Genomic DNA, 250,670 nt, shown 5'->3' with positions numbered 1-250,670 from the left:
TGGACAGGGATAATGACTCCCCTTGACCTCTGGCTCTGCCCTGTTCATACAGCCTAGGCTGACATTCGCTTCATTGCTGCCAGGATTCTCTGGTGGCCCATACCCACCAGGGAGCTCAGATCTGGGGCCACCAGCACAAGAAGGACATGGACCTGTTGGAGCAAGTCCAGAGGTAGTGACAAAGATGATCAGAAGTTGGAGCACCTCTGCTGTGAAGACAGGCTGAGAGAGCTGGGCCTGCCAGCATAGAGAAGACTGCAGGGAGACCTTAGAGCAGCTTCCAGTACCTAAAGGAGACCTACAGCAAATCTGGAGAGGGACTTTTTCCAAGGGCACGTAGTGACAGGACAGGGGAGGATGGATTTAAACTGACAGAGGGCAGATTTAGATCAGATATTAGCAAGAAATTCTTTACTGTGAGGGTGGTAAGGCACTGGCACAAGTTGCACAGAGAAGCTGTTTTAGTTGTCGCTCAGTAGCACTTACTCTGATCAAGGACTTTTCAGTCTCATGCTCTGCCTGTGACGAGGGGCACAAGAAGCCAGGGGGGAGCAGAGACAGGACACCTGACCCAAACTAGCCAAAGGGGTATTGCATACCACAGCACGTCATGCCCAGTATAGAAACTGGAGGGAGTTATTCAGAAGGCCCAAATCACTGCTTGGGTCAGGCTGGGTATCGGTCGGCAGATGGTGAGCAATTGTACTGTGCATCACATGGGTTTGTTGGGTTTTATTCCCCTCCTTATTTAATTAATAACCAAAATAAGTAATAAATCATAGTATTTTTTTTTGCTGTATTTCAATTATGAAATTATTCTTATCTCAACCTGTATTTTTTCCCGATTCTTCCCTCCCATCCCACTAGGAGGTGGGGAGTAAGCACGCAGCTGCATAATACTTAGTTCCAGGCTGGGCATAAACTGACATTTCTGTAACTCAATACATGTTTTCTCTTGCCTGCTTCAAGTATCACACATGGTATGTCAGTGGAGATCTGTGGCTATTTGAAGTGAGGGAGTTTAGGAGACTAAAGACAAAAGCAAGGAGGAAACCAGACTTACTAATTCTACTTTCAAGGAACCCGTTTTTCACGGTCTGTATGCACAGAGACTTGAAGTTCGTGTTATTCAAAACCATGCAGCATTCATTTGTGCTATCATTGTTTTGCATGTGAAAATCCAGCCTTACACGGAAGCTTGATTTAATTCTCCTGCAGCCTTGGAACCCCAACACCCTGAAATACTTCCTAGTAGAACAAACACTTCTGGGAAAAAATGATACAACAGCCTTAGGAGATGGCTCATTGGAGGTTTCCCCCATTCACTTGTATTCCATCACTTCAAATCCATTGCTTTGGTACTTTACATCCATTACATTTTCTAGAGAATAATATTATGACACCTCTTTCCCTGTCACCCAGCATTACCACCTGGTGAGGGCCACTGCCAGCATCTCACCCTGAGAACCCTGAGCTTGGCCTGCTTCCCACAACGGCAGCTGAGCCCACCAGCAAGGGAGTGTGCCTGCACATCCCAACAGGGTCTGCTCTGTCCTTCTTTACTGTGAGGGTGCTGAGACACTGGCACAGGTTGCCCAAAGAAGTGGTAAATGCTTCATCATGAACAATGCAGTGCTCAAGGCCAGGCTGGACAGGGCTTTGGGCAACCTGGTCTAGTGGAAGGTGTCCCTGCCCATGGGATGGGGATTGGAACTGGATGAGCTTTCAGGTCCCTTCCAAACCATTCTATGATTCCACAATTGTATGTCTTTTTCCTCTTCAAATTCCAGAGCAGCAGTTCAGCTGCCAGCTGTACTGTGTCCTACACCACAGATAATGTGTTGTTTAAGAGAACACACACAGATCAGCTGCTCCTCACTCTGGCCCACACAGTGCCCACAGGCCAGGGAAGGCAGAGCTCCTCCGACGTGAATGCCTGGGCCGAGTGCAGCCTTCCCACAGACCTGTGCTCAGGGGCTCACTCCCTGCTCTCACACCAATGGCTTTCCCTGCATCCCTGAGTGCAGTCTGAGGACCTGAAGCCTGCCAGGCTTGAGGAAGAGTGGCTGGAAAGCTGCCCAGAGGAGAAGGACCTGTGATTGACAGCCCCGGCACATGAGCCAGCTTGTGCCCAGGTGAAAGTCAACAGCATCCTGGCCTGTATCAGAAATAGCGTGGCAAACAGGGCCAGGGCAGTGATCATCCCCCTGTACTCAGCACTGGTGAGGCTGCACCTTGAATCCTGTGTTAAGTTCTGGGTCCCTCATGACAAGAGAGATATTGAGGTGCTGGAGTGGGTTCAGAGAGGGGCAATGGAGCTGGTGGAGCTGGTTGGAGCACAAGTTGGATGATGGAGGGCTGAGGGCACTGGTGTTGTTTAGTCTGGGGAAGAGAAGGCTCAGGGGGGACCTTATCACTCTCTATGGCTACCTGAAAGGAGGAAGGAGCGAGGAAGTGGCTGGTCTCTTCTCCCAAGTAACAAGTGATAGGAGAGGACGAAATGGCCTCAAGCTGCACCAGGGGAGGTTTAGATTGGGTATTAGTAAAAATTTCTTCCCAAAGGGTGCTCAGGTGTTGGTACAGGCTCCGAGGGCAGTGGTCCCTGGAAGTGTTCACAAACCGTGTAGATGAGGCCCTCAGTGACATGAGTGAGTGCTGGCCTTGGCACTCCTTGGGTAACGGCCGGACTCGATGATACTGAAAGGTCTTTACCAACCTGACGGATTCTGTGACTCGATGGTTCTATCCCCCAGCCCGTGGGAAGGCCGCCGGCCGAGGCGCTCGTTCCGCCGTACGAAGCGCCGCTGCCCCCCTCACACAGTCCGCAGCGGGGCACAGCCCCCGCCGCTGGCACGGCCGAGCTCACAGGGGCTCTGCGGGGAAGGCCCTCTCCCCCCGACCGCCACAGCCCCCTCAGGGCAGGCGCAAGAGGAGAAGGAGAGGGGAGGGGAGGGGAGGCAGCACCGGCTGAGCCGCTAGGGGCTAGCCCAGCCCTTCCCGCGCCTCCCTCCGGCACACCCGGCCTCGGCGGGCCCGCGGGGCGGGGAGCAGGCGGCAGCCGCCCGAGGGGAGCGGGGCCGCGCACGTCCGGAGGAGGCCCCGGCCGCCCGCTCGGTGCGCGGAGCCCGGCGGGGCGATGGGGAGCCGTGGGCTGCTGCCGCTGCTGCCGCTGCTGCTGGGCGCCGCGATGGCGCTCCTGCGGCCGGCGGAGGCGCCGGACCCCGTTAGCGCCGAGCGGAGTCTGGCGTGGGGCCCAGGGTTGGCGGCGGGGCTCACCCTGCCCGTGCGGTACTTCTACATCCAGGCGGTCAGCGCGGCCGGACGCAACTTCTCCCGCTCCCCGCCAGGTACCGTGAGTGGGCTGCGGGCTGGCGGGTTGGACACCCCGGTCCGGGTGCTCCCGGCGCCCTCGGAGGAGCCGGCGGGAGCAGCACACCCCTTCCCTTTTTCCCCCTTCTCTCTTCCTCTTCCCCCCTGCTCCCGAGCGGTGGCCGCCCCACTTTCTTCCAGCCCCTCTCAGCATCCGCCCGGTCCCGCATTGCTCGGTACACGCTGGTCCGGTGCCGGACGGATGAGCGGAGTACATGGTCAAATCTCTCCTTTCTCTTGGTGCAGCTCAGTGCCTTCTTCTGTAGAACTCCGCGTCTTGCCTATAGCCTCGAAAGTGTGTGATTTACAGCAGCAAGCTTGAATAAACCAGCGCTCTTGGTAAAGAAATCCCAGAACCCTGCGCAGTTCTGATGTAATTATCTTCTGTAGTGGTGAACACACACCAGTTGCTTACAGTGTCTAAGCACGGCACTCTGGGTTCCGTTATCCTGCTGCTGCTTCATTAGCAAGGAGCAATTATCCTCTTGTTTACTCAGCACAAGCACAAATCGTCCCGGCACTTCTCCCGACAGTGGGAATTGGGGTTTGTTCTCGCAGTCTGGCAGCATGCTGCTAATCTGCTGTTCTCTGCTGCAAGTAAATCCCACACACTGTATTAGTTGTTGTAATTTAAAATAAAACCCACTTTTGCATTGAGGATTTCATCATGAGATAGACATGCAGTGGCAATCCTGTGTTGCTAACATATGTAATAAGCTCATTATTTTGCTCTGTGTTTAATACTGATATAGACGGCACTGCGAGGATACCTACTGGGTTGCATGGACTCTTCCTGTCTTACAGCTAGCAGGATGCTGCTGCTTGTGCAGTTAAACGGTAGGCATCTGTCACAGAGCTTACATCTTCAGTCAGACAGAACCCCACTTATTTCAGGTCTGGACTTTCTCCAGCTGCTGGGCTGGATTGCAGCACCAAGTCAGTACTACTGACGTACTAAAGAATGCGACTGCACACTGCCAGTGAAGTGTGGGCTGATTTCAGCCACGTGGGGAGAGCCTTGGGTTCAAACAAGAGGCTGCTAAAGGTAAAAAGGTGTGAAGCTCGGTTGGATTCTTGTGCTAGTTTAAATCTTCCAAGATGAACTTGATAGGAGGTGGGTACTGAGAACCTACCTTTGATGTCAGTATGTTTGTTAGTATTTATATTAGTAAGTTCAGTGTCTTTGGGAATGGTTCTGGCTCTTGATGCTATCTGGCAAGGAGTAGTCTCCATTCACACCATGACATTCTGTAGGCTCCACTCTGAAGCGGTGCCTGCATGCTGCCAAAATGGAAGAGCTGCTGACTTGGCCCATGCTAATTGCTGAGCCATGCCAGGAATTATTTAGGAGCCAAGGATCCTTTAACAATGTAATGGTACAGTTGATCATATTCCATCACATGTACACTGTTAAATGTACTCATACAGACATGGGCTGTAAATTTCAGTTTTCAAATGATTTTAAATGTTCAAAATTCTATTTGTAAACTGTCAGTAGGAACTGCAGTTAGTAATATTTGTTAGGGCACTGCTTTCCAATATAAACTAAATACATCTCAAAATATCCCTGCTGGGATAGTTAAATAAATCTGCCCTCTTTGCCTTAGTCTTTAATGGTAAGACCAGCCTTCAGGAATCCCAGGCCCCTGAAACCAGAGGGAAAGTCTAGCACAAAGATTTAACCTTCATGGAGAAGGAACTGGCTGAGGAACACTTAAATATCTGGGCATGTCCAAGTTGTGTGGTGCCTGATGGCACGCACCCAGGAGTGCTCAGGGACCTGGCTGACATCATTGCGAGGCCACTTGTGATCATCTCTGTAAGATCAGAGCAAACAGGAGAGGTTCCTGAAGACAGGAAGAAATCACATGAAATTCAGTCTGAACACAAGAAAAATTTTTTTTCACTGTGAAGGTGGTCAGCCCTGGAGCAGATTACCTAGATTATGGAGTATCCATTTCATAGAATCATAGAATCATAGAATAGTTAGGATTGGAAAGGACCTCAAGATCATCTAGTTCCAACCCCCCTGCCATGGGCAGGGACACCTCACACTAAACCATATCGTGGAGGTATGCAAAATTTAACAGGACACAGCCCTGGACAGTCTGGCCTGAGCAGGAGGTTTGGACTAGATGATCTTGAGGTCACTTCAAGGTGCAACAATTCTGTGATTCTCGTTATTCTTTGTTTCTCCATTATGTTTCTATTACCGAGTTGCATGGTACAACACAATCTTGCACAGATTGAAGAAGAGCTGGAGAATATATTTAGAAAGAACTTGACTACCCTCTGAATAGTTTTGGGTATCTGACTCATGAAACTGGCTTTAGAATTCACACTAATTCAAGGAAGAGAAAGCAAATGTGGAACTAAAATTAATTGATCCCCAGAAATTACTTTGATGCCTATAATTCTTATGTTATCAGACTGAAGTTTTAAAACATCTTCTCTGTAGTATATAATCACATTTTGGAAAAAGAACCGTTTTAGGATGCAGATGAGCCAATCTGAGTCAGTTCTACTGACATAGATCCACGCTGTAGAGATCCCAAGCTGTGACAGTCTTGAATTAACTGTAACATCTCAGTCATTTAGTGCTGTTGGGACACAGTGGAATTTTAATAACATCTTGATTTTATCTGGATTTTTTCAGTTTCATTTTTTTCTGTATACGGCTTTATTGTAACATGCATTCATTTGTTTGGTTTGCAAGGCTTAGACTATAATATTTGGTGAATAACTTGTCCCTTCTTTTTTTGAAGAATAAAGTTCATGCTGACCATTTGTGGCAAAAATAAGGGAGCCTATCATTTATATTTATGCATATTCGTGTTGTCTGCAAGGTGTTTCATGCCCCATTAAAATGTCACACTGCATTAATGATCAAATGTTGGTGATCTTAAAGCACAGGTCAGACAGATGTCCAGGGAACATCTTTATCTACTGTCATTCTCTTATCCCTGCTTTTCAGTAGCTGGGAATTTAAATTTGCAAGACAGTCAGCTGCATCCCAAAGGTGAACAGTTTGTATCTGACTCCCGCATGCTGCAACTGCCTTTCCACAAGCTGGCAAGTATTCTTTTCTCCTGTTATTTTAACTTGGTTTCCTAACTTTCTTACTCCAGAGAGCACTAACTTGAAAACTTAGTATTAAACCTAATCTGCTTCAAAATACTATTAGCATTTCCTTCTCTCTTGTAATCATTATTTAACTTTTTATCTCCATCTACAGGTTTTCCATTTTTAGGTATATGATGATCAAGAAAATTTGGTAGGACGATCTTTCATTACTGGAAATTTATTTTACCAACTTGGTATAATCAAAAAATTTCTAGTGCAAAATTAAACAAAATTCCATGGACTTAATCCAATAGAGTTTGCCCTCACCTTTATTTTGTGTATGTGATTGCATCAGCTTAAAGTGCTTTTGTCTGGTTTTGTTTTGCTCTTTTCAGGAAGAACAGAGTTTAAAGTGGTAATTAAATCACTTTCTCCAAAAGAAGTCACCAGAATTTACACTCCTCGGCCTTTGGATAGAAACGATGGCACATTTCTTATGCGGTATCGGATGTATGGGAGTGTCAAAAAAGGGTTAAAAATTGAGATACTTTATGGTGATCAGCATGTAGCACAATCTCCTTATATTTTAGAAGGTAAGCGTATATCTTTTTATTTAATATATAGTGGTAGTCACAGAAATGCTATGGATTAACTTACTACTAGAGGAAGAGGTGGAAAATTAGAGGTTTATTTGACCTTGTTCATTGGTCTCTTCAGAAACGTTCTTATACAGAGATGTAAGCAGTGTGTACACTGCCAACTTGCAGGACTTAGATGCATAAGTATGTAGGTTATGGCCCCTGACATTAAGGTGAACTGTCTGGACATCTCTCTTGCATAAGGGAATGGATCTCTTCAGATTTGATAGGGAATAAGAGAGCAATGCTTGTATTTTTACATTTTTCAAGTAAGTATTCACTTAAACGTTGTGTTATTTTTATCTAAGGTAGAAAATACTACCTGCAAAAGCAAGGAGCTTGTGTTGTCCCCAACATTTTGTATTTCAAAGGTCTGTGATTTCTAAAGAGCATGATCCTTCATAACAACAAAGACAGTATTTCTTTAACCAGACAATATTTAACTTCCTTTTCATTATCCCAATTTAATTCAATGCAATGAACAAAAAATATTTAAAAGGAGGGAAACCAGAACAAATTATTCTCTCATTCCAGACCTGCTTCTTTAACTGCCTTCTCTTGCTCTCAAATGAACAGCTGTTTAGCAAAGAAAAAAATAATATAAAGCTACTTCTCTGGAGAGTCTTGTTTCAGTTCACCACCACTCTAAGGAGAATCTGGGCATGGTTTTGTTTTTCCTTTTTAATAACATTTCCTAAGTATAAAATTAGAAATCTCTTCAAACTGAAATGAAACTGTCCTGAGTCCTCAAGGTAGTAGGATATTTTCTTTTTGCTGATGCACCTTTGCCAGCAGCCATGAAACTATGACACAGGACAGAACCTGTTTTGATTAGAAGTCTATGAAATAAGGGCTTTTCCTCATGCTCTATGGAGCTCTTGCTCACACCTCTGCTTAAAAGGGACAGAAAGAATACCTGATTATACATAAAAGAAAACACGTTATGCCACAAGTAAAGACTGTTGTATCACAGTTCTGAATGAGGCTAAAATTGAAACTCTTTAATACCTGAGCTTTGGTAGTTATGGACAGTTAGAACAATTCTGTAGAACAATATCCTACGTGCTTGGCAGGTAGCACAGTAATAGAGCTTCATTTTGCAGGTTAATTTTACCCTGAGAACAAAACATTTAGCATTTTGATTTCTGAAAATAGAAGAATGTTGGGGTTTTTTTCAGTTACACTGAAAACCCCATAAATGTTACAGGGAGGATGATTTCCCAGGAAAACTTTAGGAAATTTGGAATAAAAAATGTCAAGCCACTATAGTGTCTACATTCATATGACTGTGTGTCTGGGGAATTATGATTGATACAGAATCACAAATACAGACTCTCAGTGCTTTGTTATCTGCAGGACCAGTTTATCATGAATATTGTGACTGTCCTGAAGAGGACCCTGAGATCTGGCAGAATGTTATGTCCTGTCCATCCCAAGAACCTCAGATTACAAAGGACTTCACTTCTTTCCCCACCATTGACCTTCAGCGAATGCTTAAGGAAATCCCAACAAAGTTCAGTCAAACAAGAGGTGCTATTGTTCATTACACTGTTCTCAATAATCGCATCTACCGTCGCTCCTTAGGGAAGTATACAGACTTCAAAATGTTCTCCGATGAAATGCTCCTGTCACTGGCAAGAAAGGTATCAGGTTTGATCATGCAGGACTATTGAGTCATGTTCTAATATGGCAATACTGCATTTATTGTTGTATATTCAGATTTATAATCCCTGAAGTAAGATTTGACTTCGGTTTCTTTCATCAAGATGACAGTGTATCTCAGGGATATAACATTAGGGAATTGACAGTAATGAAATTGCTAGGAAAGCTGGGGGGCCTAAGGCCCAACTCTGCAAGGCTTTTGCTGATCTCTGTGATTGCTCCTTTCATACTTGCAGGGAGAAACTTGGAATTCATCCCTTAAACTCAGCTAAATCTATTAACTAACGAAAAGGTTTATTGATTCTGCATGACATAAGAGACCTGAGGAATGTATATGACAAACAACTTCTTTGTTCTTATCCTTTCTTGGGTATACATTTAGGTTCACCTTCCTGATGTGGAGTTCTATCTTAATGTTGGAGATTGGCCAGTTGAGTATCGGAAAGCTAATGACACACCTGGTCCTATACCTGTCATTTCATGGTGTGGCTCATTGGATTCAAGAGATATAGTCCTTCCAACGTATGATGTAACCCACTCGACCCTTGAAACCCTACGTGGAGTCACAAACGATCTCCTTTCTATTCAAGGAAATACAGGTAAATGAGAGATCACGAAGTTAAAGAAAGGATTTGTAAACTATCAAAGCAGCAAGTTGCATTGAAATAATGTGTTAATGTCTTTAGTTCACAAGTGCCTTAGGAGGTCTCTTAATACAAGCAGGTCAGTCTTTACAGAGTGTAAACACTTTCAACACTACTACTAAGCCGGTGTTTAATATGGATTTAGAGCCACAATTGAAGTCCAGTGTACAATAATGGTGAATTTTAACTTAAAGGTATCCAGAAGATAGCTACTGTGACCTGTCAGAAGAAAAATAAATACAATTAAAAGGCCTTTCTCCTCAGTGAAGGACTTGAATATGTTTCTTCTAATCAAATAATAATCCTTTTCCTGACAGTGATGTGGCCCAGTGTCCTGTTTACATAAAAATGAATATGAATCCCAAAAGAAGTAAACTAGTACTATGCTGCAGCCTCTTTCAAATAAGAAAATACTCTCTGTATATCAAATAAACCCACCTCAGATTGGGATCTTCTAAATTGTTTTTCTTTGAAGGGTCAGTTTTACTGACAGGTGTCTTCCTCCCACTCAGGAAATTAATGAATACTTAGGGATCAGATAAATGGCATGAAAAATACTTCAGGAGTAAAACTTTGAGTGAGGAGATACTTCTTTTTTTTCATTAGTTCACAGTTTCTCTTTCATTAGCTTTTAAAGTCATTTAGTTCAATTACCTGTTTGAAGCACTGTTTACTGATTTAATACAGCTGCTTTTCCAATGAGAAGATGGTAAGAGCGTACTCCACTTTAGTAGGCCCTTTAAGGAAATTTCCAGCAGAAGATGAGGAAGGACATATTTCATGTTTTTAAAAGCAGGCAGTAAGCAGAGATGACGTCTTCCAGGCTCTTGCTGAGTATTTTGAGGACACCATATAGCCGTATTTTCCTTTTTAAGTCATCATTAAGAGATTCCTCAAAGACCTAACTAAATTGCTAAGTGACAGAAGTAAATTTTACTAAAGAAATTTTGGTTATTGTGGCAGGCTTTGTGGCTGGACAATTGCTTTAATTATTAGTATTGTACTTACATAATTTGATTATAAGTTGGGGCTATTCAGCCTGGAGAAGAGAAGGCTACATGGAGACCTCATAGCAGCCTTCCAGTATCTGAAGGGGGCCTACAGGGATGCTGGAGAGGGACTCTTCATTAGGGACTGTAGTGATAGGACAAGGGGTAACGGGTTGAAACTTAAACAGGGAAAGTTTAGGTTGGATATAAGGAAGAAATTCTTTACTGTTAGGTTGGTGAGGCACTGGAATGGGTTGCCCAGGGAGGTTGTGAATGCTCCATCCCTGGCATTGTTCAAGGCCAGGTTGGATGAAGCCTTGGGTGATATGGTTTAGTGTGAGGTGTCTCTGCCCATGGCAGGGGGGTTGGAAGTAGATGATCTTAAGGTCCTTTCCAACCCTAACTATTCTGTGATTCTATGTAGCTTGCAAGATATTTCAAATTATTTAAATATAAAATTGTTGAGTGGAAAAGCAATTCTCTGATTTTTTTCTAAATGGCTGTTTCTCATCCCAAAATTCAAGCCAGAACTGGGACTGTAAACCCATGATTAATAAGGGATTATGGATTCACTACAAGAAATCATGCCTGTTTTACCATGTCTCTGAGCATAATGCCACCTTCATAGCATGTTGCTTGTTTGTACTAAACATACCATGAACATCTCATTACGGTTTGCTTTTAACTTACCACTCAATGCTTATAGGCCCATCCTGGGAAAACAAAACAGAGCAAGCTTTATTCAGAGGTCGAGACAGCCGAGAAGAACGTCTCAATCTTGTCAAGTTATCCAAGGAAAATCCAGAACTACTAGATGCTGGAATAACAGGATATTTCTTCTTCAGAGAAAAAGAAAAAGAGCTGGGAAAGATTCCGTTGATGGGCTTCTTTGACTTCTTTAAGGTAGCAAACAAATTACAGTCTTGGATGAAGTTTGCTTCAGGTCCCCATCAGCTGAGAAAGACAAGGCTTACTTCTGTGAATTCCATTCAGTAAACAAAACAATTATGCTACACTGGGAGCACTGGTTCATCTGGGGTAAATAGACCACCTGTAATCACAGTCATGGTGTGACGCAGTTCTAAAGAAAGCCACTATACTTTTTTTCCTAGAGTTCCTTAAAGAGCGTTCTTGGGAGAGTTATTCAACAGATTGAGAAATCTGATTTCTCACCATCAGGGTTTCCTTTCTTTGGGGTATATAGGAAAGCAATGCACAATTTGTGTCCATTGCAAGTATGTTATGGATGTCAGAGCCCTTGTAGTAGCAAGTTAGAAAAATAGATGGGTATTTTTGTTGCACTGTAACACACAAATTCCAATGCAGCTGTGATAAAAAAAGTAAAAGGGACAGAGTCCTGTAAAAAGCTATTATAATATATGGCAGCTGAAGTTCTGTTCAAGAGATTAATATATCAGAAATGCTGTAACAGCCAAGGGTATTTACTGCCAGAGCAGTACATTCATGGTTATTTTTACTGTAATGTTCCAGATTATTTTATATATGTTTCAGATTATTCTACGTAAATGCATAATTTTAAATCAGAATTTAATCTATTTGAATTTAAGTACAGATTAGTTTTATTTCATTCCCAGCTTTAATAGAATACCCATGAGGCAGCTCATGTGACACAAACATTCTTGACTGTCAGTCTTGGGTTGAAAACAAATCTTTTTTTTTAAGTATGTTATCCAGAACACCATGAAACTACACCTGCTTATCATTAAAACAGGTTTGAAGATGAGAATTAATAAACCAAATTAAGCCTTGCCTGTGAAAATAAGCTTTTATACAGCCAGTGTTCCTATTCTGATTCACATCGTTTCACCTTTTTTTCTTCTATCTTCATATTGTAGTACAAATACCAAGTGAATGTAGATGGGACTGTAGCAGCTTACAGGTTTCCATACCTCTTGCTAGGTGACAGCCTAGTATTGAAGCAAGATTCCCAGTACTATGAACACTTTTATATTGGATTGAAACCTTGGAAACATTATGTTCCTATCAAGAGAAACTTAGAGGACTTGCTGGAGAAAATAAAATGGGCTAAGGTAAGTTCCATTACTAATTTAAGTTCAAAGTGGTAAACAAATATGTAAACTATTTATCTAAATATTCTCTTTTCCATATGCGTGAACTCGATTTTGAGATCCTGGGATAAAGGAAGTACATTTTGCTGTTAATATAAGATGGGAAGACCTTATTCAAGTAACCCCTGCCATTGAGGGAAATACTTAAGAATTCATTTTAGGTATATGCAGAAATGTTTAGTGAGTCAGAGTCTTGGTATACTGACTAATGCAGCTAATCTTCAAAGAAACACACAGAATCCTAGATACCACTTAAATGATTCTATTATCGTTTTTAGGTCTTGACTAGAACAGGAGTCACTGCATGTTTGATTTGAATGTACAAAAACTTGCCACTCTGTAACATGCTCAGAATGAGACCATTGTGTAACCAAACAAGCCAATATCATTGTGAGATTGAAAACACCATTTGTACTTTTAAGTTTAGCAATTGAGTTAAAAAACATAGGAAAAGTTTAAGTTCTGAGAGTAGTTGTTCTTCATAAAGAATCAGATGAGAATACTAAAAGCTTTGAAATAGAGACCTAAAAAACTTGGGAGTAATTACATGAATACAAGTGGAGTTATTTTTTTAAAGGAAGACATCAAATTGGATTGTGTATGAGAGGACAAGCACTGTGGCTTTGTCTTCTGTAAAAGTAAGTATGTCTGGGAGATGTTGGACCTGATTTTGAAGAGGCTTGTAGCTTGGACAAAACAGTACAGCAGTAACCAACTGAGTTTTCCAAATGGTACAATTACCTATGAAAGCTATTACTGATAGCCCCAAGGGAGCTGTTGTGACCATAAAAGGCATCTGTTATTTTTTTTAAATCTGCAATTTAAAGTGTGCCTTTACAGTCTACCAGTAATTGCACATAAAGTTGCAGATTTGAATAGCTCCTTTAATAAAACTTTTAATGCCACCCAGGCTCTGAGTAACTCGCTGATTGCTCTATTATTCATTCATTTAATCTCATTTTTTTGCAGGAAAATGATGAAGAAGTGAGAGGAATTGCTAAAGAAGGACAATTAATGGCAAGAGAATTACTTCAGCCTCACAGGCTTTACTGCTACTATTACAAAGTGCTCGAGGTTGGTACAGTAGATCCTTTTTATTATTTTCCCCAACTGGTACTGGTGCTACAAACTTCGTATTCAATCAACAGCAGTCATGGTTCATATTATTCATGGACCGGTGTGAAGAACTTTCATAAAACTTACTTCATTAACTGACATAATAATTGGTTTACAGAATCAGATGCTATGTTCTTTTGCCCCATCCCCACAGTCCAGACCTCATTTCAGTGTCACTTGGTATGTGGTTTCTGATAGGCATAGGGGATAATCTGTACACAGCTTTCTTCCTTTTTCACTTTGTACTTAACTAATTATTTACTGTGCTGTATTACAAAACAGTGAATATATGAAAAAGAAATTCCAGAAATACAGCTAGTAGGGTGGTAAGGGGTGCTTCCCAGGGAGATGCAAATCTCTGGTGAAAGAAATTTCTGTTCTCTGAAAGTACTAATTTATTTTTCCTGTTTTCCTGTGCTGGGTTAGATCTCAGCCTCAGCAGCCACAGGTTGGCACAAAGTTTGGAACTGTTCAGTATACAAAAATGATAGCATTATCTGCGTAAAGTAGTTACAGGCACAAAAAATGGCAATATTGAAATTACCACTAATAATAGGACAGGAGAAGACATTAAAGGAGGGTTTTGGAGGTAATGTAGCCTATTAGTAGGTGTGTTATAAAGACACCTTGTACACAGGTTGTAAACAATGACATAAGGAGCCTGGATAAAGGCAAGCTTGTGAGTGGAAGGGAGGAGGAAAATTCTGTTTCATGAATTATATGTTGGAGCTTATAGCATCCTTAAATGTTGTTTACATATTTCAGAAATATGCCAAACGCCAAGCCAGCAAACCTGAAATACGGGATGGAATGGAACTTGTACCTCAGCCTGATGACAGAGACTCAGTATGCAGCTGCCACAGGAAAATGCCTTTAAGGGAAGATCTGTAACTGTACCGGATGAAGAAAATCACCCACTTACAATGCAAGAATTCAAATAGGAATTAAGCTGTGAAATCTAAGACAATTATGCACTAGCAGACATTCTTACTTATGTATTCTTCTTGTCTTAACATACTCTTTTTCACACTGACTCTGCTCTACAAGGTTGGTTCCCACAGTTTTGTAACCTTGACCACCACCAGGCGCATACTGAACCTGGAATGAGGGGGTGCATCTAGGGGGTTTGTTTGATGTACTGCAGCATCAGGAAGAAGAGCACAGTGCTGCTTGTGTTCCAGCTGGGACCTAGTTACCAAAGTTTTATGAAGAACCAGTCATCCACAAAAGATCTTACATGAGTCAGTGCAGGTTATTCTAAAGGCACATTTGCAACATACTAAAACAGTGTTATGATTTCTTCATAAAGTTTACCTGTGTTAGATTGTTTCTTGTATACAAAACAGTTTTCTAACTAGACAAAGAAAGTATTTGAGATTTACAGATATCAAATCTGTTGTTGCTTTGAGATTATTTTGTGGTCTACGACAGATAACAGAACAAAGAACATGATAGACTATTTATCAATTTCAGAGGGAAAGGAAGAGGAGGGGGAGAGATCAGAATAATATTTTATAAGCACCATGGCTGTGAATTACCAAAGTTAAATGCTGCATTAAAGCAGACTGTGTAGCTATAATAATCAAAGGGCTTTGAGTGCCAAGACACCACTGTGAAGACCTGTTCTTGCCAGTAACCATGTCTGTGAATATAGGCACATATCCACAAAAGGACTTCAGAACTTTAGGTGAGACCAGTTGAAATAGTGGTGCCTTGGTTTAACAATACAGTCTACAGTATTCTAGGCTACTTGATATTCCCACACTGAAATTTGTTAGCAGAATCGTAGACTGTAGGTTTAACTTCTGTGTAGAGCTAAGCATCTTTTCACTTGGATTCATGAGCTATTCTCTCCTGTGCCTGAGTCCCTGGAGGGATATTAGCCACTTTCTGAATTTAGATCATACCTAACCTTATACTGAGATCAGACAGCAGATCAGACTTCATTGTTTTGGTTCAAACATATGACAGAAAAAACCTATGCTGCATTTTCTATGTAAGGGTCTAGGGGTTAGACACCATACTAAGCAATTGGGATGCCAGTTATCTTTATTGGTTTGATTCAAAGTCATTTTTCCAGAGGGCCTTAGCTTCAGTCTGGAGAAGAGGTCTTCAGGTCTTCCACTGAAGTTGTGCATCCATGAAGCTAGGGATGCAAAATTCACAGGAACAGAAGGACCTGGTCATACCATTGCAATAAAGTGTGCGTTTGGGTGTGGGGAAGAGGAAAAATGCTAGTCCTGGGTGCAGCTCACAGTACCTCTGCTGATTTTTACCCAAGGTTCTCCATTTCAGAATGCATAAACAGTCCTGTAAGGAGACACCAATGCCAGTACCAAGACCAGTGCCCACAAGCACCCATTTCTGTCCTCTGCATTTTTGGCTTGGCTAATGTAGCCTGCCTGAGCAGCCTCATACTCGGGCACACTCAGATAATGGCTTAGGAATAGAATTAAGTTTGTGGAGAAGTGTCTTAAGTCTGTGGACTTGTCTAATTGGTACACAAAGTCTAGTGCTCTGCACTTCATGCAGGCTTCAGTCTTGGTTCTACACTGCAAGTTACTCTTACAAAATACATGAAACAAAATTTCTGCACTACAACAGGAAGAAAGACTAGATTTTTCAGTATGCTAAGTACAGAAAGAACTTCAGGTTTCTAAAGAGGTTCATGCAACTCTCCATCATTCATTTATTACATTATGCCAGTTAAGAAAAAATCTGGAACATGTTGCCCTACCCATCATTCTCTTTGTTCTGGTTCTAACACTATATGTAGTGGTTGTCTTTTTATTTCGCATGACAATCCATCCTAGAATTTCAGGCTATAAATACATGTTCAGCTCATCTGCCATAATATTTTCTACACTGAAACTCAGGAACAGGATTCCATTGCTGAAGATGATACTGAAAACTGAGCATGTGTTCCTCTTCCCTTCTCTGTATACTGTAATTTTTACTGTATGATATACTCTTATTTTGTGATATTGTCTATTTTACCATGTGCCTTTTATATTCACCAGTATTTGTGGAAGTGGTGTGCTCAGCAAAGGCAATTAAGCAGACCAGATGGTTGATGGCATGAGGTTTTTTCCCCACCTCTCACACATGTATTTCAAACTAAAAGTCCAAAAATTATCTGTTTACATTTTTTAAATGGGAGAGAACAAGTGAAGTCATGATGCATACTTTAGAGTTCTTTGGAAATATCTGTGTAGGAAAGACTGTCTTGAAACAGAAGTCTTTCAAACTGGAAGAAGAATCAGTTAAAATTTAAGCGGTCATGAATTCAAATAAATGTGAAGATTTTATCCCTCCTTTCTTTCCTCCTAAGAAGAAAGAAACAACATCTATTCTAAATTCTCCTCTGCCAAAAAAAAAACTCCTTTGTTTTTTTAGTAAGCATCTCACTGAAAGTCTTACAGATGCTTTTATAGCTTAGAGGCAAGAAATATCCTGAAAAATATTAATATATGCTTCTTCCTTCCAAAATTAAAAAACAGTAGAGACACAGTAGAATTTTCATTAAAAGTGCTTAGTCACTTGAGAAAATCTGTTTCAATTTATAACTACAGATCTTCCAAAGATAAAAGGTAAGGCAAAGAAGCCTCTCCTCTTTCCACTGGTGGTACTATATGCAATTTAAATTATAATGACAAGCAATTGCAACAATTGCCCCTCCAGGCCAGAAAAATGTCAGATCTATTTTAGTTCGATGACAGGATGATACACTTTAGGCTGGTGTGTTACAGGGATTGCTAAATATTCAGTAAAACCTGTCTGTACAAGTAAAGTGTAATACATGCATTGCGTGATATTTTTAAGCAACATACATACACTAGAGTTTCTATTATTCTATAGTAGTTCTTAAACAGCAACTGAGTAAATTTCTTGTACACCTAGCAGTTCGTGGTAATTTTAAAAATAGTTACCATACCACAGTACAGTAATTTCAGATTTTAATGCAAACCATATTTAAGTCAAAGTAAAACCTGTCCTTTTTTTACCAATGGCAGTCATTTTAGCACACTCTAGAACTTATCACTGATGATGGAGACACATTTATTTGTTTGAAATAGTATGTCCTAAAGTCCAGGGCCAATATTTTCAAACACACGAATTTACATAGAAATGGTCTGAATTCAAAAAACATTGGTCATGCAGAGCCTTTACTGCAGGTTCCTTACTTTCAGATCTCTTTAACCTAAACAGTAGTTTCATACACTGAAGACTCCAGAAAATTAGTCCTTTTGTGTTATGTCATATACATATCCTAATACATTTAGGCACCCACATTTGTAAATACTCACCCAACCTCAGTTTCATCTTGAAATGAGAACTAGTAAATCATGGTCTGTTGAACATAAAGGAGATATATATTCAGTACATTTTTAGACTGTATTTTTTGAGATATACCTCAAGATAACTTATACACTAGTTTCATGAAAGTATTGTGCCAGGTCTGCCTTGTAGATTTATAATTAAAAAACCCCTGTAATCAAAGCTTGCCTGATGGAATGTTAGATTCAAGCATCCATCCTTGGAAGCATACGCCCGGCATTTATTACATTAGAAAGTAAATTATTTAGTTAGGGAGGAGAGCTGACAGGGAAAACATACATCACCTGTTTGAGCATGTTTGAGAAGCTTGCAAAGAAATGATAATAAAGAAAAGAAGCATTGCATAAACCTAGGATATTATCAGCTCCTTTACTGCTTCAGCTTTTCAAAAGCATTCTCTGCAAATGCAGTGATGAACTGCAAGATTTTATATGAACATGTCATTGTTTAAGTTCACAGGATTCAACCACTAGACTCTTCTTGTCTGAATACTTTTATAGCATTTTACTGAGGCTATATGAATATTAATGCTTGGCTTTTGTTTGAGTTGTTAATAATGTAAGAAAATCTGTACTATAGAGCGTTATGGCACTGATTTTGTATTTTGCTGTAAGAATAAGGGAAAAATTATTATTTTGTATGTCTGTTTGAAGACATTTGAGACATCTGTAGCATATACATTGAGTCTTATCATGGAGTTGATAAGCAAGAGGTGTATTAGCGAGAGTGTGGTCAGCACATCAAGGGAGATGTTTCTTCCTTTCTGTTTTGCAGTTGTGAGTCTGCAACTAGAGAACTGTATTCAGTTTTGGACTCTCCCATACAAAAAGTATAGTGACATAGGGAACAGATCCAGCCAAGGGCCATCAAGGTGATAAAAGGGTTGGGGCAAGTAAAGTAATAGGAGGAGCTGAGTGAGCTGGATTAGGTCAGCCTTAAAAAGAGAAGCCAAAGGAAAAATTACCGTGCTGAACTGTAAAGGGAGGGTGTAGGAAAGATGAAGCCGGACTTCTCAGAGGTACACAGCAGAAGGCCTGCAAATAATAGAAACAAGTTGCAACATGGGAAATTCCAAAAATCCCAAGGAGATGAAGCTTGGCCTACATGACTTCCAGATGTTCATTATCCTATGAACTAAATTTCAGTCATAGCCCAAACCTTTATCTAGTCACATAGTAGGAGGATCCAGCTCCTGAGTGTCTCCAAGAGATAATGTAGTCTTTCTGTGCCGACACTTCTGACACTGCAGTTTATGTCTCCCTTAATAATATTGAATTTGCAGATATTTTAATGTTGGCTTACAAGGCTGTGAATTATATACTAATATATGTACTACAACTGAACCCAGGACATACATATTACCACAATATACCATAGTCATGCAGTACACAGAGGATTCAACAGAAATAGGATACATTGATTTGGCACTACATGCTTGGACTGATTGATAGTGCAAGACCTGATCTCTGAAGATGCTGAATATACACTTAATATGTATGAGACAATTACGAAAGGTTCTAAGTACAGTTATGAACCATCAAAGTAATTTTAAGCAGTCAATGGGAATATTAATATACTTTATAAGTTACACACACACTTAAATGCCAGCATACTCTGTAGGTCACTGATAAGTGAGCATGAGATATTCCCACCCTACTCCCACCACTGAAAGAAATTAGTCAGGATCCATCTGTACCACAGATATGTAGCATAGAGATAGTCAAGACAAATCAGCAGAATACCAGAAAGGCATACATGAAATTGGACAGAGATCTGCATGGTTACCTTCCTGTTGAAAATCCATAAAAATCCATTATTCTGTCTAAAAGCTGAGCAACTGAAGCTATATTTGTGAGACTAACTTCAACTACAGCTTCCACTAGCTTCCACTACAGTAACTCAAACGGGTTGTTCAGCATTAGCACATGTTGTTGTTTACCTTTGGGTCAACAGTAGCCACACTTCCAGCTACTCTTTCTCTCCCAAAATCTCCAGCCAAGCTGCTACACCACTCTGACTGTAGAGATATGCCAGCTCACAACTGATAGCCAGGAAAATACAAAATGTTTGCTACTGAGTTAGCATCCTGTACATCCGACACCTGGTTTCATCATGCATATTACTCTCACCACATTTTTTCACTGTTGCGAGAGAAAGAGGTTTGAATATTGTATTAATTCTGCTGACAGAGTGAAAATAGTTTAGAGTGAAAATTGGCTTTACTTCCAAATGATTATGGTTTTGCTCTTATGTTCAAAACCACCAGCTGTTACCTCAAGAAGAAGGTAATTTTGTCAGTACACTTAATTTTATATAATGAATTTTAAAAGAATTACAAAAAATAATATCCAAAACCAAATTAAAACCTGGTGGTAAAACCACTCTGGTGGTAAAAGTTGTTCGTCTTTTAAAGAAAGATGGCTGTTACAGGTACTTTGGTCTTTTCTCTCTACTGAAGACAAAGCATGAAATGAACTTCATAAACAAAGTAAGTTTAAAGGGATACTTCAGAAATAGTCTATACTGCATTACTGTACATTAATAGTGAACTCCAAGACATTGTAAGTCACAACAGTGAAATTGATTCAGGTTTATACAATAAGATTTTATCTGCTAAAATAAAAGATAAAGAAGAGTCAAGAAACATCATATTTCTGACATAACCACACAAGCAAAATCCTATACACAGATTAAACTCATTCTGGCAGTTGTCGTTAAGATCATGAACTTATGCTGTTTGGTGAGTTCTTTAAAACACATCAGGAATGTATGTTGCGGATAGAAGATGCATCTCTGCCAATAAAGTCTGCTTTCTTCTGCCCTATGAACAAAGCTACTTGGATGTGGACTAACTCCTGTTGACCAACTCCAGCATGCCTTTTCACAATACACCCACTTCACCTTTTTTATAGACTTCAGCATGTCCTCCGTTCCTTGAAAGGTTCACTTGTGTCGGCACAAGTTGTTGGTAAACAACAGCCACACTGATCCAAAACTTCCTGTAACTGAACCTGAAGGGTAGGTGTAAATTTGAAATACCTCATTTCCACTTACTTATCTTTTCACTCTTAAAAAAACCCCAAACAACAGGCAGGTGGTTGAGATCACACCGATTATTTATTAATCATCTGTGATATTAATAAAATATTAATATGAAGCATATTAATGATATGCTTCAGAACATATAATTAATGCTTGGCAATATTTAAATGCAAGTAATACATATATAAGATGCACAATAATTCCAAGCATTTCTTACGGAAGAATTTCTAAACTCTCATGACTGCAGAAAAATAAATTTTCCTGTAATAAAATGTATCAAATAAAAAGTATTCCCAAGGTCCAGAAAAACTTCAACTTTTTCCTGACTATTAATAATACTCTATGTATAGTTAATCATTCGCTGGAATTAAGACCATGGTTACTACTATTTACTCTTCTGCAGGATAACAACTTTCATCCATCACACTTCCATTTCAGTCACAGAAACATTCAATAGCAATTGGGTCTTCTATTTCAAAATGAATAGCAACACAGGAAAATTGTGTAAAACTTTACCTGACCAACAGACAATATGTGCACTGGAAGATGCCAACTTGAATGACGTCTCCTTTAGTGATAGTTACTATCATACACCTGTTTATGAACCAAATGAAATGAAATCTTGGGGAAGTCCTTCAGGAGAACACTGCTCTAAGTATCATTAGCAGATTCAGGCATGAATCTGTTTGCTAACCAGATCTGTTCAATCTAGTGATCAAACTACCCTCATAAGCAGTAGGTGTTTTCTCCATTCTAGTCACAGACAGTATTACTCCCAAGCCAATTCTGCTCCTAAGTCATCACCTATCATATTCTCAAGCAACTATGGTCCACTATCAAATGTGTTTACTACATTAATTTAATATTACGTTACACCCTGTTTTGATGACATGCACTAATGTGTAATAGTCGTCAAACTGGATCTGTTAAGTAGGTTACTAGATGCAGTTGTCATCAGTTCCTTGATGGATTGTCTTGTTAAGGAAGCCATTATAAAATCACTTCTAATGAGGAATACAAATGATAGTCACATAGAAAGGCCAAATTATGGTCCCATTACAGTAAATGACATAGGATTTTTGCTGAGTGCATTCATATTTGTAATAAAAAGTAAGATCTAGAAGGTTACCTTTTCCAATGAAAAAATTATGTGGTGGAAATGCACCTACCGTTCTTTGGCAAAATAAAAACTAGCTTTAATATCTTTGGGTTTGAGACACAGGCTATCTTCTAAGCAGTTTCCTATTTCTAGGGACTTAATACCTTGACAAGTTCCTAAATCAGTTCCTTTGAGTCACTCCATCATGTGTCAAGACTAGCCCAAAAAAACCTAAAGAAAGTAGAAAAATTATATGCAAAATTGGCAAAGTTACAGAGAAGAAACTTTAATTGCTTTCCAGTTAGGGTTACTGTTACACCATCAGGTACAATTTTAGCAATCTATCACCAGATGTGAAAAGCCTAATGAATGTGGCTGCTAAAACTATGTAATTTTTAGGGCAACAGAAGCAACATCAACTCTCACTGAACTCAGAAGACTGGCCCTTGAAGATTACATCATGTCAGACTGTAGTCTGCTACATGTTTCTGAGACTAAAATGATCTGCTCCTAAGGAATTCTCAGTTCCATAGAAAAATGAGAAAATATGGTATGATACTGGTCACTTCAATAACCAAATTTAGTAAGTTAATAAATTCAGACATGTCTGGGGGCTTCTCACTTAAAATGCTTTGGCTTTTACTTTTATCTGGCAAAAATCCTCTTTCTTTTATTGAAAAATTATCTATTAATGAAGAATCAATTGTTCATTGGCTGCTGACACAGACTTTCCTTTGGAAGAGAAAACATGTAAGGCAAACAAATCCTAAGAGGCAAAATTAGCTCTCAGGCTTCACAGGAACACTTGTTCCTGGCATGGAACTGGCAGGTACTCCCTTGGTTAGCTCCTAGAGATCTGAGAACCATGACACCTCTTCTTGCATTTCCCTGTTGCCAAGCAGAATTCACTTACAGAAGTGAAACTAGTCCCTATATTTTCAGTTAGGTTGGCACCTATTATATTACAGGATCCTCTTCATCCTTCCAGTGAACAATGCCATGTATATATCTTTATAGTTACCTGTTCGTATAATAATGTACATACATTTGTATTCTTCATGTGTTGTCAAACTAATACTTGTCTGGATTTAGCTTTGCATTTTAATTTAATATGAAATTACATGTAATTACTTTCTTTAATAGATTTTAATTTGGAGCACTGATGAGGACGAAGGCCTCTGGCAAAATCTGTCTCTTAAAACTGGCCTGAGCACCTTTCAAAAGCTATCTGTGAGTTACATAGTTGGGCCTACTTTCAAACAGAATTTAGATTACTTACAGCTTTTTGATCACTGTTTCAAAGTCTTTGCCTTTGAAACCAAGTTGCAGTGTCAACTGATGTTACTGATGTAAATCAAGGGTGGGTTTCTGCACGTGCTTTATGTCTTCTTCGCTCAAGGATTCTGAATCTTGTTCAGAATATCGGCAAAAGCTTTCGTGAAACAGTATCTCCTGGCTTATTCAGTACTGGCCTTCTTTCTTCTATCTATCTGATTTTATCTATGTAGCTGATCTAACAGCATTAATTATACTTTAAAGATATATTTTAAAAGTTATTTTTTGGTCTTGATAAAATAAATAATACAGGATAATATGCTACATGATAAGAAGGATTAATAAATCAAAATAAAATAAAGCCTTTTCTTTCTCTGATTGAAACTGCCATTACCTGGGACTGCATCTACAGTGTGAATATGAAAGTCATCTATCACTTTACTGACAAAGTCAGTGCAGTACACTTATCTACAATATCTAACTGATCATGTGACAATTTAGTCTATTAAGAAATAAAGGGACTGATTAGGTTATCAAGCAGTCTCATTTAAGAAACAGAGTTTCCACTTATCAAAGTGATCGGCATTGCATGAAAATACAAACGGATGTACACATTCTTTTCAAAAGGAATCAATTGAGAAATTCTACTGAATATCTTCAGCTGTCATTGAAATCAGTGACAAAACTTACCTTGTTGGCAGGGAGTGCTATTTCCTTCTTCTAGTTCTGTAAGAAGTGCCTTCATTGGCAAATGCTCTGACCAAACCACCCAAGTCTTGGAAGGCAGACACAGAGATTGTGAGAATGAAGACCTCAGGCCCACTGAGGAGAGGATCTGGTTCTTAAGAACTTGAATGTGCGTAAGTCCACGGGACCTGATGAAATCCATCTGCGGGTCCTGAAGGAGCTGGCAAATGAAGTTACAAAGCCACTGGCCATCATATTTGAAAAATCATGGCAGACAGGTGAAATTCCTGACGACTGGAAAAAGGGAAATATAACCCCCATCTTCAAGAAAGGGAAAATGGATGACCCAAGGAATTAAACCAGTCAGTCTCACCTCTGTGCCTGGAAAAATATTGGAGGAGATTCTTCTGGAAGGCACATGGAAAACAACAAGGTGCTTGGTGACAGCCAACATGGCTTCACTAAGGGGAAATATTGCCTGAAAAATCTGGTAGTCTTCTATGATGGGACTACAGAACTGATGGACAGAGGTAGAGCAGTTGGTGCCATCTACCTGGACTTGTGCAAAGAGTTAGACACTGTCCCACATGACATCCTTGTCTCTAAATTGGAGTGTCATCAATTTGATAGGTGTCCACTCAGTGGATAAAGAACTGGCTGGATGGTCGCACTCAAAGAGTTGTGGTCAACGGTTCAATGTCCGGCTGGAGATCGGTAATGAGTGGTGTCCCTCAGGGAACGGTGTTGGGACCGGTCTTGTTTAATATCTTTGTCGCTGACATGGACAGTGGGATTGAATGTGCCCTCAGCAAGTTTGCCGATGACACCAAGCTGTGTGGTTCCATTGATACGCTGAAGGGAAGGAATGCCATCCAGAGGGACCTTGACACACTTGTGAGGTGGGCTGATGCCAACCTCATGAAGTTTAACCATGCCAAGTGCAAGGTCCTATACCTGGGTCAGAGCAATCCCAGGCACAGCTACAGGTTGGGCAAAAAGGAAATTCATGGTAGTCCTGCAGAGAAGGACTTGGGGGTGTTGGTCGATGAGAAAATGAACATGAGCCAGCAGTGTGCACTCACAGCCCAGAAAGCCAACTGTATCCTGGGGTGCATCAAGAGGAGTGTAACCAGCAGGTCGAAGGAGGTGATCCTGCCCCTCTACTCTGCTCTTGTGCGACCTCACTTGGAGTATTGTGTGCAGTTCTGGTGTCCTCAACATAGAAAGGACATGGAACTGTTGGAACAAGTCCAGAGGAGGCCACAAGGATGATCAGGGGATGGGAGCACCTCCCATATGAAGACAGGCTGAGAAAGTTGGGGCTGTTCAGCCTGGAGAAGGCTGCATGGAGACCTCATAGCGGCCTTCCAGTATCTGAAGGGGGCCTACAGGGATGGTGGTGAGGGACTCTTCATTAGGGACTGTAGTGATAGAACAAGGGCTAATGGGTTAAAATTTCAACAGGGGAAATTTAGATTGAATATAAGGAAGAAGTTCTTTACTGTAAGGTTGGTGAGGCACTGGAATGGGTTGTCCAAAGAAGTGGTGAATGCTCCATCGCTGGCAATGTTCAAGACCAGGCTGGATGAAGCCTTGGGTGATATGGTTTAGTGTGAGGTGTCCCTGCCCATGGCAAGGGGGTTGGAACTAGATGATCTTGAGGTCCTTTCCAGCCATAACTATTCTATGATTCTGTGATTCGATGATCTTTAGGTCCTTTCTAACCCTAACTATTCTATGACTTTATGATTGTGACAGGGAGGGCATTCACCAGTGTTTCTCTTCCTGAATGTTCAGTATTCAGTGATAAACTCTTGAGCTATTTAGTAATAGAAGTATTATACTAAACCAATATCAAATTAAAACCAAACAACAAAACCACCACTTTTTATTGCTCCTCCTGTTGACAGAATTCAACAGAATAATCAAAAGCCCTAAAACACACATGCTTAAGTTTGGTCATCAAAGTTTGCTACATACTTGAAATCTAAGAAGAGAGAGGGAATTGTGTGGCTTGCCCCCTGTGGCACCCAGCAGTGCTCAAAAGCACACTGATTTCTTTGTTGTCAGTCTTTTCACGTGCTGAAAACGCAAAGCAGTCACATTTCACTGGCTTCGTTTTCTGAAACAAATGTCTTTAAGCCCTCGTAGCTGTTTCCGATAAAGACATGTCTTCATTTCCCTGCTCTGGAGGAGCCTGCTGTGGCCCTGATCTCAGCTGCGTGCAGCCTGGGAGGGCCGAGGTCTCTCCCGGACCTCTGGCACACCGTGCCCAGGAGCTCGTTGCTGCAGGACGCTGAGCAGGCACACACTTCTCCCACCAGGTCCCTGTAGGTCACCCTATCCTCCTCCTGCTCCTCAAGGAAAAAGGAAGATTCCTCCTCGCATTCCCTGCATCCTGCTCCGTGAAACGTCAGTCTTACCGGTGCTTCCTTGGCACAAGCCCCGCCTTAACTTTGGAGCATACTAACAAAGCTCTTACCTCCTCTGCTGGAAACCGCTGTTCCTACGGGCTGCCCTTCAGGGACGGGAGAGCGGAGCTAGCCACACGGACACGGAGACGGAGTGTTTAGTGCGGCTTTGAACACTTACTGAAACCACTCCTTTTCCAGAGGGGCTCCTCTGGCCAGCAGAGGCCCGCCGCGGTTCCCGAGAGCGTGGGCCAGGGGCGAAAGGCCCTCAGGAATCACTCCCCGCAGGAGGGGAGAGGGTCTGGGCCGGCCCGGCCCGGCTGCCCTGCAGGCCCTCCGCCTGAGGGGAGCCCTCCGCCTGAGGGGAGCCCTCATCTCTCTCCTGCTGCCACCGTGGCCTGCCCTGCCCGTCTGCTCCATGTGAGGGAGCGCGGCAGCCCGACCGCCGGCCGCGCTGAGGTGGGCCCAGGCTTCCGCCAGCCCCCGAGGCTCAGCGGGCGGGAAGCACGTTTGTCATGGGGGGACACGGGCATCAGCTTGTGAAAATCGTAGAACCATGTTCTGGTTCTGCAGTGTTGCTGAACGTCCCTGCTCTTCTGCCAGTACACACAGATTAACTCACGGATCAGTGGGGACTATGTCTTTTTTGGGGACTATGTCTTTTTTGGATGTAGTCCATAAAGAGTGGTGAAGGACCCATTACAGGAACTTCAGGTACAAAGGGACAGCTCTCATCAGTAGGACAGTGCTGTATTGCTGGTGGAAAGTGTTCTTCAAGTGACACAAGTAGTTACTGAAGGCTAGAGAAGAAGTAACAGAAGGATCTGGATATGATGACCTGATTTTATTAAAAACAAAAAATAAAGAAAAAAGATTGATAGGATTAAAACATTTTTAGGAGTAGCTCTGTAAATCTAAGATGAAGAAGAGTTTTACTCATTTTTTTTTCAGGACTAATAAATTGATCAAGATGCTCAGTTGCAACATCCTTCCTAAGTAATGAATGTGAGACTGTGTACAGGTATGCATTTCTCTCTCAAAGCTCTTTCACTATTTGCTTATTCTAATATTAAAATAAAGTATTTCTTCTAACAGTGTTCAATTTCTCTTACACAAATACAACTTATCAGACGAGTTTAAAAACTGTAATAACTTAATTCTGTGAGGTTGGACATGGGAAAATCTGTTTGCACCTTCTTTCCATAACTGTAAAATACAAAGGCTGTGGCTCTTTTGGGCGTATTTGCACATCTCTACAGGACATGCATATGTACAACAAAAAATATGTAACTTCCAGAGGAACAGATCCTCCTTTTCTGGTGAAGAGCATTTACCCTCAGGAGATAAAGGCTGAAGCTCCACAGTACACTGCAAAGCCAGTTCCTTACATTCTACTTACTAGTAGCTTGTTGCATTCTACTAGTGGCTTGTATCATTGTTTTCTGTTTATGGTATAGTGTTGTAAAACATGGCTCATTACAGTAATATAAATCAAACAGCACTTTTGATTTCCCCCAGTTGTTTCTGGGTCCCACAGTTACAGATACTGTGAGGTTGAAAACAACTGAAACTATGATCTAAGGGAAAACAAAGCTGAACATCAAAGTAAAGACAAGTGAAATAAAGTGAAGAAAGAAAGGAAGAAACTAAGGACACAAAAGGAAGCTGTCTTTTAGAGTTAATTAAATGGACTGGAACTCATTTCTCACAAGCCACTTGAAAGCAGTTTGATAATTATAAAAATATTTATAGGCCAAGTTGACTTCCTTTGCTTATTCCTGGGAGACTGTAGATTGTATATTCTTTAACTAGCTTTGTCTTCTTGCTAGAAACCTCATTATGTTTTGCATGTTTTCTAGTTTCTTTGCTAAAAGATCTAAACTTGATCAAGAGCGTGTTTCTGCAAGTGCTACCACGTAATTGAAACAGAGTATTCACAGTAACATACTGTTTCGGATTTTATTTCTCAGTGGGATCACAGAATCCCAAGGGTCGGAAGGGACCTCAAAAGATCATCTAGTCCAACCCCCCTGCAAGAGCAGGGTAACCTAGAGTACATCACACAGGAACTTGTCCAGGCGAGCCTTGAATATCTCCAGCGTAGGAGACTCCACAACCCCCCTGGGCAACCTGTTCCAGTGCTCTGTCACTCTTACAGTAAAGAAGTTCTTCCTGATGTTAAGGTGGAACCTCCTATGCTCCAGTTTCCACCCATTGCCCCTTGTCCTACCACTGGATATCACTGAAAAAAACTTAGCTCCATCATCCTGACACCCACCCTTTACATATTTGTAAACACTGATGAGGTCACCCCTCAGTCTCCTCCAAGCTAAAGAGACCCAGCTCCCTCAGCCTCTCCTCATAAGGGAGGTGTTCCACTCCCTTCATCATCTTTGTGGCTCTGTGCTGAACTCTTTCAAGCAATTCCCTGTCCTTCTTGAACTGAGGGGTCCAGAACTGGACGCAATATTCCAGATGCAGCCTCACCAAGGCAGAGTAGAGGGGGAGGAGAACCTCTCTTACCCTACTAACCACACCCTTGCTAATGCACCCTAGGTTGCCATTTGCCTTCTTGGCCACAAGGGCACATTGCTGGCTCATGGTCATCCTCCTGTCCACCAGGACCCCCAGGTCCCTTTCCCCTTCACTCCTTTCCAGCAGGTCAACCCCCAACCTGTACTGGTACATGGGGTTGTTCTTCCCCAGATGCAAGACTCTACACTTGCTCTTGTTGAATTTCATCAAGTTTCTCCCCACCCAACTCTTCAGCCTGTCCAGGTCTCGCTGAATGGCAACACAGCCTTCTGGTGTGTCAGCCACTCCTCCCAGTTTAGTGTCATCAGCGAACTTGCTGAGGGTACACTCAGTTCCCTCATCCAGGTCGTTGATGAAAATATTAAACAGCACTGATCCCAGCACTGACCCCTGAGGGACTCCAGTAGTCACAGACCTCCAGCTAGATTCTGCCCCATTGACCACAACTCTCTGCCTTCTTCCTTTCAACCAGTTCTTGATCCACCTCACTACCTGATCATCAAGCCCACACTTCCTTAGCTTATCTATGAGAATGCTGTGGGAGACAGTATCAAATGCCTTACTGAAATCAAGAAAAACCACTTCTACCGCTCTACCATCATCCCTCCACGTAGTTACTTCCTCATAGAAGGCTATAAGGTTAGTCAAACATGACTTCCCCTTCATAAAACCATATTGACTGTTCTTAATAACCCCCTCATCCTTGATATGTCTAGAGGTGGCATCAAGAATAAGTTGTTCCATCACCTTTCCAGGGACAGAGGTAAGGCTGACCCGTCCATAATTACCCAGGTCCTCCTTCTTGCCCTTCTTATCGACTGGCAGAATTATAGATGGCTATTTTTCTGCTTGCAGGCAGAGTTGCTAGGTGTTGCAGCAGATGCTTTCATCACACTCAGACTATGTGCCATAAGTATTTTATGGTATTTCATGTTCACTGTGGTATTCAATCTGGATGCACAAAATCACCACTATATGAAAGTATTAAGCAGATTTGCACACATTAAATGTATTCAACTAAGCAAGTCAAGGTGGATTAAACTAGATTCTTAAATCCATAATCGCTGCAGTTGTAAGTGCTTGTCAGGCTAATTCACTCAGAGATTTGTGGGCTATCTGCTCCTACTAAGAGCACAGCATTTTTTCATCTCAGTCAGGTTTTTTTTTATCTCAGTTGAACCTGTTTTTTATGATACTTTTAGCAGTCAGATTTATTTTACCTGTCTTTGGTCACTTAGCAAAGATACATCAGTGAGGAACACAGTTGATCAAGGTTCCTGTGTAGTCAACAAGAAGAAATAGTTATCTTTTTATGGTAATTAATACATCAGCTTTTATAAAGTTGCTCTGGGGAAGTACCTTTGTAGCTCTGGTAGCTGCAGAGTGAACCTGTGATGCAGAGGTTCCTGACTTCAGTTCTACAGTGGAATTTGAAAATGGTATGAAATGCTTAAATATTCTTTTACTTGTAATGTCAGGGTACATGAATCTGCTTTGATTTAGGCATACAATACTTGCCTCTTGATTTCTAATATTTAAATTACTTGAGATATTGTAGCCCTATTTCATGCTTCATGTTTTTAAGGTATTTAATGAAGAACTAAGAATTATGGCTACAACACCTGAAATTGCTGGAAGGAAGCTAATTTATTGCTAAAATTATTGCCTCCACCTGTCTGGCATTTTACTAAATTTCTGCTTTTCTTCCATAATTATTTGGCTTCTGTTTTAAATCTTCACATCCTTATTTAAGTTTGCCTTATGAATAAAACATCATTAGCATACATTAGCCTCAATTATACATAAGGCTAATATAGGAGTAGGCATTACTTGGACTTCTGCTCAAGCTGCAGTATATAGGCCAGGGCAAAAGTTAATTTATTTTTACAGGGTGATTCCCTTCAGTAAGAGTTAGCATGGAGTAAGGAAGAAGTATGCAGGCAGGAACTACAGAACCACTTCATAACTTTCTAGAGAAATAAATTAATGTATCATCTGTGCAATGAGTTAGAACTCCAGGTGAGGGTACTCTTGAAAGGCAGATATTTTGTGCTGGACTCGTCATTGCTGGTCATGGTTCAGCATTTATTTCTGAAGTTCAGTAATTATCGCTCCAGACACAGGTGATTTTCATCTTTGATGAAATAAGCCAATACTAGGCACTCTTACCAGGTATGCTGACACTACCTAAGAAAATTGTCTTTCCATAGTGAAGTATCATATGCAGTTATTGCCATGAGCCCTTCTTTATAGCAATGTGCAGCAAGGCAATCAGTCAAATCAATCCCAAAGCTTTAGCAATCCATTAAAGTGTGGTTTGAAATACACAACTCTGGCAGTCACCAAGATTTCTCTATACTTCATTTATCCTTTTGAATTACTCTAAGGATTAACTAGTGTTACCATCTTTTATTGTTGGCATGCATAACAAAAGTTAATCAAGGTTGCAATATGACTATATGTGCACTGAACGCATTTTAGGATCATGTTTGTTCTGTTCTAGACTGCACTTTTTGAAGTGAAAAAGACAATCTTATGAAGGCAAATGCAGTTCTTTGCAGCACTTGCCTTCTGTCTGTATTTAGCACTTCCAGTATTAGGAAATGGTGTCTTTTTGCACATAACAAGAAACATCACAAAGACCAGACATCAATACATGGGAGTGATCTCATGAATCTGTCAAGAAAAACAGCTGATTCATATTATTCTGACTGTAAAAACAAAATTGAGCCTTCTACAAGGAGGCCATAATTTTCTTCTTAAGAGGATGATAAAGCATTTTTAAGTAAATTCTAATTAGTTCATAGAAAGACTTGGAAGACCAGTGTCAAAAATAATGAGTTATTCATAAATTGGATATGTTAAGTGCATTGTGACAGCCAGCATTTAAAGTAAATGACCTATTTTATATATGGAACATGTTGTAACAGCCTCCTCCTCCAGCTAAGCAATCCAATAAACTCCTCAGTGTATAGTCAGTTGGATCACGTGCGTACTGAGACATTCATATTTCTAATAAAGAGTAATTGGACAATGAAATAGGATAGAAACGTAAAAGATTTTTTTATACCATCAGATTAATTTATTAAAATGATTTTACATATGGTTTCTTAAAGCATTATTTAAATTTAGAAGCTTCAAGTATGCCTATAATTAAATGATGAAATGTTCTTTCACAGTAGCAAAATATAAAAAGATCCCTTAGCTACATCTGTTACATAGATCCACGGGTCCTGAAGGAGCTGGCGAATGAAATTGCAAAGCCACTGGCCATCATATTTGAAAAATCACAGCAGTCAGGTGAAGTTCCTGATGACTGGAAAAAGGGAAATATAACCCCCATTTTCAAGAAGGGGAAAATGGATGACCCAGGGAATTACAGACCAGTCAGTCTCACCTCTGTGCCTGGCAAAACCTGGGAGCAGATTCTCTTGGAAGGTATTCTAGGGCACATGAAAAACAACAAGGTGCTTGGTGACAGCCAGCATGGCTTCACTAGGGGGAAATCCTGCTGACCAATTTGGTGGCCTTCTATGATGGGGCTACAAAAGTGATGGACAGGTGTGGAGCAGTTGACGTCATCTACCTGGACTTGTGCAAAGCGTTCGACACTGTCGCACGTGTCATCCTTGTCTCTAAATTGGAGTGTCATCAATTTGATAGGTGGACAACTCGGTGGATAAGGAACTGGCTGGATGGTTGCACTCAAAGAGTTGTGGTCAATGGTTCAATGTCCGGCTGGATATCAGTAACGAGTGGTGTCCCTCAGGGATTGGTGTTGGGACCGGTCTTGTTTAGTATCTTTGTCGCTGACACGGACAATGGAATTGAATGTGCCCTCAGCAAGTTTGCCGATGACACCAAGCTGTGTGGTTCCATTGATACGCTGGAGGGAAGGAATGCTATCCAGAGGGACCTTGACACACTTGTGAGGTGGGCTGATGCCAAGCTTATGAAGTTTAACCATGCCAAGTGCAAGCTCCTACACCTGGGTTGGAGCAATCCCAGGCACAGCTACAGGTTGGGCAAAAAGGAAATTCAGTGCAGCCCTGCGGAGAAGGACTTGGGGGTGTTGGTCAATGAGAAAATGAACATGAGCCAGCAGTGTGTGCTTAAAGCCCAGAAAGCCAACTGTATCCTGGGGTGCATCAAGAGTGTAACCAGCAGGTCAAAGGAGGTGATCCTGCCCCTCTACTCTGCTCTCATCAGACCAAACCTGGAGTATTGTATGCAGTTCTGGTGTCCTCAACAAAAAAAGGACATGGTACTGTTAGAACAAGTCCAGAGGAGGGCCATGAGGATGATCAGGGGACTGGAGCACCTCCCATATGGAGACAGGCTGAGAAAGTTGGGGCTGTTCAGCCTGGAGAAGGCAAGGCTGCGTGAAGACCTCATAGCAGCCTTCCAGTATCTGAAGGGGGCCTACAGGGATGCTGGTGAGGGACTCTTCATTAAGGACTGTAGTGATAGGACAAGGGGTAACAGGTTGAAACTTCAGCAGCAGAGGCTTAGACTGGATATAAGGAAGAAATTCTTTACTGTGAGGGTGGTGAGGTACTGGAATGGGTTGCCCAGGGAGGTAGCGAATGCTCCGTTCCTGGCAGTGTTCAAGACCAGGTTGGATGAAGCCTTGGGTGATATGGTTTAGTGTGAGGTGTCCCTGCCCATGGCAGGAGGTTGGAACTAGATGATCTTGAGGTCCTTTCCAACCCTAACTACTCTATGATTCTATGATTCTAGGTAGTGGAGAGACAGGCTGAAAGCTGCATCCAGTAAGGGCTTCTGAACTCCCTCCCCCCTCCCCCAAAAGGTACTTTGAAACTATTAGAACCAAGACTCAAAGTTGAGACAGAAGGCGGTTGAGGACAGTGTGAACAGTGCAAACATGGAGCCCACAAGCCTGTTTCTGTGTTTTACGTAAGGTAAACCTGGTAATTTGGAACTGAATGACAGAACACTTCTGCTTTAAGCAATCGTTATATATCCTGAGGAGAACCACACTTTCAAAGGTCTGTTTATCTTTCCCTATATAATGTCTGCATTAAAACAATACCTCATGTATCGTCATCATTTTAGGTGACCTTGCATGTAAATGATAGGATAAGCAGATAAGACATAATTATAAACAGCTGTGTGTCACATGGAGGTTTGCACCCACAGTGGTTTTCACAGACCTAAATAAATTGATTTAAAACTGGTTTTAATTACACTGGTAGGACTGCTGTGTGCTGATAGGGCATCAGTTAGGCCTCAGTTTCTGTGTTTTGACATAGCCAGGGGGCTTTTAGTGTGCATCATCTACTTACGTATTGCACAATGTATAAGTGTGTTCACATACATTACTGACTGATCAAGGTAGTGAGGCAAGTCAAGAAACTAAAACAGAATTATATAAAGAGACAGATTCTCATTTGCACTTACATAATTGAAAATGCTTGATGAAATCCAGGACTTACAGCACTGTCTGGAAGAAAACTGGCCGACAAACTGATTTTGTGAAAAATAGTATTTTAACAATTGAGCAGTATTAAGTAGAAATTACTAAGTAAAACCCAGCATTAATATCAGATTATGTCTCATAATTACAGAAGTTTTTTCTCTTTTCTAACTACTATAAAATAAAGTTTTCAAGTTTCTTGTTACAGAGCATATGCTGTTCCACTGTGCTTCTGAAATATCCTTAATGCTAGTTATTGCTAATTCACCCCGCTGTTCCCAGAGCACTGATGGACAAGCACAGGAAAATCTTGCCATAGAGACAACATATTTGACTTGCAGGAATTTTTTAGGATCTTGATCTGTCCATCCAAAGCCCTCGTTTTAACACCTCTCCCCCCATTTTCTTTCACAAAAGCAGAGAAAATTGAGCTTATGGACTGGAAATGTTGTGTTCTGGAAACACAAACGGCATAGCAGGAATGAAGCAATTTCCCAAAATGTAGTTCTGTTTTTGCAGCACAGCTAGAACTGGTTTTATAGAGTCGGACAGCTATCATGCATATAAAGTTCTTCAGCCTGTAATGCCCTGATCAGCATTATGGAATAGATTTTTCTGGAGGAAAGGATTAATTTCTTAGTATTTGGAAAATTCCTTTATGCTGTGTGAGATGTCAGCACCTGGAGTGCCAAAAAGGCAGTTCCTTACGCTTGAGCAAAGTCCATACAGTTGTAATTTTGTTGCATCATTTAACAAGGACATGTACAGTAATTTTTCCACATACATTTATATATGCATATATATATATTACTGAAGTATCTACTTAAAATACTTCCATCTAAAAAAATAAAAACAAAACGAACAAACAAAAAACCAAAAAAACTACGCTAGAGTAGCTTGCTCTAAGCCCCATCCAACCTGGCCTTAAACACTGCTGGGGATGGGGGAGCCACAGCTTCTCTGGGCAAGTTGTGCCAGTGTCTCACCACCCTCACAGGGAAGAATTTCTTCCTAATGTCTAATCTAATCTTCCCTCTGTCAGTTTAAAGCCATTCTCCTTTGTCCTGTCACTACACATCCTTGTAAAAACTCCCTCTCTAGATTTCCTGTAGGCCCCCTTTAGGCACTGGCAGCTGCTCTAAGGTGTCCCCTGAGCCTTCTCCAGGCTGAACAACCCCAGCATTCTCAGCCTGTCTTTATAGGAGGTGCTCCAGCCTCTGATCCTTCTTCTATACATAGCTTCATTTTCTTATCATCCTCCCTTTGCTTCAAGCACACATGGTATAAAGCACCTGAGGCAAACAAATAAGCTCAGATCTTGCATATTGTCTGTTGTACAGCAAAATGGATGTGTAGAATGAGGAGCTGTTGTGGATGTAGCAGCAGGAATTCTGCAGGGCAGAGAAGGGTATAGTCACTTTGCATCATGTTTTTGTGGATACATACACAGTAGTGAGGAAAGAATGAGGGAGCAGGGGGAGAAGCTGTGTGCACCTTTAAAGATATCACTGACATTATTCATTATAGTGCTCTGAAAGCTGACATGTACTTACAGTGTTGTGTGCACGACAGATGATGAGAGCATTTGTTATGTGAACAACATGGCAAGTCTTCTCATATAATCAGGATACAGGTAAGATTTTGAATTGTGTTGAGAAGAGAACCTAAACCCTCATTTTGCACACTTTCCAGCTTCATCACTGAGGTTTTACTCTTCAACCTACCTGCTGAAATTATCAGTTTTATTTAGTGCTAATATCAAAGTGTCATCATTAAGTGCTAGTATTAGGTTATCTCTCCCCAAGAGCTGTTTCAGACTATCTACAGGTTCCACAAGACAACGCAGCTGCCACAAGACAATACAGCTGCCTTACACGATTCAGTGCAGCCCTGCGGAGAAGGACTTGGGGGTGTTGGTTGAGGAGAAAACAAACATGAGCCAGCTTCATTGTGTGCTCACAGCCCAGAAAGCCAACCGTATTCTGGGCTGCACCAAAAGAAGTGTGACCAGCAGGTCAAAGGAGGTGATCCTGCCCCTCTACTCTGCTCTTGTGCGACCTCACTTGGAGTATTGTGTGCAGTTCTGGTGTCCTCAACATAAATAGGACATGGAACTGTTAGAACAAGTCCAGAGGAGGCCACAAGGATGATCAGGTGACTGGAGCACCTCCCATATGAAGACAGGCTGAGAAAGTTGTGTCTGTTCAGCCTGGAGAAGGCTGCATGGAGAACTCATAGCATCCTTCCAGTATCTGAAGGGGGCCTACAGGGATGCTGGTGAGGGACTCTTTAATAGGGACTGTAGTGATAGGACAAGGGGTAACGGGTTGAAACTTAAACAGCAGAGGTTTAGATTGGATATAAGGAAGAAATTCTTTGCTGTGAGGGTGGTGAGGTACTGGAATGGGTTGCCCAGGGAAGTTGTGAATGCTCCATCCCTGATGATGTTCAAGGCCAAGCTGGACAGAGGCTTGGGTTGACATGGTTTAGTGTGAGGTGTCCCTGCCCATGGCATGGGGGTTGGAACTGGATGATCTTAAGGTCCTTTCCAATCCTAACTATTCTATGATTCTGTGATTCTATGAATTCACAGGCGTGAAAGTAGTAGTCAGAACCTAAAGTCATCACTTCCCAGTCATTCAACCAAATTCCCCCAGGCAGATTTTGATATTGCCCAATTACAAAAGCAACCCTTTGTCATTGAAGAATTACCACTTGTACAAGCATGGAGTAACAACATCCATGAGGAGTACAATTAGTGACGATGTATAAGAGTGCATTATCTCCTGAAAAATATGAAACCTAGCTTTTTAGCACATTCAAAAAAATGTAGTAGTGTTGAATGCTTTGTATAAACTCAGGAGTTTCACAGTAGCATAGAATAGTGACCTAGTTAATTCTGAGTTACTGAGAAAATGATTTTGGGTGGTTTTATCTGTAAGAACAAAAGGAGTTTTCAGATCTGCACTCATGAAGGCTGACATCCTTTTTTAATTTAAATTTTAAGTATCTCACCAGGTGGCCTGTTTAATCTGATTCCTATTCATGGGACAGTTTCTTGCTGATGGAAAAGTTCAATTAAGGTGCATAATTCAAACTGGTTTACCTGCCAACATTTCACTTTTCATACTCCCGAGGACATTTCTACAACAGATGGTTCAACAGAAAAAAGCCAAATAAATATGTTCCCATTTAAAAACTCTTCTCCTATGACACTGGATCACAGTCTCATTTTTCTTAGAAATTCTCTTTTCTAAATGTAAATGTTTACTGTTACTAAGATGCATTCCAAGGATAAAGAAAAAAACAACAACTTGTCTCACTTATTTACATTTTACTATTACAGTAAATACATTCAAGGCTTAAGAATACTGATCTACCTTACCATCAGTAGCAGCATTGACAGCATTTCTATCCAGGTTTTATTTTTCTATTCTTATACAAGGAAAGTGTGTATCTATAGAGAACACATTTTGGCAAACCATTTACTTTCTAATTTTGACTTTTAAAAATTAAGGCATTACTGGAACAAAAAGAAAAGCAGTCACTGATGGTTACTATTTGGCTACATGAGGCTTTGCACTGATGACAATTATCTCAAGAATGTTAGATTACTCAAAACAGATCTTACAGTAACAGGATTGTGTCACATGGGTTTTGACAGTGTTTTGGAGACACTAAAATTTGCTAATAGTTTAAACTGTTTTCATATGTTTGTCAGCTAACTGGCTTTCACTGCTACAGGAGCTTACAAATTTTAATCAGCTTGAACAATGAAAACATACAAACACTCAAAATTTAGGCACTAAATACAACATTAACAGCATTGCAGAGGAATAACTTTTTCCTCTGAAGTTAGACTTTCCTGAGACAATCATACTAATATGGAAGGAAAAAACCTAAACTGCAGCCCAGCATGACAAAATACTCAAATGGAGCAGCAGTAACTCATGATGGACGGAAAGGTACTGCCATGTGCTTTTATGCACTATTCATGCATATGTCACACCTAGGAGTTCTAGTATTAATTACTGCAAAAATGCCTAAAGAATTTCCTCTACAAGAAGCATGAGAAATATTTCCAGAAATGCTACCAGATTTTTTATGTCTGTGCTTCTTGTTTACTCCTTACCTACCTGCCATTCTGTAATTGCTTGGTAGGACTTTTCTCCCTTTCCTAAGTGTCATTCAAAAGAGTATGTGCTTTGTTGGTTAAGTTTCATCTTCAGAAAGCAAATCACTGTACCCCAGGACGATAGTTCTTCCCCACAGAAAAGCCGGGACGCACTTTTCGTGCCAAGGATCAACAGAAATTTATGTCAGCTTCATTAAAACATAATCACATGAAAACAAAAGACTCATCTTGCCATGTTGACATTAACTAACAAAACAAAGCATAAAAAATGTGGGAATACTGTACAAATAAAAATCACTGAAATGTTAATTAGAACAGAAATTCTTCACTATACTGCTGTAAAAAAGCATAAGGTGTAAACTAAGGTAATGTCAGAGTATGCCAAATTTTATTCATATATAAAGACGATTCTGGAAGATTTATTAAACATACCAGCATGGCTGTTACTTGAGTGGATTCTCCTAATACCCGTATTCATTGACTATCCAATTACAGTAGGTATTTTGATTTAAGGAGTAATATATTCTGTGCAATCAGAATAGGATTTTTGTGCTCAAAATACAACTTCAGTGTTTCTGATGGGAGTTTACTGCAGATAAAGAATGACTGTTAGAGGCTTTGGAGGCATATCTGGTATGCTGAGCTTCATTGTACAGTCAGTCTATTTTATCAAGGAAGCCTGAGCTACAAAAGCTAAATATTTTTCATTGTTTCATACTACTAAAGCAGTATTATAAAAATAAAATACCAACATAATTTCATTTACAACAAGAAAAAAAAGCAGCTGTACTATACTTGGCTCGAAGTTTCAATCTATATAAAGAACATCCATTTAACTAAGCTAAAAAACAAAAAACCCAACCCCAAGAACCCTCAGCTCCTTAAACATTCAGTTCTCAGGTTTTCTTTTATATTCACTGTAGCATTATCTTTCAAGTATAACCCCCCTTTTGAAATGTACTTTAGGCAGTTATTGCATGACTCCTGGTTTTTAGATCATCCATTCTGCATGGTCACATAACCATACAGAATTATTACACCCAAGGCTCCAGCTATTTCACAAGAACACAAAAGTGATGAATCTCAGGCTTTAAGATTATAACAAACACAGTATGCCCAAGCAAAGTCCTTGCGGGTCACAAGGATCATCAAACCCCTGCCTGGTGCCTTGTACTGTATGGTGAACATAAGTGGACAAAAAGTATTTTCTTGGTAACAGGTCACTGAAGAAAACAAACAACCCCAGAACATCCGCCAAACACAGAAGCATAAGCTTCATGGTTGCTCCTGCTCTAAGTTTTAACTGTGAAATAGCGACTCAAAATGTTATGACACTTGCTGCATAGAAATAGATTTCTTCTAAAAATGTGCTGGATCCTTCCAAGTCACACCCAAGCTTTCCAACCAAAAAAGAGTTGGCTCAGATTTTTGGGATCCATGGCCTGCTGTATGAGGAGGTTCACCTGTCCTCCCACACTGAGCACTGTTCCATCTTCAACACCTTTCAGCTTCTCCTGAAGTCTCAGCAGAACACGCTCGGCCACTTTATTAAAACTCTGGTCATCTCTGCTGGCAGAATGAAAAACCAGAAAAACAAGTGCACTTGGTATGGACCCTGATCAACACGAGCAACATTCAATAGGAAACCATAAAGCAAGGTGACGGGGCAAGGGGCAGGCAGTAAGAAGAAATCTTGCACCTGGCTTTTCTTTTACATTCTTGTGGATCAGCATTGAGTGTGGAGTTCATGTCAGCCTCATCCTCTGGTCGCTGCTGCAGATACAGAGCTTTCAAGGGGTTGATGGTCCAGTGGAAAAGAGGATCATAGAGCAGCACCTACATGGTAAATAAACATGTATTTAACTTACATAGTTCATTATAGCTAGTTCAGTGCCCCAGCAGGAAAAGAAACACTCATAATGCTCACACTAATCACAATATTAGGAGGTGTTTTGGGGTTTGGGTTTTTGTCTTAATCCCATAGAGTTGAGCTAAATTGCTTGGAAGACAATCCAACAATTAAACTGCATCTGACCATATGCAGGTATTGGTGTTGTTCACCCCTGACTCAGTTTTGCTACTCAGTCCCATCTCAGCAATGAAAAGGTCATTTTTTAATACACTAAAGATCACAATTTGTTTTTAATGCATAGTATAAGCTGCTTTTAAAAACTACTTTAATTCTCTTTGTGACTTATGCAAAGTAGATTTAATTCAGTCAGCACTGCTCATGCTAAGAATGTTGCACCATGGCTAGAAGCATTTAGATACTGAGCAGGGAAACTGTATATACCTGAAACAAAAGATTCCCATAAAAATGCAAACTGGTCATAATTTTATTGAAGATTATATGAACTCACAAATCTGGCCAACACTTCTGCATTCAAATTCAATAAAACCTCCCTACATAAATATTTGGTATGGTAATGCATACAAAGACAAAGAGATGAAACTAAAGATATTCTGGCAGGTTACTATCAGAAAGAATGACAAAATGCTCACCTCCACAATAGTCAGCAAAGCTTCTTGGTTATTTCTCATTACAGCCATTGTTTTCTCACAGCATCTAGAAAACATTTTACTGTATTTTTAGGTTCTTTCTGGCAAAATAGAACAGTATTTTTATCATTTAAATTATGGATATTTGTACCCTTCTTAAAGGATTTCTAATGTATGAGTAACCTCTCTGGTACTTCCATTTTTTAAAAGAAAAAAAAAAAGGAGAAATTTAGAAATGTAAGACCAGAAGGAGACTGGGTAGTTCATTGATTATATTCCCTATGGGAAAGTGATTCCCTGTTTCACTCTCTTGATACCTTTCTACCTGCAGAATTAACCACCAAGTTAACAGTGATCCTTGGCTGGAGGAAAGCGTGTGTGAGAAACTTGTGGGGTTGCTTTACACAAAATGAGCAGATCCAGTGGGCAGACATTAAGCTATTTCTGAAATCTCTCCAATGAGTTTAGTTACCAAAGTGGCAAATAAACTTTTACATGCATTCCCAAGCAAACTAAACTTGTGGAAGGAATATGAAACTCTGCTTTATGGGACAGGTATTCCAGTGAAAGATGGATTAGGCCTCCTGTCTGCTTCAGGATAAGAACACACTCAAAAAAAGGTAACTGTGTTCACACCCAATCCTGTGATGACTTGTTTATGCACTTGCACCTACACTGTTAGTTACCAGCACATCTGGCTGAGGCTGAAACAGTATCCACACCAGGGCCTTTTAGACTGTATTTAATTCTGCTGGAACCAAACAATTCGTTGTTTTCTACATCATGGGACAAAGGTTTCAAAAATAACATGAAATTGTGAATTTGACAGCATCATGTTTAGAATAGAAGTGGTAGTGACTGTCCTCCACAGGACAAAGGAACCACTTATTAATGGTAATTACTACCTTACAAAGACAATACTTACACTACATACTTTTTCAAAGACATGAAACTTGGGGTTTGCAAGCACTATGTTCATGAACATCAGGGATGTCTTGAATGAGAGAAATGTTCTGCTTTTTAGGGCTCTCTTGGGTCATTTCCAGGAGATAGGGTGGAAGTCGACAAAAACTCACCCCTTTTGGGATGTTTCTGGTTTGCAGCTCAAACCTGTTGTGGGATTTATATTTTGCACTTGCAAAATGATATCAAATATATGATCCAAAAGAGAAAAAGGACTGCGAAATACAGAAAACTGAACAGACACAGGAGACAGAACAAAATGGTTCAAAGACATTGTTCTCAATATATAGTATAGTTCTGAAAGAAAAAAAGTCTGGCAGTCTAAATCAAGTGATGAAATTTAGCTATGGAACCTTTGAAAGCACTGAGCCATCCCTGAATTCCACTAGAGGGTGACAATACCCCATTAGTTAGTGAAGAATATTAAGAGCTAGGTAACAATAATGAACTTGCAATTGATTCTATAAATAAGAGCATATGAGTTAAAGTAAATTAAATAACTAAAATAACTAAAAATAACTAAAGCATTTAGTTTGGATATCATCAGCAGAATGATATCCAAGGCACCAAAACTATTTAACATGTAACAATCCTAATGCCAGAGGTACTCTGCTGCCTCCTCCCCACTGTGTGATATAGGAGCATTTACCTTCTGAAGACTCCTTCCACGCCAGTAATACCCATTCCATCCACAATGTCCCTGGTTAATCTAAATGGAACAGTCTCTGGTGTAGGAAGGATTTTACCTTGCTCAAAAGCAACCCCTAAATGAAAGGATAATAAATGTTTTTAAAAATGTTAAAATAAAGAAAAAATACAGTACTCTTGCCCGTCCCACTTACCCAAATCTATATGGACTAGTTCTGCTGTTTGTTCATCTATCAAGATATTCTGAATATGTCTGTCTCCAAGTCCAAGGATGTAGCCAACTAAAACAAAAAGGTAGGTGCTGAAACCATAGTTACATGCCATAAAAACAGAGGTAAGATTTAACAGAGAGGGTTATTAGAATCATGGTAACACATACAAAAAAATAAAAAGTGGGAATATTTCTTCACCCATGTATACATATTATTCCAGTAAAGAGCAAATGTCATTCCACAAATCCAGAAAGAAAAGGTTAACTGAATGCAATTGCAAGAAAGTTATTCTCATACAGGTGTGTATCATTTTGGCTACTCCACAGACTTCTTGCCCATTTGTCTCCATGGATAGATTAAGAAAACAATTTCACAGCTTTCAAAAAATCCCAACAAATCAAAGACAAAAAACAAATGCACAATAAATTAGGGTTTGTTATTTTTGCTGTACTGCAATTTATGTCTGCTACTGGTTTCCTATTAGCTGATGGGCACAGACAGCAGTAACATTTCCTACAAAAACCTTTCATCTCAATTCTGCTAAACTGTTGATTTACTTCAAAGTAAAAGATTAAGCTTTTCAACTCAGTTAAAACATTTGAGGCTACAGGTGAAATAAATGATAAATCAAAACATCAGAGTTAGGTAGAAACTTTAAAAAACCCTACTAGAACCTAAAAATACAAACCACTAAAATACAAAACCAAGAAACACAGAATTTCATTCCATATTTCTGCTGCAGAAAGGGAGTGTGGAGAGAAATTAATCAGAAAACTTAATTACCAAAATAATGCTGGTGTTCTTGCTAGATTTTTTTTGCCTCTTGCTCCTCCTTTGCTTATGTGTGACAAAAGCAGAACAGCCATTACCTCAGAAATGGTATAAACCCTTTGTTACATAATCTAAAAAGCCAGTGCTACTAATCTAGTATCATACCTATAGAAGATGTAGCCACACTGCGGGTATATGCCAGTCGTTTTTCAAACCACACAGCCGGATCCAGAAATTTTTCCATGCAGAAATAACGAAACACAGGTTGGAAATTCTCACAGAGTTCCAAGAAGATGATGTATTTCTCCTCAGAGCTTTTCTTTTGTGCAGCCTTTAAACATGTAAGAAATATTTTCCGCATGACTGACTGCTCTAGAAGGTAACTACCTCTTCCTTTGAAAGGAAAACATTCATTTTTTCTACTCCCTTCCCCTCCATCAAATGCTGTTCTCAGTCCTTTCTCTGACCTATGGATTACTGTCTTTTTTACAGCAATCACTAATGCACCTATCACATTTACTAAACAACTCTGTTTTCATACATAACTCAGAGGCTACATGGAAGAAACACACTCCTTTTTCTTTGGTTGCAGTTGTATGTACTTTATGTGCATGTACAGGTAAATGCATCTTGTTGGGAGTTACTTCCCCTTGCAACTCTGCTGGTACCTTTGCCTATCTGATAGCTTCATGTCACTGTGAGAAGGTCACTCTCACATGCACAAGCTGCACAATGCCAAAATTAAATATACTTTTATCCCATTAATACCATACAGACATAAAAGGAAGTAATTTCTTGCACCATCACGGCTTTATAAAGTAACAAGCAAACCTGTCCGCAATTTTCTTAATGTCTGGTGAGGCGGTTTGTTGAGCTAAACTAAACTAAAAGTCTGAAGATCTATTAATTAAGTCTATCTATGCCACTGGTCACATTATTGTACACTAAAAGAATTGTATATAATTCTCCATAAATTTCAGCCCCCAGTAAAGAATGAGCTAGCTATTTTATTACTTTTGTAGTTGTTACGACTCACCATCATCATTTTCTGACAGTGAGAGCTGGAGTAATCTTTTGGCCTGTATCTCTTGTGAGCTCCCTCTTTGACACCCACAAGGAACTCCCCGATGGGTGTTGTTCTCGAGCACCACTCAAGAACACCACTTCTTTGAGACAGGGGAACCACCTGCAAAAACAAAACCACTGCTGCATAAGGGAGGGTCATACACTCCACTGTGAATATACATACTGCAGAGCATGGATGTGTATTTGTGAGGCTTTTTAAAAAGGCAAAAGCCGAAACCATACAGCTGACCACAATACATGTTTTAAATACACATGTATACACATATAAAATACACTCAAGGTTTTTCTGCCAAATACTTGCATTTTTTTCCTAGCACAGAGAACCTTTCACTGCCTACTTGACTACAATGTTTCTACTCAATATGCATGTTTGTATCAGTATTTTAGATGACCTCACAGTGCCCAGAGCTTGCCATGTGTGACTGGAATCACACAAGCATTGTGCGAACAAACACATGGTACCTGCGTGAACATACTAGGCTCATCTCTGCTTCCCACCCTTCGTAACCTACAGCCCTTCATAACAGGCTGTAATAGTTACCTCAATTACTGTAGCAAACACAACTGGCCAGAACAAGCAATCTCCTGCCCTCAGAGAAACAGCTACTGCCCATTTCCTTCAGTTTTCTTATGAAGGTCTCTATCTTATTATGCAACACCCATTCTCTTTTTCCCTGCCCCCATTAATTTTTTCACACAGAGAAATGAAGACCTGAGTCCACATTGAAAATTATGCAAAAAATGTGACTCTAACTCCATCTGTGAATTCTTAAAACTATGTCAGCAAGTCAGAATAGCTTCTTCAGAGATTCTGGAGAGCACACTTCCCATTTGTCAAAGACAAGAACTTCTACTTAAAGAGTACTTATTCAGAGGTCACCTTCACAGCTATTATTATAATCCCAAGCACAGAAAAAGGAAGGAAGAGAGGAAAGTTCCTGTTCAAGCACATTTTCTGCATTCACCATAAGAATTTATTGCTGTATTCCCAGTTCCAATAAAAACAGTTCTGCAATTCAAATTCTGCATGAACAGACCCTAGATGGCTCTTCTTGATTTTCTGGATTCAACTGTAAGGCATACCACAAGACTAAGATTAATGATTAACTAATCAAGGAATATTGCAAGACTAAAATTACTGAGCATTCATAAACAAACTTGTATGCTCAAGTAGCAATTTACAATTCAAGGACAGTGCCTGCTTTAATTTCTTTTCAATTATAAATTAACTTAAAGACAGCTTTGAAGAACATTGAAATATATATTAGGCATCAGAATTTTTTTCTAAGGATTTGGGAAAAAATTAATTGCAATAATTATTTTAATGATTAAATTGTATTGTTTATTCCATACTTTAAGGAGCAGTGACTATGTTAATAACATAAATAAATACACTTTATGTCAAAAAGAGGAGACTGAAAAATATGTTTTTATTGGTAGTGTTTATTCCTCTGCCGCAGTAGCTGATCAGGGTTACCTTGTATCTTCGGATGGTTAATTTTCTCTTGCGTGTTTCAGTGTTTTGCTGGAGCAATGTGTTGCACATCTGGAAAACCTGTTGCATAACAGCATCTTGTCTCAGGTCATCATGCCCCTTTAGAGTAAGCAGAAAAAGCAGTTAAAGAAGACTTCCAGCATTCAACTGCTTGTTCTGTAACTTTGGAAGAATTATTAAAAAAAAATCCACAAAACCCAATTTACTTTTCCACTGTAATCACCTGTAATAAAATGTAATTAACAATAGCACTTTTTTTCTCTTTTTCTAATAGTGCTCAGCTCCTTAAGTGGAACCATCATTACCTTAAATCATTGTCTTTTTCTTCTGTGTTTTTTTGGACAAATGCTATTTGACTAAGGTTTCAGTCACCCCACATGCTGTAGGGTACCTTTCTGAAAACCAGGTGTTTCATTCACCACATTCAGCAATCCAGCACACAGCTGAAGAGGCAGCCGTTGCTACTGCAGCTCTGATTACTGGATGCAGATGTAGCGATGCAATGCTTCTCTTGACAAGTTTCAAAACTACCCCATACTAAACAGAAAAGCAGAATTCTCCAAGCAGCTGCTGAATCCTTACATTCAAAGACAGATGGAATAAAATCTATTCCATTTCAAAAGAAAAGGTCTCACTAGCTGAGACATGACCACACAAGTTGCAGGTCTGGGAGCCTCTGGTAAGCTACTGTATATTACATACATTGTTGAAAAAAATAGTTACCAAAATATTTATTATTATTATATGATTATTTATATTAAATTATTGTTATATTACTTATTACTACTTTGTAATTTCCTTTACTAAAGCATTCCTGAACTGAGAAAACTGAACTGTGAAAAGCCTCCTCGTGGTACACAATTCATACAGATGACAGAACCTACCTTCACCAGCTGCCTCCTTTCTTTACCATCTGATCCTACACAATCTATTATTTTAGGCAGATTCAGACCTCCTGCTAAGTGAAATTCTGGCTTAAAAGACTTTATTGTCACCAAATTTTCATATTGTCCTGTGGGATCCACCTGAAATTATAAATTAGTTTAAAATTAATACAGAATCACGGAATGGTTTGGGTTGGACAGGGACACCTCACACTAGACCATGGCACCCAAGGCTCTGTCCAACCTGGCCTTGAACACTGCCAGAGATGGAGCATTCACAACTTCCCTGGGTAACCCATTCCAGTACCTCACCACCCTTACAGTAAAGAATTTCTTCCTTATATCCAATCTAAACTTCCCCTGTTGAAATTTTAACCCATTACCTCTTGTCCTATCACTACAGTCCCTAATGAACAGTCCCTCCCCAGCATCCCTGTAGGCCCCCTTCAGATACTGGAAGGCTGCTATGAGGTCTCCACGCAGCCTTCTCTTCTCCAGGCTGAACAGCCCCAACTTTCTCAGCCTATCTTCATATGGCAGGTTACCTCCACTTCTCTCAGAGAAAGCTGCAGTAAGTTGTTTGCAAACCTCATTAGGTAGTAAATATTAATATGAGCACTGCATCATCTATAAGGATAATACCCACAAAGATTACAAAAATATGCTGAACAAAGGAGTGAACTTGATTCCTCTTTGTTCTCCTTTTAGAGAGGACAGTGCTGCAGACTGCCACAGCACAAGCTCTAACAGAATCTCAGCATGCCCCAGTTGGCATTTTCCCAAGAAAATGTTCATGTATGGTTGGAGGGCATTAGGTTTACATTAGGCTGCAAATGGACCCAATCTACAATCCTAAAACTGTTACAATCTACAGGATCGGTATCCGATCTGTAGCCTGAGGGACTTCAGGGAAGTTTGGCTGCATAATGTTTAAATTTTAGGTGTCTGGCCCAAAAAGCATCTCTACACTCCTGAAAATGGTACGTATCCTCAGTAGAGTATGGGGCATTTGAGTGCCTATGCACCCATCCCACCAAACACTTAAAATGGATTATTTACCATTACCGAATGGTAAAAGCATAAGCTAGCCATTTAGGAACAGAAGAAGCATATCTATTAATTCTCACCCCTTTCTTAACACTAAATGCTTCCTGAGACTCTGAGCTAGCACATACAAATCAGGATATTCGCATTCCCAAATCATCTCTGTGATTCAGGTAGCTCATCACCCCTTCTGATAATGAAAAATTAGTCAGTGATAATAGTGGCAAAGCCATTTTCATACAGTAAGCCACAGTAAGACACTATCCACCAAATATGATACTTAAAGTCAAGGTATGCTAAAGTCTAAGGAAATCACCTCACTCTCATCTCCCACCTGACAGGAAAGTAGCCCTGGTTGGCTCCCCTCTAACGAACACGTGAATTTATGAAGCGATAGATGTCCTGGCTACTGCTATAAAAAACTGAATTCTACAATTTAGTATTATAATGTATATTTATTTCAAGTTCAGTCACCTTAATTTCCATGGTAGGAACCACAACATCATCCAAGTCCTTCAGTTTAACAATTGGCTGGTTAGCAGGAATACTTATTGCTTCTGTAATTAAAAGGAATTCATGTTTTCAAATTCAGAACTCCAAGCATACATCAAAGTTCACAAATCCCATGGATTTTGAGATCCAGAACCTCACTGCATACTTCTGCTGAGCTGACGAAGATGACCACAGACAATGAGAGTTTTCTGGAGTTTCATACTTGGCATATGAACCTCACAGTGCAAGTAATTACTATGACTTTTAATCCAGACTAAGTTTATCAAAAATAGGACACAGTGCTAGTACCTCCTTTAACTAAATATCAATATTTAGAAATAAGACTTTTTAATTCAAGAAAATATAACTTCTCTATTAAAAAACCAAAAAACGTTTTCCAAAGACTTACTTCTTTCAGATTTCCATGGCGTAGCATCTACATTTGCTAATATGATGTAAGCATCACAAAGTGCTTCAATATGTCTAACCATACGAGCTCTTGTTTTTCTTACAATATTGATTATATTGCCAGCAGCCTCCATTCTGTCCTAGAAAACCCCAATGGAATATAAACATCAGATCTTGCAAACTACACCTTGTAATATTAAAGATGCATCAAAACATGCAGTCAAACAAGTACAATTGAGACATATCCCATGAAAACAGAGGATGTTGCAATAATGGGCAGTCCTTTGTGTTATGAACAGAAATAAAGTGAAGAAATGTTCTGTGTTGTCTAATCTGAGATAAAGAGCAAAGCAAAATACTAATTGGAATGGAGACAGTGCACATTTGCCCAGACAATGTGCAAAAAATCTGCAAAAATTCTTCAGGAAGAGGGATAGGCAGTTTTGGATGTTCTTCCACCATCTTTCTGTTTCCACTGTTTCCTTCCAACTGAAGAAAAAGCCTGTATGCAAAAGGCAAAAATCTGACTGTGTGTCCCTTCTGTGCCTAACTCTGAGACACTTGGTGGAGATCAGTGTAATCCTACTCCTAAGAGTGGGACTACAAAAAACAACAAATCTGAGAACAACATGAAAAAAGGCCACATGAAAACATGGTGAAAAATTGTATCATGACAGGGAAAAAAGTAATGACAACCATGCCAGATTTATAGAGATGGGGTAAAGAAGGGGCATTAATCTAGATATGATTCCAAAGACAGGTTCCAACAAAAATTAGGCAGTAACAACTTCAACTTGAAGCCATAGTTTGGTATAACCCATCATCATGGCTTTTAACATAAAAACGTTGCATAAGGGAATGAAAGATACACTGCACAAGATTAAATACTTAGAATAGATGTTATCACTCAAAGCAGGAAAAATACTCAATTCAGTATTATTTTGTGTATTTTTAACAATAAACCCGCTTAATTCTCCGTTGCATCTAAAATGCCTTTTACAGAATCACACATCAAGGACATTTATCACAAAACTCTTTGCTGTTTGTTGCAGGAAATGTTTTGCTCAATCCCATAATTACTCCTTTCAATAATAATTACCAATGTATGCACAAAAGCAGGGTTTCTTATTATTAAAGCACTTTTTTCCTCCTCCTACTCTTTCTTAAAAAACAAGGACTGAATCTGATTGATAGAATAGAAATTTTTGTAGTCACCACATCCAGCTGGGAGATATCTTTCGGTGCATTTTTCATTAACTTGTTTCTTCCTATTGCATTTTGTTTTGTGAGGAGTTCATCTTTGTTAGCATTTGCCAAAGCTAGTATTATAAACAAAGTATGATGGGGATGATCCAGTGAAATTCTAGCTATTAGCTGTCAAGAAAAACAATAAGATCTCATTATTGAAAGCTGCACAGAAGAAAAAAAAAATCACATTAAAAATCATCAATTCTTTTGAACTTCTAAGTTTCCTAATAAATAAATAAAAAATAAAACTTAGACTGCATTTCCACAGCTAAAATACATTCAAAACATACTCCTATATCTGCATAAGGCTATTCTTAAACAAGGAAATTAATTAAATAGGAAGGAAAAAAGTCCCCAGTCCTCTTCCCCTCTATACTGATTTTTCAGCACTCATTGTTTATACACATTTATCACCTACATAACTCCTTTAGCTGTAATTGCACAAAGGAAGATACATATCATTTAGAAGTATGTGAAGCCAATTATCTTTAGATACAACAAGCGTAAATTACGTTATTCAGAACTTCATGAAATCCTAGACCACCCATCAACTTGGTTCCCATCCGGGCAGCCAGCTGGTACATCAGAGGCAAGAATTTGTATGAAGGGATCTTCTTTGCATTTTTCTGTAGTAGAAAAAGTTCAGTTAGAAAGCTGTATGAAACACAAAAAAACCTGTAATCACAAAATACCAGGTAAGGGCTAGCTTTTTTGGTCTTGCTTTTTTTTAAAACTGGGAACAATCATTGCTGTATGATCAAATAGCAATCCAGCAAGTATCACATCATCTTGGTCCATGTCTCCTAAGTGCTGCAAGTCCTTCATAAGAAAACTATTTTCTATTCTATCAGAGCAGAGCTTAGATATGCTGATTCAGAATTTATTTCCAGATTCTTTGTGGCAAGAGACAATCCTAATTAACACATACAATCTAGTTTAAGGCATGGGACAATTGTTCGTTAAAAATGAGTACAGAAACACTTTCTATTTTTTAAAGTTAATTATAATAGAAAGCAATTATACAGACCTCTGCTATAAACAATCATTCAGGTAAGAACTATCAGATTTCCTGCATGATTCTAGAAATGATGGAACCAGCCTGAGAACTGGTTCTAGACCAGGAACTTTACTGGTCCCTGTCTACTGTGTTATACAGACACTCTAAAAGTATATCCTTTCACCTAATATTATGTATAATATAAGTTAGAACAAAGTACTAAATGATGCTGGAAAACAATAGTCTTCCAAGGTTTGTAAAGAACAAGGTGACAACAGTGAACAGATCATGAGATTGTCATACTGACTTAATCATACAGACTTGTTAGATTAAAATGCTAAATTAAATTGAGTTAATTTAAAATACACTGTGAATTATAGCTCTTTGATGAAAAACTAACTTATAAGCAATGACTGAAAAAAATTATTTTTGACGGAAAAGTAAAGGAGATATACAGGAAAGCATACTGCACAGCACCGTATTTCATCTTCTAGAAACAAGGAGGACAAGAAGAAACATGGATAATACCATGTCAAAGCATAAGGAAAAGCAACATCAGGCATATACCTTCATCAGTTCATTGACTCTATCAACTCCAGAATTTTCAAGCCATAGAGAACAGAGTCGAAAGATCCACATATCATGTTCTTCTCCACTTAGTAAACAGCTGATATAGTTCTCCACTGCTTTACACAAGAAACGTTTACGATCCTCCTTTAGGGCATGCATGGCACATTCATCCAGTTGAAGTTCTCGCTGAACTTTCACTGTATATCTGTGTAAACAGAAATTATTTTTAAGCAACAGATTAACTCTTAATGAACTTACAGCAGGTCTGTCACAAGCTCTCTCACTAATTTCACATTTTTTAACTTGCTTTGTATGTACAAGCACAATAAATTAAACAACTGAGAAACCAAATAATGGGAGCTACTCCTTTAGCGTATGTCCACACAGACCCACACTTTAAGTAAATTTTCAGTGGCTTTGTTTTTCTTTTTAATGATTTAGTCTCAGTATTGGGTCATAAATGTGAATATCCAATACTGATCACTTCTGTAAGGACTTTAGTTTCCAACAGCTGAAGTTCAATTTTTTCTGCTCATTTGCAACTGCATTTACTAAATCTTCAAGAATTCTGTATTAAGATGAATTCTACTCTTTCACCAAACATGAAATGGAGAAAAATTTCAAAATTATTTATTTTCACTCTGTAGCATTCTCTCCATCAAATAAACTGAACAGATCCAGAGAATAAATGTGAATTCTGGGCCATGACCATCTGTGCTGTTTAATTGTTGTAATTCTCCTTGGCTTAGTTTTCGCCCACATGACCTACCTAGCTCCTAGACCATGTTCCAGCACGTTTCAGAAACTATTTGCAAGAAGCACTACAGATTTGGCCACTATTTTGTGCAGAAGGAAAAAATCAGCTGTAGAGATGTGACTCGTGCTGTACCACTTGTTCAGAGAATTAGTAAAGATGGAGCCTTTGATAGCTCCATAGTCACCACCTCTCCATTTGAATGCTCACCTATTTGTCTCAGCTTTACACTCCTTAAGGAGAATGACCTCCTCCTGGGCCTTCTTCAGTAATGTCTGCTTATTTTCAAACTCTGAGGATTTCATGTAATTCTCAATTCGCTGGTACTGATTATCTGAGAAACGAGCCAAAGACAGGAAAGCCTTCATCTTCCCTTTCTTCAGCTCATCACTGCTGTCTCCACTGTGGTTTGAAGCAACTTCCACAGCCTAAAAGGGAGGTTACAGTAAAGATGTGAGTGATAATCAAATTAATAGTGCTGCACAATACTTGATTAAACTCATTATCAGAGAAAACCAAAATGGTTGAGGTTGGAAGGGACCTCTGGCAGTCATTGTGTCCAACCCCTTCACTCAAGCAGGGTCAGCTGCTCAATCAGGTTATTTATTGTTGCCTATGATGGCATATGTATGCATATAAAATAAACCTACCAGGCTGAATATTTTTCTCTTACTTGAATTTAATCTTTGAGGAGTGTTCCAGTGAGAACAGTCAAAAAGGTTATGTTGTACAAAACAGCTGTAATAAGCATACAGAAGTCTCCCACAACTATCTTTTAGAGTAACTAAACATGAAGTTTTACAATAGTTTTATAATAATTTTACAACTTATATCACATAAGATGGTAAAAAAGGCAGTCCCAAAAATGCCAAAACCAAAAGGAAATTGCATGTGAAAGTCTTTGATTCAAATCTTCAGAGTGAAGAAAGCATGTACAAAGTGACAGAGAATAGCAACTATGGAGAATTTCACAAGTTAGCATGAAATAAAGAAATTCAGAATGGACAAATATTAATAAAAATATTTCTATTACTAGGAGTTAAAAAACTACAGTATTTAGAAATACCAGAACAAGACTTTCCAGCACTTGGCAAAAGAATATTACAAATACAATACCCATACTGAAAATACAGTAAGTGAATGATCTGTCCTGAAAGGGAAAATATGGGGATGGATTGGAATAGGAAAGGAAAAGGGGACTAGTAGTTGTAATCACTGCTCTTCTAAACTAATATTACACAGAAGTTTTACTGGGAATTTTATAAAGCCACATTCTGAATATTTTATAAGATTCAGTGTTACACAATACTACGTGAATACTTTTATAAAGTCGTTTTCAATCCAGAAAAATAAAGGCTGCATTGAAAAATGTATTGCCATTTAACACCGTATTTTAGCACAGCATTATCTCCAAGACTGTACATTTCAAAGACTGGATGCACCTTTTCTAAGTATTTCTGCATGATGACTGTAGGGTTTTCCAAGCACGTTTCTGCTAACCAGGTTCCACATAGCCTCAGACACTCTGTATAGATCAATTTCAGATGAGGATCATTCTCAACCTTTAGGAAAGCAAGTTTGGGGGGGGGGAAAGAAACAAAGAGGGAGACATCAAATAAAAATACCTTTTACATATAAGGTAAGTAATTTACAAAGCTTTAAAACCCTTAATATAATTCAATCACTTGGATCTCTGAATGTAATGTATCTACAGAGTCATTTACCATCCACATCTACAGCAGTCAATAACCTTAAATCACATTCACATCCTATGTGAGTAAAAAAGAGAACATATTTTTAAATACCTGAGTTTGAACAATGAAAACCAGAATAAATCAATGATAAAATGTAATAAAAATTAAATAAATTCACAGCATGTTTCCGGGATTGTATTTGCTAATGTCCCCATTTAATATGAAATACCATAGCACATTCTGTAGGAAACATTCAGGAATTGCAGTAACTGTGTATGATCATTAATTTTTTCAGGCAGACCTCTACATGGGAACTTGATTAAAACTGCTCCAGAAAGATGATGGAGCAGGTTTCCAAAGAGTATTTTATCAAAAGGTCTACATAACTTCACAGGTTAAATAATAGAACTACTAAAAGAGGTATAAAAGCTTTTGCTTAAAACTACCTTAATATGAGTGGCAGGTGGCAGATATGACACCAATATTTCAACAAGTTCCAGGAAAGCACATGTCAGTAAGACTTTAATCAGAAGTGGACAAATTAGCAAACAACTACTGACTATTAATTTCCAGCAAGAGAGATTCCATCACTTCTTTGGACAAACTGGTCACAGTATTTAGAGGTAAGGAATTTTCTTCCTATATCTTAATCTACTGGCTACACTCTTGGTGATGTTCACCTTCACAGCCACAAAGACACACTGAATCATTTTAGCTAGCTGTTCACTAGGACCTTTCTTGCAGTTACACTCCAGAAAATCAAAACCCTCCCTGTAATTCTGTCTCAGGTGAAGAACTTCCTACTCATCTAAAGCAATTCCTATTGGCACAATTTTCCAAACTATTGAGGTCTCTATGACTGGTGGCTCTTCCTTTGAGAATCTTTCCAGTCATCTGTGCTGTTCAAAAGATACTAATCTTGAGGAGGCCATGAACAGTGAACACAAACACTGATGATGATACCAAGTTATGCAGAAAACAAGGAGAGATGAAGAACTGTAGACAAAAAATAAAGGACAATAAATGGAATAAAGAATCCTGATGAAATTACAAGCACAAAAAAAAGCAAGGCATGAAAGGGGGTAAGAGACTTCCCATAACTTTACAGATTATATAGCACATACCTGAAACCAATTTGCATCTAATTTTTTTATCATACTTTTAAGAATATTCAGTGCAAGACTCTCTTCCTTTTTAGCCCAGAAAACCTGAGCTTCTTCTAGTTGCCATTCAGAAACTCCGTATCCTGTTGGATTGTGTTGTTTGATCTGAAACATAGCCCTTTCTGGAAGCTGAAATTGAAAAAACACTATAATCAATTCTTTAAGAGAAATACATGTATCTCACAGCATGTTTTGTTTTTAAGCTCCATCTTCGTTTGCTCTACTTGTGCAGCATATTCTGCCTAGCCAATGCTAAGAATTTATCTGCAGCAAAGAGATGAAGTTATTTTCCTATACTTGAGGAAATCCTGATTTGTAACAAAAATGGACTATGGAATTAAACTTGACAAACCCCAAAATAATGTATCACGTTCTTTCTGCAGCTTTACTCTGGAACACTATAGCAGGATGATGCAAGTGGAAGCTGGATATATAAAGCTGCACCAAAAATAAAGTACTAGAGCTATAAGAATTCTTCTAAAGTACTACGGCTATAAGAATGCTACACATTCTTCACTAATGTTTTCTTTCTGATATTATATTCCTCATAGAGTAGCTTACAGTTATGAACAAAATTCAGACAACATAGCCATAAATACAATTAATGAATTAAGTTCTACATAGTTTAAGTCTCCAACTGATTATTGAATACACTTAGAATACAGTTCATCTTTGGTACTGTTGAAAAATGAAGTTCTTTTGAAAACTAGCAAACTAAACATCCATCACTGGTCTTTTCTGCAATTTGTACCTGTGTATTTTTAGCAGTTCTTGCCAATCTAGACAGCTCCACTAGATGTTTGGTCAGGATGTCTTTAATACATTCTCTTTTGGTGTTTTCGTTTTCCTTTTCAAGCAAGATGTCCAAAACTACAGTGCGCAGAGCCATGACAGGTTCCTGGAAACAGAAGTCGCTGTCCTTGAGAAGCTGGGACTGCCTCTGCCATTTCAAATAAGTATCATTCAGTTGTTGAGTAGTAACAGACCTGTAATTGTCACAAAAAGAATACACAAGACTTGTTATTAATTCTTGCTAAATATTAGTGAAATGCAAAATAAGTAACATAAGTAAATTACTGAGGTAGTTCACAATCTACAGTTCAAAACCAAGAAACAATCCATCAAACCCTACAAGATTAATATGCAGAATAAACTGGCAGGCTTCCAGTTTTAAAAACCATGAAGATTAAGATATCAACATTAGTAAGGTGAACTCCACCGTAAACATTCTTGAAAATGCATCAAAACCTGTTGTGGTTAAAGGTCTATCAGCAATGGGAATCACCTTCAAACACAGGACTACTTGAAATATTAGAGAGCAAGATTCTTATTTTATTATATAGGTCATATATAGATCAAAATAAGCATATATTCTAGACCATGACATTGTAGCTGTGTAGGCTGTCATTATATGTATTATTTTCTTAGACAATTCATTAACTGCAAATAGCAATGGTTCATAATGTCCCGGACATGTTAAAGGAGTGTAGGGTAACTATTAGTTAGTAAACTGATTAAGGCTCTGTAGCATCTCCCATTTGAGGAAGGGCTGAGGGAGCTGGGCCTGCTCAGGTGGAGAAGGCTCCAGAGAGATCTGATCAATATTTATAAGTATCTGAGAGGATGGTGCCATGAGGATGAGGCCAGACTCTTCTCAGTGGTGCCAGGTGACAGGAGAGGAGGCAATGGGTACAAAATAAAACACAGGAAATTACACCTGAAAATGTTTCTGTGAGGGTGGTTGAGCACTGGAATACGTTGCCCAGTGAGATTGTGGAGTGTCCTCCCTTAGAGATATTCAACAGTCATATGGACACAATCCTGAGCAATGTGCTCTAGGTGACCCTGCTTGATCAGAGAGGTTGGACTTGACCTCCATCGGTCCTTTCCAACCTCAACCAGTCTGTGATTCTGTGAAACAAATACCACTGCAACAGAAAAAAGCCCAATGTTAATAGCACTAGAGATACAAATACTCTCCTATGATTAAAGAGTAATGTTAAGAATTCTGACAGAATATTGATAGTTGTGGTGTTCCATGAAGAAAGTCATTCAAACTGAAACAACTTTCAATAGATCTACAAGAATCACTAAGGAAATGGAAAACATTTTTAGAAAGGAAACTAGAAGAGAATAACTCAGTTACTTTAGTAAAACAAAGGCTAGAAGATATGATAGCTACCTTGGAGTATGCTCAAAACAAAGGAAATAAAACAATCATTTCATATACAGTATTGGCATAATATCCTATCATAGAATCATAGAATAGTTAAGGGTTTGAAATGACCTTAAGATCATCAGGTTCCAACCCCCCTGACATGGGCAGGGACACCTCACACTAAACCATATCACCCAAGGCTTCATCCAACCTGCCTTGAACACTGCCAGGGATGGAGCATTCCCAACTTTCTTGGGCAAACCATTCCGGTGCCTCACCACCCTCACAGTAAAGAACTTCTTCCTTATATCCAATATAAACTTCCTCTGTTGAAGTTTGAACCCATTACCCCTTGCCCTATCACTACAGTCCCTAATGAATAGTCCCTCATCAGCATCCTTATAGGACCCCTTCAGATACTGGAAGGCTGCTATGAGGTCTCCGTGCAGCCTTCTCTTCTCCAGGCTGAACAGCCCCCACTTTCTCGGCCTGTCTTCATATGGGAGGTGCTCCAGTCCCCTGATCATCCTCGTGGCCCTACTCTGGACTTGCTCCAACAGTTCCATGTCCTTTTTGTGAGGACACCAGAACTGCACACAATACTCCAAGTGAGGTCTCACGAGAGCAGAGTAGAGGGGTAGGATCACCTCCTTCAACTTGCTGGTCACTATAATTAAAACTAAACCACAAATAAATCTAGTCTGGAAATAAAGAAAATCTAGATTTGTCTTCACATAGTAAAACTAAAATCTACATAATTTTAAAGATAAAGTTTGAGATGTTAATGAGTAAATTTTGTTGAGGCGATTTTATTTTTGTGCTAGACTTGATTACCAAAAATGTGAAAACTCAAAAAGGAGTAAGAAAGAAGCTTAAAAAATACCTGGAAAACAGCAGACCTGTATTTTCCAACTCTCCGATTAGCTGTAGTCTGCAAAGAGTCGGATATAATGAATAAACAGACTCAAGACTGCCTTTGCACAGCTCTTTTACTTCATTCACTCTATGGATTTAACAGAGAAATACTAAATTAGGTTGTTTTAATATTCACAAGTAATTCCAAATATCCATAACATAATTTCCTTATACATTAATAGAATTTAACCAGCAAAACTATTCCGTTCAGAATTATTCATATTACCATAAGAGTTCAAAACTTTAGCTTTTTAAATAAATGAAAACATTGTAAGCATGTATCAACTCCAAAACACAAGTGACAGCTCAGCTAAAGAGTAGTCAGCATTCAAATCCACTTAAGAGGACCATAAAGTAAATGATGTACGCTACAGGACATGCATTTTCAATTAGCACACAAATTGTATAGGCACAGAAGACAAACTGAAGCTAAAAAAAACAACAAAAAAGCTTAGAAATGAAGCTGCACTACAAAAATATTCATTAATTCTATGCACCAAGTCTTTATTTAAGCCCATAAAATCCCACAATAGTTTTTTAAACATAACTTGTGACTACAAACACTCCATCTCTCTCTAACAGCACAATATTTGCATGCAGTTACCTGGCGTCTTTAAGACCATCATAGAAAGCAGAGAATTCCTTATCTCGTAAAGACTGAAGAGCACCATACAGTGATTCATGGTACCCTGGTCTGCTTGCTTCATTGCTTAGAAAAAAACAAAAGTAATATAAAATAAAAGAAAAATTATAGTTCTTTTGCAAAGAAGTCCATTTTACCTTTATGACAAATATTTTTAGTGGTACATTTTCTGCAGTTGGATGGATTGTTGTCTTGCATGATAATCAATAATAATGCAACCCTTTAAATTTTAAATAAATTTAGTATTTTGGGTTGGAGTAATCCCAGGCACAGCTACAGGTTGGGCAAAAAGGAAATTCATGGTAGTCCTGTGGAGAAGGACTTGGGGGTGTTGGTTGAGGAGAAAATGAACATGAGCTGACAGTATGTGCTCCCAGCCCAGAAAGCCAACCATATTCTGGGCTGCATCAAAAGAAGTGTGACCAGCAGGTTGAAGGAGTTGATCCTACCCCTCTACTCTGTTCTCGTGAGACCTCACTTGGAGTATTGTGTGCAGTTCTGGTGTCTTCAACATAAAAAGGACATGGAACTGTTGGAACAAGTCCAGAGGAGGGCCACAAGGATGATCAGGGGACTGGAGCACCTCCCATATGAAGACAGGCCGAGAAAGTGGGGGCTGTTCAGCTTGGAGAAGAGAAGGCTGCGTGGAGACCTCAGAGCAGCCTTCCAGTATCTGAAGGGGGCCTACAGGGATGCTGGTGAGGGACTCTTCATTAGGGACTGTAGTGATAGGACAAGGGCTAATGGGTTAAAATTTCAACAGGGGAAATTTAGATTGGATATAAGGAAGAAGTTCTTTACTGTGAGGGTGGTGAGGCACTGGAATGGGTTGCCCAGGGAAATTGTGAATGCTCCATCCCTGGCAGTGTTCAAGGCCAGGCTGGATGAAGCCTTGGGTGTGAGGTGTCCCTGCCCATGTCAGGGGGGTTGGAACTGGATGATCTTAAGGTCCTTTCCAACCCTAACTATTCTATGATTCTATGATTTTACAAATTCAAGCTGTGTTTTTAAAACAAAAAACAAGAATTGATAGAATGTTTGGAATACAAGATGTTCAAGGTTGTATCAAAAATATGGCACAAAACCAACTGCACTGTAAAAAAACAATCATAACATTTCTCACAATGTTATGCTAAAAAAAATAGGTTTGTATGTAAGTAACTTCAGTTCAGGATGTACAATTTTTACATTTAACTGCAGAAATACTTCTAAAAGAAATAAATAAAGAAAATCAGAAGGCTGAAAAAAACCCACTGAACCCAGAGTTCAATTCACTTTTCTCTTTGTCCTTTTCACTTTTCCTTCTGCTTCTCTTGATCATCTTCCATGCCATCGCATTCTCTCTCATCTAACATATTATTTTTGTGATCCTGTATTAAAACTGAATATTCTATTTGCATAAGACGTTTATAACCGAAGAGGTTTACACAAGCCCTAATCCAGAGACAAAGCAAGCCCACCTATATGAATTTTATTCTGCCTGTGGCATGACACATGCCATTTGACAGTATCTGTCTGTGAAGTCCTTCAAGTGCTTCTAAACAATGATCTAAAGACAGTGCAAGAGGAAAGAATGAACACACCAGGAGCATGTTTCCCAGACCCATCTCTTTGTACAAGCCTTTGGAGAAAAATCCTCCATTCTCCTGACTAGTAACAGTTAACAGAAAAGGAGTTTCTGAAGACCCCATTCCATAACTTCTGCTTTTGGGAAAATGTAGCATATCTACTCTGTATTCCTCCTAAAATGTGTGATGATGTAGCTGTATTAGGAAGACTCAGAGTTCATACTAGATCCTAGCCAGTCATGTAAAATAACTAATGCCAGGGATCCAACATTACACAAGAGAGGAGATTGCTCCTTACAAGGGAGGAGCCATGAATCAACACTGGTGTTTGCTTATCGAGGTCTTGATAACCTCTTGTGGCTTACCAAGTAATATTTTCCCCATTTGCTTATAAATTAAGCATTTAAAACTATTTCTCCCTCATAGGTACTTAAGACACACCTATCTGAGTCAAAATGGAAAAATTTCGGTTTAAAGTTATGGACAATCAAAAAGAAGAATCAACTGTGTACAATTTCCCAAGAAAAAGAAGAGTGATGTGCTTAAAGGACAGGCAGGTCTAAGTGAAAAAAGATTACTTTTCCATTAAATGATTAAGATAAATTAGGTGACCTACTTCATAGAAATTATATTCTACATTATCCTTTTGTTTGGAACTAAAACCACTGCCTTTCACTTAAAGAACTAGCAAAAAAGTAAGTCAGTTTACTTGACAGAAGAGATATCGTCCCACTGCGTAGTCCTCCATGCTGCCTGATAGCGTATTTCCTGTAGTTCTGCACTCCACTCCGTGTTTTCATGTTCCAGTCCTTTTAAATACATGGAAAGAGTGTGGCGAAGGCCAAAATTCTGCAAAACCTGGAATTAACAAAATTACTGAAAGTTGGTTTTCCTCCTTTAATAAATGGAACTGGTTTTTTAGAAGGCTTTGTTTTAGCTTTGGAAACAAAAGAAGCCTTTGGGGGCAAAGAAGGATGGTAAGTATTTCTAAACTCAGCACTATATAAGGTGAAAACTTTTACACAAAAATGACTACTAATCACGCTATGATAACTGCAACCCCAGAAAAAGAGTTTTGTTACTACTGTGGCTGGCATTTTTTTGAAATGAACTTCCATGCTGTGTTTCAAACAAACTATCTGCTCCCATTTCTCCATTTCATCATTCCTGGGCAGTAAGTCTAAACTGGTTTTACTTCTAATTAACTGTTTTTTCTGGTGGGGGCATTTGAAAAAGTTTCCCAGCATGCTAAAACTAATAGTTGTTTGCAGACCATAATGACTATAATTGTGACCACTTATCCACATGTGTGCAGCCATTATGAAGGAGGAACACAATGGAAGTTTTACAATTATACTAAATTATTTGGGGTAGAAAAAGAAAAGTACCTTAGGAAAATGAAATTATGAGAAACACAGATACACCTGTGCGATGCTATTACAGAAGTGGTGTAAATATTTTTAGGATAAAAAGTCAACATATTTTTAAGGGCTTGAAACAAGACAACATCAATTCTATTTATTCATTTTATCAGACATAGCACAGTTTCAGTACAATAGTTGCCACGATGGAGAGGTTTAAAGAATGAGATAGCAAAAATAACCGATTACATTACTTCTTATATGCTGTCATTTTACGAGCTGGCCAAATTCTGTATAAAATTAAATATATTTATTTTGAAATATTTCACAAAATTCATTACCTAAAATAGGGATTACAGGTGAGTGACAAGAGGACTAGAAGCCTTCAGGTTTTTAGGACAAATATTAAATTGCCTTATATTATACGGTTTGGATGCCTACAACAGTGGGCTCTTTTTGTCCTAAAACAATTTTGCATTTACTACAAATGACTCTCAGTATGATGGATATAAATTCTTACATTCATTTCCTATCATAAAATAAAATTACCTCTATTATTCCTGCCTGGTGAGTAGATGGTGAGAGGCTTGCCTCAAGGTCACGTGTTACAAGGGCTTTCTCCCATACTGCTTCATGCTCATAGGTTCTTATCCTGTTGTAAGTTAACAAGAAGTTTTCAATTAAGTTCCTTACTAGTAAATGAAAGCAATGACTTTACAGCACATATGAACCTTAATAAATCATACCGTGCTAATGGCTGTAATATTCTGCCTCCACCACAACCATACAGACTGTCAGGTTCTCCAATGCTTCTATATATGTCCATGAGAAGGTCCTAAAATATGTGCCATAAACCAAAGAATTACCTCTTTGCAATCAGTTCAAGTGAGTTTTATATATAGCACATATATTTAGAAATACTAGTCCTTCCATTAACATGTTGTTATCATTACTTAATTTTCCTTTATCATTGCTTATTTTCCTTTATCTGAGCCTGGTACCACCACAGGAAGACAAGTTTTGTCATCTAGCAAAACTCCTCAGGACCATCTAACTTTTGTGCAATGTTACCAAAAACTAGCACTTGACCTTAAGCGGGCAGGTTGAAAAGTAAAAGGCAGTAACACTGAATGAGCATCAGACATACCAGCTAACCCATGCATTTTAAACATATGCAAGCACAGTTCTGGAATAATGAACTAAGCAGTAACTTAGACAAGACTATCAGATTTTATCTATCAAATAAACTGGATAATACTACTTTGGCTTTGATCATTACAACTTGCTACACCACTTGCTGACTTTTTAATGGAAGTATCTCTCTAACAAAACAAACTGAAAAATAGTTGGCTGGTGACCACCACAAGGTTAGTTTTTTTGGGAACAGTCTGCTTTGCTGCCATTTAAAATGCACCAATTAATTAGTTTCAGAAGAACAAATACTCTATTTAACTGGAAAGGCAATTGAGTCCACTTTTAATTAGAACTTTCAAATATTGTTTTTGAAGTTCAACTAGATCTGACTTCAGCTCAGATGAAACCTGCTAATTGTATTTCTATGAGAAGACTGCTTTCAGATTATGAAGCACACATATTACCTGTAAACTTAGGCCAGTTTCTTCTTTGCTTTTTTCACTCAAAATAGTAATAGTTGTTTTTTGACTTTCTTCTTCAAATGCCAAACTCTTAGCTGCTTTAAAGGAAGACCTAAAAGAAATGTTTCAACCAGTAAAGTTAAATGAAATTTCATGCTAAGAACTAAGATTCTGAAACAACACTTAAGCCCAACACACTGGGCCCAAATACAAAATGCAAGATCAGGCCTGTTGTATCCTCAGGTTATTCAAAATGGCTCTCCACCAGAATAACAAAGTATTCAGCTGAACTATCAACATCAAGGGATTTCAAAATCAAGGTGGTTTTGAGAAGAAAAAAATCCTGCCCCACTTTATAATATCTAATCTTGCTAAATCACACTGCTTTTGTGAATGCCTGAAGCAAGAATGATCTCTTTTGGGAAAGAATAAAAGCAACTATGTAATATGTATGCTTATCACCATACTTTTGTAATACATTCACTGCCTTAGAGCTATTTGTTGCCAAAGTGAAGCTAGCAAGCTAGCCCCATATATTAATCTTGCTACAATGGAAGACAAACATAATTGTCTGTTACAGAAGAAATCTCCTTCTACAAGCATCATTCAGGTCTACCCACACAATTCTGGTCATTACTCTGTGGATTCACTTCTGGCCATAATTTAACCACTAGCACACTATTAATTATGTGAAACAGAATCTGAAAAGTGTTCAATATAAAAAGTGGGAATCAATACATTTAGTATTCAGAATCATTACCTTTAGTGAAGTTTTTCCAGAACACACACTACTAAGAAAACATTCTGGTTAGAAGTCAAAATGACACTATTTTGAGTGTATCAAAGCTAGCAAATTAGCAAGGTTGGGATCACACTGGCAGAAACATTTTCGATGTCAATACACACATACAGTTTTTTTTTTAAAGTTTCCTTGACTTCTCAATGTAATAAAATACTACTGGGACACAGAAAACATGAACCATTACACCCAAAATGTCAAAAAGGAGAATTTCTCAAGCATTGTACCTTTCCTGCTGTTTGTCTCTATTTATCTTGTCCGCATAGATTTCTGTGTAGAGCAAGGCTGTGAAGTGAGCAGCACAAGACTGTGCTGCTATAGCAACCTCAAGATAATTCAGATCTAGCCAGAAGCTGTCATCAAAAACTGTACCTGAAACAGATCTGATTAAATAAAAACTTCAAGATTGCTGTAACAGACCTTCTCTCTGACGTTAAACAAAATAAATCCAATCTAAAGGCTAATTTTATCTTAGTCCCCTCAAAACCCATACCACAAAAAGTTTCTCAGACAAAAAGTTTTTAGAGGAATCTTTCAGCGTGTAGTGCTAGCCATATCAATTCTGTAAGAAATGCAAGGTCACTACTATATCCTCAGTTCTTTGAAATGACATGGTCTCTATCGCAACCTTGTCCTTAATCTACAGTGTCAACTGATCTGAGAGAGTCATAATTAAATTAAAGCAACATTTTGGAAAGCTATAATTTACCTGTTTTGTCTTCTTAAGTAATCAACAACAGCAAGCATGGCTCGTCGAGATACTTTATCCAAACTTTTAAAATTATGGGTTTCTGGATCTGGGATACAGATTTCAAAAGAAAGAACATAATGAACTTTCATCAGAACATAACCATTTAAAAGATAAGAAGGTGTATTTCGTACTCTAGAAAAACACTAAAAAAGCTTGCTTGGACAACATTTCCAAAAATAAATTAATAGTTTGTCACCAAATGTAGCTCCTCTCCTTATATGTTGTTAGTGACATTACAGTAGTTTATGCTGCAATTTTCTTTATCAAATTATCTTTGCATTAATAATGTATACTATTGCTCCTTATAGAATTCAGAGATCATCCAACATCATTGCACAGCTCTTCCCTTAGGCCTGAGACATAGAAACTTATTCCAAAGCCACAGAAATACTTTTTAGTAGCTTTACTGTAGACTTTATAACATGCACGCTTGTACAAAAAACACTATTTCCCACATATAGAAACATACTTTTAAAGAATTTCGATTTCCATGCCTTGCTCCTAGTTTTCAAAAACACCAAACAAACAGATGGCTACAAGCTGTGTTCTGGTCATCAGGTTAATAGTTTTTTTTTTTCCTTTTTCTGGACAATTTTAATTAATAAATTACAAGAAGCAAGAAACAGGCAAAGTATAAGCAAAGGTTTGATTAGTACTATGCTATAGTAAGATGTAGAACTACAAATCTATGAAAAAGTAAGTATCTGGGTGTTTTGTGTGTTCTAATAGACAGAAATGAACAATGCTTGCTTTCCACTGCTACCAAAACCTTATAGAAGGAACATCACCTCCTTCTTTGTACATCATCTCCCACGTGCTTAACATACATAGACATATAGTGGAGCCATGTGACTCCCAGTTCCTAAAGCACCATGACATTTTGCTCTCAAGAATCAGATAGGAATTTAACTGCCAATTGGTCATTTTGAGCAGCAGTCCATGACTCAGTCTCACAGCACACATCTGATCACATCTAAATTCAGCAAGTAAAAAACATTATGCAGTGGTGAATAAGGAAAGAAGCTTTACAGAAGAAACTACTTGGGTGCTGCCAATGAACAGGTATCTCCACCAAAAAAGATTAAACAATTGTACAGAAGCTTCCAAAATCCTGTCTGCCTGCAAGTGCACATCATGTCTGATGTCAAATAATAATCTTTTCACAACCAGAATCCTTCTTTCAGATGCAACAAAAATATTATATTACCTGAATCTGAATTTGAAGGTGTAGTAGATCTACTAGATGAGGCAAATCTGCAACAGGCTGTAAAAAACTTCTGAATATGAATGGACAAAAGATTTCTCCAAGATTCATCCGAGTCATGAAGAAGGATATCATGAATCAAGTACGGAAGCAAAGTTTGACACAAGTCTGTTTTTACCTAGGAAACAATCATGCACAGTAGCTGCTAAGAAAAACAACCAAAAGCCTTTCTTTCCCAGGTTATAATCAAACTGACAACTACTCAAACAGCTATTGCTTAAGAACATGTAATATGAAAAATATAAACCACTCAATGGAGCTGTGCTGGCATTCAGTTAAAACAGTCATGTAAAGTTCATCTATGTTTACAATTGTCTCAAATCTTGTATTTCAGGAGTGTATTTTACAGGTATCTGCAATATCTGACTCTAAAACACCTCAATTAATGTTAAGACAAAGTAGTAACTCAGTAGCAGAAAGTACTATTTGCTATCAAGATGAGTAATAATGTATTTTTATGCATCACATATTGCTTACATGTACATACACATATATGTATAATTTAGCTCACCTCACATAGTGGCTTCATTAGCTGCAGAACTTCATTCTGCACACCCCTACTGTCCAGTATTGAACTAGTCAGGCGCTTGATCCAGGTCTCATGACTTTCTCCGAGAGGAATCCATAAGTTTGCATCATCCAAAGATTCTAAAGGAGCCTCTGTATCATTAGCAGGTACTACAAGAAACTAGAAGGAAAATACATAGACTGCAAATTTAAACAAATTCTACACATTTGAGAAAAGATACTGCCATCTGCACAGATTCAAACATATTAAATATTAACTGTGTTTTAACTGATTGACAGTATTTTTTCATGTAAATTTAATGTAATTTTTCATGTAAATATAATTTTGTTCATGTAGAGCTTTCCAAGGAAATATGAACATCAATATGAACATCAAAAGGAAATATTAACATCAATAAGGCCACATTAGACATCACATTTAGGTTATAAATCAAGTTTGAAAACTTAATTATTCACTATTTATGGTTCTTTCTGACCTATCTTCCACTGACTTTTTGTATTAAATAATACTGGAATCCTCAGAAAGAATGTATTACATTACCAAGTAGATAATCAAAAATTGTCTGTCTCATGATGAAAGTACACAGCTTTCTAATGCCAAAATGGTAATTTCCTATGTAAAGAAGCCACATATGCTGAAACAGAAAGGAGCAACTGATGGACAAAAGCAATCCCATTCGCAATTTGACTGCAATCTGAATCATACATTCAGCAAAGCCTATCCCAAAAACATTTTCAAATTTACTTTTTTAAAAATATGTATTTTCAAGTTTTCTCTGCCCCATATCCATCTAAATAAGGTATATCAGAAGAAGTACCTTTTTCCTAGATATTCTGAAAGGCTGTAGATAGATTAACATGGGATCAGCTTTATTTTTATAAACTTCCCAAAATTCACTGCCAGACTTGGTGGCTAATATGTTTTTCAAACAGGAAACAGCAGCAGCTCTAACATCAATACTGAAAGAGTACAAAATGTTGTCATTAATTTCATTCAGATATTTTACTTTTAAAATCACCTTTATATGTACACAAAATAAGTAATTCTGCAATCTAAAATGTCCATCAAATCAGAAAATTGTGGGCTAGGGTATGCCATTGCATATTTTATTATAAAGTAAAGTCTTGGTATTTACTCCACAGCACTGCTACCCTTTGGCTCGAGCCCAACTGTAATATTTCTAAGAAACATCTGAGCCTGACTGGATAACAAATATAAGCCTTGAAGACACACATCACTGGACGTTAATTCTGAGGTGATTTGAGCAATGCACAACTTAGAAACTCCCAATAAGCTCTGAATGAAATAAATTAAGCAAGTGTACTCACCAGTTATCTGTTAAAGCAATATTTATTTGAGTTAACATTATGAAGACCCACTGGAGTTTTCTATCTTCAAGTAATTCCACTGCTTTAGAATCCTGTGCATTTTCAGCACGCTGAAGAGCTATGGTGGAAAAATCCATTGGACCAATTTCTCCCAAACAGCTTCCAACAGCCTCTGCAAATGCAGGTAATTTTATAATCTTATGCATGCTAAAACAAGGTCCCACACTAAAAGTTCCAATTAATGCAAACTAATTTTGGAACTAAGATTATTATGGGGTAAAACCTGCAAAGATTTATAATCACTTGAGGAACTTGATGATTAAAATTACATGCATATAAATTTTGCAGCTTAAGACCCAGTTAATATAGTTATGCTCTCTAACTCAATCTTCTAGGAGTGCCTATGGCTCTGGGTTTTGCAGTTTAAATCACATACAGATTTTATATTTGCCTGTGTCAGAAACAGGTAACTGCAAAAGGCCACGAAGAGACACTCATTTTCATTCCCTAAGGGTATGATAAATATAAAGAGTAGCCTCTAAACTCAGTGAGAATTAACCTATATTTCACACAAAATGATAGTGTGTTCCTCACTTGTTTTCTAGAAAAAAAAGTGTACAAAACCATGACTACATACAATAAAAAACTAAACCAAAATTTACCTTAAAAACAGCTTAAAAAAACTGTTAATGTTAGGTGTTAATGTTTGTCAGAAACAAATCTATTTCCCTGCTCTTTCCCCCATAATTGGCAAGTGTCTTGAAAATGTTTCCATTTTCTACAACATTGTATTAGCCACCAAAGCAAATAAAGAACAGACTGAAGATACACAGGCTGTATTTTTAACTAAATTTAACAAATCATCTAAGAAACAAGAAACACAATACAGAAAAAGTTGAAACATACAGCTTGCAAAGATGCTGAAGTATGTATCATCCTGAAATCACTGTGAGCTTCGGGTGCTCACCATTTGTATTTATCAGTTATTAGTGTTTTACACAAGTATCTATTAAGGAAATGTTCTCATTACTTGCATTTCTGTCTAGTTTAGACATCTAACTTCAGTAAACATCATGGAGGTACTCCCTGCCTGGGGAAGATGGGATTTGGGAATTAGCTCCCATGCTTTCAATCAAACATTAATCAGGTACTCAGTAAAAAGTGAACAATTTTAGTAATGCATAAGAGGCTTTAAGATGGAGAATTTTCAGTTCCTCCAAGACGTGCCTTTCAAATTTTCAGATAAGTTCTCTTAAAATTTTGCTTACTATTTCTCAACTTAATGAAGCAATCCATGCAGCAGCAGGTGACTCTTTACTGAGTATAGAAGAGACCAAGGTCTAAACTGATGAGAAATTAAATTATTAGTCAAGAAATTAAGACATATGCTAAAAAACAGTGGAAGTAACATTGAAAGTGGTCACACCTTCAACCTGGGGTTTGCAATGGAAGCCTTAGGATGCCTGTGAGACGAATGAACTTACCTAGCACTGCTTTTTCACCTGTACGGTTAACTGCCATCTTGGCTAGCTGCAGTAAGTTCACCACCAACTTCACTACTACACAATCCTCTGGCTTTTCTATCATTCAGAAAGAAAAATAAACCCAAAAATCTTACTGTGTATTTGTAACGTGAACATATTAGAAGAACACACTGCTTTAGAATCTTTTATCTATGAATGTCAACATGCCTTATTAATGGTGAAGTTGGTATTAAACAGTACATTGAAAAATCAAGCATTTTTTCTTACTGATCATGTCTTGAAAGAATTTTTATGCATTTGACTATGCCAAAGAATACCCAAAACTAGAATAACACAAATGTTATTATTTTCAGTATTTTGATGTAGAAAGGACCATTAAATACATGAAATATCAGTATCAGCATAAAAATACTATTTGAAATAGTAAAATCACACAATGTGACTCCACTGACAGAACTTAAGCCAGTATCAATGTTTCTGTTCTAAACACAAAACCAAGGAACATCCCAAAATAAAGGTTTCTGCCAGAAACCTCACAAAATTTGACTAGCTGTATAAACTCCCAAGACAGATACTTTCCTACATATTTGCTGCCTGACTGGGGTCTCTTTTTTTAAAATAAGCATTTGATTCTGCTGTTTCCAGGAACAGTCTAGTAAAAATATGACGATCTGCCAATGGAAAAAAGAATAAAAACAGAACTTCTTTAAAAAAACTCCTGCTGCCCTGTTGATTGGAATGGAAACATGGAATCAGGTTTTATGTTTGTTGACATTTTTATAAAAATGAATACATGAGTCCAAACAGCAGTAATTTCTTTCTTAAACATCAGCTTTCAGAATACCATTTTATAGCCTTTATCAGTAACTGGGTTTTTTAAATTCTTTTTAACAGCTAAAATACTTCTACTAATGTTACAAAAGTGCTTCATAGACTTTAAGGCAAAATCAAGGCATCAGGCTCATCACACATGTCCACCCGCCTCCAAAGGAGTAAATATTTCTTCCCAGGTTTCGCCCATCATAATTTAATATACGATAAAATACAAAAACAGATGTCACTACCCTGGAAATTTTTCAGGAGATCCTTCATCTGATCTTTATGTTGTTCCAATTGTTTGCGTAAATCATACAGTCCTTCAAGTCGTGTTAAGGGCAATGAATCACAAACACCAACTGAGAGAAAGTGATTTATTTCCTGCAAAGCAACATTTTGTATCAAGCACATACAGCATACAAATAAAAGCTTCAAGTAAAGGAGTGGCTCTCGGCAGTCCACAATGTGGATATCATAGAAACATAGAATAGTTAGGGCTGGAAAGGACCTTAAGATCATCTAGTTCCAACCCCCCTGCCATGGGTATGAATAGATGCAAAATAAATGGAGACCTACAGACACCTTGATGTCTGAAACTAGCAAGAAAAAGAATCCACATGTCTAACTTAAATCTTTTTCAAGATTTACTCTTTCTCTAGCCATACCCATAGCTAGAGAATTTCCTTTTGAAAGTCTGCATTACAAAAACCACTCTGCCATGAGATATATTTAAAAATGTAATTACCTCTAAAAGAGAATATGGTCCTTTACTGTATTTTATTTTCTGTTGAGTTGCTCGCAAATCTTTAAAAGCGGGATATTCAGGAAAAGGATCTAAGCATTTGATTGCTTGGTAGAGATTTTCATTATCCTTGTTATCTATCACCAGATACTTCAACAAGCCTAGGACCTGAACATAAAAAGTAAATGAAAACCAAAAAATACAAACATTTTTGAGCCTTGTTTGTGTGGCAAGGTTTTGGTAGCTGGGGGCTACAGAGATGGCTTCTGTGAGCTGCTGCTAGAAGCTTCCCCCATGTCCAATAGAGCCAATGCCAGCTGGTTCCAAAACATACCCACCACTGACCAAGGCCAAGCACATTAGTGATGGTAGTAGTGCCTCTGGGGTAACATAGGTAAGAAGGGCAAAAAGTTACTGTGCAATACCAATTGCAGCCAGAAGGAGAAGTGGGAGTATACAAGAAACAACTCTGCAGACACCAAGATCAGTGAAGGAGGTGCTCCAGGCACTGGAGCAGAGATATATTCTCCTGCAGCCCATGGTGCAGCCCATGGAAAAGCAGGCTGTGTCCCTACAGCCCATGGAGGTCCATGGTCGAGCAGTGGACCCCACACTGCAGCAGGTGAACATGAGTATAGATACAGCTTTAACAACAGTGAACATGAACTGAAAAGCTAATAGCTAAGGAATAAGCAGCAACTCAAAACTACCTGTTCCTGAATCTCAGGTTGTTCCAGGGCAAGAGGTATTAGGGTTCCTACAATAACATGAAGGTGGCTGTCCAGGGCATCATTGCAACATGTAACTGCTGTGTGGCAAACGTGATGAAGAAGATCACAACAGAGTGAAAAGCTGCGCACGGATATGTCTCTGATAGTTACAGGTCTGTCACAAGAAACAAAAAGTGAAATTAAAGAAACACAAACTGTCATTGTCTCAAGTATTAAACTATTATACAACAAGAAAATATGGGGAGAAAGGAGGAATATAAATAAACTTTACAGGAGGAAATGATTCTAAAAATATATCAAATACATCAGCTCTAGGGATTTAGCTCTCATGTCTTGCCTGGAGTGGCCTGACATTGGACATGATCCTACTGTAGCTTCCTAACACTCAAAGAGGAGAATGGCTATTTCCCTCATCTTGCTGGCTACACTCTTACCAACACAGTTCAGTACACAGTCAACATATGGTGATGAAAGGCATGCTGTAGATTCATCCAGCTTGTCCTCCAAGACTCCTGGGTCCTCTTCTACAAAGCTACTTTCTAGCCAGTCAGCTCTCAAGCCTGGACTCGTACATGGGAGTATTCCATCCCAGGTAACAGACTTCAGTGTTCATTGCAATAAATCTCATAATAATGGGATTTACCATAAATCTCTTTTCAATATTCCAGGGTATGAAATGCTTCCAACAAGCAAAGGAATCAACTTGCATGTAAACCAAATGACATTTAGATAAATAACTGCCTTGGAAATCCAAAGCTAAACCTCAAGGAAGAGAGTATCTCTAGTCCTTATGAAAGGTAAGAATCTCCATCTAAATCTTAAGCTTGAGGACGTACCAATTTCCTCAATCCAAACACACCCATGTACCAATTTTTGCTCATTTTGTTAGCTACTTTTTGGTGAGAATGTAAACGTAAATACTCTTTATTAACTCAATAAGCACATTTTGACATTTACTTTGCACTTAAGTCCATGATCTGAGTATTTCTCCTGTATCTTTTAAAGTTCCAAAGATGCTTTCTGTCATCAAAAACAGTCAGGAAGAACAATATATAATTAATGTATTTACCTGCTATTAATGTGGTGAATCAGGGTGTAAATTACATCTCGGAGGACAAAAGCCCATGCTCCTCCTAAACCATCTTTTATCTCTTTAAGTAGAAGACTAACAAACAAGTGATAAATTATAAGAGCTCTGTGCTTCTTGTAAATGTTGGTTGTATCTGACGCATGCTTACAAAGGGCTAGAAGGATTTTCTGGAATGAATCCTAAAAATAAATATGTGTAAAAAAAATAATCATAATGCCAATACAAATGTACTTTATATATATATCAAAATCTTCAGCAATAGCTATACATAGATTTTTTATAAGACATGGACAAAAAGGCTTTATTATTTTTACTGCTTTAAACAAACAAAAGACCTTGATTGAACTCATTCTCCAAGCAGGACTATAAGCCACATACCTCCTAATTTTCTTTTTCCTGTGTCATTCCTCCCTTCCCACTCCCTCTCTCCCCTGCCCCAAGAAAAGTTTCGCAGAAAACAGTTATGTCAGTTTTCACTAACAGGAAAAACATCAAATTAAAGACATTAAAAACCTGAACAATGCTTCAATATATATTCTTTCAAACTTAATGTTCAGTTTTAGAAATTGCATTATTTCATAGAATATATCAATACAGATTGTAACTGTAAAAAGTAACTATCTTCAAGTAGTAGACAGGTTGTGTTAAATTTTAAAGAATTTATTCCATGGGCTAGCAATATGAACTTTTACATTCAAAAGATTTAGACAAATGTGATCAAGAAAAGGGCTTTTTCTTATTCTGAGACTGCTCATGGATAGGCAAAATAAGTTGTGTATGCAGTAAAAGTGTACTTTGAACAAATCTTTTGCATCTAAACTGTGTCTGCTACACACAGATTTCCCCACCCTTTAAAGTAATTTTCTCTATTTCTACATTGTTATTTTTTATATTTATATAACACATGTAATAGTTCAAGCATGTGATTTGTGCAAGGTTACTGTGTCTCTGAGCTTAGGACTTCTTCCATTTCAGAAAGTAAACAAAGGAACAGAAAGGTTTCTAAGGCTGTATTTTTTTCCTCCTATACACATGACAAAAATATCTAGTTAAACCAAAATGTAACATTTCTTTTATGAGTACATTCTACAGAAAAACAAAATCATCATTATATACTTACAGGGCTTTTAGAAAGAACTGCTACAAGATTTTTCAATTTGCTTTTATGACAGTTATTAATATAGTCCAAGGTTGCCTTAATCACATAAGATGGAAAATGAGGAGGATTAGGAACAGGATCCAGTTCCCTAAACGAATAAAAGAGACTACTTTATTTTCCTTCCCAAAATCAAACCCATGTAAGTAAGTCTCACTGAATAAACACATTAACTCCTAAGAAATCTTTTCAGCTTTCAGTAACTAAGTAACCAAAAGCCTCCAGCAGAGAGAACTACATCTTATTTTTAGCTGTTTCCTTCTACGCCAGCTTTATAAATTGAGTTTTCTTAATATTATTTTACTATTTTTTGAAAGATCATGTTTCTAAAAACCCACACATTCATCTCATCTAAGCTACCTAGTAGGAAATTATAATTGCAAGTCATGGAAAAAGGCTTCTGCACTTTGCAATTATGGGAACAATTTGCTTGAGAAAAGAGTAATCATGAATCCTCCCATTAAAAATAAGGTAGTTGACTTTGATGGGACCTGAAAAAGAAATGCATCATGATAGTAACAAACAGCAAAATCTAAGTTTCATTACTCTCATTCTTACATTCACTTCCTGGAAAGAAAAACTTCAATTACACGCAGACACCACAGTCTGTTAATAAATTAACTGAAACCAATTTTTTTTATAAAGTTCTGAAATCCTCAACCCTTTAACTTTTGGCAGAATTTCATAGAAAAGCTTTGAGTTTTTTCAGCTTTATGTTTCTACAATAATAGTATCTTCTTCAATAACTTCAGAAAGTGTGATTTTTTCCACCTCGTTTCTATCTAAACACAAAAATCTGTAAAATTATTTCCAGATGCAACTACACAAATAGTGGCATTTTCATAACAACAGAGCCTGAAAAGCTCAGATAAATGAAGATATTTATGGCATTAGAATATTTCTATCATTCATTTGGCATTGCTTAAGCAATCTGCTTACCAACGGCAAGAGCTGATACTACAAGAACTACAGAGAAATATTTCACTTCACTTCTCAATGATTTCTAAACATTTAAAGGCCTTTAAAAGAATCATATAAATTTAGACATTAAAAGCTGACCAATTTTACATCCAAATTTGAAACTAATTTAAATTGGCATTGCCATAAGTCCAGCTCATCAACATACAACTGCATTCCCTGGCTCACCTATTCATTCTTAATAAAATCACAGAATGGTTTGGGTTGGAAGGGACCTTAAAGATCATTTAGTTTCAACTCCCCTGCCATAGCCAGGGACACCTTCCACTAAACCACGTTGTTCAAAACCCTCTCCAACCTGGCCTTGAACACTTCTAATAATGTGGCAGCTATAAATTCTCCAGGCAGCCTGTTCCAGTGCCTCACCATCCCCACAGTAAAGAATTTCTTCCCCATATCTAATCCAGCTGTAGTATTATAGAGGTTCTCCTTACTGATACTGGGGAATAATGATGTGAGAAAGCATGCCTATGATACATCATTACTAATGATAATAAAACACACAAATTCTCAACTTCAAGGCCACCTCTTCTTATACATGAAGGGCACATTTTAATGCACTATATTACACAAACACACTCAGTGTTTAGAAAATATACAAACACATACCTTATATATTTACTTAGTTGAGCTCCTCCTTCGGGAGCATCAGGTGGTTCATGTAAGGTCATCAACAGTTCAACCACAATCTCTGGTAAGTTATTATGAAACAAATTGTCAATTTGCTAGAAGAAGAAAAATAGTGGTTTAATAAGGAAAAAATATACTTCAGCTAAAATAATTTAACATGCCTTTTCTGAGAAAACCAATTTTTTCCTGTATGGATTCTCTATTTGTTCAATCACCCATGACATACAATTCAATAAAAAATTAAGCCTGGTTAAGTCTTATCTACGGCAGTTACAAGTAGAACAATTTACTTTCCTACAGTATCTAGAAGAAAAACAATTTTATTACCTGATAGTTCTGAATATAGTCTGCCTCTAGAGAGGATGACTCCTCATAGAGCATTAATAATATATTTCATGAGGAAAACATGACTTCCTTAAACAGATATACGACCAGTAAACTCAGGGTTGTAAATGAATGGTAAAAAAGTTGTTATTACATTCTGAACAAAACTATACTTCAAGTCAACTGTCTGCCTGAGGGTTTCTATTGAAGAGCTACTTGAAAACCCTGGGATAAAAATGTGGCTAGCTTGGTTGTATTAAAATAATAATTTTGAAGTTGAGCTATTTGTACTTTTACAGAATATAAAGAAGTTTCTTTCAAATCTGTTAAATGCCAGAGCACTCCATTTACACATTTAAAACAGATACCTGTTTTCCTAAGCAGTTTTCATCCTTAAGCATGTCATAGACTTTAGAAGCCGCATCTCTTTGCTCTGCTGCTTCACTGTTTCCATGGCTTTGATAGGCAAAATACGGGAGGATATTCACAAGTATCTTCGGAAAACAGTCTCCTAGAACTTGCCTCCAGTCTTTTTCAATCTTGTTGGCAAGTGATTTCACTTCTTCAAATTGACTTCTGATCACCAGGTGTGGAACCAAAACTTTGTAACAAGACCTACACATAGTAAATACATTTCCTGAGTGTCCCTGTAGTAAGTTTTCAGAAGTCTCAAGTATCATACAGCAAATACCATTCCTCTATTGCATAACTGTGTGATTATTGTCTAGCTACCACTATATAAAAAAAATTAAATCTTGTCAGCACAAATATAATACAAGATACTTGGAATTCATTTTAGAAGCTCTCAGTATGTTAACTTGTAACAAAAACCTCGTGTATTAATACATTTAGAAATTTTAAACCCTCTGTCATAATTGTAAATAAATCTAAACAAAATGCTTTCATGTAACAAATTTACCTGTAGAATTCCTCAAGGCTAGTGTGGTTCAGAAGAACATAAGGAAAAGCAGACAGGCTATATCCACTGTCATTTATTTTCAGCCACTCCATCACCAAATAGTCTAGATGTGAAGTCATGAAGTCTTCTATACTTTTATAGCCAAAAATATCAGATACTTTTTCCAAAACCTGTGAATGAAATAGGATTGCAGAAACAGCATGCAGAGTACACAGTACTATGGCAAACTGGCAGTACTACACCTACATGCCCTCCCCAGCCTTTTAATAACTATTTTTATAACTTAGCTCCTCTTTAGCTTAAGCAATTTATCATTTATATTGCTGTATCTCAAAACAGTTCATTTAAGAAACTACAACTACCCAGTATGACATGGTACACAAAGAGCAGACAGTACACATTTTGAGGGTAGAGACTGTGTGTAAAAACAACAGGCAAAAAGCAGAAATCAAGCATAAAAAGGAAAAGTGCATTAAAAGATGACTGACATGAAATACTGATGTATAAACAGCAATTACTTCAGCACACCCTTGTGAACTTAAAAATTAAAGTCCACGAAATACATACTATCTTCCAATACACTGCATTTATTTTACAAGTTTTCACACTGGAAAAATCATTTTACTTCCACTGGACAGAAAGATTATTTTTTTAAAATGAGATCTGCAATCTTCAAAGTATAATAATCTGTATTTCATATACATATTTTGACACAGAAGATTTACTGTTAAAAATGCTTTTATGACCTCACTATTTCTATGGAAATCATTAAATATAATGACAAATACATTCAGATATGTAAGTCCTACACTAGTCACACTTCTACAAAACTTAACAACTTTCAGTACTGACAAAAGCATATTTTACCATCCCAATTTTAACCTAACCTTAATTTAGAACCTAAGTATAAAAAGGAATTTTATACTTGCCTTTTTCACAAGGTGAGGTTCTAATCCATTCTCTTTCATAGACTGGCAAATAGCAAACAAAGCTTGCTTTTCACAGACCGGACTGCAGCACAGAACCATGGTTATAAGCATCAGCAAAGCAGCTTTTCCATTACACTGTTTGTCCAAAAGATCTTCAGGACTTGCATCACCACTGACCTTCAATAAGAAATAATGCAGTCATACAAATATTCTGTTAAAACAATCTTATAATCAATAAATAGAATCATAGAATAGTTAGGGTTGGAAAGGACCTTAAGATCATCTACTTCCAACCCCCCTGACATGGGCAGGGACACCTCACACTAAACCATGTCCCCCAAGGCACTGTCCAACCTGCCCTTGAACACCGCCAGCGATAGAGCATTCACAACCTCCCTGGGCAACCCATTGCAGTACCTTGCCAACCTAACAGTAAAGGACTTCTTCCTTACATCCAATCTAAACTTCCCCTGTTGAAGTTTTAACCCGTTACCCCTTGTCCTATCACTACAGTCCCTATTGAAGAGTCCCTCACCAGCATCCCTGTAGGCCCCCTTCAGATACTGGAAGGCTGCTATGAGGTCTCCATGCAGCCTTCTCTTCTCCAGGCTGAACAGCCTCAACTTTCTCAGCCTATACAGGGCGGCTCCAGATCCCCGATCATCCTCGTGGCCCTCCTCTGGACTTGTTCTAACAGTTCCATGTCCTTTTTATGTTGAGGACACCAGAACTGCACACAATACTCCAAGTGAGGTTGTACAAGAGCAGAGTAGAGGGGCAGGATCACCTCCTTTGACCTGCTGGTCACACTCCTTTTGATGCACCCCAGGATACAGTCGGCTTTCTGGGCTGGGAGCCCACACTGTCAGCTCACGTTCATTTTCTCCTCAACCAACACCCCCAAGCCCTTCCCCGCAGGGCTGCTCTGAATCTCTTCTCTGCCCAGCCTGTAGCTGTGCCTGGCATTGCTCTGACCCAGGTGTAGGACCTTGCACCTGGCATGGTTAAACTTCATAAGGTCGGCATCAGCCCACCTTACAAGCATGTCAAGGTCCCTCTGGATGGCATTCCTTCCCTCCAGTGTATCAATGGAACCACACAGCTTGGTGTCATTGGCAAACTTGCTGCGGGCACACTCAATCCTACTGTTCATGTCACCGACAAAGATGTTGAACAAGACTTGTCCCAACGCCATCAAATAATTTAAAATTCGGGGCACTGGCATAAATACTGCTGAAAATGTTGCACTTGGAAGAGAAATGATGGAGAAACTCATAAGACAGGCCTCTTTTCTGCTCCTGATGCATATAGGAAAGAATTGCCTTGTAATTCAAATGGAGACCTTCCCTTGTTAAAGCAAAGTGTTGACAAAGTGATAAACATTGAAAAGTAACAAGAAACTGCAATGAAAGGGCAGAAGCTAATAAACAGCAAGCTAAGGTGACATAACAGGGAGCCAAGGCAACGGAGAGACAAGACGGCAAAGAACTGGAGGCAACAGTACAGAGATATGAAATGAGATGATGGAGAGATGAGGCCTCAGTAGCAAGCCCAAACTATAAGACAGCAGACAAAGGGAACAGAGACAAAACACAGCAGAGAGACATATGATAGCGTGACAGAAAAAAAAAGCAGAAAATGTAGGTGATGTAGATGACTTAGCATGGTAACAAGGAAGGATGAAAAGTTTAGACACTAATAGAAAAATTAACACAGTAGCATACCCCATGGCACTTCTGGTCACTGCACTGAAAACCATTCTTTCATTTGAAGTTTCTTCTGACTAGTTTAGATTTTTAAGCAAGTTTTGGTTTTGTGAAAACCACTGCTCTTAATACCACTGGAAACATGATCTTACTGGAGCTTATAAATCTGGTTTTATATTATGTGAACACAGTTTTAATTTACATTGCCTCTTATTCACTATATGTTGTCTAGAATATTGAGGCTCCATTTTAATTTGATTATCAACTGCTACAGCACAAAAGCCTGCAATAGGAAATAGTATGATACAAAAGAGCAGCCTGGAACATACAGTAAAAAAGTTCAGAAACTTCTAATAAGTGCAGAATAGTGACTAACTGGATATGTAAGGAATTTCCCCACTACCACCTTTTTTCAGCAGCACCTCAGGATATCGTAAGTCCAGAAGAAATTATGCTCTTGGAAAACAAAACATGATCATTTTAAAATTATCATCTTATTCACAAAACAGAAACTAGGTAAAACTAATGACTAGATGTTGGTACCAGATTTTTCATTCCTTCCTGAACTCTGAGATACGCATTCTCAAAAGCTTTTTGCTGGAGCTTCAAGGGAAGAGGTTTTGACATTCCAGAAGAATCTCTCTGCTTCACATCTTGAAACAAACTTTAAGAAAAGAATAATAATTATTAGCATAACATTTAGTCCACAGAATCACTGCATATTGTCCATGTCAAAAAAGAAGTTCCCAGTTTTCTGAATATCACCATCTTCTTCTTAACTTTCTTGTACAGCGGTCTTTCCTTCCTCTCCCTCAAACATTATCAGTAACACTATCTGTTAGGCCAAAATGGTAGACAATAGCCTGAAAATGTAGTTCTATAAATAGCTATAAAAGTCTCCCAATCTCTGCAACTGCAGTAAGCCAAACTTCAGATGTCCATCGTAATGCAGCATTTCATATCATTAATTACTTTGGGAATATGTAAAAAGTGTCTGGAAGAATTATTATTTTTTTTGTAGATAGAGGCACAACCCACTTTGCTCTTTGTAAAAAAAATGGCAACATCACAGTGGATTGGACAAAATGTTACTCTAGCTATTTATTTCTACATGACTATTAGCAGATACCTAAGAAAGATCACCATATGCTTGCCTTGTATGCATAATTCCTTGAGTATAACATTTGTCCACAGGTGCCCCAACCAGACTGTATTAAGTATCCTTCAGTGATTTTCTCTTTTCATGAATCTGCTGCTTTTTGAATCCCTCAAAACATTCAGACAGTTGAAGGTGGTAGGATAACACTCAGGATAACTGAATGTTGTATGAAGAAGTAAACCATATTTTCTTTGCATCTTGAACCTGTTACCTTCAACTGATATCCCCATGTCTTGAAACTGGAAAAGACTCACAATCTTCACTTTGTTCCACTCCTCATTTTGTAGTTCTACTATATCTCCTGCATTTCAACTCTTTTTGTGTTAAAGAGCTCTAGTTTATGAAACCAATAGCTGTGCATAAAGTTTTTCATACTTTTTAACTTCCCTCCTTTACTCCTATTCCAGTTCAATTATATTCCTTTTTTATGCATGAACAACTATATACAGTATTCAAAACCTAGCATCCTTTGAAAAGCTTTTCATGCTACACAATGCATAGTCTATTTGTAGAGGATTAACTATTTCTTATTCAAGTTTTGCATAATAAACCTAGTGCAAAATTTGTTATCATACATAGCTTTATATATATATACTGTTTATCTCTTTCTACACATATGATTAAAACCCCAGAAGTACTGAAAAGAGCAGCTGTACAGCAGCAGAAGTAACACTCAGTTAAGTGAAATTAAGCATTATTATCAGAAAAAAAGAGCTACATTATTACCTGGTAATTGACTTTGCAGCAAGAATGCGAACTTGATGGTGGCTATCTGCGAGAAAATGTGGAAAAGCATCGCTCACAGAGAGATCTTCATTTACCACATTAAGGATTGCCCACTTGCAATAAGGATCAGCCTGAAGAACATTAACATTGTGGTTTAAAATAAGATCTACAATGGAATATACACTGATGTATACAAAAGATCTCCAGATACTGTTTTCAGGTACACCTTGAGTATATACTTGACATGCTAATGAATGCCAGAAAATCTGGGATTACCTCAAGCAGGGCTTTCATGCACTTCAAAAGGGCCACTCTTACTGGTGCTGTGCATTTCCCTCCTTGAGATAAATGCCTAAAATAAGTAAGATTTGAATAAATGAAAATATTTAAATAAACTAAAAACAGTTCTGAGAAGAAGTCTGACAAGTTTCTGCTGCTCACAGTTCAGTCTTTTGTGCTCAATAGGCAGTCTTCGTCAACATACAACAGTGCACAATTTACTGTTCTAATATTATCTTATGAACAATATGATTCCTTGCTAAAAATACAACATGACACAGAAAATCTAGAAAGTTAAATGCTGGATAAAAATATCACAGGATACCAACAACAAGACAAACAATATTACTACAGTCTTCACACGGATAGCAAAAGTTAAAATTTTTAGGCCTAACAGACTTCTGCATTAAACAGACAAAACATACCAAAAGCCTCCAACAACTGTCAAAAATTGTCCTCGGGCATGTCTTGTCTTTTCAGCATCTGTGTTGGACTTGGCCAACTGTAGTGCTAGAGGAAGCAAATTATTCAGAATTACTTCACAAACTTCTTGATCTCGGCGGTACAAAGAACACAGGGAACTGTGACAGAAAGAAAGAAAAAGCATCTTGAAACACTAAACAGCTCCCAAATCCTCTAGCTGTTGAACTAAAACAGCTCTAACACATGCTGAATAGTTTCTCCCTTACGAAAGAGATTGAAGAAGCATATGAATATCGTCTTCAGGCAAGAGGTGTTCTTCAGTAGAGAGCTCCTTCAAAAGGACCAAGTACTGGGGAATAAAAAAAAAAGAACCAAAATGGAAAATAAGTAGACAGAATTGTAACACATTTTCTGTTACTCTTACATGAAATCATGCAGTAAGGACACCTATTGTATAACAGCTCTTGCGTGTTAGACTCTGATGTCGATCTTTTCATGCAAAGACTGTCACACAGTAATATGGCTCATTAAATTTTTTTGTTTGGTAGTCAAAAATATTTCCTTTGTAAACTAAAACATAAAGCCCATTGTACCACTATTTCTAACTATTTAGTAATGATAAAGACAGGATGTTTACACTTCTCAACTCTTTATTTTCTGGCTTACAACACACTTTAAAACTCTAAAAGTAGCTGGTTTAATGTCTTCTCGGGGGACATATAACAAGACAAAGACAAGAATACATAATTGACAAGAATACGCAAGTTTAAAACCAGTACAAATACAGACATGGGTCTCCTGTAGGAAAAAGCTCACACTCACCACTTGCAGGTGCAATGGCTTAGCACTGTCAAAGACACTGCCATCAGTAAGCATTAACAGCTTCCTCCGTATATCAGAGACTCCAAAACTCACTGTCTGAATTTGGACTGTAGTTACACAAATACATAAGAATCTCAGGATTTCAAGAAGAAGTAAATCCTGCTTTGTCAACTGCTCTTCAGCTAATGGGCTCAAAGCACCTGAAAATAAGATTTTCATGTAAGAAATGCTTTCCCAAGGACCATAAAAAAAACAAACAACAACCTGGTAACATTTCAGGTCTTTACAAAACTAATTTATATTTCCAGAACAGACAGAATACTAGCAACCTTTATCTGTTAAGAAGTTACAGTATACTGTTACAGCTTCTTGAGTGTGTTTCCTACTTTTTCAAATGCCTTCTCTAAAACAGGGGCTTTTAAATTTTTTATATATGGCTGATTTCTCCATCAAGATTACAGTGAACTCAGCAGACTATCTACAACTGTGCTTTTTTGTGCTTTTAACTGTAACTCAGGATATACTTTAAACTACAGATTCAAAGCTTTCCCAAAATTGAAACTATTATAATGAATGCTATGCTAATGCCCTCATTGAAATGTCAATTATAACCTAAACAAAGTAGTTACTAATGCCATTTTTGTCACATGTAAAGCTCTTGTAACTTTCTGCAACTGCAATCTTAATGTATTAGAATTATTTATTAGATGGTTCAAGAAAATACTTCTAGAGATACTTAATTCAACATGATGCGGAAAACAGATCAGCTGCTAGTTGTGGCATTAATAAACACCCTGATTTCCTTCTCATTCAATAATAATTGGAAGACATAGTCTCTATTACAAACTAAAATACGCACCATTTTCAGAATTTAAAACAAAAAGATCAGAACTTGTAGCTCCTAACAGGATTCATGCTCCTGTCCCTCTGCAGGTCCAGAGATACAAGAAAGCCGACCCTGTCAATAACTACTTATCAGGAGTAGGAGAAAAGTTAAATAGGAATACTTTTGAGAAAATTAAGCTCAGTCTAATGACAGACAGAGGTGTCATACAGACACACTTTTCAGTCTCCACTTTGCCAACAATTCTGCCTGACACTCAACAAGTTAGCCAGCTTCTCTGCTTGCATTCTACTATTTATAAAAAAAAATAAACTTCTCCTTTCTAAATGAGCTAGAACACCTCATTAACATCTTTAAAACACTAATGACATACAAAAGAATTATTGTTTAGAAAGTACTTGGCTCAATCAATACCTGTTTCAACTATTAATACAAAACTGTGTTGCTTTATCTCGCTGTCTTTCAGCAAATAAAGAGCAATCTGTAAAAACAAGCTTTTGCAAATAGTTTTGGACACAAAGAAAACTTACCTGCTACATTTTGCATCTCACTAGATTCACTTGTATCACTGATGCCAGTCATGGCAGGCTCGTCAAACAGATCATCAGATACCTGGTTATCTCCTTCCATTATACTCTCCTCAGGATCATTACCCACTAGATCCACTTCTCCCAGTATGCTTGGTTTTCCAGTAAATGTCATCTGACAAGAACACCACATACTTTTAAAGCTGGCTAAAGTTGGCATAAGACAAGGAAATACACTACTGTTTCCCAGTGCCCTACAATGGCTGATGGCAATATGGGCTACACTGAACTGATGAATTTCAGCCTTTGGAATAAACCAGTCTTCCACATATGTGAATTCTTTGATTTGAACTATTCTCTTAAGGATAGAAGCTTCCTAAGACAGGTACTAGTCTCTGTGTCTTAGATGGTGCCAAGACATTGTCAGTATTTGAAAAACAATTCTTCCCATGAGACTTTCAAACTTCTCACTGCATAATTACAGAGAAATTAAAAGAAGCCATGTGACATTTTCGAGGGCAAATTAAGTACTACTTTCCCTACCAGATGACAAGTTAACAGAAGGTAAGACTCTCAGCTTCACCTCATCTGAAAAAAAAAGGATTTTGCCTACTCAAATCTGATTACAGAACATGCCAAAACGAGACATTTTAACAGTTATGCAAAATACAGTGATGTGCAACCCTATTACTTTTTTTCAGTGAGAAAGGAGTCACAGTTAGATTCAATACCCACAAAATAAACACCTTCAAAGTGTTCTAAGGCACATAAGTTCATCAAAATGCAAACCAAACAGAAGCTTTTAGAAGTTTAGAAGTGCATTAAAGTGTCATATGTTATAGAAATTCTTCCTGTGGTATAAAATTTTTACTTCAATACAGTATTAAATAAAAATCCAAAAATAACATACACTGGTTTTCAATGTCAGCTGGCATGCTAACCTTCATCAAATGTTATCCATCTGCTCTCATTTTTCCCCTATGCCTGTGTTTAAATGCTAAATAGAAAAGTTCCCAGTTACAAATTCTCTATAAAACTCAATGTATTTTGGTTTATTTTTTTCAGTAATATGTATTTCATTTGGTTTGCCTCCACACTAGTATAATGTAAAAGCAATCCTCTTGTAGAAGAGCACTGAATTTAGAAGCAGACATCAGAAACAATGGAAAATACTTACCAGATTTTTGCAAGTATCTACAAGGTCATTCATAAATTTTGATGCTAACAAACGCAGGAATATATCAGAGCGCTTTTTATTAGCACCATTCTGTAAGAAACCAAGATAGGTTAATTGATTTTTTTTCAGGTACCATATATATGATATTCACTTCACAATCCCGTTAACTAAGAAAGAAATATAAATTCCTTGAAAAGCTTTACCTTCACACAATTGCATAAGCATTTTGTACACTGCATTATCAAAGTCCTCAGTGTGTTGATCTGGGCATCTTCATTTAGTTTGTTTTTAGATAGAGAAATGCTTTCTCCAGCATAATGAATGAGAGCCTAAAAATATAACAGTTAAAATACCAGTTACATTCCTTTATACATTGGTACATACACAGTGAACACAGACACAAAAGGATATGATTCTCACTCATAGATTCTCATTCATATAGCTTTGAAATTTATAGTGTGCATCAATGAGTTTTGACTTTTTTTTCATTCTTTGCTTTTTGTTTCACACTTTCTGCTCCAGAAGTGACAAAAAATGGCACAGGCCTGTCTGTAACATTGATACTTTCATTACAAAAGGAAAATATAGCATCTCTCCATGATGTGCGAGTTTGAGGTTTCCACATTTAGGCAAGAAATAACTTCTGACAGCAGTAGTAGTAGTATCAGCAATAATAATAATAGCTTTCTTTGTACCAGTTTAAACCACTAAAAGATCTTAACAAATTCCTGCATGAAAGACCTAAGGACATGTCTACACATCCATTGTTTGTTTATTTATATTTAAAAAGGGGTGACTCAGAAACATACCAGTATTTAGAATACTTTCCCTGCAAAACTGAAGCATTGGTGTACTGACAATATGAATAGAATTTTTTTAATTATTTCTATTTAATGGTTTATTTCATTTTTAAAGGCTCCTGAATGCATTGCCACTTACCTTAGCCTTCTGGAACAACTCTGATTTACCCGCATCCTCTTCTTTAAATATACCAGTGTAGCAATAGCAGCCTAGGACACCAGTCAACAGACTGGCACATCGGACAAGGTGTTCTGCTGTAACCACCTTAGACTAAAACACACAGTATAAATACCAGTGGTTTATCATTAAACTTTTTCATCAGACACAGAATTGTTTGAAGGCCCTACCATCCCAGTGGTCTCTGCTGCATGCAAGTCTTGTACTGGGAGGCCTAAAACTGGATGCAGTATTTCAGATGCTGCCTAAAGTCACTGTTAATATAACACATACTTGCAGCTTTCTTTTACAACTAGTCCTTTACACACGCTGTGTCTTTTTACAAAACATAAATAATTGAGACCTCTGTGTCTCAGACTACCTTAGCTGAAAGCTGGCAAGGGCTTAAAGCATTACAGGGGCACAGAAACTGAAACCAACATCACAAAAAGCAGGGTAAGTGGTTTATGTGGCAACTTTGCATGCATTTCCACTTTTATACAGCTTCGGTATATTCCCATAATTTTGAAAACGACATTATTTCCAAAATATCCATAGAGAAATGCAGACTTCTCTTTCATATTATTGGATATAGTTTTTAAAATGCTTGTTGTTCATTTTTAGTGGCAAAAGGAATTAAAATCTATGTACTTGAAAACACATTGTTTTGGAGCACATTGTTTTGGAGCACAAAGATGTAACAGTCATTTCCAACTTACCTTAGAAGCGTGGAAGCTTAAAAGCTTTTCTGACATTGCTAAAAGACATTGCTCTAGAGTTTCCCTAAGATTCTGGTTGACGGCAAGTCTTGAACCAGTCACGTTTTTATCTGCAACATTTACTGCAAACCTAGTGAAAATATCCATTTCATCAAATGTTGTCTCCAGATACAGCTCTTCAACATCAGAAAAATTGCTTTCTTCTTTCCGTTGCAAGTGCTGCACACTTGAAGAGAAGACATAATTCTTACTTCAGCAGTCAGTATACAACTTACAAGACTTTAAAACTATCATTTAAATACAAGAAACAAAAAAAGCAAAATAAAATATTGTATCTTTTTGTGTTTCTGAACTCTGGTTGATTTCTAATTTCTGAGGTTAGTTTGATTTGGCAATGGATACAACTTTACCTCTGTCTGAAGAAACTGCAAGCAAAAGTGAAGCCTGCACACACATCATATGTTCTACTGTAGTTCATACAGTAGCATCTGTTTTGTGTTAAGATGGCTGACCTCAATCTACTTTACACAGCTGGCACAGAAATTCAAAAACCACCCTGAAAATAGTATTTTTAGCTTCTAGTAGGAAAGTCTTATATTTCACCAGAACAAGTTATACACATTTTAGTTTATTAAGAGGAAACTGGATATAGTCCAAGGGCCTGAACATATGTATCATTGAAATAATGCAACAGCATTTGTAAGAGTGGCTCTGACAGAATCAAGTAACGTGGGGCTGGGGCCACAAATACTGGTGGAGTGGCATGAGGATGTATAGACAGTAAGCATCTAGCCAAGTTTCTACTCAGCATTAATCTTCAAGAAAACTCTTTAGATATACGTTTCCTTTAGAATGGAAGGTAATGTTATAAAGCATGAACAGATATTTCTATGAAGCTACAAATTATTAAAAAATATGAGTTGATATACCTAAGGTATTTATGGATAAAGAGACAAATATTTAGCTAAATCGCTGAAGATAAATAATACACATAGCCCATATAAGGTATTTTGTTCAGTACCTGAAGCTTTGACTGTCAGCAAAAGACTATTTTAACATATGCTTAAAGCATCTTAACAAATCACAAAAGCACTGTTATTTTCATGGGGCCTCAAAGGTGTTATATAGAAAGGTGCAAAAGAGCTTGAGGACTTAGGCATTTCATTATCTCTGCTTGCTAAACTGACAATATAAGAACCTTAAGTGTCTATAATGATTGATTAAAACCATACCATTTAGCATCATTTTGGAAAAAAATCATGGCAGCTCTACAGTTCTTCATCGTAAGGCTCACGAGAATCTTTTGTAATATAAGATGAGGAAAATCACTGTAGAAAAAGAAAATCATTTTATAGTTTCTTGCCATCAGACAAGTTCTTGGTATTCCTGAAGTGCAACCAACAATTCACCAGATTAACTGCATATCTTCGAAGCAGCTCAAGTTTTCACTTAAGATTTTAAACGTAGTTCAAATATCTGCTGTGCTATGGACAGAGAAGTAAATTATGGTCCCAGAATGACATTCTACAATAAGCTTAAGAACTCTATAAGCTCTACCAAAGCACTAATATTATGCAATTCTGTAAATCCACTTTTTTCCTGTGTAATCTCCTGTGTCACAGAATTAACTTACATATAAAAACAGACCACAAAGACTTTACCTGCAGAGCACAGGAGGCAACTCTGCACATTCTTCCATTTCTTCTTCCAAATAGCTGGACAGTAGCCATTTCATTATTGCTTGCCTTAACACAGAACCCAGATTTCTTTCAGAATTATTCTGCTCCATTCCTACATCCAAATTTTCTGGCACCGAATAGGCAGTCATCAATAATGATAAGCAACATACAGCAGAACTGTAACAAAAAGAGAACACAGGGCATCTGTGAGAAACAATGGGGTATTTGTTGATCATCACTCTAAAGCAAAGTCATTACTTCTGCATGCTCAGGGAGCACCAAGTATATAAGCAAGTTATTAAGCACACATACTGGAAAGCTCCTTTTTTAAAATCCATGTTTTCAAAAGCCACATTTTGGCTATTACAAACATTTCCTGTCTATTTTAGGCTGTTTCCGGATACTCATTTCAGAATCAAAATTAAAAGAAAACATATTTTTTAACTTCAAAATCAACTCTTCTTTCAGTCTCATTTGATATTTTTAGTCATTTTACATTTGAAGATGCTTGCCTCTGCCTGCTTTCAGACTTATGTCTGAAATTTATGTATTTATGATTATCTGTATTTATGCCTACTTCAAACACTTGCAACACAAATGCATACAGTTCTTGAACAGAAATACAGCCACAACAATAACATTTTGAATAATACAGTGATTTTGGTTGCACAATAACAGCAATGTGAATCAGACACAAAAATACTATCCTTGCTTCCCATTTTACCTTGAAGGCTTACATGCAGGTCCTGAAAATATTTTCCAGAGTTCTCTATCTGTTACAACATGATTTCCTTGAATCATAGCTCCAAGTAGCCCAAAGCTCTCCACTTCAATTTGCTGGAAACTAACACTACGAATGGTAAGAGACCATATCTTTGCCCAGATTCTCTGGAGCTCCAACTTGTGGCTGCTTTTCAAATCAGTCTTCTGGTTTTGACACAAAGCCATCTCTCTAAGACACTTCAGCACATATGGGGTCCTTTCTCCTCGGCGCTGCTGAGGCAGTAACTGGTGAAGTACACTGAGTAAGGGAGGTAGCTCACTGTTAGGAAGACTCATGGGATACTTTGATATTAATTGAGCTGTAATCTGTAACCTTGAAAACACAAAGTGAAGCAATTAATATCAAACATATGTAAATTTGTGTCTTCAAAAGTAAATTAACAAAGTGTTCTCCAATTGTCGTTTTACATTTATACTTTCCAGTATTGAGCCAATTTGTTTACTAACAAAGGTTAAAGATTCCATATTAGTACTGTTTTCACTTTTAAAGCCTGCTCACCTTGCCTCACTATCACTAACAATTTCTTACAAGCTGACTTCACTGATTTCTGACCACAAGGAAAGAAAAAAAAAAGATTTCTTTTCCTTCTCTGGACTGGCCTGTTATACATTCTGACCCACGGAGTGGCCTTAAGGGTGAAATTACACAAACAACATTATAGCAACATCTCTTCAGATAAAAGAAGTAAAATTCATTAAACAAACAAAATGTTAAGCTGGGCATGGTATGTTGGAAGGATGCTGCTCATAGCAATGGTTGCAACTCTACTCAAATTACAATACTTGTGGTATTTCTTGGAGATGGCCACCTCCACGCAAAAGGCATGCTAAATACTCAAAACAGGCACTTTGCCTGTATGTGTGTTTGTTGCTCTCAGTATTGAGGCAAACACAGAAACCTGCCACCCCAGCTCAGGACTCAGATCACAAGCAGCCGCACTGTTGTGGAGCCTTGTACAGCAGTTTTCCAAGAAAAGTCAGAAAGACAGAAAGGAGCACTAACGGAAAAAAACATCTGGTGTAATCTATTGCAGCTAAAAAGTCAACATTCTTGGGCTTACGAGTACAACTGGTTAGTTCTGGAAAAGTCTAGCTGTGGTCTTTTAGCTTGATTCCCTGTCATGCTCTCTGATCCTCCTGCAGCAGTATGTAGCTATACCTCAAGAGCAGAAGACCCTCATCAAATAAAATAACCCTCTGTCAAGGTCCAAGCTAAGATGCTAGGCCTTGCCCTTCAAGTTTTCAGGCCAGATATTATGACAAACTGTGTGAACCAGACCAAAATGCTCAAACTGTTAATATCTAGCAATATATAGCACAAGAGATGAGAAAAAAAAATCAGAAGCAGTAATATCTTGTACACTACCACACAGTTTACCAAACCTCATGTGTTATTTCTTAGGAAAGCAATGATACAAAATTTTTGGAGCAAGAGTGCCACAAACACTATTCATTTCTTTCCAAATGCTGTGGTAACCTAACCCGAGTGCTGAGATATATGTCTGCATGCACATCTGAAAGCACATTCAGAACATATGTAAATGTAGAAAGATGTCTGTAGTGATATTTGTTTCATGTAATGATGGTATTACCAAGGTATGACATCAAAATCCTTCTGGGATCTTTGCAGGTTGTCTCGAATTATATCCCATCCTAGTTCAATCCTCCTGCGCTTGCTTGGTAATGTTTCATTATTGGCCTCTCTTTGTGAAACAGCGTATGATTGGGTAACTTCCAGAACTTTGGTATCCTCTGTAAAAACCTTTTAGAAAGAGAAATTAAGAAGTATGCAAATAAAAAAATGTAGTACTTGAGGGAAAACTGAAATGACAAGCTAAACTGGTCCATCTTTTACTGTGCATAAAGAGGCAACCAGAATTATTCGTTACTACAACAGAACCTTTGTTTATAGTCTAATAAACAACACTAGTGAAACCTAGTATAATTCAGGAGTCCACACACTTCTAAACTGCACAAAAATTTATAACTAAACACAACAGAACACAGACAAAAGGTACTAATACATCAGTAGATGATTCTGAGGAAATGCTAAAGCCTACTACTTTAAAAAAGTAAAACATACAACACAGCAAATAGTCAACTTTATATTCAAATAAAAACGTTACCTGATGACAAATATCAGCCATTAATTCAATCAAATTTTCCTTTACAGCAATATTGCGTGAGGCTGAAGAATACTTTCCTCTACTGCTGATGAGATTTATTTCATTCACCAGCAGATCATACAGGTTATATAAGATACGGTGCCATTTTTCTGAGTCATATGCACCTGTACATGCAAAATCAATGAAAAGATAACCTGTACCACATTGTATTGATACAATATGCAAACCTACCTATATGATGCGAAATACACACCTACCTAAACAATGCAAAGTACAGCCAAAATCAGAGTAAAGCACAAAATGCTTAACAAATGTAGACATGCAAAACAAGCCTTATAATGGAGAATGAATAAAATAAAAAAGTGAAAAAGGTTAAAGAGAATTTAATCAGTGTACACAAGTAATTAGGGTAGGAATAAAATTTGTAATAAACAGTTCTTTTTCTAAGTGTCAAGATTACTATGATATGCAAGGGAAAAATTTGGACTGATTATAAATTCTTTGCCATTTGTAGACAAAGTAAAAAAAAAAACACCACCTTTAAAAAGATGCTGTCACTGAAACAGGCCACAACAGACAAGCACAGTTACTGAGTGATCTGTGAAAAATCTTATACAGTAAGTCAGACCACAGTAGTAATTTTTAGGCTTAAACAGACCTTGTAAGATATGAACACGTGACAATCTAAATATTATTTCCCTTCCCAAATACTGTGTGCTTTGATTCATTAAAATCACCTTTGGATTTAAAAAATTTAAACCCCACCCTTATAGGACTTAATACAATTAATATTCTCTTACTGCATACACTTTTAAAACCCATTTTCACTTTCACTCAATATTAATCTATAGCATAAAACTACTGACAAGTAATCATCACTCCCATTAATGTTTCCAAGACTCAGTATCAAAATTCAGAAAGTTGGCACAATTCGAACAATCACATACAGTGATAGAAAAAACTCAAAGAAAAAAAAAATTACTTTTTGCTGTACCTTTTCCCTGAGTTTTTGCACCCTTTGGATGATGAATATGAACTTGGAAACGAAACAACTCAATTAATGTCTCCTTCAGGGAATCCTTTGGTCTATACTGAGTCCATATATAAATGACTGTAGGTAAAATTTCTTCCCCTAATTTACAAATCCGTATGCGACAGTTGATAGCAAACTTATTGCAGAAGATATTCATTGCTCCAACAATATGATCCAGGCCTGCAGTACTCTTCTCCTGCCTGCAACATAAACTTAACACTCAAACTTCCAGAAAATAATCTTGTTTCTTTTCACAGGAATTGTTTAAACATAAATACTAGCAAGTAACTATATTTAGATTATTTGCCCACCAAATCCAGAAGTTAACATTTTCTGTAATTTATTAAATTGGTGTTCAAAGACAGAACAAAATACGCCTGAAGTATCACCTGCTATTATGCAAGTATTATCCCAAATACTTAAAATGAGTTATTCTTTAAAGTATTAGCATACGAAAGAAGCAGTTGCAACATACCTTGCACACTGCATTGCTTTTGAAAAGAAGATAAGCATATCAGAACTCAACCCATCAGTTTGGAAGCAGTACCCTCTTGCAAGTGTGTGAATTATCCTAGCCACCAAGACTCTATTAATCTTCCCAGAAGGTTTGAGGTATAATTGGCCATACAGGACCAGCAACTCTGCAAACATATTAAGGAAAAAAATTATATATGATGTGTAAATATGTTGTAAATATAAAAACATATATATACATATATACTACAGAGAATTACATAAAAAATGCTTGAAGCAAAATATTTCATTAAATATATAGAAATTATCATTCTGAATTGAGCTGCATTTCATTATTCACAGAAGTTAACAGGGCAGGGGGAATGTGCATGTGGGAAATGAAGCATGTAGTCAACACTGAAGGTAAAACTATATTCATTCTGAACTGGGATACAGTCTGCTTTATGCTACACTGAGCAAAGTACCTATCGCCTCACGATCAACTTGCACAACTACTTCCATGCTCAACTTCTACTCTACATCAAGTAGAGCAAGCACAGTGGGCTCCATTTACTGCAGAACACACAATAAAATACTTGGAAACAATTTACAGCCACACATACACTAACAAAGACTTTGGTGTAAAAGGAGGTAAACAGATCAGAACAGTTGAAACTGAGGCTCCCCATATTTCCATTACATGGAAATTCACCCAGCTTCCAGTTTATTTTAGCAAGATTGAGTTCAGCTTCTCCTGGCCTCACAAGACTCCTTTGATGATGCAGCCAATATGACAGCTTGTCATAATTTTTACAAATACGACTACCAACATTCAGAAGCTCAGAATTTCCAGCAGATAAGAGCGCTTCATTAAATTAGTACTTGCTTATCTAACTTTGGCCAAGAACTGGAATCCATGTTCTTGCTCTCAACTCCTGCACCAGATCACTGATTTTGTAAGTAGAAAACAGACTTCTCCATTGTACTCCAAGAATTATAAACTAGGTGGAATTGCTAAAAAGATTATGATAACCTTTACAAAACTCATACATCTCTCCTTTAATAAAAGCAGCTTGTTTCATTTAATGGATTTAAGTCTGACTTCCTCTAGATTTATGGCCTTTAGTCCAGCCTCAGTTCAGTAAATGAATTCAACTGTGCCCCTTAAGATCTAATGTCAGCATTTCTTCTATCACACTTGCAGCTTCCATCCATACACAGATTCAGCTAACTTCTCTGTTCCTAAGTGCCACACAGTAACTCCTCATGCAATCTGCATGTATCCTTCCTGTGACACTCAGTCTTAGTTTCCCTTCTATGACTTCTTCAATATGTCTTTAACATCCCTGGTTTCTTGTCTCATTCCCTACCCACCTACCATCAGTTCTACCCAAGTACCTAATTCTTCAACTGCCCTTCCTCTTTAGTTCTTTGAACTCCAGCTTCCAGCATCCCTATCTGACCAATTCCTGCCTTTACATCCTGTGCCAACCTGCAAGCTTACAGCCCTTTGTCTTCTACCCCACTCACTGGCTCCTAGTCAGGGGCAGCTTTCCTATGCAGTTGAGGCTTCAAATTCCATATCCATGGTCAAATGGTACCAAATTCTTTAACTTCTGAGATCTCACCCTCAGGCTCTCTAACTACCAAACCACATCTCTCAATCTGAATGGTTCCATTTTATTTGCTCTGCTTTGCAAGCCTTCAGCAGGGCTTTTCTGCCCCCCCCCCCCCCCCTTCATTCCCAGTATCACGAGGCCCCTCTTCTGAGGTCCTTGCAGGTTTATTTCCATTCTGTAATTAAGCAGCTTCTCAAACTACAAAGCAGAGTATTTTCTCATAAAATGCTTTCCGGGAATTTAAACTGACTTTACAGCACTACGCCATGCAAATACAGTATTTCTACACTTTCTCCAAAATTGTACATTCAACATGCAGCAAACACGACTGCAAAACTCCTAATTACCTTTTTTTTTTCCAAATTACTGTTCTAGTCCATCAACAAATAAAAACAGATGAGCTGGGAGCTTAGCACACATGAAATGATTCAAAATACTCAAAAATTATTTTCATGATAAATAAGGTAAATATCTTGGAGTCAAATTCAATCCTCTGAAAAGTGAAAATTCCTATCTGTATTTCCACTCAGTTCAGGTTACATGCACTGTCATCACTCAACTTTTAAATCTGCTTTTATCTATTGAAATCTTAAGGTTTCTAGTTTTTTTTTTTTAATGTGAAATATGTGCATATAAGAACACTGACTCAACAGGCTTTTTAGGACCTTCATAAGCCAACAAAACTCTGATAATAAAATCAATAGTAACACTTCATCAAAACTATACCAGACACTACCTAATAACTTGTGAAGAGGAGCACACCAGGACAGTTTTATTGAGGTTATTTGCAGCGCACACAGTCCATGGATTTTTTACACATATTAAGCTCAGTGGAGACCATCTGTTCATATATTTACTCATATAGAACCTGATTCTACATGAGTACATATGCTTCAGCAAGCAACAGTCAAACAGTATGCAGAAAGAAAAAAAATCAATTCCTAATCTTTGCTGCTTTAGTAAGCTTACAAGGCTGACACTTTTTTAGTCCACTTTTTGAGTAGCACCTCATAAAACAGGGCATAAAAAAACCCAAAACGCACTTAATGATGCTTCTATAATAAGAAAAGACATTTGTTGTAGGCTTAAAAATGTTACCTGACCACTGTTTCTGGGATATCTCACACCAATATTTCCTTACTGAGAGAATATCTTTTAGGAGTATACTACTACAATCAGATCCACATGCAGCACAACTTGTTGGATCTCTTATAATTTCCAGCACATAAATCAGAAGTTCCTGACATTTCAGCCTGGGTCCTCCTATATGAAGAAAGAATGTGAGACTGTAATTAACCCAAGGTGTACCAAATACATCTGAGTACCAAATAAAGTGTAAAATTAGTGTATCAAATAAATTATTTGCAAATGTTTATTTAAAAATAATAATTAAAAAAAACCCTCAACAATTCAGAAACAGTTCTCTTAGGAATGATCTTAAATAGTTTCTACAAAATAAATTACTTGTGAGAGGACACATCAGTTATATACACATTGAATAATTAGAAAAAGGCACTGTGAACATCAACAAGGACAGAGAAAGCACAAAGGACTGATTCACATCAAGATATTTAAATTGTGAACACCTGAAAGTGAGCAAGATGAACCCTACCCTGGTAACTTACATCAGAGTAAAAACTCAAAGTTGAAAACAAAGCACCAAAACAAAACAGTAATTCCAAATGAACAGATGTTACTGACTTTTATTAGCACATCTGATTAAATATTTGACCAAGCTTCCAACTTCTTGCATTTTTTTCTGTCTAGTAGTTTGGGTTGAAGCAGATGCATTTGGTTTTGTCTGCTGCAGGTTTTTCATTTCTTTCTGGAAATACTTCTGCAAAACACTTCAAAAGTAAAAGAGATTAAGTATCTACACATTTATGACTAAAGCAAAATAGGTTATTACAGTTTTAGCCTAGAGTGTCAGTGCTTGTTCTTCTCACAATTCTAAATATCAAAGACTAAAACCAACTGAAATATTTCTGTCATTCTAAAACTGTAATATAATCTATTAAAGAAGCTGTAAATTCTAAAATAATCCAGAAGCACCTTAGATAGAAACCAAATTTTCCTTTAAACTTTGCATAATGCTAAACATACAATTTATAATTAGGGAAAAAAAAAAACCCAATGACAAGTCTTTCTATTTAAGCTGCAACACTGTATAACAAAACAGTAAGAAGTATTCTTCACTGTTTTCACTGGGGAAAAACTTCCAAGTCCTATTTCACTATTGTTAAAAATTAATATGATTACATTTTAGATCTAAAAATAGATTAAACTTTTCACTGGCTTTCTCACTAGCAAATACTGTCAATTTTTTTGCCTCCTATTTATATTCAGTTTAGAGTCTGTATTTCAGTATTCCTCCTATGCATTTCTAATGTATTCCTGGCCATCTCAAAAGAAATATATAAAATTTATCAAATACCTCTTGTGATATTAGTGGTACAGCTATGAAACAAGAACTACTCCAATACTGAGCAATTAAAAACATAATGGAAAGCTGACCAGACACCAGCCTATGAAAGCTAACACTTCAGAGGCGCTTTTAACATGAAATTTAACACTGGTCCCACCTGCTCTAAGAACAGACTGCACAAACGGTCAGTCCAATCTCGCAGTACACCTAAAGCAGATTATATAAAAAAGGGCCTCTACAAACCTCGGCCCAGCTTCTTTAATTCACAAGCCACGCTCCTTCTACTGTATCCTGAAGAACTCAGGAACACAAAACATTCTAATGAGCTATATATAATCTACATATGAACTATACATTGAAAATTAGTTGCAGAGGATAATTTTCAATAAAAGAAAGCAACTATTATTTTTTGCAAGAAAAAACAACCACCTAATTAATGTTCAGTTTCCCAGTAGAAGTTTTCTGCATGTGTTGTATTTTGGCCATTTTAAATTTACTTTCTTCAGAGACTAACATAAGTCACTTCTCGTTTACAAGCTGACAAGAAGACTAAATCAGCCTGTAGAAAGATCAGCATTAAAAGAGGCCCAATAAACAAAAGAATGATGTTTCAAGTAAGAGAACTGCAACCATTCACCACAAAGGAAAAAAAACAAAGGAAACTACCTAAATACAGCATCCCAGTTGAGATGCTTTCCTTGTTTAGAATCAGAATTCTGGTCCAGCTGGAGAACTGTTTCAGAATCATGGAGAAGTCGCTTGAAATTTTCAATTTCCTTCTGAAAATGTATTTCAAGAAAAAGAATTATTAATGATTCCCTTCATTGCTAATTGAGGCACACACAGCAAAATAAAACTTGCTACCCTTCGCTCCACCGCTTTCTCATTTTCAAGACGACGACAACAAACAAGCAGATTGTGTAATGCAAGACTCATGGTTCAGTTTAACAGAAGGGTCATCTGTATCTGCAAAGAGAAGAGAACAATAAAACAGTAATTATTCTATTTTATACAGAGACAAGTCAACCAGTCAAAAAAATGGCAATGTGATATATTTAAAATTATAGAATGCTTTCAGTTGGAAGGGACATTGAAGATCATCATTTCATGGGCAGGTACACCTTCCACTAGACCAGGTTGCTCCAAGCCCTGTCCAACCTGGCCTCAAAGACTGCCAAGGATGAGGCAGTCACAGCTTCTCTGGGCAACCTGTGCCAATGCCTCAGCACCCTCACAGGGAAGAATTTCTTCCTTATATCTAATCTAAAACTACCCACATTCATCTTAAAGCCATTCCCCCTTGTCCTGTCATTACATACCCATGTAAAAAGCCCCCCTCAGTGTTTCTTGTAGGCCCTTTAGGTACTAGCAGATTGTTATAAGGTCTCCCCTCCAGTATCAAAGACAACCACAGTGCTATTTCACTGAAAATCTCATTCATGTCTGGGTTAGTCTTATTGATCACAAGACTGAAGCAAAATCTCATGCCAAGAATATAATCTATTCCCAAATGCAATGGTCAAAGAATAACAGCAAAGACCGCCTTCACATGACTGACTTTCTCCCTTTTTCTGAGTGGTAAGAGTAGAGTTGGTCGGTCAATATGGAGTGAAATTTTAAGAAGATTCAAATGACACAGAGCTGAACACATTCAGGCAAACAGCACTAACTTTCAATAGCCAGCTGTTATCAGTACCTGTCTTAACCTCATGCTGCCAGAAGACTGTAGCACTCTGAAAATTTCCTCTCACACCCCACATTTTTATAGGCATGCACAACCACACTGACAAATCCCTCTGGACTCAACATGTCAAAGAATGCTAAAGTATCAATCATAAGAGAAAACAACCTTCTGTAGCCACTTAAAATTTTGCCTCATCTTCTTCAACAGAGATTGGAATTAGCTAGATCCTGCATTTCTGGTTTACAGTTATGCTGATGCAGAACACAACAGTGACACTGTACACAATTTTCATGCTTCTCTTTTACAACTTGGAAACAGACCCAAGAGAAACTCTGTCAGAAAAAGACAAACTCCAAGCACATGCTGCTGAAGCTTCAATAAGCGACTGAGAATGGGCATTCATGACACACAGCATGGCATCTTGAGCACTTGAGTGTGAATATAAAATCAGACATTAAGACAAACAAAACCTTAAGTATCTACTGCCTTTGATTTATTGCCTTTGGCTTCAGTCAAGATCTGGCTGGGTTTAAGTATGATCAAGAGACACTGACTAACAGGTATGTATGAAAATAAAATGTAAGCAGGAAGGCTGGCTATACAGTACAGCTGAACTCATTTAAATTATGAAATGAAATTAAATTTGATGCTTTTGCTGAAAGACATACTGAAAGGAGGAAGTAACATTTTAACAGTGTCTAAAAAGCTGATGGGCTGAAAAATGCTGGACCAAGAACTGTGACAAGATGGGGTTTATGTTGCAGGGTCTGAGTATCAAACAGGAAGATGTTAGTCCTCTAGCTCGTACTTAAGAGCATTTCAACAAGCATAACAACCGTGAAAAATTCCTAATACTGAATCCATCTACTGTTTCTCCTACCAGTTACATAGTTTTTCCAACTACCCATTATGACCACCTTCATCTCGTGGTGAAGACTACGTCGGCCAAGGTGGGCCCATATCAGTAGTTCATAAATCACTGCTCCCCAGGCATCCTCTCCTGAGAAGCTCCCGCGCCAGAGCACGGGCCGTTACACTAACGGCCGCCGTCAGGCCGCTCCCGCAAGGAGACCTCCCGCTCCGGTACCCCCGCAGCAGGCGTGAGACCCCCGCGGGCCTAGCCGAGGGGACCACCCTCCAGAGAGCGGCACGACAGCCGCTGGGCTGAGCCCGGGCCCGTCACCTCAGCTGCCCAAGGGCGGCGGAGCTGGGCTCACCACCCGGGAGGGCTCGAACCCGGGCAAGAGAAGGGGAGGCCGAGCAGCCCTCAGGCGGGAGCCGCGTCGTCGCCGCCGCAACCCGGTGCGGGTCGGAAGAAGGGGACAGGAGCAGGCCCACCTCTGAGCGGCGTGGCTGGTGGTGGGAAACGGTCGGGTGGAACGGGCGCCCGCAGCCACGGGGCGCATCCCCCTCTGCTCCCAGCAGCGTGCGGCTGAGCGGTGCGGGGCAGAGCAGCGGGCACGCACAGCAGCGGCTGCGGGCGGACCTGGAAGTGAATCAGAGGCAGCGGCGAATTCCGGCGGAAGGAGCTGGGCTGGCGCTAGCTGGCAGTTTCCGCGCCTTCGCCTCGGTGGCGGGGCGGCTGAGCTGTGCCTTCAAGGAGTTGTTTCCCACTGCCTCCGGCCTCCCCCCGTTCCTTCTGCCGCTTCGGGCCATGCTGCTGCCGTCCGACGTGGCCCGGCTGGTGCTGGGTGAGTAAATGAGCCAGCGAGGGCGGCTGGAGCCGCCTCTCGCCCCTGAGGTGTGTGGCGGGTCTCCTGGGGTGGGGGCAGGCGGCGGCCGTGCCTTGGGATCTTCACTGGGGACTGTCAGCAGCCGGTAGCGCCCTCGGCGCGGTAGGAGTACGGGGTGGCTGCGCCCTTGACCCTCGACCGCGCCGTGATCGGCTCCTCTAGGCCGGGGTTGTAGCTCCTGTGTCCGAGGCGTAGCCCATGGCAGCGGTCTCTGGGCTGCCCCCCTCTGTCCTCCTGCCCGGTCTCCAGCGGGAAGCAAACGCAGCTCGGTCTTGAAGGGCTTTGGGGCCTCTGGAGCCGCCGCGGCCGCAGGGGAGCCCGCCCGGCGGTAACTGCTCCTCGGCTGTCACTCCAAGAGAATGTGGTGGTCTCTGGCGTCCACGTACAGACAGGTGTCTGGTAAAGGAGCTGTTACAAGTGTACGCTTCCAAGTGGAGTACAAGGGTGATTCACAACACCTTTTATGAAGACAAGCTGAGAGAGCTGGGCCTTTCAGCCTGGAGAAGAAAAGGCTCCGGGGAAACCATAGAGCAGCTTCCAGTGCTTAAAAGGTGCCTACAAGAAACTGGAAAGAGATTTTTTACAAGGGCATGTAGTGACAGGACAAGGGGGAATAGATTTAAACTGGAAGAGAGGAGATTCAGATTAGATATTAGGAGGAAATTCTTTACTGCGAGGGTGGTGAGGCCCTGGCATAGGTTGCCCAGAGAAGCAGTGTTCAAGGCCAGTTTGGATGGGCTTGGAGCAACCTGGTCCACTGAAAGGTGCCTGCACCCATAGCAGGGAGGTTGAAACTGGATGATCTTCAAGGTCCCTTCCAACCCAAACCATTCTGTGATTCTATCAGCACCTTTTGTCACAGGTTGCCAGGATTTCCAGGCAGCTTGCATTGAGTTTCTGTTTTCAGTTGTCCGCATGTTTTTGAATGCAAAGCCATTATGACTTTTCTTCAGTGTTCTGCTGGCACATTTTAGTTTTAAATATTATCAACTACTGTCTTGCAGTAGCAAGGCTAGCAAGAGGTGTGATGGTTTTATTATTAAGTAACAGAGGATTGTTAGAAACCCCATGCGTTTTAAAAGAACATTTAAAATAATAAAAGGGAGGTATCTTGCAGTACTTTTCTATTAAAAATATGGCTAAGTTATAGGTGTCTGGGTAGAAAACCTTGCTCACATGCTTACCAGGGACTTTATACAACTGAGCAATATTAAGTGTCCTAAGGATGATCCATCCTATCTTGTTTCTGTTGTGGCATGGTGCATCTATCATGTCTATCAAGCTTCTTAGCATTTAAGGTTGTAGAATAGGGTATTCACTATAGCTCTGTCTGTGTTCTGATAAGGATTCCTCTTCTATGAGACATCTTTGAATTTGGATGGATAAACAGGATTCCAAGTGCAACAATTCTTCCTTTTTGTTTTAATTTTTTTTCCCCTCTCTGTATAGTCTTTCTGGTCCTGTGAAGATTGATGAATATTGGTTTAACAAACAAAACTAAAATACGATGGGCTCACCCACAGAAAAATACATAAGAAAATATATCTTTTTCTAATTAATACAAAAGTTAATATGTACTACAAGTTAGATGTGTGCCATTACGTTTCTTAAGATAGTTCAGAAGGTACTATGCCTTTTGTGCCCTTAATTTGTTTTGGGTGACATTAAACATTGTATACTGTTATGCCATTATACGATGTGTGCACAGGAATTCAGTTGCACAGAACTTATTTTAGGCATTTTTAAACTTGGGAATGCCTTATTTTGCAAGAAATTGGTGTATGTGCCAAATTTCCCTGTATGCAAGCATTTAGTTATGCCTTGCAATACTGTAGTAGTAGGTTCAAGAAAGAAAAATTGCAATGCTACATAAGTGTATACTTGAGCTTGACTGTAAGAAAGTTGTACCAATTGTCCTGGTTTCAGCTGTAACCGTTATTTTTCTCTTTCTTAGTAGCTGGTGCAGTACAGTGTTTGGCTTCAGTCTGAGAACAATGCTGATAACACACCAATGTTTTAGTTATTGCCCAGTAGAGCTTACTCCGATCAAGGACTTTTCATTCTCTCATGCTCTGCCAGTGAGGAGGGGCATGAGAAGCCAGGAGGGAGCAGAGACAGGACACCTGACCCAAACTAGCCAAAGGGGTATTGCATACCACAGAACATCAGGCCCAGTATAGAAACTGGAGGGAGTCACCCGGAAGGCCCAGATCACTGCTTGAGTCAGGCTGGGTATCAGTCAACGGGTGGTGAGCAACTGTACTGTGCATCACTTGTTGTAAACCAGCTTTATTGTTGGGTTTTTTTCTCTTCCCTTTTTAGTTTTATATTCTTTTCCCTTGTAATTTCCCTCATCATTATTATTATTAGTAGTAGTTTTGTATTATACTTTAGTGTTCTTATCTCAGCCTGTGGGGTTTACATTCTTTTTAGTTTCCTCCATTCCACCTGGAGGGGGAATGGAAGAAGGGGGGGAGTGAGCAAGGAGCTGTGTGGTTATGAGTTACCACCTGGGTTTAAACCAGGGCAGTCCTTTGTGGCACCCAGCAAAATGCTGAGATAATGACAGATCTGACAGAGTGTGTCAAAACCATGACACCAACACAGATGAAAGCTTCACCTAGCCTAACACCTCATCTCCCATCCTGCCCAGCAATGGATGGTGGATAAGCATAAAACTGACATAATTGTGTTTTCCCAAAACACCCTTTCAGCTTCCAGCAATTTGTGGCTTGAGAGTTTTATAGCAAAATATATTTGAAAAATTAAATAGGACAGCAGTTCCTTTTCCACAGGTACCACAAATGCTTTGTGTCAGATAGGCCAGCTCATACACTATGATTAAACTCGCAGTAGTTATTCACAAACTGCATTTAACTTTCAAGTTTGCGTATTTGTTGAAGATCTGAACAAGTGCTTATGTGTCTGAAATATGATCTGCTTTTTCCAGCTATGCTTGTATCTGCTGAAGGGTATTTCTCTTCATACAGACTTAACGCTGCATTTTCCTATAGGTATTCCTGAACTGACATGGATCATTTTGGAGCTCCATTAAAATAGATACACTGGTGTATATGTACCCTGCATTGTATAATTAGTAACATATTTTTCCTCTCTTTAAAACGTTGCATGTTCAGTTCTGCTACAAGCAGAAAAGAGACATTTTCTTTTGTGGGTCTTTGTTCTAGAATCCTTCATTCGGATTGGTCTATTTCTGTCTTTTACTGTTTAGAGTATTTGAAGATAAAGCAGGTCTTAAAAAGTTTAATTAAAGCAGAATATATTTGCTGAGGAATGAAATTTTGGAAAAGTATACGTTTTCAGAGTATGTTCTGTTAAGGTGAGTTATGAGTCTTGGGGTGTGTGCAGAGCACAAGTTGCAGCTGGTACATCTATTTGAAATGAAAATTACAGTTAAGTGAGGAGAAACATTTTGCTGTTATTAATTTTTGAACAATGCCTTTTTTTTTAATAAATCTTGCACTCTGTTGTAACAACTACACAGGTTTTACTTGTTTTGAAACAGAAGGATGTGTGGAGAGCTATTGTTGCATAGCAGTGTACTTTATTAACAGAATGTTAGAGAATTCCATTTAATTATCACACTGAGTTGTTCAGCCTGTGCAAGGGTTGGTTTGTCTGCCTTCTGAGCCAAGAACTTTCATTTTCTTGTCTGTACAGTATTGTTTGTGCTAAAGATCAAGCAGAAATTTTTCATATTGCCTCACTTCTAGTCTTGAAGATATTATAAATCCTGTATGGTATCACTAATATATTTGTGCTCTTTCTGATTTTAACTATTACAGACATATTTCAAAAGATGTATTTTTTTGAAAATAACCTCCCTATCCTTGTCCAACATTCAAATCTTATTTTTACACTGTATGCAGCTGGTTATGTTAACTTTAATACCTATTGAGCAGTAGGAAATAAAATAGCAAAAATTTCCATCTGATTTCTTGCAGGGTATTTACAACAAGAAAAACTTCTGGCTACCTGCCGTGAATTTATTTTGGAAAGTTCAGATTTGAAAGAATATGCAGAGCACTGTACAGAGGATGGGTTTATTCCAGCCTGCTTGTTGGTGAGTTTGTATTTGCAAAGCAGAAAGTTAAATTGTCCTGCATCCATGGGAAAGAAAATTGTGATATCTCAGTGTAACACATGTTTCTCAAATGCTGCTTTAATTTTTTAGTTAGGTCATGCCCTCTGGGTTTTGGCGTTTTTTTTCATCCTGTGGTATTAGCAGTTACTTGGTTTCTAGTTTTTAATCTTACTAAGAAGCATTTAAGTGTACAGTATGTAAATTAGTTTCAGTATGTTATGTTTGGTCTGCTTTATAGCTTTGAAGTTGATTTATGGAAGGGTGTCGCAAGGGTTTTATTGATTTCAGGGCTGCTCTTGTAATTTATTAGAGATCGCTTTCCTATCCTAGACATCCGTTTCAAGTACATATTAAATATTGAGGTAAGATACCTCAGCTTTATCTTAGGGTACCAAATTTTGTTGACAAAAATTGTTTCAGTTCAGCTTCCTCTCTGATCAGTATCATCTGCTTTGTCCCAGGTGATATGTGGAAATTTGGGTTTGCATAAATACAGAGTGTATCTGTGTATGTACATAAGTACATATTGCTACAGGGTAATTAGATACTTTGCATTTTTAATATATACAGAGTGGGATTTTTCATATAGTGTGCATATTTACAGGGCTTAGATATTGTTAAGTATCAACTTTCTAATGCTTATGAGTGCATCTTCTTGTTTTCAGTTTCAATCCTCTAATATATCAGTTAAATATATGATCTGGGAATTTGTCCACAGTGTTCAGAATTTGTGGAAATCTTTGAGATCCAAGGTTTTGATGCATTTATTCAGAACAGGTCACTGAACTTACTTCATTTACAACTTTTTAGTGTACTTTGGGAGTTGGAAATGGCGAATTGAGCTGTGGCCAGCAAAAATTAGAAAAACCAAATGTAAACAGATTACCTGGATTCTTAAGAAAAAATTCTCACTAGCAGAACAAGTAAATATGATAGGAAAGTTAATTCTGTGTGACTTTTAAGAATTTTACATTAGACAGAAGTTTTCTTCATGTTTGCATCTTAACACATGTTGTGTTCCAGTATTATACAAGCTCGTTATTCTGTTACAGGTGTTCATCATCTTACTTTGGGGGTTTGTTCTGTAACAGCAAAGCTGAGTGGAGGTCATGCAGCTCTGACTGTTGTATCAGTGTTGTGCAATGAGATGCAGCACTTCAGATTCTGTGTTTATAATGGCATTTTGTTCTGTAGGTTGCCTTCTGCCTAGCTTGAGACCAGCATAAATTACAGTTCCTGTGCTGAGTGTCAGCAGGGTTTAGTATTCTAATAAGCTGCTTAAATATAATGTGGTACAGCAGATGAAGTATAAGTTACAAGTAAAGGTTCTAAGACCAGTATTTTTTTTCCAGTCCCTGTGTGGAAAAAACTTGACAACTATTCTTAATGAATATGTAGCCATGAAAACAAAAGGTAAGCCTTGAAAATGAGATTTTGGTTTATTTTTCTTATTGATCTGTTGTGAACTCCTTCATGAAGAGGCAACATCTTCACCTATATATGGACATATATTTTCACTTCAGCACACACCAAATATTTTCATTTCATATTTGAGCAGAACTTCTAAGGTAGTAAAGTACAAAGATGTAATAAAGTGTGCAAGTGGTATGGGTTTATGCTTGTAAAATTGTACTGTTTATAAATAGGAGGGGAAGATGCTGATCTCTCTCTGGTGACCAGCAATAGGACATGTGGAAACACAATGAAGCTGCAGAGGAAGTTCAGACTGACCATTAGGAAAAGATTCTTCACTGAGGGAATGGTTGGTCACTGGAACAGGCTCCCCAGGGAAGAGATCATGGAACCAAGCCTGTCAGAATTCAGGGAGCATCTGGACAGTGCTCTTAGTCGTATGGTTTAGGTTTATTTAGTAATCCTGCACAGAGCCAGGGGTTGGACTCAATAATCTTTATGGATCCAACTTGAGATATTCTGTGATATAACTGAGAAGAGTCCTATGGTATGAAATGTTTCTTGTCTTGTTTTTAAATTAACTAAAATAATTTCAGAATAATTTACCATTTTGTATGAATATTGAGGTGGAGTCAGTGTTTCCTAGTTTTAAAAGCAGTTACTGAGATTCTAAAAGTTTCCAAGTCTAACAATTCTTTGATACGTGTTGTATTATCAGATTGTAGTGGGCGTAGTTCTAAGACTTGCAATTTAAGACTTATCATGTTTGGAACATTTCTGATTGTTTTTTTTCACACGAGGTTTAATAGAAATGGTAGTTAAGACACAAATATACTTTCTTCAAAATTCTTTGTACTTGACACCTTGAAAGACATTATAAATTGATCTGCTTAACGTCTTTCAATTGTTACTTTAATGTTCTCCACTTCAAATATACCAAGTGATGATTTGATTTTTTTTTTTTACCTGTTTGGATGACATCTTAAAATAAAGCATTATTTTCAAAGGTCTGCCTGCCTGCCAGGTTACAGTTTTCAAAAGCACTCAAGTGATTTGGAAATATGAATACCCTTTCCAGAAGTTAATTAGGTTACATTAGCTTGTGTTTGCCCATGACACTGTGTGCAGATTCCATTGAGAATTATAATCATGAGTGTCTTCTCCAGTTTCATTTAGGCTTTCAAACCCAGGAACTGTATCCATAATAATGATTTTGCTTGTGATTTTACTTTTTCTCAGTATGTGTCTGATTTAAGCATTTGTAATTTTGTTTTTTCTTTTTGATTTTGTGGCTGATTTTAGAAACAACAAGTGAAGTTCCAGCAATGATGTCATCTCTGTGGAAAAAATTAGACTATACACTTTCTCAGATCAGGTAATATAGTTTTGAAATAAAGACAGTAAAAATTCACTCTGAGTTCCTGTGTTGATCAGTTCCCTTTATCATTGTATGAGAATTGTTTTGCTCCCTATTCCCTCTGGTGAAAAAGATAGGTATGTGAGATCTGATGGCTGACATTTCAAGGCAGGACCAGCAGATAAGGAGGGCATTAGTTTGAGAACATGCCTTCCTGTAATAAAACAATACACTATGACTCATTTAGAATCTGATACCATTGTGGTTACTTGATCAAAATACAACAGTAAGCTTCATCTGAAGTATCTGTGAACATTGTCTGAAAGAACAAAAATAGCAATCAGTAGATTGAAGGTTTCTGAAGTAATGTGAGGTTGGGACCAGACTGATGTAATCATGATAGATACCGTCTCCATGTGTAGCTGAGTGTTTCCATTATGCTCCTTTTATTAATGTCACCTATTTTATTTTTTAGGAGCATGCAGAATTCCACAGGATTTTCTGCTAATCAGAGGAGTAAGTAACTGTTCCAGTTCCATGGGATCAGTAGGCTTTCTGTTCAGATTATGTTTTGCAAAAAAGGGGGAAACGCAGCCTTACTCTTAAAATGTCAGATCTCTTCTGCAGTGGGTTTTTTTCAGCATGTCTAATGTCGTCAGTGCAGTCTGGGTTACTGTAGTGATCAAGGAAGGAAAACAAAGGCTGAGCTTTTTGCAAAGCACATCAGTTCTCTATATAACATTTTCTTTGCTGAAAATCTTTTAGAAGTTTACAGGGTTAACAGTTTTAAAAGCTACTGTTTCAGTCCTGAAGCTGTTGACTGAATTTGTGGTTCTTAGAGGAACTGAAAACGTAGTCAGTCTAATTATGATGCAGTTGCATTTCTGTAGGAGGCAAATATAAAAACATGTTGACAATCTTGAAACAGTTTTTATGCATACAAACATATAGCTAATAAAATATTAAAAGATACTTGTTTTATCTAAAATTGTTTCTGATAAAAATGGAACTTATATTGGTTTAGCTGTTTCATTTAGTGTCAATTAATGAGTGATGTATTCTGTAATAAAGTGTTTTTTTTGCTATGATTTATTCCCATAAATATTTAAGCAGTGATACAAGCATTACTATATCTAAAGTTGGCTGTACTTGTTGAATTAATTTGAATTATTTTTAATAACTTCTTGAATTATTTACAGGCTCAAACCTGTAACACAGAAGACAAAAAAGGGTGTTGCTTGCTTTTTGAGTTTCATGAATTAGTTGAACATTAAAAAGTTTTTGTGGGGTATCCTAATCAGGTATTGGAAAATCAGTGATCTTTTCAAATTCTTGTATCATGTATTTCCATCTTGTCTTATTATCTCCAGCACGTACAAGAAGTGGAATTGTGGAAATGAAAAGACAGAGAATGCTTCAGCAGTCAGCTCCTACGAACTCAGGATTATTATCAGTAGCCTGTCAGTCAGGTCCGCAGAATTCTTCTTCTGTTGTATCTCCTCAAGTTATTCACAGGCCAGCAATAAATCAAAACATATCACAGACAAGACTGAATACATTGTTTGTACACCAGTCACAAACGCAGGAAAACAAGAGCAGCAGTAAGTTACACATATTTTTAACCTTTTTTTTTTTTCTGTGAAAAATCTATGAATATAGATGGAAGTTGTCTGAAATCGGGGCTTATCATCTTCCACCAGAATAGTTCCAGAAAATTCATGCTTTATTCCCCTAGCTCTTCAAACTGGTTCAGATGATTAAAAAAAAGAGTGCCTAAAAGAGAAATGGCTCTTGTATACTTGCTTGCTAATGTGAGTGCAGAGATCAGAAGTGCATTAATCTGTCATTATCCTGTGGTCTCACCCTTAACCCAAACACTTGTTTTAGTAGATAGGGATGATCCACATCAAGTGCATGTTTTTTTTCAGGATATATTTAAAAAGAATAATTTTCATGGTAATACCAAATTATTTTTTATGAATTCCCAAGAAAATTGGTTGGAGCATAGTAAGTAATGTGTTGATATCTGTAGTGCTTTAACAGTGTCACTAGAAAAAGTACTGGCATCAGGGTTGTGTTTTTTTTCCCTTTATGAAGCAGGAGATTTCATCCACATTCAGGTACCAGCATCACAAGAACGAAAGCTTCATTCAAACTTGCTCTCTCCAGGAAGACGGAAAAGGTAAACATGGGTTTTTTTGTTATTTGGAGTGTCTCATGTTTAAGATCCACTGCGAGTGGCCAGTGTGTGATGTTTCACTAAGGAAAGGAAAGTCAAAGAACTTAACATTAGACAGCATCGTGGTTAAAGCCCAGGCAGTAGAGCCACCCAGCTACTCACTCACTCCCTGCTCTTCTTCCCCCCTGCTCCCAGAGGGATGGGGAGTAGAGTTGAAAGAATGGAACTCCCACAGGTTGAGATAAGAACAGTCCAGTAACTGAAGTACAACACAAAACTACTACTGCTACCACCAACAATAACCATGGTAAGGGAAATAACAAGGGGAGAGAATATAAAACTAAACCGAGAAAGTTAAAAAAACAATAAACACAAGTGATGCACAATACAGTTGCTCACCACCTGTCGACCGATACCTAGCCTGACCTCAGCAAAGCTCTGGGCCTTCTGAGTAAACACCTACCCCCCTGCCTGTTCATATACTGGGCATGATGTGCTGTGGTATGGAATACCTCTTTGGCCAGTTTGGGTCAGGTGTCCTCTCTCTGCTTCCTCCTGGCTTCTTGTGCCCCTTGTCACTGGCAGAGCATGAGAGACTGAAAAGTCCTTGGTCAGGGTGAGTGCTACTGAACAAACAGCTAAAACACCAGTGTGTTATCAGCATTGTTCTCAGACTACAGCTGAAACAGCACTGTGCCAGCTACTAAGAGAAAAATAACTGTTAGCAGCTGAACCCAGAACAGACAGAAAGGAGGCTATTTGTGCTTTTTTATTGCCCACAGCTGGTCTTTACATTATTCCATTAGTAGATGTAGGGAAATAATCTTGGATCTTGAGACTTAGTGTTCCTTCCAAAATATTAGTTATAAAAATTCTTGATATAAATGTGCATTTTTTGTATTTTTAACTTAGAAAAACTGTTGGCTTCAGTAAATATTGTCAGCAGAATGTTTTATATTCACACTAAAAGTGGTGTAAAAAACCTGGTTTTATGCTAGCTTTCCATTTTTTTATCTTTGCATTCTAATATCCTTTTAATGAATTGACTGTTCTTGTGTTGCATGTTTTCTTTTTCCCTGACTAAATCCCAGTAGATGGTTTTGCATATCATTTTTCCTGATCTGTGCTCTTATATACTCTTTCCAAGTCTTTTTCTATTCCTAAATGGTTTTTTTGTAAGTGATTTTAGTGCCCCTGCTGATTGATAGTTTCAGAAGAGTCTATACGCTGATCTCATATAAAAACATTACATTTCTTATTCATCATCTAAATTCTTATGCAACATAACATTTGTTTGCTTCTTTGGCAATAGCTGCTTCTTCAGAGGTCTTTATTTTCAATGGTGATGTACAGATCTTTTTCTTGAGTGGCAGTTAATTAGAACCTATACCACCAGTTAGTCATGTTTACTAGGAGGGGAAAAAAATCCCAACTGAATAGTGGGCTTAGAATTCCATTTGCTATTGTGCTGTTTATCCACAGTCTGCATATTTGTTTGTAACCTCTCTGAAGTGGGACACAATGTATGCATGTGCATAGTGAATCGGGTATTGGCTTTTATTGTATTTCCAATATGTAGTTAATTTTCTGTTGATTAAAATTTGTCATTTGCTAAGAAGGAAAGAAACGCTTAATTTATTGACCATTAGGTCTATTGTTTGCTATGTTCTCACAAAATACATCATAAATTTCCTGGAATGTTTCAGTGAATCTCAGAAGAGGAAAAGTATTACAACATCTGGACCTCTTTCAGCAGCTAGAAGTTCTCAAGACACTGATGAAGTAATAACAGAAAGTGAGCCCCTTGAAGAATTCATAGATGGTAACTTCCCAGTGAGTATATACTTATAGAAGGTACTTATATTTAAGAAAAAAAAATCAGACTAAAGGGAACTAGTCTTCTACATGTTGTTTATCTTGGGTTTTATAGAAATTGCCTTTAGAAGATAAAGTTATTCTTTTGCATTTGAACTATATTCTGTGTAATAAGCTAGTGAGAATGGCATGGCTATGTAGAGGGTTTTTTTTCCTTGGTATATTGGCTTTGTTAAGATACCTGTAAACTGTTGCAATATGATAATTTTGTAGAGAATGGAAAACAAAGCAGAATAAGCCTTGCTGTAGAAGTAGAGGAATGTTTTTTGGTATTGTTTCTATAGCAATGTCATGCAGTCACAGACTGGCTGTCTCTCTGTTACCAAGAGTGTTTTCTTTGTTGAATTGATTTTTTTTATTTTTTTTATTACCACTAAGTTGGAAATTCATGCCCCTTCTCTAGTGATGATAAAAATAGAAACCTGACCACTTTAAAACTGTATTTTCCAGCAACTGGTTATTGAAAATGCCAGAGAAAAAATCTTGAGCAACAAATCTCTTCAGGAGAAGCTTGCTGAGAACATTAACAAAATCCTGGGCAGGTAATAAAATGAACCTCTAAACTTCATATGTATTCTGATTTGATTTATTTTTGAGTTCTGAACTAAAGAATAATGTGTTCCAGTGATGGCAACATTGCTCAGGCCCCTAAACAGACAGACAGCGGTCCCTCAGAACAGGAGACTTCAATTGATGAAATCCTTGGACTCCAGGTAGGTGTAAATCACCATGCTCAGTTTTTTTTTAAGACCAGGCACATGAGAATGATCAGTTATGGGAACTGTACTGAATCTCTGTATACTGTCTAATATCTGAGATTGCTCTCCTATTCTTTCTTTTTATTCATTTGCTTGTTTTACAGTACATCTAAGTTTTATCTAATGTCTAGCTTCTGCCCAGAAGCAGTTCCACAACTTCCCTTGCATAGGCATTAACTCACCTTGTTTGGTAGTGGGCAGGTTCCAAGAGCTGAACTACCAGGATTGTTTTGAGCCAGTTTAGCACTCTGAATTCATTTCCAGTGCCTGTACAAGGCAGCACAAGCATGCAGCAGGGTTAAAAGCCAAGGGAGTGAGACTGCTTCTGGCAGTGGTTAGCTGTTAACATTACTCTCAGACTGAAACTTAAACATGCTTCCCAAAATTGCCAGCTGCCTCCTTGTCACACTGGATCATTGGTACTGGTAGTTGGGGACCAGGTTCTGACTGGGGAACTGATCAATAGCCTTATAAATAAAACAAGGTAATTTAAAATATCTTGGCAGTCTCCAAACATGTTTAGTCTAATCTGATACTCTGATTTGCTGCAAGATAAACATGGAGTGTCTAGTATAGCAAGAGAAACTGTCTTTGGAGCCTAAATAAGGATGCTTTTCCTTCAAATTTAGTATTTTCTTGCTTTTGGAGAAAGTGTACTTTCTGCAAACTAAACTGGTGTTTTTCCTTTGTGCTCATGCGACACTCAACCTGGCAATCACAGAGTCATGAAGGGCTCTTAATCAAGGTATAATCTTCATAGCCCTCATGAAAAAGGCAGGAGAGTAGAGGCAGTTGCCTGTTTATGAAAGTAGAGGTATCTGTCTTTTAAAAGCTATTCTTCTGCCGTATTGTCATTTTTAGATCGATTGTTATGAAAATACATAGCTGAAAGCTGTATACCATTTTTTCTGAGCAGAAAAAAAGTTCAAAGCAGTTTCTTGGTTTAGTTGGAGTAGCTGAGACAAAACAATCAAGTCTGTCACATGGGATATTCACCCTTAGAACCACCATAATCAAAGACTGTACAGAATCTCTGGGAAGTCAGAAGAAACTTTGTATTTGAATGCTAGAATATGTACTGAGTGCTCTGCTCATTTTCTTCCCAGGCTGCTACCAAACAAGTCAACCTGAAAAAGGAACCATAGAGCACCATCCTATGTAGTTGTGCCTTCCAATTCTATTCCACAGAAAAGTAGTTGGAAGTTATATTCTACAACTTGTAATGGGTAAAGGAAATGAAACTTGGCTTTGCTTAGTATTGTCATCTAGACACATGCATAATCAAAAAATGCAGGTTAGTTCAGGGAATTTTTTCCCCAGTGGTTGGCTAGTGCAGGCTCATGGCATTCATACTATCTGCATAAGCTGCCCGTGTGACCTGAGATTTAGACCTTAATAAATAGTGCTGGTCATTATGAAGAGAGTACTCCAGTGTGCATGTGCAGAGTGTAATGTCTGATGAAGATGTTTGAGGGACTTTAATTCATAAACTAAGTCACCAATATTTTGTTTTAACAGATGTTAAATTTGTGGCAGAAATATTTCCAGCGTTGGTTTTTATGTTTCAGTGCTGAGCAGAAGGAATAGAACTAAAAGCAATTGGGAAAGAAAACAGTTCTTGTCTGTTTTCCTTTTAAGTTACAGAAGTGTCTAACAGTTCGTTATGTCTTGTCTTTTCTCAGGGTGAAATCCATATGTCAGAAGAAGCTATACAAGACATTCTAGAACAGACAGAATCTGATCCAGCTTTTCAGGCACTCTTCGACTTGTTTGATTATGGTAGGACATATTATACTCAATTGTACCATTAATATAATGCATCATAAATGATGAGTTTCCCCAGGTATTGCTTGAAGAAGCAAAGGTAATTAAGCAAGCCTCTTTTGCAACAGGAATGGACTGTAGGGCATCTGTATCCCTCAGTTCAGAATCAGATTTTTATATTTATACATGACTGTAAAGTACAGCATTTTCTTGTGGCTGAAATTCTGGGTTTGTGCTGGTTCAGTGATTGGTTTATTGATGTTGCCTTAGACTCTTCTGGTCTACAGGATGATAGTTCATACTTTGTCTTCTATGCTGTTGTAAATTTTTTCTGTCTGTCTGACCAGGAATATCTTTGCATAAAAAGGAGTTTTTAGTGCTATTTCTGGATTTGCAATATATAGAGACAAGTAGTTCTTTGAGCTTAGGACTGTGTTTCTTGAATATGAAATCTCCATGCTTCATTTAAAATGTAATAATTGCATTTGTGTGTAAAGGTCATATTTAATCATTCTTATTGCTTTCTTTTTAAAATAGGAAAGAGCAAAGTAAATAAGAATTTACCTGCTGGTATTTCTGGTCAGAGTGGAGTAGAAAATGGAATCCTGGTGGATGAGGATAACCTGGAAACACTTGAAAGTTCTTTAGGAACAGAAGACTCTAGTATATGTAGGTTGTTGTGTTTTAGTTTGGCTTTTTTTTGGTTATTTTTTTGCTTCAAGATCTTTTCTAGTGTCTTTTCATTATGAAAATATTTTCAGAGAACTTGTACATTTCCAAAGCTTTTTGTTTTCAATGGTAATATGCAGTCTGACTTGTACATTGCATGAACATATGGATACACTTGTTCTGTTAGAAAGTTTGTCAAATTAAACAGTAATCCATCAGTGTACTTAAAAGTTGTACTTGATAAGCTCCTAAACGAAATCAAAATACCTGCAAATCTGTTTTCTCATTCAAAACAGGGATGCTTTGCAGTAGTCATTGTGGAACACATAAAGTTAATATTTTACATCCAAACATATTAATCTTTCTTTCTATTCTGTAATGTATTGGCTAATTAATACACAAAAAGATACTTGCTCTGGACAAAAGGTGCATTTAGTCTGTCTACCCCATTCTTAGCAACAGCCCATCAGTAGCAACTATTCAGGAAAAGCCTGTGAGAAATAGAACCAAAAGGTCTTTATCCTGAGATGGCTTTTTGTGCTTCTGGAAGTCTGATTTATTGACTTAAGCCTTTTGCTTGTTATTTGCACGATTACTACTTATGTACAAACTGATTTGCCAGATTGCCTAATGTACATAGCTATTCATTTCATATACTTTCTGCTTAGTTTGAAAGTAAGGATGAGTAGCATTATTCCCACTTACCAGTTCAATAAAAAACTGTTTCACATGAAACTAAGTTGCTTTTAAAACACTGTAAAAGGATCATCTGTTTGATAATTATGGAACTAATTTATTCTTTGTTTTACAGGTGATAATTCTAGAGAATCACTATCCTGTAAAGGTTTTCAGTTAGGGGAAGCATCATGTGCCTTGAAGACCAGCATTAACGATGATGATACAGCTAAGAAAAATACAACTAGTGACCAGCTGCATGGGAATTGTAGACCAAGAAAGCAGACTGAAGTGCTTAAAACCATTACCCCTGAACATATTGGAGAGCTTGAAATCGCTTTTGACTCTGTGTCTGGTTTGACTGAACCTGACAAGAGACAGAGTTCTGATAGCAAATGTAATGAATGCTGTGGAGATTCTTATGATAAAAAAGAGTTGCCTGCGTTAGTATCTGAAAGTGAAAGAGCTATGGAAATTGGAAAAGGACCATTAAGTCATAGTGCTCAAAGTACTCCTAATTTAGAATATGTTCATTCTGGTAGTCCACAAATTTCTTTGATTTCATTGGCAGAGGGAAGTACAGCCAGTGAAAACAGAACACATTCTGGAAGTAAATGTCACTTATCACCAGATACATCCCTATCTGAAAAACCACTTACTGAAAGCCCTTCTAATGGGAGCCCTGGCCATAGTGTAGTGCTGAGAAAAAACAATTCCTCAATTTCTAGCCCATCAGCAGATGTAGGAAAGGAACAGGACACAACAAATGGTACAGCTGCCTTACCTAGTGTTTTACAGGAGAACTCTGTCCATCAGGAACAGAGCACGCAGTCAGACTGTGCTGCAAGAGCTGCAGTGAAGGTTTCGGATCTTGACAAAGCAGAGTTGCAGCTTGAAGTTGTTGATACCTCTAACAAAACGTGCTCAAATGATCAGCATACACTTGATAAGCCTTGTAAGAAATATTTAAGCTTCCCTTCAGGACTGTCAAGCTTGGAGGGAACACAAGGGGAAGTGCAGGAACCTTCATCTTCTACAAAAGTAGATGCTGATAATGTATATTTCTCTTCTGGTGATGACGCACGTACAGAAATTTCTGTAGTACCCACTGAAAATACTCTTACTACATCTGAAATATGCCACTCTCCTCTCCCAGAAACTGCATCCTCAACAGATGAGTCAGGTACCGAGGCCAAAAGTATAAGCGGTGTATCTTCTAGTAGTCAACCGATGGATGTTGATCCTTCTAATATAATGTCCCTCAAGATCATCATCAGCGATGATCCATTCATTTCATCTGACACAGAATTAAATAATGCTGTTTCCAGCATCACAGGAGAAAATTTGCCAACTATAATATTGTCTTCTCCAGCCAAATCCCCAACCAAAACTGCAGGCCTGTCCAAATGTCTGACTTCAGAAGACACTGAAAAAAATGTGGATTCAGATTTGACAGAGCAGAATCTTCTTGTGCTTAGATCTAAGGATCCTGTGGTCACCTCAGTCAACACTCAGAATGAAGACTGCACTGTTTTTTCAGTTGCAGGTACAACTAACCTTTCCAAGGAAGGGGGATTTATACAGCTGATGCCAGCAACAAGCACAGCTTTTGGGAATTCAAACAACCTTTATATAGCCACCTGTGTGACTGATCCAGCTGCCTTGGGCACAGCGGTAACACCATCAAATGTAGTTGTATTGCCTGGCAATTCTATGCCACTTGCTGCCCAAGCTCCAGCAGTACAACAGTTACGGACTCCTCCTAGATCCACCAGTACATTTGCAGCAAACCAGGCTGTCTCCCCAAACTTCGCACAAGGTAACATCATTGTTAGGAAATGAGAATGTGGCATTTATATAGTGATTTTATTCCTTTTTTGCATGAAAAGTAAACTTTTTTTAAACACTATCCAGGAGTTATGTAGCTTGTGAATATAGTAGTTGCTACTAAAAATGAAATAAAAACCGTAGAGTCATTGACCAGTCTGCTTTGAAACAAGTAGACTTTTATTTCAGAAGCTTACATGATACAATTTTAGCAATGATAAATTTAGGAAGCATAGTTTGGCTTATACAAGAAAAGGGGGTTTTTTGTTTGTTTTGTTTGTTTTGTTTTAATAAGTTTCCTGTTACAAATAGAATGCTGTGTTACAGGTATCCATATTTAGCTTTGATAATTGGTTAGATACAGATGATCCTTCCAAAATTACTCACTTGTTTTGCTTTGTTCCATTTTACAAGAACCTCTTCTGCATTCAGACAGTATGTTCTGAAAGTATAATGTTATTTCTTTCCATAATGTAAAATCTCTCCTAGTACAAACAATTATATTACTACAGCAATAAAAAAAACATTGCTTTTTAAGATGTGAAACCAAACTATAAGCCAGCTGTGATTACACATTTAGATTTCTTTCCAAAACTAAAAACTTGTTATGCTTATCTTTGAATTTCTGTGTGTAGTGATTTAGTTGTGCTCAGAGGCTGCTGCGACAGTATGTGCAAGAGCTTGGAGCACTGAAAGGCATTTCCTGTCATGGGGATTTCTTCAAGCAGCTATTACCATCTATTTTTTTACAGAGAGAGAAACACAAGTTTGCCTTTTCTTCTGCATGTGATAGTTTTCCTGGTAGTGCTCATTTAACTGAAGAACAATGTGGAATAAATTTTCTGTTCACTTTTGGAATTTTTCTTTCACTTTTCAATGAATGTGCTATAATAGTTTCTCTGTTTTACAATTCCTGTATTTCTGGCAGCCAGATGCTAACGACCTCTTAGAATACTGAAAATAACTATTTTTAACAGCAATTTAAATAGTCAAATAGGGAACTTTGGCTTCAGTATTCCAAATTAGTCTTATTATGGGGTTTTTTTGTTTTGTTTTGGTTGGTTTTTTTTAGTAATTAATCTCAAACCCACTAAATAACTAAACTTTGTGTACTATGTTTAACACCTCCTACCAGCCAGGAATATCCATGATGGATTATGGATACATAGGGACAAAGCTATCCCAGCTTGTTGTGTGCTTGTAAGCAGAGGGTGTTATGGGTACACTGGAAGAAAGAAACATAATTCTGGTAATAACTTTTGAGCATTGTAATTGTAGAGAGCAAGATGCAAATAGTTGTTTGTTTTTATTAAGCAGCAAAATAAGCTTTTAGTATTACTGTTTGTTATAAACCAATTCAAAGTTCAAGCCTTAATATGGGTTTGTCATATTTAAGCTTCATTTTGAAACATTTCTTAAAAAGGGAAACAGACTTTAATGAAAGAATTCAATATAATGTTTTCTAGTTTTTCTAGTAGTAATGTATAGTAAGGACAGTGAAGGTTTACTAAAAAGCCAGAGCTTTTCTTGCCACAGGTTTGAGCATGCATTGTTTTAAGAAAACCTGTTTTGAAGCTTTCCTTTTCAGTAAAGTGTTCTTTGTTTCTGTACAGTTGTAACACTTTGATGTCTTTTAGGTTCTGCCATTATAATTGCATCTCCGGTGCAGCCTGTTTTGCAAGGAATGGTGGGAATGATACCTCTCTCTGTAGTAGGACAAAATGGAAATACGTTCTCAGCACCTGCCCGCCAGGTAGCACATCATACAACTTTTCAGAATTAAAGCTGAGCTGATCAGGAATCTTGTGATAAATTATAATGGAATATTTTGATTCTTAAAGGTTCTACATATGCCTGTGGCTAATACAGTGTGCAACAGAAGTGTCCCAAAACTACCCATCCCTCCCAAATCCCAGAAGATTCCTGGAGCAAGAAACAAGACTAATACAGGTACCTGACTTGCCTTCTTGAGAAGGGTGCAAGAAAAGGGGGGGACTCTAAAGACATGTTAGTTCTGAGGAATAAAGTTTTATGCATACCACTGCTGCTCTGCCAGATAACTGCTGGGATGGCTTTGCAAGAGGCCTGTATCTACAGTTAATGACTGTATCTGCTCAGTTGACAACTCCCAGCATATAAAATAATTCCAGTTTGGGATCAAGCTTATTTTGCAATGTAATGTTTCAAGGCTCTAATGCAGTTTCGAAACTTTTATTTTCTTTATATATCTGATTATTTTTAGTCTTGTTGGTTGTAAATACTGTTTACTGCTGCCATTGAAACCAAACCACATAGTAACAAAGAAGTTACTGGAAGAGTCAGAAATTCTAAACACTTATTAAGGAAAATATTTAATAGAAGGGATGCATATACACTCTGCTGCCTGTTTTCTCTTTGCCATTTCAGGTGCTTGTGTATATTTTATGCTTGTGTATATTCATTTCATTGACATCTTGCTTCTTTAAATAGGAAATTGAAACAAGACTGGAGTTCCATGCATTTCTCAGTGTTGGGAAGGGGGTGAAGAAAAATAATTGAAAATGGAAAATAAATTGAGTTGTGAGGACAGTTTATGCTTTAGCCTATCTACCTTTTTGAAACAGAGAAGGCTTACACATAAAATGGAATGAAGCTGCAAATGAAGAAAAAAGCTGGGGTTGTATAGTTAGTTCTGCATTCTGCTTTGCTGGTGGATAACTGAGAGTTCCTGCAGTTATTTCCCACTTGGAAATCTCTGCCATGTGTTTGTGTCCTGAGTTTTGTGTTGCCAGGCCTACCTGTTAGGTGTAGGCAGCAAGCTTCTTGTCTGTCTTTAGTTGGTGACCTTTGCTAATCTGTTAATCTGTAAACTTGAAAATCACAAAAAAAAGGCATAGTTCTGTCCTGGGTTTTTCTTTATTGGTTCTCTGTCCCATGAAATGTCATTGTACTCCCTGTGAGATTATTTCCTTGGAATATTGTGGTTTATTAACACTTCATCTGTTGTTCCAGGAAAACTGGTACCAAGCGTAGCTGAGCCTTTGAACCACGCAAGTTCTCGAACACAAAGGTCAGTAGAGCCAGCTATTCAAACCTGCTTTCTTCTTCCTGCCATGAACTGCTTTGAACAGTGCCTGGTGGAGAGGAGAGCAACTTTTATTAACAGTGGCACAAGTGCCCCCTTTATTTCTCCTGTCTATCTGCTAGGAGCACTGATACAGGTGTGTGCTAGTACAGGTGCAGCATGTGCTAGAATTCTGGTGGTACTGTTCCTAGGCTAATTCTCTATGGCTTTGTGTTTACTTCTCCTATCTCAACTGTCAAATAAAAACTTTGAGGGTTGTGCAAGCAAGGAGCAATTGCCTGTTAGGTTTACGGAGAGATTTTAATGACTAAAGCCTTTTTTTTTTTTTCCCACCTTTTCAGATGAATATTGCCAGCGGTTTTGTAGTACAGCCTCGTTGCCTTTACTGATCTCTGGCCCAAAGCCCATAGAGCTTGTTAGATTGGGTTCTGCAGCTGTGTGTTCTAGCTGCACAGATTAGAGCATTGCTTGGTCCTTTAAAGTGAAAAGCCAAAGGAAAGATGGTGAGGAGAACAGCATGTTAGCTTTATAAGTGATGAGTATCACTGAAATGCTAATTGGGACAGGTACTAGTTTTCTGTTGGGCAAGTGAGAAAAGGCAAGGTTTCAGTAATAGCTCTCCCTGTTGTTAATGGACTTAAGAAAGAAGAGAATGCTGGAATGAGCAAAAGTGCAGGAGTAGATAAGAAGTTCAGTTTAAATAATAGAGGTGAAACATCCTTTTGTTGTTTAAAAATAAAACATACTTTTAAAAAAATCTACCTATTCAGAGCTCAGTTAAAATGTTGGGAAAGTGAAAAAAACAGGAACAATAAAGTCAGCTTATAAAAAAAATGTATCTCAATGCATCTCAATGTATGTGCCTGGAAAAACTAGTGATTTTTAAAAAGCCACAGAAGCAAGATTTTGGATAATATCACTTTGATAATTCAGCTTTCTGTTAATTGTAGTAAATATCCAGATATATGTTTTGCAGAGCAAAAAGAACAAAATGTTCCCTGTAAAGAGATGTCATTTCTCATTTCTACTCTCTACACTTTCTGCCTCATCTCAAATTTAATGGAAATAGAACAAACTGTCCCCACCTGTACTTCCTTTACTGCCCCAAAGGTACCAGAGTTACCATCCCAAAGTTAATTTGCTGTTTCCTCTTGCAAACCATAAAGGCTGATCTGCACAGGCTTATCTTGCCGGCAGAGATGAATATGAAGAGGCTTTTCTTGGAAACACGTGTAAGCAGGAAGAGGGCACAGATATAATAGTGGTATGAGCTGACAGAGCAGTAACGTCCTTCTCTTGACATCACTACAGTGCAGTGGTGGCTTTTTCACCCTCACATGGCTGGTTGTGAGGTGCAGACCCAGCCTGAGGGAGTTTGTGTGCTCTTACGCAGATGCCCACTGAAAACTTTGTGTCTTGCTCTGTGTCCTGTCACCTACAGCAATGCAGAGGGGAGAGTACAAGGCGTGTGTATGGATGGTATTGTCCAGAGTATTCTGGCAGCCTCTTATCAGCTTCAGTTCCAAGGGCTTCAAGAACCACAGCCAGTACTCTGGGATGGACTGTCCTGTCATAAATACACTCTATTTCGGTCTTAACTCAAGCATCCACAAATACCCCAGGGTAAAATGTTCCCAGGATTAATTACATTCACTGTCAAAGCTTCCTTGTTTTGGTTTGACCATGGTACTACTTTTACTTGATGCTCCTAGTTCATCCACTGGAAGTTACAGTAGTTTCCTTTTAGTAGGTTTTTCTCAGAGTTCTGTTGCATTTCCTCTCAGTCATCTCTCTTTCCAGGTTGAAGAGCCCCAGTCTACCTACTTGTTCTTTCTACAGGCTCTGTTTTGTATCTTTCTTGTCATCCTTTTTGGCCTTCTCTGAACTTTATGTGGTTGTCATCCCTTACTCCTGGTGTTTCTGTGTTGATAAAATACATTTAGAGAATAGTGAGAGGTTTAAGAGGTGTTTTGAGGGGCAGGTGAGCACTTCCAGCCGATGAAATGGACTTGACTAGTAATAACAAGTATGTTGCTGAAGTGTTTTCATCACATTTTCAGGACTGGAAACTCAGACAAGCTTATCACTGCAGAGCTAGGAAGGAAGGTGGAGGAGAACTTACCTGTTGCACCAGTAGAAAGCACAAGCTCAAGTTCAAGACAAAGTGAAAGCCACAGAAGAGTGCTTTGCTTTGATAACGTTCTACCCACTCCAGGAGGAAACACCCAAATTCAGACAACTAAGAGTTTATCCCAGAAAGAAAGAAATGAAAATACTGTATTTGCTGTTGACTCTGCATCATCCTCTGCTAAGGCACAGGTAGCAAAGAGAGAGAAAGATAAAACATTGCCTAGAATTCTCTGTAAGCCAGAAGTTGGTAGCAACAGAAGCGCATCTGCAAAGGAGCTGCAGCCTGAGCGGAAGGCAGCAGCTGCAGGGCTTCCATTAGATCCCTTCCACAAGACTACAGCAAATAAAGAAAATGAATTACAAAGGGATACTGATGAAAAACAGAAGAGCCAGGACACTGCCAAACTCTCAAACGGCCAACAGAGTGTTAGCTTGTGGAATGAGAAGACAGTTGCCTCAGTGCCGGAGCTGAACAAAAAGCAAGGGTCACTGTCAAGTGGAAATGGCAAATCCTCAGTGTCTGTTTCTTTGTCTTCGAAGGAGCCAAAGAGAGAACCAGCTAAAGTTTCCAGCCAAGGCCTTTGCCTGTCAAGCCCATTCACTAAGCAGTGTGTGGAAATGCTGCAAGACATTCAGTGGCACAGCCCCACTAGTAAAACAGTTGAGAACGGAGAATTGCCTGTCCCCCGTACGCCATCTGGAGTTGGGGACAGACACACAGATGATACTACAGACAGTGTGCGGACACCGATGTGTCGGCGCTTCAATGAGGACAGCACCACCCCTAGAATCATGGTGCCTCCTGCTACACCAGACCTGCCCGCCTGCAGCCCAGCCAGCGAAACAGGCAGTGAGAACAGTGTCAGCATGGCTGCTCACACGCTCATGATCCTGTCCCGGGCAGCCATTGCCAGGACTAGCACTGCAACCCCCCTGAAGGATAACACCCAGCAGTTCCGATCCGTAAGGAGCACAGTAAAGAAAAGGAAACTGGAGGACTTGAATGAGGGTGAGAGAAATTCTCGTTCTGCAGCTAGGAAGGACCTTCAAAGCTCTCCAACACCATCAAAGAAGAAGAAAATAAAGGCAAGTGTTGGCTTGTTAATTCTAAACGTACATTAGTTATCTGTTATAGATACTTGTAAAGAAATGGTTCAGAGGTGGTAGTCCAAATCCCACTCTAGTTATATTTGTCAGATTTACTAACTTTGCCTCTTCAGCCTACTGACAGTTTTCTTAAGATTAGTGTAGCCCAAATACAAGAGGGATGTGGACTTGTTTGCGTGAGTCCAGAGGAAGCCATGGAGGTTATGGGAGGGCTGGGGCATCTTTCCTATTGAGACAGTCTGAGAGAGTTGGGCTTGTTCAATCTGTAAAAGAGAGGGCTCCAGAGAAGGTTGTTAGAGCAGCTTCGAGTGCCTAAAGGGCCTACAAGAAATCTGAAGAAGGTCTTTTTAGAAGGGCATATAGTGACAGGACAAGGGGGAATGGCTTTAAACTGAAAGAGGGGATTAGGTTAATTATTGAGAAGAAGTTTACTACTGTGAGGATGGCGAGACACTGAAACAAGTTGTCCAGAAAGCTGTGTCTGCCCCATCCCGGCAGTGTTCAAGGCCAGTGTTCAAGCCCCTCTTGAGCAACATGGTCTAGTGAAAGGTGTGGCTGGGGTGTGGAAGTAGGTAATCTTTAAGATTCTTCCAGTAAAAACCATTCTGTGATTCTATGACAGTCTTCAGATACCCAGAAGTAAACTCCTACTGACACTGCACATACCTATGGAATCTGTTAAATGAGTTTCTGAATTCTTAACTTCAAAGTATGTTTCAGCTGGAGTGTAGGAAATAGGACAAACTCAAACTAGGCCTTGCTAGAATTCAAGCCATTCTTGCATCCCCGTTTACCATCAGGACTAGGAATCCACATTTTATGTATTCCCAGTCCCTGCAGGCAATAGTACCATGCAATTGACTTGAGGATTTAATGACAAATGGCAGTTGAGGAAAGGTGGTATATGCAAAGAATCCAAAAGAAAACATGGTATAGCTTTGTAACTCACTGGGCTTAGAGCACACTCCTGAAATACTGAGAAACACTGACTTACTCCTATGTACATGACAAGCCAGAGGCTGTGCCCTCCTGAAGCCTGGGTTGGCTCCTACTGGACCAGAGCATGCAGCTACTCCTGTCCCCTAACCTGACAGCATACAGCCATTCCCATGTCTGTTCCTATGTGAGCTTGGTGCATTTATGTCTACAGTACAGATGAAAGGCTGAGGAAGAAAGGGATGCTTCTTCAGTAGCCCCAGGCTCTCAGTATTTAACCCTAACTGTTCTCTTCCTCTCCTACAGAAAAAGAAGTTACCGAATTCTTTCCCAGCGGGCATGGATGTGGACAAGTTCTTGTTGTCTTTGCATTATGATGAGTGAAAAAATAAAGAAGCTGAGCTGTGACTGGTCAAAGCCAGGTGGTGTTTGCCAAGGTTTTTCATGAGAAGTTAATTCTAAAGGGTGAGTTGCACTTTCAGTGCACTGGAGTTTCACTTTATAGCAAAATCATGCTGTTCCTGAAGCAGGTTGCTAAGTGTAAATATCATCAAGGTGGTCTGTGTTTATTTCTGAAAAAGCACTTGCGTAATTATAGAGCCATTTAATTTGCAAAATTGTAAATTTGTATAAATGTACTGTAAGAAAAGTTGTATGTTTTTCTGTTACACCACGTTGTCTGTGTTCTGCTGCATTCTCTACTTCCCCATCCAAACCACTTAAGACAGTTTGGGAAAGGCGGTGTTTGTAGTTCACTATTCTGAGACAGGGGCCACTTCCCATTGTCTCATTGAATCCAAAGGGATTTAATCTTTGGGTGAAACTGGTTTGTACTAACCCTCTCTCCCTCCTGACTGTCAAACCCATGCTATAAGGCTTTGAATGAATTAACAAAAATGCTGGTAACTAAACATAAGGCCAGTAAAACCTTCAAACATATTTCTCATCTAATGAAGCTCTTCCCAGCCAGTTATCCAGGTAAAGCTTTCATCTGGATGAGCCTGTTTGCAGTGGTGGCAGAGTGCAGAAGCTGTTTCCAGACAGTGTGCTGTTGGGTTAACTCCCTTATGCCTACCCCAGTGTATGAACATTGAACCTGTTGCAACAGCCAGACAAGCATTTTGGGGTGTTCTGTTGCAAAAGTCAATTCTTCTAACTGTCATTTGTACTGGTGAGTTAGTGTTTGTTAACCCCCCTTGTACTTTCAGCCAGACATGGAAGAATTGGCAGCTAATCTTTCTGTTCAATGTAGAATTTTTCTACAAACTCTTTTCCAAACAGGCCCAGGAGAAGCCCAGCCTACATTTGAGTAATAATTAGCATGGGTGAAAATTACCACACTAGCCTTGCTCCAGTACTGCAGGATTTTCTTTACTGGTATTTCCTTCTTTGTTCTCAAATTGTTGAGGTCTTAAAAAGTTGCAAGTTTTCTCGTAAGAGATCTGTACAGCAACAGGGCAATGGTTCAGATAGTATACAAGGATTCCTAAGGAACCAATATTATGCAGTAGATGTTTATATTAAACCCATCCAATAACTGAATACTGCATAGCATTTACAGCTTGAATAAATATTTTTGGTTTAATAACAATGTTGTGTGTTGCTTACTCCTTTGTACATCCACGAAGCAGCTCTAAGGAGGCTCTATAGACGAGTCATGTTGATCTGTCGTTTTTAAACCATTCAGTATTAACCACTGTGGTCTAACAGCAGCTGTCAGAGGGGCTCAGCAGGTAAGCAAAGAAAACTGTCTTAAGCATAAAAAATGCGTAATAGTTTTCTGCCAGTTGGTAGGTGATGTTTGTAAATAGATCTGCTAGTTCTTTGAGACCTGGCATAGCTCATGCATGGGACAGCTGCTATCCACCATAGTAATTTTCAATTCAGGTAAACTAGTGATACTAAAGTGCATTATCACTTCACTTTCGCTTTCAACTGGAAAAAACATCTTCAGTTCCAAGCAGCTGTCACAGAGCAAAGAATTTTCAGCAGAGCACGTGTCAGAGCGTGAACGGAGGTGTTTTCTTATCATGAAGCATTTAAACCCCACAGTTCATTTGCTCCCTCCATGCATACATTCCTTCCTGGAAAAAACAGATCCCACTAAATCCCAGTCAATGTATTTATTCCCATATTTCATGGAGGAAAATATAAGTGGGGGAAGATGATTTCCTTTTGAAATCCATTTGAAAATTAAGAAAGCAGCTGTCCTGAATCCCAGCTAAGAAACTTTGAAGTGTTTGATGTTTGTCTCTTGAAGAAAAGGTGAGGAGAAATAGGCTTTATACTGGGGCAATAGTCAAGTTTTGCCTTCTGGTAAAAAGCCAGCTGAGGAAACTGCATGAATTGTTAATGACCTCTTTAACACAGTTCATTCCAGAACAGTATTTTCCTCTGTCTCCCCACACCTGCAATACAAACACCTCTGGAGTCAGGAGTGCAGCAGGTGCTGGGGAGCACCTAGGGAAGCAGTAGTAAGGGCAACTGTACTCTTCCAGTCCCAGTCTGCCTCTATTTGAAAAGAACTGAGAGAACTGACATCACAGGGGTTTATATGAACAAATATGGAGCAGTAGCATCTTCAGCCCTTATTAGTACTTGCATGCATAATTTACAACACTGTGTTCCCTACTTTGCTTTGCTCCTGCCCCCAGGGCAGCGAGTGTTACAGCAGGGCTCTTTGACCTGGCTTCAAGGTACATAGCAGTAGAAACCCAACCCTTAAGTAAAGTTACTTTTTCCATGAGAATCACTCAGTAGTTAAGAAAATCAAGCAACAAAACTGCAAAAAGCAGTACCAGCACAAACTGCGCTACCAAGAGCATTCCTTTTCAGTGGCACTTGAGAAACCATACAACAGTGACAGGGAGCCACAGTTAACAAACATTCTTTATTGTCAGGTCTCAAGACATTATCATAATTGGACATTTTTTGGACTGTATAAAAACTTACTACTTTAACTCAGTGTAAAAGCTCCATTGAATGTATGAATGATAGCTTAAGAAAGTTTAGAGTAGCAGTTATGGAATTCATTCACTTATTTATGAATAAGGTGTAACAGATACCACTCATGCTTTGATCCGAGAGCATTTACAGCTTTGTTTTTGACACTGGTTGTGCCTACAGCTTCTGTATCAGAATTGCAGAAGCACCTCCTCCGCCATTGCAAATTCCTGCAAGGCCGTATTGTCCTTGTTTCAATGCATGGGCCATGTGAACAACGATTCTGGCTCCAGACATTCTAAATAAAAGAAAAAAATACATATAGCTTAATTTAAAGGAAATTCTTAATTTGACCCGTGCAGGACAGTTGGCAGAACATAGGAGTGATGGACTGGAGGGGAAAAATACACAAAACCCCTTTCACCTCCATTCAGATGCAATAGAGGTTATTTTCTCAAGCTGTACCAGAAAGATTGTTACATATACACAAAGAAAAACTCTGTGTTTATCTAAAGTTTCTTCTGGAAAAGGAAACCACCATATGCTATGAAGTAGCTCTACAGGTAGCAAGGCTCTTTCAAAGAAGGTAATGAATATACCACAAAAAACAATCAGTAGTAATAATTAACATCAGTTTCTTACTTTCTTGATACACTGCAGCATCCTACTTTGATACCCCTAATGTGCAAAATTGGATATTTGTGTCATTAGACTGACAAAATTAGCTTTTAAGACAAAAAAAACCCAAAACCATAATCCTCTCTCAGAAGCTGATTATTGCAGAGGAGGTGTCATTATGTCTTGTGGGATAGGCTGTGACCAGAGCATTTTATAAACCATGAAGTACTCCTGCTTGTTCCTGATGTACAACACAGTTACTTCATACCTATATTTAGTTAGAGGTTTCCTTACAGGCCTTGACAGTGGAACATGATCACTCCTAGGGAGGACTAATGGGATAAAGTCAAGTCATAAGTAAGTTACAGCTGCTGAGGAAACGGGTGATGTGACTCCTCTAACCAGAGGACGCAACCTCAAAGGACCCACCAACATCCCCCAGACCACCCCATCTGCTGCCCCAGGTGCTTGGAGTACTGCCAAAGATGCTTTGGCAAGACCTGGAATTTCACTGTGCTCAGGTAGGAAAAACACAAGTCCTGTACCCATATCCTTCACTATTTTCATAAGTTTACCTGTAAATTCGATTAACTACTTGATGGTTTATTCTGTCATGTTAACGGTGATTTAGTTTTAGTACTTCATAAATCCACACAGCTGTAGTAACAGGCAAGCTCCTTGTAAAAGTAGGTGACAACTAACTGTGAAGAGAAAAATGGGCTTCTGCTCTTTTCAAGGTACTCAGAAACTCAGTGCCTGAGTTAAGTCACTATGTACTTGACAGCCAATTTCTGTTTCCCTTCCTGCTTCCATTACACTTGAGAATGAAGGTGTGTCAGCAGTATGGCTAGAAAACAGTGCCTCTGTGTGGAAAAACAGCCAGTGCTCCTCTGCTTACCCTATAGGATGTCCAAGAGAGACAGCACCTCCATTCATGTTTACTTTTTGTGGATCAATACCCAGCATTTTAATATTGGCCAGCACCACAACACTGAATGCTTCGTTGATTTCCCACATTGCAATGTCTTCCTTTTTCAGGCCTGCCTCACTCAGAATCTAGAAATAACAGAAATAATTACTCTGATTAAAAGATTGGGAAGGTAATTACAGAAGTAACTAGGTCAGTTTTGAAGTGGGTGACTCACAGTCTGATTCAAGTTCATATTTTGCAACCTCTTTGCCAGATGGTAAAAAGCAAAACTGGGAGACTGAAGCACAAACTTGAGCTTTCACAAAAGAAGTGGGGAGTACCTTACATTAATATGTTTTCATCACACACACACCAAGACCACTGGTAGAAAAAGTGCATCTAAACTGGTGCAGTGTTGCCTCAGATTACACACTTGTCTTCAGTTCCTTTTTGAACCTGGCTGTACTTGTGTAACTGTTCATTTTGTCTTTTTAGCCATAGTAGCTGCAAAGCTTCAAAAGTATAAAATAAGCCCAAAGTTGGTGAAAGCACTATAAAACAATCACAGAACCATAGAATCAAGAATCAACCAATGAGAGAATCACAAAATCCAGAGTACCTAGAAAAGACCTTTAAGATGGAGTCGAACATTCACCCCAGCACTGCTAAGTCCACCACTAAACCATGTCACTGAGGGCCTCATCTACACCGTTTGTGAACAATTCCAGGGACAGTGATTCCAGCACTGTGCTGGGCAGCTTTTTCCAACGCCTGAGCACCCTTTGGGGAAGAATTTTTTTCTAATATCCAGTTTTAAACCTCCCCTGGTGCAGCTTGAGGCCATTTCCTCTTGTCCTAGCATTTGTTACTAGGGGGGAAGTTACTACTTGTTACTAGGGGGGAAGTAACTACTTGTAACTAGGGGGGAGAAGAGACCAACCCCCACCTCCCTACAATGTATTTCCAGGTAGCTGTAGAGAGTGATAAAATGAGCCTCTGAAAAAGGTGTTCTGTGTATTTATGTTGTAATAATTTCAGTCCTAATTAGAGAAAGATCCACTGAGAGATGAGCCAAGGATCAGTGCTAGGGAAGTCCGCTGGGTTTCAGAAACCCCTCAGTTTTATTCCTACCTTGGGAACTGCATAAGCAGGCGCAATGGGGAAGTCAATAGGATCAACAGCAGCATCTGCAAAAGCTAGAAAAATGGAAAAAGCTGTTTCAAAACCTTTGGGTTTTACCACACATGATTTTTACTCGTGCAAGCAGCAAACCCAGCTAGATAGAAAAATTCTGAATAGAATGGTCCCAAAAATAGATACAACTGAAGTTTAGTGCCTTAAGTGAGCCACATAATAACATTTTCAGATTTCTAATGTTATTCCATATAGAAAAATCTGTTTATGGTCAACAGCTGCTGGTGCAACAATTGAGATTGCCATGGCTCTACTGAGAAGATGTGGCCATCATGCCCGAGGGCTCACCTGTTCTGTCTCAGGGACATCAGATAACAACTTGAGCAGGACTCCCAGTCAGGCAGTAAACTATGGGGGTTGTTTCCAGGACTGTACTCAAAGACAGGAAACGAACACTCTTACCTACTACCCCGAACACTCTTACCTACTACCCGTGCCAGTGGTTTGACATTCAGTCTCTTGGCTGCCTCTGTAGTCATGAGCACCAAAGCAGCTGCTCCATCATTCAGAGTACTGGCATTGGCAGCTGTAACTGTTCCTGGAACAGGTAAAGCAATGTTTAAACTGAGGAGAGAGTGAAATACAACTTACATATATTTTGTTAGCAACTTTTGTAACCTTAGGCCCTTAAATACAAGGTCTTGACAATATGGTGATACCTGTTGTACTGAGTTGACTAGAAATGAGTGTTGTTTTGTTTGTGTTTTTTTGGAATTGATTACACAAGTAGATTACATCTATTTATATCTTTATGTGGGTGGTGGTTTGGATCATCCCTTCTATGTCAGCTGCATTACTGCCATTAATACTGAATTAACACAACTCAAAAATGGTTGTGAACAAGTGGCAAGTTTGATTTGGCTAGAAAGACTGATTGCGCACAGGTCCAGGGAAGTACCAGGCAACTGGTACTGGTCCAGAGAAGGGCAGTGAAGATGCTCTGAGAGCTGGAGCACTTCTCCTATAGAGACAGGCTGAGAGACTTGGGCCTGTTCAGCCTGGAGAAAACACTCCTGAGAGAATTTGTAACAGTCTTCCAATATCTAAAAGGGGCCTACAAGAAATCTGCAGAGGGACTTTCAGAAGGGCCTGTCGTGACAGGACAAGGGGGAATGGCTTTAATCTGAACAAGGGTAGTTTTAGATTAGATATTAGGAAGAAATTCTTTACTATGAGGGTGGTGAGGCCCTGGCACAGGTTACCCAGAGAAGCTCTGGCTGCCCTATCCCTATCAGCATTCAAGGCCAGGTTGGACACAGATGCTTGGAGCTACCATTTGAAAGAAAATTCTGGTCTAGTGGAAGTTGTCCCTGCCCATGGCAGGGGCTTGGAACTGGATGAGCTTTAAGGTACCTTCTAACACAAACCATTCTATGAACTCTGTACAGGCACTCCAGCTGGCACTGAAACAAAGACCTACACCTGGTAGAGAGGAAGGCAATAGCTACATAGAAACCAATCTGTTCCAGTCATGTTACAGTGAATGTCCAAAACAGAGGTTGTCACTGGTTTAAAGTTCTCAGACCACCTTTTAATCCGAAATAGGTGACGCTGTGGTGAAGCATCAGCTGGTTATCTCAGACATCTGAAGGCTAATGGACTACTTACTGGTGGGCAATCAAGCTCTGTGGACTGGGCTCTTGTGGACTGTAAAAAAGAATCCTTGCACTCAGTAAGGAATTAAGCAGTTAATTTAACCATATTTACCATTTTCTTTTTGGAAAACAGCTTTCAGCTTTGGAACTTTACTGAAATCGACACGTTTGTATTCTTCATCTTCATTTACTTCTATGTCTGGTTTTCCTGAAATTCAGATGTATTTTAGTATTTTACAGAACAATCCATTCTTAAGACATTCCAACACAGTACTTTGATTAAATGCTGCCTTACTTAAACAACCTATTTCAGTTAAAAAAATGTAAACACATATAAAAATGCATATCAAAAACTGAAAAAAAAAAGTTAGTCCTTAATCCTATTTATTCACAGCAAAGCCATTTATAATTCTTGATGGCTGACTGAAAGGGACAAGGAACACATCTTCATGATAATCACAATGGAAATTAAACCACAAATGTCCTCAAGCCACATTAGCTATGTTCAATAGCCAGTATTCCACCTATATAAAAGAGGAAGAAGATATGGCATGTAACACTAAAGAACATTAAAGAAACCAAAACCAGATGACACTGCCTGCAGCTCACCAGTATGCCTGCATAACACAGAACTCTTAGCTAATCCAAAATCAGTGTTCCTGGGATTTGCATGTCTAAATACCACAATTTGCACTGAACACAAAGTTACAGCCTTTGATGAGAAACACAATTCATCTATCACACCTTCTTATGGTACCTTTTTTTGAAACAGTGACAGGAACAATTTCATTTTTCAGTATTCCCGAATCCCAGGCGGTTTTGCTTTTGGTGTAAGAACCTATGGCGTAAGAGTCCTGTTCCTCTCGTGAAATGGTGAGCTTCTTCGCAGTGTTCTCAGCACAGTTGCCCTTGGAGAAAACCAGGCACATTAGGTTTGGTGTTTCTGGAGATGGGAAGTAGAAATGTAACTGAAAAAACTCAACCAGCAGATTTCCAGAACTGATGTCTAGTGTCCACTTCTAATTTGTAGTCATAATCAAACAGTAACTTTGGGGTTTGGAATACAATCTTCAGATTTAGCAAATGCTTTCTGGATCCAGATTATTAAATTTGCTTCCATGAAGGAACCATCCCAATTTTTTTAAGTTCAAAAACTGCATGCAAAGTAAATTGTAAAGTGCATGGGGCTGACATCTTCGGAGACTGAAGATCTTTGTTCAGCCACAGAACAGTCTGTTCACATCATCTTACTGGTGTTTTTGTTCCATTATTAGCTTGCCTATTTCAAAGGTTGAGAACAGCTCAGCACAGAGGGCTTGCTCAGCCTTCAAGGTCTCATACTCTAAAAACTGTACACATAAAAGTATGTATATACCTTTTGGCAACTAACTGGAATGAAGCAAGTAGAATGAAACAATCTATGTTATGTGCAGGTCAAGCACAATGATAACTTACAATCATTATTCATCACCAGTACTGCCTAAATACCTGGTGACAAAAACCGAAAGGCACTCATTCAGTCAACCCGAAGGATTTGTTCTTTAACAGGTTTTAAAGGTTCCACCTTTAATTTCTGTAGAAAACTCAATAAATTGAGACAAAACCCTTTAGTATCACATTCCTCAAACAAGCAGGTTCACTTCTATGCAGTTATTCAAGAACTTTAAGCCTCCGTGGCACCAGCAGCTTAGTCTACTGCCACAGCACAGACCAGAGTCAGTTCTTAACGCCACTGGGTGGGCCTTCCTGGATATTATCACACCGACTGTTAACATGTTCTGAGCAACCTGCAGCTGCTATAAGGACAAAAGGTTCTGAAGTATTGCCCCAGTCTGTTAAAACTCTGTGTAATAAAACCACCTCCTAGAGTCTCTCCCCACATACAGGAGCTAGCAAAGCCACTACTTACATTCCTATAGAAATCCTCATCATCAAAACCTATTCTAGCTGAAATGCAGAAATGGATTTCAACCAACAGCCCAGAGAGACTACCCTATAATGCAAAACAAATACAATCCCACATAGAAGCAGTGAGGCCTGTATCAAATTTGGTGGCCTTCTATGATAAGGCTACAGAAAAGACGGATGGGTTAGAGCAGTTGATGTCATCTACCTGGACTTGTGCAAAGTGTTCAACACTGTCCCATACGACATCCTTGTCTCTAAATTGGAGAGACATCAGTTTGATAGGTGGACCACTCGGTGGATAAAGAACTGGCTGGATGGTCACACTCAAAGAGTTGTGGTCAATGGCTCAATATCCAGCTGGAGACCAGTAACAAGTGGAGTCACTCAGAGATCGGTGTTGGGACCGGTCCTGTTTAACATCTTTGTCGCTGACATGGACAGTGGGATTGAGTGCACCCTCAGCAAGTTTGCTGATGACACCAAGGTGTGTGGTTCCGTTGATACACTGAAGGGAAGGAATGCCATCCAGAGGGACCTTGACAGGCTTGTGAGATAGGCTGATGCCAACCTCATGAAGTTTAACCATGCCAAGTGCAAGGTCCTACACCTGGGTCGGAGCAATCCCAGGCACAGCTACAGGTTGGGCAGAGAAGAAATTCAGAGCAGCCCTGCAGAGAAGGACTTGGGGGTGTTGGTCAATGAGAAACTTAACATGAGCTGGCTTCAGTGTGCACTCGCAGCCCAGAAAGCCAATCGTATTCTGCGCTGCATCAAGAGAAGCATGACCAGCAGGTCGAAGGAGGTAATCTTTGGCCTCTACTCTGCTCTAGTGAGACCTCACCTAGTATTGTGTGCAGTTCTGGTGTCCTCAACATAAAAAGGACATGGAACTGCTGGAACAAGTCCAGAGGAGGGCCACGAGGATGATCAGGGGACTGGAGCACCTCCCATATGAAGACAGGCTGAGAAAGTTGGGGCTGTTCAGCCTGGAGAAGAGAAGGCTACGTGGAGATCTCATAGCAGCTTTCCAGTATCTGAAAGGGGCATACAACGACTGGAGAGGGACTCTTCATTAGGGACTGTAGTGATAGGACAAGGGGTAAGGGGTTAAAACTTCAACAGGGGAAGTTTAGATTGGCTATAAGGAAGTTCTTTACTATAAGGTTGGTGAGGCACTGGAATGCGTTGCCCAGGAATGTTGTGAATGTTCCATCCCTGGTGGTGTTCAAGGGCAGGTTGGACAGTGCCTTAGGTGGCATGGTTTAATGTGAGGTGTCCCTGCCCATAGCAGGGGGTTGGAACTAGATGATCTTAAGGTCCTTTCCATCCCTAACTTATTCTATGATTCTATGAAACGTATGGATCACAGCAGAATATTCTCCAAGACATGTTTTCTTATACACCAGCAAAAACACTAACAAAGTAGTCAGCAATGTCCCACTGTTGTAAATTACCATAGGCAAAGGTCAGAAATAAACTGAAAGTAGTCATTCTCTTTTCAAACTGTTCTTCACTCGTGCTTGTTCTTTACTACCTTCATATCAGTTGTTATCCAGCCTAAGCTTGCAGTTGCTTCCATGTGATGAATAATCTTATCAACCAACTCATACCTTCCAGCAGAAGATATATGTACATTGTGGGAGGGGAAAAAATATGAGAGCCTCCTGCACTGTATCAAATACATACCCTCAAAGACACCAAGTAACTTGACCGCTGTCCCCCAAAGACAGAGCAACAGCAATATATCAGTAGCAGATTATTTTTGTTTTAATCCCTGCTGTAGGCTATTCAGACTTCAATCAGGGACAAGTGAATATTAACACACAGTGTCTACTGTCTATCCTTCCCTTACAATTCTTACAGGAAGCCTGGAAATGGAAGACTTTCCTCCTCTGATAAAGTTATTCCTCATTTCTAGGTTAGCTAAATAAAGCAGTTTCATAATGATCATAAGCAAGCTCTTTAAAGCTGCACCAGGTCTACAGTTGATACTTCAGTAGTATACAGGAATATTTACCATATGGATATGGTTATAAGCATCTGTCAGCCCATCTTTTACTATCAGGTCTTCTAGCTTTACTCCTCCATAAGGCGTTGATCCTCTGCTCATTGTATAGGGAACATTAGACATGCTCTCCATTCCACCAGCAACCATCACATCCTGCTCAAAGGAAACAAGTTTAAATTAACAATAATGCAGTGTGTTCTCTGTGAATTCTTGTAGGGACAAATATTAGCAAAAAAATTAAAAATGGATTATTTATATTTATGAGGAAACTTAGAGAAAGAGGAAAAGAATCTTCATGCATTTAAAAAGCAAACAGCAGGAAGAACAGCTGAAGACCATTAACCCACCCTGGCAGAACAACTGGATTTTTGTCTTGTGGAGCACCTCCCCTATGAAGATAGGCTGAGAAGATTGGGGCTGTTCAGCCTGGAGAAGAGGAGCTGTGTGGAGACCTCATAGCAGACTTCCAGTATCTGAAGGGTGCCTATAAAGGGTGCTGGTGAGGGACTCTTCATTAGGGACTGTAGTGATAGGACAAGGGGTAATGGGTTGAAACTTAAACAGCAGAGGTTTAGATTGGATATAAGGAAGTTCTTTACTGTGAGGGTGGTGAGGCACTGGAACAGGTTGCCCAGGGAAGTTGTGAATGCTCCATCCCTGGCAGCATTCAAGGCCAGGATGGACAGAGCTTTGGATGACATGGCTTAATGTCAGGTGTCCCTGCCCATGGCAGGGGGGTTGGAACTAGATGATCTTAAGGTCCTTTCCAACCCTAACCATTCTGTGATTCTATGATTCTTTGTAAAAAGGGAAGCCTCCGTCATCTCTGTAGCCACCCTTTACATACTGGAAAATGGTGATAACATCTCCTCTGAGCTTTCTTTTCTCCAAGCTAAACAAACTCATTTCTCAGCCTTTCCCCATACAGCTTCCCAGTCCTTTGATCATCTCTGTAGCCTTTCTCTGGGCCCTCTCCAGCCTGACCACATCTTTCTGTATAGCAGGGACCGAGGTTCATTCAAAAGAAATTATAAACTAGATCCAGGAACAGTGACATAAAGTAATAAAGAAAAAATGCTAGAGAAAAACTTGTAAGGCAGTTGAGATACGGAAGCAGCAACAAGCCAAAGGAATGAGAGTCACTGGCATTTCAATTCCATAAACTGAAAGACTTGGAGACAGAAATTACAGTCGTTTATATGATGATGCGCACTGACTCAAGCCAATGGGAACCATCACTGCCTTTTTTACCAGAGATACCTTACAGTCCACAGCCAGGAAAGACAAACAAATACAAAATCACCCCCATAATTTATAGCTGTAAGAAACTAATCCCCAGCCAACCCTCTGCTTTTGCTGAGGCTGCAGCACAGCATGTATGATCAGCTCAGCAAAAAACTCCAGTTCTCTTCAGAGCTCATGGATGGCATCTGTCAAACCAACCAAATGCACAGCCACTGTCACAAAGGTATTGGATGTAACTGACTAAATACAAATGTAGCTGTTTACATAGACATGCTGGCCTGGTTCAAAGTCCAGTGACAAGACTTCTACCAACTGCAGCAGACACTGGACAAGGGCCATTCTCCACAGAGTGAGGCCAGAGCACTAAGCAGCTGCTTACCTCAGCTATACTGTTATTTTCACAGAAGGGACAAGAAAACTGAAATACTATACTTTTGTTCTAAACAACAAAGACCAAAAGTAAGTACAGTTCTCACTGATAAACCACTTAGTTTATAAACCAAAAATACATACTGAACTGACAATACTTTCACTTCAGGGAAGAGGAGATGTTGCCAAGATGCTTTGAGTATGGAATTAAATGTCTTTCTTCACATTCACACTTCTCCCACACTTTGCTGCATAGCATTTAGTGGCTTGCTGAACAAGGTGTATTCTCCCATCCTCCCATTAAGTGAGATTATTTTCCCCATCATACTGAGTATCTTAGAACACAGTTGACAGAGCCAGGCAATTCTCTTCCACCAAGCTCTTCAATGAAAATGCTCAATCAGCAACAACGGATTTCACATCTTCAATAAACAATAAAAAAGCCTAAAACATCTTTAATGTAATTGGAAATAACATTGCTTTAACATGTATATTGAAATTACTGAAGTGTTAGAAGTGTCTGAATGTCAAGATTAAACATGCTTCAGCAAAAATCAAATCCATAAAGATATCTTCAATTTTGCAAACTACAAAGCTTGAAAATTATGTTTTATTCTTTCTCTCTTTTAAACAAAAACACACTTAAGTGTCTATAAAATTCAGGCTTTGCATAAGCAAAACAAACCCTGTCTAATTAGCTTTGTTATCCCAAGACAAAAGACAGTTCCAAATCAAAGATCACTCTCATTAGTAAGACAGGATCTACAACATCAGATGTGTGGGTTTCTTCTATAACCCAGCACTGGAATTCACCTACCTGACTCCCACACATCAGGCTTTGTGCTGCCATCATGATTGATTTCATTCCTGAAGCACAGACTTTATTGACAGTTGTAGTAGGAGTGCAGATTGGCAGACCTGAGTAAAGAAGTTGTACAAACAAACAACTGTATTATTTAAAGGGTAGACTAATACCTTATTGGTGTTCAAGCAATATTTCATGTGGGACCAATTTTATCTAAGGTCAGGGTGTCCAGCTTGCACTATTTAGCCTGCCAGGGCAATTCACCTACTCTCACCCTTAGTTGCTATCCTTCCTGAAGAATCCTGTTTCTCCCCTTCCAACACAGACTCCTGATGAAGGGGCAAGAAAGTGAAAAATCAGAGAGACAGAAGATCAACGAAGCCATTCCAGAACTATTCCTTCTCTTGAAACCCCAACCCCCACCTCTAAGAAGTATTAAAGACTGAAAAGTATAAACAGGCTGTTTTGGCAAAAGTCTGGGCACAACTCTGCTTTAACTCACAGCTCAGTAATGGACACTGTCTACAGAAAACCTCTAAACCCAGTATCAAGAGAATGAATACCTGCACCCAAGACTGCTTGTCTTGCTGGAGCTTGTCCTTGTCCAGCCTGCAAGACATTACCCATATACGCTTCTTTCACTTCCTCTGCAGGGATACCTATAAAACAAAATTGTTTCCTGTCAGGACTCTGCAGAGAAGATGTAACTCCCTACTACCAACCTTCACACTGAAGTTTTCTACAAAAGACTGATGAAACATGCCATGTCCAGCCATGTTAGTACAACCATGTTAGTACAACCAGCCATGTTAGTACATATACTAACAATACACAGGCCACCTTTTAGGTGCATCCCAAAACACTACCCTCATATTCATGAACCATGATGAACTGGTGACCCTGCAGGAAAGAATTCCTTTGTTACCCTACAGAACAAGCTACAATTAGCTAACTAAAGCAAACACTTCCAAGTCTCACTAGTCACCTGAGAAGCTCAATTTCTGTGGATGGTTAAATGCAGAAAACTTTCTACCTGCCACAATTATGTGTAAAGAAATAGTTTTGTTTGTTTGTTTAACGGGGCAAGCCAAGGGCACAGGTAGCTGCCACAAGGCCTGTTCTCCCACTGCATTTCTTGCAACAACCCTGGTGTCCAAGTTCCTGTAATATGCTGTTTCAGGAAGAGCCAAATGTATAGAAAATTAGCCTCCCTTTCCCCCAAAAAGGCTTTTTTGCCAATTTGAATCCATCAATGTACTCACAAGGCTGTCAGATAAGTGCCCATGGAAAAAATGGGCAGGGAAAAGAAGGGCCACTGGTTTCAGCCACAAGTAGCCTCTGCATCAGTTTAGTTGTGTCATAAAAACCACACAAGAAAAACAATCAGCATCTTTATTCAGATTTGGATTAGCACAGATATCCCTAAGCAATATTCTGCTCTGAGAAGCAGCACTTAATTTGGACTGAAACAAAGCCCAACAATTTACTTAAATATCATTTGTGGATAAAGACTTAAGAGTGCCACAGCATTAAAAAAAAAACAGGACCTTCTGTTTACTAAGCAATTTAAGACACACTGATACTGTTTGGAGCCACTTGAGCTCTTCTTTGCCACAAAAAAAACCCAAACATTTACATATACCTGCTCTGTCAATTGCTCCCTTAATTGCAATGGAACCAAGTTTAGTGGCTGGCAGTGATGAAAGAGATCCTTGGAAAGATCCAATTGGTGTCCTTACAGCACTTGCTATCACCACCTCCTAAGAGGAGAAGAATGGAGTAGAAGTCACAGTATTTCTCACATATGCACACACTTACCAGTGTTTTTTAACTATATCAGCTTTTACTCTTTCATTGATGTCATAACTCCCATTTTTATCCTGCAAGTATTTCAGAGAGCTAAAATAAATCTTTACTAATGCATGCAGCAAGGGAAATAAATATAATGAGACTGATGTGCAGCTACAGGACTCCAACACTGGGATCATGGAACTGTGGTGGTATGGCTCCCATGGCTGAAGTGCTGTCATGCAAGGGTTTAGGCTCTTTAGGAAAGACAGGCTGAGAAGACTGGGGTGGGGTTTTGTCCTTGGTTTGACAGAGCAGCTGGAGTATGTTCAGCTTCAGATCATGGCTGCAAGAGTCTCAAAGGCTCTAGAGCAAAGTGGCGGGAGGACAAAGAAGCTGGTTCATGTTCAAGGGTTACACCTCCAAGCTCAAGAGCATCAAGTCCAAAAAGCAGTAAGTCAGGTGAAAATGCCAGGAGGGCTGCATGGATGACAAGAACTCATACACAAAAAGGAAGCACACAGAAGGTGGAAACAGGGACAGGAAACCTGGCACTGTCCAAGCATGCAGAGACAAAGTTATGAAAGTAAAAGCTGAACTGGAATCTGGCAAGGGATGTCAAAGGCAATGAGAAGTGCTTCCATAAGAATCAAGGAAGCAAAAGGATGTCTATGGAAAAGTTGTGCCTACTGCTGAGTAGGGCAGGAGACATGGTGACATGGAGAAGGCTGAGGTACTGAATGCCTTTTTCCTCTGGCAAGTCCAGCCTTCAGAAATCCCAGGCCCCACAGACCAGGGAGAAGGCTGAAGCAAGGAACATATACTCTTGGAGGAAGAGGATTGCATCAGGGAATACTTAAGAAGAATACTTAAGCAAACTGGGCATAGATAAATCCACAGGCCCTGCTCAGCAGTACCCACAGGTGCTGAGGGAGCTGGCTGATGTCTTTGTAAGATCACTCTCAATAATCTTGGAATGGTGACTGCAACTGTGAGAGGTGCCTGAGGACTGGAGAGAAGCAATCATTACTGCTACCTTCAAGAAGGGCACAAAGGAGGACCCAGGGAACTACAGGCTAGCCAGCCTCACCTTGATCCCCAGGAGGGTGATGAGACAAATAATGCTGGAAACCATTTCCAGGAACATGAACAACAAGAACGTAGCTGTCAGCATGGATTCATGAAGGGGAAGCCATGCTCAAACAACCCAATAACCTTTAATAGTGAAATGACTGGCTTGGTAGATGGGGGAGGAGTAGTGGACATTGCCTAGACTATAGAAACACTTTTAATACTGTTTCCTGGAAGATCCTCATACAGAGGATAATGAAGCATGGGCTGGATATGCAAACAGTAAGGTGGACTGAAAGGTTGCTAAACATCTGGGCCCAGCAGGTGGTGATCAATGGCACAAAGTCTGGTTGTAGGCCAGTAACTACTGGTGTTCCCCATGAGTCAATCCTGGTTTCAGTCCTGTTCAACATCTTCATCAATGATCTGAATGATGGGCAATGTTTGCTGGTGATACCAAACTGGGAGAAGTGGCTGATACACTAGGGGGTTGTGCTGCCATTCACAGAGACCTCAACAGGCTGGAGAAATGGGTTGACAGGAACCTCATGAAGTTTATCAAGGAGCAAAGTCCTGCACTGGTGTAGAGCAACCCTGGGCACCAACATATGTTGGGAATTGTCCAGCTGGAAAGTGCAGTTTTAAAGAAAAGGACCTTGGGGTCCTGGTGGACAGATGAGCCATGAGCCCTTGCTACCAGCATGCATACAAGGACATGAGGCAGCAAAAGGCTCATGCAGCAAAGCAGGCAAATGGCATCCTGGGCTGGCAGAGCATTGCCAGCAGGCCAGGGAGGTGATCCTTCCCCTCTACTCAGCCTTGGTGAAGCTACACCTGAGTAGTGTGTCCAGTGCTCAGCTCCCGGGTATGAGAGAGACTTGGGAATACTACAAAGAGAGAGTCCAAGTGCCACTAAGATGATTAAGGGCCTCAAGGATTCATCACACAAAGAAAGGTTGAGAGAGCTGGGACTGTTCAGCCTGGAGAAAAGAAAGCTTAGGGGCACCTCATCCACATGTATTGATATCTGAAGGGAGGGTGCAAAGGGAACAGGAGCCAGGCTCTTTCCAGTGGTGCCCAGTGACAGGATCAGAGGCAATGGGCACGAACTGACACATAGGAGCTTCCCCATGAACATTTCACTGTGACTGAATACAGGTTGCCCAGGGAGGTTGTGGAGTCTCCATCCTTGGAGATATCCAAAAGCGCAGATCCCAGCATAACACATAATCAGTAGTTTAAGACACAGTGCGGCATTCAGCTCTATACCTTGTAGTCCCACAAAACAGATTTATTCTTATTTTGCTTCTTAGCTTTTTTGCTACATCAACATATCTATCTGTTAACCTTGTGAGAGCAGCATGAGGACTAGCACCAAGATGATGCACATTTCTGACCTCTGGCTGCTCCAGACAGCTATTTAGAAGCAGCAATGAAGACCTCCAGCTGTGCTGGTTTCTGTGGAAGTTAGACACAAAGCTTTAAAGCATCTCATCACAAGCTGTTTATTTAGAGAGACAGGCCAAGAAAGAAAACTCTACAAAAAACATCAAACAAGCAAATAAAGAGACAAAGTATACCTGTTGTGAACTAAGAAGGGCTGTCTGCTTCTGTAACCCCTTCTTCATCATGATTGACTTCAGTGATAGTAACATACTTGTCCTCACCTTTTACATTGTACCAGCAAGTTCCAGGACAATATTCAAATAACCCAAAGGGGTCAGCTGGCATCAGCTGCGTTTTCCAGGAACAGGCAAATAGTTGCACTACACAGAAGTTAGCTGACACACTTCAGCCAACGTTGTCCCACACTATCTATTAGCAAGCCATAATAAAAAAAGAAATCTGACTTTTATTCCAGATTTTGCATTAAAGTGTGACTTGGGCACAAGTCGCATTGTTTTCAATAGGGATTTTTTTTGTGATAACTTTTAAAAAAAATCTTCATTGATTAAGACACAAATTTAAACCAGTGATTTATAACAGTCAAATGTACATTGGATGTTTTGTACTTACATTTAAAGTACGCTGTGATACATAGCCACGGCTTGTGTACCTCAAAGCCTGTAAAGAATAAAGTCCTCAGAATTTCACATCAAGAAAGGCAATGCCACAATGTTTCGGTAATGCACCATTTTCACAGAAGTCATTATTTTAAAAAATAATATCTAAGAAAAACTGGAAAAATACTGAACTAAAAATCATAACATGCCTTTCAAAAGAAGTGTTATCTTACCATAACATCTGTGACAAAAAACTCTCTGAAAAATAAACAGGCACTCCTTTAAAAACAAAACCCAATTCATTTTGGCCAAGTCTGTTACATGCACATACAAGGTATGTCTAAACCAGGGAGTGAGTGGTGCTGTCTTGGAAAAGTTTACTAGTTCCTCTGTCTGCTTCTTCCTAACATTAACTTCACTGCTTTTCAAACAGTAGCAGTTTGCATCTACAGCTTCATTTCACTGGTCTTTCATGAGCAAAAATGAGGATAATGAACTCAGAATGCTGCAATAAAAGATGATAATGTAACCAAGAAAAAAGACACATCAACTGAGCAGGCTAATTCACCAGCTACTAGATTTATCTAAATATGCAGTGAAAAGATACAAATGTCTATCTGTAGGCATTGTTACAGATGTTAACAGAATGATCTTTCAATTACTGCTCTAAACCACTTTGTTAGCCACTTCCTTAGACAACATTTCAGTACACAGGAAACTTCTGGTCATTACTGAATTACAGTTAGATAAATACTAATAGAAATAACCACTTCAGGACACCACAAAAACACCACCAGTTTTATAAATCAAATAATGCCTTCTGCCATTGTGTCCACAATGTGGGAATTTAGTTTGCTTCTCTCATCATTTGACAACCCTCAACCAACAAAAGATTTTTTTCCCCCTACTGTTTTTCTATTAGTTGTTTGGTTTTGGTTTGGGTTGGTTTTGTTTTGGATTTATATTTTTCCCCTTCCCCAGCTCAGGTTGTAATAACCAGCAGGAAGTTTTAAATTAAACCTCTACCTGAAAATGAAGTCTGTCCCTGCAGGGCTTTAATAACAGCACTTTCAAGGGTAATGCAAAGTAACATGTCCTTACAGGGCAACAGCTGAAGTTCACCTTTGCTGTAAACTGGACAAACCACACAACAGTCTTCTAAGCATAACTGGCATCTGCTGGTGGTGCTCATGCTCCGTCAATTACAGGCTTTTAAAACAAAAACCAGCCCCAGGCACTTCTACAAGCAGTAGAACACAGCCTGCAGCTGTGCATGTGGAGATCTGTGTGCAATCCAGCACAACGTAGGTGCTTCCCCTGCCCTTTTCTCCCTAGCACAGTGACAGGACGCCCGGCGCTCCAGGGAAGCCATGCACCCCCAGGGAAGCCAGCAGCGCCCCAGTGCAGGCCTGCACGGAGCACTGTAGGCACCCAGGACCGCACCTCAGCCGCCACTCTGACGGCCCTGCCTCAGGCACAGCAAGGCAGCATGTCTGCCCACCCGATTCCTCTCCTGGCCTTGGCTACAGAAAGCCTCTGACATCCCCACCGCTGCGCCGGATAACAGGCGGATACAGCTGCGAAGGAACGGGCTGCAGAGCCGGGGGAGGGCCCTGCCCAGGGGCTGCGCCCCGGGCGCGACTTTCGGTCACGAGGCAGTGGAAAAACACACTGTCAGAATCGCGGCTAAAGGTCCCGCCAGCTTAGCGCGGTACCGGCGCGGGGCTGCAGCGGGGGGAGCCGTCCTTCACCGACCCGCCGGCTCTGGGGGGGCACGGCCCGCCCAGGCCCGCAGGCCGCGGCATAGCACCGCTGCCCGAGCCGAAGCCCCGGGGCAGGAGCCGGTCCCAGCTCCGCTCCCACCCGGGCCAGGGCCTCGCTCCCGCCCTCTCTCCGCCGCGCCGCAGGGGTGAGGAGGCGGAGGCGCAGCCCTCCACTCCGCAGAGGCAGTGTGACCTTGGCGGAGCTTGGCAGGGCCAGGGCTGAGTAGGGAGGAAGAGGAGAAAGGAAGGGCCAGGGCGCGCACCGCCGCCTCACCCGCAGCAGCTCCGCGGCAGGGTGCCGCCACCCCCGGATCGCCGCCACCACCACCATGCTGCCACCGGCCGCCCCCGTCACCTTCACCGCCCCCCCCACCTCGGCCTATAGACGGCGACGCTCCTCCCCCCTCCCAGCTCCCATTGGCTCTGACGCCGAGGGCGGTGCCAATCGCGTCCCTGCCATTGGCTGGGCTGGAAGGTGGGCCTCAGTGTCAGCCGGGCGAGGGGGTGAGGGTGAGCGGCTTCGTACGGGGCGTCCGTGCGGTGTGAGGGGGATGTCGGTGTGTGCCCAGCCGGTGTTCGGCAGCTCCTGCCGTCACTGCGGGACCTCCGCCCTCCCTGGTGACAGGAAGGTTTCTTTCTGCGGTGACGGGCGCATTTCTTTCGGCGCCGGTGCTGCGGGTTAGGGACCGGGCAGAACTGGGCCGCCGCAGCCAGCCCTGAGGAAGAGGCTGGGGGGGATGCGGAAACTCAACCCCCTGTGCGGGGCAGTCAACAGCGGTTTTCGTTCTGAGTAACTTAGTACCGGAATGAAGGGGGCGTGGAAGATCCTTGCTGGGCGAGAGCCAGCAGCCAGGATTGTCTCCTTTCCACATGGAAAGGAAAACAACGGTGAGGCCGCGCTCCCCCTGCCCTTGGCCAATCCATGCCTCAGCATTAAACTGAAATGAACCACAGAAATTAATCTCCTCGTGGAACCCGTGTCAGAAACACACCTATGCAGTTATACATCTATGCAGTTACAAGGTCTGTGGGATACAGGTGCTGGAGTGCACCAGGGCCTTGCATGCCTTTGTGCTGTACCTGCGTGCTGTCTTCAGAAGAGCCAACAACTTAATTCCCATTAACTCCCTCCTGTCTGGCCCTGGCATAAATATCTACCTGTTACCCCGGAATTCAAACCTGGCTGCAAGCTGTCTAGGCAGCTGCCTTTACAGAGAGGTTGATACCTGCTTGATGGCAACTTGATCTCAGGATGCCCATAGTGGTTCCACAGTCCTACACTTTGTTTCCCCCTCCTCATGCTCTCTGCCTCTGGATTTCTAGATGAAGGCCAGCATTAAATGTCTATAGCTGCCTGCCTGCCTGACAGTGCCCCTCTCCCCTCTGTCTATCCAACATGCATAGAGCTGGGCCAGGAAAAGCCTGATCCTTCCTAGTCTTGAGCTTTACATCTCAAAAGAACAGGTTCAAAAGATAAGATGACATCCTCTATGTCTGTGCTGCTGCATACTGTGTAGGACAAGCAGTTCTGTATTTGTTTCTAATCAGTCTTGCTTACCTTCTCAGCCACTTTTGATTCCTGGAGGAATCTGTTACAGTAACCCACAGCTGACAGCTGCATTCCCCGGAGCTGATGTCTACAAGCTGAGTAAAGCAGCATTTACTTACCCCTTCACTTCAGACCACAGATGAAATGCCAAGCATTTGGACATAGCATGGAATCATAGAATCCACTAAGTTGGAAAAGACCTAAGATCATCAGGTCCAACCATTACATCTGAAAAGCAGGAGTATCTCAACAGTTTGTTACCATCCACTTGCTATCTTGACTGTGTTTTTTTAATTAATTTCTTTTCACATTTTAAAACAACATTCATCAAGACTGCTTCAGCTCATTTTCTGTTCTCATTCATTTCCCTTTGAGAGAGGACTTCACTTTGTCTGCTTTCAAAATTAAAATACTTCTTGCTTTCCATGTGAGTGTACAGTTTCTCTGGACACATGGCAGGAGCCTGATGGGGACTGGCACAGATGGAGGAAGTGTTTGCACCCTGCTTCCTTGGCTGTCGGTAGCTGATGTTCTGACAGTTTGACCAGTCTAGTCCAGCCCTTTGGTTTAGAGCCAAAGTTATCAAGTACAAGCCAGAGATAACACAGGAACTCACAAATATTGACTCAGGAAGATCTGAAGATATTACCTTGAAAATATATATGTATCATGTAGGAAAGGCATCCAGCTTGGTTAGAGGAGGATATTTTTCAGAGAAGTAACACCAAAAACATACAGAACAATAAAAGAGGAAGCTCTTCTTTAACTTTGACTTTACTCCTGCTGTATAAGGCTCTTCCTGCAGCATAGGGCCCTTCCTGCAGCATAAGGTCTTTTTTCAGGGTTACAACCTGCTCATGCCCCATGACTAACATTACTATTGTCTCATCCAAAAAGGCATGAGGACACTCCAAGATGTTAACAGGCCCTTTACTGGACCTCACACAAGAAAGAAAAAGAGGTCAGTAATGTGGGAACTGCAAGCAGTCCTGTTCCTGCTCTGTGGACAATTAAAGAAGATGAAGAACTGCTGATAGTGTCCCTGCGTCTTGAGTAAACCAAGGAGTGTTTGGGTGCATGGGTGCAAGGTCAGGCTGGAAAACAGCCTGGGGAGTGATTGCTTGTAGAATGGAATTTATAGTGACTGGAAACAGTCACTGTGGCTGATGTGGTTTCTGTTTGGCTTCGTAGCTCAGTCCCGTATCTGTATGCTATATATTGCCATGCTGTAGTGAATAAAGTGGAACTGATGTACAAGCATAGGTCATGTGTGTGTGTGTGTTTAGCTTCTTTCTTTACAGTGATTCGGAGAAAACTCCAGGAACAAACTTGCCAACAAAGTTTTCAAGCTGACCAGCAGGTATTCTTTATTGTGGCGCCGGGAGACACAGGGGATAACTCCTCCTAACGTGTGTCTCCCTATTGCTACACAAGCCATCCTTATATAGTCCCTGGGCATACATACATATTCATGAGGCTACGTATGGATTACATCACTTTCCAGAAAGCTCCCCGCATGCGTACAGAACTGTGGTGGTGGTCTCTGAGGGTCGTTTACTTCTTCCAACAATCTTCATCACTTCTGGCAGCCTTTGAAGCACGCACAGTAGATGCTTATACCAGTTTAATTGGTTCACTAGCACCAGAGACATAATAATCCCCCTATCCTCCTACTTATCAGTTAGTTTACCCGTAGCCTATCCTGGACACCTGCTCTTCCCAGATACTCCTTATCCCTGTGTCCTGTTTTTCTAGACTGTTTTTCTTAAGACCACATCAACTATAACGATTTATCTTGTGCCAGTATGTTCCCTATCTGTACTCTATTTTTTTCTATGTATTATGCACCTCAGTAACTTTCCACTGCTACTGTTACAAAGCCATTGAACTTAACATTGCTTAAAACTAATTCTAAAGGTTTATAAATTCCATTTTGTGATTTTGTGTTCCCCTTGTTTCAATTCCCCCCTTTTTCTGTCCTTTTGCAAATTCTTTTGCAACATTTTATATATTACTATTACCATCAAAAGTCCTTTGAAATAATTTCCCATTTCTACTTGGTGCTTAATTTCATTCCTTTTCCAATCTTCATAATTTATCATAGATACTTTACAACACCAGAGGAAACATTGTATCATACCACAAGTAATCAATATTAAAATAATTAACATCAATATTCTTGCAACCAGTTGCCTCAACCAGGAGAGATTTGGTAACCATTAAGTTAACTTTTTTCCATATTTCTTCGAAACCACAGGCGGTGTCATCCATGGCCGTCCCATGAAATATCTTAGTTTGTTTCCAAATTTCCTCCAGATATGTTTCAATTCTGCCACTTTGGTCTATGTAGGAACAACAACTTTCATTGATTATGGAACAAACTCCTCCTTGTGATGCCGATAACATATCTGGAGCCATTCGGTTTTATACCACTTTAGATAGGCTCATTATGTTTTGTTGTTCTGCCTGCATTATATCAATATCTTTACTTTCCATTTCCTCTATGGTTGCTGAGATATTTACAATTGCGTTCTCTAATTCACTTACTCCCAAAGATGGAATTAGCCCTCTCACAAAACTATGAAATGCAGTGTGCTGTTCAGTAATAGGGTTAAACCTTCACTTAATCCATTTAACAAAACTTCTAATCCAGGTTCTGGAAGGATACCTGTCGATAATAGTAAAATTGGGTATTATAGAACCTAAGGTGCCTGCCCCTTTCCAGTTGAGTGGTAAAGTCCTATAAGCATTTTCTCCACATAACCAATACCATCCTTTTCCTTTAGGAACGGGTCACCACTGAACTACAATACCATCTATAATTTGAATGGTGACCTACATCTGTGGCATTTAAGTAAGTATATTTTCCTACCCTGGTTCCTGGTGTAATACATCTTTGTGCACAGGTGTAATATTTATTGCCTGGATTAGGATTAACTATTCCAAATTTTAACCTTTCGTTTGAATACAAATTGCTAGTGTTCACCCACAGATTTGTCCATGAAACAGTGTTAGGAATTGGAACTCCAATTAATGGGAGTTTCAGGCTTTCTCCTGATTTAGGCAACTGTGCTCACACCCAACAGTCACTACGATTAAAAACTTCAGTAACATTTTGCATTAATTTCAGGTATAAATTCTGGTCTCAAGCTTGTGCACCAGTTATCATATGAGTCCAAATTATGACCGACGCAATTTCATACGTAAGGGTCCTGAAGGTTCGATCTGCCACGTCTTCTCTGGTTCTGGTGCTTTCTTTATTCTTGAATAAAGTATCCAAGCAGGTTGTTCCTTTATCTTCACTGCTGTAAAGGTGGTCAGCAATATCTGGTACAGTCCACTCCAGTTCTCCTGTAGAGGATCTCCTGAAAAATTCTTAACATAAACCCAGTCTCCAGATCTGAAAGGGTGAATCAGATAATCCAAACCTCTTGCTCTTGTCCCTGCTACTCTCTTATTTATCTCCTCCAATTCTTTTCCCAAATTGACCAAAACCTGTCGGAGATAGCCTTCCCCCACTTCCTGAAGACTTCCTCCTTTAAACTGGGACTGTTATGGTCTTCCACATAGAATTTCAAATGGGCTAACCTCTTCTTTCGACCGAGGTTAGTTCGAATTCTTAATAGAGCCAGTGGTAAACCTTGGTACCAATATAATTTCATTTCCTGACATATTTTACTAATTTGTTGTTCGATCAGATGGTTTATCTTTTCTACGTGCCCACTGGCCTGAGGCCTGTATAGAACATGTACTTGCCAATCAATTTCCAATTTTTGCTAATTTCTTGTAACAAGTTTGCACTAAACTGCAAACCTCGGTTGGAAGAAATTGCCGCTGGTACTCCAAAGCAAGGTATTATCTCATTAAATAATGTTTTCATCAGTTGTCTTGCATTATTTATCCTACAAAGGAATGCTTCTGGCCAGCCAGAAAAAGTATCTGTTAACTCCAACAAATATTGATAACCCCCTTTTCTTGATAATTCAGAAAAATCTATTTGCCGCTGCTGTCCCAGGAAACTTCCTCTTACAATTGTCCCAATTTGATTTCTATTTTCAGTTTTATGCTTATTCTTAAGACATAGCTGACATTGTTTTGTCACTGATTGAACTGTGGTGTATAGATTTCTTCCTACAATTTGTTTGTCTAAATATTTATATAAAGAGTTGCTACCCCAATGAGTTTTATTATGTTCTCCCTGAACTAACTTCCAGAGTTGGTTATAGGAGATTACAATTCACCCATCAGGTATCTGAACCCAATCTTCTTTATTTTCCTGTCCTTTTAGATCCTCAATCAAATTTTATCCTCTTTTGAATACCTACGTTTAGATTTTTCAGTTGTTAGTTTGCCATCAGGGATTAAGGACATGATTTGTGATTGTTCAACTGCTCGTTTGGCTTCAAAATTGGCCAAATTATTTCCGATTTCCTGATCAGAGTCACCTTGTTGATGTCCTTTACAGTACATAATAGCTACTTCTTCAGGTAGCTGAACAGCCTCCAGTAATTGTAGAATTTCTGTAGCATGTTTGTTCAAAAGTCCTCATTCTTTCCAGATAGCACCATGTACATAATCAGTCCAAATATTTATCCTTTTATCTTTAGCCAATTCCAGGGCTCTCGCTAACGCTATTATTTCTGCCTTCTGGGCAGAGGTATTCAAGGGTAAAGGTTTAGCCCCTGTTACCTGTGAAGTGGTGTTAATGGCATATCCTGCCTCTCATTTACCATTTTTCATGAAGCTACTACCATCAGTAAACCAAGAATCAGCATCTTCCAGAGGTTTTTCTTTCAAGTCTGGTCGGCTCAAATATACAGTCTCTATGGTGTCCAAGCAGTCTTGTGTTAGTGGTTCTGTTGATCGTTCCTGCAAAAGGATGCTGGATTGACAACATTAGTGACCACACTTTCTATATCATCTTGTTCCACAAGGGTGGCCTGGTATTTAAAAAACATGAAGCAGATAACCAGTGGGCTACTTTCTGTTCCAGGACTGCTGATACAACATGGGACATTAGCACAGTAATTTTTGTCCCAAGGTGAATTTGCGAGCTTCTTCAATATTCATGACAACTGCTGACACAGCCCTTAGGCATCTGGGCCATCCTTTGCTCGCTTCATCCAGCTGTTTTGAAAAACACATCACTGCCCTTCTGTAGGGTCCTAGTTTTCGAGCAAGGACCTCCAGAGCTAGTCCCTGTTCTTCATAGGAATAGAGCCAAAAGGGTTTAGTTACATCCAGAAGTCACAGAGCTGCAGCTCTCATTAGCTCTGTTTTTAAATTTCTAAAATCCCCCTCTGCTGAATTAGTCCATTCTAAAGAGGGAGGGTTTCCCTTCAACAGCTCATATAGTGTTCTTACCAGAACACCGTAATCATGGATCCAAAGTCTGCACCATCCAGTCATTCCCAGTAATGTCCGGAGCTCCTTGCCAGTTGATAGTCGTGGAGTCTGACAGATGGCTTCTTTTCTAGAAGCTCCAAGTTCTCTCTGTCCTCCTGTTATTTCATATCCTAGGTAGGAAACTAGGGTTTGGATTAGTTGGGCCTTTTGTCTGGATACCCAATAACCATTCAGTCCCAGAAAAGTTAATTCCACTGTCCACTGGATACATTCTTTCTTTATTTCTGTAGCAATTAATAGGTCATCCACATATTGTAACAGAGTCCCCATCTGAGCAGGTGGCTTCCATGATCCTAGTTCTTGTGCTGATTTCCAGAAATTGCTGGACTGTTTGAAACCCTTTAGGTAATACTGTCCAAGTTAATTGAGTTTCCCTTCCTGTGTCAGTATTTTCCCATTCAAAAGCAAATAAATTTTGGCTTTCTTTGGCCAATGGTAAGCAAAAGAAAGCATCCTTTAAATCCAAGATGGCAAAACATTTCTGATTATTATTCAATTTAGTCAATAATTCATACAAATTAGCTACTACTGGGCAAATATCCTCTGCAGTTTTGTTGACTGCTCTGAGATCTTGAATCAATCTGCAACTTTTATCATCCTATTTCTTTACTGTCCAGAATATTATATTCCAATTCACATTCAATTAATATATATATTTTAAAATTTATCAATGACTTTTTTTTTCCTTTGATCTTCTATTTGAAGGGATATTGTTTTATTGTAATTGGGCAGGCCCCCCTTTTTATTTCCACTTTAGCAGGCAAAGCATTTTTTACCTTACCTGGAACTTCTGATGCCCATACTCCCAGATATACCTGATTAAGGATTTCTTCTATTTCAGGGAGGTCCTCCTGTTTGCTTTTCTGCTGAATTAGAGACAAACTCCAAACTGCAATTAACTGTTTGTTTTTAAGTCTAAATTCCATTCTGCCTTCTTTAAATGTTGCTTCTCACCCTAAGAAAGATTTTAGAGAATTTGGCATGCATAAAAATTTATGCATTCCTATTTGTTTTCCCAATTTGTACTTTAAGGGTTTCAGAAAGAATGCCTCGGGTTGTTTGTGGGTTGGCTTTTTTTCTGTTTTTCTTGGTGCCCAGTAGCTCCCACATCTGTAACAAATTCCTTTCTCTCAGATTTAACACCGAATAAGTTGCTCCTCTATCCACTAAAATTCCACTTTATTTCCTCGAGTTCCTACTTTTAATTTAACCAGTGGATCTGCTAGGGTAGATTCCCCAGGTCCCTGTCAGTCTGGTTCCAATTCAGTCGCTGGAGCCACACCATGGCACTACCCCCCCCAAGGGCAGTCTCACTTCCAGCGTCCGAACTCTTCCCCCCAGTTTCAAAGCAACCACCGCAGCCGTGGCTATATCACCACCCAGCTTTTTCTTTTCTACCCGTTCCCGATTCCTATACACTCTCCATGCTTCCTCCTGTCCACATTTATTCAACAACCCCTCAGTCCCATCCGTGCACATGTCTGTTCCCACTTGTTTGCCTGTCCCAGCACCCATCCCACACTCAAACACAGGAGCTGCTCGAGCTCCCCTCCTTTCCCCCTTGGTTTTCCTTTGTTTTTCCTCACAGATGCTCACCCTGCTCTGCAGGGGCTGCAGATGCCTCTGCAACAGCACTGCTGTTTTAACCCTTTCTGAACTCGGAATGTGCATCTGCCACTTGGTGCCAGTGACAGTGATCTCTCGCTCCTTATGAATATCAGAGAGGAGAGATGCAGAGGGTGCTCCTCGGAGGTACCTGTGATAGATAATTTTACAGCCTATCTTCCTGATTACTGTTTTTTAACTTTAAACATCTTTCCCCAGTATCACAGGCTGAACAACATCTCTCCATCTTAACATTCAGGTTTTTCTCTGTCCTTTTCCAAAGCCAAAATTAAGGGAACTGGCGGAGCCATATTAATTTTGCATTGCCTCTGTCACTCTACGTGGTCTCTTAAAGTGAAGAACATATCGGCATACATTACTTCATGCCATTTTCCTTGCAGCCTCAAAACAACATTAATTGTAACAATGTATTATAGTTCAGGTTCCATTTTTAGGCCATTTTTCCTGATCTTCCAAAGTATACAAAGGCCACCATCGGTTACAAAATTTTTCAAAACAGCTGGACAACATTTTCTTATTTACCGAGCCCCCAGGAGACCCTCCCAGTTCTTTCCAGTGTGCCAAAATGCACCCTAAAGGACTCTTTTGCATGATCTCTTCACTCTGCTGATTTTCCATTATCAGTCTCTCACTCACACACACACGGGATCCCACAGACACACTCCACACAGTTACAACACTTGAAACAGACAGAGACTAAAATTCTATCAAACAAACCACAGTTAATAACACAGTTATAATATCCTGTCACCAATACCAAAATCACAAGACCAAAATCTTTAATGTCACAAGCCACAACAAGATCCAAAACAATTTCCACGAGACACCCCCTGCATCTTGCAGGACCCAAACCACAAGAAGCCCCCTGCTTCTTGTGGGTGTATACCAAACGGACGCTAGCAGCCGGGTATATGCCTTTACCTACGAGATTTCTTACCTCGATTTACGGAAGGCTTCCAAACCTTGCGTACGCATACCAAACCAACCCAATTACCAATGCAGTCTTTGTGCAAGATGCCCCCTGCACCTTACAGACTATAGAAAAGAAAAGAATACATTTTATGAAGATGGTCCTTGTTTGCTCCCGCAGTGATCCGAATGAGTCGAGGGGTCCCTCCGGGAAAAATTCCCAAGGGCCCTAGGGAGCCCTGTCCTCAGCGGGTCCTGCAGCCGAGCAGAGAGGGTCCCATCTGGGTCGCCAGATTGATTCGGAGAAAACTCCAGGAACAAACTTGCCAACAAAGTTTTCAAGCTGACAAGCAGGTATTCTTTATTGCGGCGCCGGGAGACACAGGGGATAACTCCTCCTAACATGTGTCTCTCTATTACTACACAAGCCATCCTTATATAGTCCCTGGGCACACATACATATTCATGAGGCTACGTATGGATTACATCATTTTCCAGAAAGCTCCCCGCATGCATACAGAACTGTGGTGGTGGTCTCTGAGGGTCGTTTACTTCTTCCAACAATCTTCATCACTTCTGGCAGCCTTTGAAGCACGTGCAGTAGATGCTTATACCAGTTTAATTGGTTCACTAGCACCAGAGACATAATAATCCCCCTATCCTCCTACTTATCAGTTAGTTTACCCGTAGCCTGTCCTGGACTCCTGCTCTTCCCAGATACTCCTTATCCCTGTGTCCTGTTTTTCTAAACTGTTTTTCTTAAGACCACATCAACTATAACGATTTATCTTGTGCCAGTATGTTCTCTATATATACTCTATTTTTTTCTATGTATTATGCACCTCAGTAATTTTCCACTGCTACTGTTACAAAGCCATTGAACTTAACATTGCTTAAAACTAATTCTAAAGGTTTATAAATTCCATTTTGTGATTTTGTGTTCCCCTTGTTTCAACAGACACCACAAATGGTGCTCCATGTGAGACACTAAACTGCTCAATACTGCAGCATCCGCGTGATCTGAAGGGGAATTTCTGGTACCGTCATTCACCTGTTACAGGTTAGTAATACTCATTGAATGCGGAATCATGGGATTGCATTTGAAAAACAGGACAAGTACAATCAGCCAAATAGAAATTATATTTGAAGGTCTTATTACAACAAATTTTAAAATCCTCTGGATATCGTTTGGCTGAGAGGCAAGCAATGAATCTTTTGTTATGGGTCAGAACAAATTGCAACCAGTTTCCAGCAACAGGGTCATTTCATACTCAGATATGGGAGAGAGTGGGAGAACATTTGCAGACTTGAAATTGCCTTGGTATGGAGGTTCCTACTGATTTAATAGTGACATGGTGTTTTATCTATTCTGCATTATATAATTTAAAACCTGCTGAGGATATAATTCAGAAACATCATTAAACACATGACCAAAATACTGACAATTTGAAGAGCAAAGACAGAAGGATGAAAATATCTTTTCTGAGAAGGCTGATAATCCTTTTGGTCCTAGACCCATAGATTCAGACAAGGAGCCAAAATTATACTCACTTCTGACTCTGTTAAAGGCATTCACATTGCATATTCCTCATGCTCCTCAATCTACCACACCTCCCTTGACCTTGATAAAGAACCATTTGGCCAGCTGTTAGTTAACCAGGAGGCTCCTACAGATGGGCAGGGACAACAACAACTGGTACATTAAAGTATTCTATACACAGTGCCGAAGGAGTTGAAAAAATCAGTGATGGAAAATGGATTTCAAAGTCCTTATACATTAAGTCTGGTAGAAATGGTAGCTAGTACTGGATCTATGGTGCCGTGGGATTGGCAAACTTCAATGCAAATGATTTTGACACCCACTCAGTGTTCAGTGTGGAGACTGGAATATAGTGACTTGGTGGCTTTACAGGTATTAGATAATGTTCAAGGAGGAATACCAATAGATGCTGACATGTTAACAGGCTCCAGGCAATGGTTGCACCCTCATAATCAAACTAATCTAAACACTCTGGTATTCCAGCAAGTTGCCTGTTCAAGCCTGCAGGCAAGCACCTCTATCAGGAAAAAAAACTACTTCTTTTGCAAGTGCTCTCAAACCATCTCAGGAACCCCACGTGTCTTTTATAGACCAATTAAACAATGCTATATAAAGGACGATTGATAATCCTGAGGCTGCTCGTGTGCTTTTATTTCAGCTAGCATATGAAAATGAAACTGGAGATTGCAAAGCTGCTTTAGCCCTGGTCAGGGAAAAGTTTACAGATGTGGCTGATATATTAAAACATGTCAGGATATCAATATGGAGACTCATAAGGCTTCTGTATTGGCTGCTGCATTAACTAAACTTAATATGAGTCAGTAAAAATATTTTAACTGTGGACAGGAAGAACAGATTAGTAAAATGTGTTCTAAAAAGAAAAAAAGGCAGAAAGAAACAATGCCATCTGAACTCTGTCCCATATGCAGGAAAAGATATCACTGGAGCAATCAATGTAAATCTAAATTTGATAAGGATGGAAACCCTTTGTCGGGAAACTCCAGGGGAGCGTGGCGAAACCCAGTGCCCCTCAAAACACCAGGGTTTTTGCAGCAAACACTCCATCTCTGATCTTGCAGTTGCCATAACAGGCGATGCCTGGCTGGATTAAAGGTATAGTCACCAATGTCTGGGGACCTTTACCAAAGGGATTTATGGGTCTTTTGTTAGGACACTTGACGATTTCTCTGCTCATTGTTAATATGCAACGAAGATCATTAGGAGTTATATGTCAAATTGACAGTAACTCTGTTTACTTTTGGGAATGGTTTTTTTTTTACCACATATGAAGATAAAGACTGTGACAAAACCATTAGATATGATTGTTGGCTTAATTGCCAAAGGCTTTACGAGGCTTCAACATTTGCCAGGCGATGACCCTGCAGAATTGTATTTACCATTAATTGTAACAGACTTTCAGTTCCTTTTTGCTCAGTCTGTGTCTTTCCAAATAGCATTAGCAGACTTTATGGGAAAATTTTTTATGGTACTCTGAAACATAAATTGCTAAAAGCTTTTTCAGATTTTGATCTACAGGAGCGATTTGTAGGTCAAACACAACCCATTCAGGATGCCAAAACTATTTTTGTTGATGGCTCTGGCAAAGCTGCTGTTGTTTGGTTTGAAAATGATTCCTGGCAGTCCTCTGTTACACATGTGGATGGCTCTACATGTCTTGTTGAAATTGCTGCAGTCTTACTTGGGCTACAGTTGTTCCCTGTAAAATCCTTAAATATCGCTTGTGACTCCGAATCTGTTGTTTGGTTGTAATCACACCTTCCTTTTAGTGTGTTAAAAGAAAACAATAGCCATGCACTTTCTGACATTTTGCTGAAGCTAAAACATTGTTTGGAAACTAGGAATTATTCTGGTTTTATTGGATATATTAGATTGCATTCCAACCTTCCCGGCCCTTTGACTGCAGGGAATGACATAGCAGACTCCTTGACCATTAACATTGTGCAGTTTGCTTTCTGTGGCTGCTTCACATTCATTTTTTCATCCTAATGCCTCTGCTTTAAAGAAACACTTTAGCCTGTCTCCTTCCCCAGCAAAGCAAATTGCCAGGTCTTGCCTTGACTGTCAGTCAATGGCTTAATCCTCATTTGCCATGGGTGTAAATCCTCAAGGCTTAAAGGCAAATGAGGTTTGGCAAGCAGATGTTACACACATTGCTTCCTTTGGTGCCTTTATGTTCATGTGCCTGTTGGCACATTTTCGCATATGATTTCAGCCTCTGCCCATAAAGGAGAGAAGGCTTGTGATGTCATCCGATATTTAATATGTGCATTTACTACCTTAGTAGTTCCTTCCCAGCTGAAAACAGACAACAGCCCTGCATATACCTCATTAGCTTTATCACAGTGTTTACAGCAGTGGGGTGTCACACATGTCACTGGTATTCCCCACTCCCCTACAGGCTAGGGGATTGTGGAATGAACTCACGCTGTTCTGAAATCCATGCTACAGAAACGAGAAAGGGGGGAATATGGTCCCTCAAGAACAAGTAGACAATGCCATCGATACACTGAATTTTTTAAATTGCACTCAATCTTCCATGAATACTCCTGTCACTGCAGTACAACGCTATTTTGGCTCTGATAGCCCACCTTCTGAACATGCTAAGGTATGGTATCATGGTCCTTTGAGCCCGCAGACAAAGGAAGGGCCTGTGGAACTGATAACCTGGGGGAGGAGGTATGTTTGTGTCCTCCTACCTACAGGTCTGTGGTGGCTACCTGCAAAGTTTGTCAAGCCATATCATGAGCTGGACAGACAAGTTGAAGAACCTGATGCCTCAGATGCAGGAGCTGACCTTGAAGACCCCAAGCAGAATGAGACGGAGGAAGAGAAAAAGGAATGATTTGCAAAACATCACTTGGGGGCAACTGAAAAGTCTACATTAAACTGCAAATACTATGATGAGTGCTGTAGGTGTGGAGCCCTCTCCAATCAATACTTTTCTGGCTTACTTAGCAATCATTGCAGCTAATTCTGTTGTAAATATGTGCAAATCAATAAAGACTATAACCAGACTGTGTTTAACAACTCAAATACAGGTGCTTGCAACATAGCTATTATTAGAGACTGTGATTTTGTGTATAAATCACCTGTATTTGCTATCCAGTTGCTAATAAGAAACTACACCTTGTATCATAGTATAACCTCAACCCCTATTGGTATGGATTTGTCACTTGTAAAAAAGGTGTTAGAGCATGCAAATTTACAGCAGCTGCTAGAAAATGCTAAAGCAGAAGCTAGAAAGATCCTAATAACTGTACATCACAACAGTAGTGTTATAAAGCAAGTAATGGAACAAATTAAGAGGGTGGGAGAAAACCACTGGTGGGAAATTTTCTTTGGCTGGTACCCACTGCCACCAGCATCTTCAACATGCTGCTGCACCCAGTAGTAGTTATACTGCTAATGCAAATCTGTGTGTGCATTGCCATGGTGGCGACTTGTTTCTTAATGAGGCAGGTGAAACTGTGCATTGACAATGAGGTGCAAGGACTGAGGCTGGCCAAATGCCTCCTACTATAGCAAAGGGCGAGACTGGGTTGGCTTCTGTGTTTGCCACCAGGAACCTTTAGCTCTGCTGTTGGCTGCAACCCAGCAGGTGTTAAGCAGTGGGGACACATGCCATGCCAGACCTGAATGTGAGGGATGGCCTCCGCTGTTATAAGAGGGCCATCCAGGAGGGAAGGGCAGGCCAAGAAGCCTGTGGTTGGCACGAATCACAGAATGGTAGAGGTTGGAAGTGACCTCTTGAGTTGATCTAGTCCAAATCCCCTGCTCAAGCAGGATCACCTAAAGCAGACTGCCCAGGACTGTATCTAGCTGGGTTTTAACTGCTTCCACAGATGGAGACTCCACAACCTCTCTAGGCAAGCTGCACCAGTGTTTCATCACCCTCACAGTGAAAAAGCAAAAGTCAGCTTAAGTAACTATTGAAGTAATAATAACTAACTTGTATTTGAACCTTGCGTCCTCAAATGCTAATGTCAAGAAGCTGGTTTTGTGTGATTTAAGACTCCTTAAGCAGAGAAGGGGATAAGGAAAGTCAATGACTGTGTCTTTGGAAGTAAAGAGAAGGGAACATCATGCCTGAGCTTGGAAAACCACTTACTGAAGATGGCAGGGGTGTCACCATTCTCAAAGACTTGGAAAGATGATGAAAGATGAGCAGAAAGAAACACCCTGTAATCACCTTGGAGTTGAGTCCATATGGACCTTTGCAGCATCTATCTCCAGGTTCCCAAGACTTGCAGTGTGTCTGGCCAATGGATTGATGAGATCTTGTCTTTGGAGCCTGGATATCACTGCTTTGCTTTTCCTCCAGTCCCCTGGAGACTTGTTGCCAACTTGCAAAGAACTGAAGCCAAAGTGCTTGTCACCTTAATTGTGCAAAACAAAATAGGGGAGATGTGGGAAGGGGGGAAGCGGTCCTGTTCCTGCTGTGTGGATAGAAGTATTGCTGATAGTGCCCTTGGGTCTTGAGCAAGCCAAGGAGTGTTTGTGTGCATGGGTGCAAGGTCAGGCTGGAAAACCGCCTGGGGAGTGATTGCTTATAGAATGGAATTTATAGTGACTGGAAACAGTCACTGTGGCTGATGTGGTTTCTGTTTGGCTTCATAGCTCAGACTCCTATCTGTATGCTATATATTACCATACTGTAGTGAGTAAAGTGGAACTGGTGTGTAAGCATGAGGTGTGTGTCTGTGTGTTTAGCTTCTTGCTTTGCAGACGCTGCAAATAAAGAGGATAATACCTCCCTTCAGACACTGTGACCCCTGAGATGTGCAGCATCTCCAGCTGGGGCACAGCCCATGGTGCAGGTCCTACATGAAGGGGTTTCCCAGTGTTCTGGTCTTTAGAGCTCGTGTAGGATCTTCTGAAAAGAAAATAGTTCTGGTCATCTCTCCTACTGCTAAAGGATGCTCACCTGAGAACAGGCAGCTTCACTTTCAGATAAAGACAACGTGCAGGTGATGCAATTGCCAGTGCCAGGAGGGAGCTCTTACAGGTTCCTTAGTTACAGTTAGCTGGCCACGTATTTTCTGTGGTGGGGGGATAGGTGTAGCACAAGAAAGGCCAGAAGGCCAAACTGCATCCAGGCCACATCATAGCACAGCTGTGCTGTAGGGTAGCCTACACCTTCCGAGATTAACTGGTATGGTGGCCACTGACTCCTTGGAGTACGATGGTCTGCTGGTTAGGATATTGCTGAAATACGACTGTCACACAGAGCATCCTGTCCCTGGCTAAAGGCTGAGCAAGGACAGGGGCAATTTACCAGTTTTCAGCAAGGTAATGATTGACTCCATGGGGATTTAGAAGATACAACACAGCACTATAATAGAACGATCTAATTATTCTGCAACTTTGAGTCTCCAAGATAGCAGATATTCTTGAAATAACATCAGTTTAAAGGAAGCTGATCAAGAGCTCCAGTGCAGAGAGAAGTGAAGAAAAAGGAAATGTTCCCTCCCCAGAGTCAGTAAACACATTTCAGGGTACAGATCTTCTAATCCCATATAAAAAAGTCCCCAAAAGATAAAGAATGCCTTTCATAGGCCAGGCAAAAATCCATTGCCACCAGCATTCCCTGTGCATGCAGGAGCGTGCTGGAACACATGGCAGTGCTGCCCATCTCCCTGCAATTTGGGCTGCACTTTCCCCCACATCTGCTTCTTTACACGGCTCCCCCCATGACCCCATCCTGGCGGCAGGGTGTCCAGGCCAGCCTCCTCCTCACCCTGACCAAACAGCAGGAGAAATTGGGAAGGAACCCTTTTTTCTGTGGGATTTGTGTCCCTCCCCATGACACAGCAGCCAGGGGCTGCTCGCTCACCTTCAGGAGAGGGTCATCACTGACAAGGGTGCTCTGCTGAGTGTTTCCCAGCGATTTACAGCTTCAGTCCTGGTTCGATGATCTCCATACATCTTCCTCCTCCCCTCCCGCATCTGTTACTACCTCTTGTCCCCCATCTTTCCTCTGTAGTCCTTTTCCTCTGGGAGGGCTTCAAGATGTTTCAGGATAATTTGTATTTAGAATTCCAGATCTTAGATTGGAATCTAAGGAGATGAGCACCCCCTACAGCCACCACTTGAAGCTGAGCACGAGTCAGGGCAGTTTCCCTGGACTTCCCCAGCATCCACCTTCGCTGTTTAGTGAGGAATTTGTCTAGCCCCTTTTGACCTCACTGATCCCCAGTGTCCCCTGGAAACAGGGCCTCTGGCAGCATTTTAGACCAGTCTTGTGCTGGTTTTACCAAGCAGCCCTACTGATGTCACAGGGTTCTGTGAACACATTTCTGCCTTATTCTCTACCTTTCTGCTTTGTGAAGCTCATTCATGTCCATGTTTGGATTCTCTCCCAGCTGAAGCCCTGGCCATTTCCTTCATGCCACTTGGTACAGAAGCTAGTGAATAGCTGCTGGCAACCAGCCAGCCTGCTGCCACCAGGGCTGGCTGCAGCACTGGGGGATACACCTCAGCCAGGAGCTCATTTCACACCTCCTCTGCTCCTTCAGAAGCGATGGTTGAAGCCGGGGCCTGCCTGTTCAGTGCAATAAATCCTGCACTTTTACATGGGCTCAGCCGATTCCAACTGCCTGCTACAGGAGATGTGGTAAGTTCCTGACTGCCTTCAAGCAGCAGAAATCAATGACTGCAATAGAGAGTAAATCCTAAGCTGTGTGTATATATTGGACTGTGGTCTTAAAAACGAAAACCACAGTGCACTGCCTTCTCTAATGCGTTCAGCAGCTCTGCGCAACAAGAACTGCTATAACGGCACTCATTTCAAAGTTGCTAATTTTCAGTGTTTGGTCTTTCAGTCTATTAAAACCAAGCGCACTGTACTGCTCTTCCTTAGCTCAGGAGATGAGATTCGCTTTGATGTGTCCCAGATCAGCAGCTCAAAGCAGCAGCCTACACATCCCCAACCATTCTCCCTTACATGTGCATTTTAGATCACATGTGGGACTTGGAGCACAATATCCAACTGAAGATACACAGCAGATCTCCATCACTACAATAAATGAGGGTGAAATGAAGGCACCATATCCACACCTACAGAGAGAAGTCAAGAGAGATGTTGTGAGTGGAGCACAAGTCCTGTGAGGAGAAGCTGAGGGAACTGAGGTTGTTCAGGTTGAAAAAAAGAAGGCTCAGAGGGGACATTATCGTCCTCTACAGCTTCCTGAAAGGAGGGTGCAGCAAGGTGGTGCTGGTCTCTTCTCCCAGATTACAAGCCATAGGGCAAAGGCAAATGGCCTCAAGTTGTGCAATGGCCTCAAGTTGTGCCAGGGAAATTAGGGAATATTTCTTCACAGAAACGGTTCTGCCCAGGGAAGTGGTTGAGTCACCATCCTTGGAGGTGTTTAAAAGACCTGTAGATGTGGCATTTAGGGACATGGTGGACTTCACAGTGCGGGGTTAGTAGTTGGACCTGACGATATTAAAGGTCTTTTCCAACCTAAACGACTTGATGGTTCTATGTTGACATGTAAAGCAAAGAGAGAAAGCAAACAAGCCACGCTCTGGGTTTGGCAGAAGAATGAAGCAGGTTTAGGGTTTGGGGTGGGGTTTTTTTTTCATACTTAGGTCAATGATTCTACCTAAATAGTGATAAATTTACACTGGTAGGAGCTGATTCCGCTAAGGAACTCCTGTGGCAAACGGTGTACTTCTAGAGAACAACTCCACCTGGAAAACCATTGCTCAGAAAGACTGCACTGCCCTAACATGAAAATAATGTCAGCTGCCCATCAACGTCCTGCCTGCAGGAATGGAAGAGTCACTCAAAAATAGCTCTGTATCCTGTACAAGTAGTTCTAACCTTTGCATATACCAGAAAGCACAAACCACTGTGGGCAGCTGGGGCACTCTGGAAAAAAAGGAGTTGAAATGTAAGAACAGATTCACATTAAAAGGCAAGGACAGTCAGAGAAGAAACATTACATTTCATTACAGTGAAAGCAACCGTCAGACCATCGACTGGCCCCACATCGCTGTTTGTCTACTGTTCTGGCACAGCAGGCTGTGATATGCTGGAGCTGAATGACTACAGCTCATCTTTAAACACAATTTGGAAGACTAAATAGCTCTTCATATAACCTTACGTACTTGAAAATTCAGAACAAGAAAGGAACTGGAAGTCTTCACCCTTCTTTTTAGTACTCTGATCATAAGAGACTTTGGGACCTGGAATCAGGCAAATTTCATAGTGGCATTTTGCAGGAGTGGCACCTGAATTAGATTTAAAACTTTTGCAGGGGAAGACACCAAACCAGCTCACTAAATGAACAGTCTTTTATATTACATTTTTATTCTGCAAGAAAATAAATTATACAACTTAAAAAATAAAATTCAAAAATTAAGCAGTACATCAAAATAGTTCAGCTGGACTGCCATACAGAAACTACCACCATTCAAAATCGTACAGCATTATTATCTCGGTAGTGGCACACATTCAAAATTGGAAATATCATACGTAGATAGATATTACAACTCAGGAACTCAAGTTTGCTCAACACTCCAGACTACATATAGTGTATACGACAGGAGAGCTCTCGTGTGTTGTTTATTTCACAAATATGACCTCAAAGAATTACAAAGATAGCATCCCAGTCATTTAGATGAAAATAGAAAACAGTTGAAGATAGGAAATCTTTCTGTAAAACTATCAAATCTTTTTGTGTGCCAACTGTATTTCTAAATTTGCACTTTACAGGACAATGGCTTCCCAATGCAACTAAATGCAACACGTGAACATTCAGAACATTTGGAATCAGTTAAAAAGGTGAAAATGAGAAAGTCACATTGTCTTTTGGAAACACAATGGCATTACAGTCATAACAAATGAAAGATAGGTGAGTAGGAAAAGAAGGGAGGGACATTGACTGTGGAAAGAGAAAATGGAAGACTTCAGAATTGAAACTGAGATCCTCATCAAGTTGTTGGGACAGAGAAAGATTTAACAGTATTTCTTAATTGAACCCATTAAAAGTGATTTTTTCGCTACTCTCTTCTACACCAGATTTCATTCCATAGCTACTCACTGTGGCAGTGTGCATGGCAACATGCTTTTCAGATGCAGCACCTCTTTAAGCTAGGTCTTTGGACATATATATTCATAGCTAAAAATTGCAGCCTTAAAAGTGCGTTGTTGCCATATTGCAAGTGAAGAATAGTTCATTTTCATTTAGATCTGAACTTTGCCCTCCCCAAAATAACAGTTTACCCCAGCTATCTTCCTGTGCCCCAGGTGATACTAGTTTTAAGTGCATATTGGTGAAAGTGACCTGATGAATGACACTAAACACGATTCTGCATCTTGAACAGATTTGCTGGTGTGAGTCTCAAGAGTCAGTAAAAAACCCGACATCCATTTCCGGTATAAAGAAAAACAACCATGTCATAGGCACATTACCAATTCTATTTCTGCATCCCAGGTGTTGAGAAATGTAGAGATTAGGTTGTATTGGTTCACACTTATCAGTTGAGGGAACATGCAGCTCTTTACGTTTTAGCAACCTGTTGCTTTCTGCACACACTCCAGCTCCCTCAACAGCTGTATGAGATGCAGCCTCTTAAACACCTCTCAAATCTAAATCAATGGCTTCAAAATCGGCATCATCCCCTTTGCAGCTCTTTTTGCATGACAATTTCATGCCTCTTGTTCTCTGGTTAAGGGCTGGAATTTTTATGTTGAAAAGTGTGCTCAGACTGTCCTGTCCTGTCTTCCCCCAGTAATCCCAAGCGAGCATTTATTACTTCTAAATTACAAAGACTGAAAGTCTTGCAGCAGGGTCTTTTATTAGAGTTTCCTAATGTTCAAACAGTTTTTACTAGTTAACTACCCAGAGCACCACTTGCTTTTGATTCTGAACTGCAACACCATAGGGTCAACATAAAAAGATGCAGTAGTTTTAAACAGCATTGACTTTTGAGTAACCATAAAAGCATGGTTAAGATATGGGATTTCAATCAGCTGGAATTGGCCAGGTCTCGGTTTCTCTCCATCTCTCATTCTCTCAAACCTGCACTACCAAACCCCTCCTACTCAAGTAGATCTCCACATACACACTGTTCTCGGGCAGTCACACTAGCATTTACATTAGTAGTAGAGTGTGTAGCTTGTTTAAGGGTCCAAACAGCCACCCCTGCAGAGTCTGCTGTCCAGCCACTCTTACTGTACACTTTAATGAAACTATGTGAATGCAAAACTCCTCTTAACCAACTGGAAGGTTTTCCTTTTTGACTAAAGTTAATTGTATCCTTTTCCCGCTTTCCATTGAAGATGAGACTTTTAGATATAGTACTTGAATTGGGTAATTAAAAAACATTCTGCACACTTGTGATTTACAGAAGAATATTCATACAGAACTGAGTAGAGTGCAACTTACCTTTTGTCCCAGGACAGCAACTCTGCTCCAGTGTCTCATGTTATCAGTCCAGTACATGCTGGGACATTTCAGAGGAGCAGAGAGAGCAAGGCAGTGCCAAACGACTACTTCAGATGATTGAAAATAGAAGAGGTAACATTAAAAAGCTGAAATTCCTGACGCGTATTTGGCACTCTCTGCATACACTAAACAAGCTATTTTTCCTTGTTTTTTTTACCATTTCCATTAGAACTGTATTTCCTACCCTGCCAGTTTCAAAAATAAAAAGCAGAGTGTTTTTCATATAAAGATGTTGACTTCTAAGCGAGAAACCAGCCCAATGGCATTAACCTTGCATGTACGTAAAGTCACCAATGAGGAATTAGTCCGGAGATCTTCAAGTGTTACTTTCTTTCTGGGGTAGTTGTGCATCAATTACTCTTTAATGCATTCAGGTATATGCAGTCATACTTAAATATCTGGAATATAAATATTAAATGTACAAAGAAATACACTTAATATTTCTGTTCGGTATAGCAGGCCCACCCATGAAAACTGCTTTTACAGTGAGGAGAAAAAGTTTTACCTTCCCAAAAAGGATTGTAGCAAATCATCTGTCCAAATCAGGTAACAAATAACGTATATCCACGTGTTTACAGCAAACAATTTAAAAACAACGATCTCTTGCTTAAGGAAAAATATCACTCATGACTTGGAATTACTTTTATGTCACTTCTGTGTCAATTTTTAAAATCCAGTTACTAGATTGAAGCACTGCTCTAGCCAACAGGTTTTAACTGCAACAAATACGTATCAGTTGTGATGCATGGTTTGTGTCTCTCAAATGTTATTACATAAAAAGGATCAAAAGTAGACAGTACATTATTCTCTTGATCCAAAACACAAAAGTGAAAGTGCTACTTCTAGTCCTAACTGCATTAAAAAAACAAAACAAAAAACAAACCCCAACCCCCCCAAAAAAACCAAACCCAAAACAAAACTAATAGCAGTTCCTCAGTGCATGAATATTTGAATAGTTTTTCCTTGTGCAAGTACTGGTCATCTAAAAACCCAAACCTGTATTCTTCCTGGTGGGTGTAAATCAAATCTACTTTTAAAAAGTTCACAATGGGCTCTTCATGAATGCAAGTTTCCCACAAAACAGCATGCTGTTAAAAGTGTGCAACATGAAGGGAATGCCATCATGCTAGCTGAATGAAATTGGCAAAATATAGTCCTCTGTAAGGTAAGGCAGGGATCTTAATGCGTAACAAAAGTCAAAACAAGTCCTTCTGCAGCACAACAGGTGCGGCTGTCTGTCCAAGCCCCCTCCGGCTGTGTGCTCAGCATCCCGCAGAGTCCTCCAATTATGCCATATATATGAAGGTGTTGATATCCGACTCATCTCTTCTGATATATTTGTGCTCTATAAGCCACTCAATTTGCTCCTTTATCATTTTCTTCTGTGGCAAGAACATGTTTTTCAATATTTCTACCAGTTCAGTCTGAAGCTGGGCATTAGTAATTTTCTTCCGCATTTTCATTATTTGGATGATAGCCTCCTGGGGGGGGGGACAACAGGAAAAATGAGTAATGCTTTTCAAAACTCCTGGGTGAAGTTACAAAGTGACCACAGCATAGAATCATAGAATAGTTAGGGTTGGAAAGGACCTTAAGATCATCTAGTTCCAACCCCCCTGCCATTGGCAGGGACACATCCACTAAACCATGCCACCCCAAGGCTCTGTCCAGCCTGGCTTTGAACACTGCCAGGGAGCTCTTGGTAAGGCAAGGCAGCAAGGAAATCTGTATTTTTTTTTCCATAAAAATCAGACATATGCTGCCTTTCTTAGCTTAAGTATATACTGATATGCTTTCAAAGAAGTTAACAAAGGAAAAGAAATTAATACTTGCAAGAAGCAAGAGATGTAAATGCAGTCAAATCTGCAGCTAAGTCTTATACCTAAGGCGTGAATTACTCATTAAACCCTAATGTTAATTCACTCTTTGAGCAGAAGTACCCATTTCCAGCAAGTATGGCCAAGATGCTGAGTCAGGTGGTACACTCCACATGGGGCATGGCCTGGAATCTAATTTGACTAATAAGACCTGCATTTGAAGGTCAGATGAATTTTTGACACTCAGTATAGGTAATAATCTCTGATGTCTAGAAAAAAAACAAATCATTTTTTTCGAACTGTCAGCTCAAAAGACCTGACTCGGCCACAGAGAAGGAAGCTGCAGTCTGTATATCTAAGATGGACTTGGAAAGCCTCCCTCTAAAGAGAGGGCCTCTCAAAAACTCATACTGCTACTATAAAGTGTGATCCCATCTCTCAGATGACTCTACTCTCTTCATACAGAGCAATCAGAGATCTTAAGACCAGGAGGATTGTTTGCTGCTGCTGGTGGCTCCAGTCAGTCTATTTTACCATCTGCTGCTGACACCCACTACCACGCACGGCTGTACAGCTTGCTTTGAATCTGCTTTGTCATCTTTAAAAATGATGCCCTCACACATCAGAACAGGAGGCTGACAGCTACAAGTGCACAAACACACAGGCAAAAATCTGGTATTCACAAAGGCTCTAAGCCAAATGGCAAAGGTAAGTTCCAATGGAATTCAAAAGCATTTGTTCCATACATCAACATTCAGACATGGACAGCATGCAGGAATGCCAACACAATGAAAGAAACAGGGTCATCTTATATTCCTCTGGTATTTTACTTGCCTGTGTTCGTAATATTCTTAGCTGGACTATGCCTTCATTCTCCTCTTCCCGCATTCTCTCTGTAGTAAGTTGCAATCGACCAATCAAGTTTATCTTGCCCCTTTTCTGAACTTTAGCATTTTTTCTGAAAGAGTTGTATTGTATGAAAATAAGCAAAAAATACATTTTCAATGAAGGAATTCCTGTCAAAGTGAAATTGTAGCAGCAAAAGGTGCCACCACGCATCAGATATTTATAGGCTATCAGCATTGCTGCTGTGAGATGGCTGGATGACAGCTCAATGGCAGCGTCTCTGATGATAAAACCTGAATAGACCAGTATCAAAAAATCCATCAGCTGAAACTGACAGCACCTAAAGTGGAAAAGTCACCAGGACTGTGTTAAAGGGCAACATTTCAGAGAATTAGATTTAATGATAGGAAACTAGGGTTCTTTGGAGGAAGTTTTTAAAACAAAGTTTAGGAAATTGGACTGGTTAAGTCCATCAAAAGAACTGTCTGTCTAGCAGAAAAAAAGGGCCAAAACCCAGCAGGTGTAACAAAGAAAGCTGACAGCATTTCTTATGGAATCACCCACAAGCTTTCTGTACAGCCTGTCTCTTCTGTCATGCCCTCCCATCATTTCCTAAAGCTCATGATCCTGATGACAGGGACAAACATCACGGCAAACATTTAGGCAAGAAACCGAACCCGAAGAAAGCAGATTTGTCTCTCTCCCCACAGATCCAGAAGTCCAGCTGCTACTGAGAATGAGGCCCAGATTCTAAGATTATTAGCAAGGAGCCAGTTCTAATCATAGTCACTGAGAGTAAAGAGAGGCAAAGATCAAAGTAAAACATGCTGAATGTAATATTTACCATTCAGATGTTCTCTCTTTATACTATCTTATGCTCTGAGGGATTTCAAAGCACCAGTAAGAGAGCACTGCAATTCTCACTGAAATAAAGACACTCCTCTAGTGAAAGCCACACAAAAAAAAATGGCTTTTGACAGCATAAAATATTATTATGTAGTTTCACTCCTTTTTTAACACACCATTTTCTTTGGAAACTCATTAGAATAGGAAGATAGAAAAGCCTACAACTTTGCACCTGATCCCTAAGTGACCCTAAAAGACATTTTATTTCAGAGATAGAATCATAGAAACATGTATCTGAAGGGGCTGCTGGAGGTCAGCTAGGCCAGCCACTTACTTGAAGCATGACTATTGCCAAAACTAAGTGAGGACAGGGCAGTAAAGCATGTGTCTAGCTGAATCTGTCAAGGGCAAAGGTTAACTTAAAGTGAATTCCTCTAGTTATAAAATAGTACATTGTTATTTTATTTTTCAAACATCATCTTACATTAAACTGAACTCCTGGTTCACCGAGAAGAGGGTTCCTTCTGTAAAGTCTTTGGGTGAATTGACTTGAGGTTCATACAATAAAACCTGACGTTTCAGCTTTGGAAATGCTACAAGAGACTACAGAGAAAAGGGAGGGGGAAAGAATGAAAATAAAACACCAAACTTTCCAAATTGAAAAGTTACTTTTTAAGAACATAGATCACTGCTGTGCAGACTGTAGTGAGGAAACCACACAGCTTTGTTTGCAGCTGCTAGAGGGCAACATGAAGATAAAACCAGACAGCAGACACAGTTTACCCAATCTCCTTCTGAAATATGTTAGCATAAATTACAATCACAGAAAGCAGCAAAATGCAGGAACTTACAGCTACAGAAGTGGTGTTAAGTCTGACTTATGGGATTTCTCTCTTTATTCTTGAGCTAAATGATTAAAAGTCTGAGAGAGCAAACACTGAAGTTATTTTAAAGCAACATACATTTATCAGGTGCTGCTGATTTCCCCGAGTTAGACAAGTCCCACTCCACAAACCACAATCATAACTGTGTGCTTTAATCAGCATATGGTCAAAAGGATCTTTTGTTTCCAAAAACTTAAGTTTGATAATACTGGGTAGAGAAAACACATTAATGTAAAGGCTGTGTGTGCTTAGCAGCATGAGGAACCGTTGTCACAACTGATTAATTAGCATGAAAGGCATTCACATTTCAGTTTCAAAGCGTTATCTGACAGTGCTTTAAGAATACTAATCCAGTATTTCATAGTACTGGAAAAAACTCCAAAACCAAGCAGCAATCTGTTTGAAGAGAAAGGGAAATACCCATAAAGTCCTCCTAAGTTCTGCATCAGGGAGCTCAGTTGCCAGTTTAAGATTTTCAAAGCTGATCTTCTCTCTAGGTCTTTGGTTCCATGCAAACAGCACAGCTAGCTGAAATGTTGTTACCTCCAAGTCATATTGGCCAACCTCGTTCTTAAATGTTATCTGTGAACAGAAAGACAATTTTACATATAAGCCTTTCTGGATCACAAGCTTTCTTACTATTATAAATACACAGAAAATATAGTCATTGAGACTGACACCAAACCTACATACTTACAATCCCATTAGACATGAGGTGGTGCCAGTGCAGTTTTCTACCACTGTGATTCTTTTTATAGAACTCTTCAACTTCTGGGATGAGATCCTCCAGCTCCGTGGGCAGTGAGACAAACACTTTTTCAGAACTTCGGGACCAGGCGCCAGCATTTAAGATTTTAATATTCACAGAGTCAGCTGTAAGACAACATTGGGTGATGTGAATCTCCAGGTACAACAGACAGACAAAACAAAGTAACTAAATGCATTTTTTTTCTGCTCCAAATACAATTATGAAGGACCAAGTTTTCAGGAAGTCGCAGGGTGTCACCCGCTTAAACATGAGGGTACTCCATCTATCACTGCTGGCTTTCTGCCAGTAACACTGATTGCAATCTCTGTTGTTTTGGCTTGCCTCTGCAGAGCTCCTTAAGCCCTGAAGCAGCTCTGTAGCTGATGCTTGTAAGCACTGCTCAAGGGTTTTCAGCAGTAGCAGGTCCAAACCTGGATGTTCTGCAGCCAATCTCATCAGTGAAATTTAATCTCAGAAATGTGATTTAAGCTCTTCATATCATAGCGTGCATCCAGCTCTCCTGCTGGCAGATAAAGGAGGAGCACAGCATGAAGCACTCATGAAGAATGATGAGGGCATAAAAGAAGGGAGTAGTTCAGGCATTCACCTGGTTGATACTGATTCAAGCCCCTGTTTGGAATTTATTTACAAGAGTAGGGAATCTATCTACAAGACTCCTTACAATGAAAGCCCACAGTAACTTACTGATAAATGATGATATAGCTCCAGTGTCAACTGTAACAGAAAGTAGAGTCTACAGACACTTTCAATCTAGGGGCAACAATGCCCTAAAGGCTACGGTCAGTCTGTGGTTGATTTAATTTTTACCTCAATATTCAACAGGATTATTTTTCACTAAGAGAGAAGAAAATCAGCAAATAATGTGAAAACCATACCCGGTAAAGCAAGCTTATTATTTTTGTGCATTTCTTTGAAGGCTTGGTTCAAGTCTTCAGACACTTTGATATCCTGGAACATCCTAGCCAGCTTGTTTACATAGTCTGCTGGCATTCCTACTTCCTGTACAAACAAACAGAACACTAAACTATGACATAAACAACTACAAACAGAAAGCTTTACTTGCAAAATAAACTCAAAAAAAATGAAGAGCATGAAAGTACACAGGTATCAACAATAGAAATATAAATGCAATGCAACATAAATGCAATATAAATGCAACATTTTTTTTCCCATGGGTCATAGCTAGTTACCCCTTCAGGGCATATGATAATTCTTTTAAAGAAATTCAAGTGCTGAAAAACATCTGCATGCATTAAAGAATCAAGGAATTCTGAGATTTGAAGGAATCATGAGGCATGCAAATCATTCTGATTTACATTCAATTTCACAATTAGAAAACATCTCCAATTAATTTACACACCTACACAAGTACTCCACATTTTGCTCATTTGCATACAGAATATATAAAGCCTTCCGATAATCAGATGCGATTTTTAAAAAAAATCTATCACTACCTCTACTACGATTAACATTTATTTTAAGAAAAGAGCTACACTTTTGCTTTCAGGAAGTACTGCAATGAAACAGATGTAGAAGTAGTCCTAAGTAACCTGCAGTATAAGATAGAACTCTCCTAAGCAAGAGGGATATCTGGAGTTCAAGAGTGGGAATTAGTATCACAACAAGAGGCACAACCAAAGAAAGATGTCAGGCTACTTACTCTGAGCCATTCCACCATATTCTCCTCAATTTCACTATCAGCTGATATATCTAATATCAGTCGTCTTGTTAAATGAGCTTTGTGATACCGCATGAAAACATCTTTATTCTGTACATATTTAAGGACCAAAAGCTGTCAAAAAAGTAGATTTTAATATATTTGTGTTATCAATCAGACAAATCTTTGAATGCTGATCTAATGCCACTGTAGACTATGAAGAAGAAAAAGGCTACTTGATGTTGCCTTAAGAGCAACTGTGTTAATACTGTTCAGACACATCAGTTATGAATCTCTCACCACACCTCCAATTTCTTCATGTGCCCACCATCAAGAGCCTTCTCTTAAATCAGAAAAGACATTGACATTGGTATGTAAAAGTCTCCTGTATTATTTTCTAGACTAATATTAGTTACTGTAATACATGACAGTCTGATATAGGCATTTTCAGTTTGTGAACTGACAGAGACATGAAACACTGCCTGCATTACAGGATTTAAACACACATATGCTGGATGACATAATAATCTCTTTCCCCTGTTATTATACCTTGCATAACTGTTTTTGAAGATCAAGGCCTCCACCCACACAATGAAATAACCCAAACCCATTCTTCAGAATAATCAAGAAGTAGAAAGCAAAAACATACCACTTCTTTAAGCTTTGCTTCAATTTCTTCAGAGGTTAGTTTTTTGCTTAGTGGTGTTTTTCTTAGCAACATGTCACAGTAATTAGCAAGAAGCTCAGGGCATTTGGATTCAGGCTGTGTTTTCAATCCAACACTAAATAAAAAAAGAACAACATATCTTCAAAACGTATAAAATCTTGCTATTCCAGAGTAGCCACACTGCTAACAAGGCAGACCACTCTTTCCTGATCACCTTGGCAAGGATCCTGGTGGTGAATTCATATCCTTGTTAAACTAACTAAGAATTAGGGAAAACTCCTTTTTCTTGTTGAAAGAATAAATTCTACCAAACATTTTCAGACAACTTTTAATTTTAGAACTGTAACAATGAGGGATTACACTGAAATTACAGTTTGAAACAACTAAACATTGTATGGCAGTAAATGTTTCAGTAAAGGATTAACAAATGCTGCACTGAAATGTTTCCATCATCCTGTCAGTATGCTCCAACCAAAGTTTCAAGAACAGCCTCCTGTACTGCATTTCACAGACTGCAAAGTGCAACACATGTATCACATAGTAACAGGATAAAATTGTTTTAGAACAGGTATAAAAGCAGACTGGCAGCTTGGACTTTAAAAGCAGGTTAAACAAGAAGATACTACAGTAGACAGACCTGTTCCTCAAAATGCATGCAAGCACAAGGTCGTGTTCTGCACCCATGTCTAGACTGGTGAATAAAACAGTGCCAAGGACAAATCCCTATTTCTAGAGTCAGATGGCACCAACTGCACTGCTACTCTCAAAGATCCAAACCAAAGGCAGCAAGTAAGATTGTAGGCAAGTTGCAGGGATTCTCAGGAATTGATGTTCTTGCTCATTCTCTCACCCTCCCATCAACTAGCATAGACAGTGCTAGATCTCTTCAGACAACTTGTCATTTTTAATTCATGAAGCAGCTTGCAGGCTAGTGACTTCTGCCCTCCTAAATACCATTTGGAGTAAAAGCAGATCACTGGTCTTTTGGTTAATACAAGTCAGAACCCTCATTTAAGCAATGTGCTCCCAGCGATTTCTGAACAAATCAGACTATACATATAAGCAACCCCAACCACCTAAATATATACAAACTCTTACCCAAGTGGCACACCACATGTTAAATGTTAACAATCAAATAACTGTCTGCTAGGTTCTCTTGGCTGAGTTAGCAGAATGGCCACAGTAAGCATGGTTTTCCTTTTTGAGTCTCACGGGCCTGCTTAATCTACTGAAAGTTGTTTGAGCTAACCTGGTTAATCCTGCATTGAAACAAAAATGTAACACCCAGCCAGGCCACACTCACAGTTGGTGAAAAGGAGGTAGGAAACAGCTTCTAGACAGTTACAGCTTAATCAGCTACAGTTATTCCCATAAAGATTACTGCCTCTATTTTCCCTCGGACTTCTACTGAAGTTGCAGCAGCTATATAGCTCAGCTTTTTGGAATTCATAACTTGGGAAGGTATTATTAAATCAAGCTAACAAGCTGACTTATTCCTCTACTATAAAAGAATAAATCCCCAGTTACTGCAAATAAACTTGAGTTTAAACAGGCTGCTATTCACTGATCCACTGCCATGTGAAGAGTCTTACCAGAGGTTGATAAGGAATCTGAAATTCCATAACATAAAAACCACAAAGCACTTTTAAAAACAGTGTTACTTTTTGAAAGTATTTTAAGAGAAGCTCAAACTTTCAACAACTTTAAAATCTCGATTCAATTGAAGTTTGTATGCCTTACCCCTTTTGCTTCAATGGCAATTCAAGTTTAAATATTGTAGCATCATTCACAACTGCTTTGTACGCCTGAAAAGTAATTACAGATTATTAGGGCTTCACTCAATTTCTCTCTTAAATATATGAATCACAGAAGTTTTACATCTTTTTTAGATTACCGTAACATTAATTTTTTCATTAAATTAGCTCAAAGTTTGCAGGTATGATTTTCAACATGAGAGTTTAAATCTTGTGACTTAATTTCCCATTCACTGCTGTTCTGTGTTTCCTCATTTCCATTAACATCCAATTCCCTTTAAGCAACAACTTAGGAAGTGATTGCATAGAGCAGGTTGCATATCTGAAGTCATGAAACTACACCCAAACATGTAGTAAATTCTAAACATAAATATATTTCTGAATCAGACATTAAAGTGCTCAACATAAAGATCACCTGCTGTGCTCTACAACATCACAAAGCTGAACACAAATGCAACTTTATGAATGACTACAGCACAAACTAAAAGCTAATCAGTTTGAGGCAAGTTTATTCAGTATTTTCAGCTACTTCCTTGAGTAAGAGCAGCTTCTAGATTTAACAGTGAATGGGCACACAGATTTCAGAGACATCATAACACGAACGACACCAATTCTCAAACTGAAAACAAATGAGCCTCAGAAACACATACCTTATCTCTTGCAGTTAGAAACCTTGGATCATCTTGAAAAGCTTCTTTAACCAACTTACTAAATCGATTAAATAGCGTGAGCAATTGCTCTACGTATTTCTCAGAATCCTAGAGTGGAAAAATCAAATGAAAAAAACAAGTTCTAGAGAATTCAGGGTGAGCTTTCATATAATGCTCTAATCTGTACTAATGCAGTACCCTCAGGCCTGCGTACTACAAATGAGCATTTTATCTTAGTTCTTTGTACTGAGGAGCTTTACAGCATCTAAATGTCAACACAGACTTTCAGGATAGTATTCCAACATACAAGCATATATATAGAGATAAAAAATACGTAACTTTCAAATATTTTGTAATGACTTCTAAAATAAAGCATGTTTTCAAGGACCAATAAAAGGCACATCCTAATTGCTGTACATACTCAGGCTTCCTAGACCCAGACAAAAAGATGATAAAAAGCTGAAAAAGAACAGTGTGGGAAAAAATGTTTAATATCCACACTGAACAACCCCTCAAAGATTGAAAGCAAACTGCAAATTTCATCAGCAAGTTAGAATGCTTTTAATTAAGATGCTGACATGATCCTACTATGTAAATATCCCATGCACTTAATTTATAAGTTTTTCTATACTACAAATCTGAATCATGTTTTAAAGCTACAACTGAGAACAAAAGGAATAATTATTCTTAAGACATCTAAAAGTGTTTCAATGGGTCAAAATTTGAAGTTTAAACATAAAATCTTAAAAAATTATTTCACTGTTTCACATTATGTCCCCAAAATAGAGAATATTTAACTTCTGAAATATTGGGTTTTCATTGTTATTTTGTTAAAAACCAATACACTTACAGTAGTAATAGTTTCAGCAGCAGCTACCATATCTGCAAGTCCGGCACTAACAATATGTTCTTCCAAGTCTTTTAGCATAGGCTCTATGCCATTGGGAACTTTATCCATCAGTGAAAACATTAAATGCAACTCTGAAAGATACAAATACTGATAAAGCCACCAGTCAAAGACCTGTATAAAAACCAAATATACTGCATTTCTGCAAGCACCTCCCAAGCAGAACACTTAATATGTACACAACAGATAAGCCAATTCATCCCTTAAAAGGAAAGATGTTTTGAACAGTGTTCTAAGTCTGGTCCCACAAGGAAATTCTTCTGAAGGCAGAAAGAGGTATTTATTACAACATAATACTTGCTTATGCATGCATCATCATAAGTTTGAATAAAACTCACTAAAGTCTATTGCAATTTGGACTTAGTCCAGTTTCTTAGTATAACTGCCTTAAAATCCCTGGCAAAATGGGATTCTCTCAGTTGGAAGCCCACAGGAGTGTATGAAGGAAATTGTATGGATTCAAGTTAATTTTGACTTTTTTTTTTAAATTAAAGGCCAACAGAACTGTCTTTCATATCTTCCAATGCCATCTCCAATGTTTTGTTTTAATTAAAAGCATACCAAATTCTAAAGTAACCAATACTAAGGTAAACAGCATTTCTTCCTTTCTGTTTTCCCAAAGAGTTTATTTAGTTTTTCTGAAAGTTACCAGTTCAAAAATTTTAAAAACTGATCTGGTTTATTTGTTTGCTTTTTGTGAAGGTATTTCAAGACTGCTAAGAAACCCCTTTCAAAAGTACTGAAACATCATTAATCATCTCATAAAAGCTTTCTACAAAGGAATACCTGGATTAAGGTCACCAGACTGTTTTAGAAAGACCACAGACATTTGAGCTAAACACAGCAAAGGACTCTGCTTAATAAAGTAGAACAAACCCATCATGGACTTTGATTCTTTTTTTATAGAAAAAAAGAAACTGATAGATTCGCTTAGCTCCTCAATGCTGTTATCTACTGTGAAATGAGACAAAAGCCAGTGGCCTATCTGTTTTATCCTCCGCCATACTTTTCTCAGCAACCCCACTAAAGAGGAAACAGATGTTATCAACTTCTGGATCCCAACAACTGTTGCAGGAATAAAATAGAGAAGCAATGCACACAGAAGAACAGGAAAAAAAATTGTACGTCTATCTAAATGTATATAACAATACAAATTTAAGAATGGAAACTACAAAAAACCCTCAATAAGAACTTGCAATTCTACTAAAGACCACACAAAATGGCCTAGAAGTGTGACCTTGACACACTCAATAGGTGGGCCAATGAAAACCTCATGAAGTTCAACAGGCCAAGCGCAAGGTCCAGCACCTGGGCTGGGGCAATCCTAGGCACAGATACAGGCTGGGTGGAGAATGGATTGAGAGCAGCCCTGAGGAGGACCTGGGGGTACAGGTTGATGAGAGCTCAGTGTGACCCAGTAGTGTGCACTTGCAGCTCAGAAACCAACCATATCCTGGGCTGCATCAAAAGGAGCCGTTACCAGCAGGTTGAGGGAGGTGATTCTCCCCCTCTGCTTTCTTGAGACCCTTCCTGCAGTACTGTGTTCAGCTCTGCAATTTCCCAGTGTAAGAACGATGTCAACCTGCTGGAGCGAGTCCAGAGGAGGTCACAAAGATGGCTTGCTCAGCCCTGAGAAGATAAGGCTGCAGGAAGAACTTAGAGCAGCTCCCAGTGCCTAAAGGGGCCTACAGAAAATCTGGAGATAGACTTCTTTAAAAGGTCCTTCGGTGACAGGACAAGGGGGAATGGCTTTAAGCTGACAGAGTGGAGACTAAGATATTGGGAAGAAACTCTTTATTGTGAGAGTGGTAAGACACTAGCACAGGTTGCCCAGAGAAGCTGTGGCTGTCCCATCCCTGTCAGTGTTCAAGACCAGGCTGGACAGGGCTTTGCGGAACCTGGTCTAGAAGAAGGTGTCCCAGTCCACGGCAGGGAGTTAGAACTAGATGATCTTTAGGTCCCTTTCACCCCAAACCACTCTATGTTTCTGAGATTTCAGGAACCAGACAAAAAAATGGTGACAGAGGTATTCTCAGTGCAATTTAAAAGTACTATAAATGATGGCAGCACCATTTTCCACAGGGTAAGTTCAAAAATCTCACTCAATGTTTACTGAATCTTTCCATGTGTACTTTAAAAAGGGTGAGAAGAAGAAAGAGATGGAGGGATAAAAAAAAAGGAATAAAATTATATATTAAAGAGCTCTATATCTGCTTCTGTAAACTAGTAAGGGCATGAATAATTCACAAAAAAAAAATTCAGTGGTTTCTCCTAATAAACAGTGGCAAAGGAGGACTTCAGGTGCGTCCCTAAAACTGTCAGAACCCAAAAACCCAAATTCTTCAAAGACAGATTTCAAAGTAACAAAGCAAAAGGATGATTTCACTGGAACTTTGTTCAGAAAACATGACGCTGAGAATAAAGAAATCCATCTTGGCACTTAAGAATTTCTGTTTTCATTTTGTATTCAAAAAAGCCACATGTATTTTTTATTTCTGTCATGAAGTACTTGAAGAATAAAATTTAGGCTTCCCATGCCCAACATTACAAGCCAACAAAAATGCACTAAGCCAGTTCTGAAGAGTGTTTGCAAGTTATGAAATCTTCAATAGTTTTTAGCTAGAAAACATGATGCCTTCCTTCCTTTGCATGGCATGAAAATTTTAAGTACTTAATATTTAAGAACATTTTAAAGCAGTACCCAGCTCATAACCAAAAAAACAAAACAGTCTTTTTTTGACAGATGCTGTTTGATAAAAAAGTCATGAAGTTCTTTGGGATACAAGGTAATGGCCTCAAGCTGCACCAGGGGAGGTTTAGATTGGATATTAGGAAAAAACTCTTCACAGAGAGGGTGCTCAGGCATTGGAACATGCTGCCCAGGGCAGTGGTGGAATCACCATCCCTGGAAGTGTTCAAAAGCTGTGTAGATGAGGCCCTCAGCAACATGAGCTAGTGGTGGCCTTGGCAGTCCTGGGGTAGTGGTTGGACTTAAAGGTCTTTTCCCACCTGGTTGATATAACAGTGAAGAATAGCAGAGGATACTATCAGACATATGTATTCACATGTACATCTCCAATCTTTAAATAATTTTTTAATCATCTGCACCTGCATCCTCTATTAAAACATTTTAAAGAGCTCAGGTAAGTCTAGGAAAACACAAAAAGGTTTGAAATTGATGCTTGAGCTCTTATACACTAAACATACGTATTTTGAAACTGAGCAGTATAACGGGGCAGACATAGCCACAAAGAAAGAGAGGACTGTGTGAATATTTCACCAACTTTCTAAACATAGATGCGTTGGATGCTACAGAGACGAACCTTACTGAAGCTCTGCATTTCAATAAGACTCCTGTATTCTCCCAAAGGCTGTAACATATACTCATAAGAAGTTTGGCAGCTTTCTAGATTTAGCTCTGGACTATTGCCAGAAATCATGCTGATAGATGAACAGATCAGTAGGACATAGTTTTGAGGTCAAATATTTTCTGAAATGCTAGCATTTAGAAGTATTTTCTACACTGTTCCAAGTCATAAATCAGTTTTCACATTTACATAGAAATGAAAACTTCATATAGACATTGGTAAATATTCCCTGGCTGCAGGATATTTAAAAAAAGAGGAAAAAGAAAAATCAGCCCCAAAACCTGTGATTTCAGCTTTTCCTGTTTGTTTGGTTTTAGTTTCCCTACTTAAATGATGTCAATTTAATGATTTATTTAGTTCGGTTTATCACACAGGACCAACACAAGACTTCAGAATAACACTAACCTCTCATTAGAGAAGCAGAGTTAAAAAAAACTTGAAATTTTACCAAGGCATGCAGAGCTAACTCTAATACAGTGACATACTGGCTATAAAACCAAGTTAAAAACTTGCAGAGTTTTTGTTCATAGACCTATTGATCCTGCACAAATAATCAGAGTAAGAAAGTTTTCTCCTTGCTTTTCAGACAAACAGCTTCACAAACAGATGCTTGACTACTTGCAAGGGAAGGGGCATAGTGGGGGTAGAATGAAGGGGCAGTGTTTGTATCTGAACTACTCAAATAGAAAATAAGACATGCAACATTTAACAGAGCTGTTCAACATGAAGAAACTGTAAGAAAGCTAAAGAAAACAACATAAAATACTCTTTTTTTTTCAAGTAAGATAAGAACTATCCAGTCATTCAAATCAGGGTGTTGTACATACAGATTTCAGAAGTTATATAAGTTGCCCACATGCAGTAATATTTTGTCTACGTAACACTGTCACCATCTATTTAAAACAGAAATTTGATACATCTACAAACAAATCTATTTTTACATAGTGGATGCTGAGTTCATCCTGCACTGGTCTTGAAGCTTCACTTACTTTCTGTTTCATTTCGTTTGATCATGCCTTGGCATTCAGCTAAAATAGTCTCTTTAAAAGATGTCACCAGGGCATTGACGCAGCACTCCATTAGCTGAAACATATTAAACACAGAATTAGCTCCATGAGCCATCTGATCACCAAAGTCTAATTTGTCTGAAGTTTGCCATGACACACAATCTAGCCTGCTCCTAACAACTGTGCTCTATAAAATAACTCATTCATTCACTGATTCATAAAAGTCTGTGTACTTTGATTAAAATCTATATGGGAAACCATATTTCTTCAACACATGTAAGTTAGTAAATATGGTAAACTCCCTCCCAGACCAGTAATGAGTTTAACATTTCTGTTGCTTCTTTTCTCTTAACGGAGCCACCACTTTCGGGACACCAACTACCCTACTTAGTTTCCAATTATATATCCAAGAGCTAAGAATAGTTCTCATTCCAGCATACCCTATTTGGACCAGGCTGGTTTGTTTGGACAAGACACTATGGCTAGACCTAGAACAGGAACTGCTTGTACAGGTCAGGGTTAGGGTTAGGGTCTTTTGTCAGCCCCTCTTGATATGGGTCACAATTTATAGCTGTTCAACATGAATGATCTATAACAATAAAAGACACAGAATGCATTTTGATCCATTAAAAAAAAAAACAAAACCAAAACCAACCCTAAACAAAACCCCCCAGATTGAAAGTGTGTTTAAAATAACCTATTTCCTGAACTAATTTCAATACACACTACTATGAACAATTCATTGCAGTTAAATCTTACTCCAGAATCTGAGCTGTGTAAAATATTGCTCAAGGGGGGAAAGCAAAAAAGAAGCAGCATCCTTTATATTAAATGGACATATTCCAGCCTAAGAGGAAAGCTACAGAGTTTTAATGAAACTTCTATTGCTCCTTTTGATTGCAATGAACAATAACTCATGTATTCCAAATGAGCACTGAGAAACCCTTTACCTAATAGATTAGACAACTTATTTTCAAATATTCTCATCCACTGGTAAGTGTATGAAGAAAAATAAAACCAAACCTGATTCAAAATGAAAGAATAAAAATCAACCTAACTAAAACCCTGCCTTTCAATCTGAACTTTTGATCCACATTTACTATTAAAATATCTAAAGAAATTTTAAATTACCAGATTGGAAAAGGAATACAGATTTTTGCAGGAAAAAATAGAGGATTCTTAGAAAACATAAAATCAACAGTTTCATCTCAATCTACTGCTACAAGTAATACTTTAACACACAAAATTAAAACCTGCAATGTAGTAAAAATATGAACACAAAATACATCAAAGTTTTCAGCACATCATACTTACTGCTTCTACTGAGTTACATTCACGCCTTGTTTCCAAGTATCGTAGTGCTCTTTTCTCTTCTTCTTTTAGTTTAGCATCTGCCTGTGCAAAAGTAAAACAGCAATCATTTTAAGTACTAACACTTCCAGAATAAAATTACAACAGAAGTTTTACTTACATATTTCATATAATTCTGTACACCATTTTGCTGCAAATAAGAAGGAGCCTGTGTTCTATAAAATCTCTCTGTTGAATCCAAATATGCCTTTTCAAAGTTATCCCGATATATCTGAAGCTTATCTTCAGGATTGGAACAAAGGTTAACTGCAAAGAGAAAGTCCAAACTTACTTTCAAGTCTTGGAAACCTAGGTGGCTAATAATAAGAAAATCTCTCTCACTAAGGTGAGTCTTGTATTAAAAGGTTGTATTGAACAATTTCAAGTACCCTATAAATGTACTCTGACCCCTAAAGGTAACGAAAATTGTCCAGTTCTTGCTCTAAAAATATTTAGATTAATAATAAGGAACTGGAGAGAACTTCACACTTATCGCCAGCATTAGAGACATTCAAACATGGTAACCAGAAATACAGATACAACTGCAAAATAGGAAAGAAAAAAAGAAACAAATATGGGCAGTCCAGCATAATGCCTAGTGAAGTGAGAACTCTCCGCCTGACTGAGCAAACATCTTTTCTTAGACACTGCTCTTAGACTCCCAATGTCTTAGGGTTTTTCCCCCTCTTACCAGAATGTTGACAGTGAGCCTTCTGCAGTGCTAGGAACTATTTGGAAAAAAGTTTCCCCCTTCCTCTCAACTGTTACAGATTAATAAATAAATAAAGACTTTAAATGGAATATGCTTAAAAAAATAGAATTGGACACTATAAAACCATTTGAGAGAGTATTAGCCACAAGTTTAATTCAGCAGGCTGCAAAGTGATATAGAAGCACCAGGCAACAGTGAAATGACACAGAAGTTTCAGATGCACAGATGTGTTTTTCAAAGAAGTCTTAGATGCAGCCTGTTTAGCATTTTTATTTCTAACTGCCTGAAGAATCAGAAACAGTACAAAGCACAAAGTCATTATCTGCAAACCCAAAAGGTCAAGGAATAGTTTGTTTTTTGAAAACACCCATCTTATAGTAACTGATACACAGCTAAATCACTTTGAAGTTAAAGATTTTAAACTGAATTTAATTGGTATCACATATCACAGCAACATAAATGCTGAGATAAGCATCCCAACCCTACCACAACTGTCAACTCTACATGATGAAAACTCATTTACTAAAGTGAGAAGACAACATAGATGGGTCTATGCACAACATACCATATGATTCTCGAACACCAATAACAAGCTGAGAGTCGAAAGCTTCTCCTAGCCTTTCAGCATGAACTAGCTTCATTGCACTGTCCTGAAGTCTGTTTTTTATATTTGAAAATATGGATTCATTCCAAGTATCTAGCATGAGCTGTGTATTGGGAAGGAGAAGAAAAAAAATCCTGTGAGAAAGGTACATGCAGACCTCAGTTTGTGCAAAAGAAATACAGGGGATCAGAAATACAAATCAAGCCATTTATAATGCACTTCTCAGGTTATATACAGCAGTTCAACTACCTCAGAACCTGATCTTGCTCTGAACTCGTTATGGAAGTAATATTCAGCTGACATTCTAAGCTTACTCAGTGCAACCAGACAGCCAGTCAGTGTTTGATTCATATACTAATTCCATAATTCTGTACTATTCCTACAATACTCAGTAATCAAGTAATTTTTCACATGCTTTCTTCAACAAACAATGGAAACAAAAAAGCTAAGTTGGAAATTACTCTTTGCTGCTATTCTCGTCTCCTTTTCTTTAAGAGGAATAGAGGATCAGATGTCAAAACAGGAGGGTGAAGAAAAAAAACCTTGCCCAAAGTAATGCACTCAATCTATTTTGTTCTTCCCATCCTGGAGGCAGGGGGACAGTTGAGATGCTTTTCACTACCAAATGAAAGACTGTTAAAGAAATTCTGTTTCCTTACAGATACTACCTGCAATGGAAAGGGATAATGAATGACATTAAACTGAAGGACTGAACACTTTACAACGGATGTGCTTCGTTTTTCTTAGCATAAAAGACTAAAGCAATTTCAAGGACCATTATTCATGGGATTTGGAACACTGAGCACTGACACTGAGCACTCCATACTCAAAACCCTAGACTTTCCTTACGTGGATATGAAATAGTAAAAAAATCATATTCACAAGATTGTACATGCCCAATCTTTTCATTGATATGCTGACAGCATGGAGGAAAAAGGGGAAATTAAGAGAACAACAGCTATATTTAACTTAAGATTACAGCATTTGATTGGTCATTTATAAAGTGCAGAGATGTGCCCCAGCTAAAATCTTGGCCATGGCAAATCAAATAGGAGTTGAAAAACTAATTGCTTATATATACAAGTAGCTGCTACTCACAAGTATAGAAACAGTAGGTGAATTTACAACTGCCTCCACCCCAGGATTCAAGTCATAATTAAAACCAAGCAAAATCCAAACCAAAGACAAAACCAAAACACCCTGAGCAAGCCCCCAAACAAATACAAAGCCCAGTAAAGAAGTGCTTTAATCATCAGAACAAAATTGTTAATAGCCAAAGAAGAACTGGAGAAACAAGAGTGAAATGATTGTGGCGAGAAAAGAGTTGAGTGGTTATTTTGATCCTCACACTGAAGCAGTGATACATCATATTACACGATTGGTGCTATTCCATCTTCAGCTACAGAATCCCTTCTGCACTACTACTACAGGCAAAAGAGCGTGCAACTAAACACTTATACCTATCACTTACCTTTCGAACAATACTGTCTTCTACATTAGACTTCTTGTTGCTGCCCTGCTTGCCCATTAAGGTAATCTCTAACTGACAAAATGGCTTGGGCAAAATATCACACTGCGTGAAGAACTTGCGCCACTCTACTATATATGCTTTTAGTAAAGCTGTATCGTCTTGATGACTCAGCACTCTCTAGAGGAGAAGGGAGAAGAGGATGGAATTTATAAACAAATTTCTGCACAAAATACAGAACACTTTGCTTATAGTGAAAATAATTCCCCATATAAAATTCAAATGTACAGAAATCTCAGAATAAGAAAGTACCATTTATTTCAGGGAAGCAGTTATCAACGCATACCATATGGACCATTTCTAAAGGGTAAAGAAAGGTAACTACAAGTAAGTAGTTGTAAATTTAAATTTTTTAAATGAACCTGCTTTTATTTTTTTATATATTTATTTTACTTTTAAGCCATCTGCAGGTCAAAAAGATTAAAACACCTTTGATCTAAAAACATGTAATGGTACAGTCATATATACAAAAAAATAAGTAGCCTGTAAGGAATACGTTTTCTTCTATACAGTGAAAAGTTTAATTCAATGGCACCTACCAACCTTTCATTAGACCCAGACAGCTAGTTAACATATTAAAGCCTGGAAACTACAACTACACTGTACAATGGCTATCATAATGCCTAAAAAGATGCCTCTCAATAGCCAACACAGACCATGCCAAAGGCCTCAGTTCAGCATAGCATTTATGTATGTAAGCAAGCTGATGGAATTTAAAAATCAACATTTACAAGTCTGGTTGTACAAAAGCCTCTGTAAAAAATTATGTTCCTTTAAGCAAAGCTTCAGTGGTGTAAGTCTCCACACTAAAGATTTTACAGACTTTTCATTTTTTCCTTTCCAATGTCATAAGATTCTTTTTTTTTTTTAAACTTCTCAACAGTCCCCTCTTTTATTACAGAAAACATCTTTTGTTCTACTTTTTACAAACACAAGTATTTCCTTGGAATCTACTGACAACTTCAACTGTTTGGGGGGAAGCCCATAAAACTGGACAGCTCAGCTTGCTGAGTCAATAGCAGGGCTATTTCTAGTACACCACACATATAGCTTATTGTAAAGCCATCCATGAACATGTCAGCATTGCACTGAAGCTAGACAACCAACATTTCTTTTTCAGACAGTAATTTCTTACATAAAATTTTGCCTCAAGACTTTTCAAGTGGCTGAAGATACCATAAGTACTGTTGGATAAACAAAAATAATGCTGGGGTTTGGATTTTGTTTTGTCTTTTAGTACACCACAAAAAAAAAAAAATCACTGCCCAGCCCAGTTTCAAGGACTGTGAGAAAACAATGAACCAAGGCAAATGCTCAAGGCTAAGTCTTACTTGTGTCAATAGAAAATCACAGGGTAATTAAGATTTCCAGGACATCACGAAATTTCAAACAAAAAAGCTATGCATTTAGATCCAATGAAAGTCAAAACTATTTGGTTATTTTTCTAACAATATGAATAGAAGTTATGAAACGTTAAGAACTTACTGCTTGTGCCTGTTTAATAAAATCAAGGATGTCTTCTTTCAGAGCCTGATGGATTTTTGCTGGACCTTTATCATCCCACAAGCAAACTGCATGTACATCTCTAGAAAACAATTCATCCATCTTTTAGTAACAGCTACTCAAAGTTTAATGCTGTAGAGCATGAGGTTTAAAAAGCCATAATTTCACTATGTCTAAGAGATTAATACACTTTTAATCTATGATTGTGAAAAACCACACAGTAAGTTCCCAGTGACATGTGCTAGAAAACATGTTTGGAGAAGAGACTGAAGCTAAGACTGGAAGTCTCTGAACCAATCTAGGAAATACTAGGGTCACAAAAGAGATGTAAAAGCCAGTTCTGGTTTCAGTATCCATTCAATACTCCTTTTTACATTAAGGACAATTTCTAAAGCTTTTCTTTGACACAGACAGAAACCACTTGCCAGTAGAAGCATTACTACTCAGCCTGTATTATTCTAAAAATACTCTTTATTACCATGAAGCCTTCACTAACAGTTTTACAATCCAAGCACAACATCATTCTTGTGCTACAAAGGAAAGAGACCTTACATATGAGAAATCTGAGCTCAGGGGCATCAGGTAATTTAAAAGATGTTTTAATTAGGTTTAATGCGATCACTGAAACGTTTCATGACAGTGACAGCATTTTAAAGTGGAAACCTACTGCAGAAGAGCTCCCAAACAGCAGCGTAAAGCAAAATTCTATTTATGAGTTTTAACAACATCCAAATAAGCTTTTTCCTAGCTTACAGCTCAGCAAGAGTAACTTAATTCCTACTTTCTTTCCATACTAAAGACTAAATAAAGCAAGCTACACTCCTAACCATACATCATATATCATATGGACTAGCAAGACATCTTGACTCATTACCTTCCTCTGGTTTTTATTCTTCCTTTCAATAATAAAGCCACATCTTTGCAGAAAAGCAACTACATAATCTAAAGGCATAACTTTGTTCCAATTAAATCAATACTGTTTTTCAATCTAAAAGCAGTTTTTTTTGTTTAACTGAAAAGACAAAACTTACAAAGTAGAAAGTTCCTTTACCATATATCAAACGTACTGGCCCAGGATTTACAGAGGTCTACCTAAATTGTGAGGCTTATGCAATGCTCACATGCAGAGAAGGTGTTACTGTATTTAGAATGCCATTGCTTCCTGACAGGAGTGGAAAAGGCAATACTGGATAATTATACTCAAAGGGCAGGTAGAAGACACCTATCGATTTGAGATTTTTATTAAAGAGTTTAACAAAGACCACTGTCCAAAAATAAAACCCTAGAAGAGTGGGATCCTCTCATTCAGTATCCTGAATTCAGCCACAGAGTTACTTCAGTTATACTGAATAGTACTGAAAAATACACTGAAAATTTCAATACCAATGCAGAATTACTGAAGTTGTTATTAAAAAGGAAACTAATGGCTCAGGACTGAATTTATACCTGAAATATATCATGTACCTGGCAACCACTACAGCTGATACATCATCAGGTATTAAAACTCATTACATGATAAACTACTTTTCCTTTTGGTTGGCATAGAAGCGTGACAGGTGCAGTAGGATGGGTGTAAAAAGAATCACTGCACTGTCCTCATCAAAAAGAGCAATAAAGAGACTGACTGCAGCAGACTGTGTTTGAATAAAAAACACTTTTGTGACAGATTTTAAAAAGCAGAAGGAGAGGCTGCAGATATAAGCTACAAGTGTATCTAAGGGAAAATAGCTTTGTGTTGAGGCAAAGATTATTTTAGATATCTTTTCAATTTATGTTGTCAATTTCCACATTATGTTGGTAAAGGTCGTAAGATGTATTGTAAGAAAAAAAATCAGGAAGCAACTTCTCGCTTTTTGGAAGAAGCAAAATAAGAGGGGTTTTACAAAGTACAATAATGCAAACACTGTCTCAAAAATATAACATATATATTATTCTTAGGATATAAGGTTATTCAAATTATACCAGTTAAACTGCATTGCCCTGCTGCTTCAGCAGCATTCTTATTTTAGAAGAAAGCCATTCAAGTCCGAATAATGTGACATTCAGCAAATTGCCTTTAAATGAACTTACTGCCAAAGCAGTAAACAACATTTTCTCTCTAAAACTAACAAAAGGTTTGTGGGTAGGTACAAAACTTGTTTACTATGATCAGCTTAAGTCAAGAGCTCTGCTGTTCTTTCTCCAACATGTTTGCAAGGATCTGAATCTCAAGAAAACTCTACTTTTGCACATTTAGAATGATGCAGGCACACTTACCACCTCATGGTTTTGTTCTGTGTGTCCCCACATAGTCCATGCTACAACTAACTGCTGTATCAGAAGTAGTACCATAACTGTATTTCTGTTATGCAGAAAGATGAAAGATAGTAAATTACTTACGAAAACAGATCAAACCATTGCTGTTTTGTGACAGACTCCTGACGAAGAAGTTTCAGAACGATAGGGCGCATGAAATCCCATTTGTCTTCAAACTGAAGCGAACCTTTGTTCTGAAAATAACAAAAAAAATACTGTTAATAAAACATTTTCTTGAAGTTATCTCTAAGGACTGCACTTCCTATGGTAAACTTAAAAATATCTTCTCAGGTGTCTCCCATAAGCCAGCCTTTGAGCTACACCACCACAGCTGAGCAGCACTTCTCACAGTGTTTACTGCTTCAAAATGAGACAGAGCTATTACTTGTTTCTTAGAGAAGCCAGATTGCCAACTTTTTGCTTTATTCACTGCATTAGCTACAATGCAACAAGTTCTAGTAAGTGTTCTTCACCTGTTAATGGAGTTATAAATGGACAACATAAACGATAGTCAGCTTCACTGCCCCAGTCAGGATATGTGCAAGGAAAGTCATGAGGCAGAGTTGGAAAGCTGTCTTGAATAAATTACCATTGCCAAAATGGCAGCCAGGAATCAGGAACAGCACCTGTGGATGTTGTCATGTACCTTTCTTCTCCACTGTGTGTTTGGCATCAGCAGCAAAGAGGGAGGAAGGAAGCAGAGTGATGTAGGAGCTGTCGTATTACAGACTCTCTTCCTGTGGGTTAACTGGCCGTAGGCAGTTTGATGGCCAAGACTATAGTTGATGCAGATAAAAATGGTTTCCACCATTCTGAAAAATCTAATTCAAGGTATATTTTTTCAATCTTATGATAAAAAATAAGGCAAAACTACAGAAATTAAAAGCTCCAGTACAATTGTGATTATTTAAAAAAATATCACTGTAGTAGACAGGCTTCCTTTATTTAAAAAAATAAAAAAAAAAAACAAACCAACAGGTTTAAAAATCACTATTTGCTTACAGCTCTACATTTTTAAAAGAAAAACCTGCAATTAAAAAATAAACAGTTGATTGAGAGCTCTGTGGCAGAAATACTACTGGTTATCTGCAATGTTATCTTCCAATGCACTGTTTACTTCTGAACAGATCATTGTCTTGGCTAGTACTACTACATTTGACACAATTCACTTCACATGCACCAAATAATAGTCTAACTACTTGAAATTCTGACAAGTGCGCTGTTCTGCCACTAACACCTCTTCAGATAAACAAGCAGGAGCAGCACCACACGTTCTCTCAACCATCTCCTTCTGATTAATTTCTACATGGAAATTTACAATTAAATCTGTCATTTAGTATTCAGAATAAGCACAGGTTGGAAACTGTATTCCTGCTACTGTGAAGTGCAAAGATGTCTCATCTTCCAGTTAAAAAGATGCAACAGGCATCACAGTAACAATTTTTATAGCAACATCACCTGGAAGCCTCACAGCATTATCATACCATTGTAGTAGGTACTGAACATGGGCTCCACAGAAGCACCCAGTTTGATGAAGCTTATAATTCTTTTAACATTAAAAAAAGGAAAATAAATCACTTTCAATTAGATAGTTTTGCCTGTTCCCTTCCACTGTAAAAAAAATAATTTGAATGAATCATCTTTGAAAATGCTCAACTACATGCTTCCTCCCCAGATAGCCAGCTTTACAATTATTCCCTAAACTTTGAGGAGTTGCTCTCATCTTTCCTAGTCCTGTGAAAATGGTTAGTTTCTACTTGTAGATGCTTCTGTTCCCAGTCCCCTTTTGCAGGATAACGAACTTGAATGACCAGATACTGTACAGTTAGAAGTTGTAGAAAAGAAAATAAGTAAAACCAACTTGCTCCAAAGTTTTCCTTTGGAGTGAAACTTCAGAGTAGATCCCATAAGTTTTCTGAAAGAGGTAAAAAGCCTGTTCTGCAATTTTGGAGAAATGCAATCCAGTCCTTTGCTGAAAATGAAAACTAAATTCTCTTTGTGAATAAGACTAGTAAAACATGGGGGGGGGGGTGGAAAGAAACAGGGGACGACAGACATTAGGGTGGGGTATTGCAAACACTACCTGCTTCATTCTAGGAAGCACACATAAAAATCCATTTCAGCTGTAAAAACTCCATGTGCACTTGTAATGAGCACGTACCTACTTAAAAAGAATTCCCCAAATAAAGCTTTACAGAAAGTGCTGTTAGGGAAATTTAGAACTCTGTTTTCTATACATTGGAGTAATTTTTTTTTCTCCACTTCCCTCTATATTACACAGAAGAGGAAATAAAACTAATGGATTAAAAATCCCACTCAAACTATTAGTTATGGCCAATACAGGATTCAGCATCTTCTAGATAGATTCAAGCTTTCCTGACCTCCCATTCTTATGCTGAAATTACAGAAGAAAGAGTGCATAGTACCACCTACTGTGTGACACTCATATTCATTAATTCTATCCCTAGTAGTGCATCAGAAAACAAAATTTTATAATGGCAGAAGTCAAACAGTGGTAACTCTTACTTGTGACCAAAGTCACACAGACACCAGTGACACAGACAATACCAGGAATCCATGGGTTCCTATAAACCCATGCAATTGCTGAGCTGTATTTCCTGGGTAACTTGTTTTTCTTAGCTGGATGCCTCAAACTGCAGCTCCCAAGGGAAGGAATTCACACCTTAACAAAATAAAATTACTCCACTTACCCAGTCTTTGAAAACAAGCATGATGATTGATAGCCATACCCTGGCTAAGTGACTATTCTAGGAGTTTCAAATGTAATCCTTTGAAAAATAATTCCACTTACCAAATATTTTATGTTTCCAAAGTCACTTCACTAAGCTTGATCACAGAGATTTAAAGTTCCATTTTAATACTAAACTTGAAATACATACTACTTCAAACACTATATTGAACTATATACTGCAACTTCACTCTTCAAACTTACTTTTCCTCTTTTCTTCATTTCTATGCAGAAGCACCTAAACATGGTATTTTAGGATAGCAGGTAAAAAACCTGTTGGTGGGTATTACATAGAATTAGTACAATGATGCAAGTGGAACTGTTCCACTAACCAGTTTTTCTGATTTGGGTATTATGGCACAACACAAAATTCCTCACCTTAACTATAAGCAAGTTGAAAAGTAGCACAGCAGGTATGGAATATGGTACAAGAGCCTAAATAAACATGGAATGTAACAAAGCAAGGCAGTATGATGCTTTGGCCTCTAAGCCACTGTCCCAGCAGACACATGTCTATTTGGACATTCAGGTCTCTTTAGTGTATACTCTAAAACACAGTACACTTTCAGGCCACATACAAATACAGCCCTGGCCTCCATCAGATGCTCTAAACAGTACGGTAAGAAGCCCAACATTCTTGTTGTACATCTTATCTATATAAGAGTAACATCTTCACTGTTACTACTTCACCATTTACAGATGATAGATTTATATTAAGGCTAATTCTCAGAGGGATTAAATAGGAAGTATGAGGTCCTAGACTGAAATAAGCACGAAAATTCACTGTCTCATTAACCTCTGCTACCAGCACCTTTTAAAGTCAGTGTAATGATAGCACTGAAATTACTATACAAAGCAGAAAAGCAGCCAGAGAGAAAGCTCTGCTATTTAACTAACCAGTCTGCAACTTCTGGTGGATATCCTAATTGGAAAGAGCCAGGAAGAAGCAGACAATGTTAAAACACAGATCTGGAATACTTACTTTAAGTTGAAGAATTACAAAACTTTAGATCTGTTTCCAGTTGTCAGTGACACAGATACAAGATTAAAAAAACTCCACCAAACCCACTTTAAACCAATGCAAATGTAAATAATGGTTCTCATTTCCCTTAAACCTACAGAAAATCTGCTGCTTCCTTTGCTGCTTCTCTCCTAATGCCAAGTTCAAGCAGAAAGTCATCTTGCAAGAATGGACTCTTCCATTTGCTTGCAGCTCCAGTAAAGCTCTACAGATGTGTAAAGATCAGCCAGCATGGATACAACTATGGCTTTTCTTTGTGCTGCAATAAGCTGAGGTGCTCTGTTCCACAACTGCAGAAACACTCATCTACACGTCCCATGAGTGAATCAGTTTAGACTATCTTGTCACTGCAAAGGCAACAGGTTACCCAACACACCTCCCAGAATGAAGTACCCCACTTTAAAAGTGCCTGAGTCAAAGGTATGTTGAGAGAAGAAACTCTGGGGGACTCACCTCGTAATGGCTCATCTACAGGAAAGCCATGGCCTCAGTGTGGGAGAGCAGTTCTGCACAGTAAGGCTCACACTAGCTTACCATGTCATAGCTAGCTCTTACTACTTCAACATTTTTGCCACATTACAATACAATACAATAATAAGTTATTGTATCTCACCAGGATTCAGCATATGATAGGTCATTTTAATTTTGCATTTAAAAGAAGGTTCTCCGAGAATACTCTTCTCATTAAAAAAAATATTTACAATTAGGAAACTCATGCACTAGTGGAGTTCAAACAATGCCCTTTAAAATAGCAACATCTGTCAGGTTTGGGTTCAGCTAGTACCCATTACTGGAATAAGAATAGTACTACACTTCATTTTCTCAACTATGTAGGTAGTCAAACAAGGATGGGTAAAAACAAGAGAAAACTCTTAGTTCCTGTTTATCCTAGCAAAACCAAGACCTGTCTAAACCAAACTTATATTTGATTATGCAGGCTCATTTGGAAATTATATGGGAAAAAACCTTACAGATTTTAACACCTCTTCTTTCTCAGCCAGGGATTTTTACTGTGCTGAGACATTGCTTTTTTCCCCTAAACATTAAAGCAGAACACATGAAGCACTGCCAATCAACACCAACCTGGAATCAACAGCTTCTCTGAGAGCACTCTGATGAGCAGAATTAGGGAACAAAAGACTTCATCTAGTTCCAAACGCACTGCTTTATTGTGTCATTATAAATGAAGTCAAATCTCTGTAAAATCTTTCCTTTTGTAATGCAGGTTTCATACATTACTGTCGTTAGAAAACTCAGTAATTATTAAATTATAGTGCTTAAAAACACTCCAAGTGACCAGGAAGCCCTATTTTAGAACAGGTATCCCTGTGTCATTTTTCCCAAAACACACTGTGCATATATATATTGCTGTCAACATAAAATACTCATGATTCAAAGGCCAGCTGCAAAAACATGACTAGTAAACACAAAGGCAAGAGTTCAGCAAGAGTAATCTCACAGAATCAAGGACTTTGACTCTATTTTCACTCAGCGTACACTTATTATTCTTTCAAAACAGCTGCAGTGGAATGCTGACATATCTTACAGGCCTGTTCCTTCTGTCTTCTATGGGCTATACAACTACATGTGGCCGGTCAAACCAGCATTGGTGTCTTCAGAGATCCTTAAACATACAGCAAAGAGATGGACTAAAACATTAACAAACAGATAAACTGTCTGTTCCCTGCTCTTCCACAAAAAGCACATTTCTTCTTTTGGGAAATTATTCTTTTCACCAGTGTTCTTGCATTCTTCAATTTTATTTTTTCATGTAAGTCTTATCTGCTAAAAAAAAATCGAACTACTTAGACATAAAAATACAGAGAAATTAAATTCATTTCAATTACATTTCAATTTCGGTAAAGACTTTTAATATCTTACTAATACTAAACCCTTTTTTTGGATACCAGGAAAAAAGAAGGTTATCAATTATTTCTCATTTCTTCACACTGAGCATCTCCGAGTAACACAACCAGCAGTTTCAGGCCAAAGCTGCATATTCAATATAGGTCAGATTGCTAAAATGTAAGCAACACTTCTTCAGAAACACATTTAACTATAATACATAGTGCTGAACACACGTATAGGTCTATGTTCATACATATTTTAAACTGCTAACTGATAAAGGGAAGCAGATAACCTTCCCAAGGCCTTTCACCTCAACCTGATGTTCTAGAAACACTTTCTGCAAGCACTAGCAACAGTTGTTTAGACTAGGCCTATCTTCCATATGCCGGCACAACCTCAAAGACCACATACAGTCTTCTCCACACACATGCCACAAATACCAGGACAGGCAGTCCTGAGCTCCAGTGCTGGTCTGTCCTGAAAACTCCTGTTCAAACCTACTGGGGGTGACTGATATGGCACCGAGAGAGGGGAAAATGCTTCAACACATCGCAAAGCTGCTTAACGTAAGCCAAAGGCCTCCAGGAGTTCTCCTTTGCAGAAAAAGCTGTAGTTAACATAACCGCTGGAATACAGTGGCACACCACCACCTGCCAGCAGCGAAGACATTTATGAACTCTTTGTTAAACTTAAAACTCATTTTCCGTACACCCAGATCTTTTAAATAAACAAAGGGGCGACTCCGTACCCTGTCTAACTGCACGACGCAACGCTGTTTCTCAACGACGCGTGTTTGGTAGGAGAGCGCAGGGGTGGGGTGCGGAGTGCCGGCAGCCAAGAAGCCACCGGCCGGACCGGGCCGAGGCTGGAGGTCCCGCAGTGAGCTCGGCGCCGAGGCCGTTCACCTGAGGGAGGGCCGCAGCCCCCGCTCCCGGGAGCGGCAACTTCGGAGAGCGGCGCTCGCGGCCTACCCCCGTCCTATGGTCTGCCCAGCCCGGTCGCCTCAGCCACACGCCGGGCCCAGCCGGCGATGGGGCAGCCCTGGCAGCCCGGCCCCCGCCGCCTCCCTCCTCAGGCAGCCATCGGCCAGGCCCCTCTCTCACCTTTAAGAGATTAGACGTCGCCATGATCCCCCCCGCGGGGCCTCCCCGGCCGGCGACGGCTCCTGTCCCCGAGCTCGGCTCGGCTGCCCCCGGCCGCTGCCGCTTTACATGGCCCCGGGCCGCCCGCCCGGCCGGCCAGACCCGCGGCGGCGGCAGTAGCAACGGCCGCAGCGTTGGGCTCCCCTGCCCGGGAAGGAGGCCGTTGCCAGGCTCAGGGCGCTCGGCAACACGACCGGCTCGTCGCTCCGCACGCAGCCGTTCCTCAGAGCCTCATGGCGGAGTCCGCACAGGAGGCGCTCGGCAGCAGCCGCGGCTCCATGGAAGGGGCCGGCCCACATGATGCGGCGCCGCGCAGCAGGCCCCGCCGCCAAGAGCGGCCGCTCTCGCTGAGGGCTCTGCCTGCAGCGCCCCCTGGCGGCCCGCCGCCGTCACCGCCAGCCCTGCTCTGCAGAGCTCGGCCAGCCGCAGGGGGCTTTGCCCTCAGGGCCCCGCGGGGACGCGCCCTGGTGCGGAGCCCCCGCGGCTGCGGAGCGCGCCCGGCAGCGCCCTGGGAGACAGCGGGCGGCGACCGTGCGGGGAGGCTGTGTCCCCCTCAGAGACATCCCCCCACCAAACCGCGCCCTCTGATCCCAGTGCCTTCTGCCGGCAAACACACGGGAAGCTGGGAGGCGTGAGCAGAGGCCCAGGTTTTACAGGGAGGTGTAGTGACAGGACAGGGGGAATGGCTTTAAACGGAAAGAGGGGAGATTTAGGTTAGATACAAGAAAGAAATTCTTCCCTGTGAGTGTGCTGAGGCACTGGCACAGGTGCCCAGAGAAGCTGTGGCTGCCCCATTCTTGGCAGTCTTCAAGGCCAGGTTGGATGGAGCTTGGAGCAACCTGATCTAGTGGAGGGTGTCCCTGCCCATGGATGAAGTTTAAGGTGTCTTCCAACCCAAACCATTCTATGATTCTATGAAATTCAGTGTGGCTGAATTGTGTGGTTTGTAAGCAGAGAAATAAATCTCTTTGCTGCCAGAGGCTGGCAAGCATGGGCCCCCACTCCTGCTCACGGACCCCATTGCTGGCGAGGCTGCAGGTGATGCTACACCAGCCCCATCTGCCTGGCTGTTGGGAGTGCTTCCAGCAGAAAGCACCAAACACTCACTGGCACAGATCTGTGTTTTGTGACACCAAGTAATTTCCCTACACCCAAATCTCCAGCTAAGCCATCACCCTTTCCCACCTGTTCTCACAAGTTTCCGATTTAGTAAGAGAAGTTTTGGTTTAGATACTTTTTTGGAGAGATTTGGAAACTTTTGGGTTTTATATAGGGAAAAAAGGAATTTTATTTTTCTATTAAGATGTATAGCCTCCATCTAAAACGTGTCTTGGAAAGCATTTCAAGGAGCTTTTTCTTACAGGTTAGGAAACCTGCAAGGTGATGCCATCCATTCAGCCTGCCCTGCTGCATGCCACCTGGGTGGACAGCCCAACCACCTGCTGCTGGGGATGACAGGGCTCCCATATCTCTTCTATGTAGTGGGTGAGGGACATGACCTGATGATCAATTCATGTTATAGGGGATAGGGATCCTGAGGTGTTAGAAAAGCTATAATAAGACAATCAGGTAATCTGTACACTATGGAAGTTTCGATAATGCTGACTAAATATGGTCTGCAGCTATATTAACTTAAGTTAGCCATATTAAACCCTTTTCTTAATTGAGCAGTAAAAAGGAGGTACTGAATAATTTCCTGTTTTGACAAAATTTCCAGCTTCTGAATGCTTCGATTAGTTCACAATTTTTTTCTTTGTTGTTATTATATATTTTGTGCTCTATACTATGTTTAAGTATACCATAAAAAGAAAACCCCAGCGTGACCAGCAGGTCGAAGGAGGTGATCCTGCCCCTCTACTCTGCTCTCATGAGACCTCTCTTGGAGTATTGTGTGCAGTTCTGGTGTCCTCAACATAAAAAGGACACGGAACTGTTGGAACAAGTCCAGAGGAGGCCACGAGGATGATCAGGGGACTGGAGCACCTCCCATATGAAGACAGGCTGAGAAAGTTGGGGCTGTTCAGCCTGGAGAAGAGAAGGCTGCATGGAGACCTCATAGCAGCCTTCCAGTGTCTGAAAGGGGCCTATAAGTATGCTGGGGAGTGACTCTTCATTAGGGACTGTAGTGATAGGACGAAAACTTAAACAGGGGAAGTTCAGGTTAGATATAAGGAAGAAGTTCTTTACTGTAAGGGTGGTGAGGCACTGGAACAGGCTGCCCAAAGAAGCGGTAAATGGCCCATCCCTGGCAGTGTCCAAGGCCAGGTTGGACAGAGCCTTGTGTCACATGTTTTAGTGTGAGGCATCCCTGCCCATGGCGGGGGGGTTGGAGCTAGAGGATCACATAGTTTTCTCCAACCCAAACCATTCTATGTTTCTATGCTTCTAATAATTGCAAATATGCATGCAGTAATACAGTTGTATGTGTACCATATAATTATGCAGTATAGATCTAATTGCATTAGGTACTGTCCATTGAGTATATATTCGACAACAGTGCTGAAGCTACAAGGCCTCCAGCAAGGTTAGTAAAATATGTGCATTGTGTATTTGTGCACTGGCCACTCCACAGCCTGCCTATTATGTTACAGGTATGTAAGTACTAGAGAAACTGAGGTACAGGTAAACATTTGATAGACTGTGATATGGAGGTAGTCATTTCTGGGAGCCACTACACTATGAACTGATTTATCCTTCTTTCCCTAAACCCTTTTAAAATGCGATTATTTCAAATTATTTGAGACTTTTTGCTCTTTTCAATTGCTTTGGCATCCATTCATTTTTTGATATATGCTTGCTGTTAATGCCCCAATTCAGTGATTTTTTTAAACTGCTTTTGAGAAATAATTTAGACATCATTCAGCTAGAAAGTAAACTAAGTGTAGAGGACTGCATCTCAGTTCCCTTTAATGCAAAGCTGAGAGTGTTAAAGCACAATACACATTATCAGAATGTTATAATTGCAAATTTTGCTTAGCCAGCATTTAAGCTCAATGAAGCTGGGCTGTATTTTAAAGTGCTGTTTAGAAATGATGGATTTATCTATACTTGCACTCTCCAAACAAACCTACCAAATGTAAGAGTACACAGAACACAGCAGTACCTGAGCACTTGTCATGGTCTTGTCTGTTCTAAGTATTCTTAAATACCCAGTAGCACTGCTGTAACATTTACGCAGTTAGCCTGGAAGTGTCAGCAACGGAAGTACTGAATACACGAGCTCTTACATCCTGCCCAAATATGCTCTTGTGCAGCAGCTGTGAGTAGTGCTAGCCAAGGAATAAGGTACTTGAGCACCTGAGAAGCAGTGAGACAAGGAAACAGTGGTACTCTTTACTGACATTAAAAGTAATGTGCATCTTATTTTGCATGGCTTCTCATGACTCTAGTATTTGCTGAAGATCTGTGCATTAATCTTCTGGGAAGACATCCATGAGCCTCAAGGTTTTGTGATATTTTAGTACCACTGCAGGGCACTTCGACAGTACACAGTGTTACATAATCTTGTTTTATTTGCTTTGATTCTATTGTAAATGGATTGTTACCAAATTCTGATTATAATGAAGATATATATATATTATACATAGTATATTACATGTATTATACAGTACTACATTGGCCCACATTGTTATATCCTTTGCATGGATTGTAAAAGGCAGAGCGTACATTTAATCCCAGAGCTGTCTGTGGGTTCAAAGTGGTTTGCAAGCAACAGCTCATTCAGAATTGGATGATCAGTGAAATTAATACCATGCATAATATCCTGGTTGTCTTGGAGTGATTCAGGGCGCAAATCTGTTGGCTTTGAATGAGTTGTCTCAAACAGAAATATGTGCTGCTATGTTCTCTTATTAATGCCCTGAAACACATGGAGCAAATAAGATGTGTTTAGTTTCTTCTAATCTTCCCTTTGTCCATGATGGAAAAATCATGTGATGGCTGATTAGTCAGTTTCAGACTGCTCTCCAATCAAACCAGATATACTCAGTAGGGTTACCAACACAAAGTCTCTTTTATTTACTGCCCTGGGTAGTCACAATTATCGCATGCACAAACCGTGCCATGACTCTCTAAAGACAACCCAGTTAAAAGGGTGAAGAGATATAGACATCTACCTGTAGCTAAAGAAAGAAGCACTGTCAGTGACCAAACTTTTCACATGAACCTTCTGTGTTTGTTTCTGTTTCAACAAGGAAGCAAACACATTAATTTCTGGTGTTTACTATCTGGGCTTCATGTCACCCTCACTTCAAGTCACAATCACATTCTGGAGACATTACCTCTGTGTGAGAGTGAAAATTACAGTAACTTCACTTAAAGTTGTTTAAGGTTTTGGTATCTTAGGATCACCAGATCCGCCTATCCTGTGCATCTGAGGATGACCTGTTTGTTCTTACGCCAACATTGTCTTTTAGCTTAAAGAACTTCTCTCTCCCCAGTGTTTATTCTTCTCTGATGTATTTTTAGACAACAGTGCTATTCCCTCACAATTTCCTAGCTGGAAAACTTTGCACTTTTTGCCCTGAGTTCCACTGAAGGGTGGTGCAGGGCGATTGTTTGCAGGCAGAACCTGCAGGAGACTTTTTGCTGAGACCAAATTCCTCCTGGGACATGAAGAAGCACATGGCATGCATTAGGCAAAATGTGTCCATTGTTTCATGCCTAAGCACAGAGCTGCAGAGAACTGCTGTGGCAAATTACATCTGATCTAATTTTTCCTGTTCTAGCCTTTTTTTGACAACTAGAAATTTACTGTTTCGTTCACTCTGTGTACTCAGGAAGCTACAGCTGGTCTGTGAAGCATGGTAGAGTGAAAGAGGCTACGACATGAAAAATGAGTGTTCTGCTTTTCTGACACTTGTTCACACGTGCAAGCTCTTTTCCAGTGTTCAGTAAGTCTTGTCTCTTGTTTTAAAAGTTTCTCTGAGAGTCAGACTCTCTTTTCCACAGAGAACTGGGCAGAGGGAAATCCCAGTAAAATGAACAGTGTTCCTGTGGATGTCAATGGTCTGACTGACCGGAATTGAGAATTCTAAACTTATGTCCTGGCATAGCTTATTCTTTTAATGCCTGTAACATTGGCTGTATGACAGGGAAATGAGAAAAATGGTCTGCATAGAGGAGGCTTTCCCCCCTGAATAATAATCAGTAATTATTTAAAAATAGCCGATTAATGTAAGTTATGACTAAATAGCTCGACTGTTTGCTCAGCTTTGAAAACCAAAACATACAATTCTCCAAAGTGCTGCAGAGCAGTACCAGCCCTGCAAGGTTTTTATTACTAAGATTATGACTGAAATATTTTCCAGAATTCCTCCTTTCAGTTTTTGTACCCTAATACTTAGCAACTACCACTAACATTTTAAATTATCACCTTGCTCACTGTCAGACCTTGGTGCCAAATATGACTTCTGGCAGTCCCTTCCTGCCACATAGGGGAAAAGGTGAAAGGGGAAGAAGCCTGCAGGGTAGATGTAGTGCCAGAAAAACTTCAGGTACAGCAAACTTTACCTTCTGCAGCTGTCCCACTGAATCAACCAACTCTTGGGAAGCTGCTGAAGTTGGGGAGTCAATAGCCTGAGATGCTGTGCCGACTCCAGGTCCTTGGTGCTTTCCTTCATCCCACAGGTCCCATAACAATGATGGAAATTTCTGTAGGGTCTTAAGGCCTCTGGAAATGGTTACTCTCATGGCTCTCCTGGGGCTGTGCAGGGATGGGAGAAATCATCTGTGTCTTCCTTTCCATCCTTATCTTTTTCATTCATTTCCCTGGTGACTGAGTTTATTGCTCCTGGAGGCTCAGTTTGTCCCTCCACAATTTTCATGGAACAGGAAAAATCAGTTTGCACACAGGCGGATTTGAAGCCACAGCAATGAGGCATCACAGCAATTGAACTGTAGCTGAAACTTCATCTTGTTTACCTAAGCATTGATTTTATTCATAATACATGGAATTTCTTTTTGTTACTTTTACGTTTCTGTAGAAGCTCTTTAGCTGTGAGTAGGCCTTTAGCAGCCTGTGAAGGCAGTCAGGATTATTCTTAGTTTGAGCTGCCTGTGAGGCTGCTGAAAGTTGTTGTCAGCTGGTTTACAGCATTGCTCCCATGGAGTAGTCTCTCAGCAGGTTACACACTGACTGTCCATCCCTGTGTAGCTCAGGCCTAGCCTAAAACGTGACTTTCTCAGAGAAATGAGTGAATGAAATATCAAATCTATTCTAGCAGATCGGGACTGGGATTTTAGATTCCTCAATTTGAGTTTAAAAGAAGACTTACCTACCCTTACATAAAGAGCTTGCTGCTCCCCATTCCTGCTGGCCTCTGTGGGTGAAGGGCAGTCATTGGAAGAGATGTCATGCAAGTGCTGTGGTGGTGTTTGCTGCCAAACAACTGTTCCCTGTTTCCCCAGGGATTTGGGGGGATTTTGTGCTATCAAGTTCTTTTCCTAGATGCATTTTAGCTGTGTTTGCTGTTCTACTGGTTGCTTATGGGAGCAGCAACTCCATGAAGAAAAATGATTGCTCTGTGGAGTCCTGTGTCTTCAGAGCTGGCTCTTCCATGTTAGAAGTGCTGCTTAGCGAAAGCTTTTTGGGTTTGCAGAACCAACTTAGTTTTCTTCACACATACGCTACACTCCCACTAATGAAGTATCATGCAAGGCAAATTGTCTTCAAGAACCTGTACAGCTCCATAGTCTTTATATTATGCTCAACTGGCACATCCTCAATCACATTACTTTCATTGGCTTTGCACGTTCAGTGAAAAGCAATAAACAATCCTGCTGTACTCAAAAGTGAAATTCAGCTTTTCCATAGATGTATTCACTTTGTAGGGAAGAAAATGGTGCAGAGTAAAATGACTACATATGTAGGTAGTTGTTTTTCAGAGGAGAGCCTCATGAAATGTAACACTAAACCCGGACACAGAATTACTACTAGCAATGACCTGGAAAGCAAGTACACACATACTCAGGAGGTACAGTCTTTTTTCTTTTTTTGTAATTTTTTTCCCTCAGAGGATCAGGCAGATGATTTTTTTGGTTGAATTCTTCTAATTTTAAGTACATTCAATGATACCATTATTATCCTTAAGAAACCCAGGCACTGTAGGTACTACAGTTGTGTGCTAGAGCAAAGGATCGTTCCACAGTTAAGTACTAGAGAGAAGGATCATTATGCAAATACATGGACTTTATTCTTTCTTTCTTTTTCTTTCAGGATCTGTTTATTTTGTTTGCACTCCTACCCATCAGGGTTCTTAGAGAGATCTATGTTTTATAGATTCCTCTTTTAGAATTTTCATTTCATTCACTTTTTTAAAAGATTGTCTTTGGACTCTGAGAAATGAGCAATGTAAATGTTTGCTAATGACAACTGTGTGTTGGTATTTAATGATTTCTTATACAATCCAGCATGTTTGTGGTATGGTTCCATGCTCATATAGAGAATAAACCCCCAGCCTTCTTTCTTTCTTTCCCAGCTGAATAAAGGCTGCTGAGATTGCTGTGCCAGCTCAGGTGAAAGGCAAGGCTTGAAGGAGCTGATGGCATGTGCTTTGATCTACAGCTGGATGTTAGTGATGTCAAAAGAGGAAATGAAGCATATATTATATAAGGCACACTGAGACTGAACTATCTGTGAGCATCATGCATCACCTATCTTTGCTTTAAGGTAGGCAATTTGGGTACTGGTAGCCTGGCTGTGGCAGAACGGATCTCAGCACAGAGCAGCTGCAGTGTACCTGGGTGCTCAGTCAAACCTGGATTATTTTCTGTGAGCACAGGACAGTCACAGAATCACAGAATCCCAAGGGTTGGAAGGGACCTCGAAAGATCATCTAGTCCAACCCTCTTCAAGAGCAGGGTAACCTAGAGTACATCACACAGGAACTTGTCCAGGTGGGCCTTGAATATCTCCAATGTAGGAGACTCCACAACCCCCCTGGGCAACCTGTTCCAGTGCTCTGTCACTCTTAACAGTAAAGTTCTTCCTGATGTTAACGTGGAACCTCCTATGCTCCAGTTTACACCCATTGCCCCTTGTCCTGTCACTGCATATCACTGAAAAAAACCTAGCTCCATCATCCTGACACCCACCCTTTACATATTTGTAAACACTGATGAGGTCACCCCTCAGTCTCCTCCAAGCTAAAGAGACCCAGCTCCCTCAGCCTCTCCTCATAAGGGAGGTGTTCCACTCCCTTCATCATCTTTGTGGCTCTGTGCTGGACTCTTTCAAGCAATTCCCTGTCCTTCTTGAACTGAGGGGCCCAGAAATGGATGCAATATTCCACATGCGGCCTCACCAAGGCAGAGTAGAGGGGGAGGAGAACCTCTTACCCTACTAACCACACCCTTTCTAACGCACCCTAGGATGCCATTTGCCTTCTTGGCCACAAGGGCACATTGTTGGCTCATGGTCATCCTCCTATCCACCAGGACCCCCAGGTCCCTTTCCCCTTCACTCCTTTCCAGCAGGTCAACCCCCAACCTGTACTGGTACATGGGGTTGTTCTTCCCCAGATGCAAGACTCTACACTTGCCCTTGTTGAATTTCATCAAGTTACTCCCTGCCCAACTCTTCAGCCTGTCCAGGTCTCGCTGAATGGCAACACAGCCTTCTGGTGTGTCAGCCACTCCTCCCAGTTTAGTGTCATCAGCGAACTTGCTGAGGGTACACTCAGTTCCCTCATCCAGGTCGTTGATGAAAATATTAAACAGCACTGGTCCCAGCACTGACCCCTGAGGGACTCCACTAGTCACAGACCTCCAGCTAGATTCTGCACAATTGACCACAACTCTCTGCCTTCTTCCTTTCAACCAGTTCCTCACTACGTGATCATCAAGCCCACACTTCCTTAGCTTATCTATGAGGATGCTGTGGGAGACAGTATCAAATGCCTTACTGAAATCAAGAAAAACCACATCTATCACTTTACCATCATCCCTCCACCTAGTTACTTCCTCATAGAAGGCTGTGAGGTTGGTCAAACATGACTTCCCCCTGGTAAAACCAGCTTGATGCATAAATCTATGCCATACCAAAAGTATAAATGAATAGTATGAACATATGGTCCACCCGGTCTAATGGAAGGTGTCCCTGCCCATAGCACAGGGTTGGAATTAGCTGATCTTTAAGGTCCCTTCCAACCCAAACCATTCTATCATTCTGTGATAGGCTCCTCAAGTTTTTATCTTGGTTCTGCTTCTTGTACAGGACAGATGCAATTATAAGCAAGCCAAAATTTCTTCATGTACAAATATTATCTTAATGTGTAAATATTTAAATGAGGAGAGGAAGATATTTATTCTTATCAAACTAAAAATAAACATTTTAGGAATCCAAACCAGTACTTAATATCCATTTGCCAGGCCTATGAATCCAAATACAAACTGCTTACTATTTCAACAGGCTTTTCCTTTTTCTAACTGGGATTTACCAAACTTTAATTTGCAAAGATGTGGTGTTTTCTTAATAAATAATTTCTACTTATTGATTTGACTGCCTGATGAGATTTCTCTAATTTCTGTGATTTCTGGAAATTTCATTCTGGTATCAGTATCTGCCCTTCATTGGGTTAAAAAAGAATATACATGCACTGAAATATAATCCATTCTACAGCCTATTTGAGCTGTTACTTATTTACTGTACTGCAAAGTATCTGAGAACAAAATGATAGACTTTATCAAACCATCTATCAGATATTTCTATTAACTGCAAATGTGTGGTGAAAAGGTATAGTAATGGTTTAATATATCATGAAGACAGACAATGTTTGAATGTACATGTTAATCTACATTTTTAGGAATTACAAATAAGACAACTATATGCACAGTGAACTTGTCTTCTAGTTGCATTGACAATACCAGTTCCTTACACAGTTGAATCTGGTTAAAAGCTCTATTTCCAGTGTAATAAATGTGACACTGTAGGTACAACACTGACAGCAGAGATCATTAAGGCTCTGTTCTGGTGACTGTTCATTTCTCTGTGTGTACCTCCTCTCTATTCCCCTCTTCTCCCAGTCCCTTCCCACTCAACACACCTGATTTTTTTGTCATACAAAATGAAAAGCTCATTGGTTCCATAGTATTCAGGAAGAAAAGTTTAGGATAAAAGATTTTAACCTGAAAGTACTGAAATGTATAATGAAATACAGGTTCACAGTAATAGCAATACCTTGTACTTATAAAGCTGTTTTAATATTTTTGATATTTTTTTTTTTGGTATGGCATAGGAAATTAATATCCACATCCCAGGATGCTAAACACTCTACAACAGGTTGCACACAGAGAAAAGAGTCCAGACTGAAGATCATACAGTCAGATTAAGTTTTAGCAGTCTTTGTGAATTCAGGGAAGAATGATAATCTCTATTTTTGAGATACAGAAAAAGATGAGGCACAGAAAGTATAAATGCCTTGCTCAGAAACACACAGTGAACCAGTGGCAGACTTTAGGGCTGTTGACTCCCCAGCCACCAATTTATTTGTTGACCCATTTTGTCCTCTTAAACAACTAAGAGAAGATCTTGAGATATGTAACATCAGCCTAGTATCATAAGGGGAATCAGCACACAGCCTGATTCTGCACCTTTGGCATCTGTAGTCATGTTTACATTGTAAAGAGGGCCAAAAATGCCCTCAAATCAAAACTGATTTGGTGTAAATGACTAATATATGTAGTTTAATAGAGAATCAGGCTCACAGCAGTTACTTTGTGGCATGCTGAGACTAGAATTAACTGAATTAAGGCTGATTCCTGTTTATATTAAGGCCTTTGAATCCTTCTAAGACAGTGTAACTGTGCCTCAGTGCAAGTGAGACTCACTTAGAGGAAATTAACTATTCAGTTCCCTTTGAAACCAATAATTTTAGTGTTTCTAAATGAATAAAATAACTGGAATAACTATGGAATACTTACAGAAAGATTGTAAAAGTTCTTAAAAGTAACCTCAGGGAAAACCAATTATATGTTTGTTGGGGAAAAAAAAAAGAAGAAAAAGTTAGATTAGACAGACTTGTTGCCTGGTATTGAAAACTGAGAATTGTAACATGGTAACACACTTTTGTATGAAGATAACTGGCTTGATGTTTGGTGGCTGTGAGTATGCCCAGATAAATTGTAGATGTTTATCAACTCTGAGATCAAGTCATCTTGTTACACTACTACAATAAAATAGAAATAGACTTATTTGGTATTTAAGTGCTAGACATACAGGGCATAGTTTGCATAAAGCTAGTGTTTGTTATATTCAGAGGAGTAGGAAGATGACCTCAAGCCCAATAAAATGCTACATGATCACAGATTTCTCCTATTATTATTGTTATGAAAAGTTACTATATGTTGCTTTCTCACAATAGAGATTCTCCAACTTTGCCCTCTGTAGCCAAGCATTATCTTAGAAATTTTCTTCTCGCTATTCATAACACTTTTGGTTTTAAAACCTTTGTTTTTTAGACAACAGTTTAACATATGCTGCCTGAGAATAAACAAGTCCTTGCTCTATTCAAATTTAAGGCCTGGGTCCCCATTGGTTGCAGCACTTTTGGACCTACTTTTACTCCTGGTTAGAAGTAGATTTATTTTTTAAAGCTAATAGGGAATTTGTTTGTGTAAATTAAGATAAGCCCTTAGGCATCAGTGTGGCTGTGATAACTTCCCAGCTGAGAATCCAGCCACCGAAATATAACTCCCCTGGCTGGGAAATCTGTTCTGTGCATGAGTCACACAAGAGTTGGATCGTATGTAATGTTACATCTAGTTTCATTGGCAATTGAGAAAATATTTCATAATAAATTTCATTGCATCTATTCCCCATTTTCATATACAAAAAAATCATCTTTTCTGAAACATTCCTTTTCTTTAGTAAGGCTCGTATTCATAGTCGTATCAAAAGTGTTTGCTATTGGAGCAGTCTTCCAGCTTGCTTTCTTTAGTTACCTTTATTATTAAATTCTACAGCATTCTAAACTTCAATGGTCATTAGCAACCCTGCACTTGAGTAAAGAATCACATTAAAAAAGTATAAGGTACAGTATTTTCTTGTTCAAAACTAAGGCAGGATGAATGAAAGTAATGAGCTCCTCTGATCCTCACCTAGCGAGCCTTGATTTTAAACAGTATTCAAAATACAAAGCCCAGGCAAGGATGCTGTCACAATGATTATTGCACTTCTCAGTGTCTTGCTATAGGATTTTTCCTTTAGTAAGATATAATTTCTTTTCCTGAAGACCACATGAAGTTATTATACTCTGAAAAGAAAGCAAGCTCTTAAAGTTTTATGAAATTATGATCTAGTCAGAAGGATAAAAAAACCCAAATTACCATTCTATGATTCAGCTATGTCATGATCTAATATTGTTTCAAAATTATGATTCTGTTATTTAGGTTAGCATCATGTTCTGAACACGTGACATGCTCTTTGGCATGCCACAGATTCAGCAGATACACTGTCTTCTGGGCTTTACAGCTTCTTCTGATGAATGTACAACATTTGGAACAAAGCCACTCTTGACACCTTCCCATCCATCTTGTATTGAGATTTCTCCTTTTTTTACAAGTTCATAGATGTCTCGTGTAAGAATTGTAAAGGATTCTTCAACATTCGTGGCATCTTTTGCTGAAGTTTCTATATATTTCATACCACAGTCAGATGACAGTTTTTCAGCTTCTTCTCTTGTAACCTCACGCTGTGACACTAAGTCACATTTATGTCCTACTAACAGGAACACAATCTGAAAGGGCTGCACATGCATTTTTGCTTCTTCCAGCCAGTCTTTCACATGCTCAAAAGATCGGCGATTTGTGATGTCAAATACCAATAGGCCACCCACTGAATTGCGGTAATAAGAGCGTGTTATCGATCTGTGAAGAAAAAAAAAAAGTGAAAATTGAATTACATTTTCACTTTACTCATAAATAGATCACTTTTCCAAGTGGCAATGTGGTTTTATCTACTGTAAGTTTTATGAAATACCTTTGCTTTTGAAAACTACTTTGACTTTATTAATTTACCTTCTACACACAAAAAATGTTCCTTTTTAATTTTGTTTGTACAATCAAAAGTTGCTTTCTAAATGTTCTTGAAGCCAAACCCTCTAGTGCAAATTCTGAACGCTGAATTATTCTGCAAAGTACTCTGCATTAGCAAACTGTGGCATATGTTCACAGAATAAAATACATATATTTGTCAAATACTTGTTGGTGTTGAAGTCTGAGTCCTTCAGTTCTATACAACTGTGGACTTTGCTTTGTTCTAATCAATTATTTCAAACCAAAATATGGAGGCAGATAATGAGAAACCTGGAGCCTAAGCTTGCCAATGTACAAGCATATCCTTTTGCATTCCCTGCAGAAAAATTCTTAGAAAAGCTTGTACAGATGATCATAATTCTTTGTGCTTGAAGAAATCAACAAGTAACAGACTCAGAAAGGAAATTCTCTAAACAAAACTATCCAAGAGTGACTGAGCTGGGCAAATACAAACTACTTACAGCATGGGCAAGGAACTAAGTATTAAGAGGGAACAACAACACTTTGATATTGAATGCTGTGAGGTTCCTCCAGATGGTTCTATATTTGAAATTGCTGGAGTTGAGACTGGTCCTCAAGAAGTTGTACTTTATGATGTGCAGTAATGATACTTGGAATGTTCTTCCAAAGGATAGCTTTGAAGACTCTGCCTTTAATTTGGAATATTTATTAAATGAAGATCTTAAATTCTTTTGTAAATTATGGCTTTCCATGCAGAGTATGTGTTGGTTCCGCTAATTAATTCTGCCTAAACTACCATTATGGAAGGGGAAAATACTGTCTAGGATAGAAGTCATTCTTTTAACTTAATGTCAGGTTCAAGATGTAAGACCCTAATGAATACTGTCGAGAAAAGCCTTAGTGATGGCCACTGAACAACTGTTTCTGAAAATAAAGGTGTACTAATCACATCAGCCTGTTGCTTGAGGGTGACTTTAAACTAGTCAGAGTGTTTCTTTCTCATTATGTCCTTGCTGATCTTTACCAGATGAACCAAACTTTCACTAAAAGCTTTATCTAATTTTGAAGACTTATTTTCGTACTATGACTAAAGACTACATCGTAATGGTAATAATTTTGAAAATACATGTTTCTTACTCCAAAACAATAAGAACAGTGTTTTATTTTCAAGCCATGTGTTAGAACGGAACATATCCAATATCACAATCTACTAAAAAGTGGGTTAATATAATTGAGGCATCCCCACAATATTTTGTCCCTGTGTTCTTGAAATGAGCTCTCAGTCTTAGCCTCACTACCAAGCACTTTATAGCCTTTGGAGAGTTTTGTAATTTAAATATATTGTTGAATTTAAATACAGGAAAATAAACAAACAAATAAATCACAGCAAAGTAGACAATGTGGAACACAGCCAAAGCAGCAGATTGCTCTCAATGACAGCTAACCACAACATAGAAAGAAACATAGGGTATCCCCCTAATTTACCTTAGTCTGCATTGCTGACCTAAGTCTGCACTAAGCAAATCTGCAGGTTCTTGTTCTAGAAAGGTGTTTGATTAAGTTGTTGATTATGTTGTTGTTGTCCATATGGCACCTTGCCCAATGGGAGATGCTGCTCAGTGATGTCTACTGATGTCAAAGTAAATACAGTCAGTAACTGCCTTGTCTGGGCTCACAATAAACAAACTATCCTGCACCAGCATTTGCAGCTTGCTCATCCTTCTTGTGGAAGTGGTGAGAATGACCTTGTTTGAGAAGTAAAGTAAGCAGTATGTGTTAAAAATGGTTTCTAAGACCAAACTAAGTTCAACTACAGCAGCAGCAATGAACTAGACACATGTAAGAATTTTTCCAAAACAATTTCTCCAAGGAAATAAGTGCGCTCTTTCAAGAGCATGATGGCAGGTGTGTCACACCATAATTGTCCTCAGGGAATGTCACTAATGCCTGGAATCAAACGAAGGGGGTTATTATGCAACCAGTAGTTTGTTCTGGATGCAAGGAACTCCACAGGCAGCTTTAAAGCCAGGTTTTAACTCCTATGAAGTCCCACTGCAAGCAGTCGAGCAGAACAGGGAACAGAACTGCAATCTGCCTGGTGTTCCACAAAATTATATTACTTCTTGGAATAATTAGTTCTTCCCCAAGACCATCTTTGCTGGTGATCTGTAGTTTTCTCCATTAGCAGAGAGCAGAATGTGCAATATTTTAACCTGTGGTGTGTAACTTAGTATAATATTTATAATTTACTCGAGTAAGTGTAAAACAGACTATACAATCAATGCTGATATTTGGTACAGCAACTGACAAGAAACTCTAGGCAGAAACACAAACACAAATGTTTAAAACTTCTTCCTTCAGTTTGCAGGGTCTGGGTATTAGAAAAAACACAGATGATTTACCATTTACTAATGGTAAATTTAAAAGCAACTGACTGCATGACTCATCACAGCACATCCCCTGAGCATCCCCAGGTTAAAGGATGGCTATCATTTGATTTTAATTGTATGCAAAACTCTATATTTGCACTCCTTTCGAACAAGTGCCTTGTCACTGGCCATCCCGACTATTTGTCAGCAAATTCAAACTAAAGAGGTCACATGTTCTTAGTCACTTGTTTGTAACTATTTTACTTACTTTGCTGCAAAGCACAAGGAGGGTGAAAAATGCTAAGAGCTTGCTATTATCACTGTTCATTACTTTGCTAACCCTTCAGAGGCCTGTCTGCAAAAGGACTCATGCAAAAAGACTTATGAAGTTGTGACTCATGCCAGCTCAGGGAAGTTTTTTGTTGTTTCACTGCAATGCTTGTTATTGGAAAACAAAAAGGTTGAAGTCCCCTGGTAAAATAGTGAAATCCCAAATCCCACCTCCTCATCTGAGTGTGAGAACAGTTGTTCAACAACTGTTGCAGCTGAACACAGGGAACATGAAAGAACCAATTCTGGCCAGTGAGAAGACCTATTTCAGCCCTCCTGCTAACACCCAGACAGTGTGTGGGTCAGGCACCACGCATTAGCCTTCCACCTGAGTTCATACCTACAGAACCACAAGCCCAAACTGAAATCCACACACAACTCACCTCAGGTGGCAAGCATCACAGACAGAGCAGAGCCACAAGAGTGGGGGAATGGTAGTACCAGTTTGCATGTTGGGGAATGACTATGACTCTTTGGAGAGCAGGAAAAGAGGGTTTGTTTGTGACAGTGAGGAGAAAGGAGAGGATTTAATACTCAGTGCAGCATCTGAGGTAGTTTAGCTGTACTATGACAGAGGTATTAGTGAAGGCTCCTGGCAACCATCAGTGCAGAGCAGATGCAGAAGGCAGATAAAGCACTGACAAGGGTCCGTAGCTGGCTGGCTGGTGGCTTCCACACCATGGAGGCTGTGCTGGAAGGGGTAAAAACAGGGAGGTGACCTGCTCTCTCCAGATCACATGGGAGGAAGAGTTAATGGCAGAGTGAAATACTGCAGGGGAGGCCGAGTTCGGAGGTGATGACAAAGTAAGAAATGCAGAGTGAAGCAGGGGCCTCCTGCTGCAAAGAGGGAAGAAAATGTGGAGAAGGGATTGCTACCCTAGGTCCAGGGCTTCAGGGCAGAGATGGGGGAGGGAAGGAGAAACAGGACAAGGCCACTTGTTACCCCCTAGTGTGAGCTGGGAGGGGAAGGGTAGCTGTTCCCTGGTGGGTATGAAGGGAAAGGGTGGGGAAGGAGGAAGCTCCTGGCTGGGGGTGAAGGGGCACCAGCAGGCAGTGAGGCTGGATGGCAGTGGGGTGGTGGAGGGCTTGTTGGGGCACAGCAGCCAGGTGGATGCAGTGAGATGTGCCGGGGCCAAGGCAAAGTCCTGGGAACAGCAGATGTGTCGGACGATGAGGGTACGGGGCCAGGCTGCAGACGGGGTGTGCCTGGGGTCCAGTAGGTTTGGGGGGCAACAGTAGAGGATGGGAGGGGGGGAAATCCTGGCTCCTGTACCTGAACCGCTCCTGCCCCGCTGTGTCCCAGAGCTGCAACTTGACCCTCTTGCCGGGCTCGATCTCCACCAGCCGGGAGAAGAAGTCCACCCCCACGGTGGGGTCGGAGTGCAACGGCCCCGGGAAGCGGCCCTCGGTGAAGCGGTGCAAGAGGCAGGACTTGCCCACGGTGGAGTCGCCCAGCACGATCAGTCGGAACTGGTAGATCCAAATCGCCGCGTCCATGGCGGCCCCGGCCTGGCCCGGCTCCGCCTTGGGGCTCTTCCTGGGGTTCCTGCGCGGCCGGTGCCTGCACCGCGCTCCGACCGCCCCAACGCCCGGCATCGGCGCAGCGGGCGGGCGGCGGCGAGCCGTGCGCGGCGCAGGGGAGCTGCTCCCGCGGGTGCAGGACGGGGCCGCGGGGCCGGCCGCGCCGGGCAGGGCGGTGGCTGGCGGGCGGAGGCCGGGTGCCCCCGCCCCGCTCCCGGGGCTCCCACCGGCGGCCCTGGCGGGGCGGGGCGGGCGGTGCCCGCGGGCGCTGTCCCTTCAGCACCGCGCTGCCCGCTCTCGCCGCCGGACCCTGCCGCCCCCGGCGCTGCAGCCGCGGAGTGCGCGGTCTGCCCGCCCCTCACTCCCGCTCTGCGGTGGCGCGGCCAGCCCGGCCCTCTCCCGCGGCACGGCGGCGGACAGCGCGGGCAGCTGGGCTCCGCATCGCGGGGGCTCTGCGGAAAGGAGCTGCGGCTGAGACGCTGCCCTGCGGCTGCCGCCCGTGCCCAGGGTCCAGCTCACCCAGCAGAACAGCTCCTCCCGCGGGCAACAAGTGTAGGGGTGGTCCAGGAGAACGCGGGTGCTGGGGGAGTGGCGGATAAGGCCGGGATGAAAAATCAGGTGAGAGAGAACCGGGCTGTTAAACAGTGAGATCTGAGAAGAAAAGTGGGAGCTCAAAGGAAATACTGGTGAAGGAGTGGAGGAATCACATCGGCTGGTGACAACGGGGCAAGGAGGTGAAAGGGAGCTGCTGGAGGCCGGGAGCTGAGGAGAAGCTGCCCGCTGGAGCGCATGCTGCAAAGCAGATGGACCAACAAGCAGAGGAACGTGCCAAACGGTAAAGTTGGACTGGGCAAGTGGCGAAAGGGAAAAGAGTTAGTCATCTAGATACTCCTAGACAGAACCATGCAAAGTGGCTTGAGAAAAGGCATAATACTGGAAATGACAGGGACACACACTTTTCATTTCCCAGTGGAATAATGTGAATGTATTGGGCCTCTGTGAAAGTACCTTTATCTATGGCAATAGAACAATTCTGTCAGTAGAGATGCTTGCTGGAGAAATGTCTTTGCCCCTCCTGGGAGCTTTAGCTAAGTATCATGTTATGACAAATCTGCTGAGCAATAGATTCCTCAGATTTCTTTTGAAGTCTGAGAACCACATGGGATAACAATCACTAACAGCCCTCAGATGGTTGGTAAATGCATTAGAGCCAAATAAGCAGAAATCCCAGGACTTCTGGTAAACAGAACTGCAGCAGCTGCTTCTGCAGATTGGGCTGTGGTGAGGGAGCCCTGTGGGGGCAGAGAGCCTGAGAACCCAGCAGAGTAGGCTGGGGGGAGCTGGGAAGTAGGTTGTTGCTGGCAGAAGGTCAGCAGCAAGTGGACACTCATATGAATGGGCACTTTGACAGTAGAAAGGACAGGGAGAGAAGATGGGTGGCATTTCTTATCACACAGCCTGCTGTTTCCCTCTGTTAATGTCAGGCGCAGATTCAACTAAAACCATAACTGCCTGTGGCTGTTTAGGGGCATATCTGAATCCACATTTCTTTTGTAACTCTGAGGAGCAGTTTGTTATTATGAGTATTCTTACTGCCTGAGCCTGGTTTTGTTGTTATTTCAGTGTGTTACGTGGTCACCGGTTTTGCCCTGTAAGCTTGGTTAGACCTTGCAGATCCACAGCATGGATAAGAGAGACTAAGGGCACCTTGGCCTTCACCTGACCAAACACAGGGTGAAGTGAGAAGAGGGGTTTGCATGCACCACTCAGGAGACCATGTCCTCCAGCCCCCAGATGAGCCTGGCTGTGATGTGTACATGTGGCTGGCCCTGAGACACTTGCTCAGGCGATCCCAGAAGCTTCCAGCAGGAGCATGGCATGGCAGCCCAGAATGTGTAAAAGGCACAGCCAGGAGCTGCCAGAGAGATTTATCTTGTACACTGAGCTGAAGCTGCAGGATGCTGCCTGCTCCAAGAATCTGGACCCCACAGGGACCTTCTGGGTTGGCCAGTCAGTCCCCAGGACTTCATGACTGTGTGTCTGTGTGTGTCCCTGAGTGTGCTTCCTATTGAACCTTGCTCATTTCTCCCCTCTACTTTCAACACCCATTCTTGTAAAAAATAAATTGAACATAACTTTGTCTTGACTAGTTGCTCCTTTGAGTAACAAGTAAAAGAATGTTAATTCAGATAAATGAACCTTCAGAAAGGTAGAATCAGTGCAGATCTTACAGCTTTACATGAGACATGATTACAGGTAATTGCTAGGGATCTCTTCTAAATGTTCTGACAAAAGTGGCACTTAGATACAGGAAGTATTTGCATGTGAAACAGAGACATGAGGGTGCCGAGGCACTGACACAGGTTGCTGAGAGAAGCTGTGGCTGCCCCATCCCTTGCAGTGTTCAAGGCCAGGTTGGATGGGGCTTGGAGCAACCTGGTCTAGTGGCAGGTGCCCCTGTCTGTGGAAGGGAGTTGGAACTAGATGATATTCGAGGTTCCTTCCAAAGAAAACCATTCTACAATTCTATGACTCTATATGATATCAGCAGCTCTGAAAGCATACTAAATATGCGTGTAAATATTTCCAGGCTTCCAATGTCTGCTCTGTCTAGCTAAGCTTTTCATTGTAGAAAGCCAATGGTATATAAATTCATGTATATCCAAAGCACAACCTTATATCTTCATTTGAGACCTTTTGGGTGTTAGATGTTAAATGCTACCTAGTGAACACACATTTGTTGTGTCTACTATGGCATGGGCAAGGTAGGTGAATTTTATCTCTAAGTCATTCAGGTTTTGCTACTTTAGCAGTGAGTTCAGAGGCCCTGACAGCACGCAGTCCATCACAATAATCTCTGACCAGCAGGCAGAAGCAGCGATCAAAAATGAGTATGCTTTGAGGAGCCAGAATAGTTAAAGTGGAGTGGTTAAAGCAGCAACATGAACCTGACTTTCCTTCAGACACTTTCCACTACTTGGGCATTGGCAGCCTGAATTTGCTCTTCCCAGGAAGGGTAAAAAAATATCTAAATTCTAGGAAATAATAAAAAAGCCAAACAAACCCAAACTTCCAAATCTATTACATTATTAGCAAAATGACTGTACTAAGTCATAAATCCAAGACCTTTCAATCTAAAAATGCTTATTTCTTATCACATTTATGATTTGCCATGGATTTTTTATCAACCTCTGGTAAGTAGGTAGGTCACCAAGGATGTATAGATCACAGTGCTCCTGAAGAATGTGCACACATGATTAAATGAAAGTCTGGAGAAACACGGATGAAAGTTAATTGATTCTCAACCTCAATCAGTCTCAGACTGAAAAACTATGTGTTCTGCTGCCACCCAAGAACCTAAGAGAACTGAGTGACCAGTTTGGAAGAAAAATCCTATCCTTGCCTGTTTTAATTGCCTAGGCTATTGGTCTGGAGGCTGATAGAGCTGCCAATTTTATCACAGAGTAAGTTTCAATAGAAGTAAAGAGCTCTTCACATATGAAGGAGAAAGGAATATTCTAGAAAACATGGCAGGTGTTACTAGCTTCTATCAGTTGATGGTATTATTAATGACATCCTGTATAGATTTCAACAAATAAATGGTTGGTGAGGGTACTTTTATAATGTCCTATATTTCTGTGTGGTCATATGGTTGTTCACTCAAAGGTATACTCTGACCTCTTAGAAGATGTTCTTGTTTGATGAGGGTGTTCATTATGTTGAGGCAGATATGTGTATGGCAGAGCATAGTATACACCTTAGGGGAAAAAAGCTACACAACTGAGTCATCAAAATCCATGGACAGGTTTATAGATAATAAATATCTAAAAACATATCTAAATAAGTAGCTACCTACATACAGATCCACTTTGTTGATGAGACATTCAAATAGCTCTGTGGAAATGATGCAAGTGAAATTACTTCACAGCAGAATGAACTCACAGAGGCAGTCAGTGAAGAACAGAAACACACAGCTAGAACAAGGAAATCTTCTAACTCCTCAGACCTGATCTTCCAGAAGGATCCACAATAAAACTTCAAAGACAACCCTGGGAACTAGAAGTAGTAACTTTTCAGAATATTAAAATAAAACTCAGTAAGCATTTTATAACCATTAAATACTTTAAAACTTTCGCTCACATCTCAGCAACGGTTAAGCCATACCTGTTCTACACAGGTTAACAACCTGTATCTGATCTTTAGGTCCATCATTGTCTCACCCCACTTTGCCAACTATCTCCTCCCTCAAAATGTTGGTAGTATTATGTTAGAGCAATGACTTCTAGTTTGATGTTTGCTGTGTCTAGATTAGATGTACAAGAATTGTATTCCCCTCTCAAACATCCGTTTACTCCAATGTAATAGAAGGTATGTATCTCTGCAAATCTTGCCATCTTACACATCTAAGACAGCATCTTAGATTGCCACAGTTACAGAAGTACATCTAACTCAGTATATTGTCAAGAAATTACAGGATCATGAAACCTGCTCCACTGAAATACTGAACTGAATTAATGCACACTGACATTTCAGAGTTAATGCCTAAACTGTGTAAGAATCTGCCTTTAAGTGAGTTTAAGACTGCCTTTAGATGAGGCTAAGAACCAAATCCAAACGAGCAATTTATTCTACTATGTAAAATAAGTGAAGTATTTGTTTTCCTTTCCTCCTTTTTGTCATATATCAGTCTTACACCTCACTTTGATTTGTTGTTTGGAATTACTCCTTCTAGTCATACTTTCCTCTGATGAAGTCCATATCCTACATCTCTTTTCTGTTTGGGAAATGCTGATGTGTGAAACCACTCAGATTTCCCATAACAAAGAATGCTCTTTGAGCTTTGTCCCATGGCCAATTTGCACACATTGGTCAGAGGTACTTTTTCTGTAAGCACTGCATCTCTGAGGAAATCCTACAATTCATTACCCCCTATGATGGTCATCTCCTTTTCCCAGATTCCCACTTTAGTCCCAGATGCATTTTATGATAATTTCTGAAAAGGAGTATTATTTCTCTGTCCTGTCCAGTGCCTGCAACAAAGGACAGAGAAGATACTGACAGGTAAATGTAATCATGAGTTAACTCAGACAAGTCACCCTGCACTCTGCAAAAATTAAACAAAGAATTTTCCTGTATGGTGCCACTGAGTTCAGCCTACCTGGAAGAACTGCCCAGATGAACGAGCTATGATTATACCTGCAAGCTTGAACTGACTGGACTAATCCAGTATGAGCTGGTAACACAGGTTGTGTTTCTTTTCTTGTAAATTACTTGGGTGGGAGACTGAAGGGTTACAGGAACTGTGGTGACAACAATTAATTTGCCTCAGGGATAGAAGACATAAAAGAGACAGGGCCATGTGATGAGCAGAGCCATTGCCAGATTATATCAGTGATCTAATATAAAAGGTAATAAAATGTTACAACGATAGCCCTTTGGGAGCAACCACCATACACAGTCATCTAATACCATGTAGAAGATAAAGCCCAGGGACTGCAACACATAGAAACTAAGCTGTCATCCACAGGCCCACCATGTCAACCAGTCAGAATGAGTGATCTGTGCCTCTGGGGTTACTGATATAGGACTGGTCTAAACTAGACCTGTGGGGCTGAAGCTCTCATCTCTGTGTGATGCATTTGCAGAACAGGAATAATTATCCACTTACCCACCCTCTCAGGCAAAGAAATACTAGACCATGTATCACTGAGTACATTAGCACACCATCCAATGTCTTAATGACCACAGAATGCACACTGTGGATTAGAGACAATTTCAAAAAAGTGATGCAAATGCTTGTCTTAGGCTTTGCAGCTGGAAGTAGGTACCATGGTCTTTCACCCTGAATGCTATCCAGTTTGAACCCAACCTTGTTTACACTGGAGGTAGAACGAGTGCCTTCAGGGCAGAAAGTCTTCCCTCTGCCCATGGGAGCCGAAAGCCATTTAAGAGTGACTGAAGAGAGGGAGGAAAGAAGGGGTGGTTTTCTATGAGGGTTTTCTTGCACTCCGTTAGAGAACCAGCTCTCTGACCTCCCTCCCAGGGTTTCACTTCCGCTGCCCCTTCGGAGTCATTCTGTATTACTGTCAGGGATACTACTGTGCTTCCAAACTAAACTGTTCTGTTTCAGAAAGAAAGAGACAAGCCTTCCACCAGTGAAGTCCTGATCCCAGCTAAAACATATTTTGAATTGAAACCGAACTAAGTAGATCTGCTGACCCCAGGAATGAAAATGAAAACTATTACCGACAGGACAAACCCTCACCCTAATACACCTGTCTGAGATCTCTCAAAGACTATTTGCACATCTGTGCTCTCAGATCCCCAGTTTTCATGCCCCAGAATATGTCTGATTTCAACAGGAAAACTCTTTGGTTTTGCAGGAGTCAAAGATGTTTAGGGATTCTTAGTATTCATATCCTGGAATTCTGCTACTCACATGAATGTTGTTCTCTTTTTATCTGCTGAAGGATATGGTGCTGAAGGACAAGAAGCTCCTTAAAGCTGATTTACGTGCCATGGTAGACAAAGCTGAGAAGCAGCATTATCCACTGGAGGGCAGTGAAAGGCTGGGGAATACCTCTGCCTAAATAAGCCCCGTAACTACAAAGATCCTGAGTTGCCCAAGGCTGAAAGAAAACGGTAAAATGAGCATAACTGGCAAAGTTTTGGTAGCAGAGGAGGCTACAGGAGTGACCTGAGTAGGAGAAAGGTCATGGACTGCCCTCCATTCACAGGTGGTTCCAGCTGGCTTGGCAATGGACACCACCAACCCACTACGTGCCAAAACTTGAAGCAACCAGAGGAGCATAGGGCACCCCTGTGAAAACACATTTAACGTGGAGTGGCTGCCGGGAAGCGACGTGTGAGGATACACGGGACGGACGACACAGAGAAGACACAGGAGCAGATATACCCTGAGGGCACTGCAGGCCATGAAGAAATCCCTGTGGGAGCAGGGACCAGCCTGGGGCAGCTGAAAAGAGTAAAAACTGTGGAGTGACAGGAAACGACTACAAATGATGCCAATCTCCTGCGCTGCATTGTGCCTCGCTGAAGGGGCTGAATTTAACACCCAGCAAAAGCAAGGGAAAGAAGGTGTCTGGATTGAAGTGGAGGTCTTTTCCCAAGGCACTTAATTTTTATCTTGTTTTGCAGTACCCCTGAATCAGTAGTTGAAAAATACATAGTTGGTTATGTATAGGTATATGTAGTGGTTTAATACATTAAAAATCAGTGCGATCTCCCAACATGAGACATGGCAACTGAGCAGCCTAGAAAAGGGAAGACCTCATCTTTCTTAAGATTATTAAGATTATTTAGGAGTCAGACTGGCTGTGAATGTGTTATGGGGTGGAGAATGGGGATCTCTGAGCTAAGACTGGCCTTGGAATGGTTCCTAGCAGATTCAACCTTTTAAAGAAACAACAGAGAACAAACGTTAAGGGCAGCAAGCTACTTCATGTCAAAAGGGTTCGCATGCATCTCCTGCATATGGGTCTGGCTTTGCTCCTAAAGATATTTTCGATACATTTTCATCTCCTCTCTCGAAGCCCAGGCTCCTCTGAACGTGCGGGAAGCCACACTCCCACCACTGCACCCCATTGCACAGAGCCGGGAGCTGTAAGCACAAGGCCAGGCACGAAGGGTACCACCGCACCAGAGCGGTGCGCAGGCTGCACACTCAGACACCAGCGGGAAGACAAAGTGCCCCCGAGAGCCCGAGTCAGGTCGGGCTGGCAGGACCAGGAGCCCACAGACCTCCTGCCCTTGCCGCCCCATAGAGGAGCCAAGCCGCCGCACCCCTCGCCCCACAAACACCCCTACGGCCGAGGCCCTCACGCCCGCTGCCATGACTGCCAGCGGCGCATGCGCCAGCCCGTAGTGGGCAGCCGAGCGGGAAGGGCGGGAGGCGGGGGCGCCCGCCGCCGCCCGCCGCCGCTCTGGGGGCCAGGCTCGGCGACTGGTTACGGGCAGGAGCTCTGAACACGCCTAATGAAGTTTCAAATGGAGCTTTTTAACAACAAACGCTTTGACACAAATTGTAGAAAAAGTCTGTATTTTACCTGCCAAAAATCTATGCCTTGCCTTAAAAGCATATTTCAATTAGCCCACTGTGTCTTACAGAACACACAGTGTTTATGTGGATGCATTAGTGATAATTAATCTTGGTGTGTTGTGGTGGTGGTGTGCTATGCCAGGGATGTGTCCGCAGGTCTGTGATAGATGGCTTTTTAAGATGGAAAGAACACTTTGACAAAGTACTTTTTGCTGAGGCCCTGGTAAGCACCTCAGTGCTGAGGAGACTGTCAGTATTTCTCAGGATCAGAGCCACACACAGGTTTAGACATGGACCATTTTTATTGAAAAAGACCCCCCTCCTCAAGAAATAAATTCCAGTTGCTGTGGCCAAGATGCATTCTGTCTTCTCTGCAGTCTCCTGAAAGGATGGTATCTAACAGATACCCTTACAGAAACACCACGATGAATGTTACTTAGAACAATCAGTTATACATATGAAACTATCAGTTTGGAAGATATTTATCCAGCTGCTTTTTAAGAGGGCTATTTTCTGAGCACAGGCCCCTTTCTGGGAAGTGCTAGGCATGCATAGCTTCCCTCAGCATTGCACGTCAGTCACCAGCTCCCTTTGAGCCAGACCTGAAGATAAAAGCTAGCTTACCTATCAACACTTGCTAAACCTCATTAATCAACCATTCAGGTTTTCCTGTTTCATTCAAGTAGATGCATTTATGTCAAACATTTTTTTTGCTGTATCTTTTTTTGCCTGCATCCAGTAGTCACAGATAGCCAAAGCCAGCTGGCAAGCTCAGCTACCTGGTCCTTTGATTTAAATCATTTTTCTCTCCAAGCATTGGCGATGATCCTGAAGTGTGACTAGCTCGAAGTAGAGTTCAGAGGTATATGTAAAGTATATATTGTCAGTCACTCTGAATTTATACCAGTCTAACTCCAATCAAAATCTGGCTTGTGATTTCCAAATAGCAGAACACCTTGTTCTTTCTTTTGTTAAAGTTCTGATTTGTAAGGAAATGGGAAAAGGTCTGACAGTCCCAGGCAGCTCAAAATACAAGTAAATACACATTTGACTACAAATTTATAAAGTTCTTTTTCTCAAGTATACATTGTCCGAGATACTGTACTGTTCCTAACTCCAGGAAGAACATCAATCTTTTCATAAAGCAGAAGTAATCAGAGCTATTTAGAGAAGTATTAACTCACTGTTAATGCAATGTTGATATCAGGAGAGTACCCCTTAGCATGCTGAGAGTGTTGAACAGCCATTGATTTGTATATATTGATTATAAAATCAGAATGTGTCTTGGAAGGGGTCGTTGTAACCTAAGGTATCATAATGTGACTGCTGAAGTTATGGCTGAAATCACTGTTGGTTTGATAGAGTGGGTAATGGTGGCAAGGGGTTTAGTGGTATAAGTAGGTTGACTGGTAGTGGTGGACTAAGGGATACTGATGGGTCAAGTGGTTGTTGGGAGTGCAGGGTTACTGAAAAATCTGCATGCCAGAGACATCACACAGGAAAAAAAGGTAACCAAAAGAAACAGGACACACAACAAAAATTACAGTTTTCATAAAACAGTGACAATAGTGACTTTGTGATAGAAACACAGAATAGTTAGGGTTGGAAAGGACCTTAAGATCATCCAGTTCCAACCCCCCTGCCTTCCAGGAGAATCTGCTCCCAGGTTTTGCCAGGCACAGAGGTGAGACTGACTGGTCTGTAATTCCCTGGGTCATCCATTTTCCCCTTCTTGAAAATGGGGATTATATTTCCCTTTTCCCAGTCATCAGGAACTTCACCTGTCTGCCATGATTTTTCAAATATGATGGCCAGTGTCTTTGCAACTTCATTCACCAGCTCCTTCAGGACCTGCAGATGGATTTCATCAGGTCCCATGGACTTGTGTACATTCAGGTTCTTAAGATGGTCTTGAACCAGATCCTCTCCTACAGTGGGCCCAAGGTTTAGGTTTTCACAGTCCCTGTATCCGCCTTCCAAGACTTGGGTGGTGCGGTGAGAGCCTTTGCCAGTGAAGACCGAGGCAAAGAAGCCATTCAGAACCTCAGCATTCTCCAAGTCCTGTGTAGCCAGTTCTCCTGAAAGCTTCCAGAGGGGACCTACATTGTCCTTAGTCTGTTTTTTAGCTGCTACATACCTATAAAATCCCTTCCTATTATCTTTAACATCCCTAGCCAAGTTCAGCTCCAATTGGGCCTTAGTTACTTCCTAACTTGGTCCCTAACTTCCTGGACAACATCCCTGTATTCATCCCAGGCCACCTGTCCTTGCTTCCACCTTTTATAAGCCTCTTTTTTTCCTGTGAATTTTTCTCAGCAGCTCCTTATCCATCCAAGGAGGTCTCCTGGCCCTCCTGCTGCACTTCCTTCTAGTTGGGATGCAACACTCCTGAGCTTGTATCAGGTGATCCTTGAATATTAACCAAAAGTCTTGGGCCCTCCTGCCCTCTAGGGCTATATCCCATGGAACCTTGCTAAGCAGGTTCCAGAAGAGGCCAAAGTCTGCTCTCTTGAAGTCCAGGGCAGTGAGCTTACTGCACGCTCTTCTCACTGTCTTGAGGACCTCGAATTCGACCATCTCATGATCACTGCATCCAAGACTTCCCTGGAGAGTCACATTTCCAACGAGCTCTTCCCTGTTGGTGAGCACGAGGTCAAGCAGGGCACCTCTCCTCGTTGGCTCCTCTATTGCTTGCAGAAGGAAGTTGTCTTCCACACAATCGAGAAACCTCCTGGATTGCTTGTGCCGGGCTGTACCGTCACCCCAACAGATGTCAGGGTGGTTGAAGTCCCCCATGAGAACAAGGGCCTGTGAGCGTGAGGCTTTTCCTGTTTGTCTGTAGAGTTCTTCATCCACAGGTTCCTCTTGATCAGGCGGTCTGTAACATATCCCCACAGTAATGTGTCCCATCACTGATTTCCCCTTAACCCTGACCCACAAACTTTCTGTTAACTGATCACCTGTCCCCAGACAGAGTTCCATACTCTCTAGCCTATCCCTAACATAAAGGGCAACTCCCCCTCCCCTCCTACCGGGCCTGTCTTTTCTAAAAAGCCTGTAACCTTCCATTCCAACACTCCAGTCAAAGGAGCCATCCCACCATGTTTCTGTGATGCCTATTATATCATAGCCCCGTAGATGTGCCCCCATCTCTAATTCCTCTTGTTTGTTCCCCATGCTATGGGCATTTGTATAGAGGCATCTGATCCGAGCTCCAAATGAAGCCGGCTCAGTGGCTGGAGCGGCTAGAATATTACTACATTGCTCAGAGTATTTATTATAGGTGCTGGCAACTGACTGTGTGTGCTGGGATGGAAAGATGCTCCCCTCCCCCAACACAACTAGTTTAAAGCATCCTTGAAAAGTCTGGCAAGCCTCCCAGCAAAGCCACTCTTCCCTTTCTTTATCAGAGCAGTTCCACTAGCCGCCAGTAGGCCTGGTCTACAAATGTGGGCCCCATGTCCAAGACACCCAAACCCTTGACTATGATACCACCCTTTTAACCATTTATTAACCTGTCCAATCCTCCTTGCCTTTGGAAGGTCCTCCCCTGTGTCTTAGAGAATTGTTGAAAAGACTATCTGAGCTCCAGAACCCCTGACCACCTCTCCCAGGGCTTTGTAGTCCTTCTTTATACTCCCCAGGCTACTCTTAGCTATATCCCTAGCACCCACATGTATAAATAGAAGAGGGTAATAGTTTGTGGGACTTACTAGAGCAGGCAGCCTCTCCACAACATCCCTGATCTGTGCCCCAGGTAGGCAACACACCTCCCTTGTGACCGGGTCAGGCCGACAGATGAGCGCTTCTGTCCCTTTCAAGGCAGAGTCCCCTACTACTACAACCTGCCGCTTTTTCCTGGCGGCACCAGTAGAGATCTTCTGTACCAGTGCACCAGTCGACTGTTTCTGATGCAAGTGCATTTCCTCATTAGCCTCCTGCAGGACAGCAAAGCGGTTCTGGGTGGGTACAGCAGATTTAGGAGGAAGCCCCTTGCTTTTAATTGCTCTCTTCCTCCACTCTGGTCGCCAGGCTCCCTGGGTAGATTTTTAACCACTCACAGTTGGTGCTACTCCTCCTGTCTCCGCCCACAGTGAGTCACCTCCTCGCGGGCACTGAGCTGCCGGCTCCTGGGCAAGTCCTGTCGAGGACTTGAGGCTCCCTCCTCAGTGGCTCTTGTCCCTCTGAGGTGAGGCTCCTGGACGCTGATCTCCCCCAGCTCCACTCCCGTGTTACAGGCGTCCTCTCTCAAGCTACTCCCCTCAGCAAATGCAAATGATTCCGGTGTATCAGTCTAGCCATTCTTCTTCTTTCACAGATGTAATAGTAATTTTCCTGCATGGGATGTTACGTTTATCATACCCAAACAAAATGACAAAGCAAGAATCACAGGTACTCTGTTACATGGTTATTTACTCCTAGATAAATTTTACCTGTGTGTTTCCTGTGGGAAAAACTAATTTGTAGTTCCAGGACTGAAAACCAGCTAAGAAAAAGTTGTTAAAAAAACCCAACCAAACCCCAGCCAACAAACCCAAATAAAATTCTCATCAATGTTATAAGTTGCAAGTCTGTGGAATAAGGCTAGCACATTTCATAGATTTATTGCTACATTACACAGTTAAAAGTGAGGTAAGATTTTGAAACACAGAAAGCACTTTCCCATGAAACAGGTACTCTTTCAGTTAAGAACCCATTTCATTTTTGTAAACAAAACTCCAAGAATAATTCCTCTATCATTAACTTCTTTTTCAACATAACACTGATTTTACTAAGGTTGCATATATATTAAGACTGTTGGATAAAGAGAGAATAATGATTCTGTGATCAGTCTCGGTCCAAATGGAATCATATACATGAAGTTAGTGAGTACTTAACATTTTCTTAACCTGGAAAATAAGCCTTGCAAGTGCCTGGAAGATTAATATTTTCTTACACTCATGTTGACAAAAACAACCCACAACCCCAAACCCTAAACAAACAAACTTAACATAGCTTATTTTGTGTAAATTATGTTAATTTATTAGAACAACCAAACATTTTCCTTTAGAATATATATTCATCTGTAGATTCAAAATGAGCTCAAATATCTTTCCCCATGGTTAAAGTTCAGCTAAAGAAATGCTGTGTTAAAGGTGCAGTTTACATCATTTACTCATTAGTGGAATGTCTTGCCAAGATTAAAACAGAGGCTGTTTCACAGGTCTGGTTGACACCTAACCTCTTTAACTTTTATTCTGCTTTTACAAAACATTTTCTTGTCTCTCCTCACTTAAAGAAAATGTTTAGGAACTGCTCAGAGTAAAAGTTCTAAGACCTAAACTTCAACATGGATAAAAGAACAGACATATTACCCCCCCAATCTTTAAATCCGTAACCAAAATAGAATGATCTTGAGAACAGGAAGTTATTTTTCAAAGAAAGAATTGATATGAAACATGAATGTGTTATTTAACTAAAGTTTCTTCAAGCAGAAAATTTTAATGAAATGGCTTTTTTACATATAGGAATTTTAGGAAAAAGAATTTAAAGCAGTTTACCTCTGCATTATTTGTATAACCTTATAGTATCTGTTTTCTACAGTATCTTTTCATGTGTGGAATAGTTTTATTTTACACTATTCAAATATATGGTATTATTTGCATTTTGTTGATACTGACAAAAACTAAAATGAACAAAAAATAATTTGATCTCAGTTCTACATCAAACTTGATACTCAATTTCTGCTTTTCTTGTGTAACACCTAATGTGCTTGTACAGAAAGGTTTTCCTCCAAGTATGGTTTAAAATGTCATAAGGCATGTTTTAATTTTAAGGGTCCTTCATAGGAGTAAGTAACACTTCTTTCAATACACATGTAAACAGCAAAAAGAATGAAGAAACTAGACAAGTAACACAATGTAGGACTTCAGAAAGGAACTGGCAGAAGCCATGCTTCTGAGACGTTAAATGTTAAAACTACTACAATCACCCTGCATCACCACCTTAACAAGCATTATTACTGTGATCAAATGTGGGCTCTCCAGTACAAGAAAGAAAACGGCATAAAGGAGGGCGTCCAGTGGAGGCCACCAACATGCTCGGGGGTTGCAGCATATAACATCCAAGGAGAAGCTGAGAGAACCCGGAGAAGAGAAGGCTGAGGGGGATCTTCTTGCAGCCTTCATATTCTTCATGGGAGAATGTAGAGATGACAGAGTCTCACTTTTCTTGGAGGCACGCAGCAACAGGACAAAAGCCAACAATGACAATCTGCACAATCTGTCCAGATATAAGGATTATTTTTCTTTTTTTTTCACCATGAGGGTACTTAAACATTGAAACAGGGACCCAGAGAGTTTTGGAATCCTCAGCCTTGGAGATACTCAAGCTTAACAGGACATGACCCTGAACAACCTGTTCTAGCTGATCCTGCTTGAAGTTGGGGGATGGGCTAAATGTCCTCCAGAGATAGAATCACAGAATGACAGAATGGTTTGGGTTGGAAAGAACATTAAGATCATCTAGTTCCAACCTTGCTTCCACCAGACACGACTCCTGGTTGCTGAGTGACCTGTCCAACCTGTTTCTAGACTTCTGTGAATATATTTTGATAAACCCTAAGCAGCAATCTGAAAGGAATGTTCATTAGGGTGGAACTGTTGGAGAATTGCATCCATGTGCTTGCCTTATTACAGTTAGGACATTAATGTGGAAACTAAATAAAATTCAGAGCATATTTTAATATTTGTAGTACTGACTGGAGACTACAGAGACTCACAGTGTGATTACTGGAAATGTAATGATTTAGCTGGGTTCTCATGAATATAAACCCCACAATCCTACAGAGAACTTTTCAGGGTAGGCTAATTGTTTAAAAGGAACCTGTTGTGCTTTAAATACATGCAATATAGAGACACGAGATTTGATACTTGAAAATAAGAATATGGCAGGAATGAAAGAACTAGCTTTTCTTATTCTTTCAGATATGACTATTTACCTGTGCATCACAGACTGTACAGCTGCATGATACACAACCTCACATCCAGTCTTTCATTGATGATGTAAAATGTGCTCGTGCAAGCTCTTTCAGAAAACCACTTTTTCAGTTCCCTATGTTAAGAATACCTCATTGATGCAGCTCAAGTCTGCAACAGTGCAAAACCAGTTGGATGAACTGTTTGTGTGTCAGACCAAATCATCTTCAAATTATACTTGTTGATCTAATGAAACAATTTCTTCTGCCTGGAAACCACATTTTTTTTGTGGTAGACCATCACAATGCTGCCTTGGACATTCTTACTTACATCTCTGTTGTCAGGGTGTGAGGGAAAAGTGATAGTGCTAGTAAGGTGTAAAAACAACCATGGAAGGACTGTCCCAGCTCTTCTGCTAGGTTGGGGTGTAGTGGAGACAGGTCTCGTCTGCTTGTAAAATACTATCTGACCCTTAAGCCTGGTTTTGGCATTCTCTTCTCAGTCCTAGTCTGTATCCAGGTGGTAGGATTTAAAGAAAAGCCACACAATGCAAAGTTAGGCATTCATGCATATACAGGAGAGATCAGTTGTGGATTCTGGCCTTCATCACACTGGGTTTAGTGTCTACCACTAGATAGACAATAACCCATCACAGATAAGCAAATAATCTGAAATGAGTACTACAGAAACAATGCAGTCTTAGTTAAGAAAGATATCAGAATGGCAAGTTTTGCAATTAAGTATATACTTATTGTGTTTTTCCTGTAACACCATGGCTAAGTGCAGTGTCACAGGGTATTTTGATAAAAAAATAGGATCTATGTTGTAAATGGACTACTTTATTAGTGATTTTCTTTTAAAGACTGTGTTTCTTCATGTGGTTATATGAAAACCAGGGTGGGAGAACAGGTAAAATCTATTTCCCCAAGAAGAACACAATCCTCTCAAAATGGATCTACATCAGAGCTGCTCTTTCCCCCTCAGCCCCTGACCCGCTTTGCCTCTGCCATTGCACTGGAACTGGAAGTCTTCCTTTTGACAGGAATCTCATCTGAGAGCTAAGTCAATATAAGAACTCCTCCCAAATCCCAAGATGTTTCCTGGTAGCTGAGCCAGCTTTATGGGCTCCCTGCAGGATCAAATGAGTGGAGGAGAAGGAGCAGGCCCACACAGCCAGAAGTAGAAGGTTTAGCACAGTGGGTCATCCCAGAAGAGAAAAGCCAGCCAGTCCCCTGGAGCGTATTACTCCCAAAACCCCAGAGCAGGCCAGAGATCCCATGGTGAAGGCGTGAACTGCGTGGTGCACACAACATACACTGGATTGCTAGATTCCCTGCCCACAGTGCAGACCAGAATAACCATTATGTGTGATTTGCCCAGCCTGATGGAAATGCAGCCAAGGGAACCCCATGATCCAGACCAAATTTGTATTTCCAGGAGTTTCTCCCTAGAGAAGTCTTCCCAAACTTTGAGAATATTCACTTGGTTATAATTCCTAAATAATAATGGAAAAAGTTTTCAGACAGGGTTGTACCCCAGTCTGTATGGAGAAAACTAGGCAATTTCCTGGGTCTTTTTAAGTATTATTTTCATAAGTCATCAAGAGTGATCAACCAGAAACAAAACAAAACAAACAAAACTAAAACTATTCTGTTCAATCCAAAGAACAGAAGATACCTGTTGAAGAGGTTGTGGTTTAGGCTGCAGCTGCACAGTCAGAGATGTTAAGTGTTATTCTATAAAACCACTGGGAGAACATGATTCTCTCAAGAAAGGAAATCTGTCACAGGGTTGAAGAACAATTTCCTTCATTTCAGGGACAGAGAGTTTAGGGAAAAAAAAAAGTCATGCTGTCAGCATGTGTTAAGTAGATTGAAACTTTGATGGTCCTTGGGATTTATTATGTCTGCCTTTCTGAGACATAGCTCAAGGTTTGAAGCTGTAATCTCCAGTTTTACCATTAGCTCTATCAGTATCATTCATGTTGGTCTCAGTGCTGGGAGACTAAAGATTTGAGGGAGCTGTGTTTGGACTGGGTGAGAAGACAGTGTTGTTTGAGATTTTACTAGCTATTACTGAAATCAGCACCCACATCAGTTACTTAGGCCTCAGGGCTACTATGCTTGCAACAAACACCCATTTTTTTGGCTGGGTACAGTTCCAGTCAGGGGGTCACATCTCAGTTGAGGGTGGTGTGCAAGACCTGGATTAATGAAGCATAAAGACTTGTGTAACCCTCAAAATGCCACCCTTTGTCTTACCATTTCCGTTGGGTCTAGTGATTTTCAGTGACAACTGAGTACCTAAGTTCAGTTCTTTATATTCTTTCATAATATTCTCCTCATATTGAAATTCAGCTCCCTCCTTATTCAGTCGCTTTTGCTTAGTTAATACCTTTTTTGATATTGTGATACAGAAATGCATCCTGCTTCACATTTTCTTGGCAGAGACAGCAGACCCACCCCTGCACCACAGGAGATGGCAGCGCAGCCATAGGGCATGTATTTACACTGTGTAACTTACCATGATGTTTCTCAGATTCATTTGTTATGGCTCATTTTAGAGAGTGTTAGAATACTTTAATTTTAAATTTGTGATTTCCTTCTTTTCTATACATACAGGACAGGAAAGCATCTTTTGGCTATCAGGGTTAATGCCCAACTGCCAGGTAGTTATTTTCTTGCCTCTGCTATTCTTGTGCATTTTTGACAGCAGTCCTGTCCCATCTCAGTGTCTTTTGCTAGACTAACAAACCAAGCTCTTATGGTTCATATAGACCCTTTTGAATCTTTCTGCACATTTTCCTTGAATAACCAGTACATACACCATATTTCAGAAAAAGTCTCCCAGAACTTTGTACAGTCTAACACGTCTCTGTCTTGGTTCCAGCTGATGCAGCCTAGGGCTACGTTTGGCCTTTGTGCAGCTATTAGGCCTTTTCAGCTCATGGCCATTCTGGGAACAGCAAGTATTTATTTCCCTTAGTTTGTAAACATTCCTAAATGATTAATTTATGCCACAAATATCTGTTATTGGTTCCCCCATATATAACGTTGTGTTCTATAGTGATAAATTTAATCTCAGTCCCAAGGCTGCCGAGTTCTTCCAAATGGTTTTCAAACATTTTTAGTGGCTTTTAATTGGGAAAAGTAAAAAGAAAGTAATAAAGCAGAGGTGAAAAAATACCTTAGTAATTGTTTTATTGTTCCCATTGTTCATCCTAATTTCACTCATTAGTTTGACCTTTGCTTTCTTCATTTTTCTATGAGAAAAATGGGTGAGTTGGAGAGGTGGTATAAGATGATAAAAATCACAATTGTGAAAATGTGCAATTGTTGAATTAAAACCAAGCAAACAAATAAAAGAAAAAAAATAGTTCATAATAAACCAGGAGCTTTTATTAAAGAAATTCTACTGGAAAAATCCTTATACTGATATTTTCCCAGTAGCAGCTTAATAAAGGAAAAACCACCCTATTATTCTATACTCTGTAGTGTATACTCTCTATATATACTCTATTTTCACTCTATAGAATACATTATATTGAACACAACAGATTTCTTTAGGGACAGTAATTCTTGTATGTAGCATGGATAAAGAAGTAGAAACAAAACCCCAATGCTGGAGTAAACCACAGTCTGAACATGATGGACCTCTAGTGACATAAATACTTCTAATTAAAAAACCCCACAAACTAAAGTTATACTTATTCATCATTTTACAAGGAGTCCCTTCTGCAGCTTGAGATTTTAAATTCAATTTGTATAATACTTATTGTCTTTTCTTTTGTTGATAAGGTAAACATAGAAAATGTACTTTTGTTATAGCACTATACAGTAATGTGCCTCAGCAGACGTGGCATTGTGCTTTCAGTTCCTTGTAACTTAAAGCAGGTACTGTCAACTTAAAAATTATATTCTGTGTTTTCACTTATCATTATCTGCTTTTATCACCTAATCAAACTTATGATTTTCAGGAGGAGCAGTCTGATAGGACACACTGAAATAAAACTGTTTAGTAAAAAGGGGTTGAAAGCAGCTGAGGATATGAGAGCGGTGTCCCTGTCTCATTTGTTATGGCTGTGCTAATTCTTTATTCAGCTAATTCTTGTAATTCAGCTCAAAAGTAATCTTTTAGGAAAAGCAGCAAGAAAAGCTCTGCCATTACTTTCAAGTTATCCTTCAACCATGCTAGAAGATAACCAACTATAAGAAATATTATTTGTATTCTTAGTTCCTTTGAATCTCACTTCAAAATATTTTGATATTTTACATACAAATTTAGAATGGAAATATTTCATTTTTAAATAATTCTAGAAAGGTATTGCTAGTAGCTCTTTGTCAACATCTTTTCTGAGTCAAAGAAGAGGCCTACTAGATTAGAGGCCCAGTAAGCATTTAAGTACATCCTGTGTGCAGATAAATTGTAGCTGATCCAAGGGATTTCACTCATCCTGGAAAAGATACATTACAGTGGAACCAGTTGCTTTTGCAGAGCGCCAGTAACCGAGTTTCTATCTATGACAGAGAATGTACAGCCTTAGGTGGACATACTGCTGAGTTTCCACTGGTGAGCCAGCAAGGCAAAATCCAGAAACACACAGCCATGGGCACACCTGAGGTGAACCATGACTTGCAGTAAAAGCAGGAGCCTGGAAGAGGAGTAGCTGAACACAAAATCATGTTTAGATGTGTCAGATATCTCTGCATTCATGGCCATGTTATCCACAGCCTTGAAAATTTCTTGAGACAGCAAAGTTTATCATCTGAAATGAACTTAGTCCCCAAAGTCTAACACAGGGCACTGTTAAAAGTTGTTGCTGTTGTTTTTGTTAGTTTGGTTTTTTTTAACCACCTTCTTCCTCTTTTTATTTTTTTTTTTTTTTTTAGTTAAATTAAAAGGCCATCCCTGCCTGTTTTAACTTTTTGGTTATTTTGTTCCATATTTTCACAGTAGACAGCTACTGCCCTGGTACTGCAGTCCTGCAGCTGAGCAGCTCCAGTGTAAAGCCCCAGCCTGGCAGTGGCTTTCTGGTATGAGGCTCCTGCAGCTGATCTGTAGTGAGGAATTCCAAGAGCTGAGCTTAAATGGAGATGAAAAGCACCATAAACATGATCCCCCTCCAACTCTGGAGAATTGGCAGCAGATTGCAGACATAGGATGAATAAAATTAAAGGAAAAGATAATAGTATCAGTTGTGGAGCTCAGATATGATGAAATATGCTGGGTCTGTTAGTTCTGCTTCTTTTAAACTTATTGTTATTATAGATTATGGAGAATTGTGACAAGCATGACCTGACTCATAAGTATCACAACACTGAAATTAATTTTGACAGGCTGATTTCTTGCGGGAAATCAGTCACAGCAGGACTTTTATTGGATTAGGAGTTCAAACTTTTCAAATCCATAAACTATTCTGTTATACAAGTGAAGGAAAAAGACATAAAATGTCAATATAATATAGAAATGGGTATGCATATTATAAATATAGAAGTGTATTTATGAATGATCTTTTAAGACATAATTAATTGGCTTTTCTCTCACACTGGTTTACAGCTTTAATACTACAGAATCTCAGAGTCAAAGAGGGGATTTGGGAACCAGCCCTCTCCCACGTAGCCTTAGTGGTTAGGGCCTAGCCTGTGGAAGTGAGAGGTTAGAGTTTGCCCTTCTGCTGGTAATGAACTGGCAGGCACATGAAGGTATAAGGATGACCTGAAAATGGAAGAATAATGCCTTCTTTATGTGCCAGACTAAATGCTATGAGGATGGATGTGGGTAATTGCAAATGGAGATAAACCAGAGAAAATTTTTCCAGAGGAGGGCCTCGTAGTAGCCTTCCCGTATCTGAAGGGGAGCTATAAGGGTGCTGGGGAAGGACTCTTCATTAGGGACTGTAGTGACAAGACAAAGGTTAGTGGGTTAAAACTTAAACAGGGGACGTTTAGGTTAAATATAAGAAAGAAGTTATTTCCAATCCTAACTGTTCCACGATTCTATGATTCTACTGTAAGGATGGTGAGGTACTGGAATGGGTTGCCCAGGGAAGCTGTGAATGCTCCATCCCTGGTGGTGTTCAAGGCTGGGTTGGACAGAGCCTTGGGTGACATGGTTTAGTGTGAGGTGTCCCTGCCCATGGCAGGGGGGTTGGAACTAGATGATCTTAAGGCCCTTTCCAACCCTAACTATTCTATAATTCTATGATAAATCATGTGTGAAAAAATCTGTGATGGTGTTGGGGGAGAAAGATTAAACTATTGTGCTGTGTGGGGAACAGTGAGGGCAGAAAGCAACACTATCTTGTGGCAGAAGGATGTGGGCATGGCCAGGATGGTGACAAATATTTACACCACCGAGGGCAGAGATTGCTCTTCCTGGAAGCAAATCTGTGGTTTAATTCCATCACTTGTGACACATGCAGAGCATCATTAAAAGTGAGGGTAATAAAAAAGAACACCAGAGTACGCAAAATGCTACCAGGTTCTCCCGGTAGGTTCATCTGAGATACGGGTTTAGACAAATGGGACAAGATAAATTTTGAGATGTGGGAGTCATCAGCAAAAAGGTGAGAAGTGAAAGCCTTATAAATAGAGGAGCTCAAGGCTGCACACAAACCTGGGAGAAGTTAAACCTTAAGGGTTTAGAGTAACCTTGACTCATGTAACGGGCAGATGAGACCTGACCGGCTGCATATGCAGCCATCTGCATTCAGGCCTTCCCCTGTTCTGGGGATCGAAGCTTGTGGCCGGACTGGAGCCAAGGTGGCCTTGCAGGGACCCGCACCAGGGCACCGGCCTGGGGCCGCTGTCGGGAACCTCCTGAGCTCGAGAGCAGAAACACGAACTTCACGCTGGCGGTTCTGGAGCAGCCCAGCCCTTTGCTGCTCCTCTGCTCTGCCCTCACGTGCATCAGCGGGCGCAGGAAACCTGCAGAGCGGGACTGGGGCTGGCTAAGGGGAAGGGCCACGAGGCGCATCCCGGGCCAGGCAGCAGCCCCCCCGCCCCAGGACGAGCCATGCTCCTCCCGGGGGCGGCCCCTCTCCGGGCACAAAGCTCTGTGCGGCCGCCGCCAGCGGGGTTGTGCTCCGACATCCCGGTGCCGGCGCTGCTTCCTTCTTCAGCGGGGCGCCGCCCGCCGCCAACGCAAGGCCCTCGGTCCCTCCGTCTCGGCGGGCTCAGGGCCGAGGCATGGAGGCGGCCGCTGATGGGGCGCCGCCACCCGGCGCTGCTGTGGCCGCTGCACCCGTGACAGAGACATCGTCCGCGGCGACCGCCGCCGCCCCTCCGCGCCGGCTGCTGGCGCTGCTCAGGGACAAGCTCTGCACCTGGTGAGTGCCCGGCCGCGGCCCTCCACGTGGAGCCGGGCGCCGCCGGCGTCTCCGTTTCCGCGGAGAGCCAAAGGGAAACAGCCTCTGTGTTCGGCGCGCTGGCAGGTGATGCGGTCAGGATGCGGTGGCTTATCTGTGCCGCCGGGTGAAGCCGTGGGGTGCCCGGACCAGAGCCACGGACGGCCCGGTGCGGGCTCGGGGTTGCTGCGGGGAGCGGGGAGTGGGGCTGAGCTCTTTTCCTTTGATCCTTCGGACGAGTCCTGGCAGAGACGAGGCCGGCGGGTCCGAGCGGAGGGTTTCGTCTTGTGCTGGTGAGGAGGGTGTGCTTAGATCGTACAACGTGCCGACGTGAAGCACAGCCGGGCTGCAGCCTGTAACCGCTGTGGCGTGAGGGCGAACAGTCACTTTAGGTTGAGAGAGTTGGGATGGTTCAGACTTTTTGCAAGGGCATAGGGGGATGGCTTTAAGCTGAAAGAGGAGAAATTTAGATTACGTATTAGGAAGAAAGTATTTACTGTGAGGGTGGTGAAACACTGGAACAGGTTGTGCAGGGAAGTTATGGATGCCCCATCCATGAAGTGTGCAAGGCCAGGTTGGGCGGGGCTTCGAACAAGCTGATCTAGTGGAAAGTGACCCTGCCCGTGGTAGGGGGTTGGAACAGGATGAGCTTTAAGGTCCCTTCGAAGGCAAACCATTATATAGCTCTGTTAAGAATGGAATCTCACATACGCACGCATACACATGATTTGTTTTTATTATTATTTTGTAATTTTTGCTTATGTTTTTATATATGTATAAATATGTATGTTCTGTAAGTTTATCTGTTCTGTACCAACATTGCTGTGAAGAACAGGTCATGGAGGCCAGAGAAGATAACAGAACAAAACAGCTGAGACTGAGGAGGTGCGGTGTACAGAAAGACCAATATCCCCTTTCCCTCTGTCCTTGAATCAGCTTAGGCTGGAAACCCATCCAAGTACATCACTTAAAATGTGAAGATGGAAAATTTGAGGAAAAAAATCTGCCAAGTTTTTGGCAGGAATTGCATGCACCCCAGACTGGTCTTTGTGAAGCACTGCCTTTTGTTAGAGCAGAACTTCCTCCTCCAACCTCAGCCTGCAGGAGCTGCCATTCACTTACAGCTTTATTTTCCATCTGGGGAAAAAGAAAATATCCCTGTTTGAAAGGCTTTGTTCTGGCTCTGGATTTGGTCTCTGGAACTGTTGCATCAGACACCAGACAGGAGGTGCTGGAGCTCTCCTGCCAGCCCTGGGCTCATAAGCTGGAGTCTGATGAGCGCACTGCATGTAGGTGCTTGCTGGCCAGGCAGTCTTACTCCACAGGACAAAAGCCCGCTTTTCTCTGGTCCTTGAAAGTTTTTCTGTTTTCATTCCTCATGCATGTCGGGAATGGTCACAAAAGCAAGATAGGGACTTACTGATCTGTTCGGTAACCTCGCCTGTGCTGCTAGTTTTGCCAAAATGTTGCCAGAGGGCTACACTGAGTGACTTTAGTGATGATACTTGAAAGCAAATAAAGAGCTCTCAGTGACTTTTGCCAAGTATTGTCCGAGATACTGAACTGATTTCCCTCTCCCCCTTTTTTATTTCCTCATGTGGCTGGAGGCTCAGTCACTTCAGTTTTTTTAGAGACCTTTCAGAGTCATAGGAAGGTTTAATACTTATATGTAATAACCTAGATTTCTTGGGATTGTTTTTGAGTAAAACCAGTGGGAAGTGTGCTTTCTGATTCTTGAAACAAAACTAGTCTTTTTTTTCCTCGTCTATTTTTTCCTTTTCTGTTTCTTAGCTTTTATAAATTAAATTGATTTCAGTTTTAAGGCAGAACACTGAAAAACATTAACTTCTGAAAATGTTAGTACTTAAAAATTTGTTTTTTTTTTTTTTCCTGTCCTGAGCTGTCTGCTTATCATGTTGGAATATGGCTTCAGTCTGAACCTGCATTTCCTTTAACTACTCACATGAAAATGTGAGGTTATTCAAATGAAATGGCTACCCACTGCTCCCCCCCACTTCAGCATTAACTACTGAACCCTGCCTGAAGTGCAAGTAAACTGTGTGGAGAGTGTTTAACAGGCTTTGCCTGTTAGTGTTTAACTGGTTGCACAAATACATGTAATTTTAGAAAAGCTATATTTATTTTAATGGAAACAATCCCTATTATAGAATTTATTAAACTAATAGCCAATAAAATTGTTAACTCTGGGTTTATTAGGTTTTCTTTAACTTCCTGAGATATAGACTTGATTGTATTCTAATATCAGAGTCTTTTTCTTATGCATTTCACATGGAGCCAACAACAGCCAGCCTGACTCCCGTGTCAATAGCTGCACATTGTTCAGCATTAGTGTTAGACCAATTTGTGCCAAACTTTAACATTCTATAAACAAATCCCCAAATGACTCCTAATTTTGCTCATAGCCATGGATATAGATAGATAAGATGTTGTGGCTGAAGGGAGAGAAGGAATAATTACTTAGTAGTCAACTACCAAGCAGTAAAAACCAGCAACAGCAACCCCCCAAACTCTAAAAGTAAAAAGCCATTTTAGACCACTTACCTTGTGTCATCTGAGAGTCCAAAGTGATTCAGTCCTTAACCAGTACATTAAAAAAAAAAAAGAAGAACAGAGAGGATCAAGTTCTGGCACAGAAAAGTTAATAATTAATATATTTAAAAAAATATTATAAATTATTAATAAGAAAATCATGGTCATCAATACTTATGTCAATACTGGGAAGAATGGAAACTCATGTCTTTGAGGTGTTTTTCCTGCAACAAAATGTTTGGCAAAATGAAACCAATAGAATTTGAAGTTTGCCCTCTAGTTTTACAGAGGGTCTAAACACTGCCAGAATACTGTGGTTTGGGATTCATAGAGGACATATTTTGGGGGCAGTCTTCTACTGTCAGTGAATTACATCTTTATGTGGCTCTTCTGGTCTTAATATTTGAATCTGTTCAGGAGAGAAAAAAATCCTGGAATTACAATAGAGAAAAACAAAGAAGGGAATGAGGTAGTATGGAGCCTGCTTTCCTTTGGTACTGTGGAAGTAAAAGTTGCAGGTCTGTTGAGACATACATTAACTAAAGAGGGATGTTTGCTGGCGCAGTAACCACTAATCAAACAGTTCAGTGGATTCTGGACCTGCGCCTTTTCGCGTATGCAAAAATGCAATAAGATAACTCCATGGGTACTTTAAACTGGAAAAACTTCCTAGAAAAGCTGAGGATCAGCTTAGTGGAATTATTCCACTGCAAGAGGGCAGCCAGGTCTTTCTTTTTTTTAATAAATAGTACCTTATGCTACCCTTTACATATCATATCCTGGAGGAGCCTTGCCTCACAGCAGTATATGTTAAACAAGCCAGATGCTTGTGGGTAGTATGGCATGTGCTTCTGCCCATCTTTCTGACACTTCCTAGAGGTGGGTGAAGGGGAGTTTGCACCCAGGGGAGCAGAGCTTCTGTCAGCAAGGCAGCTTTGACCTCTCCTGGTAATGTGTTGATGAGTGCAATTCATTCTGTGGGCTACATAGGCTTTGCAGCTCTGCTCCAGTAAAACTACATCAGTTTTGTCCAGTCACAGCTCTACTTAGGTTTGATCACCACCTCTACACCCTTGTCACAGCTAGTCCAAGCACGAGGTGAGGTTAGTCCAGTAAACTGCTGAAGGCTTTCTCTGTAAGGAAGAAATATTTTCTGCTTGCTTAGAGCAAGAAACTCTTTATTTGAATAATAAAAATGATATGTGATTTTTTTAAAGTGCCTGAAGCATCATTTTTCATGCATTGTTCATCGTGTTACTTCTTCCTTAAAATTTCAATGGGTCTTCTGGTAGAGGAACTAGAGTTCACAGGACTGGCAGAGAGTGAGCTGAGGCTATCACCCATGTCTGCTTGAGAGAAGAGGTAGCATAATCAAGTCTTTGACTAGAATAAAAAGAAATTCAATGTAACTGAAGTCAGGTAGCTTCAAAGGTTTTTTTCTGCCTTTTTATTTTGTATTAATGTATGTATTTCATAGCACTGTTTACAGTTAGTGCCGTGTTACAAAGTAGCCGTGATAAATTTCTAACTGAGATATGATTTCTGTTGCTTAATTCAACATTCAGAATGCTGGAAATGACAGAGTTTTTTTGTGCACCAGAAGAGTTATTCACAGAAGGCTGGATGGGACCTTACGTGATACACGAATACTCTAATGGGGATGTGCACCGTTGCTGGCATTGGCAAAGCAACCTGTAGCGAAACATGGGGCTTGAATCTCTTGGAAGTGCAGCATGGCTGAACTTTGCAGAGGTTTGCTGTCTCATCAAAATGGACTTGAAGAGAAAAATGTGCCTCGTGGCATTTTTAGTCAGAAGAGCTTTGTAGTCAGGCAGAATTGAAAACAAGATTCATGCAGCTGAATTAGAATCCATGCAAGGAATATTTCTCCCTTCGAAGGAGAAAATTTGCCTTTATGATTATAGTTGGTTTTAGTGCCCATGAACACATCCTTCTAGTTGCCTGGCAGCTAGATTGCACACTTTAGCTGGGTGAGCTGGTGTTTAGTATGTTCAAGTCACCCACTTTGGGAAAACAGCTGGTGTTACTGCTTTCTTCCCTTGCTCAGTTATTTTGAGTAGGAACAAATGGGTCAGTTGTGAAGACAGCTAAATTCTCATCAGTAGTTTTTGTAGTAAACAGATTAGATGTGAACTTTGCAGATCTGTACAGACAGCACAGCACTGAGCCCCTGTCACTGTATATTGTGAGTATGCAAGCAGAGACTGGGGTGGTACAAATCTGCCTAACTCCACTGGCAGGAAAAACAGCAAGCCGGCAGATACATAGTGATCTACGTTTGTCTGGAAGCATCAGAAATAATTCACTTTATATTAGTTGAAGAACTGCTACTAAAAGAGCATGAGCTTTCCTCTAGAAAGGGTTGGATTTAAAATGAGTTGTAAATGCTGATATGATCTTTGGCCAAAGTGTGTTCTTAACTCCATCCTTGATTACAGCAGGATATGATGGAATATGGCAGAAAAAATCCAGAATAATTATTAATGATAAGGATTATTATCATAAGAAAGTTTTGTTTGTTTGTTTTTTTTTTTTCAGTGAGAGAAATCAGTTATGGGAACAACCTCCCCAGGGATGGGGTGGAATCCCCATTGCTGGAGGTTTTCCAGATGTGACTGGACAGGGTGCTAGATAATCTCCCTTTCTGATGAAAGGCTGGACCAGATGATCTTTCGAGGTCCTTCCAACCTGGGTTGTTCTATGATTCTGTGGTTAATACCTTTGTATTTCTTTAGCACTGCTCATCGTAGGGTCTCAGCTCACTCTCAAAGGCTCAAGTCTTGGAAGGGCCTGCAGGCAGTTGTGCCTTACCTGAATCTTGAAGATTTCTATTGACCAAAGTTAGAATGAGATTCAGTGGAGGACAAAGGATTCAACTCAGTCCATGTGTATCAAAGCCTTTCTTGATAAGAATAGATCCTGCCATTGGTTTGAGCCTGCCCAGAGGAGCTGCTTGAAGATCGTTGCTAACTATTGTAGTATCCATCACTGGTGGTTTGAACAGGCCTCATTTCTTACATGGCTGTCCTGAGGTTAGACTGGATCTTCTGTGTGGACAAAACCCTGTTGATTGGTAAATCAGAACAACATTGGTGGGAAATATCTATATAAAAATGGCATTTTCCCTCTAAAACTATTAAATGTTTTTTAAACAACCTGAATGTTTAATTCTAATTTTACTGTGTTGTCTTTTATATTCACAGGTATATGTTGAAAGCAATAATTCTGGGCCAGATGCTTTCCTTGTTTATCTGTGGGACTGCTGTTACAAGCCAGTACCTAGCAGAACAATTCCAAGTGAATACTCCAATGTTTCAGAGTTTTATCAACTATTCTTTGCTTCTTTTAGTTTATACAACAATGCTGGCATTTAGGACTGGTATGTAAAATATGGGATGGAAGATTCTGGTTCATAATTTATTTTTTCCTCTTCTACGTTTTCCTTACAGATTTTGAAAATAACTCAAAACTCATCCTAGTTTTTCTAAAGTACCTGCTGAAATTCCTGCTTTGTAGTAACACATGGAAATGAATTTCACAGGTTAAATGAGCATTTAATCTTTATTTCTGTTCATTTCTGTTTGGAATTATGTGCTCTTTGGTTTCAAGTGCTATGTGATATTAAGGAAAATAGGCTTTGTTGTAATAACAAGCTTCTTTACTAGAGGCTATTTAATATTCCTCCTATTCCTATTAATTTACTCTTTAATCAACTCTAGTGTGGGTTTTTAACTTATGTGGAAGAGTTTCTGTGCTTTTGAGCATTTGTATTGTCTTGTCCCTGACTGCATTTTGCTGTTACTGTACCTCTTTAAGCAGGGGAAACCAATATTGAGTGTCTTGGTAGTATTTATGATTCTAAAAAGCAAGATTCCTGCACAGCATTTGGTGGGAAAGAAACACATACTGACTACTGCTTTTTTCTAAACAGGGAGTGACAGTCTTTGGCAAATTCTGAAACAGAGGTGGTGGAAGTATATACTTTTGGGACTGGCTGATGTTGAAGCCAATTACATGATTGTAAAAGCCTATCAATATACGACCCTCACGAGTGTGCAGGTAAGGACTGACCTCTCTTTTTGAACTGTAGCATTAATACAGTTTTGGACTGGTTTCTGAAATGAGATTCAGAGGACAGACATGGAAGATACTTAAGACTGAAAAAACTTTCCAGTATCTATTTTTCTCTCTGCAGTACAGGGAAGAGCATCCTGCATCATGAATAACATTTCCAGGAAGCAGAATTAGGCTTGTATTACTCAGTGCCAGCTTTAGAGTTGGACTCAAATTATTTTGATAGAAAGCGCTTCTAACTCTTGTCAGCAACAAGAGTTTGCTGTTAGCCACTCAGGTTTTTCTTCTGACACAAAATAAAGATTTATGACCTGGTAGCACTCAACTCAGCGCAGGCTGTTACTGATGAGAGTGGAGCAGATCTCTTGCCTAGTCCTAAGAGCTGTGGGAGGCTTTGTGAGATGTAACCCCACACATGAGGACATACCAGTAGTTAGCTGGTTTTGCTGACCATGCATTGAGGGAAAGCCCTTTGGCTTTTGGATGTAGCACTTCAGACCTCTTACTGGAAGAGATGGAAGGAAGGTAAGATTGCCAGGCTCCTGAAGTGACAGTAGACATCCTCTGTCACACCAGCGCTTGGAGCTGTGTCACTATACTAGAATGGATCTTGCATTATGAAAAAGTTTTACAAGCAAGAGGGCTAAGGATGGATTTTCTTTGTCACCCTACACAGACATAAGCTGCTGGAAGTGTTAGTGCCTTCCTTCTGCCTCCAGCTGCATGCTTCTGAGCTGAGGGCCAAATCCCTTGAGCAGACTGTCTCAGGGCACTGAGCAAAGTCAAGAGTAAACCCTGTCTTTTGCTGGACTATTTCTGAGCTGTGTCAGGCTCAAATTAGCTCACTGTATGGCTCCACAGCTGCTGTTGGAGCAAGGGAGGAATGTATATGGGGCTGTGCCAGCCTATGCCTGTTCTTGCCAATGGTGGATCCATGGCTGGGGTCATGGCCCCACTCACCTGAATAAAAAATGTGCTGTGCAGAATTGGCTGTTAGTTAGAAAGGAGTGTTTAGATGTCAGTGTTTTGCAGTCAAAGTAACAGGGTTAATATTTAAAAGAACTACCTGTAAAGCAATAAATTCTTGTGCTCTGGGCTGCTTTTAGAGAACTGCAATAACTTTTTTGCACTACCATTTTCAAGACCATTAATATGTCCCTGTTGGATTATTATTGTTACATTTCCACTTCATACTTACATGTTATAACTCATTAGGCCTTTAATTTCCTTACAAATAAGGAATCAAAGAAATCAAAGCTTTAAAAGTGACACATTTCAGTCTTAAGATCAAGTTAAGCTGATAATTGAGACATTGATTGTATACTTTATAGCTGAAAAAGCCAGGACTTTGATCCAAGTTCTCAGAAGTAGTAAAGCTATTCCCATGATTTCTTTTATAGAAATTATGAAAGACTAGAGTGAGTAGGCTGTTCAGTCCAGTTGCCAAACTGAAGCATTTGCTGGACTTTTTTCCCATGTGGTAACCTTCAGACTGATGCTGCTTTGTGTCAGTTCAGTAATTGGAATTTGTTGTAACTGCCTGTAGCTGTAATGTTTCTTGCTTAGTCTCTGAAGTCACCAGTTTCTCACCACTGGTAGAAACAAGATACAGGACAGAGAAAAAGCTGTAATTTGGTCTAGACATTTGCTGTCTGTCAGTAGCAGGCAGTTCTGCAACTACATCAGAACCTGTGGTTCAGAGCATCTAGCCTGAATGGCCTGTCTGCAGCACTGGCTGTGAGTGAATGCCCAGGCAACATAAGGCAATGCAGGAGTATATGTCATCTTCCTGGATACAGAGTAGTCACTGTTAAAATACTGTCTGTCTAGAGCTTCAGCTCAGCCCTGTGAAACTTTTCTTCAAACACAGGTTTCCTCAGCTCAGCAAGGAACTTCCATGTATTTTCTCGAACATGCATACAAAACCAGAACTGATTTTCCTTTAGTTGTCAAATATTAACATTATGCGGAAGGGGTTGGAAGATTTTTAAGGTGATAACATTAGGATGGGAGTGTTAAACTCAACAGGGGAAAATGCAGGATGAACTCCTGGGGCTCAGTGGAAGGCTACCCCAGGGGAGCCTTATGGGGAAGTGAACAGGATGAGCTATTGAGCTTTCTTGCTCACAAAGCTGTCTGGAGCTGGCAATTGTAACCAAACCAATGACCTCCAACAGTGTATGATAATTTAGTAACCATGTATTAAAACATCTTTTAATAATTTACTCACTTGGCCTTTAAAATCTCCTACAAACAGTATGGCCAAAGCCAGGTTTGAGCCAAAACATCTGTAAATCAAATCACCAAGTTATCTGTCTTTTGCCTTGTGAAAATAAAGGGTGGACTTTAATAAGAAGAGTTTGCTAAATCTGTACTCGCAATAGTAATCAGTGCCACAGTACTTTTGTAAATGTCATAAAACATGAATAAATGAACTTTATTCTTTTAACTGGTTCCATTGATATAATTCATTGTGATAATAATTTGCTCTGCACCTCTTTGATCTTGATCCTGTATAGAAATGCTTTGCAACATAGTAGATGAAGGGAAGGCAAGATCCAGTAATTAGTTGAAAGTCAAGATTTCTTATGTAACTGAGGATAGTTGACACCTGGAAGAGATTAACAGGGCATGTTCTTCATCATTTGGTGCCTCTGTGTGTTGGTTGCAAGTCCTCTAACCAGGATGCTATAGGTGTACGGTATGTTATTTGTCTGGATGCAGCAATTCCCCATGCAGTGTTACTGAAAGAGCTTTTTGTTCATTATGTACTACTCCCTTACATCCTAATTAACAAATCTTTTTAAAGGTTTTTTCTTCCACTCTTTGGGTTGAAAAAATGTTTGGAGGTTGAAAAGATACGTAGTGACATCTCAATTAATGGGGAAGTAAAAACTTACTTATTAGTAGAAGAGATGTCTACTACCAAAGGGGTAAAAATTTTGCTTACTAATGTTTCTAATATAACTGTCAAAACAGTAAAATTTGGAGAAAATGTTAGAAGTTTTTCTCGAGCCTAGACTAAAAGTAAGATAGAGAAAAAGGCCTGTGACTAAGTAGAAACTCTCAGCATGATATTTTCAGTAGAACAAAGTTGTATTGATTATATGCTGTTACATATTAGGACTTGTGTGGTGTAATGTCTCATAATACAGCTTAGGCAAGTGCTTTTGTTCTCCAGGACAACCTGGAGGAAATCTAAGGGGTGAAAGCAAATTGACGGAAGGATAGAGGCACTGTTAGGATTAAATCTGTAATAACTCCCTTTAATGCTATGCTTGTAAGATTTTAATATGTGTAGTTAAGAACAAATAAAACCAGATGTATCACAAAAGTCTTGCGAGTTTGGTTAAAACCCTTGGGGATGATGGCTGAACTAATGGAAGCAAGCATAGATGATGACTGCAGTGGTGCACTTAGGCAGAGGTTGGCAGTGACCATTAAGGACTAAAGGCTCTTGTAATGATTATACCCCAGTCCTATTGACCTGGACCTAATATTCTGTAGGGACTTCAAGAGGCCAAATGTTAAGGGCTGACATTTGAGAATAATTTGTGAACAGTCTTTGGAAGGCTGACTATGTGTCCTGGGGTAATGGTTGGACTTAATGATCTTAAAGGTCTTTTTCAACCAGTCTGATTCTATGATTCTGCTGTAAACTGTTCCCTTCTATAGTTTCACAGTACTCTACTGATGAGGGTCAGAAAATACACCTTTTTTACCTCCAGACAAATTCAGAAACAAAGTCTTATTATTGTTAAGTATTAAACCAAATATGATTAGCTTAACATTCTTGGTATTACTTGGTTATTCTAGAACATAATGCTCATCTGATGCTGCAGCACAGTTTTCTGTATTAACTACACAGCTAACTTGTTGATATTTTCTGTGATAAACAAGATTGGGTAGAAGATGGGTGGGTCTAACAGCCAGGCAAAGGCACATAGGAATTTAGAAACATAGTGTGGGAATATGAAATAGGGGAAAGAGAAGTCGGTGTCACTGCTTGTCACGAAATGCAGACATCCTTGAACCGTTGCTGTTCAGTCTGCTCAGTGTCTGCAAAGACATCTGAAGTGCTTCAAAGCTCCAGCTGCCTTGTGAGTGTCTGCTGGTGAGGTGTGGGTGAACTAGAGTGGGTTACCTACTGCTGACTTAATTGAGAGTCAGCTCTAAGAAAGTAATCAAAACACACTGGTGGCTTTTACATGCTTTTGTGGGAAGCTGGAAGACTGGGAAGGTGACTTCAGGAAAGCTGTTCTTCCGTTCCTGTCTTTCTTCTACCAGTTTTGTACATGGCATCCAGTACATGTGCATTTTTATTTTTTAATTTAATTCTTTTTAGTAGGATCCAATTGAGGGGGAGAAAATGAAAGCTAAAACTGCAGGGTCGAATTCTTGTCCTAGTCACTTCAATGTGAAAAAGATTACTTGTATCTTTCAGTACTTCCAGATTTTTACTTTGTGGTCATGGAGCCCGAAAGTCTAATTAACAGATTTGGGGACAAAAGCTGCTGGGTAGAAACGGAAATGTTGGTGAACCACCTCCTTGTGTTGCTGTCATGGGGAGCAATGTGGTTTGAGAACAACACCCTAGCATTCATTTGTGAAGCTGCAAAGGTTGATTAGATCCATCATTAGGGGAGTTTCTAGATCAGTGCCTTCCTACCAGGAGAGGATGGATTCCCTGTCCCAGGTCTCCTTTTACTTGTAAAATGCTTTTAATGGTAAAATGTGGGTCTGCCCCCTCTTTTAAATGAATTCACTGGGTTGCTTTGCTTTCATTAACATCTGATAGTGACGGAAAGTAAGATCCTGTACATTTCCTGTCAGGATAGTGCAATGGAGATTTGAGGTGGGTTTCTAATTCAAACTTTCTCTGTACACGCAGCTGCTGGACTGTTTTGGGATTCCTGTGCTGATGGCTTTGTCTTGGTTCATTCTCCGTGCAAGATACAGGCTGATCCATTTCCTTGCTGTTGCTGTCTGTTTGCTGGGTGTAGGAACAATGGTGGGTGCAGACGTTTTGTCAGGGGGGCAGGACAGCGAAGGTAAGGAGTTCTTTATTGTGGGTGAAGAGTGGAGAGATGGTTCCTGTGGTGGGTTAACTTGTTAAGGAGAAACAGGAGCAAATACAGGGGGAATGGGAAGAATGCAGAAGAGAAGACACACAGCTACTTGTATTTCTTGTCCAAGAAGATAGTGGCTAAGGAGTTGCTGATTTTATAGGGTATTATGGAATTTCTTTGCTTATAGGTTTGGCTTATCTCTTAAAAAGGAAGACTTGTGTTAAATTTTGTTGCTGTTCATCAAACAGCACGATGAAGGGTCTCATTCTTGAAAGCGTGTTCACTTTTACTAATTGTGTGAGATGGTGTAATAAAAGATGCTGCCTCTCCCTACAAACTTTGGCTTGCTTACATGGAATCAGCTTGCTGGCAGCTGTGCTTCTGGTGTGCAGTTTTCTGTGAGCACAAATTGCAAACAAGAAGTTATTCAACAGCAGCTGACTTCTCTAAGTTACCTTTAGCAGACCCAGCAGAAGTGGTCCCTGTATTCCCAAGGCCCACAGGTCAGAGCCTGGAAAGCAGGGACTTACTGTGTGAGAGCAAGAGGAGACATGGGAAGGATGCTGGGGCTCCTGGGACCTCTGGGAGGGAGGCTGGGCTCTGGGGACTAGGATACAGCTGGGTGCAGATAAGGGCAAGTCTTGTCTTTTTTATGACAGATGCCTAAATCAACCCATATCATAGTGATCTTATTTTGAATAAGAATCTGAATTTTCAGAGCCAGAGGGTATGAGGTATATTTCAGGGCATTGCCTTTATCAGGCAGCATAGAGATAAGACTGTTTGGTGTTATTTAGGGGCCTTTGTGCCTTGCTGTAGGGAAGACATTAAGACAAACTGAGGTTTAGCTTTAATGCTGTGTGATACAAGTATCTCAGTCCTGAGGGAGAAAAATTTCTTTCCCTGAGGCTTTAAGACAGTTGTGCTTTATTTGCTGACCTGAGTATTCTTACTACTGCTTACCCTCACATTTCAGACATATTTTCTTAGTGATTGCCAACTGGCTCAAGAAAGGAAATTTGAAATCAATTCAAGGATTTAAACAACAGTGATCCTTTTGCCATTTAGCTGATGCATAACAGCATTTACTTGATGAGTGACTGTATCATGGGGAGTTTCATATAAGTAAATCACAGCAGGACACAATACACCTATCTGCAGTGCCCACTTAAGGCCTGTCATAAACCTGAAGCTGAGTCCACATCTTGCTGAGATCAATAGGCTCATTTTAGCAAGGCTTGAAGTAGGCTTTACTGCAAAAGTGGGGGCAATATTCAGAAAGTTGAAGAGCATCTCTAACTGTGAATTTTCTTTACTCCCTAGAGTGCCTTAGGTCAGCAGAGGTAGAATTGGACCAGACTATACAGCAGCAGCTTGGAAGGATGCAATGTACATGCCAGGTTTAGCTCATTCCAGACTGTGCATGGTGAGGTGAGCAGGTAGCAGTCTGTATTAAGACACCAATCCACTCACCTGCACACAGGAGCTATTTCCTTTCCCCTTACCCTGGAAGGCGCTAGGAAGAGAGAGATGTTGGAGATAAATTTGCTTGTCTTTTTAAGCAAAGTTAAACAGTTTTTGCAGCATTACCCTTATTGTGGATTAATATTTCTGTACAGGTAGTGACGTGGTGATCGGAGATGTCTTAGTGCTTCTTGGTGCTTCTTTGTATGCCATTTCTAATGTGAGTGAGGAATACATTGTGAAAAATCTGAGCAGAGTGGAGTTTCTAGGAATGGTGGGCTTGTTTGGGACTATTATCAGCGGTCTACAGCTGTAAGGATCTAATATTTATTTTAAAACTAATTATTTATCTGTTCTACAGATGATTGCTTGTCTACAATGAAATAATGTTGTTAAATTAATTCTTTGTTATGTCTGCATTTGGCCTATATGGCAGTCCTTCCACTTGAATTTTGTATCTGTTGTTGATCAGCATCTGGTTTATATCCGTTTTATTTGCACTGCTCTTATTACAGCAATTCTAAAGCTGAAATCCTGCAGTTGAACACATATGATACTTTGCTGTATTTTGATTTTGTTGATCTTCATGAGGACACTCAGTATGCCGAGGACTGTTCACAGGAATGAAATTCTTAATGTGTTTTCTCTGTGGTATAGTTTAGGAGATAATCGTTAGTAGAAGGTCTTCCGTGTTAACCTTCAGTTTAAAATGAAACCATATATATACTCTGACAAAGAGTGTTAAGAGTAACAGACCACATGCACTTAAATCTGTCTGTTGAATTTTGTGTTAATAATTTCCTTCAATGATATACCAAATAAAACGGAATCTCTGAAGGATGAAAAAGCCTGGAAAGAAGGCATAAAAATTAACTAAAAGTGCTCTTGACTTTCGGGCACTTTAAAGTCTTTTTCATGCTTGTTAGATGTTGGAGCTAGTGCCATTCAGTAAGATTTCAAACAAAAAATTAAGGAATTGTAAATCAAAATGTGTCTTATTAATTGTAGATGGTATCTTTTTTTCTTTTTTACTGTATTATATCTTTTCTTTAACTCTAGAGCCATTGTGGAACATAGGGAGATAATGAGAATTCAGTGGAACTGGAAAATTGGTATGTGTGTGACAAAAAAGTTGTGCACTGGAAAACTATAATCATGTAGACATCAAATGCTGGGGTTTTAATTTTCTTTGTGGATTTTAAACAGCATTCATACAGTCACAGATTTATTTTCTGCAAACTTTGCGGCTTAGCAGAGAGATCAGGTTTGTAGGCTTGAACATGAAAACTTTGAGCTCAGATTTTGCATTTTACATATAATATGAAATAATTTCTTAAAATAAATTAAGGGAAACCCAAACCTGTTCAGT

The 250,670-nt window shown here is 39.9% G+C and overlaps 7 protein-coding genes and 1 long non-coding RNA gene across 11 annotated transcripts in view; 4 read left to right on the top strand and 4 right to left on the bottom strand.

Moving 5' to 3' along the window:
* The first annotated feature begins 3,136 nt into the window (after window positions 1-3,136).
* On the top strand, window positions 3,137-16,879 carry POGLUT3 (protein O-glucosyltransferase 3). The gene is made up of 8 exons (XM_034074626.1): window positions 3,137-3,347; window positions 6,828-7,025; window positions 8,427-8,713; window positions 9,115-9,331; window positions 11,072-11,268; window positions 12,222-12,416; window positions 13,425-13,529; window positions 14,337-16,879. Exons 1-8 carry the CDS (start codon window positions 3,137-3,139, stop codon window positions 14,460-14,462), a joined length of 1,536 nt encoding a protein of 511 aa, XP_033930517.1. The 3' UTR covers window positions 14,463-16,879.
* Window positions 16,880-37,707: 20,828 nt separating this feature from the next.
* ATM (ATM serine/threonine kinase) lies at window positions 37,708-100,890 on the bottom strand. Its single transcript, XM_034060052.1, has 64 exons — window positions 100,648-100,890; window positions 98,490-98,591; window positions 98,292-98,404; window positions 96,902-97,047; window positions 96,299-96,463; window positions 93,604-93,769; window positions 93,090-93,328; window positions 92,096-92,259; window positions 91,562-91,731; window positions 89,911-90,282; window positions 89,169-89,363; window positions 88,740-88,835; window positions 87,508-87,733; window positions 86,771-86,896; window positions 86,035-86,160; window positions 85,832-85,921; window positions 84,658-84,829; window positions 83,284-83,483; window positions 82,728-82,810; window positions 82,464-82,619; window positions 82,036-82,111; window positions 81,760-81,890; window positions 80,418-80,538; window positions 78,169-78,345; window positions 77,240-77,409; window positions 76,689-76,935; window positions 75,976-76,091; window positions 74,353-74,479; window positions 73,212-73,411; window positions 72,122-72,296; window positions 71,415-71,579; window positions 70,918-71,050; window positions 69,854-69,949; window positions 68,370-68,541; window positions 67,859-68,000; window positions 67,024-67,200; window positions 66,456-66,630; window positions 65,207-65,288; window positions 64,725-64,880; window position 64,336; window positions 63,702-63,788; window positions 62,850-62,938; window positions 62,653-62,755; window positions 61,452-61,600; window positions 59,136-59,240; window positions 58,500-58,619; window positions 56,210-56,444; window positions 55,420-55,587; window positions 54,044-54,157; window positions 52,812-53,029; window positions 51,845-52,052; window positions 50,793-50,906; window positions 50,248-50,406; window positions 49,034-49,172; window positions 48,607-48,689; window positions 47,089-47,229; window positions 46,187-46,303; window positions 44,660-44,809; window positions 43,789-43,954; window positions 42,835-42,921; window positions 42,642-42,756; window positions 41,033-41,096; window positions 40,230-40,366; window positions 37,708-40,099 (listed from the first exon to the last, which is right to left on the bottom strand). Exons 2-64 carry the CDS (start codon window positions 98,559-98,561, stop codon window positions 39,916-39,918), a joined length of 9,168 nt encoding a protein of 3,055 aa, XP_033915943.1. The 5' UTR covers window positions 98,562-98,591; window positions 100,648-100,890; the 3' UTR covers window positions 37,708-39,915.
* Window positions 100,839-126,492, top strand: NPAT (nuclear protein, coactivator of histone transcription). 2 transcript variants are annotated; one of them, XM_031049575.2, is made up of 18 exons: window positions 100,839-101,000; window positions 105,008-105,126; window positions 106,500-106,560; window positions 107,863-107,935; window positions 108,393-108,433; window positions 109,288-109,518; window positions 110,015-110,099; window positions 111,803-111,929; window positions 112,422-112,513; window positions 112,597-112,684; window positions 114,412-114,508; window positions 115,031-115,162; window positions 115,974-117,656; window positions 119,302-119,417; window positions 119,506-119,614; window positions 120,656-120,713; window positions 122,789-123,944; window positions 125,208-126,492. In XM_031049575.2, exons 1-18 carry the CDS (start codon window positions 100,964-100,966, stop codon window positions 125,283-125,285), a joined length of 4,383 nt encoding a protein of 1,460 aa, XP_030905435.2. In that variant the 5' UTR covers window positions 100,839-100,963; the 3' UTR covers window positions 125,286-126,492. The 2 variants fall into 2 exon arrangements, with proteins under 2 accessions (XP_030905435.2, XP_030905434.2); XM_031049574.2 differs by having other exon boundaries at window positions 100,870-101,000; window positions 110,018-110,099.
* A 1,280-nt stretch (window positions 126,493-127,772) lies between these two features.
* ACAT1 (acetyl-CoA acetyltransferase 1) lies at window positions 127,773-145,468 on the bottom strand. The gene is made up of 12 exons (XM_005149737.3): window positions 145,396-145,468; window positions 143,372-143,419; window positions 140,139-140,256; window positions 139,060-139,155; window positions 138,509-138,609; window positions 136,087-136,230; window positions 132,919-133,069; window positions 132,274-132,369; window positions 130,991-131,104; window positions 130,504-130,568; window positions 129,361-129,518; window positions 127,773-128,142 (listed from the first exon to the last, which is right to left on the bottom strand). Exons 1-12 carry the CDS (start codon window positions 145,450-145,452, stop codon window positions 128,022-128,024), a joined length of 1,269 nt encoding a protein of 422 aa, XP_005149794.2. The 5' UTR covers window positions 145,453-145,468; the 3' UTR covers window positions 127,773-128,021.
* An 18,997-nt stretch (window positions 145,469-164,465) lies between these two features.
* Window positions 164,466-196,829, bottom strand: CUL5 (cullin 5). Its single transcript, XM_034074160.1, has 19 exons — window positions 196,512-196,829; window positions 189,875-189,984; window positions 187,478-187,577; window positions 185,936-186,112; window positions 184,426-184,567; window positions 183,270-183,415; window positions 183,113-183,193; window positions 181,781-181,874; window positions 177,367-177,497; window positions 176,517-176,624; window positions 175,853-175,917; window positions 174,095-174,227; window positions 173,449-173,580; window positions 172,664-172,787; window positions 171,717-171,892; window positions 171,440-171,601; window positions 170,620-170,738; window positions 169,278-169,401; window positions 164,466-168,107 (listed from the first exon to the last, which is right to left on the bottom strand). Exons 1-19 carry the CDS (start codon window positions 196,533-196,535, stop codon window positions 167,913-167,915), a joined length of 2,343 nt encoding a protein of 780 aa, XP_033930051.1. The 5' UTR covers window positions 196,536-196,829; the 3' UTR covers window positions 164,466-167,912.
* Window positions 196,830-206,271: 9,442 nt separating this feature from the next.
* On the bottom strand, window positions 206,272-214,221 carry RAB39A (RAB39A, member RAS oncogene family). Its single transcript, XM_031049622.2, has 2 exons — window positions 213,516-214,221; window positions 206,272-209,414 (listed from the first exon to the last, which is right to left on the bottom strand). The coding sequence occupies exons 1-2, from the start codon at window positions 213,836-213,838 to the stop codon at window positions 208,988-208,990; spliced, it is 750 nt and encodes a 249-aa protein (XP_030905482.2). The 5' UTR covers window positions 213,839-214,221; the 3' UTR covers window positions 206,272-208,987.
* Window positions 214,054-222,524, top strand: LOC115946608 (uncharacterized). The gene is made up of 2 exons (XR_004080654.2): window positions 214,054-214,598; window positions 220,234-222,524. It is a non-coding gene; the product is annotated as an uncharacterized lncRNA (long non-coding RNA).
* Window positions 222,525-235,830: 13,306 nt separating this feature from the next.
* Window positions 235,831-250,670, top strand: part of SLC35F2 (solute carrier family 35 member F2) — a 20,552-nt gene continuing 5,712 nt past the window's right edge. The window contains exons 1-6 of one of the 3 annotated variants that reach the window (XM_005149817.4): window positions 235,831-236,105; window positions 241,898-242,073; window positions 242,626-242,753; window positions 247,660-247,819; window positions 249,457-249,613; window positions 250,361-250,413. In XM_005149817.4, coding sequence (XP_005149874.4) covers window positions 235,966-236,105; window positions 241,898-242,073; window positions 242,626-242,753; window positions 247,660-247,819; window positions 249,457-249,613; window positions 250,361-250,413 — 814 coding nt within the window. In that variant the 5' untranslated portion in view covers window positions 235,831-235,965. Of the gene's footprint in view, window positions 236,106-236,163; window positions 236,322-236,400; window positions 236,417-241,897; window positions 242,074-242,625; window positions 242,754-247,659; window positions 247,820-249,456; window positions 249,614-250,360; window positions 250,414-250,670 lie in introns of those variants that run through there. The other 2 variants (XM_034074423.1, XM_034074424.1) reach the window with 2 other exon arrangements.

This window comes from Melopsittacus undulatus, chromosome 2 (genome assembly GCF_012275295.1).
Source record: "Melopsittacus undulatus isolate bMelUnd1 chromosome 2, bMelUnd1.mat.Z, whole genome shotgun sequence".
Classification (NCBI taxonomy): Eukaryota; Metazoa; Chordata; class Aves; order Psittaciformes; family Psittaculidae; genus Melopsittacus; species Melopsittacus undulatus.
Note: the sequence above shows the minus strand (reverse complement) of the source record. Positions and strands in the feature narration are given on the sequence as shown.

Bases quoted from the DNA above. Each gene is read 5' to 3' on its own strand.
- POGLUT3 (XM_034074626.1), top strand. From the start codon at position 3,137: ATGGGGAGCCGTGGGCTGCTGCCGCTGCTGCCGCTGCTGCTGGGCGCC. The intron at 12,417-13,424 runs GTAAGTTCCATT...ATTTTTTTGCAG, and splicing joins AGAAAATAAAATGGGCTAAG to GAAAATGATGAAGAAGTGAG. The intron at 13,530-14,336 runs GTTGGTACAGTA...TACATATTTCAG, and splicing joins ACTATTACAAAGTGCTCGAG to AAATATGCCAAACGCCAAGC.
- ATM (XM_034060052.1), bottom strand. From the start codon at position 98,561: ATGAGTCTTGCATTACACAATCTGCTTGTTTGTTGTCGTCGTCTTGAA. The intron at 82,620-82,727 runs GTAAGGGAGAAA...TTTCTGTCACAG, and splicing joins ATGCTTCTTCAATCTCTTTC to TTCCCTGTGTTCTTTGTACC. The intron at 68,542-69,853 runs GTAAGTTCATTC...CTGCATTTGCAG, and splicing joins AGGTGAAAAAGCAGTGCTAG to AGGCTGTTGGAAGCTGTTTG.
- NPAT (XM_031049575.2), top strand. From the start codon at position 100,964: ATGCTGCTGCCGTCCGACGTGGCCCGGCTGGTGCTGG. The intron at 114,509-115,030 runs GTAGGACATATT...TTTTTAAAATAG, and splicing joins CTTCGACTTGTTTGATTATG to GAAAGAGCAAAGTAAATAAG. The intron at 119,418-119,505 runs GTAGCACATCAT...TGATTCTTAAAG, and splicing joins TCTCAGCACCTGCCCGCCAG to GTTCTACATATGCCTGTGGC.
- ACAT1 (XM_005149737.3), bottom strand. From the start codon at position 145,452: ATGGTGGTGGTGGCGGCGATCCGGGGGTGGCGGCACCCTGCCGCGGAG. The intron at 133,070-136,086 runs GTAAATATTCCT...GTTTTCTCCAAG, and splicing joins CTTATAACCATATCCATATG to GGCAACTGTGCTGAGAACAC. The intron at 132,370-132,918 runs GTACCATAAGAA...TCTGAATTTCAG, and splicing joins TGTCACTGTTTCAAAAAAAG to GAAAACCAGACATAGAAGTA.
- CUL5 (XM_034074160.1), bottom strand. From the start codon at position 196,535: ATGGCGACGTCTAATCTCTTAAAG. The intron at 176,625-177,366 runs GTAAGTGTATTG...TTTCCACTCTAG, and splicing joins CTGCTGAAACTATTACTACT to GATTCTGAGAAATACGTAGA. The intron at 169,402-170,619 runs GTAAGATGATGT...CAACTCTTTCAG, and splicing joins AACCAGGAGTTCAGTTTAAT to AAAAAATGCTAAAGTTCAGA.
- RAB39A (XM_031049622.2), bottom strand. From the start codon at position 213,838: ATGCCGGGCGTTGGGGCGGTCGGAGCGCGGTGCAGGCACCGGCCGCGC. The intron at 209,415-213,515 runs GTACAGGAGCCA...TTTTCTTCACAG, and splicing joins GCGGGGCAGGAGCGGTTCAG to ATCGATAACACGCTCTTATT.